At 32.4% G+C, this 255,552-nt stretch overlaps 3 protein-coding genes across 3 annotated transcripts; 2 read left to right on the top strand and 1 right to left on the bottom strand.

Annotated features, from left to right (window-relative positions):
* Positions 1 to 33,231: 33,231 nt before the first annotated feature.
* Positions 33,232 to 43,388, bottom strand: LOC124358646 (trafficking protein particle complex subunit 4-like). The gene is made up of 3 exons (XM_046810946.1): positions 42,996 to 43,388; positions 39,156 to 39,434; positions 33,232 to 33,463 (listed from the first exon to the last, which is right to left on the bottom strand). Exons 1-3 carry the CDS (start codon positions 43,165 to 43,167, stop codon positions 33,264 to 33,266), a joined length of 651 nt encoding a protein of 216 aa, XP_046666902.1. The 5' UTR covers positions 43,168 to 43,388; the 3' UTR covers positions 33,232 to 33,263.
* A 1,066-nt stretch (positions 43,389 to 44,454) lies between these two features.
* Positions 44,455 to 135,302, top strand: LOC124356929 (multidrug resistance-associated protein 1-like). The gene is given in 32 exon segments (XM_046808236.1): positions 44,455 to 44,824; positions 49,929 to 50,105; positions 55,748 to 55,861; positions 62,494 to 62,631; positions 65,120 to 65,242; positions 71,251 to 71,438; positions 73,501 to 73,680; positions 78,090 to 78,264; positions 81,882 to 82,050; positions 84,924 to 85,075; positions 86,100 to 86,237; positions 87,759 to 87,905; positions 88,779 to 88,790; positions 88,793 to 88,865; positions 89,743 to 89,858; positions 89,860 to 89,943; positions 105,190 to 105,366; positions 105,538 to 105,705; positions 110,645 to 110,813; positions 112,765 to 112,882; positions 115,472 to 115,607; positions 116,968 to 117,408; positions 119,646 to 119,735; positions 120,229 to 120,319; positions 121,923 to 122,031; positions 125,137 to 125,263; positions 125,898 to 125,996; positions 126,744 to 126,890; positions 126,999 to 127,157; positions 128,988 to 129,154; positions 132,351 to 132,545; positions 134,285 to 135,302. Coding segments are annotated over 32 exon segments (4,542 nt in total). The 5' UTR covers positions 44,455 to 44,782; the 3' UTR covers positions 134,406 to 135,302.
* Positions 135,303 to 146,191: 10,889 nt separating this feature from the next.
* Positions 146,192 to 251,993, top strand: LOC124358208 (multidrug resistance-associated protein 1-like). The gene is made up of 31 exons (XM_046810500.1): positions 146,192 to 146,508; positions 153,630 to 153,806; positions 191,636 to 191,749; positions 192,997 to 193,134; positions 193,460 to 193,582; positions 195,904 to 196,091; positions 199,052 to 199,231; positions 201,029 to 201,203; positions 201,834 to 202,002; positions 204,523 to 204,674; positions 206,985 to 207,122; positions 208,084 to 208,230; positions 210,469 to 210,553; positions 212,063 to 212,262; positions 215,661 to 215,837; positions 215,995 to 216,162; positions 216,999 to 217,167; positions 220,508 to 220,625; positions 224,473 to 224,605; positions 226,267 to 226,392; positions 226,450 to 226,890; positions 233,814 to 233,903; positions 234,248 to 234,338; positions 238,337 to 238,445; positions 239,535 to 239,661; positions 240,786 to 240,884; positions 243,644 to 243,790; positions 243,899 to 244,057; positions 244,587 to 244,753; positions 248,305 to 248,499; positions 251,736 to 251,993. The coding sequence occupies exons 1-31, from the start codon at positions 146,467 to 146,469 to the stop codon at positions 251,854 to 251,856; spliced, it is 4,665 nt and encodes a 1,554-aa protein (XP_046666456.1). The 5' UTR covers positions 146,192 to 146,466; the 3' UTR covers positions 251,857 to 251,993.
* The last annotated feature ends 3,559 nt before the right edge of the window (positions 251,994 to 255,552 follow it).

Raw genomic sequence — 255,552 nt, 5'->3', positions numbered from 1 at the left:
AATGCCATATAGATGCGTAATAAAATACCGAACATAGGGTGTGCTAACTGACCTTAGGGCTAGATTCCTCTGACCTTAAAGTGTCAATAAAAACTACACAATATTGTATCTCGGCATTCATGTTATCTTATAGTTAGTTGCCCACTAAACAGCGTTATAGTGAAAGCAGCCTATACAGAATGTGACAAGAATACTACACATTTTTAACCCTCTAACTATCCAGACTCTTCAGTAACGTCTCGGCCGAAAAACATAGTCGCGTTCCCATTACAAATGCATTTGTTTAAAAAAATTAAACATGTGTTTAATGCCATTTTGTTTTTTTTGTTCGTTCGTATTATATGTTGTAACAAGTCGTTACGATGATAGAAGGTCTAAAGAAAGCGTTGAGCCAATAAAATATGTCGTCGACGTGAACTTAATGAATTTGGATGGACAGAAAGTAAGATACTGTTGTAATGTTTTTCTGACAGATGTATTATACACACCCCAAAATCGTTTAATCTTTAAACATAATGACTAATATCTCAGAAACTATTGAACTGTAAATTTTTGCAATCATTTAAGTTAATCCTAAATATGTTAGGTCGCTCAATGGCATTCAAAAATGTTTGAAACAAATACTATAAAATTTAGCAGAGGTATGTTTTTAACGGGCCTCGGGGCACTAGCCTTGTTAGCTCCAATAGCAACTCACAGCTAACGCAGTTTTGAAAACGGTGCTGTTGGGTGATCGTTAAGGTGGTGGTCCATTATACTAAGATTGTAAGACATTTTCGTAATTCCTTATTTATAATTGGCTAGTTCATAATTTAATATATTGTAGTGAAGTATAATCGTGTTGCGTTTTCAATTAACAGGGCAGAATAATGTTGAGTCGCTTCAGGGTTTTTGTGGCTATACATTACTAATCACATATTTATGCATTTTGTAATTTCGATCTAAATAAAAATAATAAAAAATGCTGAATATTTAACATTTGGTTCTATACGGATATCATAAGGAATTTGGTATGATTAAGTAAATTGTGTCATCAATTTTTGCGCCAGCTATTTAGTAACTATTCAAAGCATATAACGCCTCACTGGTTAGAACTTTAGATTAAACATAATTAATAACCCATAGACTAAGTCAGTTAGTAAGACGGTGTAGTCTCTGATGTCGCTAATGCCAGACTAAAGGGGCGAATGCTTGATAGTTAAATAATTCATTTCATTTACCACCTTGGCCAAATGTCCAGCAACGTACATCTACGATTAAATGGCGACATTAAAATTTTGTCGTCAACTTAAATAATACATAGTTAGCACGTTGTACTGAAGTGGTCTGTTTCCTAACCACCCAGTAAAATAAAGGTGTGCTTTCCTAACCACCTTTGAATAATTATTAACACTGATAATCTTCACCCATCGGATTTAACAGTGATGATTATTGGAATTAAATTGATTAGTCTTTATTGTACTATCACTAGTATAAATTAATACACCATTTTCCAATATAACTTTTATTTTGTGCAAGGCCTTTCGGAATCAAAGATTCCATCATCAGGCACTTCACAAATTAACAAATGTTTACATTTTGTTTAAATAATAAATATTATAATAACATATGATAAACGATTTTGGTGTATGGTTAGCCAGTATAAAATATTTAATCAGAATTACATTTTAATTTCTTTATAAATTGAGATGAGAGTAGAATTGAATTTTGAATTGGTCCGTCTTCATTATTGATACGTTTTTCTTGATTTTGTTAATGTAAAATGTTTCCCAAGCATTTAAGTGTATTGTGTTAGTAACTTCTTTCAATAATCGTAAATTTTTATTAGAGATGGTGTGTCCAGATTCAATACAGTGATTCGCAATAGCAGATTTTTCATTTCTTCCATATTTCATATGTGCAAAGTGTTCTTTGAATCGTGTCTTAATGTTCCTTTTAGTTTGGCCAATGTACAATTTAACACAGTCGTTGCATTTAATTTCATAAATTCCTGATTTGTTTTCGAATGTGGTTTTGTCCTTGGGATTTCCTAATATTTGTGATAATTTGTTGTTTGTTTTATAAGTGACAGATTTGTTTGTATGAATTTTAAAAAATGTTCTGTAATTGATTTGAAATGTTACTCTATGTTGTACAGATTGATTAGTCTTTAACGAATAAATTATTATTCGAAATAGGTGTACTCATTTCATTATAATTTTGTTTATAGTTATATCAATTTTAATTGTTTAATTTGGGAAGGTGATTATAGCCGTTAAAGATTTCTTCTTACACAAAATTTTTACTTTTTTCCCATCATTATCGATAATAGTTAAATGCCCAGTTTAAGTAGAAAAGTATACCAATATTTGAAAGTTTGCCGTCTACAGAATGAAAAGCTCACCAATCTTCAGCATGAACCTTTTAGTTCACTTATAGCCCTACGTGTATTCAGAGAATACCAGTAGGGTTCGTAGGTTTTGTTGCATTTGTATACCACACATTTCAAAATTTAAACGAATAGAAGTTCATATTCCAGCTTATTTTATGTAAACAAATATATAATGTTGTACAGTATATATATTTTGTTATGAATTAAAATATATGCAATACTATGTATTGTTTCACTTTACCAAATATAAAGATTCTGTTTAACAATAAATTTAAATATTTCAATTTGAAAAGATAGACATGGAATATTATTGTTTATATAAATGCTCAACACATTCACAATTGTCACTGTTCAATGTTCAACAAATTACTTATGTTTCATTCCATAACCATATAAATTAACTTCATTTATATTTGTTAGATTACAAAAAGACTACATCTCATTATATTCGAGGTAGGTGCCTATGTCTACTTGTATATTATTAAAAAGTAGAACTACAGAATTAAATTATAAAAATGTTTATTTATTAAGAGTAAACTTTTAGTAGCCCTGCCTGCCATTTACACAAATAATAGAAAGTTTACAAAACAATATAAGTTTTAAGCATTTTAATTTAAGCCTAATTCGTTTCGCAAGTTGAAAAATTCAATAAAACGGCTTTAATTTCAAATCTACTTCCGTCATTGTTACATTAATGTTTCTATAATCTGTAGTATTAATAATTCTTAATGTTTGCCTATCACCGCTTACTCGTAAATTAATAAACTATGTATTTAATATAAATTTATTGTAATAAAAAAAACATACACTCTATTGCTTATATGTGCTCAATAGTGCATAATTCATATTTACTATTATTCACTTTAGTTAATCTATTATTACACATTATTTATTGCCGTTTTTAATAAAATCTTAATCTATATTATCTATTATGTGTGTTTCTTAGTATCCAACCCGGTCCTCTAACTTTCATACAACAACATTTACACAATAATGTGCGACCGTAAGCTGTAAAAATAATTTGTTCCTTAGTACGTGAAATTTACTTTTAAAATGAACCATAGGTTATTATTATTACTATGCAACTTCTATAGAAACAATAATAGATTCATTCCCTTCTCCCAGCTCATACGAAGGCTGAAACACATTGAAATTAAGTTTAACGTTTTATAGTTTTGTTTCAATCACAAATGTCCTCATGAAGGCTTGAAGTTTTTACATCTAGGACTACAATTTTTTTATATACGGTAGACTATGGTTTATATTTTTAATTTTTCGGAAATTCAAACAAATAGTTTAAATCATGCTTAAGTATGCTTAGTAAGTAAATAAAAATTAAAAGCTTTAAGTATAGCAATCATACGTAAAAAGATCGTGTAATTCTAAGAGATGGAATCTAATACTTACTTCGTTAAACACACCCATATATCTCCACGTACATATGCATATACACGGAATAGATAATGCAGTATAATTTGGACTCTAAATGCCTTATTTTTTGTATTATTATTATTGAACACGTATATGGTTAGTCGAATAAAAATAACATTTGTAGCAATAGGCGAAATTTCTTCCTGTTCAAAGACCACGTTTCCCGTGATTTTGAGTTTTTTCGGATATGTTTGGGTTATCTATTACACGTTTATATTTAGCTGAGTGAACATTAAATGTTCTATATTGTTATCCTTATTATATACTTTTTCTAGGGACCTTGGATTGTACATAGCTATGCTCATTGATAAACGTAAACAGTGTTTTGTCGTCTCACCTCACGGTGGATTATCATTTACAATTTTGTAGTTATGTTTTATTTTTATACAAAAAAATAATTTAAACAGTATACCCCTTTCGTTTCAGAAACATCGTGTCGATCAAGTCCCAGCGTTCTAGTTAAAATGTTAGTAGTTTTTAACTTTATAACATTTTTTATTTGCTTATATGCAGTATTATAATTTCTTAAATTCAGTTATTTTTAAAGACATTTCTTGGATAGTTATTCCAAGGTCAGAGCCTTGTACACCAAAACTACTATGTTATGAACATGCTTCTTTCTAATGATTTATTATTTTTAATCTCAATACCAGTACTTAAAAAACAAATGGCGCCCGTCATAACGTTTACACAAGATTTTAGTTCTTTTATAAACAACAACAGGAATCTGATTCTTTATAATAGTGATATATTCTAGATTAAACTTATCTTGGATATACCAGTATGCGTAAAGATAAACTAATATTGTGTTTACATAATTTATTTTTAAACTGTTATTATGATATTTTTACTGTGGAGTTCTATATTTTCTATACTTCAATTGTTATAAATATGGTCTATGAACTTTGCTAAGTGACCCAAACGTAAACCTAAACATACGCCAAGTTATTATTATTTTTTAGGTATATTTAAGCAGCTCCGATTTTGTTATTACCAAGAATCTTAATTTACAATGACCAAAATTAATTGAACGTATGTTAATTATGTAAACATAAAGTGAAATTTACTGTCTTTGTTAAATGTATAAACTTATCGGAAAATGACAATATTTTTGGCAATATATAATAATTTCTTAATTTAAACACAGCGTCACAAAACTTTAAGTGTTTCACCATATTCAAACCCTTAGACTTTTTTAATTTTTAGGGAAATATTTTTAATTATTTATCTCTTATTTATATTAAGCCGAATGGAAATAAAACTTGAAATAAAAGGTCACTTCTTATTTCCCTCGCGTATCACTAATTTCACAACACTCAAAATTGTTCTACACGACGACTTCATGACGGTGATTTGCATAAACCCAGATGAATATTTTTATTTTAAGAACATTCGTTCATAATTGATCACATGGTTATGCGTTTTTTAATAATATAATTCGTGATAATTCATATTCACCTTTCTTTGCAATTATCACTTTTCGCTTTTTTTAACGCTTGTCCTCTTTTGGCCTTTGGGTAGCGTTTTAAGTAAATGTATTTAAGTGTTTATTTTTTTTACCGAGTATGAGACTTTTACTTCCTTACCCTTCATTCCTCAAATACTAGAAATTTATACCCTTATACATACTTAAATCCATAAAGTATGGAATATATGAAAAACTTATTAACATTACCATTTAAGTTTCAATTAGTTTTCATAAAATATTAGTAACTTTAAGTTTCACTACTTTTTAATATTTTAAATGCGAATTCTTGTGACATATTATTTTTTAATTAATCCTTATTCTGCGTGCAGCAATCCATACCGTTGTTTAATAGCTCTGTTCTAAAGTAATTAAGAAAAATACCATTTTGAAACCTGCAATATCCATTGTTGAGTTGAGCAGAGTTGAGTTATAACACCGAATTGCTTTTTAATTTAATATAATTATTTAATTTTAACTACCAATGGAGTCTAATGTACAAGTATTAGTGTAAAAAACAATTAGTATCTTTACTCTTGCATAGTACTATTGTGATGTGAAAGATGTTCATAATGTTATCCATATAAATCACACAGATAACAAATTAGGTTCGTGTTTCATTTAGATTCTGACTAACTTGAAAGTTGATACATATATTTTCTGTAAAATGTTACAATAACACAACTATGGATATTAAAATTTGCAGATATAAAAAATGGCATTTTCCTTAATTAAAATATTATAATTCTTTTTTTGTAATTGTAATTTTAGATTGAGATATTGAACAATGGTTTTTACCGCTATACTCTGAACAAAAACAATTAAAATAATATGTATCTTGACAAGATGGTCACCAAAATTCAAACATAAGAAAGTTGCAAAATAAATTCTATAACCCTGTTTCTTTATGACTGTGAAGGTGCTACCGGACTTCGTTTAGATCGTCTTACTAACATATACAGAATAATATAAAGTACTGAGTAGACTAAAAAAAACAATAATTTCCTCTTTAATCACTATAATTTTCTAAATTTATTGTCACATTAAATATTAATTTCCTTCTTGTAGCATTTTCGTTGTAGCATCATCGTCATGAGGATTTTGTTTAAAATTGTGCCATAATTGTGCCGGAATTAACACTCCTAATTAGTCTGTTAAAAGATTTTAGACTCATGCGCACGTGGATTTGTGTATAAGTATAATGCTTAAGAAACCTAAGGAGGTGAGCGTGTTTTTATCTTCATTATTTATACGTGACTCGATCCTGTGATGCATTAACGACCTTGTGACAATTACTTTCCAAGAGGATTTATTAAAAAATACTCCAAATTCCTTAAATAAAAAAATAAAAAAACTTTAAATACTTAATTCAGTTTGAATTTTAGCTTTAACTTTATTATAGTATTTCTTATGGGTTACTTTAGCACAAATACCACACACTGAAAGAATGTTAGGTTTCAGATTAATTTGTAATCATTACGCTTACTACAAAATTCTAAAAAAATTTCTCTGATCATTGGTTTTTATAAAATCGATGAAGTTGAGTTCAGATACCATTGTAAAACATGTGATATTACAAAATCATTTTACATTAGTAAGCTTATTGTACCTTACGAGTGTTTCTCGGTAAATATATAATGTTATTGGCTAATCCCCTAAATAAGGAAGAATAAGTGTTTAATTAGGATCAAACATATCTCACTATTCTCTTAATTGATATAAAATAAAAATAAGTTTCGTATCTTTTGTTTAAAAATGGGGCTTGTATGTTTTACATTACTGAATAGAATTAGTAATGTCTCCTTTGATATAAAACTATGCAGTTCTCAAAAACGAAGACTTGGTTTTATAAGATTATTTTGATGATAATTTATTCACGGAGCACCAATCACCGACTCATAGAATTTCAGATGTAACAACTACAATCGTTCGGCGTGGTACTTCCATCGTAGTAGATGTATAAATACGAGAACATAGTATTTAACACAAAGTAATGTGAGGAATCATTTGTGATGATTTTTAAATTTCCTTCTTTTTTCGTTCAAACAAATATACCATTTACTCGAACTGGATTAATGTTATTCGAGAGCCGGATGTACTGGCGGTCATTTTGATTTTAGCTCCAAAAGATCAATGTTGAAATTCAAATAACTTTAAGACCTTATTTTTAGTCGTAGAATTAAGGATGTTATAATAAATACCTTATTAATACACATCCAAATGCCCTTTAGCTATTTAAGTACATTTATTGGTTTTACAGAAAAACTTTAAAATATTTGTCATACCTTAATGTTTACATATTCAACGTTTTACATTTACAAAACAAGTAAAAAAAGATTGCATACGTATCAGCCATATCTTTTGAATGAGACATCTCCTAAAACTGGTTCTATGATAAAAAATAAGAGAGTAAAAGTATTTGGAGTAAAGTAATTGTCTCAAAGGGTAAAGGCCAAGATCTATTCATGGTATTTCCATTTAACTTGTACGATATGAAAAATTGGGATTTCTTATTGAAAGTTACACAATTAAAGGTATTAAAACTGTTTAATAATAAGTACTATTTTGTGTTAACCAGTATACTATCCAACGTGGATCTTTCTGATAACACCATGTACAAAGGAAAGCCAAGCTATAGAAACTCTTTTGAAGTTGTGTTTTTATTTTAAGTATATTTGAGGTAAAACATACAACTTTAGTAAACAAAAATTACATAAACTTATCAGATGTTACGATGAGCATAAAATATAGATGTCAATAAATGATAAACAATGCTACAAGTGTCTAGCTGTAGATACATAGAACAGTCATGATAGCGTACATAGTAGATCTACAAACTCAAATAAATGTAAAATCATCTCAAAACTGATTTAAGAACATAACTCATAATTTTAATTATTAAAGACCCACTAAAAACGTTATTGTGTTCAATAAGACAAAACCAATGTCATCACTTCAAAACATTTTCGTGATCCGCTGAAGAAAAATATGTTAGAAATTGAAAATCGTCTTCTCCAGGCTATATAATTAAATCCCCAAACATCAACTATATCTCCCCTAAACATGTTCAAAGTATGTTGGATAATGATCAACCCATTTTGGATTTAAAATTTAATTCAATTTCCTTATTACTGAGGATCATTTTTGTATTGTAAATTAGACAAATGCGGGTTATTATATACAATTTGAAATATTAGTGAGTTAGTTTTATAAATTGTAAATTTTTACCACAAATAATGTTATTTCACTTTTTTGCTTTGTATCAAACAAGGTTTTTGTTCAGCCATCACAAAGATGACTAATCAACCGCTTGGTTTTACAGTTGCGATAAATACCAATTAGAATTTACAATTAGTAAATGTCCAATTAATAAATAACAGACACTGAGGAATATTTCATACAGTTTCTAATAAAGATCATTTTATTAGATTCACTAAGGTGAAATGTCTAACCGGGAAAATTTATTTTGTATAGTTTAATGTGTAGTGTAAAATAATTTGTGTTATTTTATGATAACATTTATTTTGAAGATAAAAAATCAGTTCAATTAAGTAAAACGTAAATTTCATATCTCACATCAAATCGGTAATAAGTTAATTGCGAAAATAAAAAACTAACATTGACATTGAAGTTATTGTATATAAAAATTAACACCGTAAGCTTACAAACACTGGCATTTTAAGAAACTGAATATTACAGGAAAACCCTCAATCTAAGAAACCAATAATTATAAGTTGCCAATCTCGCAAATCTAAATTTTACTATTTCTGACAATTTTTGCATAATCGACAAATAATAATTCCTACTTTTTTATTGATTTATTTTTATTGCCAGCATTTCATTACCTGCACTCAAAACAGTTTACTGATACTTCTTGATTATTTTTAGGGTTATAGTTGACATGATTAAATGTATTGTACATTTTGATAAGTAAACAAATAAGTATTTGTTACGTCCACACAAATATTCACTAATGATTAACATTTAAAGTGCAAATCAAACTAAAGGCTTGGAAAATTGTTCTAAATATATTAGTTTAAATTTGTAATGTTGAATTTTAATTCAGAGTTAAGTAATTTAAGATTAGTTTCGTAAAATATATTATATACAGGTAAAAAGGCATTAATTACTAAGGCAGAAACTATAAAAAACCGTAAAAATAATCAATAAGGATGTTTAATGGACTTTGATTATGTAATTTGAATAAAACTAAATATTCGTAATATGTTAAATAGTTGTAATAAGTCAAGTTTATGCAAACGCCTCCTATACATAAAATACATCTAATGTATACCTATTATACTTAAGTTAGCCTCAAAATTCAAAATGTTAACACTATATTTCATTGAATACACTATCTATATTTGGATTTATTTTATATTTTTAATTTCACTCACTTACTTGAGGATGGCTTCAAATATATATTGAGATCAATTTGTGATTTAGTGGTTTGGCATTCCATGCTATTCCATTTTTTTTAAACGCCTTATCAGTTTGCACAAATTAAACAACGAAATTGCCATCACGACGTTAGCGAATTATGTAAATGTGTTGATTCTGAAATATACCTCTATAAAATAATGCTAATGCTTTTTAAATTAGAATAAAGTCATAAGTCTCATCTAAAGTATACAATTCTATCACATCTCGTGCATTCAAACAGCCTAATGTACAAAACATTTGTATAGCAAAAACATTCCTATTATAAAAATGTTTTCTCTAACGATGTTTCTCAAAGGCATTTTAATACATAATAAAATTACCTGATATTCTTATCTACTAATGATACAACTCGGCAGTTTAAAAATTGCAAATCGTTACTTACAATTTAATTTCATTTGAAAAAGTCCTCTATTAAAATGTAGAAAAACATTCTTCAATATTTACCATTAAAAAGTATACATTTTTTCCATCACACGACTGTATATTTTTAAACATTCAAAATCACAAGATGGCGGAAGAACACCAGGTAAACAAACACTGAGTCAAGCTTGTGGCGAACACGGATGGCTGGAGAACACTGGAGTCTGGAGGCTCCAGCAGGCCGTGGCGGTGGTGACTCGCCGTGTTCCTGGTACCAGTGACGCTGTCGAACAACCGGTCAACTCCACTACTTCTCCTTCCTTCCCTTACTCCGCCCTCGCTAATATAAACAAACTAATACGAAAATAGGAGTAGACAATGTCCTTAACTGCTTATAGGCAACATGATGAGTAGCAATCAGGTGTATCAGTCCTATCTGCAGACCGTGTTTCAGCCAACAACTTGATCGATCGAATTCAAGCAGTGATCGAGCACGTTTTTCCTCTTTATACTTTATATGTAGTTAAATATTTTATACTAATTTATCCAGAAAAATGCACAATTTTCAAATTTACACGAAATCTTTGTAGCCTACTGATGAAAATTATTGTAATGGACTAATACAAGTTTTACAGTGCATTAATTTTGTGTTGCTTAAAAGAATGAATGAATTTCCAAAACCCTTTTAGAGTCAGCTTTGAGATGTCCAAAAATATGATCTTTTGCACAAAGTTTAATAAACGTACACTCCTAAAGATATAGGCCTACAAAGAAGTAGTAGGCCTAATGCTACTAAAATCTGTAGAAATATATATTTTTATTTATTAACAATCAAATATATTTAATATTATTTTTATTATAAAATAAGTAATTGTATAAATTCATGCAAGTAATAAATTGTCTAGTTCGAAAGGCTTTCCATGGACGAAGTTTTGGGCGATGTGTAAACTAGAAGATACTTCGTAGTAGTATAGTAAGCTGTTTAATCATAATTGAATACTTTAGTCTCTGTTTTTAGTGGATAACGACATATGTGTATTTGGTGTATTCTATTTAATAATGTATCAATTATTTAAACGCTGTACGTAAGAATATACGAGTAGTTGATCATTTTGAAATTACTAAAATACTGTATCTAATATGAATAAATACCAATACCACACACCATTGCGATTTTATACCACATGGTTTAAAGAAGTTGGTTCTCAGGAAAAACATTTAATTTCATCTCTTGTTAATAATGTCGTTATGTATTTTTGTGTAACTTTATCAATAACAAGACGTACAGTAGTAGTGCCATTGTTAGTTTGTTTGTTTTGTGTTACTAAATATACATGATTTTGAAAGATTATGAATATTGATAAATAATACATTTATTTATCACCGTTACAAAAATCTGAAACATTGTTACTGTTTCATCTGGTGCATCTTTACTTATTATATTAAAACACATTAAACCAATATTTAATAATTTTTTTTTTTTTGTGAGGCCTTTCGATAGCAAGGCTATCTTTGTCAGACACATCACAAAAGTATATAATATAAAAAAAGATAGCCTTGCTATCGAAAGGCCTCACAAAAAATAAAAGTATTAAATATTGGTTTAATGTGTTTTAACGTAATAAGTTAACAGTAACCAATATAAGCTCTATCTTCAACATCTTTACTTATGTATAACATTTTTTAATAAACTAGTGGTTACCCGCAGCTTCGCACGCAATGTTGTACGTAGGCTTTGTACTTGTATGAGTACTTCTGGTTCGAGTGAATTATATTTCTTAAACCAATGTTGAATTTGCTTTGTTGCCACAATCAAGAAAATAGGTTAAGAAATGTGTATTTATGGCTATTGTAATTTACTCCGGTCTTGGTATTTTTCGTGCCAAGTTAATTTTCCCTTGTTTCCCTGATCAAGAATATTAATAGATATATATAAGTAGGTGTTCACTTGCTGGTTTTGGTGAAAGTATATAGTAGAATAACGACAGGATAATAATTACCAAAAGATATTTTAAACAGATATTTTGTAGGTTGACAAACTTAAAACCAGCCATCAGGCACTTATTAAATAATAGTATATCAGTCTAAACCATCAAAATAAATTAATTACTCCCAAACCATTTTCAGTTGCTTTATCCCGTTGGCTGATCATATAGTGTCTGACGGTCATATTGAGTACCGGTATATCAAGCAAACAAATACAAGTGAAAAAGTATCTCTTAGTATTTTAATTCTTTTATTACCCTTCCATTTCGGTCTCTACCAACCCTAGCCCGAATGAAGACTGATTTTCACAGGGGATATTCTTCTATTGATTTCAAGGAAAACTAAATGTGTACTTATTCATTTCATAATGAAAATTAGCTCTCACCTCCCGTACTATGTTTAGTATATTCAAGTGAAATGCATGAGTTCTCAATGTTTCAAGAAATGTTTCACACATGTCTCATCCGCGATTGTTGTGCTCGCTACCTCAATATTCTCGTTTCATGCAGATTCTATTTTCTTAAATATTTATTTCGCTGTTTTTAATCATTTAAATAAATTAAGGTTATAAACAATGTCTGCGTTATAGTTTCTGAAATATCATAATATCTACACTTATTTGTACTGCACGAATTGATTGTAGGTACTTATCAATCGTAACGAATTCTTGGAAACAGTTCTGGGCTTCAAAATATTTGGTATTGTTCGGGAGAGAACCAAACAATTCATCGCTCTTCTTGGGAGATACTGTGGTTTATACTGGCAGTTTTCCCTTTGTAGTAAATAAAATTTACACTGCTTCTGTTTTAGATAGCAAATAGCATCACCGTCTCTTACATAACACTACTTTTCACTAAAGTTTAATCCTTTGAATAACTCATTGAATATTGTAATTACTTTCCCGTTTTACACACCCGCATCAGTTGTATATGCATCAACTGTTGGATTGTCATCAGCCATTACTGGGGATAAGAGGGTAAACAACACATCCTGTTAAATTCCATCGGGAGCCGGGAATACTTCAAATTTTCTTTTTTTTAACACCTTATATTCAAAATACAAAGTGGTTAGATAATGTGGACCAAGGCTTAGAGATGTAGTTGAAGAGATTAAAACAAGTGTTCTGTAATGTTTAGAAAAAGTGTTCTAACATTTAAGGACAGGTTAGTCCGTTTAGCAATATTTTTGCAAATCTACTATACCTCTGTTTTCCACTGAGGTGTTTTGTGAAATTGGATCTTACTCGATTGTTAGTATATCTTATTCATCCAATTAAATTTTTGACATATTTTCTCTTTCTATAGTAAATTTATATTTTCTCTGCATAACACAAGACCTTAGCGTGCCATTTTTAGCCTATATAAATGTATAGACTATAATAATGCGTAAGAGGAAAGGAACGAAAGGGTTTGGTAGAAGATTTTATTTTTTTTTTTAGTAATTGTAACCTCTTATAGCGTCGTGTACGTTTCCCCATATATTAGATTTTTAATTTCATCACCTCACTTGAAACAAGATTACGCTGGGTCTGTGACTTTTACATATTTTACATAAGTAATGTAGTGAAGGAAACAGGATCTTTCCGGACAATTTGTCATTGTTTAGTGAAACAAAAAGTTCAGTTTTTCTTTACAATCTCCTTCCATCTTCAAAAATAAACTTCAAACAAAGAAGACATTTATTTACAAGGACAGGTTAGTTCGATTAGCAATATTTTTGCAAATCTCCTAGACCTTTGTTTCGACTGAGGTGTTTTGTGAGATTAGATCTTACTCGATTGTTAGTATATGTTATTCCTTCAGTCAAAATGTATCACATATTTTCTCTTTCTGCAGTACATTTTTATTTTCTCTACATAACACAGGATCTTAGCATACCACTTTAGTGTACATAAAATTTGTAGTCTATAATAATGAGTGAGAGGAAAAGAACGAAATGGTAATAAAAGATTTTATTTTTTTTAATAATTCTAACGTTTTATAGCGTTGTGTACGTTTCCCCATATTATATTTTTAATTTCATCACCTCACGTGAAACAAAATTACGCTGGGTCTGTGACTTTTACATAAGTAATGTAGTGAAGGAAACAGGATCTTTCCAGACATTTTCCATCGTTCAGTGAAACAAAAAGTTCAGTGTTTCCTTCACAATCCTTCCATCATCAAAAATAAACTTCAAACAAAGAAGTAATATAGTGTAAGGCTACTACATATATGCTAAGACCTCCAACGATCCTGTACAACGTGTCAAATTGGTACTAAATTCGCACTGTTCAAGGGGCGGAATTAATAGAGGTTCGCTCTAGCGCCGATTGTCTGTGACCTTTGTCCCTTCACCGGACGATTCAAGCCCGTGGTCGGCAGTCAGCGATCGCCGGGGTAGCGGCAGCGCGCGGTGTCCGCCTAAACACAGGAGTGACTTCCAGGAATCGCGCCACGTAAATGTGTGGTCCTCACTTTATTGTGCAACGTGTTTAATGTATCAGCGCGTAGTTTATTGTACAGATTAGAACTCGGACCTTCTGTCCGGGGCCGGTCGTGGGAACTGACACCTCACTGGTGGTCTGGTCATGGTCTTCCGCCACAAGGACGGCCGATAGTCCTTCTAGTCAAGGATGGTCACTCCTTCATAGAATCACTTAAGTATGAGGCTTTCGTAACATGAACTACACATACTTCGCACTAACACGAGTGACGGAGTTGGGCTACTCTGCATTATCACATACTACATAACAGATTGCTCTTTTTCAAATTTCTCATTTGATTTTCTGATTATGAACCATGTCCAATGTCGTCTCTTATAACGAAATTTTGCCTGGACCTAAGGGAGAGATACTTCGGTGATTCATTTTAAGTAGCCTAATATTTCAGCCACGGACATTATTATTAATGTATACAAGTATAATGTATGAATGTACAGTAATGTATCATTATGTAGAGCAAGAACGTAGCCAGGAAAATATTGTGGGAGGGGGGAGGGTCAAGACAACTGATATTTTCTCGTAGTAGATAGAGTAAAGCTCCATTTTGTTCCCTAAAAAGTTCTTGACCCGTGTCTTTGTTAAGAACGGTCTTTCAGCAGTACATGTCATTAATACTGAATTATTTAAATAATATTAATCGTAAATTTGGAGGGTGTCCGGACCCCTTGGACCCCTCGTTGGCTACATCCTTGTATGTATACAACGTGCATACTTCAATTCACAAAATGTCATTTAATTGTACAATATCTTCTTTTGGAACCATAGAGTGGTATCGCTTTCAATTTTAACATACAAACTCATAAATTTTGACTTCAAAGTGGTTCATAAATCAAACTAGTGGTGTTTCTAAATTAATTCCTTTCTAAAATTTATGGAAGTCACATCTGATCGTATAAAGGTGTGCTGATGAATCATACATTTCAACAAAGATACTTTCAGATTGCAGGTGACACACTTTCATGACCTTTACGTTTGTTAACAAATCCCCTTAAATGTTAGCCGTCCTTAGTTCGATGTTGTTATTGCAGGCTCAATATACAAATTTACATTTACGATTAGGCCAAAGTTTTACTGTTGTTAATACCCATACATGGCCACCCTGTACGGGTACAATAAAAAAGTGAAACAATCAAGTTTGAATTGAGACTAGCATAATATATGCATCTCATAGATGCATTTCTGTTTAATTTCTCACAAGCATTGTCTATTTCATTGTTAAAAAAATTAGAATTATAACTGAAACTTTATGTACATTATCTACTCATGTCCATAAAGCTTTCATTGAACAAAAGTGATATGTTTTTACATTACTTGAATACCCCTGTCTTTCCCTTTGACCTCCACTGTTGGATTAGCCGAGGCAAACGTAACTTAACTATTATAAGAAGCCTCACTGCAGCTCATTCTTGTACAGGTGCTTCCCGTGATATTGATATACATATCCTTCCCTCTCTGTATATATTTTAAACCCCATTTTGTTTGTTAAAAATAAGTTACGACCGATTCAATGGTCCGAGATAAGCACAGGTTTTCTACTCGATTTGATGAGTTCCTTCAAATTCTAAAACTCTGGCTTTGATGGAGAGGTGGCATCTGCGGGTATTTTGTTCATTAATAATACCTCATAAATAGAAACTACCAAATAATATATATTTTTAATTAGTCTCTTAAAAAAATTGTGTTCGACAATGACTTATACAATACACTCGTTGTTTAATATATGGAAATCTTGAATTAAGAAATTAAGGATTGGGAACTTTGCATGTGACATATGCCGTTTGAAACCTTGATAACTGAGATACACAGTTACTGTTTGTAAAATATATTTACTCAGACGATAAATGATTTTGAATAAAATATTTTTTGGGGATTTTAAAGGAACTTTTTGACACAATAATTACTTGACCATATAGTTTTAAGCTTCAGCGTTTCATTGTTCGAAAAAGGATTGTCAGTTACTATCAGGAACCTACAATGAATCAGGGAAACTCTTACGCCTAAGGGTTCACAATTCCTGGAATAAATTTCACATTTTATTCCAAGTAGAGTATTCCTAGATTTTCAAATTGCTTTGGTTGTGGGATAAGGTGAAGTCATTTCTGCAATCGATTTTATTAGTCCTAAACGTTAAATAATGTTAATGAACAGTTAAATTTAATACAGGTGTAGGCCTAGTTACAATTCGATCTAGCGTGTAGAAAAATTCCATTTCATATTTTAAAGTTTTTGATACCATCCAAGTTTGACCCCTCACTAAAACTAGCGTGACTGACATTCGATTTCTTAAGAAAACTTGATTGTAAAAAAATAAGTATAAAAAAAACAGGTCGTGTGCTCAAACAGTACATATTGGCTCGGCTCCTGGACTATTAAGTTCTTCGATTTGCAAAGCTACAGATAAAGAACTAGAAATTAACAAGACTATTTCTTATCAATGTCGTAATAGAAATGTTATACTAATATAATTTAAAATAGCAAAAATTATTACAGCTGAGAGACGTAACTAATCTTAATAGAACAAAATGTACGTTTCGTCATTTATAAAAGCATATTTTTCTGTAGTGTAAAATACTGATAAAATATAATGTAATTTACACAAATGAAAACGACTTTTTTTGTTTACGACTTAATTATATTTATATTATGTAATTTTTATTACATACTATAAATGTTTTTGTATTTATAGAAACCATTCAGCTGATCAACTAATTCCAGCTACAAGCATTTTCTCATAAACCGTTTATTCATTTCTCGCGTTTTCTGACACCTTCCTCCTACTGAACGTTTTCGTCTTAATAATATTAAAACATAATATCACATCAACCCATTCATTAATTTTATGTTTGAAACTAATTATTTCGATTGTGGAACGAGCATAAATTTACAGTTCAGTACATAATTAAATACTACTTGTCCTAATTCCTCTATGAAGTTCAGCCCTAGCATAACAACAGCATGTGCCAAATTGTAATAAATAACAAAATAACAGAACAGGTTCAAGTAAAATCCTAAACTGTAATTTCGCCAGTGCCTAAAATGATAATAGGAATAAAAATGGCGAAGTCATAACACTCAAACTTATCATCCTTTGGCTTCACCGTTCACTGTATTTCAGATAAAAACAATTATTTGGAAATTTTTCATATTTGTTAGCCTATTTATAACAATATTAAGGGAAAACAAGGAAATATTTTAATTCTCTTTAAAACGGGAGTTAACATTCTTAGAATAAGTTCCAAAATATGCACGAAATTAAAATTACTCTTCTATGCAATCTTTAATTGCTTCCCTCCGGGTACCAGAGTTTTAGTAGCAATTGTATGCGTCTTGTATAACTTAAACTTAAAAAGTTCTTAGTGTGACTGCTTTTAATTGTGACGTAAAACTAATCAATACTGTACGATGGTTTTTTGTCAATAAAGATAAATAAAGTGATATTGTTGTAGACACTACCCCAAAGTTGGAAAACCAAATAATATTACCGCGGGATATATATAAGATTCAAAAGTGCTTCGAACATGATTATTGTCAGGAGTTCATATATAAAACAAATTTATCTCGGAAACTTGTGAATAAAAATTGAATATTAATTAGAATACTGGTTGTGCAAAATTTAAAAATTTGTCTATTTCAATAAACCGAAAATATTTGGTCATTGCATGATAAGAGGGATGTGTTAACATGTTGATCAGATTTATTTCTTGTTTTAGGAACGTTTAGTTGATAAGGTATTCCAAAAGCTTCGTGACTAACCTAATAAGCCCACTTTCGACCAGGCAAAAACGCGCCCACACCTAGAAACAAAATGGCTGACACTGGTCCCTAAGACGATGGTGAAATGTCAAGATGAACAAGTTTGAAAGTTGGAAAGATGGTCATAGAGTGGCAAATTCCGACCAATGGAACGAAAGGAGGCAAGGACTGACTCGGCCAATGAGAGGAGATCCTGGAAGTCACGTGACTCAAGCAGGAAGTGAGCGGCGGCAGCAGGCCGTGGCAGGGCGCGGCGGCGTCAAGGCGGTACGGCGTGGCGCGACAATGAGGGTTAAGAGGCGCCAAAACTGGCACCGAATTAGATGTTTCAGTAATCAATCTTGGGCCATCAAGATTACTGGATAGATCATACCAGATTGTAAAAGAGTGAGATTGCAGTCCAAGAAAGAACTTGGCTTTCGTGAAAAACGATCAACTACGAGTAAAATGTGAAAACAAAATCTATCCTATTAATGTTTTGAAATACAGCACACATACAAATTTTAGGAGAATATAAGAATTGAAAGCATAAAAATTCAAAATTGGTCATTCATTTTTCACCAAGTAGTTACTTTCGCACTGTGTTTCCCAATCAACTATCAAACTTTTTCAAGTTGCCATTGTCATTTTCATGTTGCTACGTCTCTCCTACCTTCAAGAGTGTATTACTGTCAATATATATCTTATAGGCAGCTAGAGAAATCATATATGTAAAACTGGATATCAGTGTCCCAGCAAGTGCAAGATATAATACTTTTTACAATCAAGCAAAGACATACAAATAAAATCACATTTCTCGCAAAAATTATAATTTGTCTCTATTAACCTTATAGAGACAATTTATAGCAACACGATAGATCAAAAATGAAATCTACTTAGGAAAAAAATGAACGATCTCTCATCATAGAATCCTGGTAAAAGAGTGTAGATTAAAACTCAACCAACAGAAGACCAGTTACATAAGTAGTTGATTACCGATATAAGAAATCAGCCAAGTATTTATCTAAATAAACATACTATCTTTTTGTCATTTTATGGTCTAGTCTTGAGATACAGCATATTTTAAAAACTAGAATACAACATCTATGTCGTTACCGTATCGTAATTCAAAAATAATACAGAAAAGGAGTTTTTAACAGAGTCTTAGTTTGAAATATAATATTAGTAGTGTAACTCGTATATACATAAATTAAATAATATAAATTATATGGAAGTTATTGCGCATTTAGAAAATGTTCATTTAAAGAAAATCTAAAGTTTGAGGTTCTCCAAACCGAATTCGCATTTAGATTAAAAAAATTAAAAGGCTGTAATATAGACAAGAGTAGATTCGAATCTAATATTGTGAAAATCAAAAGACATTTAGTACCAAAAGATTTGAATTTGATTAGCTTATTAATCGATTCCAACACAGAAACGCACATTAATGATTATAACAATAAAAATAAAAAATGTTAAATACTTAAATTTGATTCAAATTGTTACTTTATTTAAGTGAAAAGTAAAGTTGATTTTATATTTAATTTTCGCTTAAATGCACATTGTGACCGACTGCAATTCCTATAAAAGAATCAATATACGTTAGTAATAGTAAGCACGTGCAGATCTACACAATCAACGACCTACCTGAAATTATGAAACTTTTTACAATGATATTTAATATTTCCTCATAGGAACTATTTCAATTTCCACAATGCTTCAAACAAAAATCGTGCCAAGACCAATACCTACTCAAAAAACCATCAAAACGGATATTCTTTCCTCATAGGTACAAAAATAACTAAATAGAAAAACAAATCTCAAGACAGAATCTATTTTATATACATCAAATCAAACAGTAAATAGGTTATTCCCGAAAAGTCGTAATAGGATCAACAAAAAATACAAACTTGCGCACATGTTACAAACCTGATACAACCAAGGCAAACTCGTAACAATGAAATACTGACAATCCTGATGAACATTAAAAAATCGAGAATACTACAGAAACTAATGTGGACTACACCTAACCTCATAGCGAACTTCCTACAACATACGCCAAGACCTACAGACCCAGCTACACTCTAGGTGTCAACTCGTTGACTGCGTAACTGCTCAAGAACATGTCATCATTTATACACCAAGACACGTAACTCCTGAGTCAGTCAGTTCGGCGAGACTGAGACAGTCCGCGAGTGACTCAACCGCAGGCGACTGGACATGGAAGTCCGGCAGTGAGTGTCCCAGTTAGGAAAGTTGACGGGATGTTGATGAGTAACTGGCGGAGAATCTCGGAAGAATCTGGATCAATTTGGTGAAAGAGGTTCGATTAACTTGTGCGGAACGTGTTTTAGAGGTGCATAATATTAAAATCATGCTCAGCTCTTTTCTACAGTTTGTTTTATATATTCAAACTGTTATCTCCCCGCGGCGGTAGGATAACCTGAAGCGGTTGAGAGATTTAGTTCCTGGATGGATGGATCGTGCCGATCCGATAATGGATCGCAGCAGTACCAGTTACATATTGCTTTACAGCATCATTTGTTTCTACTTCATGCCAAGAATGTATTACAAGGTAGGAGTACGCCACTCACGTGTCACGTGACATGCTTCGCTGAAAGTACATGCAAAATTGCAAGTCTATAACTCAATTCATTTGCGAGAACTTACTCTTGTCTACGTTGGAATGAAATTCAATACAAAATTTAAAGTCTAGATATGAAATATCTTGGGATATATCTGGCCACATTACACATGTATATTTTTGTTCATTAGTTGCGTTTCATAGCAGTGTTTAAATTATAAAAGTCTACACGCGAAGTCACCAAAAGGTTATGTTTGGGGGTAGTTTAGCTGCATGCGTTAATATGTTAAATCTCATGACTGTACTCAGCTTATTTTCAAATTTATTTATTCTATTTTCTCGTTACCATCTTGGTTGCATAGAAACGGCGCTTTGTGCAAGATTTCAAGTTTGTTGATACGTTCGTTCTAGAGATATTGTGCGGACAAAGAGGCAGAAATGTAATTTTAAGCATCTCGAGTGATAGGCTTCGTTAGCGCTCAGCCAATTACTTTATCATTCACAAAGTTCAGTTACTGATTGTGTGTATTTTTAAATTCTACTGACAACAATTCTAGCTTCTAACACAATTACCAATGCAAACTGAACTATACACCCACTTGCTGCTATGTTAATTTCATAAACACTTAATTGTAATCAACTTAACGGCAGAATTTGAAAAGTTTTTGCGTAACTTCCCTGATTATGACTTTCCAGATCCCAAAAGCACACCCATTCCACACTATATATAAGTGAGCTTATACTACGAGTATATAACGCGGTCTTGTGAACACGATAACTGCCGTAATTTCTAACCGATTGAGACCAAACTTACGGGGTTACGAGAATATATAATATATATATATATTGGATAAGCCCGTAAGCTATCAATGTAACTAAGGTAATAAATCACAACAAGATGACAAACAATCGTATTTATCCAATTTTAAAGTATACAAGACTGTAACGAACGTAATTTTTCACTTATTCTAACCAAACTTGGCAAAGAAATAGTGATTTCACAAGTCTAGGACATGGGAAGGTTCGTTAGCCAATCTCTTATATAAACCATTTCAAAACGGTGACTTCTATAGATGTATGATATAGAACAAAAATAAAATATCTTATAAACGTTAAGATATTCAAAATAAATATCTACGCATATTTTAATATCTCTTAGGTTTTAGCTTTGTTATCGTTCAACGTATAAGAATACATAGTTAGTTGAACACAGCTATTAAGCGTTGTAGAACAAAACTGAAAGCAACATATGCCCTGGACACAACACAAGGGCAACTTATGCCCTTTAATCATTTATATTTCTACACATGTTTTGATATATTTCACGGTGGTGACCGCGCTTATTAGACCTGTATTGCAAAGGTTATTAGGTCTGTTCTCCTAATATTGCAAAGGAAATAGTTATATTTCAGCTATTAATCACAAGAACATAAAAAGGACAGTGGTATAGAACTCTTAAGTCATTTATAAAAACTTGAGTCCACATAATTGCTTTTCGTATTCAGTACGATTTCAAGATGGCGTCCGTGTAGGGTTTTGAATAGTGTACAGTAACATAGCAGCAATGCGAATGAACACGGTCATACCATAACTTCTAACTGATTGCAACTGAACCAGGCACGATTGTGTTTAATATAGCCTGAACGAGTGTAAGCCATCTCCATTCAATAAAAGTTTCAGTTCACGGCGGTATTTATAGTAGTTTGTGAAATATATTTTCTCGGTGTGTTTACTATATCTACTATTAAATGAAATATTAAACTTTTACATTTCTCTAACATCCCATTTACATTATTACTCCAGAGGAAAATTTTAGATTAAAAGTCTACAGTTCAAGTTCTTCAGGTATTTTGAGGTTTCAAGATGGTGAAATAAATTAAAATAAAGGTAAATAAATAATTATCCGGCTATTAGATATTCAGCAGAGTTACAAATTTGTACACGTCGACGGATATTTCATAATTTGAGTATGTCAAATGACAATCACACACGACTCTTCGACTATTCCGAAGGAGATCTGTTGTGAAAGTTATATTGGTTCTTAGACTACACGGACATTACCTTGACCATACTCTAAGTTTTACGGTTCAAAACCGTGCTAAAAATGTTTAGTAAAATTTAAATTTTTAGATCTTGCTGGGGCGATACATTTTCCTGTCCAAGATGTTAAACTGAAACTGGTATCTACACAAGTGCATATATACACACACATATATATATATATATATATATATATATATATATATATATATATATATATATATATATATTATATATATATTCTAAAGTCAGGAAAAATTTTTAAAATTTTGATAATTCCCTGGGTGGAATTTAGAAGCATCTTTTAATTAGGTTAAAAACTGTTGAAGATAAAGAGTTAAATTTGTACAGTATGTACAGAAATATGTATTAGAGGGAATCAAATGTTTTTTATTTATCCAAATTTAACTCCTTTAAGAAAAATGTTATCACAAACATCTAATCTTGTTTTTTATATTCTTATTTAGTTAAAAAATACAACTTTCTGGTCATAAATACTTTTAACATATTTCACGGTTCAGTATAGTTAGAAAGGTGTGATTCTCTGACGAGCCAGAATCTCGAGGGAAAGTTACACCGCAAACAGACACAAGCCCGTGGTATTACAATGGTAATGTATTTTACAATATGGTTTTAACCAGTTTACGCATTTTCGGGTAGTCGCAAACACTTCCATCTTTTTTAACTCAGACTACATATATGCCGTAGAAGTTTTTATTTTTATTTTCTAGTAACAACCGAAACCCCTAAAACATTCAGTGATTTGACGGCGTCAGTGAATTTATATCAATACTAAAAAAAATTGGAATCGAAAAGTTTTTCTAAACATTGATTTCATAGTAGCCCCATTACCAATTTTCCCATTACCAAATATAAACAAGGCATGGTTTATTTACGTTATGAATGCGTTTTGCTTTCTCCGCAGTAAATATCGTATGTGAATCTGGTTTCTTTACCACTGCCCTTCTTATGAAATAATCGACGCATAAAAGGACTATACCCATTATTAACATTTTAATATTTTGTTCATGTTTTGTATACCCACCAATTTAAAAATATTTTAAGGAGTCTAGAAAAAATATGAAAAGTAAAAAAAAAAAAACAATTGATAAATGAACAAATTAGTCACTGGTAGCAGGATATCTTAAATCGATTTATTATTAAAAGCTATCATATGGTGACTCTTATCTATAGTTTTAATAATAAGCTCGACCTTACCCGAATTCTTCCAAATTATTTCATTAATTTCGTAAATAGCTTTTAAACCCAATTTTGCTGTGTGTGTGCATATATTACGTGTAATATTGTAAAGGTAACTGGATAATTGATTGAATTACTCAACGTAATCCTAATCAGGTCCAATGCAAAATTCGTTGTAACTCATATAAGCCCAAAGGGTCACTTTCAGCCCACCTAGCGGGTTGAGCTGCTCAGAGCCTTGTGTTGCCTATGTATTTTATATCCGTGACATGAGCCAAGATAGAAGAACCAGTTGCAGCACTCGGACACCCGTTTCCCGCCAAAGATCAGCTGTTGGAGCAGAGAAGCACCGTGCCACATTGTTGGCCCCTGAGTCACCTGTCCAGTTCACTCCATAGCTCACCGCCTGAGGGCGCTCCCATGGGAATGATCGACCTACATAATTACGCTGCTCCGAGCCATCGTTTAAACTGCCTTCTGGATCGCTTAGATTAATTTACATGCAGATCACAATTCGGGAAGCATTCTTTTCTCGGAATTCTAATTACTAAACACATAGGATACGCTTCAAAGGCAAATTATACGTCCAATAGCGCACGCCCACTCGATAAGATAATACTCCTACATCGACTATTTATTTCAGCTTTCGTAATTTGTGCATTGGTTTAAAATAGCCTCTTTGGAAATGTTTCTTTTATCTGTAGCTTGAGAAAACCAAAGTGGAAATCCGTTTTCTTTGTGTCACATGTATTCGTTAAAATCTAAATTATGAATAGTTTGAAATTTGTATAATATTGATATATGTTTTTAAGTTCGTTTTACCTATCGACATGTGATATTAATATTTGAACTCTTTAATCACAATACTAACTTTATTAGGTTATCTAGTTTACAATAACTTTACTATACTATAACAATTGTCGTAATGTAGCAGTTATGGAAAAAATTTACATAATTTCACCGAATGCGACCCCAGAGCTTAAAACCGCCCCAAAGTTCACATATCTTTGTCATAGACACGAGTTGGAGTAAACAATAACAATCCCACGAGAAGGCCGAACAAGTTTAAATTGATACAAAGATTGAAATTCTAAATATCTCGTTTATCTTGGGCCATCTTGTTACATCGTTTTGCTCCACTACGGCAGCCGTTCAAACTTCAAAAACTTCACATTTCTGTTATTTATAGGTCTAGAGATAATTTGTATACAACTGTAGTTGTAATCCTGTATTTCTAAAATAAACTATTTTAATATCTCATGTTTCACAAAATCTACTAACTTACCGACTGAGCCCGAAGGACTATTAATATAGTTTTCAACTGAAACACAGCATAAGCCTTGCTAACCATGGATTGTTTGAGCGACCAAAATATAGTTGCGTCATTATGGCTCCACAAAGCTCATCTCACGAATTAGGACACCTAGGAATGGCCTTGCCCTAAGGTCACACTAAATGAATCATGAGATTATATTGTGCAGGCGGCCTACAGTTCGGGGTTTTCCTAGAATCGTGGCTTTGTCACTCGCCGGCAGATCAAGGTGTAATTTATGCTGCTGTCCTGAGCGGCGTTGGCGAGTACATTTTAAACACCGTTATACGAGTATATAATACAGGTGAAAATAATCTAATATTATCACAATAGCTTATGTCTGACTTGTATCTTTAATTTAAAGTAAAGATTAATAATTCCAACCATTCCACATATATTTGCCACGATATGATTGATGCACATAGGTATTTAATTACAAGAAAATATAAATATAACGTAAACAAAATAACCCTTCCGGAAAAGCTTGCTGAACATCTGGTTCCTTCTGCGACCGTCACTTTGTAATACTAGATTAAAGATGCATTAATAATATTCAGGATTAATTGATACAAAGTTGTGGGTCGCTCGCAGAAGAATCCTTACTATCCTCCCTAATCACCACCATACAAATCAGGTTCAGTATGAGCGCGCAGTCCTCTCTGTTAGAGATCTCTGCCGTTCTTGTTCGGAGCCGTTGATGTAAGGAATGAAACCCGGTAAGCTCCGTAACAATATCGTGACACTTGCGTTGGGTGTTTTACTAACAAAGACAAGATTTACGAGTAATGCCATCATAATTCCTATTAAACATTTTTAAATATTGGAGAGGCTTTTACGTAAAAACCAAAATTGGCGTATTTACTCCTCTACAAGAGCAGATTGTACTGGCGGCAACATTAATTTTAGCACAATTATTTTCTTTCTGGGTTACCAATAAACAGTTATTATTGGGTAAAACATAAGGTTGTTTCACTACAGCTATATCTGGCATGTTAATATGTGGGTTCCTAAAATATTAAAGATCGTAAGATTTCGAAACTTTTTATTTTTAATATATTATATAGATAAAAATGTCTGTACAATATATTGTACTATAACTGAGAAAAATATTGTTCATATACAATACAAGAGATCGTTGTAATACTTTTCGTTGAATCGAGACGAATTACGAACTCTTTTAAAGGTATATTAAATAAAATCGCACCAACTTTGTTTGTGATCAGATACCAGAATAATATTATGGTTCTTATCGTTATCAAATGTACGTTGCTACTTATACTTCTAAACACTGTTTATGGCTGCCAATTAAATTCTTACAAGATAAAAAAATAACTTGAGCATACGTGGACCAAAGTTGTTTTAAATTAACGCAGAATGCTAAAACAGTTTTCAGTTCTGATCTATGATGGTTTTATTAACTATTATAAGGACTTCTATGTTGAAAATAACGTGTAAAGGTGTGGGTAACATTTACTAGGAGATAAATACATCTGTTAACAAACTAAATACAATCGTATGAGATTTCAACATGTTACATTTTTATTCATAGAGTAAAAGAAAATTAATAAAGTGGAGAGTCAATTTTAAACATAGGTGACACGATTTGACTTCAGCGCATTCTTGCGTTGTAATACTTTCCTTATTTCACCGGAACCTTTATTATTTCAAACAATACTGTCACATTTAACTTAATGTACATATGAACGTATCATGTGACAAGACATCTTGAGAAATATTTCATCTGTGAACTTGAAATTTTGCATGTAACTTCATTTCTGTCCTCCTCCGTAGACTAGAGGATACAGTCACGGCTCTCAGTCAGTCTAACTGAGAGATCACGGGTTCAAATCTTGGGGAGGTCCAATCATGATAGGAATATTAGCCATAGTGATTTAAACAACCCAGCATAGTCTAAGAGCTGAAACTTAAAAGATAATAAAAAAGAATTCTTTTCTACATAAACAAGAATGAGTTCTGTGATGATCGATTTCTAACCATGGAATTTCGCTGAATGTCATTAAAGCCTATGAACACAGTTCTCTTCTTTTTGTCACCCGGACGGATGCAAAATGTTTTCTAGATGATTTGATTTTTTGTCAATTTGTCCGCAAAACATCTCAATAATTGAATTAATTAGTAGTTCGAATTTTGCATGCAACATCAGCGAGGCTTGTTACACAACATCGAACCTTATATATTAATATTATATTAACTGTAAATATAACACAATTGCTGTCAATATATGATAGTTGTTAAAAGATTTCGCTTGTAAGTATGATAAGCCTCGTATAAGAATACATGTCCAGCTCAAAACTCAGTGAGTTCTTCAAAAGCGACGTAATATATGATTCTCGTATCATATATTTATAAAATGCTGCCCCATATTACTTTCTCATATAATGTTATTTTCAGGTAGATTAAAAAACCTGCTAATTGCAAACACCCTAATGGCAGACGTTTTTTAGAACTTTTGCAAACCTGCAGGCTTACTAATTTCATTAAATTTTTTTTATCTATACATATTTTTTTATAAATAGTATTGAACATTTTGTAAGATTTCGAGATGGCGGCTAAATATAATTTTGAAAACTTAGGAGTAGTTGAAAACGTAACTACAGGTACCATAGTTCCTAATTGATTCCAACTACACTTTATGTGGAAATAAACACATTATTTTGATTCCTATCACTAGTATGTGTGTAAAATCTTTTATTTCGGCTATTACATAATATATCATATTTTTTTAGAAACTATAAAATCAAATTTAATACAACTTTTAATCTGATACTTATCGAAATATATGCTGGTCTTCAGTTATTTTTAGCCAGTTCCAAAGCTATATCCATATGCAAATAGGGAGATATTGAGAAAATTTATACAATATCATAAAATGCAAGAAATATGTCCATTTGACACCCTTTTACCTTTCCTTTTTGGTTGAAAGTTCCTTGTTAGTAATGTAGTTAAGAAAGTATAATTTAAATTTTAAAAATTTTAATTATGACGGCTGTCCACCATTATATTTTATATGACAGAATTTAATAAGACGTATCATCTACTGTCATTCCGTAGTTTTTAAGCCCCTAAAAATGCCAGATATGAGTGTAGACATTATTTTTAATCAATGCAACTCATCCTGCATCACAGTATCGAGCCTCCAGGATATATGTATACTCCAACATGAGTCTTATTGTAAATCTTAACATAGATATGACTATTTTTTCTGAGGCACTTAAGTGATCAGTAATCATTTTTTTTGGGGGTAGTATCATATATCCTACTAGTTACTTTGAGCTTAATTTTCAAACTCGGGTATCTAAACTTTTTGATCTCATAGTAGTTGCACAAGGCCCAGGATGTTCAATATAAATTTATCGGAACATCATAGAGATTCTTATGTAGATGGCAAGATGTCTATATGTATTCCTGAAATAAGTTATCGATATGGGAAGAAACTTCCTTCAATGTAACAGTCATCCTGCTTCATTTGTTCTGGCGCATAGGGCCTCATATGCACTTTGATAATGAGGTACATTTAATGCTTGAAGAAACACCCCAAAGTTAATATTTGTACAAATCTTGACTAAGCCACTGTATAATTACATAAATTATTAATTCCCTCTTCGTTTTAAGTTCATAACAAATATTTGAACTAAAACTATGACAGCTGTTAAAAAGTTTAGATCTGTATTCAGTCGTTAACAAATGAATATTTATTACAAAATTAAAATATATGATTACGAAAAAAATAACATAGGAAGATATTAAAAATAGAAAAAGTCTCCGCCAGATTTGAGTGAGAAAAGCGGGCTTCAAAAAAAAAGCCTGCAAGGGCAAAAAATGGCAACTTCGCGAATTTTTTTGAGGGGTTTAAAAGTAAAAAAATTCGGTTTTCAGACTTTTCCCGGAGGTTTGAAGGTAAAAGCTACGTGGGTGCAAAATTTCATGTTTCTAGCACTTCTAGAAGTGGGTTAGAATTTCGTATACCCTATCAGTGAGTTACAAATGTGGCTGTATATATAGGAGATATCTCTCATCCATCAAATATCTGAGAAACTAGTGGGAATCTGAGTCAGTTGATCAGACACAACTGTTTTATAGAAATTTAATCTAAAGCCAGAAGCAATAAACAGTACAATAATTATATCATTCAGATAGAATGAAATTAGTTAGGTATTCTTAGAAGTCTAAATATTTTTTAAATGTGGAAGAATAATATTAGATAGCGAAATTTTGGCAGTACAAAGAATAATATGCACATGATTGTATACTTAGTTGTGTATTAGGTTCATGACATCACTAGACCTGAAGGTCTTAACTGTATAAATTATAGATCAAATTTGACTACAACAGCCCACATGGAAATAGTTTGATGGCAGCTGGTGCATATGAATCCCCCCTCTACCCCATACGCTCAGCATTGTTGCCAATTTTATGTGTATGTAAAATTACTAATCCATCTCAACACCATTCTGTAGGAACAAACCATAGATTACAATAAGACCAATAGATAGGACATCGGGTGCTCGCAGGTGAAGCCACTGCGGAGCGGCTAATACTCAACAATATGGCGGCGCGGGCGTGAGTCACCCTACTGAGGAGCGTCGCCTTGCACCCCCGCTCTTCACTTCGCCCTTGTCGAGCTTACTGTAGTCACCATACACTCCGCTTACTGACGCGTGTGCTTCCGGCTTGTTGCTAAACATCTTGTTGTTTACTCTTGTTTAACTTGTTTTTGTTGTGGATGATGTTGTCTTCACAAACACACAATGCCCTATATCATGTGTTGCTTTTGGATGCTTCACTAAAAAGGAAAAATTAAACTTTCAACCAGAAGATTGTTCCTTCAGGATCAATTTTTTCAGAATTCGGACTGTTTGATAAAGCTTCAATAAACGAAGGTCAATAAACTAACATTTATAATATATGACTTAAAACCTCCTCCTCTTCTCAACTGAGTATTACAGATTAGTTACAATTAATTAACTGAGTTGTAAAGTTGAAACTATATTTTATTGTACATTTAAGTAATTTTCCATACTTTATTATAATTCATCTATAAATCTTACTTATTGCCTTACTAATTGTATAATAAATGTTTACAGACTTAACAAAATATTTTATTAAACCTTTATACACTTTGTTACAATAATTATGTAAACAAACTTTAGATATTGTATTTTGGGATATTTTGAGCTGAAGGATTATAAGGTTTAAAGTCATGTTTCCCTCATCTAATAATTTACCCGCATATACAAACTTTGCTCATATTATAGTATATATATGCAAAAAATAAATAGCAAATAAACTCTTAGTTTAGAGTATTGACTCAGATTGAATTCCTTCCTTAATTACATAACTTATGTGATTTTATTTGAAGTAATTACTGTAAACAAGTACAAATAAAGGGTGTTCTACTCACTTTTTATAATATGCTATCATGTACGATACGAGGAAACAGATGACCCGGCACGGAGCGTTGAGCTCCAAGCGGTCGCGGCACTCGTAAACTAACGGCTCACAAACAATAACTTTCTGGCCAAACCATAAGAGCTAATTAAAAAAGAAAATATGTTCTGAAAACTTCAACTATTCAACAACATTTTCCACCGTTTTTAAACTTGCCTGACCAAAAAACGGCAAAAGTAGCAGGCGACTAACTTTTTTATGTCAAGTTTTAAAATGTAAACATAATTCTCGACTTTATTTAATTATTTAAATTGCAAAACTAATTTTTTTGAACATTTGAATGATACCACAGGCATCCATAGCTTATTGACTTCACTCATACAAAGTTTCAAAGTATTTTCTTTATTCTAAGTAGGGTAAATCACGAGTTGATTGAAACGGGAGAACTGAATTTTTACACTAATCGGAGCGTAGTTTTGAGTTTCTATCCCACGACAACATGGCGGACCTGGCTTCACCTGCCCCAATGTTGGCAAGATAGGCATAGCCCATCTATTTGGTCTTATTGTAATCTATGGAACAAACTAACATCATCATCTGTTACTGTAAACAAATATACGTACACTTGATTTCATTAATGTTTCATGGACAGTACATGACCACAGCCACACCATAGCTGAGACAGCTGGCGATTGACAGTGATATCTGTTATCTATATATATAAAAAATGAAACTGTTCGTGTGTAACAGCATCACTCACAAACGGCTGGACGGATTCGCCTAATTTTTTTTAAAATTTGTTCGTCTTGATCTGTAGAAGGTTATAGGATACTTTTTATCCCTTTCCCGATTCAGGATTCCGCCCCACTGGTTACAGAAATACCCGTAAGAAATGCATTGCAGCAAACATATGTTATTAAGTGAAAGAGTCTTTTCAAATTTTTAATCAGCTGTTCTTTGTAAACATATATAATGCGACAAAAAATTGTTGTTATTTTTGACAGTAACTAAGTAAACATAAATATTTTTGACGTTTCTATGTAAACAAACATTTTTTGACATTTACAACGTGTCACAAATGTCAAATTTTTGATAAACGTGATTTGATATCTTTTTTACAATTTCCAAGAACAGTGTTATTTTCCATCAGTAAAAGGTTTAAAAAAATAGGCAAGTATTTTTGTTTTCTCATGTAAATATTCTTTGAAGAATGTTTTTCTCAACATTTTTTTTTACAGAATTCCTTTGAGCAGTTTTTTGACGAATTTTATTGGAAAATAACATAATGCCGCCAAGAAAAAAAAGTGCTTTAAGCCGTCACAGCGCACGTGCGATAGCAACAAAACGAATTCGTAATAATCAAAGCAACGATCAGCGCGCAAAGGTAAACGAATTGAATCGAATACGAACATCAGCATCAAGAATGATTAATAAGGCACAAGGACAATCACTTAACGTCGCAGGAATCCATCTGGAACCCTCATGTTTCTCGCACGGTCAATTATACGTCGCTTGCTCAAGAGTCGGAAACCCGAAGAACCTTTATATTTATGCTCCAAATAATACAACTAATAACGTTGTTTACCAAAACGCATTAAAATAAACAAAAAACTTTTATAATAGATTTTATGATATGCTACGATGTATTAGTAGAGCAATAAATTAATTGGAAAAACGTATAATAAAATTAGTATTTCTTTTCGATGCTTGATTGATGTAGCCCTCTCTACTGCCACGCGAGCGGAGCCGCGGGTTTAGGCTAGTTAGATATATGTTATCTGATAACTGTTATTAGACTATTTGGTTGCGGGCTGCTATAATCAGTTATTGATGAGAATTATTGACAGGTTCGGTGAGAGAAGCTATGAGGGGAGTTCATAAATATACTTCATGAACTATATTTATTATAGCTAGACAGTTATAGTACATTAGTTTAACATGCTTACTGTGGCAGACGCCCTAATGCACTCACTGTCTTATGGGAATAAATTATCATCACCGAGTATAGAGCTATAATAAAGGTGTTGACAATGTCAGGTCAGTATGAAATGACGCTATGATGACATCATAATAATTTTATGTAAAAAATATTCATTTATAAAGATACATTTAGCAATTATGATAAATTTAAACAATAGCTAAATAATTCATCTCCAATATTAGATCAGTATAAAACATTTATAAAATTATCATTAGTACCGATGATTAGCATCACATTATTTTTTAAGTAAATAAATAAATTCATAGAACTGATTATACTCAGCAATATATAAAAAATTTCAAACATTTTTGAGACTCTCAAATGGTTCTATACTCTGGGCTTCAACGTGTTTAACAAGAAATGTAGGTAATAGGAATAGTCGGATTGTTATCAGTTTTCAATAAAAAATAAAACACAACAAATGAATAAAAACAATTTATAAGAAATAAATATCGTTTATTTGGTAACTATACATTACTAATGCCAGATTTTTCCATTTGTTCCAGTAGAGCTTGCAGGTGTGTATCAAATAATTCACACCTTATTGGCATTTCTAAATCATAGAATGGATTCTTGAGAGCGAAATCAGCATACAGCTCATAGATCTTTTTCAACAGTGCTTCAATGCCTGTTTGAGTTGGTTCAGCAACCACCATGAACTTTACACCTGAATGAACAAAATATTAACACTTTAGTTTTAATAAGTATATCATTAGGTATAAGTTATAGCATGTTTCCATTAACAAAACATAAAATAACAAATATAGCAGTATAAGTTATAGCAGTAATCCACATAGTTCAAGCTCAAAATAAGTTTCCATTAAAAAAACATAAAATAACAAATATAGCAGTATAAGTTATAGCGGTGATCCACATAGTTCAAGCTCAAAATAAATATGTTTCCATTAAAAAAACATAAAATAACAAATATAGCAGTATAGCAGTAATCCACATAGTTCAAGCTCAAAATAAATATGTTTCCATTAAAAAAACATAAAATAACAAATATAGCAGTTTAAGTTATAGCGGTAATCCACATAGTTCAAGCTCAAAATAAATATTTTTCCATTAAAAAACATACAATAACAAATATAGCAGTGTGTTAGAACTATGTTCTGCCAGAACCCTTCAAATTTTCCCCTAACACTGATCCTTATCTAAGCTATGTCACTCTACTTTTCCTGATCCATACCTTTTCCCATTTTTGTTCTCACTAAGTAGAACAATGATAGAAACTTAACAGATTGTTTACAAGATCATATCTAAAACCCATGATAACAAGTATCAGACTAGCTGATAAAATCTATCAGCATTGTTGGATGGAAACAAAGGCATTTAGAAAGAAAACAAACCCTAAAAATAAGCTATCTGAAAGTCAAAACCACAGAATATGAACATATACGGAAACAATAATCTCATGAAAGAAAAACCTCTTTGAAAAAAATTACTGAAATGAATTCACGGTTTGCTAAAGAGAAACAAAACACTCACATTTTATAAGAAAACTTTGAGGATCAAAACAAGAAACAAACTGAACTTTTCATTGACTTTGACCATAAATCAAGAAGCAAGATCAAGAAATATACTTAATCCACTACTGAATGCAAAACCTCCAAAGGGTTTTCGATGGTTACTTTTACTTCTTTATAGAAAATATGATAAAATACTAAAAAAATCATCTCAACAGCAAGAACCATATACAGGGTGATTCATGAAGTTCTCCCCCCACTTCTACAGCACATTGTACTAGTAAAAATAATGAAAAAATGTTATATAAACATAGGTCCGAAAACGCTTCGTTAGCGAGTTACAGCTAGCGAAAGATTTCGCCTGAATTCCTGGGTAAAGAGTAAAATAAAGCCATACTGAACTTTTGGAAAGGTCAATTAAGTAAGAAATATCGTGGATTCTTATGTATTTTTACCTGATAAAGCTAATAAAATAGGTTTCAGAACTGTACCTGTAGTAGTTTTTGAGGGATTCAGGGTTAAATACAAAACATTGGGGCACGAAACAATGTTTTTTTAAGTTTGATGTACAATAACTCTGTTAAATTGGTAATAAATACATAAAATCAACAAACATTAATTGTAGAGAATTTAATTCTGAGAAAATTGATATAATCAAAGTCTAAAATAAAACAGAAATAAGTACCAAAAAACCGATTTTATTCAGTATAATACATTACTAGCTGTAAAGAAATACCGTACGGTATTTAGTTAAAATAAAACAAAAACAAAATAGTTGTTCCTTAATGATGAGATAAATTGAGAAAACAAGATTAACTGTTAAATAAATTTGTTTGTAGATAAAAATATCATGTTTTATTACGTTGTTTTTTTTAATAAAAATTTACATTAAATGTTCGAAAATAAATGAAGCAAACATTTTCCCATTATTGTTTACTAATCATCGAAATGCAGTTTTTTGTTTTATTAATTTCTAAGTTGGTAACGCACGAATAACAGCTGATCAACAATGGTATTCCGTACTGTTACGTTAGAACTGTGTATTAGTGGTGTTTTGCAAGCTACAGCAGGAGATCGGGTTCTGTGAATCGTGTTATTAAATGCAATTTTTCTGTGAGTTATAATTCGATTGTTTATTCAGCGAAAAAATGCCTTACTTATTTACATCAGAGGAATACGCTGATATGGTTTTTATTTTGGGTTACTGTAATGGTAATGCTAGAGCTGCTGTAGAAGAATATGAACTACGTTACCCTAATAGGAGGATTCCAGATACCAAAACAATTTCAGGAACTTTTCGTACTCTTCGGGAAACAGGATCACTACCAAGTACTAGAACCAATTATGAACGAGCTGTCCAACTTGATGATGATATTGTTATTAATGCTGTTCATCGCAGTCCAGGTGTAAGTACACGACGTATTTCTAGGCGGATAGGAGATTCGCAGTCAACGGTGTGGAGGTCACTTAATCGAAACAAATGTTATCCGTTTCATAAACAAAAGGTTCAACATCTACAGCTAGGCGATGGTCCGCTTCGCTTGGAGTTTTGCAACTTTTTGAATATTAATAATCAACTCTACAAGCGTATTTTGTTTACGGATGAGGCACAATTCACTCGGGATGGTGTCAATAACTTGCACAATGAACACTCATGGGCAGAAGAAAATCCACATGAGGTAGTGGAACAGAACTTTCAACACCGATTTAGCGTCAATGTCTGGTGTGGCCTTTTGCACAATCGGCTGATTGGACCTTTCATATTACCTGGACGCCTAAATGCTGAGTTCTATTTGCATTTCCTTCAAGAAGAGTTGCCGCAGCTATTAGAGAATGTTCCTTTATATCTCAGACAAAATTTGTACTTCCAGCATGACGGAGCACCTCCCCACTTTTCACGTGCCGTTTATGCTTACTAAAATCATCAATTTCCTGGACACTGGATTGGTCGTGGACGGCCTCACCCTTGGCCACCAAGATCACCAGATCTATCTCCATTGGATTATTGCATCTGGGGATGGATGAAAGACATTGTATACAAGACAAAAGTGAATTCTCGTGATGAATTAATTGCCCGTATTATGGATTCGGCTGTGCAGATACAGGGAAGTCCTGAAAAATTAAGAAACGCAACAAAAGCAATACACAAACGTGCTGCAAAATGTATTGATAATGATGGCCTCATTTTCGAACATCTATTATAAAAAGGTGCGTACGGTTGGCCCAACCTGATTAATTTTGCTTAAAACTAGTAATGTATTATACTGAATAAAATCGATTTTTTGGTACTTATTTCTGTTTTATTTTAGACTTTGATTATATCAATTTTCTCAGAATTAAATTCTCTACAATTAATGTTTGTTGATTTTATGTATTTATTACCAATTTAACAGAGTTATTGTACATCAAACTTAAAAAAACATTGTTTCGTGCCCCAATTTTTTGCATTTAACCCTGAATCATACAAAAACTACTACAGGTACAGTTCTGAAACCTATTTTATTAGCTTTATCAGGTAAAAATACACAAGAATCCACGATATTTCTTACTTAATTGACCTTTCCAAAAGTTCAGTATGGCTTTATTTTACTCTTTACCCAGGAATTCAGGCGAAATCTTTCGCTAGCTGTAACTCGCTAACGAAGCGTTTTCGGACCTATGTTTATATAACATTTTTTCATTATTTTTACTAGTAAAATGTGCTATAGAAGTGGGGGAGAACTTCATGAATCACCCTGTATACTCTTTCCTCACTTATAGCGAGAAAATTAGATGTTAGTTTAAGTTTCTTTAGTCTAAGTAAAATTAACCACAAAGAATATAAAGACAAGAGTTAATTTTTTAAATGATTTTGGAAGATTAGGACTAAATTATATAAAAATTAACTCACCACTATCAGTCATCTACCAAAACATTAATTGACTCATTGACTGTTTAAAGAGCCAAAGAATTAATTATTCACATATAAAGCACACACATTGCCAATATTTCTGAATATTGTCTGAAATACAGCAAAATGTATGCCTTGAAGGCTACACTCCAGTTAGAAATTTCATCTTTATCTAATCATCAGGCAGCCTTGCCTACAATTATATGTCAAACCCAATTATAAGGATCATTTTTGAAGTAAGAATCAATTATGCATTGAGTCTGCACACAAGTTGTCCTATACCCTCAAGGTTAGCCACTATTGTTTAGTCCCCCACTGTTTCCTGTTGAAATTGACTGGCAGCTTGTTAGTTTTGGGTAAAAGAGCAATGAAGGATGGAAATGAGCACATGGCAGCAATAGTCAAATCAAATAATTTATTGCATCCGCCATGTTCTTTTCTTAAAGATAGTTACAGTTATTATACTAACCTATAATTTTTACACAAAATGCTAATTAATATTAATACTATTACTTAAGTTTTGACACATGTATCCATTTTCTGTAATATGGAAAAGATTTTGTATATATATGTACATAGGATGATGCATATATATATATATATATATATATATATATTTATAAATAACAACTAACCAATTAACAGTTAAAAACTTAATGTAAAAAAAGTATCCTATCGAGTATAAATACACACATACTGTTAGTTTTTTTTTTAATGTCTTTTAAACGAATGAAGGAGTCCATTTAATTATGTAAGTAAAAAGTTATGAAAACTAATACTGCTACCATAACACTTCGAGTACAACCTGCTATATAAACAAAGATTGTTAATTAATTTGAAAAGATTTTTGGTTTCATGGCTATTTACATTTGAATCATTCCTAATTCTATGTCTATTCCTCGTCACCAATGTCAAACACTGCAAGATATAAATATAAAAGATTGTTGGAATTCTATGGTTTAAAAATAGTGGTGAATAGCATTCAATATGCCTGGCTCCAGACACATGATTCGCAAAGCTCTTTTCTGTAGCACATATATGTGAGACTGATGAGTGGTACCCCCATACAATAGTGCAGTAAGAAATATAGCTATGAACATGGGCATAATACTAACTCTTTAAAACATCAATTCTGAGTCTCCCACTTAATCGCTAAAACATCAAAATTCCTTTGGGACCTCTTACTTGCAACAGACTCTACATGGTTATCTCAATTCATATTTATCTGTATTGTAACTCTCCAAAAAATGTACTGTGAAAGACTCATGACCATGTTTAAAGGAAAATTTTATGTTTAGGTTTTCTTTATATTTAGTTTAAGTTTGTTATAATATTTAATTCTAATTTAATATCTAATTCAAATATAAAATGTTATGGTTTGAATTCAAAGCAATGTCATCTGAAAAAAGCAATTAAGGTTCATCCACTTTCTGTATTTTGTGACTTTCAAAATTCATTATTAGGCCCACAAACCATTTATAACTCAAGCTAATTTCCTTTCAGTTTCTCTTTTTTGTGATGCTAAATTGTTTAAATGTTATTGGAAATTTTAGTTGAAAATAAAAAATAAATACAAGTTAAATAAACAATTAATTTTTTAAACTATTTTTAACAAGTTAATTTTATAACAAATTAAAACATACATACAAAAATTCAAACTGATGTTTGAATAGAACTCAGAACATCTTTATAGTTGTGTTATCACAGTTCATTGCAACTTTGTAAGTATTTTATGTGATATACTTTGAAACTCAATGGAATCTGCAAGCCAGCAGCTTGCTTTTGCTTTTACAGAGTATCCAATCTAATACAGTGTGCACATTCTAGTAATGAATTGTATTACTAAGATCTCCATATAAATCATTGAGAATTGAAACTTCTACATTAATTATATATAAAACAATTCTGTCACATGATTAACGCTACTTTCATCAGTTGCATTGCATTCAAGTTCAGATAGTTATTACTTTTAACCAAACAAAAGTATTTTCAAGACTTACCAGTCAATGTTTGAAAGCAATGCAGCTTGAATGTGTCAGCTTCAAGAACTTCAATTCCCGAACTCTTGGGTTCAGGGCTGAGTTGACTGGCGATGGCAAACAAAGGGTAAAACATACTTGCGAGGAAAATCTTTTCATTTGTTGTCATCTTTGGTCGTCCAAACTTGAGACGTAAAGGGTAATTGTCTTTATTCTCAATGATCTGTAGAGCATCCCTACCATCATCTAGTTGCTTTCCGGTAACAGGAATTGAGTTAAGTGCAGTTAAGACATGGCCAACTGTAACAAAGTTATACTTGAAATATAATAAAGCAAGCATTGCCATTATCATGTAAAATTAAAACATTTTAGACCACCCATTTCACTTGTCCTTTAACTTTCTACTGAGAATAAATTTTAACTAGCAGCAGTTACATGAGAATAAACCACCACACATTAAAGTAAAATGAAATTACGACAACTATAATTTGTCTGACTAACTTCAGAGTCTTCATTTTCTTAAAATGTTGCATTTTTGGGCCTCTATCTTTTTGGATATTCAATATATTTTTAGAGTTATACAGTGGGAGAATTAGACCAGGTACTAAGGAGCAATTGCAAGAATTTGTAGGTACTTAACTTCCCACAATTATTTTCTACCTAATAAAGCTAATAGTGCTTTAAATCGACTCTTGGACACAAATTAAAATGGCATTAGAATGAAGAGTAGATCTTTCTAAACACATGGTTTTCTTCTTACAAGTTCATATGTTTTCTTAAGACGTATAAAAAATTGGTTGCCTAGCGACTGGCCGCACGTTTGTCTACAATGGCAAGCAGCTTAAACCGAGTTATTTTTGTTTTGAAAGAAAAAATGTCCGCACTCATTATTTTTGGGTGAAAATAATGTATTTTCAAATTAGAAGAATTAAAATTTAATTTTAAGTTTACAGTCAGTGAGTTTTGTTTGCTACCGTTAGCCTCGGCTCCAAACGAAGAAAAGTGCAACATTTGTGTGTTGTTACTGTCATCATCAGTGCTTGGGCTGAAAATGACAATTGAAAAGATAAGTAGTGTGTTTCACAAAGATTGTACTTGTTTACACAATGAAAAATACTTGTCTATTCAAAATATTTTTTTCAATAGAAACATGAACACAGCACAATTTTTAACTAACATTTTATATATTTTAAAAACAATTCTTTCAATTTTTTAGCTAAGATTTATAAATTTCCATTTACCAATATATTTCTGGGTTTTCGCTAAACTAGCACAGCAACCACATTAGTTTATTTAATTTAACGTTTTTGTATGAGATTTAATACTTTTTCCAATTCAATATTCGATTTCTACATGATTTGGCAATATATATATATATATATTTGTATTTATTTATTATATACGTACAAGCTTTTTTTTATTTCTATTTGATTCTAGGATTGCTGGTATAAATCTTATATTACGTACTCACAGCATGGAACAATACAGTATATTCTTAAACATAACACATTTTGCACCACTCAACAGCCTACACACACAAACCATTCTTATACACGTATAGCAAACAATATGGAAGTATTATACCACTGCCACAAAGGAGAAAGATTAAATAGATTAGAAGATATAGGTATATAGAGGCCACTGTACAAATGAGAACAATATTTTTATTGAAAGAATTGGCACCAGGAAACCATGCGATTTATGACAGAATTTCAATAATAGCAAACAAAGCAGTCCACTCCAGTGAGATGTAACAGATAACAAGGAAGATACCTTGACCAGGGACATAAACTTAAACAAACCAACTAGTCGGTGCATGATGCTTAACTCAGTCATACTTTCATGTTCTCTCCATATTTTTTACTCTTTATTCCTAGGTTTATAACTAGGTTATCATAAATGTGTTACTAGTAGTACCAAAGTTAAAAATACCCTTCACAAGTGCTTAAGTGATCTGAGCTTGAATTTGGGTACTATCATTTTTTTCTTTCTTTTTTTATTAAGGAGAGGCCGATCTCCTTTTAAGCCTTATTCTGTCCGTCTTCGAGGGATGTTTTTCTTTTTTCACCAACAGTGCAGGCTGACGCTCCACCAAAGACCGCAATGATGGCCAGTGGTATTTCCGATCGGTATTTTCCCATCTTCAGATCACGTCCCAGGTAGTCCAACTTCTCCAACATCAGATCACGTTGTAAGATTTTTAAAAATTCCTCGAGATAGTACCCAAATTAAAGCTCAGCTCACATGACCACTTGTTAAGGTTATCTTTAACTTTTTATATTGATAATGTGTAAGTATATAGAGCCTGATAAAAAAATAGGAAATAAGGACTTCTTAGTACCCAATAATTGTGTTGTTTAATCAAATATGAATTAAACCATTTATAAATTTATCAGTTTATGTTACATTGTAGTGAGTTAGTTAAATTTCATATACTAACATGCCTACCACAGTAACAAGTCTCAGGAACGTAATAGCTCTTGAAACACATCATTTTGTAATAGGTATTTACAAACAACAGTATATCCCGTCTCTAGCGGCCATTACTCAAATCACTCACAAGGTTTAACTGTGTTTCAATTACTTTGGAACAATAACGTTGAACTTAATTTATGTTATAGACTTTTAAGATTATATTATAATGAAGCTCTAGTTTTGTATCTCAGAGAAATACATGAGGTTGAACCGAATTATGTTATAGACTTTTAAGATTTTATTATAATGGAGCTCTAGTTTTATATCTCAGAGAAATATATGCATTCTGGATTATATAAAATAATACAACTTTCTTCATACTAAGTTTAGGCAGTTACAATTACATAACAGGGTAAACGAACATGTCTGACAGCAATTAAATTGTTCTAATTGGTGATTCAATATTATCGATCACACGAGTGTTGGATGCTTATTATAATGCAGGCTTTGTGCGTATGGGCCTACACTGGGGTAGGGTACGAAAAGCGGACCCGGTTTTTGATATTGAAGAATATAGTCATCAATACCTAATATTCGCATCTCAAATCCTAGACTATCAATTGATATAAAAGTACCTATTATAGTCCTCAATAACAATCATATATGTTTTAAATTAAAATATGAATTTAATATTTACAGTGATCAAACAAATTATTATAACCAAAATTAGGAAAACTGAAGACGACCATATTTACTCCTCTCACAGTTACAGTTGTTTCTTTCATACAAATTTCAAATAATGGGTTTTTCGGTACGAGTCCAACATGATGAAGCCACAAAAAAAGCAACGTTTTGTAGTTTTCTAAAATTGACTGCCATTTTTAATAATCATAATTACTTAAGTAAAATTGAAATATTATCCTACGTGTATTATTTTAGAGTGTTTACAGCTGTTAAAAATATAGATTATTTGAGTTAATAGTTCAAAATAATTAGGTAATCAGTATCGATTGATTATATTAATGGTTATGATTAAGTAATATCGTTTGCCAATTTCGATATAAAAAAACCGGGTCCGTTTATCGTACCCTACCCCTATACTACTATTTTTTATTTAGCCTACTTGAGTGTGTGTGACAATGTAAAACGCGTCACGCTTAAGAATATAACAAATTGTTTCATGCTGTGAGTACACAATACAAGATATATATGTACATTTGTATAACAATCTGTATAAAGCATGTATCTTTTATAGCAACTTAGAAAACCCCTTGAAAATCACCCAAAATGGGCTTGTTAGTATACAAGTTATTATATGGCCAGTTGGCTGGTTAATTGTTTTCTTATTTACTTTAGAAGTATTTTCAAATTGAAAAACGAACAAATAAAGTAAACATTTACCGAAAAATGATTGCCAATAATAAAGCTATATAAAGAATTACTTACCCATTATTCCATCTCTTTGGCCAAAGGAAACCTTAACACTTTTGTTTTCATAGATCAATTTTAGGTCCAAAGGATAGCTGAATGTTTGTTCATTTTCAATTTTAGGAACATTGTGATCCAAATTGAAAATTAATCCACCAGACTTGGAAACAATGTACACACCATATATCATCTCGTCTATGGGCTAAATAATCCTTAACAACACTCACAATAGGTTTATAATAATAATATCAACATGTAAGAAGAATATACGGTAACATATTTAAGAGGAATGATCTATTATTAACACAAACTCGTCAAACAAATAACTGTAATGTCAGTTAGTATTGTCAGAATGTAATTTTACAAATTGACAGTTTGACACAACACGACAAATTTAACATAACCTTAAAACTTGTTTTTTTGCGCATTGTTACAAGCTGTGTAATTTACCATGGAGCTTTGATTTCTCTATTTCATAATCGCATTGTAATTTTAATTGAATATTTTTGCTAAACGTTGGATCTAAGATAATTTAAGTAACATTATTGGTGATTCAATATTTTATTAGGTGTATTTAATAGTTTTAGTTACGACACATTCACGTTACTATAACAAGTAACACAGAGAACATAATGGTGTATATTGTGTTTATAGTCATACCCGTGTGTCTGGTCTACATGTTTATTGTTTTATTTGATTTTATTACTTAGAGTACTTGAAATTGACAACTTATTTAAAAGTGTCATAATTGAACGAATAATCAAAGTAGGCTACATCAGTCCCACGTTTGAGGAAAATCGCAACGCATTTAGAGACGTTGAGACACATGGCATTTTCAATAAAAATGACTTAGCTGTCAAGCGAAATTGTGAGGTAGGTACCTACAAAAAAAGCAATAATTCGCGAATTTACCCGCTAATTCCAATTTAATTCTCAGCATAGCATCTACAGTATTATTAAACTCTTCATTTCTGGTAGAACAATAACAATGCCCATTTACTATCTCAAATTACTTGTTTAAGAAATGTGTATACATGTTTCTCAGAACTTATTCAAATGTTTGTTGAATTAATTAGTCTAGCGCTCTGAGCACATTACAGAGGCAACTTTGGATAACCAATACCTACACAGCAGTTTTAGAGTAGATGCGTTCAGCTGTTCAAGTGGTAACTAGTAACCGTGCAATGCCATAAAGTATAAAATAAATAGAGATGAACTCTTAATACAAAACGCGTTAACCATTGCATTAGCTTAACTGATTTCAGACTTCACTTAAGCCTAAGGGCGAAGAAACAGGTGGAAACTGAGATTTTTCAATTGACCTAGCAGTTATTTACACTAATTGGCATATATAATCAATACTACAAGTACTAATGTATTGAAAGCTAAACATTAGAATTTAAGGTAATTTTATTTTTTTGAAGTAAATTGGAGCAACACTGTTATTGTCATTTCCTTCTTCCCTCCCTGTCAAGTGTCAAGTTGTTTTGCTGAGGAGGATTTGAATGAACTGTCTAAAAGTATTAATTTTTGATAGTAAGTTTTGTTTTAGTAGATCTAGTATTATGAGTGTCACTTTTCGTCGGAGAGATTAGTCATTGATCAGTGGAAATGAATTAGTATACTAGTTAATAATTTAATTTATGTGAATGAATAATGATTACTTTAAATGAAATCTTTTATCAGCAAGCCTAGTCTGTTTGAGCTATGATATCCCATTCACGGAAAACATTTCTTACATCCTTTGAATCACTTATCAGTACATTGTTTTAAAACTGTACTAATCATTGAATAAATTATACATTATGAATTCATTTCTGGACGAACTTTGTGGTACAGCGTTTTGGGTAAGTTTACAAAAACTTCCACTATAGTTTTTAGTTCCAATAATGAATGATTTAATGGTATCAGAAAGGTTAAGAGCCAGAGTAGCCAATCAAAAGTTCAACGTTAGTAAAGTATTCTGCTCTTCCTCCTAAATAAAGATATAGGCTATATATATATATATATATGGTTTTAGGGAATGCAAATCACAAATAACTATATTTTTTAATGGTTTAAATGTAAATGCATGGTTATATTTGTGTACTGTGCTTCATGCTATGTATGATTTTCAGGTTATCGGTTCCTGATAGCTTATCTCAGTGTTCTGTGGTCAGAACAGCTTAGTAGAGCATCAACAACTGTCCCATTCAGTAGCATTCACTGCCTCACACCATTATTCACATTACTCTTATACAGTCAATTAGTTTGAGAGTTATTTATGTATTTGATTGTGGATTACGTGAGCAGTTAAATTATTAGGAAATTTAATTTAATTTCCGCACCACGTGATGCCCGTAAAACAATGAAATATTACTCCCAGTAAGAAAAAATAGTTTCACTTTTAATGTTTTATAACTTCGCTATTTGTCATTTGCACCCCTTTAAATTTTACAAATAGTTTTGTTCAGGAGGAGGATAGCAATAGGTTAATACACAACTTGTCTTTTCCACTCCGGCCATTACTTTCACAATTACTAATATTAATTATTTACCATAAGATCTACCCAATTTTTAGAATGACATAGGAATATTTTAATAGAGCTTGAATTAAGGATTGTTTATTTTAGAGACTGGTAAGTTAGGCCTATTTTTCAGACTGTACTTAAACTAATACGATGTTGATGAAACTTGGTGAGCATCTTTGTAAAAGCGTTATTTACATACAGTAAAAATATTGAACTCCCTAGATTTATTCTAAGTTTGAGTTTTCACGAAAGCCCTCTTCAAATCGTACAGATTGGAACAAAGTCTGCGAACTGGGTAACTTCCTTAAACTAAAGAGATTTTGATTTGAAGTGGACCCGGTTTTTTTATATGGATTAGTACAATAATCGATTCATTTATTGAATATGCGTTTCTAAATCTTATCAACATATCTATAGTCATAATCACAATTATATTTTAAATTAAAATAACTAATACAACGCACATAGTGATAATCTTATGAGTAATAAATGAGCTCTAATGATCAAACAAACTATTAGAACTAGAAATAGGAGAAACTCATAATTAATTATGAAATGATAAGAACATAAAAACCTTTATAGCAATAAATACAAAATATGTGTAATTATTTATATGTTTTCTCCTGTATAGCAATGATTAACCATTTTCGAGAAGTTATTGAAGCATCTTCTCTAGAAAACCATAATTCTCTTCTGCACAAATACTCACAGAGATGATCTGCAACTGTCTGTTATTATGTATAAAAAGAAAATACGTTTATTATATGAAAAAGTATTTATATAGTTGATACAAGTTAGTTATTGTTCAAAATCAGTATCAATTAGTCATATCGAAAGTTATAATTGAGTAATATTGTTTGTCAATACCGGTATAAAAAAAACCGGGTCCACTTATCGTATCCCACCCGAATTTTGATTAGGTTGTACTTTAGGTAATTCTAAGCAATATATGGGTCAACCTCGATTTTTCTCATATTACAATATAATGTTCCAATAGACAATTAGAAAAGGAAATGACTGGGAATTTCTTGCCGGAAAGCAGTTATAGGGAGCAGGCAACCGCCAGACGGTCATATATTGCTTAGAGTTACCTATTAGTGATCAGGGGCACTGACGTGATCTGAGCTTCAAATTTTTTGGAACTACTCGAGTTAATTTTTTTTCTAAAAGAGCAAGCAGCGCGAAGCGCTGCGCAGCGGGCAGGCATCGTGCGTGATCCTTTTTTTTTATTAAAAATTTCTGATAAATTGTTATTACATGGGCTATTACAATATAATGTAGGTAATGTATGTAAAACAATTTTAAACACATAATTATATGCTGGAAAGCAAAGTAAACCAATATAATCCGTCCAATACAAAATCTCCGTAAAAATCTGGTAAAGGAATCTGTGTCATTCCTTTGGCCTGAATCAATTCAGTATAGACGAAGATCACGCACGATGCTTGCCCGCTGCGCAGCGCTTCGCGCTGCTTGCTCTTTTAGAAAAAAAATTAACTCGAGTAGTTCCAAATTTGAAGCCCAGATCACGTCAGTGCCCCTGATCACTAATAGGTAATTCTCGCGGTTGCCTGCTCCCTATAACTGCTTTCCAGCAAGAAATTCTAGTCATTTCCTTTTCTAATTGACTATTGGAACATTATATTGTAATATGAGTTTGCCTACTCCCTATAACTGCTTTCCGGCAAGAAATTCTAGTCATTTCCTTTTCTAATTGACTATTGGAACATTATATTGTAATATGAGAAAAAATCGAGGTTGACCCATATATTGCTTAGAATTACCGTACTTTAATAAGAGATTGACAAAAGAATCTATGGGGAGACTTTAGTAAGCAGTCTACACTCGTTCAATTGCTCTATCAAATGGTTCGATATATTATCCAACTTCGATATGTAAAAATTGTACACAAAAAGAGTTATAATAAATTACCATAACAAGAAGAATTTCGTACATTACAATTTTAAAAACATAAATTTAACAATAACATTACAAAACAATAATACCATGTATGGCCTATACTAAGATATCAAAGAAACCGTACAATATTTAAAACTTGCTCAGCTTGATATCAATCAATGAGTAACTGCTTTTGTGAAATAAGGAGAAAATATTCTCCCCATGTTTACCAGGAGCCAAACCCACATGTTGAAACTTTTACAAACAAATCTCGTCACTTGGGAAAATATGTACACCTCATACATATTACCCCACATACATACATACACAATGTATACATATTACGTATGTACATATGTACCTCATATTCATCGTCAATTTCAAAGTCTCAAAATATTAGTTACTTCTAGTTGTTTACATTAAAACTACTATAACTAATAAGTTGAAATAATATGCTAAGTTAAATAAATGGTAATATCGAATTATTCCTTAGGATAAAAACAAACGAACCATTCAATAGAGCAATCGAACGGGTGTAGGCCGCTTAATAAAGTGGACCTGAATCTATTATAAATATTGATGACAATATTGTAATAGCATTTCAAATCAAAAATGAAACAAGAAATATGCTAAACATTGTATATATCACCACTATAATAATAACAAAATAGCATTCTTAATTAGCCTATTACTTGTTTTCTTCAAGGAATTTATAATTTGGTACAGTACGGTTACAGCTCTGAAAAATATCAGAATAACTTAGATCACAATTCAAGTTTGTAAACCTTCAAAAAATGTGTATTAACGCTCTAAAGTAAATATAATGTTGAAACTTATTTAGTGTCACATTATTGTCTGACAGCTTTTGACAAAAATAACATATTTAGGTTACATAACCATTACTCATATACCATTCAAATGATAAATATTATTATGTTTCAATAAAGTTAGCAAAATATTGTTATTCAACACATTAAAAAGAGCTGGCAATATTTATTTGTAAATATTTATAATTAGAATGTTTTTGTATTTGATAGTTTAGGTATTTCTAATCGATAATTTGGTTTCCTAATTTGATTGTGGTGGTGACCGCTTACAATACTGCAGCCAGTTTTTGACTTTAGCTATTGATAAGAAGATTCATTGTACATGCACTGTGCCACTTTTTATCTCAAACAATCTGAAGAAGGGTTGAGGCACTCATGTGATTTGAGCTAGATTTTATATCATAGGCTACTATTAAGGGATTTTTTATTTTTCTGCCTCAGTGTGGGATGATGCCCAAAGCTGGGCACATGATCAGATTATTTTGCATGTGAAAATACCAATTACAAATCTCCTGGCCAACAGTACAGGCTTCGGTGGCATCACCCTGCACTGCTGGCACAAAAATAATAATATTCCTCGAAATAGTTTCTAAATTCAAGCTCAGACATCGTTAGCACTCTAGTCTCAATGTATATTGCATATCTTAAGTTAATAAGACAAGGATAAATGTATACTTTTATGCATATGATATGTATTAGAGTTGCCTCACACACATGACAGATTTGATTGTTGTCCCACTTGCGCCAGTGATAATACATATACTCTGAACCTTCTTATCACTCAGCAATTTTTACAATGGCTTTCCGACACTTAATTATTATGTTTCCTACTTTCAAAGGACTACCTGATCGTCATACTAAAATGTGAAAGAAATTGAAGTTGACCCAGTTATTCTCAGAATTTTGTATTTCCTAGTTAAAACTGAAATAATCCTAATTACTTTTAGGATGCTTGACAACTGTCGTACTCCACATACAGCAAGTGATTGATACACGCAGCAGCTGATCGTAAAGATCTGCTGAGAGGCTATCATAAATAGATCAAGTTGTCTTAGTGCAGTTAAAGCAACATTACAATTTAATCTAACATGTATACTTTTTTTAAAACTAATCATGTAGAGTATCACTATATAATCATTAAGTATGAACTACCCTTAGTAAATTTTGTAGACACATGTATGCTTAGTAACCAAAACACAAAATGAAAAATCATAAAAACAGTGGCTACATTCTTGGTTGGTGTCATGAAATGGAAAGTCATTGAGGGAAAAATAATTAAGGAGAAAATTGTAGCTCCTTGACCGAGTTAGAGGATGGTTTATTCTGAAAGCCACTATCGGTTTTGTAATTAGTGACTTATTACCTGATGTGATGTTACCTGATTTTAATGTCTTAAAATACTTTATGCTATCTATCTGGCAAACAGCCAGTCACTAACAAAGGAGAATGGAGGCTCATTTGGTAGTTTAAATTTTCATTAAATCATTGAATTTTCAAGTAAGTAATGTACATATAATAAAATAATGTACCACATAGAAGCTTTTGATCTAAAATAAAACAAAAATCAATGGTTTGGGATCATTCCAGGATGGCAATAGAGAGAAGAGTTATATTTTTGTTAAATTAATTAATCTCTAATATGATTTCATCCAGGCAAGTCAAAACCTCTCTCAGGATGTAAAATAAAAATTGTTATAAGCCTCTTCTGTTTTCAGGACTCCAATATCACATGGCATACTGAAGATCCTGATTTAACTCCATGTTTTGAGAAGACAGTCCTTTTATGGTTCCCAGGTGTATTCTTACTTATATTCCTTCCTCTAGAGTTTGGCTGGATCAATCGAAGCAAAGCAAAACATATTCCTTGGTCATGGCTGAATGTTTCCAAAATCGTAAGTGTACTGATGATCAACATTGATAGAATTGATAGCAGAGTCAATCATTATTATAATGTGTTACCTCAAGGCTAAGAATATTATAACAGTGTCTCTACTCTATAGTTTTACACTTTTTAAATAACATAATTTAGAGGAGAGAAGCGTAGTTAAGCTGTTTAGAAATTCAGATGTTATGGTGTGAAATACACATAATTGAAAAGTACAGTATTTTCAATTTAAAATGCTCGTATTGTTATTACGCATTTATATTATCTTATTTATATTTTTAGACTCATTTGCCAGTGTGCTAAATTAATGGTACATATTTGCAAATTTCATTAAATAGCTATTGTTTATTAAAATGTGGCCTTTAATATGTATATTAATATTATTATGTGTATGTGTGTATTAATATGTATTTAATTCTGTATAACTATAATATGTGGTGTCCATTTAGTCTGTGTCACCACAGTATCTTAAGCGACTAAATCTACATGAAAGTTTTAATAGGGGACTTAACTGGTTTTTAGTGACAATTAAAAATATAATTATTACTAGAATTTCAGAATTTGAATTTTAAACTTTATTTTAGAACATATGGAACAACCAATTTTCTATTGCAAATTTGGATTAAAACATTTTAAAAACTTTTTTAGAACTTGTTTAGAAACTATAGCCTATTAGAGCTTTTTTGTGTGAGTAATTTTCAAACGCAGTAAAAAACTGAATGACTTTATTATTTATTGGACTATTTGTAACATGTTTACATTCAGTAATAAAATCTGAGTATAGTTAATAGATTTGCCAACATGATTATGGAAATTTAATACCACGAAATAATGACACCATATCCATTACTTACCAAGTTAGATTATATGGTGAATGCTTTATATTTTTTGAACCACTGCAGATAAAGTTTAAAACAGTGAACATCAAATACTTTATAGTAGGTCCAACATAGTGGCCAACTCCAATATTTCTTATACAAAACCTTGTATTTTTTGCATTTTTTTTTTTACATAAAATAACATTTACTAGGGCTGTGCCACGTAACTTTGATTTTTGTAACTTTGATTGTTACCGTTCAAATATTTGTACCTAACCTCAACAGACAGCGGTCAGAGTGCTCACTTTTGCCGTGCCTCAATTTAAATCATTATTTATATGTTATTTAACTTATACAATCAAAGAAACTACTTATCCTTGTAGTTGTGATTGTGTCTTAATAACTTCTGACTTCCATTGAATTGGTCAATAACATACTGATTTCAAATTTTAAAAAAAAATTTTAATTGAAAACTATGCTACTAAAAAATTATTAATTTATTTTGAAAACAAGATCATTTACAGTGTGTCATAAGCTGTCGGTATTATTTTTTACTTTGAAGGCAGGCAGTGATTGTAAAGCTGTTGAGATAAACAAAGTGATATTGTTTTTGTGTCACAGCTGATAACTAATATAAACAGATGATAGCAGTGGTAGAAGTGGCTCTGTGTTAAGTGTTATCAAAACTATTTTTAAGACACAAAATTAGAACGATCTAATCTCCTTTAGGTAAATCGTGTTTTGGGATTCATTTTATGATATACTTGTCCGCAAAACTATAAAACTATGAATGCTCTGGCTATTTATTGTTCTGTCATCTTCTGTATTAAAGGATGCTAGAGAAAAAATGCATTTAAGTTTTTTATTTTTTTTATGAAACTCTTCCAAATATGGGTGACGGTTTAAAAAAAGACGTACTAATTCATTTGAAAGTTTTGGTTTGCTCCATAAAAATTTGCTCATGCAAACAACAGCAAAAGAATTTCTATTTATACAATAAGAAACCCGTTCCTCAGGGAAATGCAATTCAACCCAATTTCAAATAGTCCTAAGGCATGATATTGCACAGCTGCAGTAACGGCACATTTATATGTCGGTAAATAATTATTAAGTTTTAAAGCCCTACAATGTCTTCCGTCTTAACGTCTTTGTTCTTCTAATCAGTATTCTCGTTGCTCGTCATTTCCAGTAGCTACACACTGTGACGCACGCTGCTGCAAATCTTGTAGACATTGAAACATCTAAATCATGAGACCTTTCTGCTTGTATAATGTTAGTTAAGGTTTGCAGGCATTTGACTTTAGCAGACATGTGGGACGAAGTATAGAAATAGATAAATAGGTTTAGTTTTAAAAGTTATATTACAATTAAAATTTTCTTTCTGTTTGAACCTTCGTTAATTTATACAAAAATGTTATTTTTACTCTTTGGCATATCTGATGAATCATCAGCTGTGAGGATTGGCTTACTACTCTTATTAAGATATGTCACATGTCATTTACTATAGAATGTAGACAAAGAAATAAAAAATAAATAAATATTAACTTTGTAGCAGTTTTCATTGCTTGAAAACATGGATAAAATAATGTTTTCTAAAAACGAAAACTTGCTAGATCGATTTATTTCCCCCAAAATCTTTTGCATACTAAATTTCATGAAAATCGTTGGAGCCTTTTATATACACACACAAGAATTGCTCGTTTAAAGGTATTAGATGTAAAGTTTCAAATGTTTGTTAATAACTTACTAAGCAGTTGTGATGGCTAGTTTTATATATATACTAGCGGGCCCGGCGCGCTTTGCTGCGCATTTCAATAATTTTTTGCAAAAGTTGCCCGCGGCTTCGCACGCAATCTCCCGTTGAAAACAGTACACTATATTCACTTATTCTTTTTCTATCACATTCTAAACATTGCTGAGATAATTGATAGTAGTTCCATCGTGAGCCTCTTGGGCGTATTATGAAGGTATGTACCATATTCCTGCCTCTATCTAGCTGTTACCCACGGCTTCGCACGCAAATCTTAAGAACCGAAGTCCTTATATTACTTAGTAAATTTTTTTTTTTACTATAATAAATTTTAGATTAAATTAGTTATATCTCCGATGCCACGATTAAGCTTGCTTTGTTGTCTCGATCGAGAGAATATGTACACACGGAGTTTTGAGAACCATACTTCTGTCAAAAAAAACAACTAAGGTTGATTTTATAACATTCTTTATATTTGTAGCCAACGTAAGATAGTAATTATGATATCTGCATTACTCTTCTGATCAAGCATGAGCATGGTTTATATTAAATAAATATTGCAGTTAAAGGTGAATTTTTACGTCAAATTTGAATTGTATTATCTGGATAGTAAAGTCTATGTTTAACAGTGATTGCAAAAACAGTTTAAACAAAATTTGTCGTTTCTCTTAAGCTTACTCTATGCTTTAAAACTATAAGTGTAATATATGTTTACAAAGAACAGCTGATTAAAAATTTGAAAAGACGTTAACATATGTTTGCTGCAATGCATTTCTTATGGGTATTTCTGTAACCAGTGGGGCGGAATCCTGAATCGGGAAAGGGATGGGCATAGCTTATAAAACCTTCTCCGTGGAAAAATACATATACGTACAAATTTTCATCATGATCGGTCCAATAGTTCACGATTCCATAAAGGACAAACATACAAACATTCATTTTTATATATATAGATATATATATATAAACATTGTGTCATGTCTAGGTGTCAGAATAATTATTACAACCAACACTCATATTCTTGGTTTCAATTTTTATCTGTTCTTTGCTGGTTGACCTCATCCAGTGGTGAAGTACAAGCTGTTGGCTGAGAGCGGTCTTGTACTTCTGACGGGATTGTGTAGTACAGAATACACTTTACACTCAATGATACACTAATCATACTTAGAGACAAACAGTGATACATGGTCATAATTTTAATTCCTGAATAGTCTCATCGTTCTTGGATTGTGAAGGGGAATAAACAAATTTTATTTTATAAAAATACTCAACAGTTCTAGAAACGGTGTTGGTATAGATAAATTTATGTTTAATTAGTTAAATAGGTATGGAACACAATACAAATTTTGATCACAAGTTCATTTCTTTCCTTTACAAATATCGTGCTTGATAATTTTGCTACTGTAACACGCAATATATAAGTAAACTTGATATGCATCTATATTTTTGTTATCACATTTGTCTTTAGATTAAACATTGGTAAATAATTGTAGTTGATTGTTAAACAATTCTAATTGTGTGATTTCAATTTTTTTCTGCATGAGACATAGTGTAGTAGAAAGTATTATGATGAATCAAAAAATTCCTTCCTTCCTGTACAACAATTTTAATGGCTGCCATCTTGAAACCTTAAGAAGTGCGAGTATTGAGTTAAGCTCGAATTCACCTTCCACTTATAGCAGCATCTGAAATCTGATACTGATACAGATTGACTATTGGAATCTGAAGTACACATCTGTCTAAAGAGATGCATCAAAAGTCTGTGAAAAAAATGTTCAAAACAAACTCTTTGCATCGTTTTGAAATCAGACACTTAAACTACAAAGGAGCTCAATCTGGTTATCCAGGAGCTAGCCAGTGTAATCTAGATGAAGAGGTATTCTCCTTGTCTCATCAGGTGCACAATATTGAGCTAAATCAATCCTTTCCACCATACCTATGTTTTGCGTAGAAAACTCAGTTGCTCCTCTTTGAGATCGTATCTAAAACATGTACATGTTTTGCAATCAATTTTCTTTGATGAACATCTCAAGAACACAAATTCACTATACAAAAACTAGTATGTGTGTGTGTGTGTTTGTGTTTGTAGCTTGAGTTAAATTAAAAAATATATTAAAAATACCTTCAAATTTGTTTCAGAAATAATTAACTTACCAGATTAGATACCTTGTGTGAGGAAAGACGTAATATTTTACTTATCTTAATCTGTGAAACCAAATTTTAAAAAGTTATGAATAAATAAAAAAATAGAACCTCTTCAGAAAGAGAGTGAAATGTATAATTGCATTAAATTGATCTACAGACTCAAAACATAGCTTTGAGATCTTCTAATCATTATTTACTTTTCATATACTTCAAGAATGAATTAAGTTTTTAATGCTAATTATATTACTAGCAGGTCATGTGTCAGCACGGGCATTACCAGAGATGTGTGTATGTCTTAGTTCACCAGGAGATGTCAACCCAACCTCAGCCAAAATGATTAAATAATTATCCAGCATAATTTATTTACAAATAATGGTTCGGACACCACATTAAACTTTGGCCCTTAAATTCCCTGGTTATTGGAATATTAATTAATGATCCTTCTAAGGATTAATCAACCTTAGGTTATACAAAATACTACACAAGGTACCTTTATTATTCTACACATAATTTATCTATATTCACTCATGAGTTTACATATTTTGTGTCAAAGGGATAAATAAATAAGAGTAACATAATGGAGTAAATTTTACAATTCATTGATAAGTCGTTTACAAATTATTCTTTGCATACAAATATTTATGTAAGTGAGTAGTAACAGTAAGGTTACAGAGTTTTAAGCAACATGTAAAGCCTCAGTAACTTGAGGTACACTGTTGTATAAGGAAGAAACTTCCCTGCTAATCAGTCTAATATTTATAAAATTACTCAGATTTTCCAAAGATAAGATCACAGAGTTAATTTTCAGATTCGTCTAATCCTTGTAGTTTTGTATTTATTTTAATGAGTGTGAAATCTATTTTTTGAACAAAGATAGTCTGTTTGATAATTATTGATGTAAATTAGTAAGTTTCATAAGTCATTTGTTTCTTACAGGTTGTGATAGGCCTGCTCATGGCATTCAGTGTGGCCAACCTAACATATGTGTCCCAACAGAGGAATGGATACCCGGCTGATTTTGCTGCCCCTATAGTGCAATTTTTTGTATATGTAAGTTGGTCTTTTTCTGTTACTGCTCCATCATATAAATTATAATTCTTTATAGCCTAACATATAATAATTATTGTCTTTGCAAGAGGAGAAGTTTTTATTTCTGTGGTAGCATTAGCATATTACATACATAGGTAAATCACTATTTAGCATGTCAACCAAAGAAAGAAGCATAGAATATTTATTAGAATTTCAATTTGAAAATTGCTCTTGTAATGTTTTATACAGGGTGAATATAAAGTCAGGACCCCCCCCCCTCTACTTTTTTCTATAGATAATATAAGGAGATATCCTTTCGGTAGTGGTGCAATATGGAAAGGAAGTTTCATTTTATGATATTGAACATTTTTTGTGTCCCCCAAAAATGTGAAATTTTGGGGGCAACCCAAAAATTTCAAATGTAAACCCCTATCAAGTGACCCCTCATTTTAAAGAGCGTGAAAAAACTTAAATAGTGGTGAAAACCAGAGATCGCTATCTCTTTCCTAATCCAAAATACTAGCCAGTATTACCAGAACAATTTTAATAACTCACCACGTCACGAAGTCAAATAAAATGTTCAAACTGAAGCCCTCCTGCTATTTGGCAGTGAGACAAGCTTAGGATGAACGCCTCTCTGACGTTTTGGAAAGTCTGAGGTGGTATTTGGTTGCAAGAGTCAATAATCCTGTTTCTTAAATCTTCAAGGTTTGCTACTGGTGTTTTGTAAATTATTTATTTTACGTGAACCCATAGAAAAAAGTCCATGGGTGTAAGGTTCGGAGACCATGCAGGCCATTCTATTACACCACGCCTACCAATGATAAGGAGTTTATTGTCAATGAGTGACTGGGCTTTCCCGGTTTGAAGTACAGTTAGTACAAACTAGTCCATTCTTTGTTTCAATCTTGTTAGAACAGGTCATACTTTGACAGTAGTTATTATCTTAGTGGATCATTATTATCCAGTGGTATTGTGTGGTTACTGTTCCGTGAAGTATTTTGATAAGTTTTTATGTGTTTTAGTGTTATTCCAATAATTTATTAGATGCATTTTCGCATTGTAAGTTTTAAATAATATTATCTAATTAATACTGATTACGAGTAAAAATGGCACGTAGTCATGAAGATAAAGTAGAAATGATATTTACTTTCGGTGCATCGAATGAAAATTATCATGAGGCAGAAAGGTGGTTTAATTTGGCACATCCTGATAGACCTGTGACAAGGAAATACTTAAGAACTTTAGGAAATAAGTTCCGAGAATTTGGTTCCATCAAAGATGCCCCACGCTCAGGTCGGCCTCCTTTAGGCGGTGACAAACAGTTTGAAATTGTTGCACAATTTGTTGAAGATCCGCAGCAGTCCACCAGATTAGTAGCAAATCTTTGTGATGTTTCCCAAATGTCTGTGGTAAAGTTACTGAAAAAAAAATAAATTTCACGCTTATAAAAGTAAGCTTATCCATGAGTCAAGCGAAGACGATCCAGACCGTCGTCTACAATTTTGTGAAGAAATGGAAGCACTAATTAATTTCTGCTCATCTACTGTTTGTTTGAAACGTTGTGTTTAGTGATGAATGCAGTTTTTTCGTCAATGGAGATGTGAACAAACACAACTGCAGGTACTGGGAAACAGAAAATCCCCATGTTTTCCGTGAATCTCGCACCCAGTACCCAGAAAAAGTTAACGTGAGGGCCGGGATTATTGGGAATCACATTATAGGACCATTTTTTATTAATGGAAATCTCAATGGTCAACTGTTTTTGAAAATGTTACAGGAATCAATTTTTACTGCAATAAATACTGTTATTAGAGAGAATCAACATGAATTTGAAGAATAAATCGTTCATTTCCAGCAAGATGGTGCCCCCACCACATTATCATCGTGCTTTACGACATTTCCTGGGAACTCAGCTACGTAGTCAGTGGATTGGTAGGCTTGGTGTAATAGAATGGCCTGCACGGTCTCCAAACCTTACACCCATGGACTTTTTTCTATGGGGTCACATAAAATACATAATGTACAAAACACAAGTAGCAAACCTTGAAGATTTAAGAAACAGGATTATTGATTCTTGCAACCAAATACCACCTCAGACTTTCCAAAACGTCAGAGAGGCGTTCACCCTCCGCTTGTCTTCACTGCCAAATAGCAGGAGGGCTTCAGTTTGAACATTTTATTTGACTTCGTGACGTGGTGAGTTATTAAAATTGTTCTGGTAATACTGGCTAGTATTTTGGATTAGGAAAGAGATAGCGATCTCTGGTTTTCACCACTATTTAAGTTTTTTCACGCTCTTTAAAATGAGGGGTCACTTGATAGGGGTTTACATTTGAAATTTTTGGGTTGCCCCCAAAATTTCACATTTTTGGGGGACACAAAAAATGTTCAATATCATAAAATGAAACTTCCTTTCCATATTGCACCACTACCGAAAGGATATCTCCTTATATTACCTATAGAAAAAAGTAGAGGGGGGGTCCTGACTTTATATTCACCGTGTATACTAATAACAAAATTAGTTTAATTCAGTGAACACTAGAGCAATATAGATGAAATGGTCATCCTTGTTCAAGGATGGTTTCCTGAAATGGTTGCTGATATTCCTAATAACAATCAGCAGATCACCTCTCAGAATCAATCCTGACAAACTAGACAAACAAAGAAACCTGACCTGCTTCAAAGACCTTTGGCTTGTTTCTCTTAGCGTTTCCAAAGGAGAAAAAAAATGTGGAGGTCATTCTAGATTAAAAACTAACATGAAATGCCCACCTAGATATTGTGATTAGGAGAGTAAAATGGTATTTTATGAACGAAAAACTTTCAATCATTACGTTCTTTGGTACATGGTCTGACAGCCTAAAAAACAGCAGACAGTAGTGTTGAATAATTTTATAACTCTGAATATATGTGACTACTAGTATTAAGGAGATCCTTCAAGGCACTGGAAATGTATTACCTGATCTGCTGGCCATCAGCATATTTCTTAAAAAAGAAACATGCATCCGATTATCAACAGATATAGATTACCTGTATCATTTTACAATTTGTACTTCGTTAATTATACAGTTTTTTTCTTATGATTGACACTGTACCTATTCTTAATTAATAAGCTAATAAAGATGATTTGACTTTTTACTTAAATAACTGAAGAGAGGCCACTAGTTGTCAACAACTGGAGGTGCAGGACATTCTCTCTTTGTCAAAGAAAACTCCAAGTTCTGTTTGCCAGGGATGATATGAGAACTAGTCCTTTTGCCCCTCATAAGTTAATCCTAGAGATAACTGGGTCGAGACAAATGACTTGTTATTCACACCAAATCAAATAATATGGTATACTAATGGCTCCCTGTTAAGAACCATACCAGGGTATAAATATTTATTTACTAAACACTTAAAATATAATGAGGTGTGCATTAGTAAAGCCTATAACTCAAGAGGTTGGAACAGTTTTATTTCTGTCTATCTGTCCACTTGAACAAACTGACATATATACTTGAAATTTTGCATGTTATTTCTATATAAGCAATTACATTGAGTTTGATGATGGTGCATATCACTCAATGGGATTTGGCTGAGCATTAGCAATTTCTAAATTTGATCTATGAGTAACCGAGATGGCAATAAGAAAATTATAGGATAGATAAATTTGTAAACAAACTGAGTTTAATTCAATGACATAATTAAAATATTTCATAATAATTATATGACATTTAAAAATCTAACATGCTGTAATAACACATGTCGCCTAATAAAATTAGCAATAGACCTGAAATTTTGAGAAAAAAAAAACCTCAGAGAAGCTTGCAACATGTGTTGCGCACTCCTTCTTTTTTAGACAGCTGCCATGATTATACCCAACATTCATGATCAAAGTGAATCTCAGATCACCAGAAAAATTTAGAAAATGAAATGGCACACCTGCCAGGAGGGGGCTTCTAAGTACTATAATTGTACCAACCTATGGTTTAAATTATTTATGGAAAGAACGGTGGCCAAACATTGAGCAGGGGCAGAACTTTTCCCTAGCCATCACATTGGAAACATCTTTGGACTGAGAGTCACTAGGAGCAAGAAGAAAAAAAACTTTGTATTGCATACAGTCCCATTGCTTTTAAAGATGAAATTTGCGTATATAGAATAGTTTTGAACTTAGTGAAAAAAATAAAGATTGGACTTCGATGCTAAATCACAAAGAGCCATTTATATACACACACAAGAATTGCTCTTTTAACCTGTTGACGAGTGCAGCAAAACATACTCAAATTAGTGCGCACGGCATTTGCCGTTTGGTCCCATATGAGGAAGCACAGCATTTTCCGTTGCAGACTAATGACTGTCAGTTCGTTCTCACTGACTTACTGTGACGTCTAGCGGAGATTTTTGGAACTTTTCAGTTGTTCCTAATAGTGTCGCTGTATAGTGTTGCTAGTCCTGTATCGTGATGGCACCTGGTGATAACTTTTAAAACTATTTTACGGAGGCGGGACACAAGACCCGCTACGCCTCCAAGGTCGCCATTTTATAAGGCCACTCTCCCAGAATGACACAAAGAAGCGTAAACTACTCAGGCAGTGCTATGTGTGCAAACACACCACTCAACTGGACTTCGGAGGGTCTCACAAAGAGCTTAAGACGAACATGTAAAGAGCAACTACTGACAGCCATTGCCTTCCATTATAATACTACCCATAAACAAATTAATACTTTTGAACATTAAGCCTAAACTTTAAAAAATCCTCTTTCAATTAGTGTACAAGAAATGTTGTGATATCTAAGCAACTTAATCTTTGCATGTTTTTTTGCAAGTGTGATTCTTCGCTAAATAAAATTTTTAGTCAAAGTAATTTTAATTGGGTAACAGTAGTACAGGCAATCAAATCAGATAGATGACAGTGAAAAGGCTTTAATTCAATCTAGAGTCCCTTGTTATTGAGTCAATATGTTGTGACACTGTTTCAGTGTTGTCTTGTTCAAGCATCCAATACTTAGTTCCATTCCTGTCACTGTCAGTAGTAACACTTATAATTAACTGTGTGTCATATAATTCAAACGAGAGACCCTTGTTATTGAGTCAATATATTGTGACACTGTTTCAGTGTTGTCTTGTTCAAGCATCCAGTACTTAGTTCCATTCCTGTCACTGTCAGTAGTAACACTTATAATTAACTACTGTGTGTCATATAATTCAAACGAGAGACTCTTGTTATTGAGTCAATATGTTGTGACACTGTTTCAGTGTTGTCTTGTTCAAGCATCTAGGCCTCACTTCCATCCCTTTCACTGTCAGTAGTACTACTTAAATTAATTGTGGTTTATATCAATTATGGTTTTTTTTTGGTTATGGGTTAAAAAAACTGGTTGAGCTATGAGCATGTTCAATTGAGCGCTAAATATAGTTTTTCAACTGCGTTTTTTAAGTTGCTACTGTAACTTTTTTATATATTTTTTTATGGTTTAGGTTGTATGGTAGGAATTATTTGTAATAATGTTAAGGATGATTTATCAATAATTTTAGGTTGGTCCAGATACATTGTTGTGAGTTAAGCATTCAGCAGTGCATATTTTTTCTGAGAATAATCGCCGATCGGTATGTGGACTCAATCGTGGATGTATAGTTTAGTAATCACGATCTGATGCGACGAATCAGGAAATTCTGGTGACAGTTTGGTAAATTAAGATGTTGCTGAAGTTCATAATGGTGGGTAAGAAACACACTAAATGTATGCTGACTGTGGAGCAGCTCTGTGTGCAATAAATACATTTGGCAGTACTGGGTTACAGCACCATTGAAAACTCTGTACTTAAATGATTAAAGACAGATATCTTTTCTTAACATAGGAAAATTAGTAAATATATACTGTTCATTCCATATAGAATTATAGGCATTTAAAGAAGTGTTTGGGGGCATTTTATAATCAGGTGTAAATAAAAAGACGAGAATGTGAAATTATTGCAATATGTGTATATGAAAAATGACGGATGGAAATAACAAGTTTGTTATTTATAAGAAATTTAATTTTCTTAAGTAATATTTATTAATAAGGTGTAATTTTATTAAGTTTAAATAAGTATCTTTTAAAATCATATTAATGTATCTTGTATTTAAAGTATTACTTAATGAGGAAGCTGTAGACAAGTAGCTGCACTCCTAGTATTCCCTGATGGCTTAAGTACACACTTTGGCCTAGAAACACTGTCAATAATTTATGTTTGTATGCTATTCGTAGTTCAATAATATAGACTTAGTAAAAATGTTTGAACCCAATATTTAGTTAAGATGACCCTCTACAACGTTGCTGCAGACAAATCTCACTGACCACAAAAACTTCTTCGTTTCTTAAAATTTATAGTGCACAAAATTTAGAATTGAATTTTTCAAATTAGTTTTTAGCATTTCGGAGCTAATTGTTTTTTTTTTTTATTTATTACATCTTAATTAACTGTATTTCCTGAATCTGGTGATTTAGATTTTACCTCTGTAATTAGTCAGATAGAATCTTCATGATCAAATCTGCACTAACTGACATCTGAGCAATTCAAGCCCCTGATTTAGTATGGATCTTAGGTACATGAGACTAGCAACTAGGTATAAAGCCGCTTTCATGTATTTTCACCTAATATTTAGTAATTATGGATTTATGTTCCAGAGCCTGATCATGATCCTCGTGCTGCTACACAAGATACAGGGTGTCCAGGTGTCTTATCTCCTGTTCTTTGTCAGTCTACTGTTAGTACTGTGTCAGACACCTCAGATGTACTCTTACATCAGGATCTACTTACACTCTGTGAGATTCTTGTATAGTCATACTTTGTAGGCAATTAAATAAAGAAAATGTATTACTTTATGTTAGAATACTATTTAAAAAAAATTATGTGGTGTGTGTGTGTGTGTGCACACGTGCACATGTGTGTTTGATGTGAGAATTAGTCTTCAGTGTAATAATAGTTGTAGTAATTGTCATTTATTTTCACATTAACATTTCATAAAATTGTTATTGTAAGAGTATAATAGCAAATAGATGCATCATCAAACTATTAAATACAGTACTTAACAACTAAAGGTAACTTGTACTACAGTATAGAAGGTTATATAATATAAGAGTTTTTTGCTGACAAAAAAATAAATAAAATTTTTATAAATAAAAAATTATAAATGTCATCACCAAAATGTATTCCTAATATAGTACACTTTATTTGACAATATTTTCCTGATAATATTCGTTGTTCAAAAGTAATACTTTTATATTAGAGGGAATTTTATAATAATTACGAATTTCCTTCTATAGTCCGTTTCTTTCAAATAAAGAAAGATTATGCCTTAGATAATTGAGTAGTGAAACGACGTGTATCGTACAAATGTTGATTTGTAAATTGACAAAACATGAGTATTTTTATGTATGAATACTAAGGTTTCATGTGTACAAGGTGTGTTATATAAGGTGTCTCAGATCAATTGTATAGAGAACAGATATTCATTAAACTGTGCAGTAAACATTTTTTTCAACAAAGTCAACCTTTGAGAACAGTTTACTCTAATTCATGTCTATAAATGTTTTATGAATAGTACTCATCTGTTTGTTTCATGAAAGTATGCAGTTCATACAAATACAACAATTGACATTTATTCGGGATTATTTGAAATGTTGTTTGAATGTTAACTGCAACAATAAAAATGTCTTGGAAGACAGTTGATTATGAACCCTGTCTTTAAAAATTTTGTGTAAAAACTGATCTCAACAGTTAATTTTGTGAAGAAACTGTTTTGTTTACTTTTCTATGATTATCCATTCTCTAACAATAGATTTGAGACACCTTTCATGAAATATCTATATAAAGGTTGGTTAAAATGAGTATTTGTACATTTTCAAAGGCATTTGACTCTAAAATGTACTCTTGAAAATATTCTGCTTAGTCTAAATTTTGAGCTTTGAAAACTTTATTTGTTAGCATCCTTCATAATACAACATTATAATTATAATATAAGGAGAGATTGTTTATAAGCAAAGTAGACTATCTTGACTATGTCCAGCGAAACAGAGTGTTGAATCATCCTCAGTGTAGATCAGAATGAAGTCAATTTGTTAACAAGTGACTCATAATGATGTTTTCAATTAAAATTTGTGTCTATTTGAATACATAGAAATGTATGGTATTAAGTGGGATTGAGTACTGCTTGATTTAAAACATTATAATCATTATTTCTTGTTTGAATGTGAGTTATGTCTGTTTTATCTGTATTAAAAAAAATAATGCTAGACTCAAACCAATTCTCAGATCAGTTCATGTAAATTTTATTGTCAATTCAAGATTCTACAAGACTTTGATCATTAATTTTAACACTTGTATCATCATCAAACAAAACAATATTGTGAATAATATTAGTTGGTGAATTACTAGAATAGATAAGGAACAAGGTAGGCTCCATAATAGAACCTTGCGGCATTCATTGTGCACATTAATCGACTTTGAATATCGATAACTATTATTGTTAGAATGTATTATAGCTCTCTGTCTCCTCCCCTCAAGGTAAGAAATAATTAATTGAAGTGTTTTAGACATAATACCTGGATTTGACATTTTAGTCTTAATCACCTTATGATCCACATTTAAGCAAAGACCCTGCATAGATCACAGAAATTGCTGGCACTATACTGTGATTGATCCAAGGCCTTTGACATTCTGTTCACAAAAGAAATAAATGATGAGACTCTGTATTTGTTTTTTCAGAAACCATATTGTTAGTGTCAATTATTAAACTATTTATTTCCACAAAGCTAACTATCCTTGCATCTAATGCCTTTACAATGATTTTGGATTTATTACTTAGTAGTGAAATGGGTCTATATTATTAATATCAGTTTTAGAACCTTTTTATAAACAAGCATGGTTTTTGACTATTTTAATTTTGTTAGAAGTATACAATGTTGATTGTTAAGTTTAAACGTTGTTTAAGTGTTGATTGTAAAGGTCAAAAGTGAGTTTATTACCTGAGCTGAAATTTTCAAAATAAATATTTTTAGAATGCTTTCCAAACAAAAAAATTATTATTTTTAGGGCTAAAATAATATTGAATATAGAGTTATTTTGTGAATATAGACATTAATGGAGTCTTTCAGAAGATGAACACTACAGTTAACTACACGTTTGCTAATGTTGAAATTTGTATCTGTAGGAACTTTTAAAATAATTTTGGATGTGGGATTTATTTTTAATATCATCCATTTTCAGGTTTGTTTTCTTTCATAATAAGTTTGTGTGTATTTTGTTTTCTAGGATTTTGAAGACATCTTTTTAATTTCTATGAACATTGCAACATATGGCCTGCATTGTGCCTTACTTTTTCTCCAGTTCTTCTGTGATAAACCACCTAATTATAATAAATACCCCAACTTAGAGGTAAATATGAGTAATTATAGTATTAACTGCTTGGATTCTTGTAGAGTAGACAGTGGAAATCATTACTATAAAACTAGGTGAAATAATTAAAAAAAACTTTATTATTGTTTGTGTATTTATGTGTTTAAAGCCCAATACAAATTAATAGGTCATTGAAATTAATTAAGTTAAAAGCATGGATAGATTCTCCCTAACCTTCAATGGACAAAGATAGAAAAATGAAACTCAAGACACCCTCTAGGAAACAAAAGCGTAACATTTCCCCAAAATGGGCTTTTTGGGGGGGCAGTTTAAAAATTTTAAATATAAAGTTACAGTAGCACTAGTAATTACAATTATATTAAGTAATAAAACAGCTAAAACTTACTAACTTGTGTTTTTTTATATCAGATGTTCTTTACATTAAAAATGTTGAGCCGCTCTCCCCAAAATCCCATGTTGGGGAAATGGGCAAAGTTGTATAACAGTGACTAAAAAGTTCACTTCTATTTCCTAGAAAAATATCCTGAGTTTCATCTCCCCAATTTTTATCCATAAAATTAAACAGAGTGCATCCATACTTTTAACTCAAACTGTATGTATATGAATTTTTCTTTTTATCTTTTGAACAAACTTTATTTGATTAAATAAAAATACAACACCAATTCTCCTCTTGCATCTAATAATTTTACACTTAAGATGTATGTAGTAACATTCTTATTATCAAATGCTTTCTCACATTGTGATAGCTTCAATCATATGTTTCTTATAATAATAATAATAATATTATAATAATACTTTATTTCCACCATTTACAAGACAAAATACAAAATAATTTACATTCTTTGGAAATACACTGACCAGCTACTGGTTTTTGGTCAGTGTAACAAAAACAAAATAATTTACAAAATAAAATAAAAAGAGTCCTTTCCTAATAAAAACAAATATTCCAGCCAACAAGCTGCTCTCCATACAGGCATATAATGATAAACAGTAAATATATATATATACACACACATACATAGTATACATAAATATACAATACAATAGACAAAGTTGCCATTCACTAATCTATAATCACAATAAATCTGATATATTAATTATAAGTTTGGCTAATACCAATTACAAGGAAAAATAACAAAAAGTTGTAATAGTGGTAAAATAAAATAAATTAAGAATTTAGTGTACTATTTGAAAAAATTAAAAATTGAATATTCAGCTCAAAACATTTTTTAAATCACCAATATTAAGATGTGTGAAAAGCCAAGCTCTCAGCATTTTAGAAAACCAATTCAAGATATTGCATGATTTTATTTCGCTTGGAATCTGATTAAAAAGCTTCGGTCCTATATATTGAATGGATTTCCTAAATAACAATAAATTTATTTATAACAATAACACATTTATTACATTTCTTTATACACTTCAACATGGGAGAAAATTATAAAATTTACACAAAAGATGGTAAAACAATCACAAATATAAGGTAACAATCATTAAACTTCAAATTTTTACTAATTATTACTTGTATGGCACTTTTATAATCAATAATTTTTATATTAAAACACCATAATATAACTTAAAACTGTTTAAGGTGATTTTTGAAGATGGCATGTATGTAGGCCAAAAAAACTTGTGCCAATTTTTAAGTCCATAAAAAGTTAAGTGTATAAAAATGAAGCTTCATACAGAATTTCAAATCTATAGGTCAATAGGAGATGTGGAGATAGACAGAAAGACAAAACAGACTCAAAATAAATTTGTTCAGACTCTTAATGATATAAATAAAGTTTTCTGCACTCTTTGTAGAGCAACCAGTTTTCTCTTCAAAATAATTATGCATCTATTGTGGCAGACATTACACCAAAAATTATTGTTTTTTTTTATTTATTTGTGGTCTGACCTCATTTTAATACTATCTAATCAATACGTTTTCCTCCCCCTCAATACCCATTGAACATTAAACTTAAATAAGTTTAAGTTATATATGTACTTAATTTAGATAGACAAAACGCTGATTTTATTCATCATTGTGAATTTTTAATTGTGATTGCATCGTTTACAAGAGCCAACACCAACCAAATCTTGACGTCCGCATATAAGAAATACGAGGTATGTTCTAAAAGTAGTGGGAATTTTTAACTTTTACTAGTTTGGAGTCTTATTGTAAAGATTTATTTTTTTTATGTTGGTACTAATGCTCCTAAAGTATAATAAAATTTCTAGCTGTATTCGTTGTTTACTTTTTCAGTGGCAACTGCTGAGGTTAGACGTGTTTTATTAACTCAGCGAATATCGTTTGTTAAAAAAATGTATCAAAGAATTTGTACAAATTTTGTGTGAGAAGTGAAATAAAGAGAAACATAGTATGGGAAATGTCAACAAAGGCCTATGGTGAGTCTGCTGTGAGTAAAACAAGGGTTTACGAGTAATATAAACGTTTCAAAGATAACCGTAAATACGACAAACACTCTGGACACCCTATCACATCAACAACGGATGAAAACATGAAAAAGTTGGAATAAATGGTTATGATCGATCGCCATATTATGATCATAGAAGTTCCTCATGATGGCATATCAATTTGCTTATGCCATACATAAAATATTTTTTAATGTTTTGGGTATGAAACGTGTAGCAGTAAAATTTTAAAATTTGTTCAAAAATTGTTGAATTTTGAACAACACAGGCAAATGGAAGTTGCTCAGGAGTCAGTAAATGAAGTCACTGACAATGCAGAATTACTGAAACGTTTTGTAACAGGTGATGAAACATGGGCGAACGAATATGACTATATTGAAGATGATAACATGTAGATGAATAAATACTTTTTTTTTTCAAGAAATGAAAACTCTCATTATTTTTTGAATGTACCTCATATTTTTAAATTTTTGTTTTTTAGATTTGTGAAATTTTCAAATAATGGACATGAAGCCATGTCATACAAATGTTTGGTGTATAAGAATTTATCCGAAGACTTTTACCATAGTGTAAAAGTAAGACAGCTTTAGCTTTCTAATCAAGTGTTATGGGTTTAATTTTTGGATTGGTTAATAAAAATTTACATATGGATTTGGACTTTAAAATGTCTAGTATAACTGATTTAAATACTAATGGCATAGAAAAAAGCCCTCAAAACAAGAAAAAGGTTTTTCTAGAAAAAATTTAGTTTTCATACACAGAAATCAACAAGATTTCTTGTACCTAAACTGTATCTAAACTATGGTTTTAATGTTGCGTAACTGATAGTGAATGTGAGTTGAATATCCTCAAGCCGTGGAATAGTTATGCTTTAAAATTGCAAAAACTTCAGACAAATATTGGGTGATAGGAGTGTTAGTACAATATGAAAACACTTTGCTATGTTGAGATGGATGACAAGTGTGAAATATCACACAAGTTCTTCTTTGGATTAGTTGAGCTAAAACATTCTTCTACCCTTTAGTGATACCAAAATACAATTTTCTCCCACAAATCAAACGGATCAATCTGTACATATTTATGTTTAAAGTAAGTAGTAAGTATAATAAGATATAGTGGATAGATATATTTATGTAATAGAATACTCGTGTCACTGCAACCCTAAGGATCTATTGTGACATAAACCTGTAACCTAGACAGCCCAGGTTATCTTAATGCTTTTAATAAATAGTAAATAAAAACGGATCTCTCAGAATTAAATTGCCTCAGTGTCACTAACATTTGTTTCAGATTTTGAATGCTGTGGCCTTAGATAAGACTAAGGCTTGTTTAATTAGCTGATCCTCACGAACTTGTTATGTTGTAAAACTCTGCAACATTATAATGATAATTAATAGCAACTCATATATTGACATCAATGTAAATAGACTTGTTAAATGACTACGTGTTATTTTAACCTGTTCATTCATTACCTTGGGGAGAATATTTATGAAGTAAACACAGTGTGGCAGCCTGTTATATGTTATCTAAATTACAAATGTAAGCAAATTTTCATAACAAATTCCTGTTGGCTGTAACATTATAAAATACCAGAATCAATACCAAGAGGCGTATGATTATGTCCGAGTGTATCTGGATTCTGTGATTTCCAATAATAAAACTCATGTTTAGCGAGTGTGTTCACAGAATCAGGCTGATTTTCAATTTTGGGATGAGATGATCCATTGATGGTCTTAGGACAATGATTTGGCTTATACAGCCTAATACTTTGTGTGAATTTTGTTATTGAAGATGGAAGAATTGACTAATAGTGGAATGAATTCAAGATGACTACCTCACGTTCATTGCAGTTTGATAAATTATGTTATTTTGGACTAAAAGATATTACAGATTAACCCTCCACCATTCTTGTCTCCTGTCCATGATTGAACCAAAACACATGTTTTAAAAGTTCATGTCTGTAATAATTAGCTCAAACATCTCAAAATGGATTAAAAGAATTCATTATTTTACATATTATGTAATATAATGTTATGTATTCTACAAGGTTTGAATATATCACACTTTTGTTTTTGAAACCAAATCATAAAGTGAAATAACTTGTTTTTGAGTACAACCTGAACAGATAGCATGGTTTTAGAAACTACCCAAAAGTGGGAAATTGTATTATTCTAAAATTTTGTAAAGGTTTTACTGGAAATTATATACAACGTTTAAGTATTATTATAATATTGTTATATAATTAATAGATATAACTAGTGTTTTGTCCATGAAAATTAAAGTTTAAATTAGAATATCACTTGAAGTTAAATATCAAATTATAATATACCAACGAGTGCCCACCAGTGTTTGCTAGGTAAATATTTTGCTGTGGCAGTGTTTTTGACTTTTGAGCATGACCATGAGCAAGCGTAAGATATGTTTTAAATAGCACTATCAGCTGGTGGGAGGATTTAAGAGTCAAATCTCATGATTTATACTTAAAAGCTTTGTGGGTTTATATCAAATTACAATATAATTTTAAGAAAAAGACACGTTAAAGTAGATCATGCGTATTTGAATTCTTTAACTCTCTATAAACATTGACTGTCAAAATCATTTAGAGCAAATATTTAGCATGAGTTATGGCAATAGAATTTTGGCTTAAATATCATATAAAGTAAAATAAAGTAAAGGTAAACTCTTCAAATAAAATCATGGTCTCATCAAATCTGCCCCATCTAGCGAGTGAGCACATTATGTCTTTTAAGTGCTTTTGATAAATGAACTCAAAGCGTTTCAGTACTAAGAATATGACACAAATAGAATCTTTTAAACCAGATATGTTTTACTTGGAAATTGCTGTGTAATATATTGCATACAATAATGTATTCAGGTCTTCAATATGCAAGTTATAGTAATAGATAAAAATCTTATATTGGTTAGTTATGAGACATTATGTAATTTGAACAGTGTTTCACATTTTACAAATTTCTTGTACAGAAGATAACGGTTACACAGTATAGTGTCCAGTTTACATTATCACAAATTCTAAATCTAAAAATCATTCTCATAGGGTAGCTTCTAGAAAACTCATAGTGATAGTGTTTTTATTCTATTCTTTTTATGACAAATTTAACACCTCTCTTTATGTTTACACTACCCTTCAGTAGACAAGCTAAACAGTTTCTTTGTTTCAAAACGTGAAAAAACCAAGAATTTCAGAAAAGAATTTTAGAAATAATTGATCAACTTCTCTGACTGTTCTTATGGACTTTTCCACTCCCGTCATTGTCAAGTAGTTAGTATGGTTCAATTCCTCTTGAGCAAATCCTAATACAGTCATCATTGTTTGCGTAACATATTCACTTGATGGGGCATGGTTTGTAGTGGTAGACTTATTTAATTTGGTTTAGTATAATTCTTGAGTGATTTATTATATTGATTAATTATTATTGTTTATTTTTGTGTAAGGTGGCTTCTGTAATTGTGCTTTAGATACCTATTTGAAGTTTGAGTTTAATTTCTAAAATTTACTGTCTTTATAAGGAAGAGTGTATTTAAAGTTCTTAGTATTTAATATGTTAGCATGGTTGGGTAATGTACAAATTCTGTTTTTTTTATTGCAGAAACCAAGTCCAGAAAATTTTGCCTCAGTGCCCTCAAGGCTCATATTCTCATGGTTCACTCCTATAGTGCAGCTTGGGGCCAAGAAACCCCTGGAAGCTTCGGACATGTTCACCCTTGATCATGAAAACACTTCAAAAGCCATAGTTTATAAATTTTATAAGCATTTGTTGGCCTCAGTTGAAAAAATGTAAGTATTTTTACTTTCTTTAAACACATTTTTTGTATAGTTAAAGAAAAAATTATTTTAAACTGAAATACATTTTCTTTTCCTGTGGGGAAGAGATTAAAAAACAATAATGTTAAAGGAACAATCCATAGTTGAACTCCTACGAAAGAAAGAAACCTAGATACTAATATACTTAATTTTATAAGTGAAAAGGAATGCTTGGTTACCATCTCTAGTTTTATATATGAACTCTCTATATATAAACTTTACTCATAGAACTTTAAATTTTTTTTATATAAATTTATATTTCTTAAATTTTCTTCTTCAAAATTTGCCGCCCTTCAAAACATGCCGCACTGAACAATAGTCCTTTAAGTCCATATGTAAATCCAGCCCTGATCCTCGCTGTTAAGAATATCTTCATTCAACAAATGTTAAACCAAAGCTGGCTGAGCCAGTAATGCAGGTTTTTTATAAAGGTGAGTTGAAGGGGGTGGAGCTTGAACTTAAGGCTACAGCCAGCTTGGTGACAAATGCACTGATGCAAATGTCAAGAATGCCTCTTTTAGTGAGTACTTATTGCTAGTACTTGTAGTTCGTCCTTTCTGTAAAAAGAAGAATAAGAAGAAAACATAGAATTTTTGTTCACCCATTAAATATAACTCATTGGAGGCAGTAAAACAAAAAACAAAATATTCAGTGCAAAAGGGAATTTTTACCATATTCACCATGAATCAGGAAGTCTTACTATATCTTTCTGATACAAATTAACAGAATGACTTGGTTTGGAAATAAATAACAAGCACATTTTTTGAACAGCCACTAAATGAGTATATTTTGACCTAAGAATTTTTGCTTAACACATTGGAAACATATTAAAAAATGTATCATAAGATATTGGTATCGGCAATAGAAACAAAATGGTGATTGCTGAGATAAATGCATAGTTTAAATTACAGCAAGCACTAGCAATAAAATAAAGTTTCATTCTGTTGCATATTTTAATAATCATTGTTATTTTTTATTTAATTACTACAATATAACAGTAATGGCTTATAAAACTTATTTTTACAGTATGTTTAGTGATTTCTTTAATTATTAATATTTTAAACACGTGAAGCAGCTAGAACTGCCTTCAAAATTATGCATTGCTTCGGGGTGGAGGTCACGGACTTGATGCTGGTGGCTCTGGAGTGTGGTACTTAGGGCAATGGAATATAAGTTGAATGAATGCAAGTCTGTCTTAAAATAGTAGTGTAAATATGTACAAGTTACATTAATTATTGATGCTTGTTTTTTTTAAGCTGAGGTTCATTTCATATATAATTTGTTGTAATAGATTTATGTTTAGTTGTATATGTAATAGTTGTGTATCTAATATGTTCATTTGATTTTTTTATGAGGGTAAGTGGTAGAGAGAGGACTTTATAGTCCTAACTTTGCCTCTAATAAGGACATTTCATTTCATTTTGTTTTTATTACAGATATCAATGTCTAGTGTTATGATACACTTTTGATTATATTTCCAATGTGTATTCAAACGTTCTTTAAATTTGGTTAACATATAGTGATCTAGTGGCTGTTCATAAATTTAAACAGCTTCATGAGACACAGGGTATGCTCTTGAGTTGTCATTAAATTAATAAAACATATCTTCATTAGGCAATTTCCTCCAAGTTCTCTATAACTATTGCAGCAACTTCAAGCCTTAATAATGATAGATGAATCTCAACCACACAGTGGTCAATTTGACCAATCAGCCAGTACATGGCAGCCTGTGATAAACAGACCATGTTGGTTGCTGATTGGTTGAGCTTCAGCTCTGCTTCCCCTCCATTCACCTGTATAAGCGGATGTGCATTACTGACTTTGTAAGTTTTTGTTGTTCTGTTGAATGTGTTGTAGTTTGGGTGGTTCTTTTACTGATGTAAATTTTGAAGATGTCGGTTAGATTTCTTGATAATACTCTTAAACAACACAAGACACACCAGATATTGATCTCTAATTCCTCACGTTTAGACATATTAAATGTTTCATAACTAAGGGATTTATTGAATCTATAATGTCTTGAGTACCATTTCAGCAATCAACCAAAAATTTCATATGCCAAACGATCTTCTGAAGTTGGATTCTATCGCACTGTCAAACCAAAGATCTCTATATTGGCTGCCTTGTGCAAGACATTCTGGCCATCATTTCTTATGGGATCACTCATAAAGTTTTTCTATGATATTGCAGTCTTCATCAACCCTCAATTACTTAAGTAAGTAGAAAATTAATTTATGGACGATTAATGTAATAGCATTATACACTTAATAACAGTTAAACATTCAATATAAAGAGTAATATTTCAATTTTTAACTTAGTAATTAAAAAAAAAAACCACTAAAACTGAGTCCATATTTTATTACAGTCTTCAGTATTTACATTAACGTCAGACATAAGTTATTAATCAAATTAGAGAAAGAATTTTGTGATTGTTTCACATTAAATTTAGAAGAATATGTATAGGCAGGAATCTCAATGTGAATATTGAAATATACAAAAATTATTGGTCAGAACTATTTTGCAGCAAAAAGAGGTGGAGTATGAGAGTAATATTAGAGTCTCTCTCAAGCAAGTGTAACACAGCTTCAAAAATCATTGGAATGTGCGTTTATCTAAATGTATTCAAATTTGCATTGAATTAATTAATTAAACAATGGAATTAATTTTTTTTTTACAATTTTTTTCCAGTTCAGAAGTAAAATCAATAAATTAAAACTGATCTTGAAGATATATGCTATAAGCTATCAATAAACCACAACTTTCATTGTTTTAATATTGCACAAATCATATGATACAAATGTTGTAAAATGTTCAAGCTCTGAAAATATAGATAACTACTTGTTCTTGGATCAAATATATCTTTTTGTTTGTAAATACATGACCTAAAATATAATTTTAATTCCAAAGAGTATACATATCTTAAAAATGTCAATAAAAATTTAATGACATACGATTTGGTGAATTATCAAACAATAACAATCGTAGAAGTATATATGATAACTTTTACTGTTTAAATAAAACTATTTGAAAATGAACATACATGAGAAAGCAGCCTATGTGTAGGCTTTAGTTAAAATATCAGTAAATATGAAATCTTCTTTATGAAATTAACGAATTTGGAAAATAATTGACATTGAAATATGATTCTGAAAGAAATTTATATACTGTCATACAAATTTGAGAAAAAGGTAATCTCGTATTATGTACAATCAACAGAGAAGATGATTTGATGGAAGATTCTTAAAATAAAATAATGTAGATTTTAACAATCCTGTTTAAGACTTCAACAAGAATGTCAACATTCTGATTGCTGTGGGGGGGGGGGAGTGTTGAGTGGGAGTTGGAGAGCAAGCTCACATGCTACTGTAGCTAGTAATGAAAAGAGCCTTGACCTCAATCAATCCAATCTGTAATAACATAATATCCAATATGTGGATATTGATCTGTTGATCCTACATTTTGGACATTTTTAGTGTATCGGGTGTTGTTTGCATGAGTTACATGGGAGAAAATGGGAATTTTTATGTTTATACACATGAATTAAAAGATGTTTTATGAAAAGTTGAAGAATGGACAGGATGGTGAATCATAAAAGGGCCATGTTAGTTGGGAAACAAATGGTGTTAAGTGGAGAGAGATAGCAATAAATAAAATTAAGAAACTAGAGATCCGTTCTGGAGGACCAAAATGTTACGTAGGAGACAGACAGACAAATATAAAATTAAGATTGAAAACAATTACATCCAGGGATGGAAGGACGGATGAGACACGAAGTGGAAAGAGTGTACTTGAGCACAGATGCCAACTCACCTATGTCGTTCTTGATTCTTGCCTCGCTTCTTCTGAGGGGAGGGACTTCATGCTCGACCATGGCTTCATGCTACGTTATCAATGTCTGGGCTCCCTCCAGAATCGAATTTGTTGGAAATATTGTTTCCCCACTGTAGAAAAAAGTCATTGAATTCATTAGCAACTCGTTTACATGAATCTGAATCTACAGTTGTGGATTGGGGCAGGGACTTGTAGATAGGAAATGAGTCCTTTGTTTTGACTTTTTATGCTAAATCATTTACTAGTGTCCAAAATAACTTTGGTATTTTCTTTGAATCATTAAAATTTAGATTTACAATAATTTTAGTTTGTTTCAAAGTCCTGTGTATATCTATATATACATTAAAAAATGTATTCTTGATTCATCATTAAATGGTTGACTTTTCTGTCTCTATGTTGTACCAAAAGAACTAAATTTACAGATATCCATAGCTTAAGTTTCTTAAACCTCTTGTTGCTTTTTAGGGCCCTTGTCAAATTTCCCACAAAGTAATAAATACTTTGAATTTCATAAAATCTATTTGAACAAGAAAATAAAGCTATACAATTCAGAACGTGTTGCAGTCAGTGTACAGTACGAGTATGTAAGTTTATCAGTCTGCCAGTATAGTACGGATTATACAGGGTGAGGCAAACCACCCGTACAGTACGTATAGCGGCCAAACCAAACGAGGTAGATTATTCGTAACAACTTAAACCCCCCTATTTCTACACCAAAGAATTTGGAGAAATTATTTTGAAATCTCTAAAACTCCCCAAAAGGGTAGTTTTTTGGGGGGTAGGGGTGGTTTTTGGAAAATGTTCAAATGTAAAGGTATGTTGAGTTATACCTCATTTTAAAGGTATTTCTTCACTGATTATTTTGATGCAAAATGTTTGAACCTATCTTGCCGCTTATGTACAGGGTACACCAAAACGTTAAAAAATCAGGGCTTTGTGGGTAAATTTATTGCAACTAACTGCACAGATGTAGATAGACGATATTTTTATTGAAAACTAATGGTGAGATGGCTTATCGAAAAATATCATCAAATGCCACCCTACCCCAAAATTTACACATTTTAAAAAATACATCAAATTTTGTAATACTTAACAGCCCCAATCTAAAAAAAAATCAAATAGCAACCTAGGATCTGTTGTACATAATTAGAAAGGTCTTTAAAAAATAAACATTTTCTACATTTAAAGTTTGTCTCTATCTCCAATGGTTTCAAAACTGTAGTACAAAAAATAGATTTTTTAAGTTGTTACGAATAATCTACCTCGTTTGTTTTGGCCGCTATACATACTGTACGGGTGGTCTGCCTCACCCTGTATAATTTGGTGGTACCAATGACAAACATAACATTAAGTGAGTAGCCAGTGATGGTCCAGTAATGGTGAGTACAGAATTGTAGTGGTCAGTAAAATATGTATGTAGTACACCTGGCTTGAGCTACCTGATATTGTGACATTTTACAAATGTAAGATCGATAAATGTTGCACTATTTTCAACCACTCTATTAGTGTCACACATGCAGTACACTGTTTACATCGAGTCCTTTACCAATATATCTGTATTTAAGTAACCTAAAATGATACACATTGTGTCTTCCCTAAGCTATTATAGTAAATATTGAGTTCTATACAAAAGTGAATATTGCTGTTGAGCACTCATTACATGCCGCTCTTAAGTTAACCTTTTTATTTGAGTATGTTAATTGTAAACATACCCATAAACGTGCATATGTCAAAGAGCAATCTGTGAAATAGTGGCTGATAACAGCTTTTTTACATATATAACAGCTCTATAAAATGGTCATATCCTTCCATACTCTCAACATCCAATAGAGTCCTCAAAGCTTCTAGATGAATTGGAAGCTCATCAAAATTTTTTTTAAATGCTTCAGATATGAAAATAAAATATTTAAAAAGCATTTTCAATTTTAACAATTTCCAGATCAGCTTGAAATTAATAAGGATGTTGGAATATATAAAGGATAATAATAGATTCTTACACAGTTGTTGCCCAATTTAAGTTCTTCCAATTTAATTTTTTTCTGCATTTTGTGTTGCTGTTTGTATAATAACTCAGTACAATTTTTAAAACTCATTATTGTTATTTCAACATTAATGTGGTTATAGAAAGTGCATAATCTCTCTCTACAACAGCTCTTGAAATTGTTATTCAGCCAAGCATCTTGTCAGCAGAGAAAAGAAGTCTCTCTGATGTCACATAATCTAAGGAAGGCAATTGATTCCCTGCCTTTTGACGTCTAAGCTTGGCATTATTTATTTATAAATAAATTGTCTTGATATGAATAAATTGTCTTTTGGATTAATGATAAAGTCATATTTGAACAACAGAGAACGATTTGTGCTGACTAGAGGTTTCAATTCCACTATAAAGTTGCACATTGATGTCCACAAGGCTCAATGTTGAGACCATTTTGTTATTGTTGCAATTAGCTGTGTGTCTCATAATATTAATGCTCATTCTATAATCTGCGAAGATATAAACAATTATTTTCTACCCAAGTAAAATCTGTTCAAAAATGTATAAAAAGCCCTACGTAATGGGATGGACAAGTTTTTCTTCAGATCCTTTCATTAATAATAAATATTTTTTTTTTTATTAGAAATGTATTTTGGATAACTTGAAAAATCTATCTAATCTATCTAATCTAATCTAACTTGAAAGTCTTTCAGTGAAATAATTGTACACATATAAATTGAAAAGTAGATGTCAATAAGGTTTTTAGACAAATATCTAAGATTGTTTCTCATTTGGAAGTTAATAAACATGTATTTCAGTTTGGTGATCTCATTTGTGTCGAGTGACGAGAGCCTGTGGAAGGGTTGCATGTATGCCACCCTGATGCTTATCACATCAACCGTTCAGGCGTTCCTCCTCAGCCGTCACTACTTAATAATGAACTTTGTTGGCAACAGAATAACAACAGCTCTAATTTCTGCAATTTATAGAAAGGTAAGGCAGAATTTTAATGTTTCCTTTATTCATAGTGAGAATATATTTTATTGATCTTTAAATTGAATTTGGTTTTGAGCGGAAATATTATTTTGTGACTCCTCTAGTCAAAAAAGTGATTTCCACAGAACTTTCCATCCATATATATGTATGTATATTTTTGTGTAATTGTAAATATGTCCGTGAACAAGCAAACATTTTCTTTAAAAAACTGGCTTAAGTTAGATTACATTTTTAACTTTTTAAATGACGTGGCACTTTATTTATAAGTGAAATTTAATTCATTAAAAGAATGTAAAAACTTATATCAACATATTAGTAATAATCTAAACTGCAGCTTTTATACTGTGAACAAAATTAAATGGGCCATATAAAAAGAGTCATCTGGAAAGTAATGTGTCCGATTTCTTATTAAAAATAAATAAAAACAGATTTTTCTCTTGAATCTTGAAATCAAAAGAATTTCTGACATCTTTCTTTATTTTTCAACTTAATTTCCATTTTGGTTTAACCATTCGTCATAATGTTCTTGCGAGCTTATGTTTGCTAATGTTGCAGAAGTCTGCCACCTGTGAGGATAACCATTCTTTATTCTTTAAAAGTACAATGTACAGTATGAATGGTGTCAGATACAACATTATGAAATTCGTAAAAAAATACATTATACGGGATAAAATTAAATAAAATAACAATTGCTTGTAAACAGTAATAATAAAAAAATAATTTGTTACAGTAAGCTTTTTAAAAAAAATTCATTAAATGAGTATATTGGCGTCATTACCAGGTACTCTTTCAATTTATTCCTAAACGTTTTAAAATGACATTCCTTTTTTATAGAACTTGGAAGATAGTTAAAAAACTCGATTCCTGCACATGATGGTCTCCTGGTATAGCTGTAACTTATGAGAGGGAAAGGCAAGATCATTTCTACCACGAGTATTGTATTAATGATATTTATCAAAAGTGGGTAAATCAATGCTGTTTCTTATGATATAAAGCAATGTGTCATAAACGTATTGGCAGAAAAAGGTTATAATTCCCAATTCGGAGAAGTGATGTTTTATAGAATCGTGCTAATTTAATTTGAAATGTATTCTAATTGCTTTGTTTTGCATTCAAAGAATTTAATTAATACTTTTAAAAGATGTGGCTCTATATACAATTAATTATTCCAAAAGCTGTATGGGAATGTATGAATGAAAAATGAACTATCCGTAATGTTTCTGTATTACTTATATGTGACATCTGTCTCAACATAAAAAAACCAAGCTAATATTTTACAGTCATGTCTCAACATGTTGACTGTATGATAACATCCTGTCAACATGGATTCCCGAGAATTTTGAACATTCTTCCAAAACATGATTATTAATAAAAATATTCATTCAATTAATATTTTTGTTTTGAGCTGTACAAAATGTTACATATTTTGTTTTGTTTGGGTTCATTTAAAGATTTATATTACTAAGAAACTGATTTATTTGAGCTAAATCTATGTAGGACGAGACTTCTAAATTATTTTTATGAGAAGTAGCTTTCTTTAGACTTATATCATTAGCATAAAATTTATCTGGTTTGCTAACTACTCTTAGCAATCCATTTAAATAATCTATTGTTTCACTGAACAAATGTCTGGAAAAATCCTGTTTCCTTCACAATCCTTCCATTGTCAAAAATAAACTTCAAACAAACGACATTTAAATAAATTATGAAAAGCAGAGGGCCTAAAATTGAGCCTTGTGGTACTCCATATTTATTCTTTTTCAAGAGAGATTGCACTGCTTCTTTATTATTAAACTTATCTATATAGTCTATTTCAACAAACTGTTCCTTATCATTTAGGTATGATCAAAATTAAGAGTGGCATCTTTTATTTAGACCTAAACTTGCTAATAACTGCAACAATTCTCATGTGAAACATTGTCAAAGGCTTTTGACATATCCATAAAAATTTTAACTATTTCATTCACCTTGTCATCAGTTTTGAAGCACTTATCATTGAGAAACAACTTTAGGTAGCGAAACAAGTGAAAGTTGCTCAGCACCGTGGCTGTACAGCGGGTGGTCTGTCTGTTCCCAACTAATGATTTGATGAGATTTTGGATATGGATAGCGGAAGTGGGGTCTGGCGTTGTCTTGTCAAGAGGACTCCAGATGTCAATAGGCTCTTCGCTTGTTCTGTATTGCACTTAAAAGTTTAGTCAGAGTATCACAATATGCGGCTGCATTTATTGTTCTTCCCTGTTTCATAAACTTGACTAACAATACTCCATGTCATCCCAAAACCCAGTCGCCATAACCTTGCATATTGAGATTGTTTGTTTAGCCTTGAATTTAACTGGTGATGTAACACCATTCTATTGACTGTCGTTTCATTTTTTTGTTATGTGAGAAACCCATGTCTCGCCACCTGTGACAATGTTTTCTAAAAGTGTATCGCCTTACTCATGATATCAAAAACCTAACTATATACCAAAAACTCAAGAACATAACCCATTCTTCTATTTTTTTGTTCTTCAGTAAGCAGACTGGGAATCCAACATTAACACAATTTCAAATGTTCCGAGACAATTTCAGGCAATGTCGTTTTACGTACGGTTGGAAATTCCTATGCTAATAATGAAATGGTAAGTCGCCAATCTTCATGAATCTTTTACCAACTACATTGAACAAAACTTCTGTGATTACAGATGACCGGCTAGGTCGTGGTTCATCATGGATATTTTCACGTTCATGTTTAAAAGTTCTCACCCACTTCCGCACTTTGATATATGTTACTCATCGCATTAGGGCTGTACACTTCACTTATGTGTCTTTGAATATCTATCTGCTGCTAGAACGTTCCTTGCTGTCATAAACTGGACATATTTTGCAGTCAGCGGATTGATCAATTGTTTTGAACATCTTAAATTCGTACAGTAAACAGCATTCTACAATCATTTCATTACAATTGGCATCATTTTGACTGCAAGGCATGCTGGGAGTTTGCGCTGTTGGCTTGCCGTTCAAATAGTTACAGTGAAACGGACCTTACTTTCCGGGTGACCCTCCTATAAACACATCTGTTGCTCAATATTTGTAAATATTACAAAAAGATGCATCATGCAGGCAAGAATACAACTTTGTTAAAAATAATCCTTGTTCATTAAGTTATTCAGGAAAAATTGTTCATAAGCAGATGTGGTTGGTAGTAAAAGAATGAGCATCTGAAAATCTGTTAAAGTCTGTCAAGACCTATTATATCTGAGAAGGTCTGTGCTCTATTTTGACTATCAATAAAATTGAAATTTAGAGGATCCAAATTATTATTTTTATAATTATAATTATATATTTTCATTAAGTAGGTCCTTTATAATTCAAAGACGTTTTGATTGTTGTATGGGTATTATGATACAACCCATTCATTCTCTTGAACTTTAATGAATGTTCATTTTTTAGATTTCTACTGTAGTGACAAATATTTACCACACTATTTATTATGACTAGATTATACAAGAAATAACAAGTTTTTAATAGATATGTCCATAACTATTGATTTTAAAAAAAACAGCTTTGGTTTTTACAAAAATAGCAGCAAGTGATTTACTTGTACACATTTAATGTTCTGTGTATATCAGTCACTGAAGCTGTCCAATGCTGCCCGTAAGCAATCAACACTAGGAGAGGTGATAAACTTGATGGCAGTGGATGCATCGGCTTTCCAGAAACTGATGGTGAGTCTCACACTCATCTGGTCTGCACCCTTTCAGATCATAGTTGCACTCTATTTCCTGTGGCAGTTCCTCGGTAAGTCTCTACATATTTTTGGTTATTAAAACTTATAGTTGTAGAGAATTTAAAAATAAAATGATCCTTATTTGTATTTAACTGTGATTGATTGTAGATGGGACTAGCCAAAGTAAATACTCAATTGTAATCATTAACAGGTTTATCAATAAATGCTTTAATATCAGGTGTTCTGGCCATAAAGACTGGGTGGCACAAATTGTTGATATTCAACAAAACATTAATTAATTGGTAATAAATTTATACACAGATCCAGGCAACTGGAATTAGTACAGATCTTTTAAGTTAGGAGTTCTTTTATAATAAGGACAGTAAAAAATCTGTAAAAATGCGAAGCAAGATTATACAGAGTTAACACCATTTATTCAAGTATATGCGAGGGCTATCCAGAAAGTAGATTACGTTTTGCTCTGTAGCCGCTAGGGCCATTTTGATGTCAGGGCGTTTTTCCATTCAGTAGCTATCCAGCCATGCTAGTGAGAGGTTATTCTTGCTCCTTACAATAGCAATTAATGTGTGACGTAATTGAAAATACCACGATTTGTGAAGTGCGGTCAGTAATACTAAGCGGTTTTGTTGGCTAAGCATAACTAACCAATTGAGATTTATTGCCAACTTTGGGGTTTATGGTAATGATGTGATTACTGATGATGGAGTGGGTCAGTGGTAGGTTTAAAATTTCCGAACTAATGTGCATGATGATGAACGAAACGGACAGTCTAGCACTGTGACCAATGAAATCTTCTCTAAAGTCGATGAGAAGATTAGAGAAGACCGCCAATTCACAATAAGAGAACTATCACTTAGTTTTCCTCAAATTTAAATTGTTACACAAAATTAAATGACCCTCTGAAATTAATTGTGACCTTTTTTATGACTCTCTTACTGTTCTCAAAGAATATGTAAAATAAAGTATATTGTCTATTAATTGTCTATTGTTTAAATTGTTATGCAGAAGTTGGTTTACCATACTTTTTGTGCAAGAAGGTAGTGAAAATCTTAACAGAAACCCATAAAAATCAGCGTATGGCTGATTCATTGACATTTTTGGACACTTACGAAAAAGATGGTGACCTGATGCTCGATCAAATCATTACGGGATATAAGACTTTGGTAAAACACGTGATTTGCAAAATCAAATTATAGTCTCCAAAAATACAAGGAAATACATGTGAACATTGTCATGGAAGATTATGGCAACTGTTTTTTTGGGATAGGAAAGGAGTTCTTGTTGATTTCTTAGAACATGGTACAACAATAAATTCTACGAGGTATTGTGAAACTTTGCAAAAGTTAGAAGAACTAATAGAACACAAGAGCAGAGGTAAGTTAAGTTCAAAAATTTTGGTTATATTTTTTTAACGCTGTAATTTCAAAACTAGTTCACCGTTATCAAAAATGCCTAAATTAGTATGGAGGCTATGTAGATCAATAGTATTTTAGTGTCACTTTTAATGTATATAATACAATTTTTTCCTTGTACTTTGTTTTTTGTCTATATCAAAACGTAATATACTTTCTGGATAGCCCTCGTACATTACATATACAGAATGGCATCAGAATATAAAATAAGATCTACTATATAGTAAAATTAAAAAACTTAGTTATATAAGTTTTTCAACTGCTTGCTTCTTATTCGTTGAAACCTCCACTTTCTCTACAGACTCTCCTAAATATTAAATGAGCATCTGTATGTAGGAATTAGATGTGACTATGTTTTCAGGATTTGAATTTTATAAATAAGCTCAGCATTTAAAACTTTTTTATGATGTTATCAGAGAGGAAACTGTGGTTACAATTTTATTTATTAATCTTATATTAACTCTTTGATGGCCATGGGCTGATATACTGGCTCTGGAATTATATTTGTGAAACGGCCGTGATCTCTGAACTATAAAATCATCACCTCCATACATATTGGCAACCTCCATTTTATTACAATATTCCCTTACTTCTTAGTTTTGGTTTTTAATATAATATCAAATGAAACCTAAATAAATATCCTTTCAGATTATTATAAATATTTTAATTTTTGTTCACTTTTTTTGGTACAATAAAAAGACACAATGTGGAAGGCAGTGATGTACCAAACCAAAAGTTTGGTTCCCTTTGGAAGCAGTTGTTTGTTTATTATTACTATGCATTTTTATGTTTATATGTATAAAGTGTGTAGACAATTGTGTGAATAAGAGAAAACTATATCCTTTGTTCAAAGTTTGTTATTAACTATACAAGATTTGAAAGGATAATAGTATTTCGGACATAACTACAATGATAATTTCGGAAATAAAGTACAAAGACAAACGCATTAAAATAATCTGTGTTGTAGGTCCTGCAGTGTTGTCTGGTCTTGGCTTTATGATTTTCATGATTCCTGTTAATGTGTGGCTGGTGTGGCAAAATAAGAGACTTCGAACTATGCAAATGAAGTACAAAGACAAACGCATTAAAATAATCTGTGTTGTATAGGTCCTGCAGTGTTGTCTGGTATTTGGCTTTATGATTTTCATGATTCCTGTTAATGTGTGGCTGGTGTGGCAAAATAAGAGACTTCGAACTATGCAAATGAAGTACAAAGACAAACGCATTAAAATAATCTGTGTTGTATAGGTCCTGCAGTGTTGTCTGGTATTTGGCTTTATGATTTTCATGATTCCTGTTAATGTGTGGCTGGTGTGGCAAAATAAGAGACTTCGCACTACGCAAATGAAGTACAAAGACAAAAACGTTAAAATATAGGTCTGTGTTGTCTGGTCTTGGCTTTATGATTTTCATGATTCCTGTTAATGTGTGGCTGGTGTGGCAAAATAAGAGACTTCGCACTATGCAAATGAAGTACAAAGACAAAAACATTAAAATAATCTGTGTTGTAGGTCCTGCAGTGTTGTCTGGTCTTGGCTTTATGATTCTCATGATTCCTGTTAATGTGTGGCTGGTGCGGCAAAATAAGAGACTTCGAACTATGCAAATGAAGTACAAAGACGAACGCATTAAAATCATGAGTGAAGTTCTGTCAGGTATAAAGGTGAGAATTCTATTGAATTGTATTAAGATAGTTGTACCTATTAGTAATAAATCTGATGCAATACTGTATGAAGTTTTACACTTATCAGAGTTATTCTTGTTTGATACCTCATGGATTTCATAATATTCTGGCAATAAAACAATATTGTTATACCATTTAAATGTAATGTTTCAAATAAAGATGGTATATTGGTTGTTAAGCTATAATCTCATTATAATAGCTTAAATTGACCAAATCTGAAGTAATGTATGATTTTTATACTTTTAGTGGGCAACTTTTAACCGTGCTGCAACACTTATTTGTCGGGTTTATTTTTACAATCATAAGTTATTATTAATATTTGTAATTGCAATTTTCTAACATTATAAATAAAATGTAATATAACTGTATGGTATGTACGTTTATATATATGCTGTTATAGACAGCATGAAAAATTGGTTACATATGTCACACTATGTCTTTCACTAGGTTTTCAAAATTGTTGCACAGCTCAAAACTTAACTCAGAACTGGGTAAATTAAAATCAGTAATACACTGCCATACATACTCACCATGCTAGAAACTCATGAAACACATTGCACAGTAGAATATAAATAACTAGACAATGGGCTAAACTAAAAGTAAACATTAATCAATCTCAAATTTTCTTCAGCAATTTTAAATTTTAAATTACTCAAAAAATTAATGTATTAACTAATTTAAATTTATTGATTTCAGTAAGAATAAAATTCTTATACAGTACATATTTCAGTCATATGATTTTTTAACATTTGTCTTTACACATATAGCTAAAAATTTTAAATATAATAAGACATTACATTAAAAATAATAAGATAGCAGATGCCTAAAAACATATATATATATATATTTTTTTTTGTTAATCCCATCAAATCAATGGCTCACAAGGGATTAATTAATAAATCTTAGTGATTTCATATAGATGTAAGTTTTTAATTTAATGAATTGTGAATCAATGTTAATTTTGATTTTTACAATAATAAATCACTGTTGTGTTTTCTTGTAGGTATTGAAGTTATATGCTTGGGAGCCTAGCTTTGAACAAAAAATCAACAACATTAGACGGAAAGAGATAAATGTTCTGAGAACTGCCGCATACTACAACACTTGCAGCAGTTTTGTGTACCTCATGACTCCATATCTGGTAAAAGTTTGGAGTAACTGTACATTCCCAAACTATACTAGTTTGTCTAGTTATACTAGGTATACTATAGTAGTTAAACATGTCTCTTATGTAGAAATTTTTAGTTCAAGAAACAAATAGATTAGAATAACCAAGACCCTGATAACAGACCAGAAACTTTGTGAAGATTTGGCAAACTTCTCATGGGCTTTTAAAGACTGTTGCCATTTTTGAGAATTAAAGGGAAAAGATTTTTAGAGAAGCAAAGTTAGGACTATAAGGTTCCCTCTATCTCCTAACCTCAGGTAGCTTGGTGACTGACTCACTAGCTACTAAGAATTCAATAATTTGTGTTAATTAGTGGTCATTAATTTCTAGTCATCTAGACTGCCAAGTACATAGTATGGAAACATATTTGTATTGTAGTTTAGCAGATTTCATGTATTACATTTGGTTCAATATTACAAATTATTAATTGCTTACAAAGGGTTTGGCCTAACACCTATCAAAAGAATACTACTAGTTTACAGAACTTACATAATTTGACTGCATCATTCATCGCAAACAAAAAATATTTTGAGAAATGGCAATGGTAATTATATTTAAACATTAATCCTTTTACTAGCGACACTAAGATTTCAATTCTGCCAGAAAAAAAATTGTCTGATACATATATAACAGACATCTTTTTTGTTTTTATTGGATACTGTTATATCCAAAACCTGAAATATTTTAATTTTGGTTATTTAAAAGCAATGAGAAATGCCCTGTGAAGCACTTTGGATTTATATTTTTGTTGTAAAAAATCAAGAACCGTGTGTGTGTGGCACACAAAGGAAGATTACATGCTTTTGACAGCATGGATCTTAAAAAGTGATGGCCGAGTTCTTCTAAATTAAAAAAATATATAGAGATAAGGTTTGGGTAGATGTTTTATGCTGTAATTTGTGGTGTACATTTTGTAAACTCGTGTATAACAAATGTGTACACAAACTGAAAGTGTTTATGTGAAGTAAAGTTCTTCTATCAATAGCAATGGCCAAAACCTGGAGTTTTGCAAAGTGTTGAGTTTTGGGAACATCTTCATAACTCAGGTATTTTTCAACATAGAACATTCAAATTTTGTATATGGTGTAAACAATTGTACTAGTTTATAGTGATATCATGCTTTATAATTTTAGCATAATATTAAAAGTATACTATCATTTTTTTATCAATCTTAATTTTTTAAATTATACATTTGGTTTCCATTAAAATATTTTGTTGTAAAACAGCATTTAAATATGATTAAATTAAATTAAAAACTATAAAAATCCAATGGTAAATAAAAAAGATAGAGTTTTTTTTTTTAATTTATGCCCAGCAGCCAATCTCTTCCTTGGAAATCTTAGCTAATACATTAAGAAGGGCTGGCAGTAAAATGTTTATAGCAATATGGAGTTCTAAATAATAAGCATTAGCAATAATTTCAACATTTCTCTTCACAATTTTCACAACTTAATGTAGTAGTTAAAGTGTCAAAGTGTGTTTATTGATTTCCAGGTAGCTCTTGCATCATTTGCATGTTTTGTTCTGTATGATGATCACAACATACTGGATGCTCAGACAGCCTTTGTGTCTTTGTCATTGTTCAACATCCTGAGGTTTCCTCTGTCCATGCTTCCTCAGGTCTTGAATACCTTTGTCTTGGTGAGATTACATCACTATTTACCAAGTTATAGATGTATGAAAACAGAAATCTTAAAGTGGAATCCACTGTTATTTGATCATTGACAACAAAGTATTTGTTCAGCACTAACAAATTGTACAACACTGAATGATCCACCACAAATATTTGAATCGATAGTCACCTGCAAATGTACAACATTAATGATGTATCACAAAACTGAAATAAACTTAGATTTAAATCAAAATTGTAATTTTTAAAATTTCTCTTCATTATTTATATTAGAGAAAATTTTGTGATTGTTTGCTGAAAGATTTTACTTTTCAGTTAAAATGTCCATTTTGGGATCCCCAAGTGGTTACTCATGTACATGTGTACGTAAAAATAAGCCATAAAAACAAGACAGTTTAGTTTTGAATAAACTAGAGATGTGGGTGTACTTAGACAGTAGCCAGGTATGTTTCATTTTAACCGTTTTAGATTTTTTACTAATAAATCACGTTTTTGATGTGAGAAACTAAATTTTCATGCCTCTGTTCAGTCTTCACACCAAATGTACAATATTTTTACAAGCCTAATTTTACCTTTACTGACTGCAGCTATATAGCTATATAGTCATCATTAAGATGTAATCATGTTTTGTCAAAATACTAAAAACATAACATTTAAATTATAGGATCATATACATGAAGTTCAAACTTTGACTGATCCAGGTTCATATCAGTATATTTAGTATATTCTTGTCTATGGCATTTTATTACAGTTTCTTGCTTTAAATTAGACTCAAGTATCTTATTCAATGTTATATAAGATTTTATTTTACTATCAGTACCACTATCACGTGTACTTTTATAATTTTTTGACATAATTTCTTTAATTAAAATGTTTTTTTTCAGACAGCTGTTTCTATATAAAAAGAATTAACAAATTTTTAAATAATGAAGAGTTGGATCCACATTCAGTTACACATGACCATTCTGAAGGTAAGTTTATCTTTTATACTGTTGAGTTTTCATATTGAATTGATTTGAAGTGTACTTAATTCACGATAGTAAATCTGGAATACTTGAATGGTATCAATGCATTACTAAACTAATAAATTATACTAAATTATAACAATTTATAATTGAGTAAGAATGACAAATCATCAGTTTGATGTTGTTCATAACAATTACAAGGGACCTTTATCTGCACATGCGATTCAACTTAATCAAAATAAATTAGAAAATTGCTTCAACCTAAAAAGAATTAACTATTTAGAGCTAAATCACAACCAAAGTTCTAGTCTGATTAATTTAAGAAATGATTAAATTGCACCTCAATTAATTTTAAAATCAAGGCAACGAGATGAGTTAAATGTAAGATGATGTTTTTCCTTCTTTTAAATAAAGTTTAAGTTCTATGTAAAAATTTATAAATATTCTACACATAACTGATGAAAAACTTGCTTGTTTCATGATATTCATTTGTTAAAGTTATTTGTTTGTTATATTATTTATTGGTGTGAGTTTTGTTTGTTTCTTTTGTTAATCAGTGGTTTTCTGATGAAGGGTTCTAGGAACCTGAAAATTAAAAACATGAACACTGATATTCTTGTTTTTCTCTAACTTCTACCTACTTGCAAGTTAATATATAACCTAATACAATATAACGCATGATTAAAAATAACATACATAAAGATTATATACAAATTCACTGTTTTACTATACAAATAAGTTGTCAATACAATATATAAAGATAGCGTTCTCTTTTCTTTATTCATTTTGTCAGAAAAATAAAAACTGGAATTCTTGAAACTCTAATTAAGTACATATTGTATCTTTAGTTTTATGAATGAATTATCATGATTTTCCACAATAGGAGATCCAATAGTGGTGGAGGATGGAACATTTTCATGGGAATCTGGAGATGATAACAGTATTGTGTTGAGAAACATCAATGTGCGTGTGCCTGCAAGCAGCCAGGTGGCTGTGGTGGGGTTCGGTTGGCTCAGGAAAGAGCTCTCATCCTGTCACTGTGCTGGTGAGATGGATAAACTCCTCAGTCAAAGTTAACACCAAGGTTAGTTTCAATATTGGCTATAGAGCGTTAGCAAAGCCTATTACTCAAGGAGTTGGAAAAATGTTATTTCTATCTGTGTCGGTTTTTGCATGGATATCTTGAGAACAAACTGACGGACCTATAGACTTGAAATTTCCGCATTGAAGTCTTCATTTAAACATAGAGGAAATATCGAGCGATTCATTGTCACACTATAAAATTAATAAAACAAACTGAGTACAATCATACAAACAATTTAACATGTGACTTTAAGTGACACAAGTAGCAATAGACTTTGAAAATTTTGCACTCTTGTACTTTATACTACAGATGTTTTGATTCAATACGTTGATACGTGGCTCTTTTTTCACTTGACTCAAAAAACAAATTTTTCTAATATTTTATACAAAATACATAATAAAATCAACACAAGTGCCTAATGCTTGGACAGTCATGAATTTTCCAATATAATTGAATGCAATCTCAATAATCTAGACAATCATGCAAATTACTGATTACTTAAAACGTTTCGTACTTTTCTCTATAAACAAACATACATAGACCAGGGTTTTAAGCAGTGAGTTACATTTTTTGCAAGCAAAAGTGTACAAAATTTCAGACTTTTTAATAGCAAAAATATTTGTCCTTTAGTAAATTACCCCCTACCTCTAAAATATACTCAAGACTTAAGTCTATTTATACATAAAAAAAAAAGAAATAAAAACATAATAAAGATATATAACTAAAAAAAATTTAAAATAAAATAATATAAAGAAGAAATAAACAAAAAAAAAAAAAAAAAAAAAAAATAATAATAAAAACAATACGCTAAACCCTAAAATAAGATAAATATAAAAAAACAATTACCTGTTTCAATATAATTTATAAAAAAAACTATAAAAAAATAATAATTACGCTAAATAAAATTCACATTCAAACACAAAAAAAAAAAAAAAAAAAAAAAAAAAGCTATCTAATAAAAAACACAAACAAAAAAAAAAAAGATACCACAAAAACAAACACACTCAAAAAAACCAAAACACAACAATAAATCCAAAAACATACAAAAAACAAAACACCAAAAAAAACAAACTTAACAACAACACAAATCACCACCACAGTAATAAACAAACTTAAACCAATACCACCAAATACAGCACTAACCAATCACCCCCCCCACCACCACCACTCCCCACAGCCCAACACCCCCCACCCCGCCCACACCACCCCCCCACCAATCCTACCAACCCCTCAGACCCACTCCCCAGCCAATACCAACCCCACCCCCCCCACACACCAAACAAACCCCTTCCAACCCTGCGCCAATACCCACCCCCCGCACCCCTCCAACCACCTCCCCCCCCACCACCCCCCCTGACCACCACCTCCCACCTCACACCCAAGCCCATACACACCCCCCCCCACCCCCCCCCCCCTACCTACCCCCCCCCCCCCGACCCCCCTCCCCACCCCCCCCCCCCCCCACACCACCCACCTCCACCCGACCCCCCACCCCACCACTATCCCCCCCCCTCCACCCCCCCCCCCACCCCTCCCATCCCGTAGGATTATAGGATCAAACAACCCACACCCACAACACACCCCGTACAACCCTAGCAACACACATAACCCAACCCAACACCACACCAGCTCAACACGAACCCCCCCCACCCCCTAAAACAAACCACACCCACCACAACACTCCCTCCCCTCCCCTCCCCCCCCCCCCCCCCCCCTCCACGACCCAGCACCTCCCCCCCCCCCCACACAGACACACACCAACCCACACCCCACACCCCCGCCCACCACCCCCCCCTACTCCTCCCCCCCCAACCCCCCCCCCATAAAATCCAAATTACCCCCCACCCCCTACCACCTAGTATACCACTACACCCGCCACCACCCCCTCCCGCCGTACCCACCACCCCACCCCCCCACCCCCCCCCCCCCCCCCCTCCACTCCTGATATCCCCCCCCCCGCAACCCCCCCACCCCCACCCCACCACCGCACCTCCCCCCACCACCTGCCCCCCAGCCACCACCCCCCACCCATCACCCGCTCCCCCCACCCCCTTCCCCACCGCCTTACACAACATAATCCGAACCACCCCCTCACCAACACCCCACTCGACCCCCGCCCCACACCCACAGCCCCACATCCCCCCCCTGTCTCCCCCCCTACCCCATCCACGGCCGCACCCACCCCCCCCCAACCCCCCCCCATCCCCAAACATCCCCACCTCACCCCCGCACCCCCCTAAATCCCGCCGGGCCCGGCCCCCCCGAGCGGCTCCGGCGGGGCGGCCGGGCGCGGGGAGAGCGTGGCGGGGGGCTGTCTGGGGCTGGCGTGGGTATTGATTTTGGTGCGGGGGTGTGGGATTGTGTTGTTCTTTCTGGTGACTCGTGCGCGCGTGTTCGGTCACCGTTATCAAATGTATACTGTTCGCGTCTTTTCTCATTCTGGGGTCTGTGAGGCTACAAGTAGTTCATAAACTACTAACTAGACACCGCAATTTTTCGATAAGACGCACACATATTGGAGATCTCAAGCTGCCCAGACAGCCCCACCAAGCTATTAATACAGTACGTACAAATACTTTTGCTAAGAAAAGTCTGAAAATTTTGTAGCACTTTTTTGCTGCAAAAAATACATAAACACAGCATAAACCCTAGACTCTATGTATTCTTTTGTCATAGTGAAAGTACAGGAACACTTGTAACTAATCAGTAATTTGCATCTAGAGTTCTACTGTCTTAGTATTCTGCAATTCAAGTATCATTTTATGTATAATACAATTATCAATAATTAATAGCATGTGTTCAGCAGAGATACCAAATAAATGTCATATTCGCAAACGGTCTTAAGTTCATAACACTTTTAGCCTCCCGAACCAATTTTTATATTCATAAAATACTGTTGAAAAAATATTTAAAACCTCAATCATAAAAAGATTTTCATGAAGAGGTATAATAATTCAAAACAGTTTTGTAGAAAAAAAAATTTGAATTTATTTTAAAATAAAAAAACCTAAAGTCTTCTCTCAATATGAAATTTTATATTCTGGTGTTTTTTTTTGTGAATTTGTTATAAAGAATGATACGGGAGGTTTTAACATCAAGTTATATTAAAAAAACTAATTAGGCCCCAAGGGGTCATGTGAAGAGTGTGTGGTAGAGTAGAAGTTCATGGGAGAAATGCCTCGTAAAGCAGACAGGTGAGAAGGGATGAGAAGGCGGGAAGAAAGAACCAAGAGGAAGACCGAGAGGAAGATTGGGAGTAACCAATGTGTGAGAGACATATGAGAGAATGGGACAACAGAAAAAACAGGGGAGGAATGAGAGACCTGGAATGATAGACCAAAAAGTGGAGGACTGCTGAAGTACGACGACCCTGATAACGAAACGTCAGATGATGATGATGATGAAATTAGGCCCAATTGACATCATTAGATATGTTTTGTATTCCTTTGTTTTGTAACACCAAAGTTTAAACCACATTGAAATGGATTCCATATTTACTATGAACCTCATATAGATCATAAGATATGTTTAAATCGTTGTGCTTAACCATTTACAATGGTTAAAATGTTTTAAATTTATTTAAAAAATAAAATCTGACTATAATCATAACCTCAAAAAAACTCTGGGGTACTATTTACAGATGCCAAAACATGATGTTTAGAAGCGACAACATCCATTTTTTAATTTCATATGTGTGTCATCCCACTGCACACCCAGCACCGCTGTCATAGGAACAACCATACCATTCATTAGTTACTACCTCACATCGTAACTTTTGTATTGATAACCTAGTTTTGAACGTTAACTAGTAACTATCTAATTCAGTAAAAAATTACGGGAGTTAAATTAAAATTTAACTTGTTTATCCTTGAGTCAATACATTAGAAGCAAATTGTTTACAAACATTAAATTTTTAAGTATGCAACCTCCCTATGTAATGGAACTGTAAATAGTACAATAGGTAAAACATCATCAAGTCAGTTTAATAGGGGTAAATATTATAATCAAAAAGGTATTGAAATACACATATGTATCGTTCATGGTTTATAGCAAAAAATCTGATATTTTTTCAAATAATAGACCTATTCCTTCCAAATTTTAACTTTTATATAAAGTTTAAATTTCTAGAATTAATGATATTAAGCCTTTAACATCATAAACAGGTGAATCTCAAAAAGTTTAGGCATTCTTGTAATAAGTACCAGGTACTTTTTTGTTAGTTTATTGTCCTTTTGAAAAATTTGTAAAATAACAATAAATAATATTATTATATGAAAATTTAAAGAATAAGTAAGCGAATGTGGTTACGTAGTTTCAAACAACTAATAAACAATTAAAAAAGTAAAATGACTTTTAAACTACATTTTTTTAATGATTGCTGGTCTTTTTTATGCTTGTTTATGCCCATTCCGTTAAGACTGTTAAACTGTGTGTGCATGAAACAACAAACATAGTAAGGTGAGAGAGTCAGCGTAGTACAAGACCTGTAATCATCTGATCAAACTGCCTAAAGCATGGTAAAGTGCCAGTTACATTATTATTGTCACAATGTAGTGTTGCATAGCTTGTTGAGTAAATAAACTCAATTTAATCCCTTTTTAAAAAAGAGTGACAAAAATTTAAAATATTAAGTATTTGTAGTACAGAATTAACTATTTATTTTTAACATTTACTTAGGGCAGCATAGCAAATGTGCCACAAATAGCTATGGATCCAAAATGCACCTTAGGAAAACATCACTTGTGCACACCGAGTTTGAACATGAGCACATTCAATAAAGTGGTCAAGGCTTGTGCACTGGAACTAAGATTTGGAAATGTTGCCTGGAGGAGACATGACTGAAATTGGTGGAAAAGGTAATCAATTAGTGGCTATATACCATACTCTTAATCTCTAGATATAATTTTACCATTTTAAACATTTTAAAAAAACTTATAAATACTAAGGGGGTTATAAATATAGCAAATAAATTTTTTTTAACAATGATATTAACTACTAATTCTAAATTTTTAGCAATTGTACAATGTGTCATAACCCTTGTATGGTATCCCTGAGTGAGGCCAGAAACCAGCGTATCAAGTCCCCTAGCAAGAGCTGTCTACAGCAAGGCCGACGTGTACTTGCTCGATGATACCTCCTCAGCGCCGTTGACTCTCATGTCGGTAAAACACATCTTCGAGAATGTTTGATTGGACCCAAAGTAGCTCTTCATGGAAAGTAAAATATACATTACCTCTTTAATTAAAATTTATCTCTTCCACTAATTCACTTTGAAAAGAAATCCTTGTAAAAATCTTGTTTCAAAAAACTTCCTAAATAGTTTTAAAAATTTTGTTTAAATTTCCATGCAAGTAATTTTATTTGTCTAAATTTTGTTATATTTGTTACTAATGTACTAATGTCATTTTTTCTCAGCCAGTAATTTACAAATAGTATAAGTATTTGTTCTGGAATGACATGGTTTGTCCTAAAGTAAAGACTCTTTGGTCAGGTAATCTATCCAATCACTACTATTGTTAAAAATCTTCAAAATAGTCTCTTTGTCCCACTTTTTAACTTTCTTTTACATATTTTAAATTTTTATTTTAATTTTTTTTCACTCATTGGTTAGAGTGCTAGGAGATTCTTTTATACCCAACATTTTTACCCTAAGGGCTCCCAGAATGGCTCCAGGTTTTTGTGTTTGCTCTGATACTTAATTGGCCATTGAATAAATGATATGGTGACTTTGTAAGCACCTTAAACTGACAATTTTATATATACAGCTAGTAATTTTTATTGACTTGTACAGAGCTTTAGGTGGTATTGACCAAAATCGAATTTAAAAAACCCACATATGGGTGGTAAACGGAAATGCTCTTAAATTAATATCTTACTTATCAAACAGTGAACTGGTATGTACAAAATAATATAAATCTTTTTCCAGTGGGTCTTCTCTAGATTTGGATTGCCAAAGGGATCTTTATTGGTCCCACACAATTTTTGGTGTATACTCCACTCACTAATACGTATTTTCCATACAAATTTTGCAGATGATACTTTAATTGTTCTTAAAGAGCAATCACTGGATGTGTAGCTATAGTTAAATGAGAAAAAAGCAATTGAATCCAATTAGATGAGTGGTTTGTAAAACATGGAATACTTTGAAATCTTAATAAGAAGAATCAGTGAATCCACATATATTGGCCTGAAACATTTTAATTCAAATGGTATAATATAGTTGATAAGGTGACGGGTCTTTTACAACTACTAATCGTTGACGTCAACGACCCTTATTTATTGGAAAATACAAATAAGACAGGTCATTTCTCTACCAGGTCGTTGAGACAACGACCCCATTTTGATATTTAAAGATTTTCCTACATAGGTTCGATTGTGACAACGACCCAGTAAAATGAATGAAAAGGGTCAATTACTCCAACTGGTTCAAGCAACGAACGCCCACTTTTTGCCATTTAGATTAATATTTCAAAAGATGGGGTCGTTGTCTCAACGACCCTAAATTATATTAAATGCTTATATTGAAAGAAACCAGGTCTTTTACCAACCATTCTTTGTGTCACGGACCACAATGGAGAAAGTATAAGCATTGTGAAGAAGGGTCCGTAGCGACAACAACCCGATTTTTAACTCAATGGATAAATGTAATATAGTAATAGGGTCGGTTGAAGACAACGACCTACCATTTAACTGATCAGAGGTTCTTTTAGTCTACTAGGGCCTTTGTGTCAACTGCCGTGCAGCCGGAACATTGAGGCGAGATGTTACTGCCACCCATCGTACGGCGCTGAATGTTGCGCTCGTATTGATGTAGCGTACATTTTCTCTTGCCACTATAAATTTAACAAATGTAATAATTTGTTTTGTATTCATTTAAATTATATTAATATAAACCCCTTACCGGAATACAGGATAATACTTTATAAGCAGAAATGATAAGACATTACCAAGTAAGAGTGATAAAAATGAATGCAAATAATATATTAAAAATGGAAATTGTAACCAGATAAATAGCAATTCTAAATATCAAGAATATAGAACAAATTAATAATAGTAGATAGAAAACCTGGAATAACAAATTACCTTGTTTTCTTTATTTTATGGTTGGTAGTTTTTTTTGTTAAAATAGCCATATATATAAATAAATATAAATATATATTAATATATGCTATTTAACAACTACCAACCATAAATACAAGAAACAATGTATTTGTTATTCAGTTTTTTATCACTAATTAATAATTTGATCTATATTCTTGATATTTAGAATTGCTGATTTAATCGTTACAATTTCCATTTTTAATATTTTTTGCATTCCATTTTTATATATATATATATATATATATATAATTACATTACATTTTGGTCGTAGTGTTATGGATTCTGGAGGGTTTGTGATCGTGAAAAACCTAAATATCTCCCGTAGATTCCATATAAGGTAAATTGCAACTGTTTATTAATTACATGCACCTAAAAGTTCCTTACCACCATTTTGTATTCTATTATTTTTGTATCAAATTGTTTTGTCAAATTTCAAACATTTGTATCTGGTTTTGAAAATTTTAAATTTTTTTTTTTTGGGAAAAAAAAAAATAAAGTTATTACTGTTCTGTTGGAAGCACACTTTGCAAAAAGAGTTTACGGGACAATGTTAATATGCTGGGGGCCCACCCCCCCCCCCCCCCACCCTTTTTTTTGATTTTTATTTGGATAAAAATACACATACAATTTATAGGAGATAAGAACTTCCCAAAATAAAAGCAAAGCCTATTATTTACAAAGATAATTTATATTAATCTTTTAAAAGTACATAAGTTTTTCGAGTTTTATATAACTTCGTTTTACAAAAATACTTTTCTGAATGGCAGTTTGAATTGAATATGGCGATATTCAGAGATACAACTGACTTGCTTTGACATTGGGAGTAACTCAAAATAATTTAGTATATTGAAGGTAAAGGTTAGGCAACTTGTAAAGTCGTGCCTTTGGTCCGATTTGTTTGCTAATATATAGGAAAATATTAATAAACTATCAGAAACACTCTACAACAATGAATATAAGTGCTCTGGCTCCACTGGATAGTAAAATTGTAACATAAAAATCCTAAAATACAGACTGAAGGTCGTTCGCACTAGCGTGGCGTTCGGATTATGTGGACACTGAATTAAAGAGGACAGTTAATTGAACGTTTAAAAATGTTGATTGTTGGGTGCACGCATAGTTGTGTACTGGCTAGCGATATAACTAAAGATTATTTAGCAAGCAATTGGTAATAAAAGGTGCTAAAATTAACAGATAGTCAACTTCTTAATTTTTTATTGTTGACATCATAGTAACTATGGATATTTAAAGTGAAACGTAATTTTATCATTCAAAATTTAAAGTCAGACCAAGCCTATTGTAAAATTTTTCAAACTGCACTTCAATAATCATCATTTTAAATAAAACAGTGGATCCAATGTATTATCAAGTAAAAATTTATGCCTACCAACTTTAAATCTTGTTTAAACAAGAATGTCATTCCTCATAGTCATAATCTCAGGTAGGAAACAAAACTAAATTAAAACCGTACCGGCTGCCACAATGCCTTCCATGGACCAAGTCATCAGTGGGAAACAGAAGTTTTCGAAGGATAAAATTCTTCCGAATCCTTGTCGGTGACTCAGGATTATCATTCCTAAGTACCTGAAACCGTAAGATTTTAAATAAACGTTTCTTGAAAACGAATAGTGAATATTTTGCTAGCGTGTCTGTATTTCATTACAAGAACCTAAACTCAAATTTATGAAAATTTAGTGGAAGAAAAAGTTGATGATTGATTGGTCACAGCAAAATTCCTTGTCGACGGTCTGATCTCAGCCTGACCTGAAATCACCGAGGCGGAACAACCCTTATGGACCTGCTACAGCAAAATTCCTTGTCGACAGTCTAGATTCAAGTCTGGACTTGAAATTCTCCTGAGGAAGGAAAAAAAAGGCGGAACAACTCTGATGGACTGCCACAGCAAAATTCCTTGTCGACAGTCTAGATGTCAAGTTCAGGACCTGAAATTCTCCGAGTGGTGTGGGGTGCGGAGGGAAAAAAGGAAAAGGGGGGGCGACCTAAGAGAGAGCCTGATGATACTGTCTCTCATCTGTTGTATGTTCTAACAAATATTACAGGAGGGATGCGCGGATGAAATGTACGACTGATGCGAAACCCCGCCGGTGACTCGGGCCCGGGGTTCTCCAGTGAAGCGTGGTCCTGCGGAACAACTCAGATGGACTGCCACAGCAAAATTCCCTTGTTCTGCGGTCTAAGATGTCAATCCTGGACCTGGACAATTCCTCCGGGGCGGAACAACTCTGATTGACTGCCCCAGCAAAATTCCTTGCCGACGGTCCTAGATGTCAAGCCGTACCTGAAATTCTCCGAGGCGGAACAACCCTGATGGACCTGCTGTACAGCAAAATTCCTTGTCTACCAGTCAAGATGTTCAAGACTGGACTTGAAATTCTCCGAGGCGGAACATCTTCTGATGGACTGCCCACAGCAAAATTCCCATATCGACAGTCTAGATGTCAAGTTTGACCTGAAAATTCACCGAGGCGACCAACTCTGATGGACCTGCCACAAGCAAAATTTCCTTGTCGGCGGTCTTAGATGTCAAGCCTGGACCTGAAATACTCCGGGCTGAACAACACTGAGGACTGCCACAGCCAAATTCCTTGTCGTCGGACTAGGATTTCAAGTCCTGGTGACCTGAAATTCTCCGAGACGGAACAACTCTGGATGGACTGCCACAGCAAAATTCCCTTGTCGTCGGTCTAGGATGTCAAAGCCTGGACCTGAAATTCTCCGATGCGGAACAACTCTGAAGGACTGCCACAGCAAAATTCCTTGTCGCGGTCTCGAATGTCAAGCCTGACCTGAAATTCTCCTAGGCAAGAACAACACATATGGAACTGCCACAGCAAAATTCCATTGTCGCGTCCTAGAAGTCAAGCCTGGACCTAAAATTCTCCGAGGCTGAACCACTCAGATGGATTGTCCACTGCAAACATTCCTGTCGACCACAATTTCTTATCAAAGATCTAATGAGTATCCTGGAACATTAAAGATCTCAGTGGAAGAAATCAAAATTTACGGATTGCAACAACACATGTTCCCTGTCAACGTCCCGTAGATGGCAAATCCATGACCTGAAATTACAAGTTGACGGAGAATAATTCATATAAATAGAATACCGCCATTCCCTTCTTATTGCCTGAATCCATTGTATGATCTGACATTCACTTGAATTTAGAATGAACCAACTTACAGTAGTTACAAATTCTATAACAGCTTAGTAGTCTCAGGTACTGTCTGTACTTGGGGGGGTGGCGGAGGGTCAATTGTGAATAAATTGTAAATGAATATGAAAATATTCTTTTTATTTCAATGAAACGATAAAAATCCATAGTAATAGTTTAAAAGCTAACACTACTATTGTGAATGAGCCTGGTTTTAATGTTCAATAAAACTTACAAAAACATTTCTTATTCTGGCTTGCTATTTTCACAAAGCTTAAAATAGGCTGCATCTTATAATTTTTTGTCTTTTTAGGAGACTTAAAAAACTCTAATTGCACTTAAAGGAAAATACAGTAAAATAATAAAATCTCCTTTCACCTATAACAAAATTATGCAGTTTTTCAATAATACCTTACGTCACTGTGTTTAAAATGAAGAAAAAAAAAGAACCATTTTCACTTTTTAAATTTCAGGGGATTTTAATACCGTCTTCAGGGAAGTTTTTTTAAATTAAGTTTTATTTTTAAAACAATCTATAAACGTAAACAAAATCATGAAATGATAAATTTAAACACAGTGCATAACATTTGATAAATCCATGCTGACGTAAAATTTTTCTTATTTAATCTTGTTCAGAACAGTTGATTTTTTAGAAAGGATGGAATAAAACTTTTAATTTTTGCAAATTTTTAATCTTTAACAATAATTTAAATTTATGCTAAAAATTTGTATTAAATTTAGACCAAATGGGTTTTTTTTGTCCTTCAACATTATTTAATGAGTATTGCTCTACGTGCTTTAGTTTTAAATCTGTTGTAATTAAATTTTCATCAGGGAAATGGTGGGTATTGGTGTATTCCTTTTAATGTAAAACACTCTTGTTTATGTTCTAGACCATGTCCCTTGCTAATTGTTTTTTCTTTAGTTTTATGGAATATATCAAACTATGCCCTGTCATACGGATTCATAAATGGTTAGTATGTTTGGCCAATGTATGTGGTATGGAGCATTTACTTGCAATTTATTTGGTAAATTAGATTTTTAAATTACAGTCATTGTTGTCAATTATAGGATGGCTTTATATGAAAAAATATATATCAATAGGGAGATGTTGCGCAAGCCAATCAACCTTTTCACCAAAACTACTTCTTTTAATATTAGTATTTTTTAAAATATTGATTTAACTATTTTGCTATACCAGCAACTTATTTTATAGAAAGTGTTGTCTCCAGTAAGGTTAAATTTCCAAAATATACATGTACGTGATATTTTATATACGTAAACTCGAGACCGTTGCTATAAAACTATTTGTAGCATTGTCTGCTAACGACACCAATTTGGAGGAAGAACCACCTTCACACGAGCCCTTTACCTGAAGACTACCTCACTGTTTTTCTGTAGTTGTAGTTAGAAATATTTAAATTTTTCCATTCCCATTGATATTTGACATAGATTAATTTGAAACTGTGTTAAAACTATCCAAAGCAAACCAAACCTCTTTTAACAACTTATACATGTAATTAACAAATCGATACATGGTAAGTTGATACGCCTAAATATTCTACATACAACGATGTGATTAGCTACTGAGTGGTAAGAAAGTTTATGATATCAGATGATGTATATAGTGTCGACTACAGTAACTCACCTAGACTTAAAATGAACTCCAAACAGATATAATACAAATAACATACGGGTAGTGAGCGCACAGAATCAAGTACTATATGTTACAATATACCTAATATATTACCTCAGCCCTAAAAAATGAGTATACATGCCAAAATGGAGCTCCTTCTTGTCTATGTATAAATAAAAAGATCATATAAAATTTAAAGCACAGAAAAAAAAAAAGACATTTTTAGAAATATCTTGTCGGATGGATAGGGTACTTGTGTTACCATGCCAATCTAAAAATGTCATATGACTGTACACAGTTTGTCTTACAAATTTATTTCTTTCTGCGATGATTCCCGTCACTGTACTGTTAACCGCAATAGCAATTTAAAATTGATCGCTAGAAATCAGTAACCATATATAAGTCAATTCCGTTTTCGATATATTGTAGCTGTCATACGACATATCATAAATTAAATCTTACGTCCTTCTCAATGAGTTGCTTCGGCACTGTCCCAATCGAATTCCCACATAGTGTCATGTTTGAGTTGTATTTGACCAAAGTTTAGTATTATGTTATTCATTTGTTGCAATGTTTACATTTTAACTTTAATTTGAACGTTGGGTACTGTTTTGATTAACCATTTTAATAAATAATTAGAAACCTCAACCTGTTTCCGACAGAATTAAGAAATAATAATGACAGTTACATTATTCAGTTTATGTACATGAGTGAAATATATTTTAATACATAAAACAAGAAATGGAATCATAACTAGAAATGGATGTCTTAAAAATATTCTTATATTTATAAATACAACGTTACCAGACATTTAAAAATCTAGTTCAATAATAAATACGTATAAATTAAACAAAATATTTTAGATATAATACTTATAAAAATTATTGTACCCTTAATATCAGATGTTTAGGACTAAACTCGGCACAGACGCAGCGCCTCAGTCTACGGCTAGGAGTTTACTGATTTGACCGCAGTATTCGGTTGAAAGTGCTTGTTTGGGAACTGAGTGCGTTGAGACAACGATCAGTTGAGTATACGCCTAGAATTGTCTTATTTGAGGTTAGATGCATTATAGGGTCCTTTGAGTCAACGACCCCTTAATACATATATTTCAACTTATTCTGAAACTAAGGTTGTTGATTCAACGAACCATTTTCTACTATTTTCAACTTTTAATTTATATTCGGGCCGTTATTACAAAGATCCGTATGTAAAAACGGCCCATTTAATGATTAGATAAAAAATATAAAAAAGGGTCGTTGTGTCAACGAACACCAACTTGTAGTTCTATTCTTAAATTCGGTATATGGGCTGTTGTGACAAAGAACCAATTGGATTGAAACTTTTAGTTTTCTTAGTAATCGGGTGTGACTTAGTGACACATGTAGCAATAGACTTGAAATTTTGCTCTCTTGTACTTTACTAGAGATGGGTTGATTCCAATACTTGATACCGTGGCTCTTTTTCACTTGACTCAAAAACAAATTTTTCTAAGTATTTTATTACAAAATACATAATAAAATCAACACAAGTGCTAATGCTTGGAAAGTCATGATTTTACAATATAATGAATGCAATACAATAAGTGACATCATGCAAATTACTGATTACTAAAACGTGTTCGTACTTTCTCTATAAAGAAACATACATAGATCAGGGTTTAAGCTGTGATTACATTTTTTGTAGCAAAAGTGCTACGAAATTTTCAGACTTTTTAGCAAAAATATTTGTCTTTTAGTACTTATTAATAGCATTGGTGTTCAGCAGAGATTCCAATAATGCTTATCGAAAAACGGTCTTAAGTTCTATAACACTTTAGCCTCCAGAACCAATTTTTATATTAATAAATGTACTGTTGTTAAAATATTTAAAACCTCAATCATAAAAAGATTTTCATGAAGAGGTTTAATTAAAAACAGTTTGGTTAGAAAATAAAATTTTGAATTTATTTTTAAAATATAAAAAAAACTAAAAGTCTTCTCTCAATATGAAATTTTATATTCTGGTGTTTTTTTTTTTAATTTGTTATAAAACAAGTTACTTTTAACATCAAGTTATATTTAAAAAACTAATTAGGCCTTATTGACATCATTAGATATGTTTTGTATTCTTTGTTTTGTAAACACCAAAGTTTAAATCTCATTGCAATGGATTCCTTTTTACTAGAACCTTCAATATAGATCATTAAGATATTGTTTAAATCGGTTGTGCTTAACCTTTTACGAATGTTAAAATGTTTTAAATTTATTTAAAAATAAAATCTGACTATAACATAACCTCAAAAAAACTCTGGTACTAGTTACAGATGCCAAAACATGATGTTTAGAAGCGTACAACATCCATTTTTATTCATATGTGTGTCATCCACTGCGCACCACAGCACCGCTGTCATAGGAACAAGCATGACCATTCATTAGTTACTACTCTCACATCGTAACTTTTGTATTGATAACCTAGTTTGAACGTTAACTAGTAACTATCTAATTCAGTAAAAATTACGGGAGTTAAATTAAAATTTAACTTGTTTATTCCTGTGTCAAGACATATAGAGCAAATTGTTTACAAACATTAAATTTAAGGATGCAACCTCCTATGTAATGTAATGGAACTGTTATAGTTACAATGAGGTAAAACATAATCAAGTCAGTTTAATAGGGGTAAATATTTAATATCAAAAAGGTTATGACATACACATTTGTATCGTTCATGGTTTATTAGCAAAAAAAATCTGATTTTTTCAAATAATAGACCTTTCCTCCAATAATTTTAACTTTATATAAAGGTTAAATTTTCTAGATTTAATGATATTAAGCCTTAACATCATAAACATGTGATTCTCAAAAAGTTTAGGCATTCTTGTAATAGTACCTGTACGTTTTTTGTTAGTTTATTGTCTTTTGAAAATTTGTAAAATAACAATAAATAATTATTATTATATGAAAATTTAAAGAATAAGTAGCGAATGTGGTTACGTTAGTTTCAACTACTAATAAACAATTAAAAAAGTAAAATGACTTTTAAACTACATTTTTAAAAGATTGCTGGTCTTTTTTAGCTTTGTTTTGCCCATTCCTTAAGACTGTTAATCTGTGTGTGCAGGAAACAACAAACATAGTAAGGGAGAGAGTCAGCGTAGTACAAGACCTGTAATCACTTGGTCATACTGCCTAAAGCTTGGTAAATGACAGTTACATTATGATTGTCACAATGTGAGTGTTGCATAAGCTGTGTTGTGTAATAAACTCAATTTAATCCTTTTTTAAAAAAGAGTGACAAAAATTAAAAATAATTAAGTATTTGTAGTACAGAATTAACTATTTAATTTTAACATTTACTTAGGGCAGCATAGCATATGTGCCACAAATAGCTTGGATCCAAAATGCCACCTTAAGGGAAAACATCACTTGTGCACACGAGTTTGACATGAGCACATTCAAGAAAGTGGTCCAGGCTTGTGCACTGGAACAAGATTTGGAAATGTTGCCTGGAGGAGACATGACTGAAATTGGTGAAAAGGTAATCAATTGTGGCTATATACTCTTAATATCTAGATGATAATTTTACATTTTAAACATTTAAAAAAAAACTTATAAATATATGGGGTTATAAATATAGCAAATAAATTACAATGATATTAACTGCTAATTCTAAATTTTAGCATTGTACAATGTGTCGTAACCCTTGTAGGGTATCAACCTGAGTGGAGGCCAGAAACAGCGTATCAGTCTAGCAAGAGCTGTCTACAGCAAGGCCGACGTGTACTTGCTCGATGATCCTCTCAGCGCCGTTGACTCTCATGTCGGTAAACACATCTTCGAGAATGTTATTGGACCCAATGGAGCTCTTCATGGAAAGGTAAAATATACATTACCTCTTTAATTAAAATTTATCTCTTCCACTAATTGTCTTTGATATGAAATCCTTGCTAAAAATCTTGTTTCAAAAACTTCCTAAATAGTTTTTAAAAATTTGTTTAAATTTCCATGCAAGTATTTTATTTTGTCTAAATTTTGTTATATTTTGGTTACTAATGTACTAATGTCATTTTTCTCAGCACAGTAATTTACAAATATTATAGTATTTGTTCTGGAATGGACCACGGTTTGTCCATAAAGTAAAGACTCTTGGTCAGGTAATCTATCCAATCACTACGTATTGTTAAAAATCTTCAAAATAGTCTCTTTGGGCCACTTTTTTTAACTTTCTTTTACATATGTTTAAATTTTTATTTTTATTTTTTTACACTCATTGGTTAGAGTCCAGGAGATTCTTTTATACCCACATTTTTACCCTAAGGGCTCCAAGATGGCTCCAGGTTTTTGTGTTTGCTCTGATACTTATTGGCCATTGAATAAATGATATGGTGTCTTTGTAAGCCACCTTAAACATGACAATTTTATATATACAGCTAGTAATTTTATTGACTTGTACAGAGCTTTAGATGGTATTGACCAAAATCGAATTTAAAAAACCCACATATGGGTGTAAACGGAAATGCTCTTAAATTAATATCTTACTTATCAAACAGTGAACTGTTATGTACAAAATAATCATAAATCTTTTTCCAAGTGGTCTTCTGCTAGATTTGGATTGCCAAAGGGATCTTTATTGAGTCCCACACTATTTTTGGTGTATACTCACTCACTAATAACATATTTTCCATACAAATTTTGCAGATGATACTTTAATTGTTCTTAAAGAGCAATCACTGGATGTGTAGCTATATTATAATGAGAAAAAAGCATTGAATCAATTAGATGAGTGGTTTGTAAAACATGGAATACTTTGAAATCTTAATAAGAAAATCAGTGATCCACATATATTGGCTGAAACTTTTAATTCAAATGGTATAATATAGTTGATAAGCTTAATTTTCCAAGAACTAGTGCTGTTTTAAGTAACCAACCTAGAGAAAGCAGGGCTAGTTTAAGTATATTTCATTCTGTTACAGTTAAGGAAGTGAGAAACATTATAAACCGTTTGCAAGACAGTTTCTCATTTGGATGGGACGATATTTCTGCTTAAATCATGAAAAAACAAACATAATTCATTTTAACGCTAGGAACACCCCTGAAAATGAGCTACATCTGACTGACTATAATATAGTTGAGACTCAGTTTCTTGGGAATAAGTATTGATAAAAACCTAAACTGGAAGGCACATGTAGATTATTTAACAAAAAAATTAAGTACTTTCAGATTTGCTTTCAAAATCCTATTTAATTTAGTTTCAATAGAGTAATGATGGGAGTTGCATACAGGACAAATTGTCACCTCTCACTTTGTAACCTAAAAATATTTACATTGGCATCTCTATATATTTATGAGCTTTTTAAATTTGTGCATAACTTACTACCAAAGATTCAATGTTGAACACATACACAATACTTGTCATAAAAATGTATTCAATTTTCCACATCATAACCTCCCTTTTTATGAAAAGAGTTCTATTTATATGGGTATCTGACTTTATAATAAAATTCCTAAATTTTTCTTAATTTTCCTGAATCGAAATATGAAGAAGTTGTTAAAGAATTATTACTGAGTAAGTATGAGTGAGTTTCATCCAAGCTTGTGTGGGAGTGCTTCAACACTCTCTGCAAGCTTGGATCACGCAACTTTGTACGTCTTGGTTGGGTACCGGGCCATACAGGCATAGGTGGCAACGAATGCGCCGACAGGCTTGCCAAAAGCGGAGCAAGCATGCCATACACTGGTCCAGAACCGAGTTGTGGTATAAGCAAGTCAGCTGCTTACCAAAGTATAAACAAATGGTCCAGGAAGACACACCGCTTGCGGTGGCAGAGTCACCAAGGACAAGCAGGAGGCGACAGATGGAGGGCATTGGTCCTTTTCTATTTAAAGGCTCACCCGTTGAGCTGAAGCCTGAGGTCAAGTACCTGGGCGTGATCCTAGATAGGGTTCTAAACTGGGGACCTCATCTAGAAAGGGTCATTGCCAGGGGTAAGTGGTCTCTAATGCAATGCAGACGTGTGATAGGTGGGCCCTGGGGACTGAAGCCGAGGCTCTTGTACTGGCTTTATGTTTCCGTGGTCAGACCTGCACTAATGTACGGAGCTGTCGTATGGTGGCCAAAAATGGAAGCCAAAACGGTGGTAGCACGTCTGGCAGGTATCCAAAGGATGGCCTGCCTCGCTATCACAGGGGCCTTTCCTAGTGCGCCAGGCGCGGCTCTGGACTGTTGTCTTAATCTCGCCCCCCTGGACATTGTCATTCGAGCTATGGCCAGGAAGAGTGCCTACTGTCTTCAGCAGACGGGATTCTGGTCGGGCTGCAGCGGTGGGCACTGCAGAATTAGCACTCTGATACAGGAGGATGTTTTGCATATGATCTCTGATCAGATGCCACAAAAGTTTTCCTTTGACCCTTTAGGATTATTTTGCCCTCAAGGGATGATTGGTCAGAGGGGAAGCAACCTCTTCCACCAGCGGAGCTCGAATGGTACACAGACGGCTCTAAAACAAAAAGCGGCACAGGTGCTGGAATTCTGGGAGTGAGACCATGTAGGGAGCTGGTGGTTCCTATGGGTCCGTATCCGACAGTCTTTCAAGCGGAGGTCGCAGCCATTATGGAATGTGCTCGTGAGAATCTTCGTCTGCGATATAGGGGCAAGACGATTAACATTTTCACGGACAGTCAGGCATGGCTGATGGCGCTGGATTCTTGCGCAATCAAATCCAAACTGGTTTGGGATTGCTATCAGACCGTTTCCTCCCTTGCCAGAATCAACAATGTAACCGTTTGTTGGGTTCCTGGTCATGAGGGGATTTCTGGGAACGAAAGAGCTGATGCCCTGGCCAACCAGGGCTCAGCAACAATTATGACGGGCCCTCAACCATTCTGCGGTGTTCCAAGGTGTGAATCCTCTAGGGTTGTCTCGAAATGGATTCGCGCGGAGCATGGGAGAAGGTGGAGGTTGCATCCGGGTTTGAGAGTGAGTAGAATGGTATTACAGTCACCTTCCTCCAAGGTGGCCTCGGACCTTCTCTCATTAAACAGATCAATGTCTTCCAAGGTCATTGGTCTCATTACGGGGCATGGTCACCTGAAGAAGCATCTACACAGAGTTGGTATCCTTCAGGAGGATCCGCTCTGTGGAAGGTGTAATGAGCAGGAGGAGACTGCTGAGCACCTGCTCTTTGATTGCCCAGCAATAGCAAGAGAGCGGTATGCCATCTTTGGTAGCTTGAACAGGGGTGGCGAGTTTTCCCCAGGAGGACTTGATAGGTTGTTTTCGGCGGTTTTGTTGAACTGCTGAAGTTGTAGACTGGTAGTCCTCATGGTGTTTTCGGGGTGCGCAAAAGGCCCTTGAGGCTTAAGTGCATGGCAGTAGGCTGCCCCAAGGAAAAAAAAAAAAAAGGACAAGCACTCGGCAAAAGACTGCTTACTGACTCTAGCTCCGGCTTCACCAGATGGCTGATGGGGCTGGGCAGGGATCAGGTTAAGCAATTGATTGCCTTGATCACTGGACACGGCCACTTCAGGAAGCACCTAAACACTCTAGGTTTACGAAATGAGGACTCGGAGTGTAGACTCTGCAATAAGTCTGAAGAGACTGCAAAACACATAATACTGGACTGTGAGAGACTGGGAGCAAGGAGAAGGGCTCTTTTCGGTGATAAACAACCAGGCGACGAACCAGATGCTAGTATCGGGGAAAAGCTTCTTAGCCTAATTAAGGGCACAAAGATAGGCTTACCCCTCTAACATCAAAGGGGCACACAATAAGCTCAGGTTGACGTGTGAGGATCATGTGAATCCACCCCAATACCCCAACCCAAAAAAAAAAAGTATGAGTGAAATGTTGAGTAACAATATTGGTCAATTCTATCACATGTTTGTTTTAATTAGGAACATTGTTCTTGAGTTTAATGTTTAACTATTTATTAATGTGCATGTTTGTTTATTTAACAATTCATAAATTTGTAATAAATTTTTTAGCTTATGCGTTTTAGATAAGGATATTTTTTGTGTTTTAAATGTAATTATTAATATACATGTTTTAGTTATAATGATGCACCTATTTGTACATCAACTTTTGTAACAATCTTTTGCACATTACCTTACAAAGGTAATGTGCAAATAAATAATTGAATGGAATTGATTAAGACAGCAACTATTCTCTTTAGAGTGTCTAATATGCAAACTAACTATACTTGTAATTCAGAATTGAAAAACAACAAACACCACACAGTTTGAGGCATATATTTAATATTGATAACAATTTAAATTGGAAAATACACACTCTGTTTCATAAAAAAAGTTCTCTCAGATTTGCTCTTTTAACTTTATCTGATGCTACATAAATAACGAGACAGTATTCAAAATTCTGATATTTTGTACAAATTTAATAGAAGCAGTTCTTATAATACAGGATGTGCATACTTTTTATACCTATCCAATTCATAGATTATAATTTTTTGAAAAAAGCCCTTATATGGCTTTAAAGGTTGTCGACGGTGTATCACCAAATTGCTATCCAACTTTAATCAATTTCTCCGGGGAAAAGCCTATTACAGCTTACTTAGCATAACTGTAATGGAGTAATGAATTCTATGATTTGTTAACATAGCTCCTCTTTGCTCTATCCTTGAACAAATGTTTTGTACCAATAAAAGTATTTTTATTTGAAGAAAGACAGCAAAGTGGAAGTAATGAGGTGATATCAGGATATAGTCAAAAGCCTTGCAGGAGAGTCTTTGCTATTTAAGCACCAATATTTTTAAGAATGCTCTGGCAAGTGATATGAAGTAAGCAGATGAATAGTGTTACAGACACGGGTATTGGTGACACATGGAGTGACTTTCCTGCCAGAGACAGATCTAATTGTAGTAATGAAGAATGGCCAGGTGGCAGAGACAGGCAGTTATCAGCAGCTGGTCAAGAGTAAGGGTGCCTTTGCTGATTTTCTGCTCCAGTACTTGGAACAGACTGATGAACCAGGTGAGAACATTTTTATGATAAATGAACCATCAACACTTCCTTTATAATGCAATAAAGTTCCTCAATAGTCTCAAAGTAAGAACACTTCCCTTTAACTTGAAACAGTAGAAAATATTATGGCAAAATAATATGATAATCGGTGCCTTCTACTTTGAAGATGCAAGTACAGTCGAAGTACATTTGGTTTAACAGATTACGATCAAACGGCGCTGCATTTTACTTATAGTAAAACTATCGCGGGAGCTGCAGGTTGAGTCTTGTTCTGGCGTACACTGGACAAGAGTCTCCTTTGATTAAGTATCTGTCAGTAAAAATGGCTAAGGTGAGTAGAGGTTATATGTGAAGGAAACAGGATTTTTCTGGACATTTGCCATCGTTCCGTGATACAAAAAACCAGTAACACTACGTTTCGAGATCTATAATCTGATCTTTTCTTCTGATTGCAGATCTCAAAACATAATGTTACTGATTTTTTTGTATCACGGAATAATGACAAATGTCTGGAAAATCCTGTTTCCTTCACAATCCTTCCATTATCAAAAACAAACTTCAAACAAAAAGGTCATATGCTTAAACGTCAGTGTTTACATATCTTTACGTCCAGTATATTTAGTGAATGTTACAGAACATCTCAAGTAAATTCCACTGATCAGGATAAAATTAAATTACTATAGTTTTTAGTTTTATTAATACAAGTTTTTAGTAATAGAAAGCTTGTTTTATTTCAATTTTATTCATTCATTTTAAGGGCGGGTAGCTACTTTAATTTTATGTATTTTAAATAAGTAAAGTTATTAGTTCTGTTATATTTTGGTTTTACCGTGGCGATATCAGGAAAACTGTTTCTTTAACTTAGTTGTGGGTCACTGTGTCGGCAGAGTCTGGAACACATTAGTGGCTTAACATTTATTAAGTAATTTGGTGATACCCTTTGACACTGCTTCAGCATGGTCAGGAGCACGTAAGCGTTCAAGTGCTTAGTCTAAACTGTTCATTCTTACTGCTTGAACGTCCATACTAGTAACAAATTATACATTCACCTTCTGAATATTTTCAAAGTCTCTCCAAGCCAAAATAATTCAATTTAACTCTTTTTTAATTTACTTTTAACTTGACAACTGTCTTATTTATTATACATTTGATTGTGACTCTTGTTAAAAATGTTTTATATCATTAATTGACAATGTCCATTGCTCACAAGGCTTAAAGACAATAAATATATTCTATTCCATCAATTATCATTTACCAAAAATATTATGACCAAAAGTTTAATAAATTTAGTAGTTCCAAAAAAAATACAAGAATTAATAAAAGATCCAAATTAAAGATGGATCCAGTCATTAAAGATGTAAATTATTGCATAAATAAATCCAAACCTTCAGAGACAAAGAAAAACCAAATTGAAAATCTTACGTACCAAGGATACAGAGTTTACCCACAAAGATTATATATCCTCTGGTCAATTACACCTCAGTACCAGAATATAGAACTGCCAAGAAATCAGAAAACATTAAAAAAACAACATCAACTTTAACCCCAGTTATAGTCTTAAAACAGTCTGGAACTCATAGATTAAATAAATTATGATTTATCTATTCATTCTGAACAAATATTAATGTTGTTGGACATAGATAATATGTATACAAATATACTTATAGACAAATTTATAGAAATTTTGAAAAAAAAGCTAACTGAACACAATAGTTTAACCTATGAAACTGTGCAGAATGTATGTAAAATTACAAAACTAATAACAAAACAAAATTATTCAATGACAAGTACTGCATTCAACATGAAGGCTTTGCTGTGGGCTCCCCATTACCAAGTATATTACGTATGAAAAATATCTGAATGACTGAGAATGGCCTTTGTTTGGAAGATTCTTAGTACATATTTGAATTTATCTTCTGCCCATCATATTCTTTGCTAATAATATTTGCTGATTTGTAAGATGGTAAACTGGGGGAGATCCGAGAAGATTTACTGAAGGACCCTTCTCTACAGGACAAGTACACCAGAGCCATTTCTGTCCGCAGTGAGGAGTCAAATAAAACTAACTGTTTACAAAGGTAAATACTTAACGTATCTACTTAACTGTGTAATGACTCATTTCATATGCCCATCTCACATTCATTTCAATACTTAGGCCTAATTTAATTTAGAAATTTGTTAGTAATAATAATTAAGGAATAATTATTTATAAATTGTCTCAAATTTTAATACAAACAATAATAAATACAAAATTAAATATATCAAAATTAATCAAAATTCACCTTATTACATATAAAATTCAAAAGTTATAAAGTGAACTAAAGTCAGTGATACAGGTTGCAGGGATGATTGTTGAAGAGCGAAGAGAGCAGATATTTGAAAGGTGGAGAGGAGAGAGGGATCTGGAAGAAGTGAAGCAAGATTATTATTATAAAGAAACGGGTTACATTTATTCAGCAGTATTTGAAAGGTTACTTTATTAAATTCTTATTATCACTGAAGTACAAAGAAGCAGAAGACAGACATTGGGTGAGAAAATTCCTTTTTTAAGTTTAATAGTGATTCATTGGAAGAACATAAAACCCAGGAACATTCGATTTGGCTAATAATTCAAAATTAATATAATTAAAATTTAACAACAATTATTTTTCAAAATTACAATATCTTTTATAAAAAAAAAAAAACCCAATATTTCTATTTCATTAAGCCAGCACGACCACCCTGCCCTAAAAAATTAAGAATTTGTATTTTAAAATTTACCATTATTGTATCCTCCATCTTGTTTCAAAATTCAAACTTGTATGTCAATTAATTTATCATCATTAAAGTTCACATTTATATCATACTGAGTTATTTGTTATTTCTAACTATAATCAGAATACAAATTAAGTTTAACCATTTATTTAAAGTAATAATAGTAGTAGGATATTACAACTGATATTTAGGCGCTAATTAATTATTAAACCCATTTATATTATTGTGTATTAGTAAATCTTCTTATTGTCTTATCTCACAATAATCACATCCATGGTGTGGTAGGCAAGCTCTCAGACAGACAAGATGTTATTCTTTCTGTCAGACAACTTCTGTGAAAATTCATCACATTGGCTGTGGGTCGGTTTTGCATCGTACTCTTTTAAACTGCTTATAAAAGAGTGGATTTAGTGTGAATGGAGTTTGTAGATTGTAGTATGGGGGAATAGTTGTGCTGTTTAGTCATTCATTGAGTGTTAGTTGACCAGATGGTGGTTGTCTACGGATCCATTTTTTACATGGTCGGTCATCCAAAAGAGCCCGTAGACACGAAATCTTCCTTGGGTTGGGCCTTTCCTGGTTGCCCAATCTCTGACATGTTGGACTGCTGAGTTTTCAGCTGCTGTGTGTAGGCGTCGTGCCTCAGTCATAACAAATTCCTGGATGTTTGGTAGTACAGTGGTCGACGGATGACTTTGTCCCATGGAAAGCTTGTGAGGCGACAAAGTGTTTTATTCTAGAAGGATTCCAACGTCCTCCTGGTTGATGGTGGAGTAGAAGGGTACTAGTCAGGAGAGATATATGTCAAGATAGGTTGAATAATCGTCCTGTATACATCATAAGCTTTGTGTCTTTGGTCAGTGGTGATGATGGATGTATCAGCGGTGACAATTCGTTGTAGGTGGCCCGTCACAGGTAGTGCCTGTTAAGGGTGACTCCAAGGTATTTAATGTTGTTCTTTCATTATAGACATTCACCTTTTAGATGTAGTGATTCTCGGAGGACAGAAGCACCCATCGTTTAAATGTGAAACATGAAACCTCACACTTGGCTGTGTTCACTTTTACCCTTCACTTTTGTAGCCAGGGCTCCAGCATGTCCAGTTGTTGTTGCATACAGAAGCAGGATGTACATAGTTGCATTAGTTTGACATAAAATAGAGCATCATCAGCATATAGAGCAAACTCAACCTTCGAGCCATTGGGATGTCGTTCTTGTACCACATGTGAAGTAAAATTTTGCCCCATTGTTAGTCTTTTTTTTACTTCATAAATTTGACTTAATAAAATAGTTCCTCTCATTAATAAAAAAGTGAAACTAGTATTTTTTAAAAGTATATATCTTAATTAATCAAAACTGTTCACAATGATTAATATTATAATGACTAAGAATGATTTGATGTATTTTTTATTTTAGTAATAACAAAAGTTTTACTGTATTATGCGTTGTGATATGTTATCCATACTGTTTATAATTAGACCAGAGTTTTTGACATTATTGACAACCACTATTTTTTGTGCACAGAGAAATAGGTATATTTTTGTGTTGAAATTCTGCTACCTTGGCAAAGAAATGAATAAAAATACTATATTTTGCTTACATAATGCGAATTTTATTACAGCAGTTAAAACATGCTCTTTAAATTGCTAAATATGAATTTAGGAACATGGGCATTTGAAGGATTACTGTAAGTGTTACAAGCATTACAAGCAGTTACAAGCAAGTTGGTCATGGTAAGTGTATTGGAGTTATTTATAACTTATAATTTAGATGACCATCTTTCTGTGCAGAATGAATTATTGCTTGTCAATTTAGAAAATCAAGCGCTTTTATTTTTTTAAATTGTATTTTTATTGCTAAATTTAAGTTTACAAACAAAAATATTTTACTAAGTAACTAAAGTTTTTCTAAAGACAGATCTCAACTACTGAGTCCAACGCAGCAGTGATGGCTTCATCAAAAATATCTCTCAGTAAGGACAACTGTGGCAAGCCAATAAAAGTAGAAAAGAAAAAACTGATGACTGTAGAAGAAGCAAAAACTGGTAATGTAAGTATTTTGTTGTAATTACAGCTACTACTAGCTGTTAGCTGCTATCACATAGGTTTCATTTTACACTGTCATCATGCAGAATATACTCTATTTATTGAATGTGCAAAATTATTCAGCATGATGTAAAATTGAAAAGAGGTTATGCCAAGACAGGTTATGATATTACACTATCTTCCTAAAATTATGTAGTAAGAGCATGTAATTGTATCCAGCATGATTTACATTGAACAACTGGTTCTTGTAGAAGCAATGTATAGGTGCGGAGGAATCAATCCTATAGTTACAATCATAATGTAGTAGTTGTGTTCAGAACTAGCTGAATATCAGAAGCAATCTGCACCAAAATAGTAAGGAAACAGGATTTTGCCGGACATTTGCCATCGTTCAGCCATACAAAAAATCAGTTTAAAAAAAAGTTAAAATTGTTTATTTTAACCTAGTTTGTAATTATGGTTAGATTAGTTATTTACCTGAAGAAGAGATCAGATTGCAGATCTCAAAATGTAGTGTTACTGATTTTTTGTATCACAGAACAATGGCAAATGTCCGGAAAAATCCTGTTTCCTTCACAATCCTTCCATCGTCAAAAACAAACTTCAAATAAAGAACTAAAATAGTCCGATGGTAGCCAGTGTGTCTGAATCCTCCTCAACACCCTACACCCAAAACTGATGCCAATTTTATGTATGTTAAAAATTATTAATCATTGGTTGCAATAAACAAACATCATCAGTTGTTACCATAAACAAATATATACGTTTGATTTCATTATCTGTTTTGTAGACAAAATTTAAATCAAACAGACATTTTGTGGTTATAGCCGTATCAAAACAGATACAGCTGGTTATCAACAGCAATACTGCAATACAGCCTCAAATGTCATCGGACTATTTTATTGCAAGTTACACTAATAAAAGTAGTTATGCTAAGAGAGTTTATGAACTATTGTTTACATATAGAACAGACTGGAATTATTGTGCATTTTTTAGGTAAAACTGAGCGTATTCCTGTACTACTGCAAGGCCATTGGTATTCTGACGGCAACACTAACTATCTCCAGTATCATCCTGTACCAAACATTCCTGGTATCCACGAACCTGTGGCTGTCGCGTTGGTCCAGTGACAACAGCACTGTGGTGAATGGCACTCAGGACACCAGCAAGACACATCTTTACCTGAGCGTGTATGCAGCCCTTGGTGTCGGACAAGCCATCTTCAACATGGTGTCCAACCTGTCACTCTCTCTCGGCTGCCTGTTCGCGGCGGCCTGGCTCCATAACACCATGCTGCAGCGCGTCTTGCGTGCACCCATGAGCTACTTTGACACCACTCCTCTGAATGAATATAATTGTTTTAGGTAAAACTGAGCGTATTCCTGTACTACTGCAAGGCCATTGGTGTTCTGACGGCGACACTAACTATCTCCAGTATCATCCTGTACCAAACATTCCTGGTATCCACGAACCTGTGGCTGTCGCGTTGGTCCAGTGACAACAGCACTGTGGTGAATGGCACTCAGGACACCAGCAAGACACATCTTTACCTGAGCGTGTATGCAGCCCTTGGTGTCGGACAAGCCATCTTCAACATGGTGTCCAACCTGTCACTCTCTCTCGGCTGCCTGTTCGCGGCGGCCTGGCTCCATAACACCATGCTGCAGCGCGTCTTGCGTGCACCCATGAGCTACTTTGACACCACTCCTCTTGGCCGTATCATCAACCGGTTTAGCAAGGATATTGACACCTGTGACACCATGTTATCTCTCAACCTCTCGGCTTTCCTGGGGCTGACCATCCAGGTTCGTACTTGTATATTGTGACCTCTCAGTTTTAATGTGTTTTTAGAAATGAACTAATTAATATCATGTATAATGCTAACGGTATAAGTTATCGTTACAAACTTTTGTTTTAGTATAAAAAAATATATCTTTTTAATGAAAACCTTTAACAACATTGAAAATAAAATGTGTTTGTTTTTCTCATTGATATTAAGTTTTCAATGTGTATTAATGCTCTAACAATTAATTGTACATTTTCCAAAAATAATAAAATAAATTGTTTTGCTTTATTTGCATTTAAGTCTTAGCTAAGTTCGTTATGTGATAGTAATATGAAATAAATCTCTATTGAACGTTGCAGTCTGAAGCTAAACAAAAACTAATACTACCCTATTAGTCTTTAAGATTAATAATGAATTTTTAATTAACAAATTATTAAATAATTTTATTAATATTGAATAGGAAATTCTCAGTTGTTCGTTGCCGGATATATTAGTTTAATTGAAAAAGGTAGACTGATGACTGTTGAAATGGCAGCAGATATGTCAGTACTGTATTTACTGACCATTATTGTGTCTAGTATACTTGCTATCAATTACTTTGTTATTAAGCAAGTGAGGAAGTGTCGGGTGACAAGAACTGGAGGTCTGACCGGGATTTTTTTTTTCCTTCCTGAGGGAAAAGGACAGTTTGTCCCCGCGCTTAGTCCTAAAAGGACCTTTGCGCCTCCCTTACTTTAATTTTGTGCCCTCAAAGACCGAGGCTTTTGCAAAAACCAATCAGATTTAAGGGCTCCTGTTCTCTAATGTCCTTGGGGCTGAGGAGATATGCTCCCAGGTATCTTTTTCCAGTCTCTACGATGGCAGGACAATCTAACCAAATGTGCTCCGCTGACTCCTCCTCCTCTCCAAAGAGTCTACATTCGTTACTCTGACTAAGGCCTACCTTCATAAGGTGCTTCCTCAGAGAGCCATGTCCTGTGAACATTCCTAATATCAGTCTTATATCCTCCTTATTCTGGTCTAGGAGAGCTGTCCACCCTTTAACGTAAGGAGAGATAAACAATTTGGACAGTCTTAATCCTGAGGCTCTACTCCAATTATTGTGTCTTGTCCTCTTTTCCCAATCTTTGACCAGAGCTTTAATGTTGGAGAAGGCTATCCCACAACCTGGCTCAGCCAGACAGTCGAGATACTTCATCCATATTGTAATGCGGGTGGAGAGAAGGTGTTGTGGTGTGCGATACACACTCTACAACAGAAGTATGACAACGTGAACATAGTCGTATATACAGGAGACATTGAAGTTACACCAGATGAGATACTGAACTTGGCTGCACGAAGATTGAATACACCTTTACCGCGAAGTGTCAAATTCATCTACCTCCAGATTAGGAGCCTGGTAAAGGCGGGGAAATATCCTGTGTGTACCTTTCTAGGGCAGAGCCTAGGGTCTGTGGTGTTGGGCGCCGAGGCCATGTGGCGTTATCTACCAGATGTGTACATTGACATGATGGGTTATGCCTCTGTTCTCATGGATCGGGGGATGCAAAGTGGGCTGTTATGTGCACTACACCACCATTACCACTGACATGTTGCGGAGGGTATCTGATCGTATCGAGGCCCACAACAACCGAGCCGTGTTCGCACATAGTCCTACACTGACAGCTATCAAGCTGCTCTACTACCGAGCATTTGCCTAGCTGTACAGAATAGCCAGAGGCTCGGCTGACATTGTGATAATCAACTCCAGCTGGACCAAGGGTCATATATTAGACTTATGGCGAAGAGAGGACACCACTCACCTGGTCTATCCTCCTTGTGACATTTTACCTCTCAGGCTGCTGGATCACAAAGAAACCAATGAAGTGCGTATTGTGTCTCTGGGTTAATTCCGTCCAGAGGAGGACCATCCACTACAAATTAGAGCTTTCCAGATTGTCAAATCCAAAGTCTAGTCAACTTTACCTTTTGCAAACTGTAAAGGATATTGACATTAGCAACATTTATTCCATACAAGTAATTAAATCCTCAAAAATTGTATTAACCGATACTACAGAATATCAAAGGACCTGACAAAATGTAATGACTGTCTTTCAACGAATTTAATAAAGTAACTTCATCACATTTGTTACAAGGTCTCTGGTTCACTCAGAACAGCCTGAATCTTAAATCAGCAGTGTTTAATAAGCAATGACATACTTGTCGTCAGTGCTTAATTGTAAATTGTTATTGATATATTGAATGTTTTTTTTTCAGGTAATAGCAACTGTGGTCGTGATAACATATAGTACTCCTGCCTTCATTACTGTCATCATTCCTATCTTTTTATTCAACTTCTTTTTACAGGTATGTATATATTCATTTTACTGATCAATTAGTACCAGTACTGAATCCTTCTACTCTTCATAACTATGTATTCCTCTTTTAATGAAGTGCCAAATAATAAATGACTTTGTTATATTTACATCAGTAAAAAATAAGTTATCACCATCACTTAAGGTAATTTGATTAAATGTAAAAATCAATTGTGGTCAAGGATTCAATACAATTCAAATAATTTTAGTCACATACAATTTTGTGTGAACCAACTTAAAATCCAGTGACATAGACGCAACCTGAGATGTTATCGGTGATGAAATCAACTACATCAATTGCATTTGGGCTTTGGTATTCGGATCTCAGCAAATATTTACTCTCTGTGTGAGGCAAGTATGTTTCAACAAAAACGTATATTTGATTTTATCATCCAATCCACACAAATTGAATTTTCCATTTTTAAATATATTTCTTATTTTTATTTATTTATTTTTCTTGGGTAATTCTTAGAAATGTGTTTCAGAGATTTTTTGTGTCCACTTCTCGCCAACTGAAGAGACTTGAGTCAACCACCCGTTCACCGGTGTACTCTCATTTCAGTGAAACCATTCAAGGTATAGACTATACCCTCTGTAATCATATTGTAGTTTACAGGCTCAATGCTCATATAAATGACTTTAGTTTTTCTCTATCTCTCTCTTTGGACATGAAGCTGAAAAACATGGTAATAGCCACACACTTGTTAATAGAGACCTGAAAAAAACTATCAAGGCAGAATTGTTGAATACATTAGAAAGTGGATGTAAATGTACTGTAAGTTTGGAAATCTTTGATAATGTTTAATTCAAGTTCACATAATCAACAGTATGACTCTTATACATGGTACATAAATTTCAGTTATAGTAAAACGCCATTATAACGTCTCACACATATAATGTTTTCTCATTTAATGCAAAAAATATCACATTACAATTTTCCCACCTATACATACAGTTTTTCAGTACATTTTAATCGCTTATAATGTTTTTATCCCCAAAAATCACTATTTGACTATTATTGCTGGTCACTCTGTATGTATGAGTTGTGATGATGGCGTGGCATTGGCAAATGTATTGCTGCCCTCCCGCCACTCAGTGCAGCAGAGTGGTATGAGACATCCACCCCTCAGCACCAGGCTGGCAGACGGCCAAGAAGTAAGGGTGCTGACATTGAGGAGATCGCTTGCCAGGGTAGGAGCAGGTCATGGACGAGTGTCAATGGTGATGACTAGTTGCCTCATCTTCGTGGCCGAAATACCCTAAAAAATGCAATGCCTGCTGTGCCAGCAGCAAGACCTTCCAGTAGAATTTCTGGGAATGTCGACCAAGCTAAAGACACATTAGCATAAAGAAAACAACTGGCTGCTGGGTAGACTAGACAGAGATATCTTTGGTAATCTAATTGTCTCTGATGTTGAAATAAGGCAGAGTTCCTTTTGAACGTCTTCATCACTGAAGTTTGTCTAATCTTTCTAGATGGACTCTTCCAGGAGTCAAGTCTGAGACAGTGTGAGATTTTAGAAGCTGTATTAAGCAGAAGATGAAATGGAGCTAAACTCAATACTACTTCACAGGTGATGAAGACCTAGCTTCTCGTCACTGGCTTCCAAATAGTTGAATTACAGTATACGAGACCTTTACTTGGGGAGATTAAAATTCCGTTTGTCTCCCCTTTCAGCTACAGTGGTCTAACTGCATTACAAGAAAAGAAGCAGTAGATCAACATATACTCGTTAAAGTTTTGGATGAGTTGAAAATCAAATGGATACATACTATGCATCTAAAAGGGACATATTAAGCTCCTATGATTTTGTATGTTAAATAAAATGTGATGCAAATCTATGTTATTTAAAAATAATATAGGTGTTGTTTTATTGTTTTCAAAATTAAGACTTTTAAAATTGGATAGTTTGTTTTGAAACAATGTGTTTACTGTAAATCAATATCTTATTCAATCTTGGAGTTATTAAAAACTACAATAAATATTCAATATTCAAGGATTAAAATACGCTTATTGTTAGGATGAAAAATTCCATTGATAAAGTTTAGCTGGATATCTAAAATTTTATTAAAAGATCGCCTTGTAATTAACTTGTCCTTATATAATATTGTATACAAGTTAATACCCTATTTCCGCTCTTATAATTGTGTACACACATATGAAGTTTAACTGTTATAGGTGCTCAGTCTATCAGAGCTTATGGAATGCAGGAAGTGTTCATTTCACAGTCAGAAGAGAAAGTGGACTTAAACCAGATGTACAATTACCCAAATATGGTTGCCATGAGGTTAGTTAATTTACTGTAAATTAAAACTATTTAACACTAACTTTTCATCCATACAAAATAGCAGTTGTTTAAATTTATTTAATGTTTGTATTGTTGTATTTACTGTTTAAATTCATGGACTTAAACCAGATGTACAATTACCCAAATATGGTTGCCGTGAGGTTAATTAATTTACTGTAAATTAAAACTATTTAATACTAACTTTTCATCCAAACAAAATAGCAGTTGTTTAAATTTGTTTATTGTTTAAATTAATGTATAGTACTGATGTGTAAAGTTTTAATGCTTTTTCAGCAATGATTCAAAAAGTGTAAATCTGTTCCCATACAACCTGACCTGTCAGCGATGGTGTTTATTATTTTCATAGCATTCAATTTATATTCTGATGTTGGTAGTTTACAAATTACACTAAAGTTTTATCATTGAATGTATACATAATACTAATACTCCACTTAAAAATTACAGCAAATATGTTTCTTATGCCATTTGAAATTACTTAAGTAATGGTTCAAAAACATAATAAAATGTGTCAATTAGTTAAACTTTAATAGGCTGTAACTTCTAAATGAGTGAGTTAAAATTGAAATTTCCAAGAATACAAATATTTCAAAATGTTTTATATACAAAATCACAACAATGTAGGGTGTTTTATGAGTAATTTTAAAGTTGGTTGCCATATTGAAACATGATGGTCAAATTTTTATATTATACAATAATATTTAAATTTTTACTAAAAAGTAGGTAAAGTCCTCTATTTAAGCTTTCCTGTAAATTCGGTTGTTTTTGAGATACCAATGGTGGCACAGATAAAATGGACATGGACACTCTATTACATAACACACTGCTCAACCAGTTTACTACAAATTGTAAATATTATCATATTGTTTACACAAAATAAACTAATAACAATTAATTAACAAACCGGCTAAAAAAATCAAACAGAACAAAAAAGTGTCATGGCTTAGCTTTACAAATGACCCTTCCCTTAATTTTCGTTTTGACGGAAATGCAAACTCTACATTGCTGATAACTTATAACCCCAAATCACTTTGCCGTCCATCAATGGATTTAGTATCACAGTAGCCAACCAGTGATTGTTTTTCACAACAATTGTTCTATAAATAAACCTATAAGTGAAGACTTATTGGTCACTTATCAATAAACACACCAGCATAGAAATGCTGATACGAAGGGTTTACAATAAAGGTTATAGAACAAAACATATCCACAGTAGAAAAAATTATTTTAGTACAGTAGAATGCAAAATAATTTATCAATTTTTGTGTAGGTATTTGCGACTCAGAACTACATCACAGTTTTGAAAACCAACAAATTGTGGGTTGTTTTAAAATTCTAGGCTAAAGACACTTTAGCATAAAAGTTGTCCTTCATTTTATGCTATTTACTCTGTTTATTCAAATGTGAATTGGAGTGCAAAACCTATAGATTTTGAGACATTGGAATCTTTTCTTTCTACATGTTAGTACTAAAAACATTGTATCATTCATCATGTGTGGGCATATCAGATCTAGGTTTAAGATTGTCTTCTGACTCCTGGTGGAACATTTCCTGATATAAGGTGGTATCTAAAAGTTCCCGGACTAGGTCTGCTAATTTTTGTTTTCTTAGCTGGGCTATTATTGACTGTTATCCCATTCAAAATAAGCTCTATTTGAGTTGATACAACAAACCCAGTGCTTTTTCTACTGCTGGAAAGTGTCAAAAAACAGCTTTCACAGAACAGTGACCTTTCACATACATACATTTTCCTTTTTGGGGAAGAGAGAAAAGTCATAAGGGGCTAAATCTGGCAAATAGGCAAGATGTGTAGCGGTAGCCATGTTTTTTGGCCAAAAACTGTATTTTTTTCACGGAAGCATGAGGTGGAGTGTTGTCGTGATGCAACAGCCAGTTTTTGTCTTTCCACAAGTCAGCCCTTTTTTGACACACATTTTCCCTTAAATGCCTGAAAACGTCACAATAAAAATCATAGCTCACTGTAACAGCAGGTGGCACGAACTCATGATGGACAATGCCTTTAATTTCATAAAAACCACACGCATTTTTTTTTACTTCTCACTTGTCTTGCTTTTTTTGGTCATGGTGAATGTGGACTTTTCCACACCGATGACTGCTGTTTTTTTTCTAGATCATAACCATAAAAACAACTTTCATCACCAGTTAAGATCTTGGATATGAATTTGATGTCACTTTCAGTGTTAGATATATTCACTACACACAGTTGGTGATTTCTTAAATTTAAAGCAAAACTTTGTGCAAGGCTGTTGCTCAAATTTATCAGCCATCACAAAAATACGTAATGATAACACACAACAACAAAGCATAGCTTGTAGATATACGAAACTCAGCAAAATGACTTTTGTGGCTATTTCGGCAGTGGCTACTGGCATGCCGGCTTGTTCATTCATGTCCACAAAAAATAGCGAGTACAGTCCGGAAACTTTCTGATACCATCTTTTACAAGTTTAATATAAGATAAATTTCAAGTTTAATTGCAATTTGAAGATATTTTTGTACTTTGATATTTAGTAATAAATATACTCATTTTTGGAGGTGTAGGCATTTTTCTACTTCGCCTTTTGAAATGCTATAAAGCGGCTATTTTTCATAAATCCTATTGCTGAATCAAGGTAAAAATGAAAATAGGCATAGTTTGAAATGTGTAAATTATATTGTAGGGGTAAGTTTTAAAGATTGACTTCTAAAGTAAACCAAATAGTAAGAACAGTTCTCAGTTAAAAGTTTTCACCAGACTTACAGTTTAAAAGATACCAATACTACCCAAGTTAAATAAAAAACTGTCCATATATTTATATATAAAGATCACAAGGATATTTTCAATTGTATTAACCAAATTGCTTGTCAGGTGATAAAACTCATTTATGAATTAATAGTTTACCTTGCATCTAGTATAAATTGTATATATTTTCTTATTAGTTTGTTTTATTTATCTTCTCAGTAGATCTACAGATAATTTTGTCAGATGCTTTTAGTAGTGGAGACTTATAATGTAAGGAACATGGAGGAAAATTGTCCCTATTTTTTATGGACAAAACAGTGTAAAATGTAATTATAACTGTTCAGGTGGATGGCAGTGCGCTTGGACTTAGTTGGCAATCTGATTGTGTTCTTCTCGGCCCTGTTTGCTGTGCTCTACAGAGAATCACTTGATGCAGGTTTAGCTGGAATTTCAATTACTTATGCTTTACAGGTAATCTGTCAAAACTTCCATCTATCATTCGATTATATTATTGTTAACATATTTTTTACTAATATAGACAAGAGGTAAATTATATACACTTTATGATTATTCTTTCATCCTATGATGGTATTATTTATTCCATCCTATTAGTATATAAAACTTATTTATGTTACGTATATATTGCTGTATGTAATGTTTGTTCTCAAGAAGTTTAGTTTTAGAAACAATTATTAGAGTTAAAATATTTTAATTTTATATTTATAAAGGGTGTTCAGAAATATTGGAAAAAATTATGGTTCAACATGTGAAAATAAGCAAAAAGTTCCTGTAACAATATGGCATATTTCACGTCATTTGGCATCTAAGTTTTTTTATTAAAATATTCATAATTCAGGAAAGTTATTGCAGCATTGTAATTTTGCATATGTTTATGTCTTATTAGGTTGTCATTTTGTAGTAAAACTAAAAATCTATCATTTAATAGTTTCAAAATGGAAACCTTTTTTTAACATTTTTAAGCAAAATTTCTTGGAAATTTTAAATTTATGTTTATACTGGTGGATCTTACATTTTAGTATCTTACACCTGAATCTTAATGCACCTTTCAATTATAATAGTGTCGTAATATATTTAATTTTTTCAGATAACTGCATCACTCAATGTGTTTGTACGCTCTTCAGCCGATGTGGAAACTAATATTGTATCAGTGGAGAGAATAAAAGAATATACAGAAATAAAACAGGTATTAGCTTCATTGTAGTAGACAACTCTTTCGTAGAAACCATTTATAATTTCTGTGATATTGTAATTTTGATCACATCACAATAAAAGGTACACTGGTTTAAGAAATAATTTTAAAGCATTGCCAGAGGAAAGAGTAGTTTTATGGATTTTTTTTCAAAACTTTGCTTTGTGTATATACTGTTTAAAAGTTTATGTAATTAGTGTTTTGTGTACTAATGTTTCAATTCACTATCTGCTTGTTCAGTGTCTAATTACTGACACTGTTACAGACTTGACTCCTAAAATGTGGAGTCGGCGTCTGTCTAAAGAGACACAGTCAGATCGAAACAGCAGTACAACGGCAAGATATTGTGTGGGGGAAATCAGTCCAAACTTCACATAAAGATTAAATATAGAAAGAGAACTGTGTTCTGTAAAATTATGACCACCCTTCATGTATATCTTTGATCTAACGTTGAATTGAAAATGATGTAGACTCTTTTGGATAAAAGGTACAACTAAGCTAATGTCATTGTAGTAGGCAAAACAATTTTTTTTTCAGTTTTTTATTATATATTTATGTTGCACAAGAGATCACATGTGTATACAATATTTATTTTATTTAATCTCCTTTCAGTTTAATATATTTAGTAATATTTACATAAATTATCATAAGGTACTGGTAATGTATTACTTTCAATTCTTCCAATTAGACAATGTCCCTTGTGATAGTTTATAGTTAACATTTGCTTTTTGATGTTGTCAGGAAGCACCTTGGACAGTTCAGCCAAAACCAGATCCTCTTTGGCCAACAAAAGGAAATATAGAGTTTTCAGACTACAAGGTGCGCTACAGAGAAGGTCTGGAGCTTGTGCTGGGAGGTGTCTCTTGTAATATCTACCCTGGTGAGAAGGTAAGGGCCACAGCATACTCTTGTTTTTGTTTATAATTAGTCTTTACGTTAAAAATAATTACAATTAACAACAAAATAGCCTTGTAATTGTGGCTTGCTTGTTGACAGGTAGGTATTGTTGGCCGCACTGGGGCTGGCAAGTCTTCACTCACTCTGGCCCTATTCGGTATACTGGAGGCAGCTGGAGGCTCCATCTCCATTGATGGGTCTAACATCGCTTCTATTGGCTTGCATGATCTCCGCAGTCGGCTTACTATCATTCCTCAGGTAATTCATGGATGATTCAGATAGTTTACTCAAGGAAGGGACATGGCATTGAATAAGTGGTTGACATACGTGACATTGTGGTGCAATGTTGACATAAAGAAACAATTATAACACAAGAAAACAGTCCAGCTCTGCAACTACCATGTCTCGATACAAGAAAAGGATCAACTCAATGGAGCATAGTCATACTTGTAACAGTAACGACCTAGCAATAAACCCCTCCAAAACAATTCAAGTAAATTTCAGCAGAAAAAAAGACCCTATCCCTAACATACTTGATATATCAACAAAAAATTCTGTTACATTTTTGGGAGTTGTTCTGGACAACAAACTTACGTGGACAGAACATGTGGATAATCTATGCAAGAGAATCAGTACTGGAATCTATGCCTTGAGGCGAATCAAATGGGTTAGTGATCTGGAAGCTGCCAAAACAACGTACCACGCTCTTGTAGAATCGCATTTAAGGTATGGAATTGCGGTGTGGGGTGGATCCTCAGCCAATAACAATAACAGACTTCTTCTTCTACAGAAAAAAGCTATACGAATTCTTGCTGAGCTCGGACCTCAAGAAAGCTGCAGACAAGCTTTTAAAACTCTAGGAATCTTAACAGTCACATCATTATACATTTTACACATTATCTTATACGTTGACAAGCTAAATCTACAGACCAATGAAGACTACCACAAATATAACACAAGAAACTCCAAAAACTATGTCCTGCCAATACATCGCACAACCCTGTATGGAAAAAGTCCAAGCTACAATGGCCGTAAACTGTGGAACATTCTTCCAACACCAATAAAGCAACTCAAAGGAGCAGCTCTCAAGAAGCGACTCCATGACTTTCTTGTGAGCAGGCCAACCTACACGCTGGAAGAATTCATAACTGCAAGAGAAGATGACCTGAGGCGCAGCCATGTTCATTGACACTGACAACATAATATTTGTTGTACTTGTATTTCATGACCCTATTTCTGTTCTTAACACATTCGAGTCTACGCTTGTTGTTTAAACCGCCATTGTTTAAACCCCCGGCCGGCGCTCGAGCGTGACTCGAGCACAGCTTTGCCGATTGATATACGGAGTTGCTCGAGTGATATTCGAGTGCCGTCTGCTGCATTAGAAAGCCAGCGTTAATGGTTAGTTCAGAACAATTCCGCTAGGCGCTACTACGTCATACCCGCTTGAGGCTTTTGTTTATCCACTGACGTGGCCTGGCGCGTCGTCAGTCTGTCTACGACAACAATAATTTTTTTAGCATTTGAAATTTTTTTGGCAATTAAAATAATTATTTGTAAATATGTATATAGTAAATGCCTTTAAAAAAATTGAAATTACTTGTTTTATTTATTCAAAAGTTAGTTTTCAAGTAACACCAGACATGCGGGAGTTTTTATTTTTCTTCAAAAAATGTAAGTTTTGAAATTTTTTTAAAAATTAATTAGATTTTATAGGAATACAGTTTAACATATAATTTTAAAAAGGAAAGATAGAACTTTCAAGAAAATATAATATCTTATACATAATATTTAACAGTTTTCTAAAAAAAAAATCTGAAAACCAATTAATTTATGCAGACCGGGTTATAAAAACAGCAAATAGCGAGCCAGACTCCAATGTGTTAATGAACACGTAATAAAGAAATTTGTCTATTGTCTATTGTCTATTGTGGAGTCATTGACTGATAGAGGGTTTATAAAATATGTAAATAAGAACATAAATTATTTTTCAACAGTTCTATGGTTATATGTACTAGGCAAAAATTGACCACATCTAGTTAATAATCAGTAACTGCTATTAAATGTGGCCAATATTATGTGTTCCAGGATCCAGTGCTTTTCTCTGGAACATTGCGGAACAACTTGGACCCATTCAACAAGGAGACAGACCAAGCGCTTTGGAAGGCACTGGAGATGTCCAATCTCAAACTGTTTGTCTCGAGCCTGCCTCAGGGCCTGAACCATCTCATCACCGAGGGTGGAGATAACCTCAGGTATTATTGTGGTGTAGATAATAAATTGTACAGAAATTCTACAGAACTCTAAATTGACACTGTTAACATAAAAAAAGTAGGATATTGGAAATAAATAACTCATATTGTCCCAACATTAAAATTTATTGTAATATACCCTCAATTTCAGTATAGGACACAAGCCTAGCACAATTTTGACACATACATTCTTAACAACTAATGATTTATATTTGGCAAAGGGCATTTGCAACCAGATTTAAACATAATAATGTATCATTCTATGAAGATTTATTTCAAAAACTTAATGTTGTTGTCATTTCTCCACATCAGCCTATATCTAAGAATGGTGATAATAAGTCATATGATAAGTCATAAACTAAGATGTTTTAATCTTTGGATTTAACTAGTGCCAAATTTTAATTTACCTCTGCCAACCTGTTTTTGCAATACAAGTACAATTTTAAAATGTTCTGTACATTTTAACAAACGGTCCTAACAAACAATCTAAAGTACAATATTAGAGATGAAAATCTTATAGTTCATATAGAGTCTAATGCTTGTCTAAACATTAGTAAATCTAGTCATGTTTACTTCGCATTAATTGGTAAAGTAAAATAACCCAATAGACTACTTATGAAAAAGTATTGAACCAGTAAACACAATTAGGAATCATTAGAATGGGCACTGCCCATTTTTGTTGTGATCACCGGGGAACCCCATTTGAAGATATTGCAGTGAAACTTAGTAGTGGGTCTACTTTTTTCTCAGTTATTGACCTGAAAGATGCATATTTACAGATGCAAGTAGCCAAAACACAAAAGGATTTGTCATTGTTGTTACAAAGCATAATAAACAAATCATTTCAACAAGGTATCTTTCCATCAAAATTAAAAATTGCAAAAGTCTACCCGAAATTAAAAAATGGGCCAACCACAGAGATTAACAGCTACCGCCCCATTTCTCTACTACCGACTTTCTCAAAAATTATTGAAAAAATCGCCTTAACCAGATTACTACTACACCTGGAACAAAACAATCTACTAACTAATTACCAACATGGCTATTTGAAAGGCAGATCAACTACTACAGCTCTAATACAGCTGATTGAAAATATAATTGACAAACTGGAAGAGGGCTATAAGGTGACAAGCCTATATTTGGACTTCAGCAAGGCTTTTGACTGCTTAAATCATAACTGATTGCTTGATAAGTTAAATGCTCTAGGAGTCACGGGAACAGCACTAGCCTGGTTCGACAGCTATTTAAGGAGCAGAAAACAAATGGTGGAAGTTGAATGCCTCTCTAATAATACTCTGAAGAAAGCTCAATCAACTCTAACTCCAATGCAGAGAGGTGTACCTCAGGGATCAGTGCTGGGCCCGGTCCTATTCCTGCTACTAACAAACGACCTACCAGACCAACTTAAAGATGCTTGCCAGACTGTTATGTTTGCAGACGACACTGTCATTACAGTAGCAGAAAAATCAACTTGACATCAACGCCTTTAATATGACAAAACAATATTGCTACTCAAATGACCTTGTGTTGAATGAGAAAAAGACTCTGCAGATGATCTGTAACATTCGGAAAAAGGAAATCGAGGCTGGACTACCTGAACTGAAGAGAGAAGAAAACACAAAGTATCTCGGAATAGTGATAGATGAGAATCTGACCTGGCGAACTCATATTGACCAACTCTGTAAAAAACTCAGCTCAGGAACATATGTAATCAGACAAACCAAACAAACAAGTGGGATAAAAACATCCAAAATTGCATATTTTGCACTTTTTGAATCACATCTAAGGTATGGCCTGGCAATATGGGGTGGAACAACAAGCTCAAATCTGGAAAGAGTGCTTATACAGCAGAAACGAGCGATTAGGAGCCTTGCAGGGTTAAACTACCAAGATAGCTGTCGAGAATCTTTCAAAGAACTTAAAATATTAACTGTAGTAGCACTGTACATAAGAGATCTTGTATGCAGTAAAAACCAACCAAGACAGACACAGAGACCTACATCAACATAACACCAGAAACGCAATAGATTTCTCACTCCCAACTCACCACTTGAGTCTTTATGAAAAGAACCTAGCTACAGAGGAACCTTGTTCTACAACAATATGCCTGGACACCTCAAGAAAGTATCTGGACAACGACTGAGTAGACAACTAACAGCGTGGCTGGAAGACAGACCCTTCTACTCAGCGAAAGAATTCCTGGAGAGAGCCCTTGACTAAATGAAGACCACATAATGAATTTACAAACACTGACTATTACACTCATTTATAACATTAACACTTCTTCTTGACCTTTGTTCTGTTCTCTAAGAATATGTACAATAAAGAAAAAAGTAAAGTAAAGGAATATTTTCAGTACTGTTGCTCATTATGACATTTGACATTAAATTTGCTCCTGTATTAATTAAAAAGAAAATGGATGAAATCTTAAATGGCATTGAACATGTTGGTTGCATGTTGGATGACATAATTATTGGAAGAGAAACCCGTACATCACATAGGAAAATGTCAATGGTTACAAGAATCAGTTGTATATTTATTTGGGATATAAAATAGATATTTGTGTAGTAACTATTTTAGAATATTTTAGAATTAAATTGCTTTAGAGATGATTTTGTACTACAGTAATTTCATTCCAAACTTAGAAATAGTTTTTACTTCAATATACCAACATTGTTGTAAAGAAGCTCGAAAGAAATGGACAGAAGATCATGAAAATGGTTTTAACTACATACAAAACTTACATCTTCAGACGTAAATGATTATTTAAGCTGATATGTCTGAAAAAAGAATGAGATCAGTTTTATTTAAAATATTTCATTGCCTGAGAACATCCAATACTGCATACTTAGAGAACAACTGTAAAGAAGTCGATGCTGAGAAGTCAAAATAATCTTTAATTGACAGGGAAAGTAATTTATTTGTTTTTCACTTTAAGAAAATTCGCCATTCACTTTCTAAAAATGATTTGATGACAGTTAGTTGTGATGGATTAGTCTTCAAAGCAATACTGTCTAACTTTGTGAAAGCTTGCCATATTTTGTCAACTTGATTGGATATTTGGAACATTCCGCATGAATAACAACATAGAATTAAGTTATAGTTTATCAAAACATGAGAAATTTTATCAAAAAGTAAATTTTAGTTACAAATAAGTCATATTAATTCTTTAAAATACAATTAATAATACTTATTACAGTGTGGGTCAGAAACAACTGATTTGTCTGAGTCGAGCCCTCCTCAGAAAGACAAAGATATTGATCCTGGATGAGGCAACGGCTGCTGTTGACCTTGAAACAGACGAAATAATCCAGAGAACTATCCGGTCAGAGTTCAAGGATTGCACAGTACTCACAATAGCACATCGCCTCAACACTATCATGGACTATAACCGGTAAATATGTATACATATCTTAGAGTTGTATATCTGTATCACAGTACTCACAATAGCACATCGCCTCAGCACTATTATGGACTATAACAGCTAAATATGTATACATATCTCACAGTTGTATATCTGTATCACAGTACTCACAATAGCACATCGCCTCAACACTATCATGGACTATAACCGGTAAATATGTATACATATCTTAGAGTTGTATATCTGTATCACAGTACTCACAATAGCACATCGCCTCAACACTATCATGGACTATAACCGGTAAATATGTATACATATCTTAGAGTTGTATATCTGTATCACAGTACTCACAATAGCACATCGCCTCAACACTATCATGGACTATAACCGGTAAATATGTATACATATCTTAGAGTTGTATATCTGTATCACAGTACTCACAATAGCACATCGCCTCAGCACTATTATGAACTACAACAGCTAAACATACATGTCTCACAGTTGTATGTCTGTATCACAGTACTCACAATATCACATTGCCTCAACACTATCATGAACTACAACAGCTAAACATACATATCAATCTTACAGTGTTGTACAGTATATCTATATACTGGATTACAAATTATGTACGAGTCGAAATCACTTTTCAAAACACTTAATAGGCAATAAACCTGATTTATGGAATTTAATAAAATTAATAGGTATTGGCAAATATTAAAAAATCTCTGGAGCTATTCCTATATTTTAGTGGAATGCCAGATATTATAAAAATTAGATGACCTATATGGTTTCTAACTTGATTTTAGTTGCATTGAAGTCAAAATTGAAGTTAAATTTTTCATAACTGTTGTATGTGAGGTTTAATAGTCTAGGAGCTGAGAATCAATTTGCATATTATAAGCACACAGCCTGGGTTTTCCTGGTCAAAAGAAAAACTTTTCCAAAGGAAGAAATAGATCATTAGCCACATTAATTTTGATGGAAGTTGAAATGAGAAGGTATTAAAAGGGTTAAACCTATGGAATGATTATTTATTTTTCATAACTTCAGACAGTTAAAACTAACCATCTGGCACGTAATAACAATTATATTGTGTATTCGATAGCTAAATAAATAGACCGAAAGTCACAACTTTGTTTGTATATACTTTAATTGCCTAATTACTCAACATCGATTTAAAATGTATTTATATATCTGACAGTTGGTTTTACATGTGTCAAACTAAAAAATATTATTACTTTAAACAGGGATGCTACAGGTCAGGGAAATCAGGGAAGTCAGGGAAAAGTCAGGGAAAAAAAAACAGGACTGGAAATCAGGGAAAAGTCAGGGAATCCGGTCTCAAGTCAGGGAAAAGTCAGGGAATTTCGACGTTGGTCAGGGAAAAATATAAAATACCTTTACACAAATAAACTTACTGCCGCAGCGCCGAGTCCAAGCCTGCAGACGACGCGGCGCATGAAGCAGGCAGCCGAGGTGGCTCGGCTGGCTCACCCATTAATTGCCAAAAACCCTGGGGATTGCGTCGAAAAAAGTCAGGGAAAAATGAAAAATTTGGTCTGGAAATCAGGGAAAAGTCAGGGAATTTCATTATTGGACTCCTGTAGCAACCCTGTTAAACATCATAATAATTTTATCATACTATGAATAGTGATGAAATTTTAAAGATAAAATGTCAAATCTATGTAACTGTGCCAACTATTTTTCATCTAAGGCTCTTTTATGTTGATGATTTTGTTGTTAGTGATGTTGTTTGTATGTTTCAGGATTTTGGTTTTAGACAAAGGAAAGGTGAAGGAATTTGATGCACCAAACACTCTCATTCAAAATCCTCAGAGTATTTTTCACAGTATGGTAAAGGATGCTGGTATTATAGTTTCATCCTAACTGTGATATACCGATTAAGTATCAATGAGAACAACACATTTGTACTTATGCATAATTTAAAACTTGAATGTGTTCAAAAACTTATATTTTATTTTATTTTTAAACTTTATTAAAGATATAATTCACAATCAAACGTGTATTCATATTTTCCCATGAACACTAGTTTTGCGGCTCATTTTAAAACTATAAAAATACTTGACAAATGTTAGTGTAGCATTTCAAAGAAGACACATTTTAAAATGTAATACCCTCCTCTAAGTTATTTTCTTGTTATCAGACACTATGTTCTGTATCAGCTCTAATATAAAATAAAAATAAAAACAAGATTGTTATTACTATGCCCAAAATGTTATAATTTTAAATCTTATGTGTTGCAGTTAAGACGATTTAGAGTAAAGACAATATCAAAGTTGATAGCAGCTGAGTGGAACGCTTGTAACAGAGCTCTTGTGGTCATGACGAGATACCGATTTCAGTAGTAAAAGCGGCTAAAAAAAATCTATCTAGAATTTTAAGTCATCTTATTAATTCTGCATTTGTTACTGGAAATTTTCCAAACTTATTAAAAGTTTCAAAAATAATACCAGTCTTTAAAAAAGGAAGCAAGCAAAACATTTCAAACTACCGTCCCATATCTCTGTTATCTAATATATCCAAGATTTTTGAAAAAGCCATCTATAATAGATTAGTAGAATACTTAGAAATGAATCAAATGTTGAATATTGCCCAGCACGGATTTCGTGCAAACAAATCAGTAATTACAGCGGCCACCTCATTCTTGGAGTCAGTAATTGAATCAATCGATAAGGGGGAGAAGACAGTAGGAATTTTTATGGACCTGTCTAAAGCGTTTGATAGCGTTAAGCATGATGTACTTCTTGATAAGTTACAAAAAAATGGGTGTTACAAAAACGTCATTCAAGCTCTTTGAATCTTATTTATCAAACAGAAAACAATTTGTAGAATTATCATACATTCAAAATAACAAAAAAAATAAAATTCATTCAGATTTGCAGTTAATAAAATTTGGAGTACCGCAAGGGACTATATTGGGTCCAATCCTGTTCTTATGTTACATAAATGATATGCCACAAATAATAAACAATAATAAAAACCAATACTTAACCTTATTTGCTGATGACTCAAATTTAAAATTTTCTGCAAAAACTCTTCAAGAACTAGAGCGGAATATAGCACAAAAATTGGCATTAGTTAACCAATTCCTAAAAACAAATAATCTGACTTTAAATATTGAAAAGACTAAATTTGTTGCCTTTGCTACAAAACAGAATGGAAATACTGACAAACCAAGGGTACTATATAATACGGATTTAGTTGAAGAAGTAAATACAACAAATTTTCTAGGGCTGAAAATTGATAAGTTCCTTAGTTGGGACGACCATGTAAAACATGTAATAAGTAAAGTTAACTCAGGAATTTATGCACTTAGACAAATGAGATATCTATGTAATCACCAAATGTTAAAATCAGTCTATCATGCACATGTTCAGTCTCACATATACTTTGGAATAAGTCTATATGGTTCAACATCAAAAAAAAAACTTGGATAAACTACTTAAGCTACAGAAAAAAAGGGATTCGTATTATGTTAAGTCTGAAAAATAATGATTCTGTGAAGGAATATTTTACAAAATTAGAACTTTTGACTGTATATGGAATGTACATATATGAAAACAATCTTAATTGTAAAAACTGATTCAAGTGTAATTAATGACATACACCCTCACAACACCAGATGGAAAAATACTATAATAACAGAGCACCATCGACTTGAGTTATATAAAAAGAAACCAAATTACATTGGAAAAGTATTTTTAAGGCGTTTGCATGAAAATATTCTAAAGGAAAATGATATTAATATTTTTAAAGCCAAATTAAAAAAGTATATTATAAGCCTTAGTTTATACTCGTTGGAGGAATTCATGTCATTAAAAAGACCAAACTAGCAAATATTTTTAGTAATAAGATTGGCCATATGTATGATGGCATTTTGACACTATTCCTGTACACTTGATGTATTCAAATGAATAAAGATATTTGATTGATTGATTGATTGATTGAACCACTTGTCAAGGAACATACTTCTACTTGTATCAAAATCTAGTAATATCTTCTTACATTCCATTCTTTGATCAAATAGAAAAAGCAGACTCTTATGAGTTTGAAAGTAAAACTCTACACACAAATGGAATATATGTACTCTCTTTAATTAGTCACTTTAAAGATTTATGTTCCAGTATCGAGTAGTAATTGCCAAGTGACAGGAACAAAGAGGTTGCACTTTCACTGATTCTATTCTATACTCTATTCAATATTAGCACAATTTATTTATTTATCTGTTGCAGTTTAAGTTTTCAGCTATTTAATAAGGTTTCAAGCGAAAGAGGAGGTTAAAGAAGAAAATGACCTTATGTGCAGATTTATTTATTAGTTTAATTAGTCTTGTACAAATCATGTTGAGAATGTAGTGAGTGCAATGTCATCGGGAATTTTTACATTATGGCAAATGTAAGAAATATGTGATTTGGCCATTTCAAAAACCATTTATCATTCTTTAATACATTCAAACTTAATCCGGAAATTGTACAAATGGAGTCACTTCTAAATATAACTAAATAAAAAAAGCAATAACAATAATTATGCTTTATTTTAAGAAATTCAGTCTGTAAAACAATTATTTTCAAAGCTTAAAATCCTTACAGTTTATAATTTATAGGTCTTGTAATCAATAAAGTATGTCAAAGAATATCACAATGAAGTTCTATTTGAAACAAACCACTACTACAATATTTGGAACCAAGTGGTTTTGGATAGACATAATTTGGAGTTTTACAAAAATAAAACTAGTAACAGGGTTGAAATTCTTTAAACAGCTGCCAAATGAAATTAAGAGGGAGCAAAATTACAATAAATGTAAATACAAACTAAAATGATATTTTTCTGAGAAAGTAATATACTCATTTTTAGAATCTACCTAGGTAAAGATCGAGGACATTACCGGTCGCGGGCCTTGAGTGTTTGGTGATTGGCGGGAGGGGTGTTGGGGTAGCATTATGCGCTGCATCCCAAAAACATTTCCTGTGACTCATCAGCAACACCTTCCTTATTCGAAATCGTATTGACCAAAATAATGCATCACACTCGCTAAAATCAGTCTGTTTGGTGACGGTGCTAAGTGTGGTGGTTGCTTGTGTTTTGTTTTTACTGATGATGTCAGATGAGTCAAAGGTAGAATTATTTATAGTCAGGCTCACGAAATTGTGAGTAATGTTTACAAATTTATGATGAATGAGGCACATCATCGAACTGTTAATGTTCCATTGCCGAAGGCTCGTCAAAGGACTGCTGCAGCTACTAGGGTATCAGAGCTAATTGTGACTAAAATAAACAATGAGCTTAAATATTGAAGGTTAGTAATCAGTGTGAGGCAAGTTTTAGTACGCCAAACGAAAACCGACAACGACGTGGAACAGTTACTCATTTAGATTATTTCAATAAATGTGTAGTGAGCAGACTAGTGTACTATTTTCTCATTGAAGAACATCAAATACTGACTGCAAAACTATTGAGGGAGACGCTTAGGGAAAAAATAAACTTCCAGGGTTGTGAGAAAAGTTTGAGATGGATATTAAAGGACTTGTGGTTTACTTGGTGAAGAACAGCAAACAATAGGAAATTATTAAAACTGAAAAACCAGAAATCCGAGAGAAAAGGATAACATACTTAAGGTCATTGGAAAATTACACCCAATAATTTATTTAGATAAATCTTATATACTAATGTCTTACGTATTTCTAACCAAACTTGGTCGAATGGCTAAAATAAAGGGTTACACATGCCGATTTCCAAGGGCAGTTGAAGATGGTTCGGATACAGACAGCAGTGACAGTGACCCAGAAAAGGAGGACCACTTGAGTGGAATTGAAGAACTCCAATGAAAAAACAATAATTTAAAATCGCATATGTTATTAGAAAAATATATTTATTTAAGCTTTTAAATTAATTAAATGTTATTGAAGTGGCTGAAGATTAAATAATTAGAGAAATCCTAATAATGGGATATATCCTTGTTTATTTTTTAATTGTTAGTGTCTAACACGTTTTTTAAAATAACTTATTTATTGATAATGATCGGCAAATCAAAATCGTGAGTTTAAACCGATGTTAAAGAAATTATTTCAGTGGCAAGCACTTAAACCCAACCCTTAAAACAGCGTTTATTTGTTGAAAGGGTAGTATTTGGGTTTTGTGCACACAGCTAAATTTCTCCATCTGTACTCTATGCTGTGTACACTCAATAAGATATGAAAATATAAATGGTTAGGACCTTTAGAAGTTATTTCAATGGTTTCTGTTTTGTTATCACAAGTATTTCTGGTCCTTTGATATTTTATAATATAACATAGTTATTTTTATTTGTCTTCACTCTATTCAACTTTGATGTATAGTATATTGTGATTTAGTACAGTGTGTAAAATAGATTCAATGAAAGTGTAATCTCTTCCTTTGTACAATTTCTCAATACTGGATACTTTAACCGAATCTCTCTGTAATTAACAGTGTGCCCAGTGGTCATGAAATATCCCATTGTTGTATTATTTCAAACGTTTCTATGTTAAAAAGAGAAATATCCATCCAGTCTGGTAAACAAAAGACTGCTCTTTCTATACTGGAAAAACTTTCAAATCTGGCTTTTTGCTCTCTTTAGTCATGAAAACCTAAAGTCTGTAATAAATATTATTGCTATTACCATGTCACGTTTGATAGTCATGGATATTTTGGACAAGTTTCCTTATGAAGTAATAAGAGTGAAGACTTTGATGATGTAGACACCACTGTGCGAAAACAAAGTGCTTAAAAGGCTTCTCTACAGCCATCCTGGGTAGAAGGCTAGGTTGCTTTTGTGCAACAAGGACTCTTTCAAGATTGTCAGTTTAGAGTTACAGAAGAGCGTAAAAAATACGGACCGTCCATAATCCGGATTCAATTCTGGCTGAAAAATATTTTGTTTATATATGTACAGATTTAAAAAATCTTCATATATTCCGTAATTTATTAATTACAGTTATACACAGGTACAGTATTTTAGATTACAGGAAATATGACTACTATATTTTTTTTGTAAGTTAAACATTTAAAGCTTTTATTAATAACGTAATAAATAATTTTAATTACACGGTCCACATAAACAACATTGTGATTTATGCACAGTTGCACATAACTTTTTCTTTATCCTGAGGGAAAAGGACAGTTTGTCCCCCCACTTAGTCCTAAAAGGACCTTTGTGCCTCCCTTACTTTAATTTTGTGTCCTCAAAGTCCGAGGCTTTTGCAAAAACCGATCGGATTTGGGGGCTCCTGTTCTCTGATATCCTTGGGGCTGAGGAGATATGCTCCCAGGAATCTTTTCCGAGTTTCTAAGATGGCAGGACAGTCTAACCAAATATGCTCTGCTGACTCCTCCTCTTCTCCACAGAGTCTACATTCGTCAGTATGGCTAAGGCCCACCCTCATAAGATGTTTCCTTAGGGGGCCATGTCCTGTCAACATCCCTAATATCAGTCTTATATCATCCTTATTCGGAACCAAAACTTTTCATTACCACTTTGTCATTACCTCTTATATGTTTCATTTCTACAATGCGGACATTTCAAAAATCCGGACGAGGTCGAGTCTCAATTGATCCAGATTATTGATGCTCTACTGAATTATTAATTCTAGAGGATTATTCAACAATAAATATGGGATTCGAAGAGAATGTAATATACCACTTTTGTAACTATTGGTGTTTTATTCCTTTTAGAATACGTAAAAAGCAGAACTGAGTTAAGAACAAAATTTATTAACATGAAGAGAAACACCCATCCAATATCATACCCAGATGCTTAGTTGCTTTTACCCTTTGTAAATCTGAAGGCTTGATCTTTCAGCCTTCCAAATCCTTAAGTTTTGTTTTGTAGGGGTTTCAAAATAAAATAGTTATTTTAGCATCACAGCTGTGCCATGCTCACTACAATGTAGGTGTTACTCCAGTGGAATTACTGCCAGTTAACATGACTGTACATGATGGGCTAACATAGTTTTCTAAGGAAATTTAGGAGATATAAGGTAAATAGTACAAATATAACACAGAACCTTGAGGGACACACCTTTCAATCATTTATGTATTTATTTTTAAATCATTTCGGTTTTTTTTACCTGGACTATTTGTTCTCTCCTGTGATATAGCTTTGAAACTATATAACAGCAGTGCACTTCCCTTACATCCCTCAGGGATTTGATCTGAATTACTAATCACTTATTATATGTGATTAATAATCCACGTACGGATCTGAAACGTGGAGGCTAAATAAGAAGGATGAGAAAAAGCTTCTAGTTTTCGAGAATAGAATTTTACGTAAAATTTATGGGCCATCATATGAACAAGGGGTATGGAGAAGAAAACATAATAGAGAAATCAGGGAGCTCTACAATAGTACGGATGTAATAGGAGAAATAAAGTGCAGAAGACTCCGTTGGGCAGGCCATGTTTTGAGAAGAGAAGAGGAGTGCAAACTGAGGAGGGTAATGTACGGTAACCCAGAAGGAAGACGGCCCCGTGGGAGACCGAAAGTGAGATGGTGGAACCAGGTGAAGGCTGATATGGAGATGATGGGCGCTTCAGAGGAAGATGCAGAGGACCGTTCAAGATGGAGGAGCTTTGTTGGTGCGGCTAAATATTACCTCCGATATAAATGGCCCTGGGAGTAAGAGTAAGTAAGTAGGTATTATATGTTAGACCCATATAATGCGCATTACTCTAAGCTTGGGTGAATTTACTTTTATTTGCATTTCAGTAAACCAATTTGTTCAGTACTCCTAAGTTTCAATAAACCAGTCTCATGAATTAAAATGAAAATATATACATGATCGTTGTGGCTGGTGAGCCATAATTTAGGCATGTTTTTAGTTGATCAGATGTTTAATATTAACTTGTAAAATTTAAAACATAGTATACTATAATGATAGTGTAATATGACTTTTGCCATACAAAGACAATATGTACTATGATAGATGATTTCGATTTTTTGAATATAGCTTAATAACCAGCTACCGTTACATTTAAAAGAGTATTAAAATGGAAATGCCTGCAACAAAGTACACATGATTATAACGATACAACATGCTTAAAAAAGCATAAAATAATACCACCATATTTTAATTCCATTGATTATAATTTTTTCTTTAAAATGGTAATAAATACTATACAATAGATACAGAATGAAAATTAATTAGAATTAGCTTGTCCCTTAAAATAAGTTTTTTTAAATAAAACTTTTAGTAGTTCTATTAACATTATGACAAGTTATATACTAAGACATTGTCTAAGCATTCACAGTGATCGTTCACGAGAAGCTCTTTAGACTGCTCCTTAATAGCAAAAAAAATTGATGGTAGTACAGTGGCAAGAGAGGTTTGGTTACTGAGGAGCTCTCTGGCAGCTTATAACAGGGTGGCCACACAACCGGGAATAAGCCGGGAACTTTAACGCACCGGGAGTAAGACAGGAATCTTCCTGTAGAAAAGGGAATATCTCAGAAACAATTTTTCAATTTATATAAACTAGTGAAATCAAGAAAAAATGTGATAGCTCTTTGCATCAGGACCTGACTAATCTCGACACATCTTATTTTACGTGACGTGGTCCGTGAAATTGTGAACAAAGATCGAAGTATGATCGCGAGCCCCATCTGATGCCGATTAGTCCAAGGATGTCTCCACTAGTGTAGTGGAGTTGTTTATCTTGGTTAGTTCTACCCCGTGTAGCAGCAAGCTCCCCAGTCACGTACCAACTATTGGAAAATTACAGTGAGCCGACCGATCGTCTCGTCCAGCCACTATGCAAGTGACAGAGCGGTGGTGACCGCGATAAAAGCGGTTTTTTTTTATTTTACGTTTTATTTAATTTTATTTGAACAAAGTGGGGTCTCCGGGCAAAATTGTCCATCCCTAATACTTGAGTAAAAATAGCATATTGAAAAGACGTGTGTCCGTAGCAGATAACTTTCTGATGGATTCTTCACTTATTAGCCGGCAGTGGGATATATTTGGAGCCACGCAGGACTGATACCAGGGCTTCCACTGACGATGAAAATCTGGACAAGCGTGCAGAGTGTATGGATTTTGGCTTCGGGAAAACCATAGTTTATGCGTAAAATTTTATAGGAATGTTTATTAAGCATAGATCAGTACTCAGATACCTCTGATACCCGACAACACAGCTCTTTTCACTCGATTCCATTACAAACAATAGTGCTTAAAATACGCTGGGCAAATCACAATTTCACATATTATAGCTAGTGATGTGTGAAATCTGAATCTCGAATCTAAAAAGGTTGCGGACACCAGCTAATCAGCAGCACGCAAATTACTGATTGCTAACACCTTTCTATACTTTCTGTATAAATAAATGTTGATAGATGACCAAATTAACAAATTACTGTTGTTTAACAAATAATATTTAAATTATAATTCGTATTTTATATATTTATTTACTGCTCTTTGTGATTAAAAAATAATTAGAAACGGGCAATAATAAAATAATGTGATTTATAAGTAATACTTTTATTGGTGTTAGTATTTTCTATGTCTATATTTGTCAGCCCCAGCTTGCCTGCTGGTTCTAAGCACGGACGTTGGGTCGTTGTACATAAATAGATTATTTATAAATACGTGTTCATATATATATATATATATATATATATATATATATATATATATATATATATATATATATATATATGGAAGTTTATTTTATAAGCATTATTATAAGCATATATTTTATTTAGCAATGTATATATTGATTTTAAGCGTTGGTTAACTGAAATTGAAAGAGCACTAGTGAGCCCTAAATTAAACATGAGGTATATGGACCAATTCTGGAAGGCAAGGACTTCCAGTAACACTGCCGGAACGCGGGGCAGCCAGCTTTGAGGAGCGATTCTAATTATCTCTATCCACAGAATATCTACATTACGTCCTGTCGCTGGTCCGGTTCCAAGAGAAGAGGGCTAAACAACTTGCAGAATAAACTTAGCAAGTAACAAGTAATAAAAACAGCTGCAACTAGCAATGAGATTAGAACAACTATGCAGATCATACGACAGCATCAGCTGTAGCCAACAAAATAAAAATGGCAGACGCCACACTCTCCCCCTCTACCACGGGCATTGAAAAGAAAAATTACTCTCTCAACAAATTAAATTAAAAGGAAACGAAGGAGAGAATGTAAACTATAAAAATCCGCTATCGCTGGTTCAAAACACCGTCGTCAGCAAAAAGCTACTTGAAACAGTATGGATCTCCTGCACGGCCCCGAAGAGCCCAAGGAGCGTAACGCCTAACATCTATTCTGAATGACCACTCCAGTCAAGAAGAAAGAAAACAATTTTAAAAAGGCGGGAGGAGAATAGTGATGGTTAGATTATTCGAACAGGAGTCTCTTACTCTTTGTGGTAGCCACAATTATTTAATAGGTCTAAATTGTTGAAACTAGGACGAGTTTATTGCTTCTCACAAGTATCCAATAGGCTTGGTGGTCAAATGCCAAATTAGGAAAAAGACCACCTTAAAGCGAATTTATGTCTCAAAACTTGACACTCATAATAAAATTAACAGGCATAATTTTCTGTTAAGAAAGCAAGTTTCTGTTCATAAGCATTTGATGTAAGATTACATTTTCATTCGTATAGGTAACATTTAGCCTACCAGTTTTTTTCCCCTCGTAATATAATATTAAGCACTACATTCCATAGAGCACATAAATATTAACACAAGTACATTGATATAAATTCTATATACACACTTTATAATTATACATTACTATATAAAATGAAAAAAGTTAATTTCTCCTGTATACGACAATATTACTACAAATCTTAAAAGTTGTCTTTTTTAACTTCTTCAGCACCGAATGTAAAAGTGAAGGTATATTCAAAACATATTAAATTAAAATATAACATAATAATACTACATTCAGATATTACATATATTTTTACTATTGTACTTGTCATTACATTACATATATCTAGAAGATATGTTAATAACAATAACTATTAACGAATTTATATTATAACATCATAAAACACAATAAAAATATATTTCAAGCAGTTAGTTTTAAATTTAGCCGGGAATTGAATTATGACCGACAATTAATTTAATCATATTCATAAAACTGGCATAAAAACTGTATGACATAAAATTAAAATACTTGTGTTAGGATGTTTTCTATAAATTCGCTGAGCGCAAAGGGGCGGATAGTCGATTCGTGCCCAGGAGCGGCGCCGTAGAAAAGTCCGCTACTGATACCTGTCAGTAACACTTCATTTGAGTTATGTTTATTTTACTACCGCTATGTATCAGATAAATACTTCTGCCATTGGGTAAAGTTCAGTTGTTGATAATCGGCCATAGATACTTGCCAGGGGTGGGTTATAATGTGTAAAAATCACACACCCTTTGCTCAGCAGGATAGGCCGGTTTGTCGTCAAAGAAAGTTTTGAAAGTTTTCCACCCTCCTAAGAAAAAAAACCTGTCGGTGGAAAGTACAATGGGCACAGCAAAAATCAATGTCACTTCCATTTGGGTAACCCGATAGATGTGCATTAGAACTTAAAAGAGCAAACAGTAGTAAAGAAACAAAGTGAGTACGGTGGAACAAAGGTTTAAACCTGAAATAACAGAGTGGATTGAAATGACCTGAAATGAACAGTACCAAAACTGTTGATGTTATGTTTACTTCTAGCCGCACCCTGAATCCCTTCCCTGATCCTGTTGTTTCTGGGGATCCACCTAGAACCTGGTCAGGTCTAGGAAACTCAAATCAACTCTCTCGTAAAAAACTAAGCAGTGGTGGTTTTGAAAACTTTGTAGGCTGTGTATTTTACCTTCACGAACATCCACCTGATCTATGGCACTATTCTATGAGGGAATAATTCCTCCATCATACAGGTGCTCTTGCTGCAGAAAGGATATATGCAACTTATCATTGGTGCCTCTCCTAGGTCTCTCTGTAAACCTTCCTTTGCTTTTATATGAGTTTTAACAATGTCTGCATTGTTTATTCTGGATTTTTTATTGTTGCATGTGAAAATTTATATAGTTATGAAGTAAGGCAAAAAAATAACATCTTTATGCAACACCACTAATACTCCAGAACTATGAATAGCGTTATAGTTATTAGCCTTAAGATGTGTAATGTTTTGCCTGTTAACGTTAGAAGTCTTTCTATTGAGACTTTAAAAAGAAAAATAAAGCTTTTCCTGGTAAATAATCCAATGTACATAACAAATGAGTTCTTTGGTTTAGAGTTTGAAACTTTGTATGTTTAAGTTACTCTTGCATGTAATAACAAGATGGTCCTGTATTGGTAGAGCTCTGTATGGAAATGTTTGTTAGTTCCTAGCTTGATGTTAGTTGTATGATAGTCAGTTGAAGTTAATCTGTCATATTATTTAAATGTGTTTTAACTTCTTACTTTCTAATATGTTGATGTATTATATCTTGTTTGATATAAATGCATATAACTAATGCAGGTTGTATTTGCCTTTGGTTAATAAAATTCTTGATTCTTAAACAGGCAATTGGTTCTCCTGAGTTAATTATATAATTAATTTCACTAGTGGTGATATATTGAAAGTTTATAACTGGGATTCGAGGCATTTTCATTACTCCATACATTAAGGTGTGGCAACATTGAGTGTCATTGTCACTTCCCCTCACTGTTACCAGACAGATTTCTGGTATGAAATGTCGAAATGAAGCTAAAAATATTTAGTACAGTGCGTTGCTTCTCGTCGTTGGGTTGTTTAGTGAATTTATTAGTTAGTAATTTAATATGAATGCATATTGTTTAGATGAAGTTAAATCATCTCTACCAGGAGCGTTTGTTAACTATGATATCCGATCCACTGACAGTATTAATATTACTTCTATCTTATGAATTCACTTGTATTAGTAAATTTTTGTTTCATAACTAATCATTTTATAAATAATTATATAATATGAATTCTTTTTTGGACGAATTTTGTGGCTCAGCGTTTTGGGTAAGTTTACATAAAACTTGTACCATAATTTATTAATTCTATCAGGCCTAACATTTTAATTAATTTTTATCAATTTTGTCAGGAAACAAGCCAAATTATAGTAATATTTTAATTACAAAAAACCTTTAGTTTTAAAATAATATTGATTATAATGCTTTAAAAATAACTTAAATAGGCCTAACAAGGGGTAGGGTGTGTATGATAAGGGGACCCTGTTTTTTATATCGAAATTGGCAAACGATATTACTTAATCATAACCATCGATATAATCAATCGATACTGATTAATTATTTTTAACGATTAATTAAATAATCTATATCTATAGCTGTAAACACTTTCAAATAATACTCTTAATGTAATATTTCAATTTTATATAAGTAACATTTGATTATTAAAAGTGACAGTCAATTTTAGAAAACTACACAACATTGCTTTGGAAGATGATAAGACATGTTTTTCATGACCCCAACATGTTGGACTTGTGCAGAAAAACCCATTATGTGAAATTTGTGGGAAAGAAACCACTGTAACTGTGAGAGGAGCAAATATGGTCGTCTTCAGTTTTCCAAATTTTGGTTATAAGTTAGTAATTTGTTTGATAGGTAACTGTAAATAGATTCATATTTTAATTTAAAACATATGATTGTTATTGAGGACTATAGATACTTATATATTGATTGATAGTCTAGGATTTGAGATGCGAATATTAGGTATCGAAGACTACATTCTTCGATATAAAAAACCGAGTCCGCTTATCGTACTCTACCCTATATTATAATTTAGTTGTTTCAAATACTTATAGCATTAATTAGGAAAATATTTAGTCATCAGGCTTGGTAACGTTTTTTATTCTCAGGGGATACTTTAATAAGTGGTCTCCACTCGTTAGTGGATTGTTATTATCAAAAGATTCAATATAATATCCAACTTCGATATTATACAATGCAATAAGATTCATGTAATTCATTTGGTACTTCGGTATTATCCAAAGGTCACTATTTTTGAATGAGTTTTGCTTATCGGGACCAAAATAAATTTCATTATATGTTACTAGTACTTTCCTTATTTCTTAATGAATCTAAATATGCCCGATGAGTCATACTTCCTATCGCCAAATAGGCCTAGTCAAGCGACCCTTCAATTAGATCTATACACATGAATCATCTGTAACTTTCAAATAATTAATTATTGTTCTTTTAGTTTTTGTTTTCATTGATTGTATGGCACTTGATTAATTTATAAATTCATCATGAATAATTACCGCTTCTGGGATTACCCTCGACCTGAAGAGGAAGGTTTTTTTATTGGCAGAATACATGTGGCAATAGGGAGTAGTGGTGACTGGTGGCGTTGCATTCAACTCAATTCTCGTCAACACCACTTCCTTTAGAGACGCAGAATACTATAACCGTTCGTCGTAATGACTTGAAAATGTTCAAATAGGTTAAATAAAGTCTGTTCTTTTTAATACTGTAATTTATTTTGGTTCCCAATAAGTAAAACTCGTTCAGAAATAGTGGCCTCCAGGTAATGTCAAAGTACCCTTCATTTAATAAAAACAACCAAATAACGAGTGTAGGCTGCTAATTAAAGTCTACCCTATTTTTGAAGTGTGAGTTCCAATAAATGGTTCTTTCTTTCTTTCTTCTTGTTTGCTGAATTTCAGCAGGTTCTGCTTACTTTGAGCATGGAACCTCAATAAACATTCTTGTATGTATGACCAGTTTTTTTTTTTATATTACCTTATTTATAGATTTAAGAAAACTTACAATTTCCAGTATTATTTCCATATCAAAGCTCGTTAAAAGATCAAAAAATGGTCAGCTATTTGGTTTTGCACACATGCTTTAAAACATATGGAAAACATACTTCTTTCTGTAAACTTGTAAATATATATATATATATATATATATATATATATATATATATACATATATGAGAGGATTCGTGTTAATTATAAGCATATAAACATTTCGAATGAACTTACTTGAGACAAACAGCCTATGTTTTAACCCTCCAACTGGCAGTCATTTTTTCCTGTAGTGGCGGCATGTTTTCGAGCCTCGTGCAAGGGTTTTTTAAAAAATTTATTAAAAATATAAATTGTAATATATATATAGAAGTATATATTTTTGTGTTCAGAATTAAACATATAATAATATTAGTATTTAAGGATTTGGCCTTAAAAAAATGGTTTACTAGAAATTTTTTTTCCATGAAATTCAAAATTTACATTTTTTTTTTTTTTTATTTGGGGGGGACCATACCTAGCAAACATATAGTAAGAAAACTATAAAAGTGAGAGTACTTGTGTGTCAAATTTATTCTAATTTCAGAAACTGCATTATACAAATTTATGAAACTATAATAACACTATATAACAAAAAGCAGCGATGCGCATAAATTGTGAATATAGGGTGTATATGTAAGAGTTTCTTTAATAAAAGTTTTACTAGCATAGAGTTTTAAGCTTCTATACATGTTAAACGACATATTTTATTACTAAACTGAAGTAAACTATACAGCAGTAGTAAAATATAATTCCATAACTTTTTTTTTTTAAGAGTCGAAAAAAGTTTCATTTTGTCATTACTCAAAAATTTTGCGAAAAATTTTCGAGAAATTTATTTATTCTAAAATATATTTATTTTCACTACTGCAATGCCCATTTAACAATTCACCACACACTAAACACAACACTACTGCAAATTAATATAAAACTTACTAATAAAAGCGCCTGCACATCATAAACTCAGACGGCATCGACAACATGGCAGTCACATCTTATTAAAATATCCAAACTACGAACTTTGAAGGCAACTACAATATAAAGAGGCAAAGCTTAAGAGTATTCCTTAGGCTTTTTTTCCCGAAGCCGCGGTGATGAACGAATCGATAGTATATACAATATATGTTATGAGGATCAGTAGTTAATTATAAGGCATATAAACATTTCGAATGAACTTATTTCTTGAGACAAACAGCCTATGTTTTAAAACACATTTTGGCTGCAATATAGTAGGCGGCCACCACCACAATCAAATCAGAGAACCAAATCAATTAGATACCTAATACCGTCTAACTATAGAATACAAAAACATTCTATTATGTTATTTTATTTACAATAAATTATTGCCACCTCTTTTTAATTTGTTGAACAACAATACTGTCCAAAATAATTAAAACAAAGTAAAATCATAATGTCTGGTATTTAAGTAATGGCCACAACTAAAATGGTGATGCGCATGCGTTATTTGTGTCACAAGCTGTCGGACATATCAGAAATCAGAAATAATCAGAAACTCTTTATTACAAAATTTCTTAGAGAAATGTATAGCGTCAGTTTACAGTGGATACAATTCAAATTGTATACACAAATAATGTCACTCTTGAATGTCTTTCCAGTGTACATATTCATCTAGGGTGTAGAAGGGTCTTGATGTGATGTCAGCTAGTCATTCAGCGATGCCTTCAGCTTCATTCCTTTAAGAGCCTTTAGTTCTTGTGGTAATATGTTGTATACCCACAGCTTCTTGCCAGCATATGACGGTTTTCTTTCATACAGTGTAAGATGGTGGGCTGGTAGTGGGTAGTTTGCAGGATGTCGGGTGTAGTAGTCGTGGTGGTCAGCAGCTCGAGGTAGGTTCTTCCCATCAACATACAGTATAACCTCCCGAATATAGAGGGCAATCACTGTCATGATTTTTGGTTCTCAAAGGCTTCTTTACAGGTGTCTCTGGGGCCCAGGCAGTTAAGAATCCTTATAGCTTTTTTCTGAAGTCGCAGTAGTCATTGTAGGTTGTCTTGAGTTGTTCCTCCCCAGGCGGCTATCCCGTATCGAATATGAGTTGCAAATATTGCAAAGTAAGTAGTCTTTGCTGTTGGGGTGTTACAGATTGTTTTTATTCACTTCAAGATATAAAGACTGGTATTTAATTTCTTACATAGCTTGTCAATATGTTGTGTCCATGACATTTTTTCATTGATAATCACTCCCAGAAATTTGGTGTGTGGCTTTACATCAACATCTGGTAGGGCTGGTACCTGGTTTCGCTTTCTACCAAATGCTAGCTGGTTAGTCTTAGACATATTAACTACCAATTCGTTGTAGTGGCAGTACTGGTATGCCATGTTCAATGAGGTGTATGAGCGTACCGCTAGCTGTTCAGTAGAGTTTTCTGAAGAGAAAAGGGTTGTATCATCTGCATACATGAGCGTATGACAGAGACTGTCCAAATATTGAGGCATGTCGTTTGTAAAAAGGATAAACAATACAGGGCCAAGGACAGATCCTTGTGGTACACCTCTATTTATAGGGAATGGTTTTGATCTTACAGTATGGATCTGTCCTCTTTCCGTGTGTCTAACTTCGACCAGTTGGCTGCGTTGTTCCAGGTAGCTCTTGAGCCAGTTAAGGGCAGTACCTCTAATGCCCAGATTTTCAAGTTTGTTTAAAATGAGAGAGTGGCCAAGGCAATCAAACGCCTTACTGAAGTCGAGCATAATGCCTGTAACTAGCTTTCCTGTCTCTAGATGGTCAATTATAAACTCTGCTAGCTCAATGATTGCAGGAATAGTAGATCGCTCTTTTAAGAAACCATGTTGACTTGCTGTTAGTAGCTTATGTTGTTCACAGTACTCCATCAGTCTTTTTAGCACAACCCGTTCAATCACTTTTGAAAAAGTTGAAAGTAGCGAGATAGGCCTGAAGTTACTTGCTTGCGTTGGACTTCGATTTTTTAACTTAGGGTACACCTTGGCTAATTTTAAGGCTGATGGGAATACCCCTGATGTTAAGGACATATTGGTTATAAAAGCCAGAGGTGGTGTAAGTATATTACTGCATTGATTTAATAGCTTGGATGATACGCCATCTACTCCTGCTGATGTTTTGGGTTTGAAGCTCTTGATTATGCTTTGAATTTCTTCTGTATTTGTGTCCAGCAGGTGTGTGAGGTGGCAGTTTACAGGAGGTGGTTGAAATGTATTTTTATTATTGCCATGCTGTCTATTAATGTCAAGTGTATTGTCTGCTATGTTGATAAAGAATTTATTGAAATGTTCTGCAATTATGGTTGGGTTGCTTGTTTCTTTACCATTAATTTCTAGTTTCAGTTCCGGTTTCTTCTGATTATCATCACTTCTTTGGGAATTTATTATCTGCCATATAGCTTTAGATTTGTTTTCTGACATATTTAGCCTATACTTTAAAATATTAAGAAAAGAACAATTGTTACACTCCTTTTTACATTTAATAAATACACATAGCCTAGATAATTATTTACCTGTCATAATTATTACTCTTTTAGATATAAAAACAACTGAACTATACTGTAATTTGAAATACGTATTACATATAATTTGTTTCAAAATTTTGGTTTTGGTAGTTAAAAAAAAATCATAATTATCAATGATTCGATTGTTGTAAGTTAATGGCCACTTATTATACTGCAGGACACATAGGCTAATGATATAACAATAATAAAAGTCTGAAGTAGTAAAATATTATACATTATACCCTATCTAGGCTAGTTTTTAAAATGTACAATGGACTGCAGTTCCATATCGGGTTCACCTAAATAATCAAACTGAAATAGAATTAAAATTATCCTTATAACTTATAGCTTAATAACTAAAATGACTTAATCAAACAAAAATGATCAATTTTCAAATAGTCAGTAAGCTGTTAAATATGTATTAATTACAGCTGGGTTTGCCAAAAACAAAAATAATTACATCAAAAGCAGTAAAGTTAATTAATTACATTCAAACAAATATCAAACACATAATATTTATACGAATTAAACTGTTTTAATTTTTTATTGTTTCATGGGTATACATACATCTTTGAGAAGTGAGCCTACTGAATAGCAGGTTTAAATGACACTCAGCCAAAATACATGGTTAGATATGCGCCATCATAGATCTCACTCTTGTCTATGAACTATATATGTACAAATCTTTAAAGTATACAGATGAAATCTTTCACGAGATGTTACTCCATGATAAATTCATATTTTTGTTCATGATTTTAGGTTTTATATTAATGTTAAATTAATAAAAGTTGCGAGCTATTGAGTGTACTGCATTGCAAGAATGTGCTGAAGTCAAATATTATCATAGAACTGACTTATAACATTGACTCCAATCTGTAATATTTTCTTTTTACTCTATGAATAAAAAGTATCACTTGTTAAAATCTCTTATGATTATACAAAGTTTGTTTCCAAATTTATTTATTTTCTTGTTATTTTCTTGTTGCCATCATGTTACCCATAAGACCTATTTATAAGTATTCGCTAATGCTCAGCCAAATCCCATGGGGGCATTGAACTCAGTGTTGCTAATACAGAAATGAAGCTTCATGCAAAATTTTAAGCCTGTAAGTCAATTTGTTTTTGAGATATCACGCAAACAGATAGGCAAACAAACGGAAATGAAATTTTTCCAGCTCCTTGAGTGATAGGCCTCATTAAAGCTCAGCCAGTAAAAGGCTTTGTTTGATTTTCATGTATTGAAATTTCATACCAAATTGCAAATTGAAAGTGGAGTAAAAGATCACTATTCTCAACAATTAAACAGTAGATACAGTAACTATTCTTACTGAGAGTGTGTTGTCCAGATTTAATGCCCAGTTATGTCAGCTTGCCTAAACAAATTCAGGTTGCATCAGTTCAGATTTAAATTTAGACGAACAAGTATTCTTTTTTTAAACTAATTAAGTCATGAATATCCCTAACTAAATGGTATCATGTAGTGGATATCCATAACATAATGTTTTTGTTCGCTGTTTGATTGGTAATCCAAACACGAACTGAAAAATATTATAAACACAAACTTTGACTGTATATTTGGATGCTGTCTTAAAATATTAATTTGAGATCATTGAATTTTTAATCTGAATGTTTTCAGTAAATACTGGACACTTAAGATAATACGTTACGTAGCAGTTTTTGCCATTGTTTGGTAACAAAATCAATGATTCAGGGCCATTTTATGCTTTTAGGGACAAGTGTTATTATATTATCTAAGCTAACTAATTTAACCTGATCTCATCCAGACGAGTCAAAAACTTTCTCATGATATAATATAAAACACTCACAAGTCTCTTCTGTTTTCAGGACTCCAATATCACATGGCATACTGAAGATCCTGATTTAACTCCATGTTTTGAGAAGACAATCCTTTTATGGTTCCCAGGTGTATTTTTACTTATCTTCCTTCCTCTAGAGTTTGGCTGGATCAACCGAAGCAGAGCAAAACACATTCCTTGGTCATGGCTGAATATTTCCAAAATCGTAAGTGTACTGATGATCAATACTAATAGAATTGAAAGCAGAATTAGACATAACTATTAATTAGTCAAAGTATTGCAGCTCCTTTTTATAATAGGTGGATTATAAAGCAGTAGGAATTTTTTATATAGATTTTAAAATATTGAATAGCTTTGGATTTTTATGGCTATTTTATATTTTAAACTAATTCTCACAATGTCTAAGAAGGAATAATAACCACCAAAAATATTCATTTCATCAATTGGTTTCATTATTGTAAAGTGTTTCATATGGTTACTTATACATAATGAAATATTGGTCACTCATTATGGGAGAGCCTCATGTATACAGGGTGAGGCAGACCACCCGTCCGCAACATATAGGGGCTGAATCGAGAAACCTACCTCTACCTTCTTTGTCTCCATGAAACATGTATTATTGTCTGTCAAATATGTCATTCTCTAATGAGGAAGGTTTCTTGATGTTGATGGTGTTAGGTGAATGTTTACAAAACTGCACAGCTGCTGATGTTCTGTACGCCGGGAACCATGAACATCATTAACAAAAAGTTTTCCAAAGATTTGGCAATCGTGTCTGTCAAACTGAAAATGTACAACAAGATTACAACAAAGGGAAACAGCTCACTATGCCTGTAAGGGATGATAAAGTACCAGATGTTTTGGGTGCGGTTCAGCTCAATCCACGTAACTCATCTAGAAGAGTGGTTAGGAATTAGCCAATGATCAGTACTCCTCATCCTTAAATTAAATGCATCCTTACCAGATTTCACCACATCAGGAACTGTATGGACCTTCTAAGAATGAGCTTTTGTTTGTGGGTATGTGATAAAATGCAAGAAGACGAATATGTTTTCGCAAGGGTTTATAGTATGACGAAGCAACCTTCTGGAGCAATAGAGAAGTGAATTGTCACAACATGAGGTTTTGGCCTTTTGAGAACTCCTACTGGATACAAGAGGTGGATAATTGAAGATACTGGACACTCAATACTTGGTGCGATATTATTCTTAATCAAATTGTGGGCCCGTTATTTTTTTTCCTAAGGACACTTGGATGGAAATATATACAACATAGCCTTCATCTATTACTTACCTAATTTATTACTGAAGATTCATGAACAAACTATCCAAGAAATGTGGTTTATGTACGATGGGGTGCCAGCCCACTACTTTGAAGCAGGGATGGAATATCTTAAAAAATGGATTGGGAGAGGTGGACTAGTCAACTACCCACCCAGATTCCCGGATTTAACGTGAATGGACTGCTGCTTGTGGGGAAGGTTAAAAGACTTGGTTTATGCATTAAGGCCCACAACTCAAGAGAATATGATGCAATAAATCAGGGCTGCTGTTTAACCAATAAACAGAGAAGAGGACTGTAGAACATTTTAGGCTCAGTATAAAACTGTGTTTAGAAAACAACAGATTATAATTTGAACATTTGTAAATAAGGTTAATTGAATAATATAATTGTTGGACCGACATAGTTAAAACCTAGATAATTGTAGAAATAATAATTACTTAAATTACAGCATCTAACAGATGTTTTCAAAAAGATGAAGAAATTACAAACCAGTTCATTAAAAACTACCTACAGCAAATACAGGTAGTTCAAAACCATTAATGCAACAACAAATCATGAAAAATAGAATTTTTTGTGCTATTTTTCAACCATCCAAGATAAAGCCAAATTTTGAATTGTGATAGCCTTGGATAAAAATTTAGAAGTATTAAAATTTTTAATGATGTAACAGTAAAAATAATTAAAACCACAATTTTGACATTTTGGACCACCCTGTAAAAAGCTAAATAATTAAAACAATATTTCAAAATGATCGTCAGTGATTAGAGACCTTAAACTGAGGTACGACTCATCCTACCTTTACATTTGAAAATCTTTATAAAATGACCCTAATCCCCCTCTCCCCCAAAGTGCCATTTTGGTGTATTTTTAGGTTTTAAACATTATTTTCGATGATTATTTAAATTATTAATAATTATTTAAAATGAAGAAGGTTCTTGGTTCAGCCACTATACATCGCAGACAGGTGGTCTACTTCACCCTGTATACTGTACTTGTAGCAAACTTCAGCACTCTTTTTAGATAATATTTAAAATCTAAGCTTAATCATTTATATTATATACCACATTCTTAGCTATACTAATTTAAATTATTAAAAGGATATTTACTTAATCTTAAGGTATTACATTAAAAAGTAAATCTATCATGCATCTTCTCAGTTGCTGTAAACATTTAAGTTAATCATCCCATGATAATACTGCTGATTCCTGATCAAAACAAGATTTAATTTTATGAAAATTTATGTATCTTAGCATTTGCAGATTCTGTAACTCAGTCAAATTGTGATTTGTGGTTAAAATTTGTAGATTTGTGGGAACCGTGGTTGAAATTTGAATGATTGGTAGAGTTCAAGTTTTTACAATAAGCATTTTTTTCTTTCAAATATTATAATTTCATGATTATAGGAATAAAGCTTTTTGTACACTTACAGGATCTTTTTGGACATTTGCTGTTGTGAGGTGAACACATTATTACTTTCCGTTATCTTATGAGTGGAGGCCATCTCTAGCATTACCTTTTAATCTGGTTTTAGGTGCAAGCTCGCAATCTTAATACACACAAGGTACATCAACGAAGCAGACAATGAATAAGGCCATATTTAAATTGATTCATAACTTCATTTTTACAATTTTTTTTATTTTCGTGGATATGATTTTATGTCCAAGTGCAGCCAATTTGTGTTCCCATTGGTGTTAGAGTTAGGTGAAAATAACTAAAGTCAATTTATTACCATTGTATTAATACTACAGTAATTTTTTTCTCTTTGAGTTCATAAAACTAAACATTCCTGAAATGTACAGTTTGATTTAATGCTCAAATTGTGTTTAAAATGATACTCTTGTCAGAAGATTTCATTATTTTTCAGACATTTAGTAGGGGACCCTTCCACAGGTTTGATGTGTTGTACTAAACAATAAGTTCAGTTTTGGTTTTCAGTATATTAAATAGTAACGTTTTTTCTTTTTTACATTTAATATAAAAAGTAAACTAAGTGAATAATTAGTAAAGTTAAAGTACTACTTATATAAATTGAACAGAAATGTTAAGCATGAGTGTTAAAAATAGTGATATTCAATTGCAACAATAAAAATTTATTCCTTACAATGTGGATGTAAAAAATTGTTTAAGGTGATACAGTTTTCCGACTGAAACATTTGAAGCTATTGAACTTATTAACCCCAATTTATCATAGTCTGTAAACACTAAATAGAATGGCTCAACTTGTTCACATATGCTATAAAAATTGGTATCTATATTATTGATAGTTAAGTTCCCTTTCTTGAAATCATCATTGTTGAAAACTTATGTTTTAATTACCAAAACATTAGTTCTGAACAACGTAAAATACAAAATAATACAATAATATTTATAAAACATTGTACTGCATGTGTAAACACATTTTTATTAATATAAATAATTTATTTTTCATAACTCTTTTCGTTCTTCAGCATTGTAATAGCTAATTTCCAATAAAATATTTCTCAGTTTTTGTTTAATTTGTGTGAATTCTGTTATTATGTTTTGGGCTGGAAATCACATTTAATTTGTAGTGGGCAGTTTGCACTGTTTTCTTGTAGTATTTAATAATACATTACTATGTACTATAACATGCCTTATGAATTACTTAGTCATACAATTATAGGAGTTATTTTAATTTAAAGATATAATTAATACACGCCCAATCACTTTTTGGTTTTCTCAATAGTTTTTATTCATTATTTGCACTCCATTATTTAAATATTTAAAAAGCGTTTAGATTTGTATTAATCATATATTTTTAATGAGACATCTCCCATAATTCTAGAATCATAAATGAGTGTAAGAGTGCTTGAGGTTTAACATTGTTCTTATGGAATAAAACTCAAATAGTTTCACTACACCCAACTCTTAAATAGTTAAATACCTCTAGTTAAGTTAATACCTCTAGTTATTCCTTTGTAAGAATATTCTAATTGGGTTTCCTCATTATTTTGAATTGTTACGTCAAGTTTTTGATGAATCCGAGGTTATAAACATGATGTAAGAAATAAAATGAAAACATTTTCTTGCCTTAATGGATTTCCAATTTGTAGGTAAAAATTAAACATCGTGGAACACCTTAATGTGTTATTTGCACTTAAAATAATTGTTTCTCTTTCTTTTTCATAGACAAATAATATTGTTGTATCAAATATTTGATTAGCACTTTCATTGCCATATAATTATTTTGAATTATAAAAATTAAAATAGTTATATAACTATAGTAAATTGATAATACATTTGTCAAAACTTCATTTAATGAATAAAAAATAGAAACAACTGTATATTTTAACATTGTAACGGGTAAAGATTGAGGACAAGGATACTTATTTAGTTGTCATTGTACAATGTTTGACAAACACATCTGACTGTTGGTGGGAATGCTCCACTCACACAAAACAGCAAGGTCACTCAAATGTGTAATTTGCTGTAATGACTATGCTTAACTGTAATTTCTGGGTAGATAGAACAGCTGAATCATTCACGTTAAATGTTGTCTCACTTCACTCAGTTACGTTATCTATTGCATTGATTTTTTTATCAGTTAATTTAAGGACGTTATCTCTTTGGAGATAAGTCTGAATATTTCAAGTGTTCAAATCAACCATTTAAAAGCCTCATAAAACTATTGTATTCTCTCAGGTATAGTTTACTCACGTGTTGGCCATTAAAGATAAAGCCACTTCTCGTTAAAAGACTGTTAAATGTTTACTTTTGCTGTAATAGAATGATAGTGAAATGTTGTCATTGCTTTGTTAAGTTATTTCACAAGATAGTAGTGGCCCTAATTTTGTGCGGTAAAATAAAGCTCTCCTTATCCTTACTGTACCAAGGACCTTTTCTTTGCATGCCTGAATGTGGCAACAATCTATTATTTATGAGAGTGGCATTAAATGTGTTATATGACACACCTCACTACCTTTAGTACACTACATCAGCATATACAGTGCCAACAACCATGTTACAGCAACTTCCAGGGTTTCATAATATTTTATCCTGACACATTTCTGAGAGTTATATGATGAGTTATAGCCTCATTAGCTATAATAGTACTTGTTATCTTTTACAACCTTTTCACTGCAGGCTTGAGTTGTTCAAAACTTGATTTATAAACTGAGCTTTAGCAAAGCCTATTACTCTAAGGGCTGGAAAAATTGTATTTATCCACCGACAAACATCAGTATGTCTGCATGATATCTCGAGAACGAATTGACCTGTAGATTTAAAATAGGCTACAGTTTTTATATAGGCAACATTTACTGTAGTTTGATGATGGTGCATGTCATTCCATGGGATGTGGGTGAGCTTTAGCCAACATTTTTATATTGGTCTTATTGGTAACCATTATGGCATTGAGAAAATCGTAGCAGAATAAATAAATTTGTGAAGAAACTGAGTACAACCACATGACACTTATGACGTGGTATTAGTAATCTGAAGAACACCTATGGAGAGAGGTGTCCCCCAAGGGTCTATCCTAGGACGAGTCCTGTTTGTGCTCTTCGCCCTTGACTTTCCAAAATATGTTTAAGACTATACGAGGTCCAATCAAAAAGTATCCGACCTCGTCGTGTATCGCGGCTTCTGCTGCCAATAATGAGATAAGATTTGTTGCGACAATAGTTCCTACTATGATAAGGAAAGGTACAAAGTCTTATCTTGATCCCCCGACTGGTTCGCCGGAGACGGGTCAGTATGTACTGATAAGTCAAGTGCGCGTATCGGTTTTCTCTAACTGTGAAGATGACGGAAAAAGTGGAACAACGTTATTGCATTAAATTTTGCGAGAAACTCGGAGAAAAACAAAGTGAGACCATTCGGAAAATTCAGCTAGCATTCGAAAATGAGGCAATGAGTGTTACGCAGATTAAAGAGTGGTATAACCGTTTCAAAAGTGGTCGAACCTCGGCAGAAAGTGACGCGCGTTCGGGCCGACCAAAAACAAGTCGAACTCCGGAATTCATCGAGAAAGCAAAAGTTTTGATCTGTGAAAATCGTTGAATGACTGTGGAGGAAGTAAGTACTGAGTTAGATGTCAGTTTCGGATCAGCTGAAGCAATTTTAACGGATGACTTGGGATTGCGCCGGGTAGCCGCAAAATTTGTGCCAAAATTGCTGACAGACGAGCAGAAGCAACGGCGATTGGATGTTGCCGAGGACATGCTGCAATGTTGTGAGGATGATGCGGACTTTTTGACATCGATAATAACTGGAGACGAAAGTTGGGTCTATGGATATGACCCTGAGACCAAATTTCAGTCATCACAATGGCAGTCTCCCCAGGATCCTCGGCCAAAAAAAGCAAGGCAAGTTCGAAGCAATGTCAAAGTGATGCTTACTGTTTTTTTTCGACCACCGTGGAGTTGTGCACCATGAATATGCCCCTGAGGGTCAAACTGTGAATGCACAGTACTATTTAAGTGTCCAATGTCGTCTCCGAGATGCGATTCGCCGCAAAAGACCTGACTTGTGGGCGTCTCAAAATTGGTGGCTACACCACGACAATGCGCCAGCTCATTCTTCCCAGCTCATTCAAACTTTTTTGGCGAAACACGGCACTCCGCAAGTTCCTCAGCCTCCGTACTCTCCAGATATGGCTCCATGCGATTTTTGGCTCTTCCCCCACCTCAAAAAACCATTGAAAGGCACCAGATTTGAAAGTCGAGAAGCAATTATGAAAAATACGACGGCTGATCTCATGGCGATGCCGAAAAGTAATTTTCAAGACTGCTTCCAGAAGTGGAAACGTTGCTGGAATCGTTGTGTTGCTTCTCAGGGTGCTTATTTTGAAGAAAATTAACGCCAGCTTTTTTCAGGTAACTTCAGTTTTACGTTGCACCAAAAGGTAGGATACTTTTTGATTGGACCTTGTAGTTACGCTGCAATGTTTGCTGATGACACAGTTTTGCTGACTTGTGACAGCACCACAGAGCAACTAGAAATCAAAAGTTTTATATGTGTTAACTCAGCACAAGAATACTGTCATAAAAATGACTTGGTATTCAACTAAACCAAGACCAAACAATGTATACTGGGAAGAAAGAAAGACGAGTTATCACCACTGCCAAACTTACAGCAAGTCTATATACAAAACATCTGGGTGTAATTATAGATAAGTGCTTGTCGAGGATCACCCATGTGTAATTTTTATTTAGCAAACTGGGCTCAGCTTTGTATGTAATTTGAAGAACTAGAACAGTTTCCACTGTAGAGGCAGTTAAAGTCGCACACTATGCACTTTTTGAAAGTTGTGTAAGATATGGAATTTTGGTTTGGGGAGGCAGAGAATCTCCAGAGAGTTTTAGTCCTACAAAAGCGTGCTGTAAGGATACTAGCTGGACTGAAGCCAAGAGATTCATGCAAGGATGCATTCAGGGAATGGGGAATACTCGCAATATCATCCATCTATATAATTGAAGTAATTATCTATGCTGTACAAGAGAATCTACAGAGATTTATCCACATCCATCAACATGATACAAGACATTCCCAAAAGTTTACTCTACCTACACATCGCCTAGCACTTCCAGAGAAAGCCGTCCTATGCCGGAGCAAAGGTTTTCAATGCTTTACCAACAACCCAAGAATAGTCTACTAACAACTCTAAAGAAGAAGCTTAAAGACTTGTTCATTGACAAATCTTTTTTACTCAATTGATGAATCTTTGTACAGAAGTTATGAAACTCTGTAAATATTTAACATTGTACATTTTTGTCTAAATATTGTTTTAAATTAATATGACGCACTTTCTTAACTTGATGTTTATGAAATAAAGAGATTCTGATTATTACATGTAGCCTAATTATCCACAAGGTATCTTGAAAGTTTTTATCTGTGGATTTTTAATTTTTCATGAAACTTAATTTCTACATAGGCAAAAATGAGTTCTATGATGGTGCTAATCAATTCATGGGAATTAGCTGAGTATCATTGAATCCTATCACTCAGTAGGCTGTTACATTTTCTTTTTTGTTTACCAGGGGAGGTAAACATCTCTTTTCTGTATGATTGTCTGTCTGTCTATCTGAAGGATATCTCAAAAATGAAATGAGCTATTGACTTGAAATTTTGCATGCAACCTCCATGAAGTCTGTTACGCAGCACATGATTTGGCATATTCATACCTTATTACTATTATGTTCTTGTTTATTATTGTTCTGTTTATTGTTATATAATTGTCAAACACTAATTGTTATGGGAGAAATTCTATTTTTAGTACTGTAAGTAGCATGTCATAGAATAATTTCAGAACAATGTACTCTAAACACTATGGACACCTTATAGGACACCAACTTGATTCTAAAAAATATAATACAAATTTAAAATGTCATTAAAAGTTAAACATAAAAAGAAAGAAAAATCTTGTAATGTTGTATTTTTATTTTATTTTCAATGTTGTATATCCTTAATATCATTCAAAATGTTTAACATTATTTTTTTATCAGTTATACAATATTCACAATCTTAAATGCTACTAAATACTAAACTCTCTTATAATATTGTAACCATAAATGAAATGATACTTAAATCTAATTCCTCATACAAAAGTATGTTTATATTAAAACTCACTCAGATAGGTTTATCCACTTCAGTTGATCCTAGCAGATTTATTTATACAAATGAAATCTGGCTGCCCAACAACAGTGATCTATTATTTTTCCAAATATTTCCTTATTATTGTAAAATATAATCAATTGAAAATCACTTGGATCATTTCTCTCAAGTCCATTGTGAAACTGTATAAATTGCAGTATTAATTTAAAACTAATTTATATTTACTGTATAGTAAATAAACTGACAAAGCAATTAATTACCTCTTATTTTTTTCATTATTGTAATAATTTTTTTACTAACAAGTTTCTTCTGAAGTTGATCTAATGAATGAATGAACAATCTTTTTTATTTTCCAGGTGAGGTTAGGCCTACAAAGGCCTCTCTTAAACTTCTGATAACTGTAGGAACTTACAGCTCAGAATTTATTACCATACTTACTTAATGTTTACTACTATTGTATACTGTGACTCAAATATATCATAAACCACTATGACATTCAGTAGGCAAGGTGTTAATAATATTTATTACACATTTATTGATGTTGTCATATAACATTCTCGCTATTTAAAGTTAAACTAGTACCTCAAACTGTGACTCCTAAAATCGTACACTATGATATTCAGTAGGCAAAGTGTTTACAATGTGTGTTACACGTTTATTGATATTGACATATTACATTCTCACTATTTAAAGTTAAACTAGTGGCATAAATTGTGACTCCTAAAATTGTCCACTATTACATTTAGTAGGCAAAGTGTTAACAATGTGTGTTACACGTTTATTGATGTTGACATATTACATTCTCACTATTTAAAGTTAAACTAGTGGCATAAATTGTGACTCCTAAAATTGTCCATTATGAATGATATTTAGTAGGTAAAGTGTTAACATTGGTTATCACACATTTATTGAAGTTGACATGTAACATTCTCACTATTAAAAGTTAAAGTAGTAACATAAACTGTCAATCCTAAAGTCTTCCACTTTTTCCATTTATTTTGTAGGCAAAGTGTTAACATTGTTAAGAAATAAGGTTGAGAGTATGCAAAAGGTGGTAAGCAAATCAACAAAAATGGTAATGAATTGGTTTAAGTCAAACTTGACAAATTAAAAAATTATAAGCTTTGACAGTTGAAGAAGAATATATATTGCAGTTCTCAAAACGTAGTTTTTTTTAACTCATAGCGATGGCAATTGTTAGACATCCTTGTAAATAAATAATCACCAATAATGCATTTTAAACAAGAAGATTGTTTCATTCATGTATATACTTGAACATATATCAACAACTAAACATCATCTACAAAATCATTCATTAAGAAAGATCCAAATTAAATTTGTTGTATTTGAGTGTTCTGAGTTAAAGATGCTTATTAATTAGTGATAATTTTGTTACGTGAATGATCGTCATATTTGAAGTTGAGGATTTTGAACTTAAGCATAAGTAATGAAAGCAGTTAGCTGTAACTAATAAGCACTGGCAGGCAAGGTTGTAGTCATTGGGTTGATCATTCTAGATCACTGGTCTTAATATTTCAGCTGATGTTGTAACATGTTCGAGCCCAGCCCTATTTCGGTGGTATAACACCTGAAATCCCAAACTTAGTTTTGAGCCTATTGTATTCATTTAGCATTATAATTACAGAGTATAATTACGTTTACTAAGCAAAAACTGTTTTTATATAAAAAGTAGAGTATGTCATCGCTATCGGATGGTGTGGACACGTGTCACACTGACCAAATATATTTTGTTAAAACTCTTGATATAATACATACAGGTGAATATAGTAATAAAATTACTAGATAACATCATTTTCTAGATTAAATGTTACCTTTTACTTAAAAAACACTATGAAATCACAGTGGTGTCACGGTAAAAATTTTAGTGTTGTTACATGTGCAAGATGCCGCTGTGATGTTACTGGGATTGAAAGTGTTAAGGAATTATTGTAATCTTTTCCAGACTGACTGAAAAAATTATTCATTGTCATTAGTTTAATTTTGCCCTCATTATTTTATTTCTGGTGTTATAATGGAACAAATACAGCATAAGGGGTAAACCCGTTAAATATAAATTACTCTTGTTCATATTAAATAATATAAAGAGGATGATTTAAGAGCATACTCAATATGTACTGAATATGTTCAATTATTAATTTGTCGATACACTTAAAATAATTTAAGAACCTTTTAAAATCTACTATTTATTATTTTTTCCCAGGTAAAAGCAAATAAAGTAAATAATTTTTCTTAGTAATTTCTTTCTATAAATGCAAAATTAACATAAAGTCATATAAAACAGAAATCACAATAGCATGGAACTTAACACACATAAATTCAATTGGCCTTACAAAACATATTCATGTTAATAGAGTTAGACATTGTGTAATGTTTGGCAGTCTATAATCTCTATGTCAAGATTTTCACTTAAATCCTTCCATCAGTGAATAGTGTAATCTTTGGCTGTTTAATGACAATTTTTATCACTTTCAGAATTGTCCAAATATTAAAATCAGGGTGCCACATGAGTCCTCTAGATCAGTGGTTCTCAACCTTTTCAACGCTGCGACCCCCTTTTTAGGTTGAGAATTTTGGCGACCCCCAAGCAGTTGAATGATTATATTCCTGTTAAAGATACAAGTGGGTCTGTGGGGATAACAAAACCATTTTCCAAAAAAGCTGTTCAAAAAGCTGAATTGAATGCTGGCCTCCACGATGAACTGATAGATATATCAAGTGATCAGTCATTGAAACTAACTTTTGACGATGTTTGTCCCGACAAGTTTTGGCTAAGTATAAAGAAGGAACACCCAGAATTAACCAAAGTAGCATTGAACATTTTGATACCTTTTTCTACTTCTTACAATTGTGAAAAAGGATTTTCCACAATGGTGAATTTAAAAACCAAATCAAGAAATCGTTTGGCACTGGAAAATGATATTATTTTGTGTTTGACAAAAATCAACCCAGACATTCTACAGTTAGTTAATTCAAAGCAAGCTCAAGTTTCTCATTAAGTCATTCTGCTGGACTTTTAAAAGAATGTATTTTTTGCAATGTATTTTGTGTAGTGTGCCTTTTTTAGAATAAACAAATTTTGTCTCACAACAATAAGGCCTACGTTACGATACAAGCGGCGCGGCAGGCACCATCATTTTTAGCAGCGATGTTGAGTCATTTAGAGCTCCATTTGTTCCTTTTTGTTAATTATAGTTGTATTTTAAAATAGTATTAATTAATTGTAAATTGATTAAATATACTTATTGTATTTAACAAGCGGACTCAACTCAGTTTCTAAATACATGGTCGCTTCATTTGATATTCGCTGCTCATATGGTATATATGGCCTGAGTTTTTTTACTTTTTTTTTTTATTTATCACCTATCTCGCGACCCCCCCCAGACCCGTCCCTCGACCCCCCTGGGGGTCGCGACCCACCGGTTGAGAACCCCTGCTCTAGATACTCACAAGATGATTTTTTTTCCATAACCTTAACAGACTGTAATGGTGCACAACAATATCACATGAGATTACAGACCTAGTGCAGTGGGGGGAAGGCTTAGGGTGTGAAAATGATAACTTATTCTTATGGCTGTCATAGATTTTAACGATGTTTGGAAAGAGGTTGAATCCAAAGTTCCTGCCAATCTTATAGTTGGAATTGCAACGTGCCTCTAGTTATCAATAAAGTAAATATCTAGTTTTTTGTTGGTAGAATGTGCAGTACCAACAAATTCAGATCTAGTACTATGACAAAAATTTTAGTGTATATTTTTATGAGAATATATGTAAAACAACTTTTAAAGGGCTAACACAGTTTTTTGCAGTTCTTGTAGCATCTTTGATCTGCAAATTCACATATTAGACGTTCTAGCAAGCATTATATGTTCTATAGTTGACAACCCATCAAAAATAACTGATAACATATTTTACATCACATTAAACATTAGTTCAGCTATTAATTGTTATTGTATGTTGTATTCTTTCTTTTGGGTAAGCAGTAGCTAAAACAATGCTTTGTCCCTCTGAACCAACTTATGTACTGTGGAATCCTCACAGTCTGTTGAAAACCCAAAATATGTACTTTCCTTTATCTTTACATTTTCTGTTTATATACAAGTTATCTGAAACCACTGTAACTATTTATGAGAATGTGTGAGTACTAGCTCAATATGCCACATTTATATTTTTAAATAGTTTTCTTCATAGCCATCCACTTAGGACAAGAAGGTACTCATGGATATTGAAGTGATAAATATTGGTAATTTGTGTATCAATTGCTGCTAAAATTCAAGTACTGAAGTAATTTTTACATAATTTATAGCAACAAAGGTTTATTAATTTACAAAAAAAAACCCATAATTGCAAATAAGTTTGTCATAAAATTGCTAATGATAGAGCAATTTATTTATAATTTAAATATTGTTCAAATGCAAGAAAAAACTGCATGTGAACTTATTTGTGTGCTTGATTGAGGAGCCTATAAAACTAAAAAACATCACATTTTCTGTATAGTCTGATTTTGGGCTGTTGGGGGGCCGATTACATTAGCAGTTATCATTCTCCTGTTAGATTAATATATCAAATACTTGTAACATCTTAACTGTACATTTGTTATTTTGTACCAATTTGTGAGTTGTAACCAAATGTATTGATTCGGTGACAACGCAGCCAATGAATTGAAAATTAAAAGACAATTATCATATTTGATTTTGATAACATATCTAATCAATCATGGAAATGTCCTTTATTCAAATTATTTTATTTCTAATTTGATCTGTAATTGAAATTGAGTAACTAATGAATTAAGAATTTAATTTTAAGAACATTTCTTTTATAATTTGTTATAAATGGTTTGTGTTGCTTATTATTCAAGGAGTAGTAAAATATTTCAGAAGTTACTCAACAGCAATACCTTGAAAGGGAATGATTGTAAAACTGGTGACATAAACAAAGTGTTAATGGTGTCACAGCTGATGATAAATGTAAGTGCATGATAGCAGTGTGACAAGTAGCTGTGCATTAGGTGTTATCAAATCTATTTTAGGACAGGTATGATTAGGATAACTAAATTTATTTTTTTATAAACCTTATCCTATCGATAATAGATCTACAAATAGTTTCCCAGTTTTGTAATCCATAGCCTAATATATAGTTGTGAAAGATAGTTTAGTTTAAATTATATAAACGATTACTCATCTCTGTGCGAGAATAATTATTACAACCAACACTATAGTTTTTTCACCTCCTCGGTTTTCTTTGTTATTTGTTCCATGCTGTTGACCTTGTCCAGCAGTGAAGTACAGACTGTTGACTAAGAGCAAACTTGTGCCTCTGATTCAGCATTACCTAGCATTATTTTTACATTCCTTGATACCATATTTGAAAAAAGAGCTAAACCAACAGTCATAAGTTAAGTCCTGGATAATCTAATTATTCTTCAATTGTGTAGGGAGATGACAGATTTTATTCAGTTCCAGTAATAATGACATTCATGTTTAATAATTTGTATCATTAGTCATTTTACTGCTTCATACTGTTGACTCGATATTGCAGCTATATTTTGTAATAGAGTTATTTCTTAACTAAGTATTAATAAACACCCAATTGTTCATTACTTAAAACATTGTAATATTAATGCGTACATTCTTCTCCCATGAGGCTTAGTATAGTAGAATATATTGTGATAGTTAAAAAGGATTGTGATTGTAAACACATTTGTTCATATGTGTTTATCCAAGCATTTGCTGTGTAATACATACAGAGTGATCATTCAAGCACATCAAAAGGTATTCAAGTAGTAAAAAGAAAAAAAGGAATCAGTTGAACCAAAATATATTTTACGAACTTTAATTATTATTAGTATACACAAATTAATTACATATTCTCACGATATTTGTTAACAACATGCGCATATGAGCGTTCAACAATAAAAACTCGCTGCTCTTGTGAAAATGTTTACAAAGCAGTAAACTCAACAATACTACAGATTTAAAGTGGCTAGTATCCATTACAATCGTGTGTATATTTTTGTCGGTAGTACATGTAATGCTATCTTGCAGGAGTCAATGTATCTATTTATCAAAACTACCACTTACAGAAACGTTCCTTTTGATGTTCGCAACTTAATGATCACTGTATATTTTTAACATATGGGTGTCACCTTTTTAAGTTTTCAATGAATTGTTAGATATCTATTTCACTGAAAAATTTATTTTTAATAAAAAACGAATTTTTCCAAATAACCTTCCAACAGTTTTGATTAATATTCATCATTCATCTATGTCCATTAGATGTTTAGCTAAATGACTCAAAGTTCATTAAACGATCGTAAGTTAATTTGAGCCATATATATGTGTGTGTGTGTGTATGTTTTTTGTGTGTGCATGTATGTGCGCACATGTGTTTGTGAAACATCTTTTCAAAGGCTTTACATGTTAACATTTGGTTGTAGTTAACATCTGTTCATATGTGTGTGTCTATACAATATGCAACTAAAACTACCTACCTTCTATTATACAAGTAGGGTTTGAATCTATTTTATAAGGTTTTGTATATCCCTTGCAGCTCAGTTGAAAGAAAGTTAGATTTCGCCATGTCTGCCATCTCAAAATATGCATTGTTAATTTAGAAGATTAATTTGTACAATACTGATGTTATAGTGACTTTAATGGTTTGTGTGTAAAATATACTTGTAATACTTTAAAAAATTATAAACTTTGTAATCCTAAAATATTACCACACAAACTTATATTAAGTGTATAAAGTAGTTTCTAAGAATGTGGACATAATTAAGCTGCATCAGTTAAAGATTCTTATTAGGTATAGATATTCCCATATTGTGATTCATTCAATGATACTTCTCAATGATTATTTTGTATTATTGCTATCTTGAAACCTTACAAAAATATCAAATCATCATTGTGAATACAAACACTATTGTAAATGACTTGAACATTCTACAATTCTTTTCTGTTTTGATATATGATGCATAAAAACTTATACAACCATTCCTTTTCCAAACTTTGAACAGTTAGTCACCATCTCGAAATCTTAGAAAATAAAATAACTCTGTTAGTGCAAAAGTTGCTTAAAATTAGTTAAGTTTTTTTAAAAAATACATGTTACTTTTGGTTCCAATTCCATAAAATTGTTGAATTAATAAAATTTGCACAAATTTGTATAGCCACGATTTTGAAACTTTTCATTGGTTGAGATTGACCAATGAAATCATCCAAGCCATTTGTAAGTACTATATTTGCACCATGTTTAGTTTGACTCAGTTAGGAAGAGGAAGAGAGGGACTGTTGTCAATACCAGCTGTTATCAGTTGAGATTGCTCAACTGGTTAAGTTACAGCCTCAAGTTCTGGAGGTCGTCAGTTCAAATCCAACCAGTAGCATATACTTTTTGCAAGGCTGATTTTAACTGGCTAGCATATTTAATGTGTTATTGTAATATAAATAAGCTGCAAAAATTTTTATTATCAATTTAACATTTTTCTACAAATTTCTGTAATCAATAAAATAATTTATCTTTCAGTGTAAAACTGACACTTATATAAGTAACAAATAAAGACAGATTATATCTGTGTGCATATGATATTTTTTCGTCTTCCAAATAAAAGTGATATTTAAAATTGGATTTATTTTGTTAACTTTTAATAATGAAAACTGTCTATGACTCTAAATCCAAAGACCAAGAAACAAAATATCCTTGTGGAATTTGCCATAAAAATGTCAGGTATGGAGCGTTGGGCTGCAGTGGACAATGCAAAATGTGGTTTCATCTAAAATGTTTGAATTTTGCATACTCGGAGGTGAAGAAACTATCAGAGAATGAGAGACAATGTTGGAAATGTCCAAATTGTATAAATATCGTACAAAAACAAAATTTAGAGCTCTGCATTGACCCAGATCTCTCTGAAAGAATAACACAATGCCAAAATGGAAATCAGGATCTTGAAACCTCATTAAATCTTGCAGCTGAGCTAGGAAGTGCTCTTCTCCAAGAAAACGAAAATCTAAAACAAGAGCTACACAATGAAAAGTTAAGGAAGTCACAGAATGAAATAGAACTCGAGGATAAACTTAAAGAAACTGAATACAAAGTTGAACAAATAACTACAAAGAACTATGAAGAAAACAAAAGGTTAAAAAATGAAATCGATGTTTTAAAAAATAAATTAATAAACTTGGAAAATAAACGTGTAGGGCTAACTAACACTTATGAAGCAATGGAGAACGAAATCAGTAAAACATGCAATAACTATAAAAATAAAATTAAAACCATGTCTGACACAATAAGAACATTGGAAAATGAAAAAAAATCAGGAAAAAGTGACAGTTCAATGGTAGACAAGAATGAAAATCTAATAAATAAACTACTGAAAAAAGAAAAAATGTACAAGGAAGAAATTAAAGACCTCAGAGAAATAAATAACAAACTGCACACTGTACAAGCCTCTCAAGAAAAGAATGTTACAGTGGCACAGTCTAACACCGAAAATAATGTATCTGTAGCCCTGTCTCTGCTTGATGGTGAATGGGTTACAGATGATGCTATAACTATATATTTTGATCTACTTAATACTAGGGACCTACTGCTCTCTAAATTGTCTCACTATGGTATAATTGGTACTGAATTGGCATTATTTGAGTCATACCTAACGGGACGTGAACAAAGGGTAAGTGTTGGAGGTTCTCTCTCTACTTCGCGTTGTGTTGAGTATGGGGTACCACAGGGATCGGTCCTGGGTCCCTTGCTGTTCTTAGTTGTAATGAATGATCTCCCTCACAATGTTCAAGCTAACGTGATAATGTTTGCAGATGATACCACTTTTTTTAGTTCTAACTCTAATATAAATAGCTTAGCCACTTTTATGGATGAAAATGTTGTGTATGCTAAAAACTGGTTTAATGCCAATCAACTTGTTTTAAATGATCTCAAAACACAAAATATTTGCTTTACACTGAAAAACATGAGTTCCCCCAGTACTTTCTCTGATAGTGTTAAGCTATTGGGCATCTATCTAGATAATAAGCTATCATGGGTAGATCATATTAACTATGTATGTGGAAGGCTTAGTAGAGTGGTTTTTTTGTTGAGGCAACTAAAGAAAAATGTTCCTAAGCAATATCTAAGGAGTGCTTATTTTGCCTTTTTCAACAGTATTTTACTGTATGGGCTCCAACTTTGGGGTAATGGTTCAGAAATACATAGAGTTCTGTTAATCCAAAAGAAAGCTGTACGAGTGCTCACTGACTCAGACCAAAGAACTAGTTGTAAGCCGTTATTCATTAGAGAGTCTATACCCACTGTTGTTTGTTTATATATTTATTTACTTGTTGTCAATGTGAAATCTAATCTAGGTGATTATGTTATAAGAGGTAGACTTCATTCCTACAATATTAGAACTAGTTATAAAATAAATAAAGATTTTGCTAGACTTAGTAAAACACAGTCAAATGCCAATGCAATGTCAATTACACTTTTTAATAAATTAGGCCATAAAGCCCATACAGTTGATATAAAGAGTTTCAAGAGAAAGCTGATGGACTGGTTAGTAAACCACCCTTTTTATTCTTTAAATGAGTTCATGGACAGTGATATTGCTGACTCTATATTTTGACTTGTTATTGTTGTTTCTTTTATTGTTATTGTTCTGACTTGCTGTTAATCACATGGCTGTTATTATTATTTTTGAATTTATTTTGTCTTTTTTTGTTACTGTTTATATTCATTTTAGAATTGTTAAGTTTTGCTTTTTGACACACCTTGCTGGTTTGATGACGTAAGCTCTTGCTTTATTGTTGTGTGACAAGGCTGTTGCTATATATTTGTTATTTTTGCTATTTTTAACTTGTTTTTATTGTTGTTGTTGTTAAAATATTTTTAAACTGTTAAGTTTGTCAATTTCCAGTGCCTTGGCAAACCGTATTTTTTTTAGTTTTAAGTAAATTAAACACCTGACGATGTCTATTGCTACTATGGCCGAATGGCAAATAAATATTCTTATTCTTATTCTTATTCTTATTCTTATTCTTACTACTATAGACCAAAGAAAAATCTGTTTGATGCTACCAGCCATTGTACTTATTTTGAAACATTCTGACACCATTGAAAATGTTTTAGAACCTTTAAAATTATATGAAAAATCCTACATATTGATGCCAATAAACGATTCTCATTTTTCCATCGGAGACCCTCTTGTTACAGACAGTAAAGGATCAGGAACCCATTGGAGTATGTTACTTTATGCAAGAAAAGAAAAACAATTTTTGTATTTTGACTCTTTGGGTACTTACAACCTCAAAGTAGCTGAAGCGGTGGCAGCGAAATTGCTCTTACGCATTGGTATGACTGAACAAGTGAAAATAAAGCTATGTACAATAACAAAGCAGAACAATTCTTATGATTGCGGATTACATATGCTCCTAGTGGCAGAAATGTTACTGGCTCACATTGCGGACACTGGATCAGTGGATACAGACTTTGAAATTCCAAGATTGTATGAAATTGATGTATGGACCAAAAGAGCTCAACTTGCTTCAATACTGCACAACACGAGGTCTTCTAGTAATATCAAATGTCTAGCCCCAATAATTCTAAGTTCAGCCAAAACTAAACTGAAAAATAAATTAAATGATAAGATTGTACATAGTGAACCGCAGAATAATGAGATGAACCGTGTTACTCAGAAGTCTCAAGCCTGTCAAGTCAAACAAAAAAATAATGGAAATTGGACACAGGTTAAGAGTGGCAAGAGTGTGAAAACAAACACAAAATTAAATGAATACCCTATAACTCTTACTAACAAATATGAATGTCTCAGAAATGAAGATCAAGAGGAGATTGATACCCAAGAAGTAGAGCCGGAACATTGTAGAGGCAATATTAAACAGTCTAAGTACTATTGGGAAAATCCTACATTTACATATAAAAAAGATAAGCAAAAGGAAGTCAATGCTCTTGTTTTAGGGGACTCTATGCTGAAGCATGTATCAGTGCCAGACACAGAATTAAAATTCTATCGGGGAGCAACTGCTGAACAGATGTGTCAAAGACTTAAAAATGTGAGTACGATTGCAAAAAACCCGAAAACTGTGGTGCTACATTTTGGTTCAAATGACTTGGATTGTCTTGGAAGTTCAGAAGATGTAATGGGAGCTATGTGTAAATTAATTAAAATAGCCAAGAAAACGTTCAGTGGTAAACCAATAATTGTAAATAGTATAATTGCTAGAAGAAATACTCCACAATCCTTGTTGCAAAGAACAAACCAAAATATTAGGTGGGCATGTAAAGAACTTAAAGCAGTCTATTTGGATGTTGGGAAGTACATTAATGACTCCTGCCTTTCAAGAGATGGAGTCCACCTAAACAGAAAGGGTTCTATGACTGTCAGCAAAATAATAAATAAAGCAATATTGATATGTGCTCAGCCAAAATTAAAAATTTTGTTGAAGAACTCTGAAAATACAAAGTTAACCAATAATAATGCACAAGATAAACTGACTAGCACCAAAAGTATTACAGTAATTGAAGCCAATATGTCAAAAGAAATAAAAAAAAATAAAGATAACAGATCAGTGGCATTCTCACACTGCATATCAAGCGACTTGAATGACGAAAAAAAAAACATGAGTGCCGGTGTTGCAGTGGTATTTAAGAGTCAGTTTGGGAAACCTACACAGTCAAACTGTATAACCAGCCATCTAGCCTGCCAACAATCACAAAATGGAGCCACTATATACAGTTTAATAACCAAACCAAAATATTTTATGAAACCATCAAAAAGCGACTATGATGAGGCATTTGAACAACTCACTGCTGATTTCAAAAACAAAGGTCTTCAAACATTAGTCTGCTCACCGATGGGATGTATGCGGGACAAAATAACAATAGGTCACTTCATTGAAAATATTTTTGAGTTCCAGAATGCAACTAATGCCCAAATTAAAATCATTGTTTTTAATGAAAAATCCCAAAGAAGCTTGAGAAATGGTATGACTCACAAGGATTTTCTGAAAAAAATTCAGGATACTATTAGTACCAGACAGTTACATAAAATAGTGGAAGATAAAAAAAAGACAGCACCAACTGACTATCTTTCTGCTTCAACACCAACGCCCATGACAAACAACCCACCATTACCACCAGGGAAGCTGGAAGGGGCACACACAGCAGCTCAAGAGAACCAGATGAGTTTCACTGAGCCAGCAGAGACTACACTCTACATACCCAGGTCCTCGCCACATGACAACTCGACGCATTGTATTACAATAAAAGACTGCTCTGAGGCAAATAGTAGTTTTAATGATAGCTGTCATTCTAGCAGTATAGGTTTAAGTGATTCTGTTAGTGGTGAATTATTGTTAAATGGTAGGCATAAGGCATGTAGTTTAATTAATAACTCAAATAACAATTCTGAAGATTTTTTAATGTTCACAAAACAAAAAGTCATTGTAAGATAAAAAGGAAACCGAACTACATACAAAATCAAACTTCATATTATGTAACTGTCTTCCATCAGAACATACAGCACCTGGCCACCAGAATTGATCCTCTGACAATAACTATCCAAGAGCTTGAACCTGACATCATAATTCTGACTGAACATAAATTAAATAGTGATGAAGTTGAAAAACTTAAAATACCAGGTTTTGTATTAGCAAAAGGGTATGTCAGAAAAAATTATGAGGGAGGTGGGGTATTAATATTGGTATCGGAGCATTTAATAAATTACAAAACAATTGTTGATGTTAATTTGGATCTACTGAATGAAGACAAAATATTTGAATCTTGTGTTATTCAGATTAAAATCAATTCAGTAAAATTCTTAGTTGGAGGGATTTATAGGAGTCCATCTGAAAATACTGCAAGTTTTTTACAAAAACTAGACATGTTTTTAGAGATTTTATCCAAAATTTGTGATAACATTGTTATTGGTGGTGATATTAATGTTGATGTTTTGAGGGAGGATAGAAAAAAAAAGACTTTGTCAATACATTGAATATGCATGGTTTTTATTATACAGTTAAAATTCCAACCAGGGTAACAGACAACAGTGAAACTGCAATAGATAATTTTCTCACCAACATGAAAGCTACTTTATTTGATGTAGAATGTATAATAACATCACTCTCTGATCATGATGCTCAAATGTTCAAAATAAAGAAAAATAAAAATGTTAAATTAAAAATAAGTAGAATTGGAAGAATTTTTAGTGAAAGAAATATAGAAAACTTTAAGAAAGACATATCTAAGGAAGACTGGACTAAACTTTATATGGCACCAGTAGATGATAAGTCTACATATTTTTACAACATTCTAAAATATTATTTTGATATAAATTTTCCCTTAAAACGCTTCTTTATTAAACACAATAAAAACCAATGGATAGATTATGAAATAACTTGCAAACAAAAAGAACTTATAAATAAACATAATTTATATAGGAAGAGTAAAAATAACAAACAAATAAAACTTTCTTTGAAGGAACAAAAAAATAAATATAAAAAATTGATTCAAAAAAAGAAAAGAGATTACATTAATAATAAAGTGGTGAATACAACAAATATCAATAAAACTATATGGCAAGTGGTAAATAATGAAATTAGAAACAGTAAGGAAATGTCATTTAAAAATATAGAGCTTAACGATGGTGGTAAAATAATCTGTGACCCTGTTTGTGTAGCTGATTTATTAAACATAAGTTTTGTCGAAATGGTAAAAAAGCATGTTGCTCCAAATTTAAACAAAAAGTCAATTTCTATTAATCGAAATTCAAATTATAAAAGTAAATTTAAATGCAACACTATTGACTGTGATCAACTAATTAAAATAATTGATTCTATTAAGCCAAAATGGTCGGCAGGGTATGATGACATACCTATAAAGATTATTAAAGAGGCAAAACATGCACTTTTAAATCCTCTTTTACATGTGGTGAATGTTTCTATAATAACAGGAAACTTCCCAACTCAATTAAAAATATCAAAAGTTGTTCCTGTGTTAAAAAAAGGAGACAGCAAAAATCCTCTAAATTATAGACCATTGGCAATACAACCTGCTTTATCAAAAATATTTGAAAAGACTATGATGATTCAATTAGTAGACTATTTTGAGAAGGGTAAATTGCTGGATTTGGAGCAGCATGGCTATAGAAAAAATAGATCAACGGTAACAGCATTAATTGATTATATTGAGAATGTGCTAGAAAATTTGGATGAAGGGAATCATACTGTTGGAGCCTTTCTGGATCTGACAAAGGCATTTGATAGTGTCTGCCATAAAACCTTACTAGAAAAATTAGAATCATATGGTATTGAGGATAAAGAATTAAGCTGGCATCAGTCATATCTGGAAGGGCGACAGCAGTATGTTAGTATTAAATATCTAGGTAATAATGAAATGAGAAATATTAATTCAAGAATAGAAAAAATACAATATTCTGTACCACAAGGTTCAGTATTGGGCCCATTTTTGTTCTTATGCTACTTGGGAGGTATGCCACAGATTTTGACAAATTTATCAAATAACAATCATTTATGTTTGTTTGCAGATGATATAAGTATGTCAGTTTCTGGAAAAGATTTACAAAGTGTAATAAATACAACAGAATATTCAATGTCACAACTAAAATGTTATTTGAATGATAGAAATTTATTACTAAATTCTGATAAAACAATTCTAATGAAATTTAAATGTAAACAATCAAATGAGATAAATACAATTGGAAATAAATTTGTAAAAGATACAAAATTCTTGGGTCTGGCTCTAAGTAATACATTAAGTTGGACAAAACAAGTAGAAAAAATTTGTCATAAAATGAGTTCTGGAATATTTGCAATCAGGCGGTTATCCTTCTTCCTAGAAATAAATGCACTGAAATCTTTTTACTATGCCTTGATACATCCACACATTTCATATGGCATTGAAATTTATGGTGGAACCAGTGCAAATAACTTAAACAAAATATTACATTTACAAAAAGTGGCAATAAGACATATTCTACACCTTAAAAATAATGATAGTTGTAAAGACCACTTTATTAACCTAAGAATAATGACAGTATATAGTTTATATATTTATAAAACTATATTACATGTCAAGACAAATGCAGAGTCTATACCAAGGCAACAAGATTATCATAATTATAATACAAGAAATAGAGAAAATTTTGTAGTAAAGAAACATAATAAAGAAAAATATAAACAGTGTCCGACATACATAGGAATAAAATTTATAAATGACCTTCCAGGCTGTATTAAGAATGAGAATTCTTTTAATAATTTTAAGAAAATGTTGAAACAATTTTGTACAGATCATTCATTCTACTCTCTTGAAGAGTTTTTTACACGGTGACTTGAAAGTAATTTTGTTTGTATTTGCCTACCATTACAAAACATATTAACACTATGGACATAAATATTTAAAATATTATATGTATTATTATACTGTATTAAATATAAAGTATGAATACTCTAACCTGAGTCTTATGTTTTATATTGTAGTAAAGGTAATTGACGCAATTCATGTACATTATGTATAAAAAGAATAAAGGAATTTTGAATTTGAATTTGAATTAGAAATTACTATAAATATCGAGTTCATCCCTATTCCCGCAATGTTATTGTATACTTCTTACGACTTTTTACTTCTGCTATTTTGAAACCTTATGTGATTTTAAAAATATCTTAAACTAAACCATGGCATTGATACCCCTTCAATGAGAGAAGAAAACTAGCTGAGAATAGAGGGAGATTGTTAAGATCAAACATTGTTTAGACACATTTGGAGTTTTTGTCTTGGTCATGTAATTTACTTTGGTTGCTTCCTATACATGTGGTGCAACACGTCTTTTACGTCTGCTATTTTGAAACCTTATGTGATTTTAAAAATATCTTAGAAAATTGAGTGTAGTTAATGACCTAAGAATATAAAACGTTTTCATACTTAGTTGTGTGATGCATTATAACTTAAATATAACCTTTCCTTCTCCAGATTTTGTACTACACAAAGTGACTGTCTCCAGTATTGTAGATAAATTATGTGACTGCAGAATGTACATAGAATTTGCTCCTGTTTTTATTAACAATTATACTCTATTGTTATTATTAGTAAATGCTTAAACATACAATTCTGCACTTTGCTGTTCATATTATTTATAAATCAATAACCATATTGAAATTAAACTAGAAAGCAAAAACTTAAAACAACTTTATAATTAAAATAAACTATTCTTTTTATTTTAAAGCAAATTAGAAAATGAAATTCTAAAAGGTTATTTTTGACGATGGAAGGATTGTGAAGGAAACAGGATTTTTCCTTATATTTGCCATCGTTCAGTGAAACAAGAAAACAGTAACACTACGTTTCGAGATCTGCAATCTGATCTCTTCTTCAGGTAAACTTTTTACCTGAAGAAGAGATCAGATTGCAGATCTCGAAACGTAGTGTTACTGTTTTCTTGTTTCACTGAACGATGGCAAATATACGGAAAAATCCTGTTTCCTTCACAAATTTTAGAATATCAACATTATTTTGTAGCAAATACATATACTTGTGAAGGGTCTAAAATAAAGTTTATTTTCTTTGATAAAAATTAAAAAAAACATTCACTATTTTCTAAGATATATAACTCTGATTCTGTTCCAAGTATGGCATGGCTTGTAATGTACTATTCTACTCAACTGGTTACACAATTAAGTAGATAAACAAACCAGGCAGGATGATGTCTGCTAGTTTGTTATCTTTGTAGATAATAATACTGAAAATTAATGCTAACACTGTGAATTACACATTGTTATTGAATAACCGTGTAATTGTATAGTGAATAACATGGTATGTTATTGGCTGAGCTTTAGTGAAGCCTATCACTCGAGAGGCTGAAAAATTTAATTTATGTCTGTCTGTTTGCATGATGTCTCGAAAACAAAATGATCTATAGACTTTAAATTGTACTTGAAGTCTCATTTCTGTATGAGCAACACCGAGTTCAATAATGGTGCATGTTACTCTATATGGGGTTTGGCTGAGTTTTAGCAAATATGTTTACATTGGTTGTACGGATAAATCATGAAGGCAACGAGAAAATAGCAGAATAAATATATTTGTAAGCATGAACATGTGACATTTGTATTTATAGAGTAAAACTAAAAAATAATAGAATGAGATGTCAGTGTTAAAGTCAGTGAAAAGATGTATAGTACTGTTGCTTTATAGTATTCTTTCTAGCTTAACAGAACTTTTATAATTTGAACATTGTCATGAAAACCAACTTAATGAAAAAAATTAGGAAAGTTTCATGTGGCCCTTCAAGATATCTTGAGAAATATTTCATCTGTAGTCTTTATATTTTCCACGAAACTTCATTACATAGACAATAATGTGTTCTATGGCGGTGCATGTCCAACCATGGAAGTTGGCTGAGCTTAATATCTGTGTCAATTTCTTTTTTGTATGATTGTTTGTCTGTCTAGCTGCCTATAGCATATCTCGATAATTAAATGAGTTATAGATATGACATTTTGCATGCAACCTTAGCGAAGTGTGTTATGCCACATGGTGTGACGTTGTACCCTACCTTTTTAATAATAAACTAAAAATAACGATTTGCAATGGGTAGCACATTTGATATGATACTCTACAGTAAAGTTTATATTCTTTAATAAACATCTCAGAAACTATTTAATAAAACTTATATCTTTAATTGCAACCTGATTTTTCAATTTCAGAGTTTTAAAATAAATTAAAATCGGAACAATGTAACTGAAGTACTTGTTTGAAAACCTCATATAAATAAAACCAATTTTTTGTCTTTTTTAATTTGTAAAGCCAAATAATAAATCATAAACCTATAAAAGGACAAATTTTTGTACAAAAACTCTCTTTAAAACCAAAACTAAACCATGGCATTGATACCCCTTCGTACAGTGACAATGAGAGAAGAAAACTAGCTGAGGATAGATGGAGATTGTTAAGATCAAACATTGTTTAGATACATTTGGAGTTTTTGTTTTGGTCATGTAATTTACTTTGGTTGGTTCCTGTACATGTGGTGCAACACTGAACAAATGTGTATTGTTATTTTCCAGTGTCCAATTATATATAGTCACACCACATATGATTTTGTAATTTGTGTTGTTTTAATGTTATGTTTAAAACAGTGGAAAATGTTTGTTTTATTATATTATTAGCAGTTACCCTCGGCATCAAATTTTTGAAATCGAAGCCTAATATTTACTCCCTAAGAATCATTCTTCTGGTTTAGGTCTTTGCTCCATTCCATTAGGAACGCTTTTATAGAGAAAGCATTTTTTATGTAATATGATAGAGCCCTGAGATATATTTTTTTAAGATGAAGAAAATATATATACTTACATATGATTAAAAAGTTACTGTGGTTAAAAAGTGTCAGCTCCAGCTGTTTAAACTTACTCGTGTCTAATTTATTTACGGTTCCATAGTTGAGTTTATATTGTTGTACAGACCAAGAAAATAAACACATATGTGTGTTTGGAAATACAACTTAGATTTAAAAGCATCTATTATCAGTGTACAATGTTTCTGGTTCTATAAGTTATATTGAGTTTTTATCCCAATCAAGAAAATATGTTCATACACGTAAACTTAAAAAGACTTATTTAGGTCAAAAAACATCTACATTTGTTGCTTGTGTTCTGCTTTGCGTATAAAAGGAAGTGTGCCATCCCTTCCTTTTTCCTATAACTACAGTAAAAGGGAAGTTGAACTACTATATACAATGTCAGTGGAGCCAACCAGTCTCAGTTGCCTTATGTGCAAATATTTACAGCTTTGTTCATTAAAGTGGTTTTAATAACAGCGTGTAAATAATATTTTTCCAATGCATTAGCTGGTTTATATATATATATATACTAAGTATATACTAGATAGTAACTTTGTCTTTGCAATCTGCATCACACTATTGATAAAGCACTGTGTAAGCCCTCCGATATTAGCCAGAGAGGCTCATGGTTTAATAAAAGGATAGCGTTTTGCTGCCACCACCCTAGCTCGTAGGGAAATTTAGAATAGTGGTTGAGAAGGGTCTTGAAATAATTACTCACGTTTCTCCTTTGTTTGAGTCCAATCTATATTCAAAATGCACTAAAACACTCGTAGGCGCACCCAAACTACTATATGTGTACCGGTGTGTTCGCATCTCACTCCACCAAAATAGACTTACTTCACACACTCTACATTGCCAATCCCTCCGCCTACCTCCGAGCCCTCAACTCGACTGCCGACCCGTGCTGACGAAGTGCTGACCCTTGCATTTCCTCAGCACGGCCAGTCACCTCACATCACGCGGTTAAAGGGACTTGGGTTAGTCCAGTTAATTTACACACTGTGTAATTACTAAAATACCATCTAAAAATTACTATATTAAAAATAGTAGTGTGGCGTGCGCGCTACATCACTCTCCACTCCCTTTCAGGAAAGATGGGATCATACAGAATTTTTTCATGGTGATACATCTTAGATTCTCAGAATATAACAAATATTTACAATACTTCAAAAAAAAATGTATAGGATAACATTTTACATTACATCATTTTTTCACAACTTAAAAGGACAAAATAGTATTTTAGGCTACGTAAGTCTTATAAATCTACAATTTAATTCTACTTGACATTGACAATCACTTAAGATATATGTCCTCCTAACTACATTACATTTCTTGAGCTTGGCAAGTCCCCACAATTTATAACAAATATAGTCTTTGCAACACTGACCTGACTGGTTCAGCACTACAATGAATTTCACAATACCGTACTTCAAGGCGGGCTTGGTGTATTGAATTGAACAAAGGAAGACTCCTGAATAATTTCTGCGAGCGGAGTTCCATGTTCTACTCTACTCGAATGGTTGGGGCTTGCCGCTCAGCAACTGAGGACATCCTCGCACAGGTTGGCATTTTCCTGTGACAAAACAAAAACTACGCAAAGTAACACTATTCAAAATGAACAAAATAAACATTGAAAACTATGATAATGTAGAAATAGTTCAGTGGGGTTTCTATACTTTTCCTTTGATACTAGGGTACAAAACATGTGTATCATTTAAAAGCTTGTTAAGGTCTAGTTCTATGTGATTATCTTTAAGATTGTCCTTGACTTATTCGAATTTATTTTATTACGTACAGCTTGATCTTATGTTTCTTATCTTAACCTGCGTAGATATAACTTCTTTCCTTATAGTGTACTCAATCACACATTTGAATTGTTTGGATCCTTTAATTTGGCTTTTATTCACACACCTTGCATACCCATCTTCATCAACATTCGTTTCACAGTCATACAACATTCATACTCACGCATACAACCCATTCAATTCGGAGTAACTATTGCATTCTACTTTGTACGTGGTACTCTAAAACATCTTTTACTTACACATCAGACAAGAAGCATAACATACTAAACGAGGAATATTTTTAGTGTATTCATATAACATCCTCAAATAACAAACAATACATAATTATTCAATACATTGCGTTTACTTTTAACTACTAAATAAACGATGCAATACACGTTCACTGTCATAACAATATGTATATACATTCCTATTATTTAATAAACTTCATAGTCCCTTTGAATCTACACGGTTTTTCTTCTATCTTATGGATCTAAAAGGGCCTGGTCGCTCTTCTGGCTGCGGTTCCTGGGCTTGGTTCTCTCCTGTCTTGTTCTTCATTTTGTCCGGCTACTCTATTGAATTGCCTCTTCATGGTCTTCGGTCTCTTCAATGATTTCTTCCTGTTCTTCTTCTTCTGCTACCTGAGCAGCTTTTGGATCATTTTGGCTACTTCCTTGTTCTTGCAACTTAAACTCGTGACAGGTTTTAACTCGATTCACATGTACAGTTACATTCTTCCTTTTAATTCGGAGTACGACATTCAAATCTGATATAACCTTGACAATTTGTGTATGGACCTTTCCCATGGTCTAGACAACTTCTTTCACTCTTTCCTTTTTTCACTTGGGGCACGTGAAGGTATACTCGTTGGCCCTCTTCAAATTTATTTAGCTTAGAATTCTTGTCGTATTGTCTCTTTTGCTGGGTTCTTGCATGTTCTTGGCATTGTTGAGACAAATTCCTTACGGCATTCAACTTCATCTTAAGATCTTCGACATAATCAGGGTAACCATCATCTTCTTCTGTGATCAATAGATCATCTTCTAAGGGAGTTCTTCATCTCTCTTCCAAAGACTAGCTCAAAAGGAGAAAATCCTGTTGAATCATGCACTTTGAGAGTTATAAGCCATATTTACCATTGGTAGGAGCTCGTCCCAGTCTGTTTGATTTCGGTTGACATAATGACTTAGCATCTTGGGTATGGATCTATGAACTCTTTCTGTTCTACCATTGCTCCATGGGATGTATAAGCGGTGGTTTGAAGTTTCTTTATTCTTAGTAGAGCACACATGCTTTTCATTATTTTCGGATGTGAAATTTGAGCCTTGATCAGTAATTAATTCACAGGGTACTCCCATCTTCGTAATGACTCTCTGCACAAGTGCTCGGGCTATTGTTTCTTCTGCAGTTTGGTCTGGCAATGCAATAAACTCTCCGTACCTTGTAAAAATGATCTATAACTGTCAGTATGTATTTGTTTTTGGAGCTTGTTAGGGGTAATGGGCCAACAATGTCACACGAAATCCGGTATCCAAATTCTGTACTTTTCTTGAAATTACCTAAAGGTGCTTTAAGTTTTTTCCGGTAATCCATTCTTTTATTGCATGGATCACATGCTCTGATAAAGGAGACAACATCTAATTTCATTTTCGGCCAATAAAACTTTTCTTGGATTCTTAACATCGTCTTCTTGATACCTCCATGACCTGCTGTCGGGATATCATGGTGTAAACGAATAACCTTCTCTCTTAACCGTCTTGGAACGACTATCAGTTGTCTGTCCTGCCTCTTTATATAGATGACTCCTTGTGGACTTGTTTTGAACTGAGGGTATTTTTTCAATCTCTGGCACTCTTCATCCTTACATTGATTTTCTTTAATGCTGTCCACATCCAATATAGGTAGACTTTCCACAGTATTCTTGCACACAATTCTGCTCAGACAATCAGCGTTTTGATTTTTTATCCCTGGTTTATGGAATACCTTGTAGTCATATTCAGCCAATTTCAGTGCCCATCTAGTGAGTCTACTCGAAGGATCTTTTAGCGACAGCAGCCATCTGATTGCGCTGTGATCAGTATACAAGGAGAATGATCGTCCGTACAGGTAGCATCGGAAATACTTTACTGCCCATACAACTGCTAAAAAGTTCTTTTTCTGTTACTGTATAATTCTGCTCAGCAGAGTTTTAACTGTCTTGACGCATAGGCGATAGGGTGTTCTATTCCATTAATCACTTGTCCTAATACTGCGCCAAGTGCAACATTACTTGCATCAGTGCTTAAGACGAATTCCTTGGAGAAATTTTGGATACACTAATAAAGGTTCAGTTTACAAGGATGGTCTTCAATTTTTCAAATGATGTTTCCGCTTCTTCGTTCCACTCAAACTTTTGGTCTTTTTTGGTTAATTTTGTCAGAGGTTTAGCGATGTCGGCAAATTTCGGTACATGCCTCCTATAGTAACTACATAGTCCTATAAATCCACGAAGTTCCTTTTCATTCTTGGGTCTTGAAAATTTTTGACAGCTTCAATCTTAATTCTGACATGGTTTGATTCCATCTCTCGATACAACAATGGCCTAGGAAGTTAAATTTCAGACTTTGCTATTTGGCATTTCTTCAACTGGATACTCAAATTATACCTCTTGAAATCTCTCTAGAACTTCACTAAGATCTTTAGCGTGCTGATCAATACTCGAACTGAAGATTAGGATATCATCCAAGTAGGGTAGGCAAACATGCTTTTCCTTTCAGACCTGTGAGAGTAGTATCAACCAATCGTTGAAATACAGAAGGAGAATTGATCAATCCCATTGGCATGCGTGTATATTCATAATGACTATCAGGAGTACTGAAGGCCGTCTTCTCTTGACTTTCAGGGTGCATTTTTACCTGATAGAAACCTGAATTCAGATCCAGTGCCGAGAAGTACTGACTCTGCCTCCTAACATGTCTAAAGTTTCATGTATATCTGGAAGGGGATATATTTCCGGAACTGTAATTTTATGAGTTCCCGATAGTCTACACATAGACGATAACTGATGGTACCAATCAGAGCCTGCTTTTCTTGGGGGACAATGATTACTGGTGCTGACCATGGGGAAGTACTGGGTACAATTACACCTTTATCTAATTGTTCTTGTATCAAATTTTGTAGAGTACCTCTCTGTGATTGTGGCACTCTGTAAGGTTTCTTATTGATCGGAGGATGTTGGCTCGTGTTGATTTTGTGAGTAACTAAAGAAGTACACCCCCAAATTCTCTATTCCTCCTAAGCTAAATAGACGCTTGTAGCGTTGGAGAACATTTTTTAATTTATTTTGGTCTTCAGTTGGGAGTGCTTTAATTTTTTCTTCAAGTTTCCATTGAATTTCCTCTGTCCTATTTTGTGTTAGATTTACTCGTTTCCATGCTCCTTTATTTGCTTCACTGTGTGGCTCTTCTATTTTGCAGAGCAGCGTATTCTTGTATATCACTAAATTTTCAGAGGTGATATTTATGATTTTGGTCCCAACACATTCCTTTATTCACTTTTGAAAGGCTTCTAGCGACATTGATGCCATGAACTTTTACTAACGCTGGTTCTGTAATTACTGTTTTTCCTTCCAATTTGTTCCATTTGATCCTTTTTGTTTTTGCTTAATTTTACTTGAATAAGCATTTTCTGAACGGGCAGGCACGTTGATGTTTGTGCGACTATACGCTAAAATGTCAGGTATTTCTTCCTTCAGGATTTTGTTTTGGTGGATTTAAGGTTTTGTTGAACTTGTTTCGTGGGAACATTGAAACAATGCCAATGCCACTTCTCCTGCTTCGAGTTACAGGGGATTCTCTTTCATGGAAACTGCATGCTATCTTGTTTCCAATACTCAGAGACTTATTCTCAAGGTCAATCACAGCCTTTTTTTCGTTTCAAAACATCGTATCCTAGGATAGCAATATAAATCTTCAGGGAGATCTGTTGCTACGAAGTCACATTTTAAATCAAGTAACTCCAGTTGCAAGGTCTCTGTTACAGTGCCGTAAACGTTCATAACAGCACCAGGTGATACCTCGTATTTGGATTTCAGTTGGAGTTAGCTTGTTCTGAGCCATTGTCCTATCGATCAGTGATACTTGTGCTCCTGTATCGATTACAATGAACCGTTCACTCCTCCTATGCACCCTTGTACAATTAATTCACTCACATTTTCTTGTGTCAAGGTGGCAACAGCTTTGAAATTCAACTTCGCCTGTCTGAGCTCCCGTGTGGTTCAGATTTAATGATTTCTGAGGTTCACCGCGGCGTGCCTGGGTCCCCTCGTTGTGGTTTAAACGTGTTTCGAAGCTGATCCACGTCCTCCATGCTGATACCCTCTGCTCCTGAAGGTTCCTCCTCTAGCCGCGCCTCTTCCTAATGCTGTAATTTCTCATAAACCCCAACAACAATTGCTTGTTGTTCCAGGTTTTCGGCAATTTTCACAATAATAGGTAGTTTGTTTCACTTTTACTTCTACAATCCCTCTCTTTGTGACCTTTCTTCTTACATGTATAACATACAATATCTACTCGCCTGGATTGGCATTCTCTGGCTTTATGGCCTGGTTTCCCACAAGTGTAACACGTAGTAATCGGTGATCGTTCCCAAAAACTCGCCTTGTCTTCTCCTCAAATTCGGATGGTCTTTTCTCTAAGTTGTTTAGAGCTATCGCCGTGGTTACAGCTTCTCTGAATGTTTTAGGGGAACTTGATCCTGGTCTGCCGTCCTATTTCACCATTTAAATCCTCTTACAAAGGCATCCATGGCTCTTCTATCGGCCTCTTCTCTCAGAATTTGGGTTTGCTTCAGCGTTGTTTTTGTAACTCTTAGAGTTTTATCATCACTGACCCTTTTTTACTCGGTCAGAGAACTGCTCAATAGTTTCTCCTCTGTTTTGTCGTATGCTAGCCAATTGCTCGAAGTAGTAATGATCTGGTAGGCTATCGCCGAATCTTTCCATAAAAAGCAGCTTTTTATTTCTTCTAAAGTTGTTGAATTTTTTTACATTTTTCGTCTGACCTTTGCAAACTGTAGAGCACTGCCTGTTAGTTTAAGTTTTAAAACTTGAAGTTTTTTGAGCTTCACTCCAATTGCTGAGCTCTCCAATTCCTTCGATGTTGTCAAAGAAGGGGGCGACTAGATCTGCTTTCTCTCCATCGTAATGGGCTATACTTGAGACAAGCTCATATGACGGCTTGCTGTCTGCAAGGGTCATGTCCATCGGGTACGGAGATGTTTCAGTTTTGTTCACCGCGGAGGTAGAAGCGTTGGCTAACCGTTTCATCTAGTGTTACTTGAAGCGACCTCACTTTATTCGATATGGCATCAAAGGCGTCTTGGACCTCAAACCGGTCTTCCCTTCTAGGTGTACAGTGCCCATCGTTAATAATTTAAAAAATTTGGTTTTTCCTCTTTGGAATACAGTAGCTATACAATTCTCTCTAGGTTATCAGTGATATTCAATAGTTAAACTTAAACGCTCTAAATGAAATCCCTAAAAGACGTTGACAGCAACAATGTGAATAACTAGTTTCCCTATTTTTCAGTAAAATAACTTTTCCCCTTTTTTTTTTTTTCAATTTTCGATAATGGATCAATCAAAACAATAAAGTTTTTCGATTTCCAAATGATACCAATCACTAATCGGTAGTATTGAGTTATCAATGGATCAATAGTTCTAACAATGCCTCGATATACAAGTATATCAATACTGTAATGTGACTCAATACAGCTGCAATAATATTAAATAATCGTATTTGTTATATGATATACTATGTGCTATTACTTATATACTCTAATAGTTAATCACATTAACTGATATCACTTTTGTTTTCAGTATAATTCGAAATTTACCCTTTTTATAATCAGCAAACAAGTTACTTCCAACAATTATTGCTATTATACTCTTTTTACACTTATATTAAAATTTTCTACGGTTTTTCTTTTTGTATACAGATATTAATGAATTATCAATCAAATTGAACAGTAAGCTAATATAGAATCATTGGCATATCCCTATTTCCAAGCAAATGATTTTAATCAACACGTTATTCTGCTTATAATTTACGCTGAAAACATGATGGACTGAATGCCCTGGAGGTGACGACCTGACATGGAGGCTTTGGCAAAATAAAATACTAGGATGTTATCCTTTTAATTTCTCTTATTTTAAATAATTCTGAATCTGTTTGTCAATAAAGAAGTTTAATGCTTAAAGCCTGGCCTCAATGCTGCTTCACCATTTTATTTCCAAAGCATTTTGAACCATATTATTTAACCAACTATTTACTAAATAATACGTAGTCTAATCTTAGGTTTCGCCAATGAGATTTAATTTAATTTAATTTAACAAAGTTCCCACTGCTCACCAAATAGTGACAGGGCTGCCATCATCGAAGGCTGTGGATGATCGTGACTGCGTTGACGGAGATGACAACATCTGCGTAGACAGTGGTCGGCAGTTGGTAGTTCCGGTCTGGATCACTGGATGTCCGGTGACTAAGCCCTCCTTGTTCCTTTCTATGTTCTATGATGACGTATATGATGATGGCGTCCAACTTCACGCTTCATAGTGTAATGGCGTTGCACATGGTGTAATAAGCACACAGAACTAATCCAAGTCCATCTTCGTTTCATATAAGTTGAATTTACTCGAAATTTAGAAATAACAAACATTGCAATTAATTTGTAAATGAATTTAGAATAGTAGTTATTTGGATAATGGAGTGTAAACTGAAATGTTCTAATAATTTTCTCAACCACGTGGTACACTTCTTATTTCTTTTAGAGTTCTTTTAAAGTTTTGAAATCATTTTGAAATAAATTGCTGGTTTAATTATCGTATCCCACCGCTGGTCACCACTGTAAGCCCTCCGATATTAGCCAGAGAGGCTCATGGTTAATAAAAGGGATAGCGTTTTGCTGCCACCACCCTAGCTCGTAGGGAAATTTAGAATAGTGGTTGAGAAGGGTCTTGAAATAATTACTCACGTTTCTCCTTTGTTTGAGTCCAATCTATATTCAAAATGCACTAAAACACTCGTAGGCGCACCCAAAACTACTATATGTGTACCGGTGTGTTCGCATCTCACTCCACCAAAATAGACTTACTTCACACACTCTACATTGCCAATCCCTCCGCCTACCTCCGAGCCCTCAACTCGACTGCCGACCCGTGCTGACGAGTGCTGACCCTTGCATTTCCTCAGCACGGCCAGTCACCTCACATCACGCGGTTAAAGGGACTTGGGTTAGTCCAGTTAATTTACACACTGTGTAATTACTAAAATACCATCTAAAAATTACTATATTAAAATAGTAGTGTGCGTGCGCGCTACAACTGTATAATTATTTAATATTTTCTAAAATTTAACTGTAAACAAATGTTACTGGCTCTTTGGTGAACTTTAGATGAAAGTGTCAACAGCGGTTTAGTGTCGGTTAACTTTGGATAACGTGTTGTAAATATTACAATTATTTTTTGAATTCTTAAATATTCCAGGAAACGTTTACTATTTTTCTCTTCATAAAAATCTTACTCGAATTTCAAGGAATATATTACAAAAAGAATTAGCCAAATTGTTCCAGTCTTTCTCAAGATTAGCGCTGAACAGCTAATTTTGGGATTCATTTTTAGTTATAAAATTAACATACTACTTATCAAGGCACCTGATATAAGGTTTGGCAGTGTATCAACAAAAAATTTAAATACTTAAGTTGAATAAGAAAATATTCAGTTATTTCAGTACTTATCAAGTGTGTTAGACAACATTGAAATTATTAAAAATAAAAATAAAGCCAACATTGAAATGATTCAAAATGAAAATAAAGCATTATTTATTTGTAATGTGCTCCCTATTGTGGATCATTATTATTTGGCAGGTGTTGATATCTCATAAAAACACAACTTTCTTAAAGATAAGAACAAGTTAGGTGACAATTGATCCATCATAAGAATCTGTAAATGTTTAATTTTAATGTTGAGTTTAGCTTCAGTTCAGCTTCCTCTTAGTGCTGTGTCTGGAATCTAGCACTGTCACAGACTCCTGGAATCCAGAGTCATATTCATCTAAAGTGATCCATAGAAAATTCCAAGTGTGAAGTCTGTGACAGTGTCAGATTCCAGGCGCTGCACCAAGAGGAAGGTGAACTGGAACGAAACTCAACATTCACATCGAATCATTCTATATGGTGGAAAGGACCATACCTACGTTATGTGTCTAAAGCTTTAGTTGAGAGTTTCATTATCATTAATGGGAGCATATAGAACAGGTGTGTCCAACGTACACAGGCTCGAGGGCCAAAAATGAAACCTTGAACTAGATTGCGGACCATATAATAATACTCTAAATTTAAAATAGCTATAATGTATAATGTAGCTATAAAATAGATTATGTTAAGTTATTAATAAAACTAAAATTAGTATAATATTGTGGGCCATTTAGTAACACTCTTTATTTAAAACAGCAATAAGAGATAATGTGAAGTTATTAATAAAACTAAAATTAGTATAATATTATTTTTATTATTATAGGGCTGGTTCTTAAGTCAATACTACGGTTGTACGAGTTTGAGCAATATATATTATGAAGTCGTAGTGACTACAGGTTGAAACAGTGTTGTGTAACCAAGAACGACACTTGCCTGTATGTAAAACTCAGTAAAACATGACACATGTTTGATAAGCAGAGTGTACAGAATTATTCTTGTGAATTATCTATAAACACAAATCTTATCGTTGTTTTTCGTTAATGTATATTATTTGAGTTTATCAGCACTATACAGTATTTGTTTACACTTAAATATTAAGTACCTGAACTTATCTATAAATAAAACAACCTGTATAGGTCACGAATATAATTTAAAAATCCTTTTAGTGTTATGATTTATACACATTTATAGCTATAAAATATTATTTAACAAAATTAATCCTTATGATAGTTATCTTCTTAATCTATTTAAGTACAATTTAAATGGATTTATTTGTGATTACAGGTGGTGGTAGGTCTGCTCATGGTAGTCAGTGTGGCCAACCTAACGTATATTTCCCAACAAGGGAACAGATACCCAGCTGACTTTGCTGCTCCTGTAGTGCAATTTTTTGTGTATGTAAGTTGGTAATTATTTTCTATATTTCAAAATATAAATTACGATCAAACTTGAATAATTCAAACATTATCATTCAAAATTTGGATAATTCTCCTGCATTAGAATTTATTATTTGATATTCCTATACAATAAGAAAAAAGTTTTCATTAGTCAAAATCCTAAGTGATTAGAATTTTTTTATCGATACCTTGAGCTTTGAGTTATCCAGGTTTCATTGTGTAATTCTTTACATTCTATAATGATTCTGTTTGCAGCATTGCAAAGGGGAGAAGTACTCATAGCAGTTATGATGTTAGCATGCCACATGTGACATGAACACTTAACAAACCAACTAAAGAAAGAAAGGAATATTTTCAGCTGTTTTGTGGTACAGTTTGAATGAAAAAGTGTGTTTTTTTAATATTGTATTTACTGCAATCATAATTGTTATTTCGATGCAGTGTATACTAGAGTTATGTAGTCATGTTCATGTTTAATGACAGTTCATTGTGGGAGATATTCTTAATAAAAATCTGCAGATCATCTATGATTGGTTTCAGACGAGAGAAGCAGTATTAAGAAAACAGTCATAGTTTCCCTCATTAATAAAAATAAACTTAGGCAGCTTTAAGTGTTTTAGGCTTGTCTTCAGAGAAATAAAACACCTGAAAATTATGCTAGATCAAAAGCTGACATTGAATGTCTACATAGAAAGTGATCAGGAGAGTATCAACTCTGTAATAGGCCTTCCTAGTGTTTAAAAAGATTTACACATCTGACACTGGCTGTATATGGCAGTTATTAAACTCCGAGATTGAATACATTGCCGTGGTCTGTTAAAGAACAGTAGGCATTAATGTCAAATATTACACAGAATATTAGTATTTGTAGTGTCTACAAAGATTTTTTGATTATTGTATCTGGTTTAGAACCAAATCAGGATTTAAATATTGACATAAGCAGGAGCTTTATTTTAGTACCTTGATTTTTACCTCTGTAACTTGTTAGATGGAAGCAGAAATTCAGGGCAAAATAAAAATTTTTGGCTCAAAAATGTACGCAATTCAGGGTTTATTTTAAATTGTACAAACTGGCAACAGTGCAAATTCAAGCCACCCTGATTAAATTACCAAGTCTGCAGTATATTGAACTATTTAGACTAGTAACTATGACTAACCACTAACTCATATAAAGTTGTTTTGTATATTTACACCTAATTGGCTGAGTACTAGTGAAGCCTATCGTATTATTATTCATTTATGTTCCAGAGCCTGATCATGATCCTCGTGCTGCTACACAAGATACAGGGTGTCCAGGTGTCTTATCTCCTGTTCTTTGTCAGTCTACTGTTAGTACTGTGTCAGACACCTCAGATGTACTCTTACATCAGGATCTTCTTAAACTCTGTGAGATACTTGTACAACTAAAAAAATATCTTAGAGTAGATACAATATTATATAAAATAATCAGAGATATATAGTATAGTTTATTTTTTATACTTTTACTTTGTAGAAATATACGAAAGAACATGTATTACTTTATATGAAAACACAACTCTTGAATTTAAAAAAAATATAAGATTAAGATAGGTTAAGATAAAAAGATTAATACCTAAATTTTGTGTTATGGAAAACCACTATATAATGTAATACAGAGTTAATTCTATAATTTGTATTCATGTAATCCATTTTCTGGTCTACCTTTTTCTATTATTGATGTGTTTTTTTCTAGGATTTTGAAGACATTTATTTGACCGCTGTGAACATTACAGTGTATGCCTTACATTGTGCCTTGCTTATTCTCCAGTTCTTCTGTGATAAACCGCCCATTTATAATGAATACCCCAACTTAGAGGTAAATACAAATGATTATAATATCAAATGTTTGAATTATAGTATAACTTAAGAATATGAAGTGCCATCAAAGAAGTCCTTTGAGAAATTGCCAATTGCAGAGTAGCACATAGTTGCCACTTGGAACAGCTGATCACTACTGTCCAAATAATTAATTTAGACACAATACCTATCAAAATGTAAGGCCTCAGTGCTCGTCAGCTAAGCTCAAATGGTGTTTTGACTGCACATTTGGGATCAATGTATTGCTATCATTATATTTTGATCTTGCTCGATAATAATGAACTTCAGATATTTATAAATCTGATAAAACATATTACGCTATCAACTAAGTTTTCAGATTTACACAGTGTTATAGTATTACTAACTCAATTAAAATTTTGAGATATTTTAATTGTGTTGGCTATATTTCCATGCGGTGTCAACCGGAAAGATTACATGACAGTTTTGATGATGGTCATGTGAGCTTGAGATTTTAGATGTCACACTATAGTTTAATGAAGGTTGATTGACAATTTCCTTAGTTACAGTTTCATATTCATTAAGCTTCGATATCATTTACGCAAAATTAGGCTATTTCATTGAAACTACCAACAATATAAATAGTTAAATCATAATCATAAAATGTATACAGTTATTAATTATTTTAACTACATATATTTTAATGGTAAATATTAACTGTTCTAAATATTCTCTTCTATTCTATTCAAGCTTAGCCACCCAATAAGATTCACAAAGTCAGTCGCTGTTTAAGGACAAACTGCAACCTGGTGGTAGGAGTTTTCGGAGGACAAATTCTGGGGGCTATTTCATTGAAACGACCAACAATATAATAGTCTTCGGTCATAATTTTTATTAATTGTAGGTAAATATTAACTGTTCTAAATATTCTCTTACTATTCTATTTTCAAAGCTTAGAATGATTCACTAAGTCAAATAAAGCTGTTGTTGATGTAAGTCAAACTGTTCCCTTTATTGGGGGGTTTCTGACTGTATGATGGTGTAATTCTGGGGCTGTTTTATTGAAAACTAACAACAATATAAATAGTTAAATCATAAATCATAAAAATGTATACAGTTAATTAATTATTTAGAACTACATATATTTTAATGGTAAATATTAACTGTTCTAAATATTCTCTTCTATTCTATTCAAGCTTAGCCACCCAATAAGAATCACAAGTCAAATTAAAAAGCTTGTTGTTGATGTAAGTGGAGACAAACTGTCCCTTTATTGGGGGTTTCATGTTACTGTATGATGTGTAATTCTGGGCTATTTATTATGAAGACTACCAACAATATAAATAGTTAAATCATAATCATAAAATGTATACAGTTATTAATTATTTTAACTACATATATTTTTAATGGTAAATATTAACTGTTCTAAATATTCTCTTCTATTCTATTCAAGCTTAGCCACCCAATAAGATTCACAACGTTCAATTAAAGCTGGGTTGTTGATGTAAGTGGAGACAAACTGTCCCCTTTATTGGGGTTTCTGTTACTGTATGATGTGGTTTTTTTGTGTAATTCTGGGCTATTCATTGAAACTACCAACAATATAAATAGTTAAATCATAATCATATAAAATGTATTGACAGTTATTAATTATTATAACTACATATATTTTAATGGTAAATAATTAGAACTGTTCTAAATATTTTCTCTTCTATTCTATTCAAGCTTAGCCACCCAATAAGATTTCACAAGTCAAATAAATGCTGTTGTTGATGTAAGTGGGACAAAACTGTCCCTTTATTGGGGGTTTCTGTTACTGTATGATGTGTAATTCTGGGGCTGTTTTTAATTGAAACTACCAACAATATAAAATAGTTAAATCATAATCATAAAATGTATACAGTTATTAATTATTTTAACTACATATATTTATAATTGGTAAATATTAACTGTTCTGACAATATTCTCTTCCATTCTATTCAAGCTTAGCCACCCAATAAGATTCACAAGTCAAATAAAGCTGTTGTTGATGTAAGTGGAGACAAACTGTCCCTTTATTGGGGGTTTCTGTTACTGTATGATGTGTAATTGTCTGGGCTATTTCATTGAAACTACCAACAATATAAATAGTTAAATCATAATCATAAAATGTATACAGTTATTAATTATTTTAACTACATATATTTTAATGGTAAATATTAACTGTTCTAAATATTCTCTTCCATTCTATTCAAGCTTAGCCACCCAATAAGATTCACAAGTCAAATAAAGCTGTTGTTGATGTAAGTGGAGACAAACTGTCCCTTTATTGGGGGTTTCTGTTACTGTATGATGTGTAATTCTGGGGCTGTTTTATTGCAGAGACCCAGTCCAGAAAGTTTAGCATCTGTGCCCTCGAGGCTCACATACTCATGGTTCACTCCTCTAGTGAAGCTTGGGGCCAAGAAACCCCTGGAAGCTTCGGACATGTTTACACTCAACCATGAAAACACATCAAAAGTTATTGTCTCCAGATTTGATAAGAACTGGGTGGTCTCAGTTGAAAAAACGTAAGTATTTGGTTACTACTTCTTATTACAAAATTAAAACAAATACAGTAAACCTTGTCATATATAATTTTCAAATCATGTTATATCAACTAATCTCTCTTTTAGAGAGTAATTTGAGATTTCCTATTTTTTAATCCACTTTTTAGATTATGGAGCTTATTGATTCTTTAATTAAAAATATAAATTATAACTCTACATTAAATGATGAGTTTTAAAGTTTAAAAGTAATAAAGTTTATCAACTATAGGGATGCAGTATTAGTTCATTCCATGTATTTGTTATATTTTTAAATGTTTTGATTCCATATAATCAATCCTCTGCTGGATAACCACCATAATCTGGTGTATTATATCTCTGTGCTTTATGATATCATCATTTAGCAGTACTCTTAGCTTGTTATAAAATAATATTCATAGTAATATTGCCCTTGATTACTCAATGTTATTCTGCGTTATGCTGCTACCTAGGATTAATATATAAAATGTTTAATACATCACACCATTCATTGTGTGGCAGTGGATTGTTATTCCAATACCTTCTGACTTTGTTGATAGCACACATAAATACTATAACTACTTGCAACTAACTATAATTAACGTTAACCCTCTTAGTGATAGAAGCCGCTCTAGCGACGTTCATTTGTTTAATATGAATGATAGAGGTCGATGCGTCGACGTTCAAATATGCCTTCGAATTCGTCATCGCTGCTCGGCTATCATCGGTTAAATTCGGCCGTTATTTACTGCATTGTGTACAGAAACGTCTCCTCTTTCCTCAATATCTGTCTCCAGATGAATTGTTAAAAGAATAATTAACAAATAGCTGGTATTTGTTACGACGTTGTGTTTTACTCGCGGCCGCTAACCGCCGCGCCGCTAACCTATGAGTTGTGTCGGCGTGTTTTATCGGTGTTATTTCGTTCACAAGATATTAGAAATGTTTTAGAAGAACAAATGAGTGATGTGAGTGACAGTGATATCAGTGCAGACGATTTTCCCGATGATTATAATTCAAATCCTAGCGCAGGCCATTCCCTCCAACGCTTACCAGGAAGACAAGAGCGGCTATGTATTGTATGTGGCCACACAAAAAAAGGGGAAGATCAGAATTCTAGTGTCCAGGATGCAATTCTGGTGTTCATAGAGAGTGTTTCCATAAATTGGATCATTTTTGGAGACCAAAGTATCAAGGGAGGAAGAGAAAGCATGATAGTAGTAGTGCCTAAGAGTGAATGGAAGGGTTCCTTCCATGTACATACATACTGCATATATTTCCATCATAACAGTTTTTTCAAGTAAAATATTGTGCGAAAACTGTATATATTATTTATCTTCATGAAATTTAGAAAAAATTGGCTATCTTCAAATCTTTGTCTAGTAAGATTTATACTATGTGGTTTTTGTGGTAAAAAAATTTCTTTTTTTCAAAAAACTGTTTTTTTTATTTTTGAGCAAGATTTAAGGAATATGTACAAAGGTAGGTAGTTTTATTTATTTTAAAATCGTTCTTTATGTTTTTATGAATATTTTGGTATATAATATGTTGTATTTTCAATAAAATTAATATTTTTTATTAATTTTTAAGAAACCCCCAGCGAAACACTCCAAATGCACCTATCATTCATAATAAACATATTCACCACTAGGAGGGTTAACTGAGGAGATTATTTTTATACTTTTACTATTAGTTTAGTCATTATGCACTACAAAGAAGGCAGGTACAAGATTTATATGAAAAGCTAAATTATATTTTATTTCTGTAACTCTTGTAAGATTAAAACTTTTTATAATACAATCAAATTACACCGACTTTAATAAGCTTGAGAACAATATGTAACATGTAATAGTTTTGTTTAAATAAAATTGTTAAAATGAGATAGTGTTTCTAAGTGGCAGAGCGGAATTAATTCAGCTTACTAGCAGCAGAAACACGCTTCGGTAATTTGCCTGGAAAAGGGCTTAATTATTGGGAGTGGTAAATTGTAGCATTATTTTATTCCTCAAATCATAACATTTTACTCAAATCAGGTAAAATTAAAATAAATATACACCTTACTTCTTTAGTTTATAAAGAAATCTTTATTTTCGCAAACGTTTCACAACCATAAAACAGATGACATTGTCAAATATAAGCTACACTACTCTTATATGAGTAAATTTAAACAACAAAACATACAATACAATGAAACACGCAAAACAGCAATAAAACAAGGTATTAATTGACTTATCATAGGAAAACAATTATGTCAACTTGTAGCCCTACTTAAAAATATAAAAATCAACATTAACAAATAGTAATACAGTGCTTAAAATTAAAAAAAGTTTCATTTAAAAACTCACTTGCATTGTAATGTTTTTTTGTGTAATAACTCCTTAATGTTATCTCGGAATATGCCTGAATACATTAATTCCCTAAACCCATAAGGTTTATCGTACCTTACTGAAAAGTATTTTCTCCATGTAGGATGGTGTCTTTTCCACGACTTTCAGATGATGTCTGGGACATTGAAAATTAGTTTTATACCTAGTATTATGATTGCGTTTATAATTTTCACTACAAAGATTGTCGTAGTTAGACTGCACTGTTATTAGGACTTTGAAAATTATTAGGCTTGGTACAGTTACAATTTGTTCATTAAAGATAGGCTTACATAAAGCCTTCCAGGATAAAAATGCCATTATTCTTAAAAATGTCTTCTGAATTTTAAAAATGTTATCTATATCTGTTGAAAACCTCCAGAACTCAATCCCGTACTGAAGAATTGAAAAAACAAGCATAATATATAATTAAACGTGTCATTAAATCTATGTTATGTCTCAAAATAAGCATTTGATAGTATTTCAATCTGTTACAATAATACACGAGACATTGATCTCACATTCTAGATATATTAAATCTACTAAAAAGTTGAACCCTTCATTTCATTTGTTGAGTCTGTAATACCATATATACCATTTCAGGAATCGACCAAAAGTCTCATATGACAAACGATCCTCTAAAGTTGGTTTCTACCGCACTGTCAGACCACAGACGTCCATACTGTCTGCCTTGTGCAAGACATTTGGTCCGTCATTTCTTATGGGGTCACTCCTAAAACTTTTTCAGGATATTGTCGTTTTCATCAACCCTCAACTGCTAAAGTAAGTAGAAAATTAAGTCGTGGGTAACTAATGTTGTTACTGTATAAATTATAAAATAGTTTTATTATAATTTGGAACAAACCTTAAAAAATAAATTACTTTGTTCCTGTTTATAATGATGCATGCCTCCTAGTAACCTAGATAAGCCCAAGGGAGCAATGTTGGTTTATTGTTACATGCCTTGCAAGGGTTAAATCCTTGTAATTTTTTTGAAAATATATATATATACTTTTTTATGTTCTCTTATTCTCTATATAAATTTAAAATTGTATTCAAATTAAAAGAGCAAGATATCATACAATTTTATTTACTGTACCGTTTAATCATGAGTTGCTGCTTTAGTAAGTAATACTTTCAATATTTCATGTTTTGTGTGTAAATATAATATGTATTTTCTTAAAATTCATAGCATCAAATGTAATTAAGTTATATTAGAGAAAGAATTTTGTCATTGTCTCACATTTATACAACGTGTACGGACAGAAGTCTGAACAAGCTTATTGTATTGTAATATTTTAATTTTTAAAATTGCGAGGTATGCAAGAGTTATGTTGAGGAGCTACTTAAGCAAATGCAACACAATATTAGAAAACATCAGAATTAGCATTTATTCACAGACATTCAGGATGCTGTATGGAACTATTTATCTCAGTGTTCTTTAGTCATATGTGTACATGTTAGTTGTTGCTTTTAGCTAGTGTAAATAGTAAAAAATTCAATGTTTTATCCTATCTCCTATCTTTGAAAATTTGTGTATGTAATCGTTTTATATATATATATATATATATATATATATATATATATATATATTTTATATTTTATATATATATATATAAAACAAAAGTTTTAACTTCACAAATATAACCAATTCAATTAGTGTTTCTAAAGAGTCAGGCTCATCAAAGGCTATTTATCTTTGCATGAATTTAAAATACATTTTATATAGTATCTGGATTTTTGCTGCAATAAACTGTGGTAAGTATGCTTTAAGTTAATTTAGACTATATTTATTTAATAATTTTATTTATTATTCATATGAATTATTTAATTGCACCTCCTTAGTCATTGGCATCGTATGAACAAAGGTTAAATAAATAAACATTCTTAGTTTCAGCATAAAAAATCATTCTACAAAAATTGATACAAATTTATTAATTTCATCATTTTAATGTTTTCTTCGCTTATTACTGGGTCACTTTTGGCAGCGCCTTATAACTACTGTATTTTCAGTTTTAATTAGAATTGTTTTTCTAAATCAATCTATTGTTCTCATAGTTGCACACAAGGAAAATTTCCTCTTAAAAATACTTCACCAAAGCTGCCTCCCAGAGATCAAAATCACCCTCTTTTGAGACACAGGTTGAGGAAAACAGCCCAAACAAGTTAAAACTTGTATGAAAATTGATCTTATAAATATCTAAGCTAAGTTCATTGGCCAGCTCGGTACACCATTTTTACCATTATGGCGGCTGTTTAAACTTAAAAAATTTTAAACTACCTTATTTATGGACCTAGAGAAAAAAGATTTTCTGGATTGCTTATAATATGTCCTATACATTTTGTAATAAACAATTTTTGTTGTATCTCAAATGGTTTTCAAGATATCAATTATTTGTAAATCTCATAAAAAATAAATTATAAATATATAATTTCTCACAAAATCTACCTACTACTTCCAAGTGAACATGACAATTTTAACAGGATACAATCACATAAGTAATTGTATTCTGTTAAAAATACTAAATATGTTAGAAAAATGTAATTTTTGGTTAATATACTGGTTTGATTGTATCCCAGTTTGGTGATCTCATTTGTCTCGAGTGACGAGAGCCTGTGGAAAGGCTGTATGTATGCTGCACTTATGTTTATCACCTCAATCGTCCAGATGTTCCTCCTCAACCGTTACTTTCTCACAATGAACTTTGTTGGCATCAGGATAACCACGGCTCTAATTTCCGCAATTTATAGGAAGGTAAAGTAGAGTTGTAATATTGCTTTCTTCGATATTCATGGTTTATCATAAAGTATTATAATGATCCAAAAAATTCAATTTTTATGTTTCATCAATATATGTGGTTGGTGATGCCTCCAGTCAAAATAGACGTTCACGCAAAAATGTCTGTATAATTGTGAGTGTGTATAAATCTATACACATATAATACATAATGTTTATACCTATTACATACTTTATACAAAAGCCACAGCTCCAATAGTCTTGCATTCGATTTAATGTGCGTACCTATAAATGTGTCTAAAAATTGTTGTTCATAAGGCTTTAAACATTTAATCTGTGTTTTATTATGTTGTTTTTTATTAAAAGAGCGTTATGTGTCTATAACACTTATTATGTTTTAATGATTGCTTCAGCCCTGTACATTGGTGCTAGTCGCACTTGAAGGTTTAAATGTTGTTTTGATTGTGTTCCAATGTTCTGTTGTTCATTAGAAGGTAAAAATATTTATTATCCAACTTATTATGATCATGGAAAAATAACATGTCTTCAACAAATGCTTTCATAATCATTAGAAAGTATTTTACTCTTTTTACTAGCAATGCATCAATTCAAATTTCATATGTACATCTAGTATTCTGTGTATCTCAGTCACTGAAGCTGTCCAATGCTGCCCGTAAGCAATCAACACTAGGAGAGGTGGTAAACTTGATGGCAGTGGACGCATCGGCTTTCCAGCAGCTGATGGTGAGTCTCAACCTCGTCTGGTCGGCTCCTCTCCAGATCACACTGGCACTCTATTTCCTTTGGCAGTTGCTCGGTAAGTCCTTATGTATTGTGTTGCTATACAAATGTTTTAAAAGCACCCCATACATGAGGAATGTCGTGATTATGGAGTAGATGTCATTTTGAGTGCACTTATTGTTTTACTTTTTGGTGCTTATTTTTAATAGCTTTAAAATTGAAAATTACTTACTTCATGTAACCTTATATTATAATTTCTTTTCTCAACATGTGTAATATTAAATCAGTAGAATTTATTTGTCGATAGATTTGTGAAGTTTATGGATGAAGTGTGATGAATGATTTCGCGGAAATAGATGATACAATTTAATGACGGACGTGAAAAGGTTAAGGTAAAGTGGAGGTATTCATTGGGTTTAGGAGCTCCACTGTTCCAGTTTGTTGTCTAAATATGGGAAGAATGATTTTGAAAATATAGGAAGAATTTCAGTCCAAATACAGAAAGGTGACCCTTTTTGATGTTTTTCTTTGAAATTACAATTTGTATTGTCATATGTGGCCAAACCATCTGAAATTTGTGTACGTTATCTGATACGTACTGTAACTCAAGGAATGTTTTTCGTTCATTATCAACATTGGTGGGCAGCACCAGAGTTTATTTGTATATGTGTGTGTGTGTGTTTATTTTGTTTTCTATCATGAGTTATGTGAATCTTCCTGGACATACTTCACAAAATTATGTAAGGTTTATGTTTTTTAGAAACATTCTGATATTCTCTGCTTGTAGAATAGTGTTTTAATCAAACACTTATTTAACATATATTTTATATTGTTTTTATACAATTCCAATCTGTGCCTATATATTATAGCAACAGCTTACTTAGTATTATTATTATTATTATTTATAATACTAACATAATTACCTTACAAATTTTAAGATGGATAATGAATGTTGGAATTAAGTGTGAGACTAACTTTAATAAAATTGACAACTAATGTTGGTATTGATACACAAGCCTAAAAATATGATTTAAGGATGTATATAAAATTAATAGATTGTGATAACATAAACATAAATATGGTCATAAGTGATATTATAAGTAAACTAAATCATATTGCATAAACAGTATTTCTATTGGTTAGAGATCATATCATGCATATATAAATTTACAATCATATTACTTAGGTTAAAACTGGTATTACACATAATATATTTTAACAGCAAAATTATGTGACATATACTTTTAATCTGATTATTCTAGTTTAATTAGATCTAAGCGGTTTTCTTTATTTGGGACATTTAGAGAAAACATATTTTTTATGTATCATTTATGTTTAGTTTTAAACTAAACCAGATCATTGGTTTTTCCAGCATTATGTTTTATTTTCTTTCTCTGAGATGAAATTTTTGTTTGAGCTGAAACTATTGTATCATCTGGATAGAGTGTTGTTTTATAGTGTTATAAAAATGAATTGATTGATGTACATTATAAAATTATTATAGTATACTGTTGTTACTCAATCTATTTATCAAGCTTTGCCAAAACTGTTTCAACCTTAATATTTGATCAAAATAATATATTTTTGTCCGGCTGTTTTGCAGCACTCCCGTGAGTGTTGTTATTTCAAATGAACATACATGAAATCTTTGTTACAACACTCTGTAAAAAGCTGATGAGACTGGCATTGTTTGTTGTTTTTGTTATGAATTTTAAATATAGTGGGGTGTTTTATTTTTGTGACGTGTGGAATTTCTTGTCCATGCCTATCACTGCAATCAGAGAGTTGTTGATTTTAGTATTATTTGTTTGTTGTATTACATTTACAATATTATACTAACAAAACAATAAATTAAACACACACACACACAAAATCAGAAAATATGTTATTTGTTCACAGTAGTATGAACTGGAAACTGGATGATAATCATTATACTTTCCACATAAGCCTAAGAATCAAGATTTTTCAAGTTTTGCTATATGCGATATCAGATAAAATACAATACAGAAAATAAACGAATAACCATTAGTCTATTATGTCTGAAAATAAAAAGGACAGAGGTCAGAGGGTAATTTTATGTGAAGTGTTACTTTACTGAAAGCCATACAATAATAGGTTTTTATATCATTTATATAAAATTTTTAGCTATTACAAGTTTGAATATTTTGTAAGGCCGCCATTTTGAAACCTAATATATTTATTTTAAACTTATTTATTTTTAAAATTAGGTATTAATTTGCCAAAACATTTTGCATTTTTTAAATTTATTCCATAGAGATATTTTTTTTCCTAAAAACAAATAGACAAACAAATGGTAAACTAAGCAAGATAGTTTATATACTTTTACTACTAGTTTTATACTATTAGTTTAGATACTTTAAATGAAATTTTTTATTTATTTTGACCTAACAAACAAATTGTGACGTTTTATTGAGTAATTTATCAATATCCTTTATAAAAATAGCAGCATGCCAAATTTAAAGTCTATATGTCAGTTTATTTTCAAGATATCATGTGAACAGACATGAAATGTTTTCAGCCCCTCCAGTGATAGGCTTCGCTAACATTCAGCAAATAAAATGTAACTGTGTTGTAGGTCCTGCAGTGTTGGCTGGTCTTGCAGTTATGATTCTCATGGTTCCTGTCAATGTATGGCTAGTTCGACAGAATAGGAGACTGCGGATTAAACAAATGAAGTACAAAGACGAACGCATTAAAATCATGAATGAAGTCCTGTCAGGTATAAAGGTGAGAAATCTCTAAACTGTTTTAAGATGTTGATGTACTCATAAACATCAATAATCAATCAAAGGCAGTTATTTCACAGTATTTGTAGTTGGTATTGTTTGCTCATGATAACACATTGAATTATGACATCTTGGAAAGAAAAATAATACTGTTTGAACATGTAAATGTAGTGTTTACTAAATGTTTTATATTGTTTGTGTAAACATAATTACAACTCTACAACAACATTAAAGAACACTTAGAATAATATTTTATTTGAAACATGCTGACTTAGTAAAGTAATTTTTTTTTCAAAACTTAAAATTCTAATTGTATACAGCTTGTACATTCATAAAACTAATACATTTATGTTCTCAAACAAAAATATAGCATTTGGAAATAATATATACAATTAAAAAAAACCTTTTTCATTTACCTGTTTGCTAATTACTCAGTTGTGAAATAGATTATAACATATCTAGGTTTCTGAAATATTGAAACGTTATAAAAACAGTCTATATTTTAATCATGCCAGATATTAAAGATGCAATTTTTTAATACTATATTGATAAAAGTCTCAATTAGACCATGGGTCAGCTTATTATTTTTATGTTTGAGATGATACACTGTTATTAGATGATAATTTCTATTGTAACATATTCATGATATAGAAGGAACAGTCCACAAGCCAGTTAATGGGAATATAGAAAAATGTTTTAAGGTAAATTCTTATAAATTTTGATATTTTTACTAACAGGAGACTGCCAACCATGATGTAATCATTTATTTGCATTATTTATGTTTATAAAACGAAATGTTGACCTATTTTTGTTATTTACAAGAGCAGTTTTTGTCTAAAAAATTAGGCATTTTGGCAATAAATCCAATGTTTAATTTTAAGGATATATCCTAGAATGTTAAGTTCATGTAGATTTTGTTTTATTATTCATATAATTAGTTAATTTATGATTTGCTGAAAGAAATAAGTAATTTTACATATTGGACTTTGACATTGTACATTTAATAATTAAATCGTTAAGACCCTTCAATTTGATGTAGAGATCAACCTACGTTCCCATTAAAAATATTCTTCGGAGTCCTTATAGGTTGCCCCTGAGGACGTTGTAGTACTATGAATAGATATTAAAATATCTTTTATCGACCTTTGTCTAGTTTTGTAGCTTCTTTTTGAATGATATAAAAATACTAAGTGACAAAATTAATTACAATCCTGTACATATCAATCGTAATTTTTAAAAGCCAGTAGTTTCACAATCAAAGGTGTTGGATTTTGAGTTTCAGTTAGAGATAGCATAGGTACAAATCCTGTCTGTGTTCCTATCATTTTTAGCATTACTGTAGACTTTATATTGTACTAATAAGTTGCTAGTGTACGCCAGTGGGACCAATGGGGATGGACAGAATAAAGCTAAAAAGGAGACTAGTCTCCTTATAATAGATACAACCAAATATATATACAGGGTGTGCCTGAACTCCCTTGACAGACTTTATGGTACTGTTCCTTGGATTGAAACAAACATGTTTTACATTATGATTATGGGTCTCGAGTGCTTATTTTGTCTTTCTGTGTTTTTCTTAAATATGTATAGCTTGTAAACAATTAAAGTTACATCATTGTAATTTTTAAGACTTTTTGCCTAAAAGAACTAAACTCCAAGGAGTGGAAAAAATATATTTTTTATAGTTTTACAATGATTTAGAGTTAAAGTTGATATGTAGCTTAATCTTGATTCTAGAAGTTGAAATAAAGTGTTGGATTTGTCTTTAAAATTGTCTTATAGTTTTTTTTTATATGCTGATTTTAAGATTTTTAATTTTAAAATGTATACCGACACCATTTAAAAAACTGTAAAAAATATAGTTTTCCTTTCTTGCACACAGTCAGGTATTTATTAGGCTAACAGTCTTGCAAAATGTTAATGCTGTAAATTATAAAGTAAACACAAAAATACACATATAGATGTGAACATAAGCACTAGAGATCCATGATCATGTTCTAAAATATGTTTGTCTCAATACCACAAAACCTGTCCAGAGAGTTCAAAAATACTCTTTATAATATTAATACACACTCTTTGCTATTAAGATGGAATGTTGATGGAATGAAGTTCTTGTAACATTTCAACAATTTTTCTCATTTAATTTAATTTCAACAAAGTTTTATAAGAGCAGTAGATCAAAAGAACTTAAATATTAATAAACAATAGAATTTAAATTTATTCTGTAAGAATAACTTGCACTTTTTGAATTCAACCCTACAAATTAATTTTAATTTTGCTGTTTTTATAAGTATTTCTGTGTTTTTTATAGGTATTGAAGTTGTATGCTTGGGAGCCTAGCTTTGAGCAAAAGATCACCAATATTAGACAAAAAGAGATAAATGTTCTGAAAACAGCTGTATACTACAACACTTGCAGCATATTTGTGTTCAGCATGACACCATACCTGGTAACACTTTGGTTATATGCATATTTCTATATTATATCTAGTTTTTTAGAATAATGTTTCTGTTCAAGAAATTAATTGATTAGAACAACCAAGACTGATTGCAGATTAGAAACTTACATACATTTGTCAAGAGTGTTTGCCATTGACAATGTATAAGTGAATATAAGTGAATGCGTCTTTCTTAAGACAAAGTTAGGACTATACAAGTCCTTTCTATCTCCTAAACTCAGCTACCTAGCTAGGAGATTGTGTATTAATTAATGGTGGTGGTTGTATTACTTGTGTAATTAATTAAAACGTCTACTTGTAGAGATAGGATTCTGGGGCTGAAAGGTAAAATACGCTAGGTATAAAACAGGACACTATTACATTACTCTTTAGTTTATAAAGGAAAGATGACAAAAACTTTAAATTATGACAAATATACAAAATTGTAAATACAAGCTCAACTGGTGCCTTTGAACAAGTTAGCAAACACTCTAAGGCAACACAAAGAACATTTCTCAAATTAATTAAGATCCAGATTAAGTTTTCACCATTCAAAAATCCCTCATATGTATAGCCTTCTAAAAATCTACAATCCATCATCCCTCCCTAGACAATAATAAAATCTCTTAAACTATCTTGCAGAGAGTTGTCCTCTTGTCCTTTTGTTTTTGTAATCATCTTTGATAGGTAAACTGAAAAAACTGAAATCATTTTGTAGAGAAGTCAAAAACTCTAAAGTTAATTGAAACCAATAGGCCAGTAAGCTTTGACTTTAAAACTTTATTAAAATATTACCACTCATAATACTAAAATTGAATGATACTTTGCTATTAACGGAAATTAATCTTTGCTAACCAGCAGCGAGCCTTTTGAAACAAACTTACAGGGCGTAGTTTGGAAGCTCCTGTTGAAGACAATCTATCTTTACTGTTCTATTTTTTTAAACTAAAATGTATTCAATTTTTTTTTACAGGTAGCTCTTGCATCATTTGCCTTTTTTGTGCTTTACGATGATCACAACATTCTAGATGCTCAGACAGCCTTTGTGTCTTTGTCACTGTTCAACATCCTGAGGTTTCCCTTGGCTATGCTTCCTCAAGTCATGAACAGCCTTGTGTTGGTGAGATTACATTGCTATATTATTATCACTTTTTCAAGTTTGTTTCCTTTTAACAAGTTAGAGATGTGTGAGAACTCGTAACTTGTTAAAAGACTAATAATTAAGTTAAATCTTCAAGCTGAGTAACTAAACAGAAAGACAAACGTTTAGTAAATTTGACTTGTTTTTCAAACATGTACTTAATATACCTAGATTCTTTACAAACTATAAAGTGTTAACTTTAAAATTTGTAATTCAAAACCATGTTTTGATCCAAAAAGTCTGTTGTTTAAAACTGCTGCAACCATTTTCATTGTCATTATTTGATTGCCAATATCATAATAAAATATTATACAAACTGCATTTCGTAAATATTTTCCAAATTTCTTTCTTTACAATTTCACAAGTTAAGCAAGGTTGGATCTTGATTTTCGGTTAACAATAACTAGAATTATTAAAAAAAACAGAATCGACTGTTTGATTTTTATGTGTCTAATTTATAAGTTGAATACAAATACATTTATTTGTAAACTACAGAGAATCTGCCTTATTATATTGTTACTTTTATAATATGTGAAACTTAATCATGGTTTATACCGCCTTAGTTTTTTAATCTATGAAGGTAAGTTTTTCTGTAATTTTTAGTTACCAATCATGTATGTAACATTTAAATCAGTTTAATTTTACCATTACTGCAAGGAAAATCACGTTTTATGCTAATTAACTATAGTCATCATTCCACAGGTTGTAATAGTATTTCATCAATAAATTAAAAACATAAAAACTCCCACACCCATATGAAGGTCAAGCCATGACTGACCCAGGAAGTGTCCTCATTATTGTTCTTATCAAGCCCTTGACTTGTGTCTTTGTGTTTGACATGTTTGCTGCAGTTTCGTACGTTAAATTAGACTAAAATAACCAATAGTAGAGAAATATATTTTACTACCATCAAGTGGACAACACAATCGGTGTGTTTAATAAAAAATAGAAATAACTTAAAATATTTAACAGATAGATACGTCAGTAGCTATATATATAGTATCTTACATTTTACTCTCAAAGTAAATCCATTAATTTATTGGACTTAACGGTCCATAAAACCAAGATAAAATATATTGAATAGTTTCAAATATCTATATAATAAATATCTCATCAGATCACCACCCTAGTATAAAATTTAACACCTTACATTTGTTTGTGTATGGGCTCACGGTTTTCAATCACCAGAAATCAATCATAATATAGATTTAAATACCATTTACTTAGTAACAGTATCTAATGGATATAAAAATTTAATCATTTTCGATAGCTATTGAAAGGCCTCACAAAATAAAAGTTTTAAATATTGGTTGTTTGAATGTAAATAAGTTAATAAGTAGCCAATACAAGCTCCATCTTCAGCATTTCAATATAACAATATTTTATTTGTGGTTACTTCCTGTACTTTATTTTTGTGAGTTTCATTAGTGCCATTAATTTGTATTAAACTTTCATAAATATATGTCTGCATATTTTTTTAAAAGTCTTTCACCTCAAAAGTTATTTTAATATGCAAATAGTATATTTATTACTATAGAATAATGAACTATAAACTACTTTCATGGTTTATTATAGAAGAGAAATAAACGAAAAGTATACCCTGTTTACTAAAAATATCTGAATGATTTAATCAGAATAATGAAAGGTGATAGTCAGAATTTTGAAGATTGCTTTTGGTATTGCAATAATAATCTTTTTAGTATTAATCTTGGATTAATCAGTTAATCCTTGTTACATTGTTTGAACCTTATTGGGTTTCTGATTATTCTTAGAAACCTTACAATGGTTTCTAATATATTTTGTATTCATAAAACCTATAGTTTCATACAAATTTGTTACTAAATTGAATTGACAGCCACGATTTTTTATCTGTATAAGTTTTACATTTTATGAAAATTTAATTCTTGTCATGCAAAGGTGTAATTTTGATATTTAAAACTATTTTTAAATGTTTCCATAAAACAAAAAAATCAACTGAAAACATGTTTTGAACATTTATTATATAAATGTTTCTAAATTAATAGTGTAAACAAACTTTTACAGTATTAGTTGTGTATTATTATGGAACACCTATCCATTATCCATAAATTTGTGTCACTTTTCTTCACAAAACAAATTTCAGTTCATGACTTGTTAAACTTTTATCATATTAGTATAAGTTTTTTTAATAATACTTTTATCTATTGTTTTCTTTAATAAAACATACTTTTGTTACAGACAGCTGTTTCTATGAAAAGAATTAATAAATTTTTAAATAATGAAGAGTTAGATCCACACTCTGTTACACACGACAACACAGAACGTAAGTTTTACAAATATATAGCTACGTTGAATCAGTTTTACTCATTCATAGTAAAACTTGTAGATATCTATGACACAAATTGGTTTTAGAAATAAAAAGAACGCCATATAACCTAGGTTAAGTGTTAAAGACGGCTTCTTAGCCCTGTTAAAATAAGTTATTTTCTTTACTTTCCTTTTTTTACTTTATATAAATTTAGGAATAAAATTTGAATACAATCTAAATACTATCCACTAAAACAGGATCAAACAATCTTTGAACTGAACTAAACATAATTATAAAAACAAATATACATCAATAAGATTTTGTGTGGTTTAGATTGGTCACAGAGCAACAAATCTATGCAAAAGATAGTTAGATTTTAATCTGTTTTGAAATCTATGTAGCGAATTTGATTGAGTAGTGGGTGATAGGCTTATTCTATTGGATAAACTTTGCTTTTATTGGTTTACTAATGAAGCAATTTCTTAGATAACATTCTATTTACTATTCGCTTTCTCAATGCACAGTTATTGTAAAAGATAATAATATACGTATCTCATGCTAGAAAGAGATTAAGACAGGAGTTCCACAAAGATCAATATTAGAACTCCTTTTTCTTCTAATTTAAATTAACAATTGATCTACTAATGTTTCTATTTCAATAATATTGTATACTGATGATAGAACAGCTAATTTTGACCATTAGAACGTCATTGACTTGAATCCCCCACAAACTCCATAATTGACCTCCACATCATTGATATGTTTTCCATCGTCATCTGATGTTAAGAGACAAAACCATTTAAAATGACACTGGGTTAATTTGAGTGAAATTTAAAGGGTTAACTCCTAAACTGAAGATATTAAATTAACACTAAAATGACTATGATTCAATTATCAGATTGGTTCCAAGCAATTGAGCTAAATCAAACTAAAACACAAATAGTTCATTTTGGTTTAAATCAGAATGAACCACAATTGGACACTAATTTTGATTTTAAAACATTATATGCTGTTAACGTTTTGGCTATTAATATCTAATCAGCATTACTTTAGACTAGATGTATTAATAAAATTTCTAGAAGACTAAATTTTGCATGTTTCCAAATAGTAATTCTATATAATATTGGTAATAAAACTAAATTAATAGTTTAGTTTGTTATTGAATTTTAGGGCATCACCTCAAAACCCAAAACAATTTTCAAGATTGAGAATAATTATTTTATTGCTTCAAGATATTATCATGAGTTTTAAACTGGTATATTTAGTTGCTTTTATGTATATGTAAAACTGCAATGCTTGGACATAATTTTGCAACAATTAAAGGTATCCACTTTGATCAAAGGTAGTTAGATTGTTAATATGACAAAAAAACTTTGTTGTCAAAAGCAATAATTCTTTTTATTAATTTTGTTAGAGAAATTTAAACTGGAGTTTTTGGAACTGTCTTAAGGCCCTCACTTATCAAATACATGTTTCAACTGTACTGTAATAATTAATTCGTATGACCATGACTTGTCACAATAGGAGATCCAATAGTTGTGGAGGATGGAACATTTTCATGGGAATCAGGAGATGACAACAGTATTGTGTTGAGAAACATCAATGTGCGTGTGCCTGCAAGCAGCCTGGTGGCTGTGGTGGGTTCGGTTGGCTCAGGAAAGAGCTCTCTCCTGGCAGCTGTGCTGGGTGAGATGGATAAACTCTCAGGCAAAGTTAACACCAAGGTTAGTTTCAATCATTGGCTGACAAAGCCAATCCCTTAAGGAACTGGAAACAATTGTATGTTAGTATATTTACTGTCTGGATTACTTCTTATTGTTTAAAAATGAGTTAAGCAAATAATATATATTAAACTACAAGATGTGCAAGATAAACAGAAATTCAATGATATTTTTGGAATTAAAAACTCTGATTTGAAGGTAAAAGTGTGTGGATGCATTCCGAATGTTGACTGTGGCTTATGGACAAGCTACCATAGACTGAGCAACGTTTATCAGTGGTACAAGATGTTCTCAGAGGGCCGAGAAGATGTGAACAACGAACAGCGTGCCGGACACCTGTGCACGTCAAGAACAGACGAAAACATTGATGAAGTGAAGAAAATAGTATTGGCCAATCGTTGAATCACCATTAGAGAAATTTCCAAGGACCTGAACATATTGATTAGATCATGCCATTCGATATTTACCAATGATTTGGGCAAGACACAGGTCACCGCAAAATACATACCAAAATTTCTCAATTTCAACCAAAAACAGCAGCGCATTACAATAGCTAATGAGCTGTAGGACTCTGTCCGTGATGAGCCAAATTTGCTCCAGAGGGTTATAACCGGTGACGAATCATGGGTTTATGGTTATGGCATAGAAACCAAAGCTCAATCATCCCAATAGAAAGCTGCCGCATGAGCCAAGACCGAAAGAAACACAGTCTGGTCAAATGTGAAAGTTTTGCTTACAGTTTTTTTTTTATTACAAGGGTGTAGTTCATTATGAGTTCTTGCCACAGGGTAGAACTTTCAATAACGTATATTATCTGCAAGCTATGTAAAAAAATTGGCTTTTGCACCATGATAACACCCCTGCTCACACATTGTTACTTGTGCACGATTTTTTGTCCAATAAAAACACACTAAAGCCACTGTATATCCCAGATCTGGTCCTCTGTGACTTTTTCTTGTTCCCGAAACTGCAGAGGCAAATGAAAGACAAGGCTGTGCTACGATTGACGAAATAAAAACAGCATCAAAGCAGGAGCTAAACAAAATCACAAAAAACGACTTTTTGAAATGCTTCAAGGATTGGAAGAAACGGCACAAGTGTATAATATATAATGGTGATTACATTGAAGGGGACAAAATTGAGATTGATGAATAAATAAATATTTAAAAAAAAAAACAAAAGTTGCAATATTTTTTTAATAGACCTCACACTCACCATTCATGTTGAGTACTTGTCATAACAGTACCTCAGTTTTTCAGTTATATTACTTAAGAAAATATCTACCTGAAACTAATCTTCTGTTTAGTCTGGCATACAGTTCTGCATTTTTTAAATGGTTTTATCACTTCTTTATTTGTAACACACTCAAAACATCCTCTTCAAATGCCTGTTGAATTTTTATGTAATATTGCTTTTCCATATGTTTTTTCAGACTGCAATAAACAAAAATGCTATAAGCATGGGTGCATTCAACACTGTACTGAGGTGCAGAATTTGACGTTTAACTACCCATAGCCAACTGATATGATATGAAGGTCTCCTGAGTGCCTGTGCATGTACATTATAGTTGTTTGCATCTATTATATATGCCAGTGCATATCTCACTTCAGCAATTTCCTTGTGTAATATAAAATAAGGTAAAATACTTTTTTCAATCCACATTATACTCTCCCAGTCCCACAAAACAGTTGCCATGATCCTCATCACACAATATACATTATCTCATCATTAGATCGACAATATATCAGTGGCTGAGCTTTCTCAAATAGTTAGCTATTGATGATTTATTATTGGACAACATAAGTATTGATGATATATATCCAGGTTCCAAAGAATAAATTTAAAGAGATAACAGGATCTTAGGCATTTATCATCATTAAGTGTTACAATACCAGGAATATGATGTTTTGAATGTTGGTACCTGCCCTCTTTTTCTGTTTCAAATTATAAAGTATACGGTTAAGCTTGAAGAAAGTAAACAGTTTAAACTATACTTTCTCTTTGCACTCTTCTGATTTCAACTCTCAAAACATATTTCATCAAAAACAAAATCAGTTGCTGCTGATTCACAATACGTAATAATGAAATAACGTTGAATATGTATTTTTTCTTTGATATTTAGGATTAAATATTGAATTACAAAAAATATTTAGGGCAAAATAGAAGCACAAGTTAAAAATATGGGGGGATACCCAAAAAACTAAAATTATTTTGTTTAACTATATATTTCATGGTTTTGTATAACAATCTTATCCCCTTCAAAGTATTCTCCATTACACTGTATACATTTCTCCAATCGATGTTTCCACTGTTGGAACAAAACTTCAGTAATGGATATTTACAGTACTTCCTTTACATGGGTTGAAATAAGAAAATAAAATCACATGGAGCTAGGTTAGGTAAGTAAGGTGTATGGGGCAACGGAACCATGTCATTTTTGGTTAACTGAGTTGACTGTATGTGCAGGAGCGTTATCATGATGGAAAACCAATCTCCAGTCTGCCACAAATCGGGCCTTTTTTTAACAAACACTGCAGCACAATCTTCTTAAAACTTCCAAATAAAAAGCCTGATTAACGGTCTGGCCTGGAGGAACAAACTCTGAATGAAAGAACCTTTTCATTCTTAAATCTTCAGATAAAATTTGCTGAACCAAGTTCCAATATAACGCACTAATCTCTGGCATTTGATCAATGGTCTTTTGTCGGTCTAAAAGCACAATTTCTTCAATTCTCTGAACATTTTCATCTGTTTGGGCAGTTGATGGACGTCCAGAACAAGACTTGTCATGTCGCCCTTTTTAAACCAACAACAGTTTTAACAACATTTTTACTGATCAGACAAAAAATGTCACAGCTTCACACTGTTCACTCAAACTTGCTATAGTAAAAAAGGAAAATAGCACAAAACAACAGAAAACACTCTCATTACAGAAGAACAGAACAAGCCAAATCAACGATCCGGGCGGCACTGAAATGTAGATGAGTTGCGCTACCTATACTTAGCAGTAAAAGTTTGTACCCCACAAGCCCTGCCCACAGCAGAGCTATTCTGGAAAAGTTAGGGTACCCCTTGTACATCATATGTGACAATTATCTTAATCCCAATATTCCACTTTTCACAAGCATTCAGCTGCTCTTGTTACAAGCCATGAGATAATTCCAAATGAGGTTATGTTGTTTTTAGTTTTTGTAATACACTCTGGATACAGTAGTAAATTAAGTTTTGCAAACAGCAGTCCTGTAATCACTTTCATAATTTCAGTCCCATCATGACTATGACAAGAAATAAAACATTTAAGAAAGTAACTAGTTATTTTATATCCATCAGTGAATTATTATAATATAAACATTCTATCTATATTGGTGGAGTAGAACTATTCAATTTTCACGTTTATTCAGGGCAGCATAGCATATGTGCCTCAACTAGCCTGGATCCAGAATGCCACCTTAAGAAAGAACATCACTTGTGCGCACGAGTTTGACATGGGTACATTCAAGAAAGTGGTCAAGGCTTGTGCATTGGAACAAGATTTGGAAATGTTGCCTGGAGGAGACATGACCGAAATTGGTGAAAAGGTAATAAATTATATGCTCTTATATGCTCTTAATATCTAGATGATGATTTGACATTTAAAATATTATAGGGTTATAAATATATCAGATAAATTACAATGATATTAAAAACTTAACTCTAAATTTAGGATTCTATAATGTTTTTTTGTAACCCCTGTAGGGTATAAACCTGAGTGGTGGCCAGAAACAGCGTATCAGTCTAGCAAGAGCTGTCTACAGCAAGGCCGACGTGTACTTGCTCGATGATCCTCTCAGCGCTGTTGACTCTCATGTCGGTAAACACATCTTCGAGAATGTTATTGGGCCCTATGGAGTTCTTCGTAAAAAGGTAAAATGTACTTAACTTGCATTATTTCGTTAATCTCTTCCTTTAATAAGTTTTCTTTCTCTTTGAAAATAGAGCCTTATTGAAAATCTTGTTTTATGAAAAAACCCTCCTAAATAGTTGTAGAATATTCCATATGGTCCTTTATCTTATCTTACTATTGTTACATTTTGAATACTATTGTGATACTTATTATTTTGTAGCAGAGTAATTTAAATACCATATATTTCTTGAGTAATTACGTGATTTGTATATGATTACATAAAGTAATAAGACTATTATTAGTAAAAAGAATTAAATAGTCTGATTGGTATATATTGCTTAAAAGCTTCAAGGTATTCTCCATACACATGTGATTCCCAAATTGCAAGTGTTCCCTTGAAGTCAGCTGCCACAACCTATTTAAAATACTCTGCTGTGAAAACCTGTTGGATAACAGAAATATGTTCAAAACTACTGTCTTCTAGATTTCTCTTGAGATTTGGGAATAGGTAAAAGTCTGTAAGATTTACATTGGTATTGTATGGTATGGTATTGTATCTACCTAGGCCAGGTAGGTAGTCACAACAAAAGCTATGTGCATCGGAGCATTGTCATAGTAGAGCTTTCAGCAACTGACAAATTCCCTGTCATTTTAATGTGACTATCTTCAAAATTCAAATTTTTAGAAATAATTTTGTGAACCGTTGTCTCACATGTTAATATTTTGAGCAATTAGTTTTACAATCAGAGTACAGTCTGGGTTACAGAGCGAGGGTGCCTTTGGTGAATTTTTGCTCCAGTACTTGGAATAATACTTTGGCAGGTTATATGAAATAAACAGATGCATAGTGTTACAGACACGGGTATTGGTGACACATGGAGTGACTTTCCTGCCAGAGACGGATCTAATAATTGTGATGAAGGACGGCCAGGTGGCAGAGACAGGCAGTTATCAGCAGCTGGTCAAGAGTAAGGGTGCCTTTGCTGACTTTCTGCTCCAGTACTTGGAACAGGCTGATGAACCAGGTAGATGAGGTTCTTATTTGGCTTGTTGAAGAAGTATTATAATGTTATTACCTAACATTTTTAGTAAATAATTTATGTTCTGAAAGAAAACAAAAATGAGGTAGTTACGACTATTAAAACTACTATGACGAGAAATTGATGGTATAAAATATAGTCTCTTTGTTAAATTCCTCTAAAAAATTAATATTTGTTCAAAATTTGTTATTAATAGTGAGTAATTTTAACGGATACAGGATTTAAAGGATTGTTGCCATCATTATTTTACAACACAAACTCAATGTTTTGAGAACATGTGTCTCATATTCCTAAATATTAGATTAAGAATATAAAAAGTATACAGTTTAAATATAAGGCGATTAACCCTTTTAAGCCTTATTCTGTCTGTCCTTTTGAGCCACTGGCCTGTGCGAGGATCATATCAGACAAGACATGAAGAGTCGATACAGTACAAGGCAGATGATACTGATAAAAAGTTATACAGTCGCAGACAGGATTTGATCCTGCACTATCTCTAGCACAGATCTAAAGTCCAACACTTTCAGCATTCCATGCACACTAACTATAGAACATGCACGAAAATAAAAACAAAACACAACACTAATTATTAAAACTGAACTACAGAATAAATGTTACAATAGGACTGCACTCACCGACCACCACATTGAAATGTAGTGTTACTGCTTGTTTTTTTTTATCATTGAATGATGGCAATGCTAAATTACTTTATGTTACGTTTTCAATCAATTTTTTTTTACTTACCAGTTTACTTCTTGAGGACATGAAACTGCCTTAAAACAAAAAGACCATAAGACTTCTGCTAAACTAAAGTTTCATAACGTACTATGTGTTTTGACCTGTTGTTCTATTCATTTTCAAAACTTTACTCATTCTTACTGTTGTGTTTTTCTGTGAGTGTACAATAACTCTCTAATCCTGTACTGTACAAATTTTAGTGGGCTGTTCCACTTCTAATGTGCACCCTCCTTCTGGCACAGTCTGTGTGCAAATTGTTAGTGTTTAAAAGTTTATACTTCACACATATTATTAATAAAGTGAATCTGTAAATTATAATGCACACAGTTGTTTAAAATTGTGTTTTATAACAGGTCTTAAAGAATAAATAAGTTTATAGTACCTGATTGTTACACTTCTTTTTATGAAATATTTAATTACTTAAGTGTCAAGGTTTGGTATGCCATTTTCAGATCTTGGATGCATTGTTGACATAATAGATTCTTATGTGTTCACATACATTGTCATAGGTTAAAAATTAAAATCTTTAACATCCAAACAAAAATTTAAAAGAAAAACATTTAAATAACAAATTAAACATTCCATTACTTCTATAGTAACTAATCTTATAATTAATAGTTTTGGATTTGTTACTATATTTCATTTTTCTTTTTATTAAGGCGTTATTACTGTATTTTAATGTAACGCATGCATTTAAATCATATAGGGATAAATTATGATTTAATTCAATTCAAAACACACACAGAAACATGAGTGCTGCCACACAGGTATTTATGGACGGCAGAATGGGGTTTTTAATTTTATGAAATGAGCTTCAATAAAGAAAATTTGAAACAATTTTGTTTAAAAACATACTTTATCGTGACAAAATAATATTTAAAATATGACATTTTTTAATATAATATATTGTTTAACCCTTTGAGTGCCACAGCGTCGCTAATTTTGACGGTACGAAAAGTGCATAAAGTGCCAGCGTCGCCAATTTTGACGTGTCGTATTTCGATAATATTTTATATAGTACAAGATTATTTTGGCCAAATAACCAGACAGCTGTATTCAATAGGTTCCAAACTATCAATAAATACGAGTTTTACGTTGTTTCTCTACTATTTTATCTGTGAAACTTATGTTGTTCGGGTACTTATCAAGAAGCCACTATTTTTGGACAAGTTATCCTTATCGGGAACAAAATAAATTACAGTATTAAAACAGCTGACTTTATTTAACTTATTTTGGAATTTACAAGTTATTATGACAATCAATGAAATCAAAAACTATAAGAACAACGTTTCAATATTCGAAAATGTCAGGTCATTCGTGTGTCTATTTGGAGATAAGAAGTATGACTCATCGACATCTTTCGATTCATTATGGAAGAAGGAAAATGTAATGAAGTTTATATTGATCTCTGATAAGGAAAACTCGTCCAAAAATAGTGGGCTATGATAATACCGAAGTACCTGTGCGATGATACTTCCAGTCGTGCGTCGTAGCGGCCGAGTACCGTGTTGCGTAACGGCCTTTCTTGTTGTTTATGTGCCGATAACCAAGCATTTGAGTAAATAAAAAATAAAATAGTAACTTATACAGTATTTTAATGTATTTCTTTACAAAGGTAATGTAGTGATTTGAGTTGTGTCCAAGCGAAAAACGTGAATTTTCAGTGTAAATATTATTAGGGTTATTAATTAGTAAATGTAAACTTTTATGTAAATATGTTAGCAAGTATTTGTTTCTGCATTTACTAATCATATTTATTTGTGTTATATTGATGTTTTATTAGATTTATTGGGAAAACTACATCATTACTAAATAATTTCCAAACTCTGAGAAATGAAGTACAGTTTATAAAATGTCGGTTCCGGGCAGCATTTTGTTAATACATATAATGCCATGTTTTTAAAATTCTAGAATAAGATATTACACATGGGTTTTATTTAGAATTATATGGCCTTTATCATAGTATAAATAAAAAAAATCTTAAAAATACTGTATACACTAAAATTAGGTCGGAACTTAACTTTTTATGCAAAAGTAAAAAACTTTTTTTATAAATACTGAACATTTTATATTTTTATAAATCAAATTTTATTTGTAACGATATGTATTATATTCTGCATTTAATAAGAAAAAAAACAATAACAAAATCATGGAAATCTGTTTGGTAGTTATTTTACAACAGCTTTTTTTCCAAAAGCTTACAAATATGTGAAAAACAGCGTGGCACTTTATGCACATGACTTAAAATACCCGTGGCACTTAAAGGGTTAATCAACTTACAAATTATAAATTATTAATCAGATTAAACAACTGTTAAATTATCATTTATCTTATTAAGTTGGTAATTTTTAATAAGGCATGATATTAAGAAATAATGTAAAATTTTACTGCGTCTTATGGAGAATCAAAATAGTTCTAAAGAAATCCACTAGAATGCAGGGAAATAACAACAAAGCCATATGTTTAAAATATACTAATATTGGCTGCTCAGGCAGAACCAACAACAGGATACATTTTTATTAGATATTTCAATTTATCTACTGCCCATCATATTTTTTCTAAATAATACTGATGACTGATTCTAAAGATGGTAAACTGGAGGAGATCCGAGAAGAACTGCTGAAGGACCCTTCTTTACGGGACAAGTACACCAGAGCCATTTCTGTCAGAAGTGAGGAGTCAAATAAAAGTAACTCTTTGCAAAGGTAAATAATTAACACACAAAATACATTCTTGAAGCTCCTTTCTTATTGAAAATGAGATATTAATTTAAAACAAACACTCCAATAATATAGGTTTTTTTATTTTTGAGAGGCCTTTCGTACTCAATGAGAACATCATCAAACCCACATAACTGAATTTCATCAGATTCTCATGAAGTGGAGTGTTTGTTTTAAATTACCACAAAATACATTTCTATTGTTGAAAATTTGTATGTTACTTATTGTCTATCCTTAAATTACTCACTATCCACTCATGGTATGTGCATCAGACTTAGACTTAGTGTGATAACGTACAAGCAATGAAATTGAAATGTGATTCACTGTGATCATCGGAGTTTCAATCTGAAAATAATTAAGATAGTTGTAACTGTGAATAATTAATTGCCTTTTACCTGTGCTATATAGCTATAAAATAAGTTTCAACTTATTTAACTCATGTTATAATGTGAATTTATTCAACTTATGTTTATAAACAAAATAAGTGTATGCCACACCATATGTTCTGTAATAGGCTTCGCTAAGGTTGAAAGCACATAGCTCATTTCATTCTCAAGATGACCTGCGGACAGATAGGCACACATACATCACACTGAAAAGAAATTTTTACATCTATTTTGGAGACAAAAAAGAAACACATGGTTGGACATGCACATCATAGAACTCGTTCTTGTCTATGGAGAAATGAAGTTTTTTATAAAGTTTAAAGCCTGAGAATGGTCTTAATGGAAATATTTTGTCACTTGATTCACATTGTTGTCCATTAAGTTGGGTGCCATATCAGTTTTTTATATAATAAAAGTTCCTTTTAGGTAATAGGAAAGGTACAACAACACAAGAATACGCTGAAATCGGATCTTGTCACCAACTTGTAGCATTGATTTTTACTCCATTTTTTTACTGTTTGAATAATCTACATGTGTTAATATGTCACTTGTTAAAATCTCATATGATTGTACTCACCTTGTTTATAAATTGATGTATTCCTCTACTTTATTGTTCCCATCATGGTTACCCATAATGTAACAATATTCGCTAACGTTCAGCCAAATCCCATGGAATGACATACAGAATGCTTTTATTCGTGATCATTGAGAACAGAATGGCGTCAAAAAAATACATTTTGTTATTTTACAAGAGTCAATTTCATTCTTCTCTAAGAACGCGAGCTCGTTCAAAGAATTCCTCCATACTGTAGACTGGATCTTCCAGCAACCAATTCCACAGCCATTTCTTAAAGGTTCTTGCTGGAACATCCATGGTACTTGCCGGAAGAAGATTGAGAAGCTTGGCGCCGGCGTAGGATGGTTTCTTAGTGTAAAGTACAGTGCGGTGGGCAGGGATATTGAAGTTCTTGGCAAATCTTGTTTGGTGATTGTGGATATCCATATTTCTGGTCAGGTTCTGTTGAGAGGCATAAAGCATAACCTCATATATGTACAGGGAGAAAACAGTGAATATCTGTAGATCTCGAAATCTTTCCCTGCAACTTTCTCTAGGTGGGAGTCCTGTCATAGCTCTTATTGCCTGCTTTTGCATTAGAAAAACACGTTGCATGTTTTGGCATGAGGATTCACCCCAAAGTATGATGCCATATCTAAGGTGGGATTCGAATAAAGCATGGTATGACATTTTCACTGCTTTCTCTGTACAGACGGAGTTCACTCTTTTAAGTGCAAAAATGGCAGAACCAAGTTTAAGGCACAGAGAGTCTATATGCAGATTCCATGAGAGACATGAATTACTCCCAAGTGCTTGGTAGAGTCCACAATCTGAACATTGGGTGGGCCGGATACTTCTGCCTTTTTTTTTCCTAAGATGAGTTGAGTTGTCTTCTCCTCGTTGAATACCAGATCGTTCGCTATGCAATAGTCTTGGGCTACACTGATAGAAATGAAGCCAGAGATTTCTAAGGGCTCAGATGATTTGTTGCTGGTGAGTAAAACTGTATCATCAGCGTACATTACAGCATGACTGATGCCGTCCAACTGTGCTGGAAGGTCCGCCGTAAAGAGAGCAAACAGCACTGGTCCCAGTACTGAGCCCTGGGGTACGCCTCTTTTCACTTTCTGCAACGTTGATCTCACACTTCTATTTACACCTTTGGTGGTTTCTTTTATTTCAACAGTTTGCGTTCGATCTTTGAGGTAACTTGTGAACCAACCAAGTGCAGTGCTTGTAATTCCGAAGTCTTCAAGCTTTGTTATGATAAGATCATGATCAAGACTGTCGAATGCCTTACTTAGATCTAGATGTGTACTTATGATAGTATTTCCGCTGTCAATTTCGTCTATCATAAAGTCCACCATTTCCACCAATGCTGTAATGGTGGATCTTCCTGGAAGGAACCCATGTTGACCTTTGATAGGTAGGTTGTTAATTTGCAGGTGGTTCATAAGTGAACTCAGTACCACTCTTTCCACCACCTTAGAAAAGGTTGGAACCAATGATATTGGCCTAAAGTTTTTTATTTCATCAGTGTCGCCCTTTTTGTGTAAGGGGTAGACCTTGGTAGTTTTCATCTTAGAAGGAAACACTCCTTGGGTCATTGACTTATTTACCACATGTGTTAGAGGCCCACATAGCTCTTGTTCACAGAACTTCAGCACTTTAGAGGGAATCTCATCAATTCCGAATGATGATGAGAGTCTGGTGGATCTTATGATTTTAGCCACATCTTCTTGTGTGGTTAATGGGAGATTAGCAAGTGGCGTATGCACATGGTACTGTTTTCTTCTCAGAAGTGGTTTTTGAGAGGGGTTTGAAGACAGCAATGTTTCCTCAGCAATATCAATAAAGTAAGAGTTAAATCGCTCCACTATGATCGATATATTGTCAACCATGTCTTCAGCTGTGTTAAGTTTCCATGAGGAGTTTTTGGAACTATTTTTTGAGGCCCTTTCTGTGTTTACTACCCTCCAAATTGCTTTGCTTCTGTTTGAAGATTCAGCTATGAGGTTTTCATTGGCTTCTCGTCTAATTGCTTTAAGATGGAGATCATACTGCTTTTTTCTTCTTGCTGTTTCTTTTTTGTCCTCAGTCCCTCCCGACAAGAGAGACCGTTCGTTGGCTTCTATAAATTTTGCTCTTAACTCGTTGGCTTCATCATTATATACAACAGGTTTGTCTTTAGGTCTGGCTCTTGAAGACTTATGAGGACATGTGAGGTCAAGAGCTGATGTCACAATGTTAAGAAAATTTGAGTAGGCCTCTTCATACACTACACACATACACATACACTATCATCGAACTCAGTGTTGCTCATATAAAAATGAAGCTTCAAGCAAACTTCTATAGGTCGATTCGTTTTTGAGATATCGTGCAGACAGACATACAGAAATAAAATTTCTCTAGCATATCAAGGCTTTCTAATGATCAGTCAATTATTTTAGTCCTTTTGTGAAATTAATTATTTCAATATTTGGTTTGGGGCCATTTAAAACATTAACTTACTATCTTTAAAGAATTTTATATAAACATTGTAAGGCTTAGTTTATATGCACTTAGTGGGCTGTTTACCATATTAATGTATGTGAAAATAATATTAAATTTTTTTTGAATTAATACAATATTATGTTCAGTTTTTTATCCGTCTAATGTAATATAAAATATATATCTGTATAAGAGTACTTGCTTAGTCATTGTAAGTACACAAGAGTTAATAATATTTAGATATCAACACTTCTGTGGTGAATTAATTATTTCTTTCTGATTATAATTTTAATTTGAGAAATATAAGTTTCTAGATTTTAGAATTATTTAATTTTATTAGTAATTTTTATTTTACAAAGTAAACAATTTCGTAAAGTTAATAGAAATATATTTTCCAAAGGCAGATTTCAGCTGAGTCCAACATATCAGTAATGGCTTCATCAAAAATATCTCTAAGCAAAGAAAACTGTGACAAGCCAGAAAAGATGGGAAAGAAAAAACTGATGACTGTAGAAGAAGCTGAAACTGGTAATGTAAGTAGCTCGTTATAATAACTACGTCCACTAACACAGGTACTAATAGCTGCCTTTACATCTTCCTGCAAGCAGGCATCATGTCGTAGTAAATGTTTCTACATAAAAAATTCATATATTCTAGTAAATAGTCTTAATAAAAAGTTGTTAACCAATTTAGTAACACTGATTCTATGTGAGATCTAGTTTAAATATTTTCAAATTGTAAGTCTATAAATTTAAGATAATAGTAGTTTTAATTAAAGTTGTAATATTGTTTATGCCAAGACGTGTTTCTTGCTCTATTAACCTGGAGAGTATATATATTTCATTAACTGTAAGGATACACAATGCTGTCCAGCATGATGTATATTGACCAATTGACCACAGATGTGCTTGGGGAATCTTTACTAAAGTTACAAACATAATCCAGTTGTTTTGTAATAAACCAGTGAGGTAGTACTAGCAAAGTTGTTATGCCAAGGCAACTTACATTTAATTATATTACTCATTGTATAGAGAGGATGTGTAATGATATCTGGCATGAAACATTGAACTGATACAGAGGTAGGGAGGAATATTTTATAGAACCATAAGCTGTCATCGTATACAGAGAACGTCTGGATTGGATCAGTGCAAGTGAGACAGAAGAAACCTACAATGGATAGTAAAGACAGAGACTGGAGATGTTCATTTAAATATTTGCTTTAAACTTGCTTGGAGTATACATTTATTTGTTCATTATGATGTATCTATATAGTTGAAACCGAGAGATATACTTCAATTATATTATTTTATGTTCATAGACTAGAAATTTTCTGGACTAAAACGATTGAAGATTCTTCTAACTGAATAATAAGGGCCATTTTAGGGGAATTAACCATTCCCATGCCATAGACGTATATAGTAGAATGGTAGACTAACCAAAATGCCAAATACAGTTATATCCGATATTGTAGATTATGTCTCTTGGAGAGTATTTTAGTTCACAAAAGACCTTCGAAATGCTCGGTGCACACTCATAAATATCTTCACTCTGCGGCAGGGGGAGTGGAACCCTCTTTGTCTTAACTCCTACCACCTGCTTGTCAGTTCTGCGTTACCTATAAGTCCATAACCAACCATATCCGTGGTGTGTATTACTGCTTTCTATGTTGTCACGAGCGCACGCTTCTACTACATATCTCTTTCATCGTGTGGTAGTGTTGTGATTAGTTTAAAATATTTATCTTGATTACAATGAAATTAAAATTTATTTGAAATGATCAGTTTTGTAAGTAGTTCTTTTTTAATTTTATCAATAAATAAGCTAATTTTAAGTAAAATGTCGTTTTGTACTTTTTTTACTTTTACCTTTTATAATTTAGTTATAATAAAAATTAGCTTTGAACTTAGAGAAACAACATTTTTTTACTTGTCTTAGCGTTTTCGGAAAATTAATGGATTTATTAGTGGTGTGCGAAGGGTTAAGGCTGTCCATTTTAGGACAAATTTAACATTAAATTAGAATACTTTTTTAGAAGAATATTAAGTTTATATTTCGAACAGACTTAATACCTGTCACTCTCTCTCGGCTGTCTGTTCGCGGCGGCCTGGCTCCACAACACCATGCTGCAGCGCGTCTTGCGTGCACCCATGAGCTACTTTGACACCACTCCTCTGAATGAATATAATTGTTTTAGGTAAAACTGAGCGTATTCCTGTACTACTGCAAGGCCATTGGTGTTCTGACGGCGACACTAACTATCTCCAGTATCATCCTGTACCAAACATTCCTGGTATCCACGAACCTGTGGCTGTCGCGTCTTGTGTGCACCCATTAGCTACTTTGACACCACTCCTCTGAATGAATATAATTGTTTTAGGTAAAACTGAGCGTATTCCTGTACTACTGCAAGGCCATTGGTGTTCTGACGGCGACACTAACTATCTCCAGTATCATCCTGTACCAAACATTCCTGGTATCCACGAACCTGTGGCTGTCGCGTTGGTCCAGTGACAACAGCACTGTGGTGAATGGCACTCAGGACACCAGCAAGACACATCTTTACCTGAGTGTGTATGCAGCCCTTGGTGTCGGACAAGCCATCTTCAACATGGTGTCCAACCTGTCACTCTCTCTCGGCTGTCTGTTCGCGGCGGCCTGGCTCCACAACACCATGCTGCAGCGCGTCTTGCGTGCACCCATGAGCTACTTTGACACCACTCCTCTCGGCCGTATCATCAACCGGTTTAGCAAGGACATCGACATCTGTGACACCATGTTGTCCTTTAACCTCTCGGCTTTCCTGGGTCTGCTTGTCCAGGTTAGTACCTGACAGTTTTTAGATATTTTACGCTCTATATTTAATATTCAATATCTACGAGTACATATGTTAAGTTGTGAGGTTTAAATAAAATTCATGAAGAACTCCCCTTACTGATATTATTTATGAAACTATCACTGAAATAGTATAATTTTAAAATTTACTGTCAGCACAATAACAATTTGTCTTTTTATAAAAGCTTATAGCAAAATTGATAAGAAATTTGATGTCATATTTTTGTTGTTGATATTAAATCTTCAAAATGTGTTACTGCTGTAACAGTTAGATGTAGATTCTCCCCGTACAAAATAAAACTAATTGTTTTGTTTTATTTATAAGTTCATTACACAAAAACCGGTCTTGCATAGTGTGCATACCAATTCCTATGGCAGAACCTTTTTAAACAAAGTTATTACAAAACCCGAAGTTTAGTATTTTTTTCTTAGCTAATTTTAGTAGTATTATCATTTTTACTAAAATACTCAATATAAAAAAATTACAAAAAAATCAAATAATATTTTTGTTATATTATATTTTTCATGCCTAAATCTACTACTTTTTAACATTGATTTTGATCTGTTTGTTATTCATATCCTCCCACACCATTTTGTGTAATTTTCTTGTATTTAGCCACCTATTTATGTTTAGAGGTTGTTTTAGTATTAGACAAGGTATGCTGTTTATTGGTTTTAAATATAGAAATGAACAGGAAAAGTTAGAAACAAATTTAAATTATTTCAAAATTTCAATGATCCAATTCCTCACTGAGAAACCACATCTCTTTTTAAACATACACATAATGTCTAAGAGACACAAAACAAGAATTCATTTGCACAACATACAGCACTTTCTTGAATCAAATACACAAAACATTTAAAGCATACAAATAAAACTGTTACTCACAAAATAAACAATAAACTACCTGATATAGTAGGAAAACCTAAAGATAGAATTTCAAATTAAATTGGATGCGATGTTTTCTGACAAATTTTATATTGGAACTAGGAGAACAATAAAAACAAAATTTAAAGAACATTTATCACACACAAAATATAGAAGAATTGAAAAACCTGCTATAGCCAACCACTGCATTGAATCAGGACATACAATATTAAGTAAACAAAATTTTAATTGATGAAAAATTTTGCAAAACCTATTACTTAAATGCTTGATAATCACTTCATATAAACATAAATAAAGAAAACTAATTAATAATGAAGAAGGCAGTATTATAAATTCTTTTTTCTTCTCAATTTATTAAAAAAACAACTGTAGTCCTGTATAATTGTTGATAATGACAGAAGTATTTCCAACTTTTTTATTTACCTATTTACACCATATGGTATTTTAATATTATTTGTTATAAAAATAATGTAAATATTTATACGAGAAGTCACCTGACAATTTTGCCTTTGGTTTCAAACGGCTTTATCCAAAACATAAAATACCATTGTAAAATTGTTGTTTTTACTAACTAGTAATGTTATACTTTTATGTTTAAATATAGTTGTAAAAATTTTGTTTCTTACATAATATTTTATTGTAGAAAATATTGCACATTACAAATATATGTAATTTATGCTTCGACTCATAATTGAACAATGTATTTCCAGAATTGGTTTTCCCCACAAGACTGTACATAATGAAAATAATGGAACATCTAGTTTCAGTGAGTGCAATAAGATGTATTTGAGGCTTTATTTTAATTCGGATGAATGCTGTTGAATATGGGAATGCTTACTCAATAGAAGGATCTTAATCAATTTTGGTATTGAAATGGTCTCACACTAAGAAATACACCAAAATAGACCAATAGTTATGCTGAGCTGATGGCATATTAGTCAGTACATGGGTTACATCATACAATTAACTACAATAATCATCTTTTAATTGTGGACAGGGGCGGCCCAAGCTAGAATCTTAATGCCTACAAGATTTTATTTTGGCACTCTATCTCTCCATTATAGTTGTTTCTTTCATACTATGTATTTTTACTTTTGTAATAAATATTCATTCCTTAATTAATATTAATTATTAAAGATACAGTGTGTTTAAAAACTGTGGTTCAGTGCTCCTAGAAATACAGTGGGTAAGATGATTGTACTACCATGAAACTTGTACAGTAACAAAGAGCTTCTTCGACTGTTATGTGTACTCATTACCTACTTAATAAAATGCATGAAGTAAAGGGAATTGGATGGTGGCACTGTATCAACAAGCAAGTCTACAAGTGAAATCCTTGAAATCTTTTGATTTGGCACCCTCCCTTAAACAGCACTCTGTGCGAGGGCACATGTTGCGGGCCTAGAGCTGCCCCTGTTTGTGAATTACCATATAAATTGAACTAAATAGAGAGCATGATTATTGTAAAGATCAATAGAACTGAGACATGAAATAACCTTAAACAATATTCTTAACAATTTACTTGTTGTAATTCCTATGAGACCAGCATGCAAGTATTACTGATAAAGTTTCATAATTTGGTCATAGCATGTGGTGACTGAATATAAACTGATGTAGCTATTTGGAATAGTGAGCAGTTATGGAATATCACACTCATGGGAAGGGCGAAGGTCTGGTGTCTTCCCTTAAGAGCTGGCTGTAGTAAAATTACCTTTAGTCTTTCACAATAAGAAGAATGTTAAACCTCATACAGTTTTACACCCTTATTTTTAGTCATATTACTATGGAAAATATCTTATTTTAAATATGTAATTAATAAGCATTCAAATGCTTTTTAATGTAAAAAAAATATTTTTATGGGTTATTCATAAAAAATTCTGAAACTTTGTTTTAATTCATTGTAATATTCAAGAAGTATGCATTTTACAAAAAAAAAAAAAACTGAGAAGCGTTTGGATGCTTATTATATCTTTATATCATTATATCTTTAAAATGGGACATCCCCCATAACGCTATGATTAAAAATGATGGTTTAAACTGCAAAAGGTTTTAACATTGTTCTTATGGAGACAAAATTAAGGCCATTTTATTACAGCTGGCTCTTAAAACTTTTTATACTGGCTTAAACATTCACAACTTAGTGCCATAGTACATTGAGCTATTATAAGTTTTTCTCAAAATGTAATATAGTGCTTAGCTTACCATTCAAAAGTAATGCTTTTTATGATTATTATGTATCTTTGAGAGGAAAATAGGAAACCACTTTTAATTAATTAACTAAATAATTTTGTACATCAATATCCTCCATAATATACTATTCTTGTCAGCAATTTTAAATATATTATGAATGCATGAATCTAAGGTATTGTGCAACTTCTAAACATACCCCCATCTACTCTACCTGACATGCTTGGTGGTTGATACCGGACAAATTCACCTTAATGCTAGACAACGTTATAATATTCAGTTATACTGTGACTAATTTTCATTTTCATGAATGAATCACATGTTTTTCTTCTCCTTCATGCTATTTATCAATTAATTGATTGTGTGACAAGGGCATTTCTGTTCAGTTTAATTTGTCATCTTTAATTTTGGGAAATTTTACCAATGCAGTCTAATGTCTGCATGATAAAATTAAGTGCATATTAACACAATTTTTCCGCTTTCACTTTTTTCATATTCAGTTTTTACATTATGAGCCTAGTAGCTGCTTTGTGTGTTCATTCAATGGAATTTCCCCCTCAGGTACTGTTTGGTGTGTGCTACAGCATGATGTTATTAAGCTTTTTAATTAACATTTGGAGTTGAACTTTTGTTGGAATTTGCTCCATTCATGTGCATGTATCTCTACTACTAAAAGGATTTCTTGATTTGTTTAAAACAAATTTAGGTATCTCCAACTGTTAATTTATTATATACATGTACCTAATAAGGATTAAAAAAATATGTACAACTGTAAGACTCTGTCTATAGGCTTAACAGCTGATTACTAAAACACAGATGTGTTGCTCAGGAAGTTATTATCAGTTAACCAACTTAATTTAGCTTCATTTAACTTAAATCAGCTGATTTCAATATGATCTCATACTGCCTTATTGTTTATTTATTGTTTTACCATACCTATAATTGATCAATGTGAATTAGTTATGGCCCATTGGGCACTCATCTAATCCAGCTCTCAGCTTTTATTAATGTTTATCCAGTAATAGTGATAGGAATAATTAATTACATTTTATTATAAATTACATTAAGTGTTAGTTTTTACGATAACATTCAGGCTACTAGCTTATTCAGCCAATGAAGTTTTGAACTTTTCAAACACATTCTCAGCAGGGGCACCCAGAGACTATGGCGTGGAGCAGAGTTTTGACTTGTGACCCCCCTCCTCCCCATTCAAAACCCAATTTTCAACTTCTGGTTCATCAATTTTATTTGATCAAACTTGATATTGTAATGTTATGAAAGTTAAGAAGCTTTTACTAGCCTTAACTGCAGTATAATCATTGATTATGAATATGATCAGTTTTAAAGAGTGTTGTAGTCCCATGTTGGCTGTGTCATTTTTCTCCGAATCGGTGTTTAAAAAATGTTCAAACTTCCAATTCCTACGTCGATGTGTCCTATGCTGTGGAAATTGTATGTAGTGTTGTTGGAAGTATACTGAGTGTTAGTGAAAGTATATGTTATATGTCACTAGAACTAGGTCTATATTCATCTCAGGTTTTAAATAGGTTAAATGATAGTGCAAATTAAATATCACTGCATTGAAGGCTCACACTTCTTCGCAGATGGGATAGTCAATCATATTAAAACAAAGCAAATCACTTTGATACGTTAATTTATTTTTATGTAATACAAACAACTAATTGTACTCACTTTGCTTTGTTGTTAATTTATCCACTAAAAACAATATCCCATCGCCCGGTTATAACTTTTAATACACTATTGCACAATTCCGTATTGCATCACTGCTAGGTGGATCTACACGTCTGACGTCCTCTCTGCTTCAGCTCTCCAAACAGAAGGAAGATTCTGGGGCCAAAACCTTGCATACTGTTTCAAACAATGCTCAACCCCTCTCCCGTTCAAATTAGCGTCTTCACGATTGAATATAAGTTAATTTTTTTCTCATAATTATCGAATTTTATCACGTTCACTATAATTGATCAATTTAAGTCTTTCTATTTTCTTTAACTATTTTTCTATCGCTTTTTATTTAAATTTTTGCAACATGTGCTTTCTGATGTCATCAATACGCAAGGCATTTTATCCCACAATTGGCTTTTTTGCGTAATTTTATTTGTTACTTTTAGTAAAAACTAATTTTGGTTATGTTTAGCTCAGTTTAATTATTTGAATTTGTTCCTGTATAAAGTTTAATATATTTCTCCATTATTAATTAAATAAATCTCAATTCCAATAACATGTGATTTACTTGCGTCACGGTCATTTGGTTCACCATCTGCTAATTCCCCGCGAATATTTAAATGTCGTAATTTGACCTGTCACAATTAGTTGGTCAAAAGACAATTAATTATCTGCAAGCTCATGCTCAATACTCTACAACATTAAGTGGTTAAGTCTATCTTCAGTTGTGGTTACCCTTAAGCAGTTATTTATTGGTGATAGCTTACTGAATGCTCGCTCACCAAACACTACATTAACAGGTCGAAGGGATGTACATATTTGAATAATCTATGTTTGCAAATTAATTTGAGAAAATCTAAGACTGATTAAATACTACTACTTACATAAGCTTCAACTGTTATTTTTGAAAAAGTGAAAACTCCACTTATAGGTACATTTTTTTAATCTAAAGGATTAAACATATGTTTGTTTGTCACTGAAACTGTGATCGTAGGATCATCCGCTATGTTTGAATGCTAATGTTTCTATCTTTTAATATATGGTAGAGGTATTTTTGCACCCTTGCCCTCTACATTAGTTCAAATCCAACCAGAATTAATTCTGTATACTTGTTATTTGATCCGTTATTTCAGCTCACTATTTTATAAGCACACAATTCTAAGAAGTTGTTTTACCTCCTAAGAGATATAAATGTGCATGAAACCTTTGATTTGATCCTCTATTTCTTTTGATTATCATTTTACCTTCCTAAGATGTATTTTTGCTGAAAATAACATTGACAATTATAACAAATAACAATTATTGCTATTTTTCTTCCTGTCTAATACTTTCTTGCAATTTTATATCAATATCTTCTGCACCTTTCAGTCAAATTTAAAGATTATACTGTCATTTTTCATGTGATTAACATTGGACTTATGGCTTTTAATATTTTTCATTTGTCAGTAATACCCCCAAGACATAACTAACTTTGATTCAATCTTTCTATGTGCTTGTCAAATTAAAAGAAGTGTACATGAAATGCAAAAAGAGTACTGTTTATTGCTCCAAACAAGTCTTATCTCTTTTTAGAGATGAACACCATCGTTGATGTTTGGCCAATTTTCCTTGATGAAAAAAACCCTATTTACTAAATAGAACTGAGTACCAAGTTTTGTATTTTAATGTAAAAATTTCTAATGTTTCAATTTAATTTTTTTTTATTTAAAATATTTTAAAACTTCTCTTTCTCATTTCACAAGTGGCCCCCCTGACTTAGTGGCCTGGGGTAAATTGTCCTTTCCCCCCCCTTGCTGGACGTCCCTGTTTACCAGAGGTAGTTTTCTCATTCTTAAAATTAAATAAAAATGCTTTTGCAGTTAAGTAGGTAAACAGATATAACAAAACACCTTGACATTCCAGGTCCTATTATGTTTGGATGCCTGAAATGACCTGTAGTAACATGACTGATCTGGGAATGTTTGAAACATCCTTTCACATACCCTTATCTAAATGTGATGTATGTTTTTTTGCCTATACCCACAGAATTGTTTTGAGGAAGGCTTCATCGGAATATCTTAAGCTAACTATGTTTACTAAGCAATGACATACTACTTGTCTTCGGTACTTGTTATTGGCTATTGAATGTTATGTTTGAATGTTTATTTCAGGTAATAGCAACTGTGATTGTGATAACATACAGCACTCCTGCCTTCATCATTGTCATCATTCCTATTCTTATATTCAACTTTATTTTGCAGGTATGTCTACATATATTCTCTTTATTAACTATTTAGTACAAGTTATTTTTACTTTTACATGAAATTAACTCTCTTACTTAACCGTTTCGTTTCCAACCATGTATAATCACAGGATGCTTTGGTTTACAACCACAAAGGTGCGGAGTGCGATACATTCAAGCTCAGCCACACCAAAAATCCACTCAGGATTCAGTAGTTGATGATGGGGTTGAAGGAGGGTTATCAATGAATGTGCACACAATTTTGTCTTAATTTGGGAATATGAAAATATTTTAAATTAGTTCAATAATAAAATAGAAAGTTTTATTCATTCTGTTTGTCTAATTGTTAGAAATGTGTTTCAGAGATTTTTTGTGTCCACTTCTCGTCAACTGAAGAGACTTGAGTCGACCACCCGTTCACCGGTGTACTCTCATTTCAGTGAAACCATTCAAGGTATAGACTATACCCTCTGTAATCATATTGTAGTTTACAGGCTCAATGCTAATATGACTGTCTTTAGTTTAGAACTGAACTAACTTAAGAAAAATAAGTTTGGTGTTATACTAGTAGAATTGATCATCTGAAACAGATTGCAAAGAAGGAAAAGATAAATGTTGCAAGTCAGTTTAATGATTTATGAAAAGTGGTCTAGAATAAAACTGCAAATGAATAATTCATTCAGGAAATTTTAAGAAAAAGTATTTGATGAAGTAGATATAGAACAAATTTTGTAACCTTATTTTAATCAATATTTTAAGCAGTTAACAAAATGGACTCAAAAAGTTTGTTTTTTATTCTTTATACTGTGCACTTTCATTCAATTATTCATACCCTTTTATTTAAGTAAAGAATAATGTTTATTTATGAATTTTTTAATAAGTTATCCTTATATTTCTTGACGCCGAGCACATTTTACCCCTGTCATTTGGAAGGGAAAAAATTACTCTGTACAAGACTTGTAATTTACTGTCAGTCTGCTGTTTAGTAGCAATATTAAAACAAATAAGTATGCTAACTGAACCTGAACTATAGTTTGACTACAAGTATATTCAGTTTAACAAATGTCAAAATATATCTCCCAATACTAGTATAAATCAATCTGTGGATTACAACCCTCAAAATCCCCCCGAATATGTCTCTGAACTGAGGTATACATTTTTAGTGTTGTTTCTAATTAAGGTGGTCTTTTACTGAAAGAGAAAACAAATATTCATGCAAAATGAAACAAAACCAGTATTATCCATAAAAGCACTAGACTAGACACACCAAACCACTCAAAAACTTCTAAAAGATATCCTCAAACCAAATCATTATCTTTTCTGAAAGTCGTGGTATATGGTTGCTGAGTACTAGCAAAATTGTAGTACAACATTGGTTGAATTAAAGACATTTATTTATCCTTCGGCAAGTCACATAACAAGCAATAGACATCGTCAATACTAGAAACTATTAGTTGACTAATTTGTCACAAGAGTGTTTTAAAAACTTAATTCTATTAAGCAATAGTACTCACTAGCCTATACACAATCTAGACTAAGTGTTAAAATTAAATTTAAAATATTCTTCTAGGTTGTACAGTGGATTATTTACAAGCCATTCATGTAATCTCTCTGAAAATTTACGATGGTTTAAATTTTTCCAAGACACTGGTAACTTATTGAAAAGCCTTATTCCCATGTTTTTATGGTAATTCATTGATTTTGTAAGTCTTAATCTAGGCAGCTCAATTCTTTCTTGGTTTCGTGTATTATGAGAGTGTATGGCATTTCTTTGTGTATAAAGATGCAGATTTTTCTTTATTAATAATAATAATAATAATAATAATATTTATTTGCCATAAGAATCACAAAAGATCATTGACAATGTCATTTAGCTGCTAAGTAAGCTTAGTCATGAGTCCATCACATATTCAAACATGGTCAATCAGTATTTTATAATCAATCAAACACAATATTAAAAAGGATTACAAATTACAAATATTATATGTTAACTACAACCTAAAAATATTTACATAACTAATACAATGTAAGATTACACCTTGTGAAAATCCAAATCATAAAATTCCCTGCATAAATCAACATAATGATTTTAACATAATAACCCTCCATTTAACTGATACTATCCAATATAAATACCAAACAGTACCCATCAAATACTCCGTCAACAACAGCCTCTCTCCGCATCAGCTAAGTATACATCCTTCAAGCAAAGACCAGCAAAACATGATTAACAAAAATGGTGATTTATAACAGGCCTCGTGCAAAGTTCTAAAAGTCTATTGGATCAATGACAAAAAAGTCATCTAGTTTATAAAGGGGATGTTCTAATAGCCAGTTATAAAACTTGTTTTTAAATTGCAGGATTGGATATTTATCCATAAGTACCTTTAATTTATTGTAAATTTTCATAGATATAATGGTATGGCTACTTTGGCATTTACTCAGTCTAGAAAACGCTATGAGGGCTCTATCCTTATTCCTTGTATTATAGTTATGAATATCATAATTATATTTATAACTACTTTTATTTTTAATTGCATATAGGGTTAAGTCATAAATATAGAGATTAATTACTGTTTGTATTTTCATTTTAATAAATAAGGGTTGACAATGTTCATATTCTTGTGAATTTGTTAAAGCCCTTAAGGCTCTTTTTTGGAGTATTAATATTTCTCCTATTCTGCTACAATTTCCCCAGAGTATGAGCCCATAACGCATTATTGACTGAAAATATGCAAAATATGCTGTTCTGTTATACGATTCCGGGATTTTATTAGTGAGACTCCTCAAGAGATAAATGATTCTATTTAGTCTTGGATTAATCGAGTCAATGTGTTGGCTCCATGTTAAATGGTTATCAATAAACACTCCCAAAAACTTGACTGCATTAAGGTAATCAGGATTCTCAGGGATATTATTTTTTAAACTAAATATAATTTTTTGGGTTTTATCTTGATTTAGAAGAAATCCATTGGCATTGAACCATGTGGTGGCATCCTGAAGAGCGTTTTCAGTTAATTCTTCCAAAGCATTAATGTCTGCAGTGGAATTCACCAGAGTTGTGTCGTCAGCATATAATATAGTTCTGGCTTTTATAAAATCAGGGAGGTCATTTATTGATATTAAAAAGAGGAGAGGTCCTAGGACTGATCCCTGAGGTACACCGAAGTTGACTTTTAGTTCTTGGGACCAAATACCATCAATTAGAACTTTTTGACTTCTATTTTGTAAGTATGATTCAAAAAACTTAAAGGGGGAGTTTAAGTTTTACCATTATTTATTTATAATTACCATTAATACATCAAAAATATACAAATTTACAACAGTTAAAATGTTTAATTGCCTAAAAAGAGGTCGACAGTGATCATTCAAATGTGAATGCCAACATTTTTACTTTGTATGAAGCAAGTTTTAATGCCTGAAGATGCTGGAAGAAATAAAATAACACCAGTGCATCAAGGACTGGTTCAGGAAAATGTTGTTTGGAGTTTTAGGGAGAATATTTTTAAATGGATTAACATTACAAGTAAATTTATGTGGTTTCAACCTTTTTTATCTATCAACTTTTAATGAAATTCGTAAATGAAAATGTAAATGAGAATCGAACTTGGTCAGCTCAGGTTTCACAATAAAGTGAACATCGGTAAGACACTTAACATCCTGTCTTATGGTTGCATCACTGAAATAACAACAACATTTTTTGTTGCCAATGTGTGCAGAAGGAAATCAAAGTATAGTGAAATAAATACATTAATAATTTACTAAATTTATTTATATACATATAAATGTGCTGTGGAAACTCATCCTGTATAGAGTCATCCTTAATTTCCAAGGGTATGATGGTGATGTTATAATTTGATAAGAGTTTAGTTATGGAGCTAATTTTTTATTTTATATTTAGATGTCAAGGTTACAACCAGTTACAATGTGAGAATATGGGATATGGAGTATCTGTGTGCACTTGTACAGTATGAGTCTTCTGAACTTTCAGGATGATTTTATTTTCCACATGTTAGGGTATCAACTCTCTGGAGGATAGTAGTCTGGTTTTTTTAATGGTCAGATTCCACAATGACAGATTGAACAAGACCTGACAATCCAGCTTTGTATGCAGAGATCACATATGTGAGATTTTTGCATAAAAGAATCCATTTGCATGTTCCCTTTCAGCTATAATGGTCGAGGTATATAACTGAATTACAGGCATAGAAGCAGTGGATCGAGATATACTTGCTAAAGTTTGACCAAGCATTCAAAGGGTGCATATTGAGCTCTTATGGCGTGGTATGTTAAATAACATTTGAGGTTATGCAATGATGTATCAAAGTAGTCTTGAGTAAAATGCATGATTTGGTATTTGGCATTTTTACTAAAATTCAGCCTGTTCATGCTTTTATTGATAAAATATTTTGTGTAATAATTGTATACACACATTAAGTCTAACTGTTATAGGTTCACAATCAATCAGAGCTTATGGAATGCAGGAAGTGTTCATCTCTCAGTCAGAAGAAAAAGTGGACTTAAACCAGTCCTGCAACTATCCGAACATGGTTGCCATGAGGTTGGTGGATTATGTGTTGTAAATTAAAAAATTTTAACATTCACTTTCAAAACATCTGTAAATGTTTCACTGTATAAGCACACAACCCGGTGTTTCTTAAAATCGATATAGGACTTTTTCTAACAAAAATTAATCATCAGCTGTGTTAGTTTTGATAGAAGTCGAAATGGTAGGATAACAAAAGGGTTAATAATATGAAATTATATTTTTTCACAGGTCGTATTTTTTTAGTTTATCACCATAAACATTAACCGTCACAACACATAAATAACTTAGCATCATCTAAGTATACACAGATCCTTAGGTGTTGACTTTCAGTCTCTGAATCTAATTGTCTGAGAATGGTGCATATATTATTTATGTGTCTTAAAATTGTATGTATTAGTTGTTGTACAATTTTTTTTCTAAATTCCGGTTTTGTATTACCATTTTTGTTTACAGTGGGTAAGTTGGACAGTTTGAAAATGATGAAAGAGTTTACTATAGCATAGAAAATATCATCTGTCACTTACATGGAAATATTGATATATTTTTCTATAGCGATGCAGTCATAGCCTGTTGAACTACAGGATATTTTATTAGAAAGCCGATAAAATAGTCAGTCACTTCAGGAAGATAAGATTCTCATATAAATTTAAATTTCTACATATGTTTTCATTTCGTCTACATTTACCGGTGTGCAATTTGGATCCTGTTTGTTGCTTTCATTTTATTATAGACCCTGTAAGAATTAGTATATGTCACGAAATTCTCACAAAAGTTTATTTCCTCCCAGCAGTAGATTAAAATAATCGATTTCAGATGAATCCACCGGCAAAGAATGACATGCCCACACCTACTGTCAGATATATTGGGCTCAACATAGTTTATTGTACGAGTTAAGGGAGGGAGCAGGTGGACAGGTGCAGGTAAAGCTTGATGGCACTGAGCCTGAGCAGTTGGTTGGGCAGAACATACATAATGTTATAAAAGAAATGGTGGAGTAGATAATTATAAGTAGAAGAATTATCATCTCTTATTAAAGAGTAGATATATAAGTTATTGTTCCTTTCTGAGAAAACAGTATTGAAGGGTATTGATACTTTTCAGGTGGTTGGCAGTTCGCTTAGAGTCAGTTGGCAATCTGATTGTGTTCTTCTCGGCCCTGTTTGCTGTGCTCTACCGAGGATCACTTGATGCAGGTTTAGCTGGAATTTCAATTACTTATGCTTTACAGGTAATCTGCCAAAACTCTCATCTATCATTTGATCATTTTTAGGTTAGTTACATAAATTTATGATTAACAAGGACTCAACAGATCCTTCTTAAAATTATGTTGTCTGTCTGTTTTTCTGTACAATAAGTCGTGATAGAAAGTTCCTAGAGACTTGGAACTTGGTTCAAGGAACAATCCTAATGGTATTGGAGACAAAGGTTTGCAAGTAACTCCATAAAGAAACACGACAATACAGAATTACTGAAACGTGTTAGAACAGGTGATGAAACATGGGTTTACGGATATGACGTCAAAACTATGGCTCAATCATCCCAGTGGAAGAGGCATTCTGGATCGCCAAGACCAAAAATGGCTTTGAGAAGTGCAGTTGAACATGAAGGTTATGCTCACTGTGTTCTTCAATTTTAATGGCATAGTGCATCATGAATTCTTGTCACAATGTCAAACGGTCACTAAGGAGTACTATCTGCAAGCTCAGCACTGTTTGCGTGAAGCAATCTGAAATAAAATTCTAGATTTGTGGCAAACCCATGGTTTTTGCACCATGACAGTGCACCTACTAACACTTCATTGCTTGTTCATGAATTTTTGGTGAAAGCAGTGCTGTAACAATGCTGCACTCTCTATATTCTCCAGACATGGCTCTGTGTGACTCAAAAATAAAGAAAACTTTAAAGGCCCATTGTTTTAGAACCTCAAAGGGCCATCCATTGTTTTACAAGTATAGATGGCATTAAAAGTGCATCACTGAAAGAGCTAAAGGTTATCCCAAAGTTCTAGTTTGAGAAGTTTTTCAAGGATCGAAAGAAGCACTAGCAAAAGTGAATTAATATCTAATGACTATTGACAAGGTGACAACATTAATTTAGACAAAAATCAATACTTTTCAAAAAATTTAAAGTTCCGTTACTTTTGAATACACCTTGTATGCTGTGCAAAAATAAGGCTTAGTTTTGAAGAAAATAGGATTTGGGAAACGTGAAAGAAGAAGGTCAGCAGTAAGCCATTAGATAGGCACTATTGTTCAGTCATGTTTATAATTAATACTTGCATTATTTTGGAATCAGACACCTGAATCTTAATGTATCTTTAAGTCACAATAGTGTTATATTTCATTGTTGTAGGTAACTGGAACACTCAACTTCTTCGTGCGCTCTGCAGCTGATGTAGAAACTAATATTGTATCAGTGGAGAGAATAAAAGAATATACAGAAATAAAGCAGGTATGAATATTTGTAAATAAGATAATGATGTAAATGAATATTGGATTAAGTTAAAATCAATGACATAATTAATTAGTAGTTGTATTAGCACAAAAGGAAGTAAATTATTTCGGTTAACTTATGTTATAATGTAATATAATTTGACAGCCAATTTATGAACTATATCTGATGACATTTAAAAACAAACTTTTTTGAAAGTGTTATTCAGGTCATACTCATTTTTTTCACTATTTTGAGATGCAATTTTAAAAGATTACCTAGGAAAAGAGTAATTTATGAATATTTGCTTTTATAAAATTACTTCATGTACACTTTCATAAGTTTGATAAGAGATAAAAGAAATCAAATTACCTCCTCAGGTCCTCACAATGATATGTGCAATAACACCCCTCAGGAGAGTTCACTTCTCACTGGTTTATAGCTGTCAGTGGAACCTACAATGAGTATAGAAAAATAAATTATTGTGTCTTACTTCTGGATTTAATGGATATCCAGGAGTAGCATCATGAATATTAAGATGTCAAGGCAAAATAACAACTTGATCTAGAGTATTGCGGAGGGTGATAGTTCGCGAGATCATCTCTCCTGCTTGCTTTGACTGGTAGAGGATGGAACAGAAAGACTCTCCTTTCAAGATGGAAAAACTGAAGTAGTGCTCATTATGCTTCCTCATGGTGGCTGTACCGTAAAGGCTCTACGCTACCAGTCCAGAAATCTCACCAAAAACCTTATATGTTTAAGTGCAGTAGAGGTTTCCTTAGCTTCTTGACCCAACAAAAACAAATTTCAAAAACAAGTTAATATAGTGTTAAACTTATGAACATTTTAAATTTTAATAATTGAGTTTAAAGAGATCGTGTGGACATTAACCATTTAAGCAGTAACTTTCAAAACCCAAAAGGTGAGTTATTTTTTAATTCAGTAAATAACTTTGTTTATAATTGTATTGATAATTTATTTAGTTCAGAAATCATGGCATTCTGGGTGGAAATGTCATTTAATCACTTTTTAATTTGACATGAACCACCTTTTTAACGCAAATTTGGTATTAACCAATAGGAAGTTTCCTAAATGATTTCTTCGATTAATTTTATAAGCCTTGTCCTGAAATATAAAGCTTTTACTCATGAAAACAAAATACTAATCAAGAATTGTGTAGCTGGTAGCCATGAAACAGCCGAACTGACTGTGAAATCCTAGCAATTTGTCGGAGCTAGCAGATCTCGCCCAGTAGTGCAACACGTTACACACACAACAGGTTTCTAACATCTAGTGGATGTGATTAGAACTACAACAATTCGCTTCTAAGAATTACGAGAGATGGCAAAGTAGTACACTAACAAAAATAAGAAGATCGCAAAGTACACTTTCATACTGGTGCAAGATAAATATAAGTGGTACCGTTACTGTGAGTGGCTTGTAGGATGCTGATGACGTGAATATTGCGTTGTTACTGTTCAAAAGGTTAAGAAATATTGTTTGAAGAGTTAGTTTAAGCTTCACTTGAAGGAGAAAGGTCAAAATATAACGATGTCTTGTAACTGTGACCATCTTCATATTCCATTTAATGTTGAATTATAAATTACTAGCAGTTTCCCGCGGCTTCGCACCCAATTTCCTGTTGAAAAACAGTACACTATATTCACGTATTCTTTTTCTGTCACATTCTTAAACACTCCTGAGATAATTGATAGTCATTCCTTCGTGAGCCTCTTGGGCGCATTATGAAGGTATGAACCATATTTCCTGCATCTGTCTTTCTTGGTTTTTGCTAGATGTTGATAAGTTATTCAATACAATTACTTTATATAGATGAATGTCGATAAACTAATTTGGTTATAAAGAATCAAATCCGGTTTGTTAAAATTAATTTTCTGTCTAAGATATTTCTAGTATTATTGTGGAGTTTGCCTTGTGCTCCGATCAAGAAAATGTATCAATGGAAACCAATTTCGATCATAAAGCATCTTCTTTCAGCTCTTTTCATTTACCTTCGATCTAACCAAATTCGATTACCTTATGTACAAACTTTGTACAATGAGGTGGTTTTTATAACAGTGTTAAATAGTATTTTCATTGCATTTTATTGATCATTGGTGCAATCTTAATTTAAAATTAGGTAATAACTTTGTCTATGCAATCTGCATTACACTAGTAATCAAGCACTTTACAATAATAATTTTCTAAATATTTAATGTAAAAAAATGTTTCTGCCTCATTGATAACTTCAGCTGAAAGTATTAACAGCTGTTAAGTATCATCGCAGCGCAGTCTGCCGGATCGAAGGTAAAACATTCTAACATCAACAACTACTTAGAAATTAAAAATTAATTAATAAAACATTTTCCAGGGGCCAAATTTTGAATCTAAACCATTCTTGAATTCCATTGAAAACACACACAAAATTTCAATAAAATCAGTTCAGTCGTTTAGGAGGAGTTCAGTCACATACACACGAACACAAGAAATATATATATATATAAAGATATACACTCATTTTCATGAGCAATGTTTATCTACATGGAAACAAAAATAATTTGTGTATTGTGTGTTTACTGCACACAAAAGTTCACTTATTTATAAAAAGATTGTTTGTTATAAAATATTCCAAACAAACCTTATTATATCAATTATAATTATAATTTAATACATTTACAAATTGACATATTTTTGTCTCCTTCCAATTACCCCTAATACTGGTAATTGACTATTTCAACTGTTCCTTGAGAGAATTAAAATTACCATTGTGTTGTTGTCAGGAAGCAGCTTGGACAGTCCAGCCAAAACCAGACCCTCTTTGGCCAACAAAAGGAAATATAGAGTTTTCAGACTACAAGGTTCGCTACAGAGAAGGTCTGGAGCTTGTGCTGGGAGGTGTCTCTTGTAATATCTATCCTGGTGAGAAGGTAAGGGCCACAGTTTACTCTTGTTTTTGTTTAAAATAAGTCTTCACATTAAAAATAACAACGATTAACTACAAAATAGCTTGGTAATTGTGGCTTACGTGTTTACAGGTGGGTATTGTTGGCCGCACTGGGGCTGGCAAGTCCTCACTCACTTTGGCCCTATTCCGTATACTGGAGGCAGCTGGAGGCTCCATCTCCATTGATGGGTCTAACATCGCTTCTATTGGCTTGCATGATCTCCGCAGTCGGCTTACTATCATTCCTCAGGTAATTCATGGATGATATAGATAGTTTACTCTTATACTCAAGGAAGGGGCATTGAATAAGTGATCAACATACGTGACATTGTGGTGCAATGTTGACATAAAGAAACAATTATAGCTCAAGAAAACAGTCCCAAGTATCATGTCTCAATGCACGAAAGACTGAACTGATTACAGTTTGTCTAATGACTCCACATGCAAACTCCTTTACTAAAAATGTTTGTTAATTTATTAGTTGAAAACCATTTTTAACATATTAATACAAAAATAAACCAAAATAAGACCATAATCTGACAATATAATTGTATGTAAGAAAATATAGGCTAATAATGTATTTTAAATATTTAAACTGTTAATGGCATAAATAATATTTTATTACGAAATTTAGAGTTTATAACATGAGTAAGTGAGAAAAATCTATTATTTAGCTCAACAGTCTTTGACCAGTTATATATACCAAATAGTGAATTTGTCACATCCAATAAATCCAATAAATAATCAGTTATTGACTGTGGCCAATGTTGTTGTTCCAGGATCCAGTGCTTTTCTCTGGGACTTTGCGGAACAACTTGGACCCATTCGACAAGGAGACAGACCAAGCGCTTTGGAAAGCACTGGAGATGTCCAACCTGAAACCTTTTGTCTCAAGCCTGCCTCTAGGTCTGAATCATCTCATTACCGAGGGTGGAGATAACCTCAGGTATTATTGTGGTGTAGATAAGAAATTGTACAGGAATTATGCATATTTCTAAATTAACAAACATCATTCAAAGAAGCAATAAGGTATTGACAAATATAAAGATCATCTTGTAAAAAATTATTTGATATTTTTGGTGATTTTTTTAATTTCAGAGTTTTTACTCATCATTGGAGAATCTTAGTTTTGAGCGCTAATTTCTGAAAATTTTCTGGAATAGATCATTTTTACACCTGTAGCGAAACAGGGGAGATCCTCTTCCAGTAGCAAACTTGGAATTCATTCAAAACTCAAAAGATATGGTGGTCTGAAGTAGATGTTTTGTATTAACTTAAGTATTTATAGATGTTGAAATAATAAATAATGTTTACTAGGTTTACTTCAAAAATTATTTTCAAGTAAACATATTTTTAATCTATGTTCTGGCAATCCTAAGGTTTAAAAATTGTTTGAAAATCTAAAAAACCGCTTTTGTAGCTATGAATAAAAATGTTTATACAAAATAATATAAAATAAATAACGTAAATCAATGTTATTTACAATGCAATGTGAGTGAAAATTTATTTTATTCTTAATTATGGTATTAAAATATCTTCCAATTATATATGCTAGTCCTATTTTCTTATCTGGGTAAAATATGCAACCAATAATAATTGTATGGTCTGAGTTTAAGTAACCAGTGTTATAACTTTCAAGGCTTTATATGTAATTAAATATTTTTACCACTGTCACAATTATACATATCTCTTTTAAGTAGCCTTTGTTATAACTTTCAAGGCTTTATATGTAATTAAATAATTTAACCATTGTCACAATTTTACATATCTCTGTGCTTTTAAATGCTGCATTTAAATACCATTGGACAGATACATAAGAAATTCCGGGTTTACTAACTTCTTATGAAATTTCAAATATTCAGTTCACTAGGTTTTGTTAGATGAGGGGATTGATCACATTTTTTACATTAGAATATTTTTGAGATAAACTGATGCTCTTAATTTAAGTACAAAAACTATGAGTTTGTGATGTTGTCATGTTGAAACCTTATAAATTTAATTGGATCTTGTCACAGATTAGTATTTAGCCGCAATTCCTAGTTTTATAGACAAATTAGCAGTTACCAGTGGCTTTGCATTTGATTTTGTATTGAATAACAGAGATATCATAGGCACGTAATTTTTAAATGGCAAATTAAACATTCCTGTAATAAGTGATTGATCCATTTCAGAGTAATTGTACTTTAAGTTGAAATAGTATTTTGGGACTCTGAATCCAGAGGCTAAGCAGTATTTATGAAGACCAATAAAATAACTTGAATAATATTTGGTTGAATAGCTCCAACAATGGATAATACATCATTTACAAGTAAAAGAGATTTTACGTTCTTCAAGAAAAAATGTCCATTAGAGATTTATTTAAAATACTAATAATTGGTGTACTAACTTCATCTCTAGAGAACTTCAATATTTAAAAATTTATCTCATCCACGGATAATGTTTTGGGGTTCACTGAACACATGACTTTCGGTATCTCCTCTAATGTTGCTGATTGGAACTCATTGAGTCCTGTATCATGACAATCTCTTTGCTCCTCAGTTATTGAAGTTCTGGGAGAATTGTTATTAATCAGAGTATTTTCTGCTATTATCACAAAATTATCACTAAATACAAAAAAATACTTATTAAATTATTCAGCTTGGTTCCACTTCATGTGATGATATTCAGCCCAGCAATGTTGAGCAGTTTTATTTTTTCCTCTAAGTCTTTTCTTGTGTTGTCTTTGTGTTAACTTTCACAGAATTTTGTTATCTTTTATGTCTCATCTATATATTTTCTATCACAAAACAAACCACTGAAAAACAAATAATTTGTTTATACTTATAAAAATTATTTCACTAACATAATATCAATTGAAATAAAAAATTAAATTAATTAGTTTAAAAGTTTTAATATTTTAAAAACTCTACAAGTTATATTATTTTTTAGAAAGCAGCATTTTAACTGTTTGGGTTGTTTTACAGAATTTAAACTAAACATCTAATTAATCGTACAAAATTGCTTTAATTTTTTGTCTTGTAATTTGGTTCATTGTGACCATAAGTAATATACCAAAAATTTATAATACGTACAAAAATTACCGCAATCGAATTTTTAATGCAAATGTCCATATAAACAAATATCTGCAGTTTTCACAACATCTGTATGTATATATATATGTATATAGATGTATATATATATATATATATATATATACATATATATACCGTATATATATATATATATATATATATATATATGAACATTGGCACTGAAAGGGTTAAGTTAGTACTGACTAAACAATGAATGAATTAACTATTTACTCTTTATTTTGAAAAGCGCGAAATGAGGGCCATTAGGTTTTTTTTAAACTGAACCTGTGTTCTTTCACTTAACCTTTGAAGGCATGCCTCGACACATTGCCAACAGTGATGTGCCTATACAAAAAATGTCTACTCCAATTCTAATACCAAAATTCAATCCTCAATTCAGTTCCGAATTAGATTACGATTCGTATTATTTGTTACTAAGAAATTAAAATATAGCTTGATTCTAAACAAAATTTGTTTCCGATATGGATGCCCAAATTTGGTTTCAATTCTAAATTCGGTATGAATTCTTGTATAAATAATAAGTAAAAATAATAAATAAATAGTAACTAAAGAATTGAAATAGGATAGTAAAAGTAGGCTTTTCTTTACCACACTGGATGGATATTCCTCTTCTTATTCACAGACACTGTAAAGAATATAAGTTACTCTATGAAGAAGAGGAATATTCTTCCAGTCCAGTCACCAGACTGGTAATGGTATGCCTGTTCTTCCTATTCTATCTAAATTCTCATGTTAAAACCTGATTTCCCCCCCCTTTAATGATAAATAGTAAATAAGAATATATGGTCATTGGTTTTGTTTTGTTACCATTAAAGCAAATCAGGCCAGTAAGAATGCCCTGCCAAAAATGTTAAACCACCCTTGGGCATGATAATACATTTTAAGATATAACCATACATGTTGTATTCTTATAGAGGTCATACTTACACAACTACACAAACTTTGAGATGAACAAAAATTAGAGAATGGGATGTATATTTACCACTGAGAAAAGTGGACATTGTCCCATGTATGCAACAGATATGCGGCTATGGATGAATTTAGATAGACAAAGTAATAGGAACTGGATATTGTGAAATTGCGAATTTTCAAATTTCTGTTAAGCTCTTCTGTTGATTTTATTTCTTATTTTGTAATAAAATAATTTGAAAATGTTGTTATTGGAATCAAGTTATAAGAGCCGCGGTATTGAGAATCATCTTTATACCACTAAGAATCAAGGTATAAAGTATAAGAATCGATCCATCCCAAATTCTCAAGATGATTAAATGTTCCAAACATACATGCAGAAAACAGAGAAATTGATTTTTTATTCACCAGTTTAGGAATTAGATCAGGAAGTTAATTTTATTTAGAAATAATTAGTCTACAATCAAATATGTGTAAAACATAACTCTTATTACAGTGTGGGTCAGAAACAACTGATTTGTCTGAGTCGGGCTCTCCTCAGAAAGACAAAGATATTGATCCTGGATGAGGCAACGGCTGCTGTTGACCTTGAAACAGATGAAATAATCCAGAGAACTATCCGGTCAGAGTTCAAGGATTGCACAGTACTCACAATAGCACATCGCCTCAACACTATCATGGACTATAACCGGTAAATATGTATACAAATCTTACAGTTGTATATGTTTATAACAGTATTCAAAATAGTACATCGCCTCAACACTATCATGGACTATAACCGGTAAATATGTATACAAATCTTACAGTTGTATAGCTGTATAACAGTCCTTACAATAACACATCACCTCAACACTATCATTGACTTGTGTATACACATCTTACAGTTGTATATCTGTATCACAGTACTCACAATAGCACATTGCCTCAACACTATCATGGACTATAACCGGTAAATATGTGTACAAATCTTACAGTTGTATATGTTTATAACAGTATTCAAAATAGTACATCGCCTCAACACTATCATGGACTATAACCGGTGAATATGTATACAAATCTTACAGTTGTATATCTGTATTACAGTACTTCACAATAGCAGATCACCCTCAACACTATCACCAAATATGTATACACATCAGTTGTATACTGTATCAACACAATAGCAGCTAACACTATCATGGACTTGTGTATACATATCTTACAGTTGTATATCTGTATCACAGTATTCACAATAGCACATTGCCTCAACACTATCATGGACTATAACCGGTAAATATGTATACACATCTTACAGTTGTATATCTGTATCACAGTACTCACAATAGCACATCACCTCAACACTATCATGGACTTGTGTATACACATCTTACAGTTGTATATCTGTATCACAGTACTCACAATAGCACATTGCCTCAACACTATCATGGACTATAACCGGTAAATATGTGTACAAATCTTACAGTTGTATATGTTTATAACAGTATTCAAAATAGTACATCGCCTCAACACTATCATGGACTATAACCGGTGAATATGTATACAAATCTTACAGTTGTATATCTGTATTACAGTACTCACAATAGCACATCACCCCAACACTATCATGAACACAACAGCTAACTATACATATCTTACAGTTGTATATCTGTATCACAGTATTCACAATATCAGATCGCCTCAACACTATCATGGACTATAACCGGTAAATATGTATACACATCTTACAGTTGTATATCTGTATCACAGTACTCACAATAGCACATCACCTCAACACTATCATGGACTATAACCGGTAAATATGTGTACACACATCTTACAGTTGTATATCTGTATCACAGTACTCACAATAGCACATTGCCTCAACACTATCATGGACTATAATCGGTAAATATGTATACACATCTTACAGTTGTATATCTGTATCACAGTACTCACAATAGCACATCACCTCAACACTATCATTGACTTGTGTATACACATCTTACAGTTGTATATCTGTATCACAGTACTCACAATAGCACATTGCCTCAACACTATCATGGACTATAACCAATAAATGTGTATACACATCTTACAGTTGTATATCTGTATTACAGTACTCACAATAGCACATCACCTCAACACTATCATGAACACAACAGCTAACTATAAATATCTTACAGTTGTATATCTGTATCACAGTATTCACAATATCAGATTGCCTCAACACTATCATGGACTTCAAAAAAGACATCACAAAAGTCTTATGTGATGTGTCTGAAGTAGGTAGCCTTGCTATCGAAAGGCCTCACAAAATAAAAATGTATTAGTAGTGGTTGGTGTGTTTTCAATGTAGCGATTAAATACATGTTGAAGTTGTATATCTGTATCACAATTACTCATGATTACATATTGCCTCAACTCTCATCATGAACTGTATCATATAAATGAATATTTTTGAGTTGTAAATCTGTATCACAATGTTCACTATATCATATCTCATCATTAAATTTTGAAAATAGCATTATTGAGTTGAAACTTTAATGTAACATTAATCAGTCCCCTACTTACCTTAAGCATGCATGGACAATATATAAATAATGTACAAACTGATTTGCTCGGCCTGTCAGAGCTTGATTTTACCAAATGACCAAATATGGGAGCTTATCCATACTAAACAAGATTAGACTGTCTGACGCCATGCCATTTTCTCATTTGATCATATCATGTACGCAGTCCTTTTTTCTTTCAAATAGTATTTGTTTTAAATTTATTTATTTATTTTATTTGAATCATTTTAGAAGCATTACAAGGTCATGAAGTGGATAAATTAAATTTTAAAAATGAATTGCTATATTACGTATAATTTCACCACATTAAAATCAAGCAGGGCAGATGGAAATACGGCAGTTACGATATTGTGATATTGGTTAATAAAATAAAATGAATAGTTAAAAAAGTGTAGAAATCAGTGAGAGACAATTTGAGTTTTAACAAAGTATTTACCAGGAAACAATATTTTTAATTATTACTATTCATTATTTGGCACGAAAACAAAAAATATTCACACCATGGTATATTCTAAAGACTCAAACAAGCAACTATCCAATTTTTTTATGAAGGAAATTTTATGAACAAGTATTACAGTAATTTAAAGTATAACAAATTATTAATGACTTGATAAATTAAAATAATTTATATCATTACAGAACATTAATTATTTAAAGTAATATAATTTTAACATTATATTAGCAGCCTGTGGCAGTGTTATATATTGAAGGACAACATTCCTCTCAGGGACTGTGTGAGGGCTACACCATGATCTACATTCATCTAAATCAATAATATCTTTTAATTTAGTATAAATTTCTAAATTATAGCTTCAACTAATCGGATTTATAAATAATTCTTATTGATAACTTACACTTTTTATTGTGCATGTGTGACTATCCCAGAGACAAAATTTATAAACAGTAATTTGAACTTCTTTACATTAAAATTTTTCAAAATGATTTTGTAATTATATTATATTTACCAAAAATTATTTCTTATCCACAATTCAATGGCTACACTGTAATGCGAAATCTTATTCAAATAGATGTATTCAGAGGCAGTTTACGCCACTTTTACGTTATCATCCAAATTGTTTATATTTCCCTGTCACGTTTTTAACAGTTATAATAAAAATTAAATTAAAATGTATCTCATTTTTCTAATTACAGCTGCATGCCAATTCTTTCCAAATCTGTTTATTTTTTTGGTTATTGGTGACTCTTATATACACACAATAGACATTTTTGAACTTTAATTATATTAGCTTCTCAATAGTTTGCTCATATTTATTATGCCTGGTATGGAGATGAAATAAACAAGTGAGATGTCAACCCATATAACTGTAAAAACGTTTTATGATATTTCTATGTTGAAGATTTTGTTTGTATGTTTCAGGATTTTGGTTTTAGACAAAGGAAAGGTGAAGGAATTTGATGCACCAAACACTCTCATTCAAAATACTCAGAGTATTTTTCACAATATGGTAAAGGATGCCGGTATTATATTTTCGTCCTAACTGTGATATACCGACCAAGTATTAATGTGAACAACAAATTTGTACTTAGCCATAATTTTATGATTGAATGTGTTCTAAAAACTTATGTTTAGTTTTATTCATGTACACTTTATTAAAGATATATACACAATCAAAAATTATTTGCATTTTCCTCTATTCTATAAGATTTGTTTGTTTATTGCTTTTGATTCCTGCATAGATCACAGTATTTCCTCAACAGTTCAATTGACTGTGTTGATTCCTGGTATTGGTGGTTTGCTTATAACATTGTAGTATTGCAAAAAATATATTGAGTATATGAGGTATGTATGTTCAAAAAGTAACTAGAATTTCCATTTTGAAAAAATATATATTTATTCATCTACATTAATGTGGTTATTATTTTGTAGTTATGAATAACTAAGTGAACGTGTGTTTTACAAAACTCTTGTTCAAAAAGGTTGTGACAACCCTTTTGCCATGTCAATGGTTAAGAAATAGCAAAACAATTTTAGACAAACCTTGTTTAAATTACCTGATTGCTTTACAATGTTTAATAAATGAGATATAACTATTCCTTTTACAAACTTTAAACGACCACCATTTTTAAATTATTAAAAATGATTAAATAAAAACTTGCATGAGAGTGTTTATAACTAATAAAAAAAAGTGTAATTTTTTATCTGTGGTATAAAATAGTTGAGATAAAAATGGACAAATTCTGATGGCCACCATATTGAAACATTTTTGTTTGTAGGTAAACTTGTGCTGTTTTTTAATTTGGATTGTTTACTGCTATTACTACTGAAAATAGGAATGGTTTGAGCATGAAAATCATGTACAGCAGTTTGGAAGCGAAAGTTTGTATTAACTCGCTTACTTGTGCGTTTTTTATGTACAAATTTTATACTAACTTCATGAAGACAAATTCAACAACTTGAAATTTTGAACACAGCTTAGTACTAACAGAAATGAAAATTCATAAAACTTATTAATTTTGGTTAAGTTAGAAAAATAAATTATTAAGGCAAAATAGTAATAGGTTTAAATGCATGTTCTTAGTTTATCAAATACCTCCTTATTACAAATGATAAACATGATTGTAGCTCTCTTAAATGTTCACTACTTTATGGGTTATATCTTATTCTGCTGCGATATAAATGTCTCCGAACAGTGCAGTGGCACGAATTGGAGTAGTGGACTGTGTTACCCACTACCGAGCTTGATCTTCACACATCCCCCTTCCCACCAGCTGGTCTGCCACCATCGCCAGTATTGCTGTGACAATGCCCTGAAATTGACCCAATTCGCAGTGCCGCCATCGGGTTGTGATATTCGTGTTGTGCTGTTAACATTGTGTCTATGATAGTTCATTTGTGTACGTTGACACTATTGTTAGTAGTGTTGTACTGCAATGAAGCATGTAACTGACTAATTTAAAAACTAAGCAGCGACAACAAACGAAACGAGTGCAACTGCAAGTTTACAGTCAACGCATACTACAAGTAGTAGCAGAGATGTGACAGTTGGTAACCAAACAGGCTCAGATCTAATTACAAGTGAGAATAAATATAATGGTCTAAGGACTAGAGAGTAGAGAGTCAGGGTCAGTTCTGCCTAAGCTGGTAATTACTCTTAAACTGTATTTGGTAAACAAAACCGGTCCTTTTCAAAAGCCTACTTTGATCAGTATTCTTGGCTTGAATATGTGTAACTAATGATGCAGCATATTGCTATGTTTGTCGTATTTTTGACTCAAATCTCTCCTCCTCAGAGGAGGCATTTACAAAGTCTGGGTTCCAGCCACCTTCTTTGTTGGAAAAATCATTTTATAGAAAAACATTCCAGGGAAAAGGGTAATGTTATGACACTAATGTCGAGTGCCCACAAATACCAGGTCGAGAATAATAAACTGTATATAAGCAAAATTATAGAAAATGTAATATTCCTTCCAAATCAGGGCCTTGCTATAAGAAGGCATGATGAGAAGACGACTCAGACAACCAGGCAAATTTTCTCAAACTTTGCTACATTAATGCTCGACATGATCCATGTTATTAAATATGGCTTTGAATGACCATAAGTTTTTGTAGTAAATCTATACAAAATTAAATCATTCACATCATTTCAACTATGTTGAATGAACTATGGTAAATGAGAAAATTGTTGAAGTGAAATCTTGTGGGTCTGTTATGGTCAATGAAGCCAGAATATATAAGGATCAACAACTTCCTTGTGCATTCTTCTTTATATAACGATAAGCTAATCCCCACAAACGTTTCCTCATTTTTGTAACTGTCCAAATGACCGAAATGCTGAGGAACTAGCATTTCGGTCATATTTACTTATATATGGCCAGATGAACAATGATAATTTTATAAAGTGGAATGACAAACCCCTTACTAAATTTCTTTGAAAGCGGTGATGCTCAAACAGCTTCATCAAAATCATTTATATGGGGTGAAGATGACGATAGCAATGTTGATGATGATAATTAGATCAAGATGACAGATCAGCAGAAGAGAAACCATTTTCAATTTCATTAAACAATAATTTATAGTTCTTCACCTCAATAATGGCTGCAGGTAGGGCTTACATCTTTTTGTATAATTTTAATAGGCATACAACAAAAATTGCTATTAAGGTAAAAAACTTATTAAATTATTTTATTTGTTAACAACTAAGATATATTATATTTTGCTGCGATATAGTAAGGGGCCATGGCCACAATAAAATCAGGGAGGGTACCAAATGATCAAGTAGAAAAATGCCTAAACTATTAAATACAAAAACATTATAATTATTGTTATTTACAATTAATTACCTGATCTTTTCATTGTTTTGGATAGTAAAAATAGTGTTCCAAATTAATCTATAACAAATACAATGGTGATATACATGCCTGTTTACATTTGTTACTTGTGTCACAAGCTGTCAGACATGTTTATCCTTCAAAATAGTAAGAACTAACTTAAGTCAGAATTATAAGGCCATGTAGAGAGAGCAGTAATAAAAATAAATACATATATGACTTAATTTTACATATAATTCAACAGTTCATGTATGGCATGTAAGATACGCAATAGCCCACATCCACCCTGTCATCAGGCTCCATGCTAGAAGACGGCAACAAAAATTAGTTTCACTGAAGAAAATTTAATAGTTAGCGCTGCCACCTGAATGTCAAATGCTCAGAAGACTATTGTATATATTAGGAACATGTTACACTTTGAAATTGTACGTTGTATCTGTAGGCTGGAGGGTGGGAGGTAACATGAGTGTCACGAGCCTGACAGTGCCAAAATTACTGTTAGGTACCGTCTACGCGCAAGCCTATAGGCGTTTGCGTTTTAGTATTAGAGTTTGTTCTCGTCATATTGTATTCTTGTGTTCTAATTATTATGTATCCTAACTATTCCACATCAGAAGAACTCTATCATGGCGGTTTTAGGACAAGCAGCACCGCCTCAAAGTAAGAAGATTTCTTATATTAAAACGATTTTATTGTACATTGATCACACTAAATTTAATGCATGTTATTATTTCCAGAACAGACATATTTAATTACAAAAACAGGCATTTATTTTTTAATATATATAAAAACTGTAATACCTTATTAAATATTTATTAAAAAATCATTCCACAAAAGTAAAATTAAATAGAAACAAAACATTTTTTAACGGCAAACAACTTAATATTAAGCGATTAAGTTGTCAG

Source organism: Homalodisca vitripennis, chromosome 3, assembly GCF_021130785.1.
Source record: "Homalodisca vitripennis isolate AUS2020 chromosome 3, UT_GWSS_2.1, whole genome shotgun sequence".
NCBI classification, from domain to species: Eukaryota; Metazoa; Arthropoda; class Insecta; order Hemiptera; family Cicadellidae; genus Homalodisca; species Homalodisca vitripennis.
This window is presented reverse-complemented; position numbering and strand designations above follow the sequence as displayed.

Coding starts and splice junctions, on each gene's coding strand:
- LOC124358646 (XM_046810946.1), bottom strand. CDS start 43,167: ATGATATATGGTGTGTACATTGTTTCCAAGTCTGGTGGATTAATTTTC. Junction 39,435..42,995: donor CCAAAGAGATGGAATAATGG/GTAAGTAATTCT, acceptor ACTTTGTTACAG/TTGGCCATGTCTTAACTGCA. Junction 33,464..39,155: donor TTGCTTTCAAACATTGACTG/GTAAGTCTTGAA, acceptor TTGTTCATTCAG/GTGTAAAGTTCATGGTGGTT.
- LOC124358208 (XM_046810500.1), top strand. CDS start 146,467: ATGAATTCTTTTTTGGACGAATTTTGTGGCTCAGCGTTTTGG. Junction 191,750..192,996: donor TAGTGCAATTTTTTGTGTAT/GTAAGTTGGTAA, acceptor TTTATGTTCCAG/AGCCTGATCATGATCCTCGT. Junction 244,754..248,304: donor GAGGGTGGAGATAACCTCAG/GTATTATTGTGG, acceptor CTCTTATTACAG/TGTGGGTCAGAAACAACTGA.